Below are 288,358 nucleotides of genomic sequence, written 5' to 3' on the forward strand. Positions count from 1 at the left end.
GGTGCTAGTGGGGGGTGGCCTGTGGAGGGAGGAGGCAGGCACTTAGAGCCAGGAGGAAAATGGCGGTGATGGGGATCTGAAGATGAGCAGTGGTGTACGTACTGGCTCTGGATAGCAGCCTCTCTGGAGAGCAGAGAGTATCCTCTCTTACACACACCTGAGTTCAGGTGTGGATTGAGAGAAATAATACCACCACTACCACCACGGTTCCTAGTCCTGTTAATTGCAGTGGCCAACAAATGTACCGGGTTCCAATTGTGTCCCAGGCACAGTGCTAAGCTGTTTGCATGCATACATGTAGCTATTACTGATTGAGGACCTCTGATGTACTAGACCGTGGGCATCTAACAGGGCTACTGTTGCTATACCTGTTCCAGATAAGCAAACTGAGTAAGTTTTGGCAAACTGCCTGACAGCATGTGCACTGCCAAGTTGGCTCTTTCTGCATCATGCTGATGATGAGTCACCGAGCACACCTGGACCAGTCAAAGGACGGACCATCTGCAGGCTCATTGCCTTCGCTGTGGTTTTCTTCATCAGAGGTGGCAAAAGCAGAATGTGTGGTTTGGTTTCCTTGTGCCACTGGGAGCTAGTGTCTTGGTGAAGGTGGCTGTGGCTAGGGTTCTTCCCTGGATATTTGGAAGTTGGGAATACAGAAAAAGATAGCCAGTATGATTTTTATGTTGAAAGTGAACGGCATGTCCAGTAAAATGTTTTTAAAATTATTCCTGAGCTGTTTTTTAAATCACAGCCAATGAAGAAATCTATCCAAAGGAAGGAAGTGTTTCCCATAAACTACACTTTGGAAATAGACCAGTTTTTTTGTTTTTTTTTTTTGTTTGTTTTGTTTTGTTTTTGTTTTATTTTTGGCCTCAGGAGAAGGAAGTTTGGGGGAGAGAGCAGGGCAGAAGGAAGAGGAAGTTTTTATAGATAACAGTGACTTGTAATGAGCTTCCTTTAGCCAGAGCCGGCTCCCTGGGTCCCCACCATGTTTTGTGTCTTCCTTCACAGAGCAGCCGCCAGCCTTCTGGAAAGCCTGGAGGCTTTGACACTTGTCCTGTTTACTGTGTCAAAAGCTGAGTCTTGTTCACTGCAGAGGGTGTGGTGAATATATGATCTTTTCTTCCTTCTTAGGAATGAAAGAAAAAATTCCAGAAAGAGGGTGGAGGCAGATGAGGCCATGTCCCTGCTGCTGACGGGGACGTCTGTGAAAGTTGGCTCTCTGTCGTATGTAAAGGGTGAGTTGTATTTTCCGCAGGCTCAGCTGCCCAGGGAGGAATAACCTAAGGGACAGCAGGTTGAGTAGACATGCCCATTGGTTGGAAAACTTTGAGAACCTTGGTACAAGCGTAGTAGTTCGTGTTGACAATTCACTTCAGACCTTTCTGTGTTTACTCTCACTTCATTGGGTTAGGAAGTGACCTCAGGTCAAGTGAGTGAGGAAAAAATAGCTGCAATTAAGTCAAAGTACCCATGAAAGTGATATTTCAATTCAAACAAATTGTAAGCACCAACGATGCCTCTAAAATCAGTTTGATTGCATGTTGGACAGTTTATAAGGTAGGAAAGCTGTTGAGCCTCGGGAAGGGCCATGTTTTGATGGTGTTGTTGGCTGGCCATCAGAATTTTGAAGAACCAGAAGGGATCTCAAAGATCATGTAGATCATGTTCTCATTTTATATTTTTATTTTATGAAACTCAACAAAGTGATGTGCCAAATTATTTTAGAGCAGTTATAATGGACATGATGGAAATCTCATTCTCTCTGCATGAGGTGTGCACTGAGCAACAACTTAAAACTTGTCCCTCACTATTAACTCCATCGTACCAGTTTTCTGTTGCCATGTCATGAACAGCCCTACACTTAGTGAGTTACTCCAGCTTGTTGTTTCGGTGGTTCTAGGGATGGCTGGGCAGCTCTTGCTCGGGGTCTCTCCACGGTCGTGTGGGTGCCAAGAAGGCTCAGAGGGGCTGGACATCCAGGGTGCTTCGTCACACACACGGCTGCCAGTGGGGCTGGCTCTTGGCTTGAAGCTCATCTGGGCTTGGGACCAGCTTGTCTTGAAGGTCCCTTCTGTTTGTGCACTTGGGCAAGTTATTCCCTCTCAAAGAGACTCACCTCATGAGAATATCTTAGGTTGCAAGGAAGACATTCATTTAAGTGGCTTCTCTGACTTTAAGATTACACAACACATCACATCAACCAAACTGACCTACCAGATTTCAAGGATAAAAACAACTGGTGGGTGTTTAGGGTTCAAGGAAGTGGCCGATGTGTGTGGATCTTAGCTAAAATGTTGTTCCCTGGTTCTTGCTTGAGTGTCTGTTTTCTTTTCCTTTTGCTTCTGTTTCAGAACAGCTGCTTTATGTATAACATCTGCTTTGCTGTGATCCTTCCTGAGGGTTCCCCCTTCATTCTGCATCTGAGTCTAGTTTGCACGGCTCAGTCCTCCGTCCTTAGTACAAATGCAAGAGAGAGGTGGGCTCCGCTCGTAGAGTCATGCTGTGTGATTACTGGCCACCCCAGATTGATTGTCCCTGGGTTGGCTGTCCACTCTGGACCATTAGCTGTGGCTGGGTAGGGGTGGGGTGGTGGGATGGTGGTGGGATCTTAGCATATAACCTAGGACTGCCTAGGGCTACTGCTTCTGCAGGTGTGATGGGAGCCATGGGCAGTATTGAAATAAATGTCCAGCACCAGGACATGGTAGTATTATACTATCTATATCACTAAGATAGCTACTATTTATTAAATAGAATAGCTACTAAGAATAGCTACTATTTATTAAAAATCTATGTACAAGGCACTTTATACATGTTATCTCATTTATTCTTCAAAATGTCTTTGAGAGGTAGGTTTATTTTTTATTATTTTTTTAAAGATTATTCATTTACTTGATAGACAGCGAAAAGAGGGAACACAAGCAGGGGGAGTGGGAGAGGGAGAAGCAGGCTTCCTGCTGAGCAGGGAGCCCGATGTGCAGCTCAATCCCAGGACCCCAGGATCATGACCTGAGCTGAAGGCAGACGCTGAACGACTGAGCCACTCAGGCACCCCTGCAAGGTAGGTTTAATCTACATATTCAAATGAGGAAATGGAGGTTAAGAAATAATATACAATTTGCTTAAAATCACACAGCTAGAAGTGATGTGGCTGGGATTTGACTCCAGGTCAGCGCATTTTCAAAGCCTAGTCTCATTTTCCTCTACATTGTTGTTTGTTTGTTTTGTTTAATTTTATCTTAACTGTATGTAGTTAACATACAATGTTACTAGTTTCTGGCATACAATATAGTGATTCAGCAATTCTATGTGTCACTCGTGATAGTCAAGATCAGTGGACTCTTAACCCTTCACCTACTTCATTTCCCAGCCCTTCTGGTAATCACCAGTTTGGTCTCTATAGTTAAGAATCTGTTTTTTGGTTTGTCTTTTTTTTTTTTCTTTGCTCATTTTTGTTTCTTAAATTCCACATATGAGTGAAATCATATGGTATTTGTGTTTCTCTGACTGACTTATTTCACTTAGCATTTATACTCTCTAGCTCTGTCCGTGTTGTTGCAAATGGCAATATTTCATTTTTTATGACTGAATAATATTCCTCTGTGTGTGTGTGTGTGTGTGTGTGTGTGTGTGTGTGTGTGTGTGTATAACACTTCTTTACCCATTCATCTATCGATGGACACTTGGGCTGCTTCTGTATATATACCCACTAGTGCAATTACTGGGTCATAATATGGTAGTTCTACTTTTAACTTTGTGAGGAACCTCCCTACTGTTTTTTACATTAGTTGCTTTCCCGTCAACAGTGCAGGAGGGTTCCTTTTTCTCCGCATCGTCACCAACACTTGTTTCTGTAGCCATTCTGACAGAATGAGGTAAGATCTAATTGTAGTTTAGATTTGTATTTCCCTGATGATGAATCACGTGGAGCATTTTTTCATGTGTCTGTTGGCTATCTTTATGTCTTCCTCAGAGAAAGGTCTCATGTCTTCTGCCCATTTTGAACTGGATTATTTGTTTTTTTGGTGTTGCGTAGTGTAAGTTCTTCATATATTCTGAGTAGTAACACTTTTTCAGTTATGTCATTTGCAAATACCTTCTCCCATTCGGTAGGTTGTCTTTTAGTTTTCTTGGTTGTTTCCTTTGCTGTGCACAAGCTTTTTATTTTGATGTAGTCCCAATTGTTTATTTTTGTTTTTGTTTCCTTTGCCTCAGGAGACATAGCTAGGAAAATGTTGCTATGGCCAATGTCAGAGAAATTACTGCCTGTGCTTTTTCTAGAATTTTTATGGTTCCAGGTCTCACATTGAGATCTTTAATCCACTTTGAGCTTATTTTTGTGTATGGTGTAAGAAAGAAGTCTGGTTTCATTCTTTTGCATGTAGCTTTCCAGTTTTCCCAATGCCATTTGTTGAAGAGACTGACTTTTTCCCATTGTGTGTTCTCGTCTCCTTTGTTGTAGATTAACTGACCATATAAGCATGGGTTTACTTCTGGGGTCTCTATTCTTTTCCATTGATCTCTGTGTCTGTTTTTGTGCCAGTACTATGCTGTTTTGATCACTATAGCTTTATAGTACATCTTGAAATCTGGAATTTTGACACCTCCAGTTTTGTTCCTGTTCAAGATTGCTTTGCCTATTTGGGGTCTTCTGTGGGTCCTTACAAATCTTAGGATTAATTGTTCTAGGTATATGAAAAATGTTGTTAATATGTTGATAGGGATTGCACTGAATCTGTAGATTGCTTTGGATAAATAGGGACGTTTTGATAATATTTCTTCTTCCAGTCCATGAGCATGGAATATCTTTCCATTTCATTGCATCATCTTCCATTTTTTTTCATCAATGTTTTATAGTTTTCAAAGTACAGGTCTTTCACCTCCTTGTTTAAATTCCTAGGAATTTTATTATTTTTGGTCCAATTATAAGTGGGAATATTTCAATTTCTCTTTCTCCTGATTTGTTATTAGTGTGTTGAAATGCAATGGATTTCTGTATATTGATTTTGTATTCTGTGACCTTACTGAATTCATTTATCAGTTCTACTAGTTTCTTGATGGAATCTAGGTTTTCTGTACATAGTACTGTGTTATCTGCAAATAGTTAAAGTTTTACTTCTTCCTCACCAGTTGGGATAACCTTTATTTATATTGTCTGACTGCTATGGCTAGGACTTCTGGTACTGGGTTGAATAAAAGTGGTGAGAGTGGACATCCTTGTCTTGTTCCTGATATTAAAGGAGAAGCTTTCAATTCTTCACCATTCGGTGTGATGTTAGTAGTGGGTTTTTCATATAAGGCCTTTGTTATGTTGAGGTATGTTCCCTCTAAACTTAGCTATTTTGTTGAGGGTTTTTACCATGAATAGATGTTTTACTTTCTCAAATCCCTTTTCTCAGATCATCTATTGAAAATGATCATGTTTTTAATCCTTTCTCATTGATGTGATGTTTCATGTTGATTGATTTGTGAATATTGAACCACACTTGTATTTTGAGAATAAATCTAACTTGAGCATCATGAATGCTTTTTGTGGGGGAGGGCAGAAGGAGAGGGAGAGAGAATCCTGAGCAAGCTCCACATTCAGCATGAGCCCAATGGGGCTTGTTCTCATGACCTTGAGATCATGACCTGGGCTGAAATCAAGAGTCAGATGCTTCAACTGAGCCACCCAGACGTCCCTGTTGGGAATTTTTTGATTACTGATTCAATTTCATTGCTGATAACTGGTCTGTTCAACTTTTCTGTTTCTTCCAGATTTAGTTTTGGGAGGTTGTATATTTCTAGGAATTTGTCCATTTCTTCTAACTTCTTGAATTTGTTGGCATACAATTTCTCATAATATTGTATTGCAATCCTTTGTATTTCTGGGGTGTTGGTTATTTGCCCTCTTTCATTTTTTCATTTTATTTAGTTGGATCCTCTTCCCCCCCCCACCCCCGAGAATCTGGCGATAGGTTCATCAATTTTGTTGATCTTTTCAAACAACAAGCTTCTGGTTTCATGGATCTGTTCTTTTTGTTGTTGTTGTTTCTGTTTATTTCTGCTCTAATTTTTATTTCCTTTTTTTTTTAAGATTTGATTTATTTATTTGACAGACAGAGATCACAAGTAAGCAGAGAGGCAGGCAGAGAGAGATAGGAGGAAGCAGGCTCCCCGCTGAGCAGAGAGCTCCATCCAAGGACTCTGAGATCATGACCTGAGCCGCAGGCAGAGGCTTTAACCCACTGAGCCACCCAGACGCCCCTTATTTCCTTTCTTCTACTGGTTTTGGGTTTTGTTTGATCTTTTTCTAGCTCCCTTAGGCGTAAGTGTAGGTTTTTCTTTGAGATTTGTCTTCTTAAGGTAGGCCCGTGTTGCTATAAACTTCCCTCTTAGATTTTGCTGTATCCCAAATATTTTGGACCATTGTGTTTTCATTTTCATTTGTCGCCATGTATTTTTTAATTTCCTCTTTGACTTCTTGGTTGATCCAGTCATTGTTTAGTAGCATATTATTTAGCCTCTGTGTTTGTGTCCTTTCCAGATTTTTTCTTGTGGTTGATCTCTGGTTTCATAGTGCTGTGGTCAGAAAAGTTGCATGGTATAACTTCCATCTTTTTTAATTTGTTGAGGCTTGTTTTGTGGCCTAATATGTGGTCTATTTGGAGAATGTTCCATGTGCATCTGAGAAGAATGTGTATTCTGTTTTAGGCTGAAATGTTCTGAATATCTCTTAAATCCATTTGGTATGATGTGTCATTCAAAGCTACTGTTTCCTTGTTGATTTTGTTTGGATGATCTGTCCATAGATGGGGGTGTTAAAGTCCTCCAATGTTACTGTATTACTATTGATTACTTCCTTTCTGTTTGTTACTAACTGCCTTATGTGTTTGGGTGCTCCCATGTTTGGTGCATAAATATTTATAATTGTTACATCTTCTTGTTGGATTGTTTTCTTTATGATTATATAATGTCCCGCCTTGTTTTTTTTTTTTTCCCCCCACTTCCATTTGCATGATAAATGCCTTTCCATCCCTTCACTTTGAATCTGCTTGTATCTTTAGGTCTGAAATGAGTCTCGTGTAGGCAGCATATGGATGAGTGTTAATTTTTTTTACTTATTTCACCCTATTCTTTTGTGTAGAGCATGAGTCCTTTTATGTTCAAACTGATTATTCATAGGTATGTATTTATTGCCATTTTGTTCCTTGTTTTATGGTTGTTTTTGTAGTTCTTTGTTCTTTTCTTCCCTCGCTCTCTTCTCTCAAGATTAGCTGGCTTTCTTGAGTGATATACATGGATTCTCTTTTTTTTTTTTTTTTTGCATCTCTATTACTGTTGTGTGTGTGTGTGATTACCACTAGGTTTGTATAGAATATTTTCTGCATATAGTAGTCTATTTTAAGTTGATGGTTGCTTAAGTTTGAACCCAGTCTTTACTCTCCTTCCCCCATAATTTAGGCATATGGTGTCATAATTTACATCCTTCTATTTTGTGAGTCACTTGGCTGATTTTTTTTATAGTTATGCTTATTTTTATGGCTTTTGTGCTTCCTACTTTCTTACTCTTACTTATGGTCTTTCCCTTCCACTCGAGGAGTTTTGTTTAACATTTTTCATAGGACTAGTTAGTGGTCATGAATTCATCTTTTGTTTGTTTGGGAAACCTACTCTGCTATCTTCCCAGCGATCTCTACTACATGGTTATTTGTGCAACCATTTTGCAACCCGTAAAGTGTTTCATATGGTGTCATACTTTATATCCTTTTATTTTGTGAATGCCTTGACTGATTTTTATAGATAATTTTCACAACTTTTGTGCCTCCTGGTTTCCTTATTCCTGCTTAGGGTCTTTTATTTCCACTCAGAGAACCCTGTTTACCATTTCTTATAAGGCTTGCTGAGGGGTGATGAATTCCCTTAACTTCTGCTTGTCTAGGAAACGATCTCACCTTCTGTTCTAAATGATGGCCTTTCTGGATAGAGCATCCCACTGTAGCAGATTCAACCCCTCCAGCCAGGCCTGCCTTAGTCCTGGTGGTGGCCAGTGCCTTCCCACAGGGGACCAGTGTGCAAGCCCTGCTAACACTGTGCATCCCTCCCACAAGCACACTGTGGCTCCGTCTCCCCCAGTACACTGTCGGCTGGAGATCATCCAAAACTATGTCACAGGCCTGGCAGTGTGCAAGCAGCCCCAACAGGGGCCAGCACCACTCCTACTGTCCTGGGAAGAGGGAAAGATAACCACATATACCAGTCAGACTGCAGCCCCAGCAGCGGGCTGGGGGCAGACAGCTAGTCTAATTGCAAGCCCTGTCCACCCATGAAAGCTTCTTAGAGGGCAACACAGGGAAAGCACCCTGCAGTTGGATGCTAATGCATTTCTGGCAAATGCCTGGTCTCACCAACTCAAGCCCAAGGCAGCCCCAGATTGGACCACTTGCACAGTGGGACTAAACCCTGCCTGCAACAGGCCAAGAGAGCTACTTCAGAAGACAGGATGAAGGAATAGGTGGCTCAGTCACAACCATTGGGCATGCAACACATGTAAAAGACAGCCCTGAAGTGCCAGGTTCTGGAGAACAGGGGACATTACCGCAGGGCACTATGGGACCTCTTCACAAGGCTACGGCTTTCAAGAGCAGGAGATGTAGCTGATTTTCACCTTTTTTTTTAACTTTTTTTTTTTTAATGATTTTATCTATTTATTTGACAGAGAGAGCATGAACATGTGAGCGAGCACAAGTGTGTGTGTGGGGGGGGGGTGGGCAGGCTCCCTGCTGAGCAGAGAGCCCGATATGGGACTCAATCCCAGGACCCCAGGATCACAACCTGAGCCAAAGGCAGGCACTTACCTGACTGAGCTACCCAGGCACCCCTGTGGCTGACTTTCCTAACACACAGAAACAGACACAGACAGTTAGACAAAATGAGGAGACAGAGAAATATGCCCCAAATGAAATAGGATGAAATCATAGCAAGAGACCTAGGTGAAATGGAGAGAAGTAATATGCCCAATAGAGAATTTAAAGTAAGGGTCGTGAAGATACTCACTGGACTCGGAAAGAGTGGAAGATCTCAGTGAGACCCTTACAATGACCCCAAGACTGACAGGATAAATTCCACAGCTAAATGTAGAGAAGAGACCACAAGGGAGAGGGTGAGGAAAGGTAGGGATGTGGAGGGGAGCTAAAAGGACCTGCAGGGCAGTCCCCTGTCGGGCGAGCTGTGGGCACAGAGAAGGGAGAGAAAAAGTCAGTCATACTGGGGAGCCTGCAGGGAGAAGATGAAGCCCTATAAACTTGGGCTTTGAAAACCAGAAGGGCCAAATTTCATGAGCTCTTAGAACCAGCAGGATTAAATCTTGGAATTTTAAAAATCAGTGGGCTCTGCTCTGAAAGGAAAATGCATCCCTGCCCCTAAAGAGATAGGGTAACAAACAGCCCATGGAAATAGAGCACAAAAGTAGCAGTTTGAAAAACACCTGGGGCTTATGTTGGGAGGGTTATTTACTAATCTCAGAGCTTAACTGGAGGGACAGAGGTCACCAGGAGACCCCTCCAGGAACAAAGGAGCTGGCCCAGGCCATTTTCCATAGGTACAGGAATACCTGTGGGAACCAGTGGGGTGCTCACAATGCCCTCCCCCTCCTTTTCTTAGGATGAAGCCTGACACTCGGGAGTGATTTCTGTGCATAGACAGTTTAGGTCCCTGGTAGACTAGTTTTTACTGAATTGCATCTTGCCATTCTGTCATGAGGGATAGTTCTGATGCCTCCCAGAACATGACTGTATTAGCTATGAGATGTGGTGAAGGTCGGGCTCCCTCCACCATTTAATTTCTTCTTAGGAGCCACAGAAATTTCTCTTAAGATCTAAGTATCTGCACTCTTAAGTAACTGTTTTCAGGTTATGGACTTTAAATTGAGTAACGATTACTTACCTCTTGATGTTGGCAACTAGGAAGCTCAGTGGTATTTTTCCCCTTCTTCCTAGTAAAGTCTAGGAGTTCAGGGCATCTGTGAGGATGCTGACCGTACTTCTGCTTTTGCTTTTCCCGCATTTCCCTTTGCTCTGATTTCCTCACTTCTATATGGAGTGTATGATTTTTAAAAATAAACCGCTTTACTTTTTTTTTTTTGGACTGAGGCAGGTATGGATGCAGAACGCTCTCCTTTCAGAGTTCCATTAGAGTAACTGAGGGATAGGGATGTGATATCAGGAGTAAAGTCGCTGTTGACTTGTGCTTTATCCATGGTTTGTGCTCAGCTTTTGAAAACCATTAAATTAGAGGAGAAAATAAAAACACTCTCCCCTTTCTTTAGCCAAAAAAATTCTTTCGGGTCTTTCTGAGGTAGTATTACACCTTTTCTGGATATATGTTTTAAAGAGAGTCTACGTTTGGTGATTTTTCCCTCTTATTTCTTCTTGGGAGCACAGTTGAGTCAATACTTAAACGTAGGAATCTTGTCAGTAGAGAAATGTGACCAGGAATAGACACCCTTTCTGGGAAGCAGCCGCTGGTTCCTTCTCTGGTCCCCAGGGCATGGTTTCTCCAGAGGAGCAATGTTCATGGAATCCATGACCGAAGATCTTCCATGGACAAGATACGTGGAGCTGTGGGCTTCTCTTCTGCTAAAGCTGCAGCCTTGGCGGAAATCCTCTTGCCAGCCTTTTGCCTCCTGCCCACTTCAGCTGGCTTTGGGCTGCCGGTCCCCCTCCCCAGGGCCTGGGTTCTTACCTTGCCTGTTCTTTGAAGTGAGCACACAGCTCCTGCCTCAAGCTAATCTGTCCTTGTTGAGCCGCACCTGGATTGAGGACAGGATCAAATCCACCTCACAACACCACCCCCCAGCCCTGCCCCCCCCCCATTCTATTCTCAAAATAGGATCAAGTGACTTGAAGGATACTGGATTATTCTTAAGATGTTTTAAAAAGGAAGAGAGATCACCTCTTCTACCACTGTCCCCTTTGCAGTCTTTCCTGCTCTTTCCTTCAGTAGGAAAATCATGTAAGGGGACTGCCACTGAGCTGGAAAAGTAGGGAATGATGAGGGAGCTGAAAGCTCTTGTAGGCTCTGCTCTGACAGGCACCACTGGTTCAGAGTCCTCCTCCTAGGTCTTCAAAAGTCAGTAAGTTCAGCCCCAAGGCACACCCACGTCAGGTTTTGGCGGAGTTCTCCACAGAAACGCATCACTCTGTTCTCTTTGTGGAAGGGAGCATAGTCCCATCAGAAGATGGCAGAGGCCTTTCACGGCCTGCAAACCAGTGTGGGTAACAGACCAGTGTGGGTGACGGAGCACCAAAGCACGGGATGCTCGAGCACGGCCAACTTTCTCCTCAGTTAGGAGTCAGGAGTTACATGAGGCTTTTCCATCATGTCACGTGCTGAGTTTATGGCTGTGTGGTCCGGCAGACCGTTTTAAAATTGCATGTAAACCGGCTATTAGGAGTGTTTTCAAATAAGTGTTTGGAGCATCTTTTTAATACTCAGAGGCAAACAAAACTGTGTTCTGACAAGGGAGTATCTACACTGTCAAGTCTTTGCTTAGTGAAGATGGGGAGATAAAACCACCTGTCTAGCATTTCCCACATCATGTTCTCAGAAGAGAAAATTACATTTGAGCCTTTTTAGATCTGTACGTATGGCGCATACAACAGTTCATTCTGTGCCTATTAAATCTTTAAAAGGAATTATGTTTTACATCTTAGAGTAACTGTTACAAAAATTCAAAAAGAAAGCTAGATGACCTTGGATGTTGTATTGATAATGTCTTAGCTGTGACTAGTCAGCATTCTGGGACATTAATTTCTAAATTTCTTTCAAGAAAAACTGAAAATGTTCTGAGGTAAAATTCACATTTTTCTTCTTGGCCCCTTCCCCCATTTTTTGCTCATGTGATGGGACAATGTCTGTGTCTGCATGACAGAATGATCCCTGAACCTATCTTTGAGAGAGCTTAGCCTCTGAGAGACTGACATTTAAGGTGATTTTTCTATAGTTTCTCTCTGGAAAAACTTCAAAGCTGGTAAAAAAAAAAAATGGTTTCACTGGGAGAAGGTCATATTTCATCTGTATAATAAATATGTCAGATTGGAAGAGAGCGTTCTAGTGGTAAGCTGTTTAGATCAGATTGAAATTGTGAGTGCATTTATGGGAACTCTTTGTTCAAAATTTCTCTAATTTCTAAAGGTTAGAAATTAACGTGTGAGGGCAGTCAGATTTGACTAAAACATTTTAGTAAAATAAACACACCTAAAAAATTATACAGTTAACCTTCAAGACATAGAAAAATAATATAATGTAAAAATGAGGGACGTTTGGTATATAGAAGGAAATGTGTACTTTGTTCTGAAAAAAGAACCCATTTAGGTACTGTTTCTATTGAATATTGTAAGTTCAGATGTACGTTGATATGTTATTTTAAAAACACTTCACTTACACTCAGTCTTAAGAAAATAGTTGCAAAATACCACAGGCGACCGGTGTAAGAAGTAAAGCTTGACAAGCTAAAAAGTCAACATTTTCAGTGAAAAAGAAAAGTGCATTCAACAAAGAAGCTTTGGCTGGGCCTTCCACAATCCTCATGGCAACACAGGAGCGGGAGACCTCAGCAGACCTTCTGTGTGAGTCCTACCTGTACAGGATGTGGGGGCTGGGGAGGGAGGGTCCTGCCCTTGGGCAGTCCTGTGATCTCAAGTTCTGGGGCCATGTGAGGACTCTTCTAGGGTTCAGTGGACTTTAAGGTTTGCCTTCCATTAGGCAATAAAGCCAGAGCTCTTCCGGTGAGTGGTAAAAGTATGAGTTCCCAGCTCACCAAAACCGAGGCTGCCCTGCTGTCTCAATTGCACGGTCCGGCAACATGGCGTCAGGGCCAAGAGGCTGGGTCGGTGGTGTCTGTGAGTGATAGTGGCTGGAAGGATCACAGGAACTGTGTCTAGCGGGGAAGAGGAAGGCTAAGAAAGGCCAGAAATGAAGTCAACGGTTTCGTTTTAGAGAACTGGCACTGTAGAACTTGAATTTCAGTGGAATTACATGAATTCCTTTCTGCCCACTGCCCCCTCCCCCCAACTCATGGGCCTACCCATAATCCCACAGTCCCACTAGGAACATGTTCAATTTTTAGAGATGATCTCAGATTTAATAAATGGAGCAAACCTGTCATTCCACCCCTTTTGTACCATTACTGATGTGTTTCCTAGAGTCCCCTGGTGTGCCTTTCAAGTCAGATGGAGTACATGTATTCTGGACTGTGCGTGTGCAGATGTCTAAGTGTGAGATCTAGTGTTTAAAACCCCAGGGTTGGCAAATGAAGTGCAAACACACGTGTGTCTTGAGCAGGAACTTTCACAACCCAGGTAAGGGCTCCGACTTCCGTCACACACTTACCCGGTGCAGACATGAGTATAGATGGAGAAGGGTGGTAGTATCTTTGTCTTCTGTCCTTTTCCCACTTCTCTGCTCTTAAAAGGGCCTAAAAGCAAGTGAATGGAAAATCGTCTCCGAAAGATAGTCTAGAAACCAAACCGGCCTCTAGGTGGCGCCGGAAAGCAGTTTCGGGCAGGCTGGCATCTGGTAGGGTGGAGAGGGCCCTGGCTGAGCCTCTCTACCTTGCCAGCTCCTGGGCACAGTGTCCCACATGCTGCTCTCCAGCCTCTCCAGGCGGCTCACGGGGCCACTTCTAAGACATTTCTTTTTTTCACCTATTCCTGTGCCTATGAGTTGGTATTCGATTGATATGACTAAACCATCACTGTTGGTCCAAATTATCAAACTAGAGGGCAAGAATGCGCTGAACCTGAGACGTTTGCTGATCCCAGGTCAGTTTGCCAGGAAGCTTGGAAACATCTGCCTGCTGCTCCCCCAGCTTCCTGCCTGCCCAGACCAGCAGGCTGGGGCTGCCGGAGCGAGGCTTCTGTTTGCCTGGGAGGGCAATCTTCCCTAAGCGGATGGCTTGTCTTTTTTGGTAAAGTTTTTAAAAAGGTATCACAGCTGCTACATTTGAAATCAGATACTGATCTTTAATTCCTGTTAAAACATTCGCCATCAATAAAAGCAAGCCCCCCCACCATGTCCCGGTCAATCATAAGAAAATGTAAGTAGATATGGGGTTCCAATAAACAACCTATTCACACACACATGCTCACTTGGAAGGAAACCCTTAGCATAAAAATGTAAGAATCTGTAAGTCCGGTCCTTTTAACATATACTTTTTTTTATTAAATATGTAAAAAGATAAACGCAAGTCAAGTTATTCACATATTCAGAGACAAAAAAACTATCCTACCATGCGACAATAGGGTAATGTAAAATGAATGTGATACATCTGAATAAGACTTTTTCATCTATGATGTCATTACTTATCTATTTATAATTAACAATACATATGTTTACATTCCTTTCAGTTTACATTGAATATATAACAAAAGCTTTATGGTGTACTATTTAGTAAAAGTAATCTGAATGCATATTAAACCTTAACGGAATAATGGAAATACTCACCAGGGAAGGGAGGAGTTCTTGGTTCCCTTCTGGAGTTTACTTCTCTCTGGTCAACAAGGTGTTTGGTCTTTTTCTGCTTAGAAAGAAGACGGGCTCTCTCTCTGCCCCCTGCTTCAATCTCTTCCTATCTGACACGAGCAGCGGAAGTGCTATCACTGGCCACAGCCGCGTGGCCAAGAATGAAGTCCGGCTTCTGCGAGGGCAGGCAGAGCCCACAAAAGGATGCTTCTCAGCCCGGCGTGAGGACGTGTGATGGGGGGGCCATGGAAGAAAGCGTGCCCTGGATGCCGAGATGGGAGGACGATGGGGTGCGGGCCTCAGGGAGAAAGGAGTGGCCCTGGGGAAGGAGGTGGTCTGCACAGAAGCTGGGGTGCAGCCCAAGACGACGGAGAATCCTAGCTGTTCAAGATTCCCCCAAATATCCATGATGTCACACGCCACCCGGCACGATGGAAGAGGGGTCAGATGCGGACAGAAAGAGGGATGTGGAACTCTTCTCTAAGACCTGGGATGGAGAATCAAGGACGACCACCTGGGAAAGGGAAGGTATCTGGCCAGTAGGTTTCCTAGCTGACAAGGCTGGGGCACCAGGGGGAGGCAGAGCAGCTGTCCCCCGCGAGACTGAGGCAACTTCCGCCATCATCACACCCACCCCCATGCCGGCAATTCCGGCCACAGTCCACCAGGCACTGAGCATCACTGAGATGTCCCTGCCTAGCAACCACGGAAGCATGCTCCGCATGGAATTATTTATTGTGCCTCTTTACAAGAGTGATTTTTTACAAAAGGAAGGTCCATACAAACGGCCGGGAGGGACCACACCGGTAAGCATGCGGCCGAGCATAGCACAACCACTACCTGTACCCAGGTATGGGAGGATGTCACTGCCGAGAGCCAGGCTGTCCAGCCTGAGAGAAGGGAGCTACCGCCGCTGCGCAGAGCAGGCGGGAGAGAGAAGGAAGGGAAACCAAACACCACAGAACATCTGTCCAGTTATGCACAGTGCGTTGTAATAACCTCACAAATACAAGCCATCGTGTTCACTGGTAACTCAAATACCACTTTGCTGCGAGAGATTTTGGGAAGACTTCTTTTGGTGGCAAGCTCCAATGCTAGAATTTAGAATTAGTATTCCATCAATTAATAAAGAAATGTCAAAGCTTTCGGATACATATTTCAGAAATTTATTTTAAGCTTTTCAGTTAAGAGGCAAGTGGGGCGGGCACACTTGTTTGTTGTTCTTGCACCTGCTAAGTCAAATAACAAGTGAAGTACATCTAAAGTTAGGAAACCAAGTGAAATGAATGATCCAGGAAGGGATACCATCTGTCAGAGGAATAAGAGAGGCAAAGATTTGGAAAGATACTAAGAAAATGTGCAAATATTAGTTAAAAAAATAAGGAATGCTTTTAATTCATTAATGTTTCCTCTATTTATGAATTGCCGCGGTTATCAATGACAAGGAGGGCCGGAGTATTAACGAGGGAAATTCCTTATTCCCGAAGGTATGGGGAGTCATAGATTTTTTTCTGTGCTGTCATTCCAGTGTCAACACCAGACTTCAGAATCCGGAGTCTCCCTTGGAATGATGCTCCTAGTAAGAAGGTCTTCACTTGGCAGCGAGCGTGCAGCACGACGCAGAGCCCTGCCCCTCAGGGGCGCACACCCTGAAGTCATTCTGGAGGAGGAGTCCCCTAGCACGGAGGACAGGCTTTGGGCTGAAAGCCAGAGAGAGGCAGGAGGACCTGCACCTACGCAGACCCCCTCTGGACTGTAGGTAACTGATGACAGCTTTTGGGGAGAGTGGCTGCCCACCAAAGAGGACCCTGAGAAAGAAAAAAGCATGAGAACCCGGGTGGGGGAGGGGAGGGCAAGCAGTCGGAGGGTGAAGTGGGAATGGGGGTGTCCTCGAGTGAATGTCTTTTGAAACTAACTGTGTGGCCGTCTGCCGTGCTCAGGGAGAAATACTGCTGGGCCCTGAAGTCCTAGTTTTGATTCCATTTTGTTTTTTTCCCTTTAGCGTTGGGAGTCAAGGGGGAAACTTTTTCCCTATAAAACAAGTCACTGTCCTTATGGCTTTCATATCAAGGATCTCTTTCCCTTTGCTCCAATTTATCATTTGACCAAATTTACGTTCAGAGGTTAGACTTGCAAACATCAAAGCACCACGAATGTGTGACATCTAGTGACACTGGTTGAGAAATGCCAATATAAATACCATATATCAAATTACCATTGTTTCACACCAGGATAAAAAGGGGGTGGTGGTGGGGTGGAGGGGAGAGTTGTTCCGGAAAGAAATGAGAAGAGCAGAATCAATCCCAAGCAGCCAAGTGGTGAAGTGGTAGGTATGTGACCCCGTGACCTCTCAGGCCGCCCAACGGCCGGCTGCTAACAGGTCTTGGCAAAGGAAATGGGAACCGAGCGCGGTGGCTGGCGGATGCGACAGTGCGTTGATGTTAACGGCAGACTGGGAACGACTGGTTTCTGTTGAGCTTGAGGCCACACGTTTCTCCAGAAGAAAAGTTCCCACGCACAGCTGAAGGCTCAAGGGGCCAGGACGCTTCAGTACTCTTCCTGCTGCTGGGGCTGCTGGTCATGGACTTGGTCCTCGGCCTCGGCCTCTTCCGGGTGGCCCTCCTGCCAGACAGGGGGAGAGGTTTCAGCTGGAACTACAGACTGGGTTGGAGGCCCCGCAGCGTCCAGAGCCCCCCCTCCCCAGAGAGCGTATGCGAGGCCCCCCTTGCCAGCCAAGGCTCTCCCGCTCCCTGAGCCAATGCACCCCCAGATATCGCTGCTTCCCCGCTCCAAGGACTCGTCATTCTAGAACATAGCGGTCAGGTGTGATGCATCTAACGTTTCTTCATGGGACACATTTCTACTTTCCTACCCTCGTGAAAGAGTCAACCAAAGGCATGGCCTCCAAAGCATCATGACCACCCGGGAGAACCTGCTGTGAAAAGGCAGAGCCCTGGGCCACTGCGGGTGGCGGAGGGTCAGCCCCACCCTGCCGGCAGGCGATGCAACGCTTTGGCTTCCTTTCCTGCCCTGTCACTCTTCTTACTGAAACCAACCCTGTGGGAGATCGGATACTCCTCGGCTGCGGAGATGACCCCATCCATCGGAGTGGTAAGGCAAGGGAGGGTGGTAGGGGGTTCCGCAGCCATGGTTCAAGGACTTTGGGATGTCTGCTTTGGGTACCTAAGTACTTCAGGGACAGGACCTGGAGGGCGGAGGTGTTCTAGAACCCTTTCATTCATTCGTCTAACCCCCATGAGCACTGCTCCAGGGAACATCAGCCCTGGCTGGCTGCATCTGCAACTTCTGTGATGTTCTGACACAGGAAGCAAGCAGCTCTTATCACCTGAGCCAAGGGAGTGCAGCTCCGCAGCAGGGCCACTGCTCCCTCAGGAACGCACGCGGGACCCACAGGAGTGCTGGCGGCCTCACACCGGCCACACTCACTCCTTTCTCAACCCCAGTCCCCCACCCGCCTTCCTGCCAGGTCTATGCTCTATAGCCCCGGGCAAGCCCAGCCCCCTAACCACGGTAGGGTCTTCTCCCCTGAGCCCCGTTGCTTGCTTTCCCTGGGCCGGCAGCACTTGGTTTCCTCCTTGGCTACAAAACTCGGGCATGGAAGCTCGTGTGTCTCCAACATGGTGGCCTCAGGTTACTCAGGTCAGGGATGGGACCTCACCCATCTGTGTCACACCTTGCTTCCCAACTTGGTACAGGTTGTGAAATCCCTGAGGACGCAGGAACAGGTGAGCATGTTACTCAACCGCCATGTGCCTTAGTTTCCCCATCTCTACAATGGAGAATTGTAACAGGGGCACCCATTTAACAGTTTCCCAAGAGCTTCACTGATCAGCGAGTCAGTGGAGTCCCTGAATTCAACGGAGGAGTCAAGGAATTCAAGAAGGTAAGGTGCCTACAATATGGGGCTGTTCATAACACCTATTGTGAGCTGCAAATATTTCATGGTGGGAGAACTCTTTGAAATATATTCTAGAAGTGAAAAGATTTTAAAAATGTAACCTTTTCTGTGACAACAGCAGAAAGGAACATCACACTGAAGACCCTGGTTCCAATCTAGCCCTAACCCTTACCAGCTTGGGGTCCAGAGGCATAATGTTTAGTAACAGTCAGCTCTCCCCATGCCTAGGACCATCCCTCTTCCCATCCCCCAGAACTACTCCACCGCGATGTGCCAAGGCCCAAGATCCTGCTCTGCCCACACTCTGCTGTCTTTGGGGCCTCCACTCCTTCATGGCTTAACCGTATTTGATTCTGGCCTCAGAATGTCCCCCCTGCCCCACACCCCCTGGGCCCTCAGTGCAGCCTCCGAAGCAGCAGCCTGGCCTACAGCCTTGCATGAAGGATGAGGGTGGTCCTCGCTGCTCCAAAAGAGAGCACCTCAACTGACAGTGGCATTCCTAGGGGAGCAGGGGAGTATCTGTGGGCATAGTACAAGACCGCAAAAGTCACTGTCCTCTCCCAGTGAGTGTTCTCCCTCTTGTCTAGGGGCGAAAAGTAAGTTTAATTGTCATGGGTCTTTACCAGGAGTGGGAGCCTGGGAACTCCCCGGCGTCCGTTCTGCTACATGTTCCTTCCTGATGCTGCTCCCCTACCCTCTCCCCAGCGTCAACTACTCCTCTCAGCTTCACATCCTGGCTCCTGGCTCGGCTTCGGTCAGGCTACGCACTGCAGCCCTGAGTGGGGTCAGGGATGCTATTTCATCCATCACTCTAACTCTGTACTGCTAGTGGGGTACCTGCCTTTCTTCCTGCTAGGAATGCAGCAGGTTGCAAGTGTGCGTTCCTTGCTTGTTTAGTGTGTGTCAGGGTGTACGGGAGATCTTAGACCTGAAGATCTGACAGTTTACAGAAGATCACGTTTACTTACAGCACAGTTGGGAGTTAACTGCGGGATAATGGGGTTAACCCAGGACTGAAAGTCAAAGACTTGGATACCATACCATGGGCCTGTAACAAGCTGTGGGACCAGGAACCCAAGAGATCAGACCTCACCACCGGTCTCCCCTGCCTACTTGTCAAGCCAGGGGCACTGCAGTCTGCAGCGGGCCAAGGGCAGCTCTCACTGTGACGTCATCTGCCTGCAGGAACTGTGGACTCCAGACTCTTACCAGGATAAAGTACAAACCTCCCAGCTTATCAAGGGATTGCTAATGCTAGGGGTGCAGGTTAAGGCGGTGTGAAGGTCTGCAGAACAGATATGGAAGGCTGAGGCGGTTGGACTATGTATCACAGCCAAGTGCTCCCAGCTCACACCAGGCTAGGTAAGCTCCCAGGAAGAGAAATTTTCCGATGCCCTACATGAAAAGGAACAACGGAAACCCGCATGGAAGTGGAAGCCAGGCAAAACCTATGCCAGACAATGCCCTGGAGCACTATGGGCTAAATTCTAGTGTTTGCCTATCATCAGAGCTTTCTCAAGGTTTGGCTGTGAGCGAGCCTGTTAGAGTTCCTCATTCTCATAATCTCAGTGGAAAGAGAAGCAAGTTGGAAGCTTGTGGGAAGGCTCTTGGAAAATGGGACAAAGGAAGGAGGATGGTCAACGGTGGCTCCTGACTTCCTCGATGGGGGTGGGGGCACTCAGGAGGCTCATGTGCCCCGCTCACACTGGCCACATCTGGCCATTCTTGGCTCAGGGCTGTGCCCACCCGGTTTCCTCTGCCTGCACAATCCTCTCCCTTCCCTAGCTCTGTGCAGCTGCTTTTCCCAGTCATTCTTCACACCCACCCCAAATGTCCTCTTCTCTGGAGTATCTGTCACTCCGGGCTGTCGTCATATGCTCGCCACACAAGTTTATCTCTCTCTTACCGCATGGGTCATACCTGACATAGTCCAGTCAGTGGCCCCTCGCTGAGGTAGTGGCTGTCCCCTTTCTGTCCACCCAAGCCTTAGTCCAGTGACAGAAACACAGGCTCTTCCCCAGAGCTCTCGGTTGCGTGGAGAGCAATCTTTAGGTCACTCAACAGTGACTTTTGTGACAGTGCCTTGGGAATTAAGTGCCTGTTTATATAAGCAGGCGCACCTCAGCTGACAGACGGACACAGCAGCAGCTAAGCAATGACTAAGTCCAGATACCTGTGGCCCTGAAGGGAAAAAGATCCTGAAGATGATAAAGAGGGGCACGAGACGGCTGTCTGGTGATCTGCTTTGGAAACTTCCATTAGGTTTCTACAACCGTGAACTGAACCGCCCCTGTTTACTTCTGTACGCAAACTCCCATCTGGATTTCCACATCTTCCAAACATTCTATTCTAGGATTGTTTGACTCCCAAGAATCAAAGACCAGCCATCACCAAATAAAGACTTGGAGAAGAAGCCTCTCCGGCAAACACCTGTCCCTGAAACGCAACTTAGGGCGCGTCTGTGTTTAACCGAACAACAGGCACGGGGAGGAATCCCCCGAGGTCACACTCAGAAGTCAGGAGCTCTTGCCCAGGGCCGGCCCTGCTGGCTGTGAGCCAGAGCTCAGGGATCCACGTCGGCTCTGAGCTTGGAGGGCACCTGGGCAGGTCCTGGCACAAGAACTCCCTCTTGGGACAAGACCAGGAGTGAGGTGGCTATCGGAAGGGTTCTCCTCCTGCCCACAGCACAGGGCTGGGACGTGCTGATGCTGCCCGATGCCTTCCTCTGTCAGTGGGTCTGGTCCTTCAGAGGGTGGCGCCATGGAGACCGGTTGGCTTTACCCTCTAACAAGCAAGCAAGCACTCGGGCCACAAGCACTCAGGCTGGTGCTAGCACACTAGAAATCAGTGAGTTTCTGCCATCGGATCTGAAAACATTGAGAACTGTATTTTGTGAAGCCATCTCTGCCTCTGGGACCTGGACAGGAAGCTTCTCAGGGCTTCAAGATCTACAGTCTGAGCCAATGATAACTGAGAAAGAAGCTTCACAACAAAACAAAACAAAACAAAATCTGGGCCAGGGGAAGGGAATGAAAAAGGTAGCGGGGAGGCCTCAAACCCTGGGCTGTTTTAGAAAATCTCATCTCTAGGATTTCAGATCTTACAAGGAGTAAACATTTGCCTGGTACTGGGCTGGAATAAGTCCTAAAGTAAACTTGCCGGTGACTTGTTTCCAGTGGGTGGAAGTGACAAACACAACTCACCCGCAGAGCCCTGGGAGGGGCCCCGCGTGTCCAGGTTCAACGGCCTCAGGCGCTTCCACCAGCTGCAGCCCGGCCTAGGGAAGAGCTCGAAACCCCAGCCCAGACCCCTCTTTCACACCTTCCACGGTGGGGGGGGGCTCTCGGTCAGGCTCCCGCTCCTGCCTTGCTGCCCGGGCCCCTCACTCATCTCTCCCACGCTCCCCTTCCTGCCCTTGAGTCTTGTTCCTCTGCTGTTCCTCACACCTGCTTTCCATCACCAGGATGGAATCCACATGCTGGGATTCCCCCTCCCACCTCTCCCCCTCCCCCTCCCGAGGAGAAGCCCTGCTAGTCAGGTCCTCCCCAGAGAGGAGGCCGTCTTTCTTTCTTTCTTTTTCTTTTTTTTTAAATTTTTGTTTTTGAAGATTTACATAATCTCTATGCCCAACATGGGACTTGCACTCATGACCCTGAGATCAAGAGTTGCCTGCTCTTCCGACTGAGTGAGCCAGACACCCCCAGAGGAGGCCTTCTAAAAATATTTTTCAGCTAAGGGCTGTTGTGTAGCGCTGGTCTGCACTGCCAATGAGGAACCAAGACAACCAGCGCTGCAATAAAAACAGGCAGTTGTGAAGCTGATGGGGATGGGAAAAACATTCAGACGAATTCTTCCTCTAACCATACTCTGTTCTGTCAGGAAGAATCTTACACACATTCTTGCTGCTCCGCTGCTCAGAGCTGAACACCACTTGGTACCTGGCTGCATCAACCTATTTTTCTCAGTCAGTCCTCCTCCTCTCCCCCCAGCCCTGGCCACTCATCCCTTCCCAGATGAATTCACGAATATACGTGGGTCAACAGATTGCGATGATAGTGATACTTATTCCTCTGGGAATAACCAATGCACGGATTCCTAATTCTCCGAGATCCCAGGGCATCTGCAGGCCCACTGATCGCTGCGCCCTGACCAACGACATCGCTTTAGAACGCAGGAGTCAAGGGCTCCCCTCACACTTACATGTTCTTCTGAAGCATAGAGGACTTCCATTAGTCGCTGCACGAGGTCATCATTTTCCTGCCCGTGTTCTTGGCAGAGTAGCTCAATCTCTCTCAACTTGCCAAAGTAGAAATCTCTCTCCTTTTCCACACCTTCGAGGGCAAGTTTTAATGAATGTACCTGCAAGGGAGTGGGGGTAGAAGGAAAGAAAACCCCCAAAACAGTATAAGAAACGTGAGCAACTACGCCTGCCTATACAGACGGGAAACAACAGATGTGCAACGGAGCTCGAGCCTCGGCCATGATGTCAACTTCGCCAACACGCCAGTCGTCCCCTCTGCCAACTGATGTTCATAACCACTGTCGGACGGATTGTTCTGCTCAACACGGTGGCATCCGGGCTCCAAGCAAGTTTTCCTCCTTGCCTGCTAACACGGGCTAGAGCACATCCTTCTCCTACCCTGCTCGTCCTCTGGAGGGAGGGGAGGCAGGGCCGAGAGGCTGCCGCTGTGGTTAGTTTAGATGTATCTTGAGGACCCTCCTTTCTTCAGAAGAGCCACCCTTCGTTTTGGAGCCCTTCATAAATGTCCCTGAGCATCCTAGACAGATGCTTTCTATGGAGAAACGGGGTCCCAGTTACGCAAGGACAACTGGGTGAGACGGAGAGCCTGGCTGAGTGGATCGGGTTTAAGTCCTCTGATTCTGGCTCCGGGGACACTGCAGGGAGTGCAGGGGGAAGAGGAAGATAAGGAAGCCCTGTGCTCTCAGCAAAACAGCCCTTCATTCCCTCTTTTCCCCCAGATGCTGATTCCAGAACCTTCCACTGGGGCTGTGCGGCCTCTCACAGTGGTGACAGAGATGATGGAGGAAGGAGGCCACACCTGGGCTGAAAGAACACGGACAGTGGCGTCAACAGACTGGGTGTCCAATTCTAAGTGGGCACATCAGCTACACAGGGGCCCAAACCGTCACCCCGCGCCTGCTTCCTGGGAATCCTTTTCTTCTTTCTTTCTTTTTTTTTTTTTTTAAAGCCCCTGTGCATTTAGATTTATACAGACAATATCCTCTAGGAGGTAAATTAAATCTCTCGTGCTCCTCCTCAGGTGAAGTCTCATTCAGTGTACTAAAATCACCCTAACACAGTTTCCAAAAATTACCTTTGGAAGGGGAAATTTTCTTCTCTAATAATTCTGGGCTTTTGTACATGCTATTGATCTGGCTGGAATTACCGATCCATCTGTCCCCTTCCTGCACACTGGGCCCAAGACTCAGCAATATGGCCCCTCAGAGCTCACCTCGAAGACCCCCTCACATGCGGCTCTCGAGGCCGCTGAGCCTCTCACTAGCTTTCCCTCTTATTTCTGATAAGATGGTTGGGTTATTTGTAAAACCTGAAGGCAACCAGCAGCCTTAAGTAGAGGAAGAAGAAAACTTCCCTTATTCCAGAAATCGTTCCTTATTGTAAAACAAACCAACCCCTTCCTGAGGCTTGGCCACAGGGTCCCTCTGCAGCCTGTGGTGGTGACAGCAGATAGATCGTGGCACTTCAGGTGTCTGAGTCTGCCAGCTCTCCCCGGACGAGGCAAGGAGGGTCTCTGGATGCATCCAACCCATGGAAACCAGGTTTGCTGCCTCTCAAGAGTGCTGTGGTCTGTACAGCATACAGGGGCTGAGGCTTCTGGAGAAACGTCCAGCCCAGGCTGGCCTCTGGTGGTTCTCCAGATATGCCGGCGAACAGAGGCACAGCTGTGAACATCCCCAGTAAAAACCAACAGGGGCTGGAGTGTATGAGGACAGGTGAAGTGGCCAAGAAAAGTCCACGTTCACAGTCACAGTCCCGGAAGCTGATATCAGGCCGAACCTGAGGTATTGCCGCAGAGGCCAAAGTGGTGGAAGGGACGCTGGGGACAGACCCCGGAGTATGTCAAGAAGAAGAGACAAGAAGGGCAAGTCCTCTCCCCTCAATTCTCTCCCCTCCCTCTCAGCGTCCGCACAGCATGGGTCCTCCCAGTCCTGTTGCCCACGGCCCCGTGTCTGCCCGGGGCCAACCAGCGCCCACTCTCCAGCCCGAGGGGTCCCTGAGCATGGCAGTGCACCCCCCCGCCAATGCCTGTCTGCTGACCCGCGCTCCACACACAGCCCTCAGGATTTTAATTATGTCATCTTCTCCCACTTTTTAAGAGAGAAAGAGAGTGAGCAGGGATGCGGGAGGAGGGGGAGGGAGGATCTTGAGCAGGCTCCATGCCCAGCAGGAAGCCCAGTGCAGGGCTCCGTCTCACCACCTTGAGATCAAGACCTGAGCTGAAAGCGAGAGTCGGGCGCTCAACGGACCCAGCCACCCAGGTGCCCCTCCCCTCTGTCTTTTGATTCGCTTCTGTTACTGGAAGTGTCATGGGAGACCGCCTCAATATAGGCAGGAGGCCAAGTAAATGAGAATTCTTCCAAGTTTATGGCACTCATCACTTCCTCTATTACGACTGTAATTCACTCTTCAGCCGAGGCATCTCCACCCAGCCCGTCCTCATCCCAGAGTCCTCCGTCCTAGCACAGTGACACCCTGTGGCTCCCCGCCAGCATCGGCAAGGACCCCCTGCAGGCTACCGGGATGGAAAACGGAGGGAGAACACAGAAACAGGGCTATGGATCCGGAGTCAGTGCTCAGTGCACAGTTGGAAGAATGCTCACAATTTAGGGCGTGTGACCTTCCCTCTAAAGGGCTGCGTGGGGGTGAGGGAGGCGAATGGACATACCCCTCCTTGGTGAGCATGGGGGCAGGCGGGGGCAGTGAAGCCCTTTGGAAGTAACAAAGGAATTATAAGACCACTGGAAAGCTCCTCTCGCTCTTCTCCCTCTCCCCTCTAGAGTGACGTTTTTGGACGAGAAGATGAGTTCTGGGTCTCTGGGGGTTGGGAGGCTCTTTGAGTAACTGGACAGCTAATGGGAGCACAGAGCCAGCCCCAAGGAGAGGAAGGGGGTCTGTCTGGCTAAGGCCAAGTGGGAGAGGGGCAGGAAGGATCTTGAGGTTTCCATGTTGTTATACTTTGGGTTGGAAAGTTGGAAACTTGGGTGTGGTAGAGGGAGGCCATGGGGAGGAGAGAGATCGTGACAGAATGAGAGGTAATAAAGATACCAAAAGAACTTGGGTTCCTAAGGAGAAAGGGTTATAAATCTAAAGCATCAGAGACCCACGCCTGATTCTCTCTAGGTCTGTTCGGATCTGCTCGGAGCCTTGGGCATGTGGCCCACGGCTCACTGAGGCTGTCCCACCAGCCTTTTATTTGAGAAGAACCTACTACTGGAAATTCCGTATGGGCTCAAACTGAGAATCAGCAGGTAGCTGGAACATTCCACAGTTTCCAAATCAAAGTCTTACCCACTGGATGACTCTGGGGTTCACCATTTTCATTAAAGTGATCAGAATTGTAAAGACACGCCTAAGCAACTCCTGCTTTCAAACTAGACTCCTGATTGCAAATATACAGTTATCTCAAAACTGTTTCCAGACTCTTGTTGGCTCATCAGGAATCAGATTAATCGCCAGGAATGGCCTGGCCACTCTCTGGGAACAGCCTAAGAACCATGAATAAAGGCTCCTCTCCCAGTGGTGGGAGCAGCCAGGATAAAGGACACTCTCCTCATTCAGGTCGGGGAAGGTGTCTTCTGCAGGCGGCCTTGTGCTCCCAGTGGTTTGATTACCTTTCGACTACATCTAATCCTAGGCAAAATTAGCTACTGGTAGGTAGACATCATACCTAAACTTTTCTATTGAAAATTTCAATGATAGGAGAGCTAGATTTAGACAAAAAAGAACATTTTTCAGCTTAAAACACAACTGGGGCCTTTCTAACCCCTGAGTATTGGGCTTGGTGCTTCTGTGGCATCCAACTTCTACTGTTGTGGGAAGTGTTCTGTGTTCACTTTGCTGGCATAATCGCCCACCTCAGACAACTGCTCTAAGTCCTACGAGGGAAGGGGAGGTCTAAGGTCTCTCTCTCACTACCCATTACGTTCTTAGCACCAAGCATGGGGTCTGGCCCAGAGGACAGGCTTGACAAATAGCTGCTGCCATATAAAGGAAGGAGAAGGAGTGGATGGTCTCTAGACTGGCCGGAAGTGGGCAGAGAGGCCGTGGTCTAGCCTGGAGCTGGTGGCTGGGCCTTGAGGTGGTGTGTGTGGGGGGGTGGGGGTGGGGAGAGAGATGTTGGCCTGTGGACCTGCATTTACGTGAGGCTGAGTCCTTCTGTATCAATGTACTACTCTGATTTCTGACTAACATCTTTTGTTCCTAGCGGGCCACTGATTTTATCTGCCTGAACTATTTCTTTAATCCCTAGTTGCTTGAAACTACTGCCCCCACTCCCTTACCTCAGACCTATAGGTGTTTGCTCCCTCCCTCCCCTCTCAGAGACCCAGCCAGGGCTGATGAGTTACCTGTTCATTAAGCTGTATGACCTGTGTTTCTAAATCTTTATCAGATTTGGATGCTGAGCTGCTGGACGAAGCCCTTTTGGCTGATGAGGGACGAGAAGGTGTGGATCCTGGCTTAGATGCTGGACTGGATTTAGCCGCACCTGAAAGTAAACAGAACAGATTACAAATATTGGCAACATTAAGGATGCTTTTTAGATCACAAATGTACAATATAAAAGTTTACAAGAAAGTATAGAAGGTAGCCCCAATGATCCTTCCGATCACAGGAGTAGCACACACACACTGAGAGAAAGTGCACACAGGGGCGCCAGAGTGGCTGTGGGTTAAGCATCTGTCTTTGGCTCAGGTCATGATCCCAGGGTCCCAGGATCGAGCCCAGTGTTGAGCTTTCTGCTCAGTGGGGAGCCTGCTTCTCCCTCTCCTTCTGCCCCCATTCATGCTCTCTCTCTCCCTCAAATAAATAAAATCTTTTAAAAAAGGAAAAAGTACACAAAGTACAAAGACAGTGTCCACTTGGGAAAATTATTTAATATTTCTGAGCACTTTTTCCTTTCAGTATGAGATTAAGTTGTCCTTTCTCCCTATGGAGAGATAAGAACGACTCGTACTAAGAGATTTTAAGATTTTTTTTTTTTAAGAGGAAATGTTCTTAGATAACCTTGAAGCACCACCATAATGGAGTTTCTAATGAACAAGAAAAAAGAGCTTATGATAGATTAACACTTTAGAAAAACTTCAGTACAAGGGCCTATTTTTGTCCTATTTCCTAGGTTCAACCACTTGACAGCATCTGGGAGCCATGACCTCTCCGGAGCAGCGCGTGCCCCTGTACCATACGGCCTGGTGTCTGAGTTTTACTGAGACTGAGAGAGCTTCTTGAGAGGGGGCGGATTCCAAGGGAGGGGCAGGGAAGGGACAAGGTGGGACACCTTCTTGTGTCAGGAAGCAAGGATGTGCTCACGGTCTAATGTGAACAGGCACAGGGGCCAGTGGGAAAATGTCTCCAACTTAGCCACACTCGGGGCAGTTTTATATATCAAAAGAATAATGGCTCTTAATGGACTGTAATGCATTCAATAAATAAAAATCTAGTTGAGAATGAGGAGAAGGAGGGGTAAGGGCAAATATTTCTGGAACACAGACAGCTAGCCAATGCAGAAGAAATGTTAGAACTGGAAAAATCCCAACTTTGCAACAAAGGTAACTGGTCCAGGAAAGGCTCACTGACTCTAAAACATTAAGTGAGAAGTTTTGGGGGAATAAGGCATTCACGCATGTCAAGGTATTGTCCTAAACTTTACTTTCTATAATGGAAAAAGATATTGTAAAGGCCTTTGCCTTTACAATGGGAAGGTCTGCGAATCAGCACCTTAATCAAGTGATTCAACAGCACCACTACTAATGATAGAAATTTGGGGGGAGTGGTCACTGATATCAGGTAAGATCTTGCCCACTGGAAGCTCAGCTCCTAATAGGCACTCACAATCTAGAACATGGCAGACACAATCTAGAACACGGCCTCTGCAGCCAAAACTGTGCAACAACGTTTACACACTTCGTGCATTAAGAAATGCAGCACCATTACCGGGGGCCCACCTAGTCTCCACCACGTGGCAGCTCAGCCTGGTGGGGAGGTGTTCGGCCTGATCCCCCACCATGCTCCCGCACCCCCTGCTTCTCCAGAAGGCTCTTGGAGCACAGGGAACCAGCGTCCCTCACCTTCGTAACCCCAGTACTTAGCATTATGCCTGGCTGAACGTATATTTTCTGAAGGTACAAATGTTGTAATAAACACATGAACAAGTAAATACAACCTGGTTCTATGGTTTCTAGTTTCCCAGTTTATCAGTACTAATAGATCAGAAAGAGGCAGGGGCTAATGAAGCCAAGTGTGCTGACAGCAGTTACAAGTTTCAACTGATCTCCTAACAATAACGTAGCAAACCGCAGGAGTTCAGGTGCCTGGAGTCCCTGGGTATAAAGGCAAAATCATACACCCCCTCAGAAAGCACTGGCAATATCACACCCTTTAAAATCTGTGACAAGGGAAAAAAGAATTTTCTTCTAAAAATTTCTAGGAAAAGGCCTACTATATTTTAACATGAAAATCAAATTGGGAATCGACTTAAAACAGTTTGAGTATCCGAAGGTAAATCCTCAGAGAGCTGAAAACCTTGCCCGTGCAGAAGACCTTCCCAAGGATTCCAGAGAGCTGAGGCTTTGGTTCATTTGTGATTCCCATACGGCTGCAAGGATCCTCTATCTCCGCAGAAGCCCACAGAAGATACTTCTGGAGCACCACTTCTAGTGGCCGACTGGCCAGGCTCACTAAAGGCCATGCCAACAGGGTAGAGAAAACAACGTGGGTAACAGCAGAGGACACAGGGGAGGACATGCTGACCTGGCAAGGGCCTCCTCCGAGGGCAGCTACCAGCCAGCCTCGCTGGGGAAAAAGCTTCTGGAAAATCAAGTTACTTCAGACCTTTTTATAAGCAGTATATCATATTTTAATACCAATAAAGTCCAACAGAAAGCAGCTTCAAGACAATGTTCAACACCTCTTATTTACTAAATACATGCTTATCCAGGCCTACCACGAAGCACGTCGTGCCAGAGATCCCTGCTCTTCGGGAGCTCATGGGGTCTCACGGAGTGACAGCGGAGTCAGAATGGCCAGGCCAGGCCACACTTAACTTTCTCAGGGACGAGGCAGCGTTCCTGACTACAGACCACACAGTAGGATTCAGGCTGGCAGCCCTCTGCCAGAATCACTCCTGTTCCCCTCCTCTGAGTGACTAAGCGCCACATCTCAGGTCTGAGCTTGGATGCTGCTGCTCTGGGAGGCCGCAGCACCTGTCCCCGGCAACGCAGTGGCCCTTGCCTTAGGCCTGTTCTCCCAGGAGACTTAAACATGGCAGAGTAGGAGTTGCATCTGTTTTGTTTACCATTTTATGTTCCCAAGGCCAATTTCCGTGCCTGACCCAGAGGCAACACTCAATACAAGCTTTTATAATACATTAAAAGAACTCCTAGGAGAGAGAGCCATCCAGGATAAACCTACCAGCGACAGCTCGGGGAGCTGATGCCAACGTCAAAGTCGATGACAGCACGCACCGGCAACACTTGCAGGAAACCCAAGGAAAACATCACCGGCCTCCCACAAGGTGAGCTCTTACTTGGTTTCAAGATTACCTTTGGCTATCGCTTGGGATCAGGACAAAGTACAAGTAGGGACATCACTGTAAGTCACTGTAAACGTTTAACTCTGAGTACAGAGGCGCAAGCTAGCTTGTGCTGGGCCAACTCTCCTCGGCCTCTCCTGAAGGAAACAGCCCTGCAGGAGGGGCTCCCCAGGAGCGTGGCTGACCCACGCTGGGCCCTTCTCCCCAGGTAGGTCAGCAGTGACGATGGGGCCACGTGCAGTAGCGGACGTATGGTCATCACTCACTCCTGTACCCTGCCTTACCCAGTCTCATGCAAATTTTGAAAGAAAAACATGGAAGGAACAGAAGCTGATTGTTTGTAAAACAAAGCTATTATGAGTTATATTTCTAAAAAAATTTTTTTTTCTAAGATTTTATTTATTTATTTGACAGACAGAGATCACAAGTAGGCAGGGAGGCAGGCAGAGAGAGAGGAGGAAGCAGGCTCCCTGTTGAGCAGAGAGCCCGATGCGGGACTCGATCCCAGGACCCCGGGATCATGACCTGAGCTGAAAGCAGAGGCTTTAACCCACTGAGCCACCCAGGTTCCCATGAGTTATATTTCTAGAACATCATCAAAGGCAGCTTGAAGAAAACCTAAAATGTTAGATATGAAGTCAAAGAGGAAGGCTCACAGACAAGCCAAAGCCTCCCCCAAGACCACGATACCAACCAGAAAAGAGAACTTATTATAAATAAACACGGAAGCTGGCGGGCAGAGGAACAGGGGCCCCCAGCAGACACGGCACAGCTTCTGGGGGACAGGCCGGAGTGGCTGCAGGGACAGACACTGTCCCAGGCGCAGCTTCTTCCCAAGGAACCACATCACTTGCTCCAGGCAGAGCCCAACTTCGCCTTGGGTCTGGGTCTTGGCCTTAAAATGCCCCCTGTGTTTCATGGATCCTGTCCAGGTCGTTCGGGGCACGGAGTCCCCGTCTGTCACCTGGTACGCACGCACACAGCTGGTGGATCTCTCAGAGAGGTGAAAGATGAAAACAAAGAAAATCAGACTTGGCATCCTCTGCTGCAGGGCAGGGGTGGGGGTGGGGTCTGCCCTCGGGCGCCTGTACTTGTTACATGCAGGATGGAAGAATCGCTCCCACCACGCCCTGGATGGTCACTCACAGGCCGGACAAAGGCATGGAAAATGAATTGGAACAATTTAGCTACAGATGAAGTAAGTAGTGTCTGAAAGTTAAAGTCAGGGGTTTTGAAATTCTGATTCAGTTGTTTGGAAAGAAAGTGATCACACAGGGAGTGAAATGTCTGTGGACGGAGGGCGTGAGAGGGCAGGGCCAGCCACCTGTGCATTTACAGACTTCTGAAGGAAGGAAGAAATCAAAGAACAGGAAAGATGCGTGGAAGAGTTTAGTGTCTTCAGAGGTTCCAAGTTAAAAAAAAAGAAAAAAACTACACAATTAAAGGGTTAAAGTAAAAGCTCATTTTTCAAAAATATGTAAAGTGAGCTCTTTAAATCCTTGAGCTGCTATTTGATATGGAAGTCATTTACCCCTCCCGGCTATCACATAGAGAAATACCAAATCATAAAACTTACAAAAATGAAAATGAAGTCTTTCATTCATTCTGTTTAAAGATTTCATGGTTTACTTTTTAGGAGAGGAAACAGTATCCTAAAGTATCCTAAAGTTTAGTATCCTAAAGAGGATACTAAACAGTATCCTAAAGTAGATCACACTCTTTAGACCGCTAAGTACTCTGTTTTTGTTTATTTGCTTTAAAAGTCTCACGGTCTTCCTTTCAAACCACCGTACTCTTGAAGAGTACCCAGCTTCTGGGGTGCCGGGGTGTCTCCCATTTAGCTGGGCTGCTAGAATAAGGAAATGCCAAGAAAATTATAATGATCAGTGTCAGCAAATTTAACATTGGTAGGTCACTTTTAGGTAAACTGCCATTTATATTCCAACTTTGTGAAATGACCCAATACTGTCCTTAGTAGCCTCTGATCCTGCCTTGAGAGATCTGGGTCCTCAGTAGCTGCCTTCCTGCTGCCCGGAACGTGCCCCAATTCAGGGTGACTCTGCTTCTGTGCCTTCCCATGCCTCCTGGCTCAACGATGCTTCCACGAAAAACATTTACACAAGAGCTTTTAAAGGGAGGCAGCACTTCAGCTATAATGCAGATAGAGATTTTTTTTCCTTGCAGCTATCAACCATTCCACAATTTTTTTTTTCAAGCTGCTTGTGATGTCCTGAAAACATAATTAGTGGTAGCCCTGTTTTACAAGAATTGTTTTTCCCTCAAGCTTTTCTCTCTCTCCCTAATTTTCCCTTTCAAAAGAAAAAGGAGTTTCAGAAGAGGAGGAAAATAGACATAAATTCTGTACAAGTCCCTGTAATTCTCTGCCTTTACTCATTGGATATGGACATGATTTACAATGCTAGTCTTTGAGCAGTTGTGTCTTAATTAATGCCTTTAGGATTTGGTGTATAAATATGATTCTAAGACATTTTTAACCATAGTTGTAAAAAAACAAAACAAAACCGAGTGGCCTTATTCACTGCCTTAGTGAAGCCACAGTATCACTGTGTCTAATGTCAATAATTAGTAGCTTAAAGTTTATAGAAAATGCTACATTTGGGGCATATGAGGCCCAAGGAATTCATAACGCTAAAGCAAAGAAAAGCACTTTACTTGGCTTTATCCTTCACGGCCGGAGCTCTGATGGAATTTAAAAATTCTTCTCACTTAATCTGCTGTATTCCTTCTGCCAAAATCATAAACAGAGGAGCTAAAAATATGACGTTAATACTGTTGACAAGAACCACAGAGACATTAAAAACAAGTGCACACGCACGTGCACGTGTGCGTGCCCACAACACACACACACACACACACACAGACACTCAGGAAGCACCAGTCTTCTGGTCATCATCCCCAGCTGCTTCTCTACACTGAGAGCACATTCCACCCCCAGGTCCTTCTCCCTCAAGTAAAAACCCCACAGCAGCGGGGGCTGGGGAGTGGGTGAAATGGGTGATGGTGGTCAAAAGGCAGAGACTTCTGGTTATAAAACAAGTCTGGGGGCATCAGATACACTGTCTGCTTGAGAGTTGCTAAAGGGTAGATCTTCAAAGTTCTTATCACAAGAAAAGAATTGTGATTATGTGCGGTGATGGATGTTGACTAGACTTATCATGGTGACCATTTTACAGTCTATACAAATATTCAGTCATGTTGTATACCTGAAACTGTTAGGCTGAATGTCAGTTATAGCTCAGAAACAAAACCCTGGGTGCCTGGGTGGCTCAGTGGGTTAAGCATCTGTCTTTGGCTCAGGTCATGATCCCAGGGTCCCAGGATCAAGTCCCACTTTCGGTACCCTGCTCAGCTTCTCCCTCTGCCCTCACCCCTGCTGGTGCTCGTGCTCTCTCTCCCCCCGAGTAAATAAAACCTTTAAAAGACAAAACAAAACAAACTCCCACAGACCTAAAACTTGACAGAAGATACACTGTACCTACACTGATCAGTTATTTGTGGATGAACTGACCTCATGTCCTTATTCCCTTTACCTTGGCAAATAGATTTTAATTTTTAACTGAGATAATGAACTTGGTTAAAATAAAAGTAAATAAAGCCACTGCTGGGGATAGAGTATGAGGCTGGACTGAGGAGAAGAGCTGATTCCCACAGGAAGAGGATTTCCTCCTCAGTGACAAAATGGACACCAGAGTGGTCCCACTGTAGTCCCCACAATTATGATTACTGCAAATTCAAGAGCTGATCCTTTCCTTCAAAAATGGCTCCATACCTTCCCTTGGTAGGTTCTGTCATCTGTTCTCTGAGGGCGAAAAAAGAAAAGCACCTCAGTGGCCGGAGGTCAGTCCAAAAGGAGCAGCAAGTAGCGGGGGTTCCGGGAGGCTCCGACTCATGGGATTATTAAGAGGCTGGCCCTTTGATTCGGAAATTACTAGTTCATGGCCCTTCAGGCTCTGTCACCAGTGCGGCCAGTGGCAAAGTTGGGTTCTTTTTGCTACTTCAGTGTCAGCTTGTAAAAGTGGGCAGCTCCTTTTTTGAGTACCTTGAAGCCTGGCATGAAGCACATCAACTGTGTGGGAGTGGACTAGAAATGGCTATCCCTCATCCTGCCCTTAGGGAGGCAATGGTTAAGCTGGGAGAGTGGTGTAGGGGGGAACCTATAGCCGGGAGTCCTGGCTCTGCTACTGGCTGAGTGGTGTGACTTGGGCTGCTGCCGGGACTTATGTTAAAGACTGGAATGGCAGTGCCTGTTTCCTGGAGCTGGGAACAACACATGGGTTCATACATGGAAAGTTCTTACACAAGAGCCTGGCACATAGTAGGTACTCAATAAATGTTAGCTTACATTATTATTACTCAGCAGATGAGAGGTGATTCAACTAATGATGAGGTACACAGGTTTCCCATTTCTAGACTAGCAAAAACGAAACTGTTAAAGTCATAAGAAAATTCAACTGGTTGTCAAGAAAATCTCTATGAGGGGCACCTGGGTGGCTCAGTGGGTTAAAGCCTCTGCCTTCAGCTCAGGTCATGATCCCAGGGTCCTGGGATTGAGCCCCAAATCGGGCTCTCCTCTCAGCGGGGGACCTGCTTCCTCCTCTCTCTGTTTGCCTCTCTGCCTACTTTTGATCTCTGTCAAATAAATAAATAAAATCTTTAAAAAAAAAAAAAGAAAATCTCTATAAAAATTTTTAATCCATAAACCACCAGTGGGCACTAAGGTGTAAGTTCTCCTGTTCCATTTACTCTCTATCTTGAAAATCAGCAGGCTGTAGCCAAAGTCTCTGTGTTCCTTCTTAAATTACTTTGACTCATTCATTCACGCAGCTCATGTTTACTGAGCCCCTACTGTGTACCTGGCAAGCTATAGGCAGTTGGGATACATCAGTGAACAAAACAGAAGATGCTGGTCTTGGTGGAATTTACATTCTAACAGGGGGAACTGGATAATTAATAACACAGTAAACTAGCAAGTAAAGGCTCTGGAAAAGAGAAAGGTAGAGGAGGGCAGGGGTGAGCAGTGCAGGGGTGGGGTGGGTGAGCAGCTATTTGCAGGACCCTCTCCAGGGAACCGGAGCATCCACCACTCATCTCTCTCCAGTCTCAACTCCTCTCAGACCCACAAGCCTTCCATGGGCCTCACTAGACTCCGGCCCCCTCGGAAGGACAGTTAAGTGTTCACTGCTGGTGGGGGTCCTGTGGCAGTCCAGCACAGACGTGAGGCACATGTGGGGGGGTTTGCCTGGTTCAGAAGTCCCATTCCTCAAAGAAGCCTACATCTCTTATGACAACTCCACAGTCGCAACTTCTGGGATCCCTGAAAGGGATGTGCCAGTTATAGAAGTAACCCTTACTTCAGGGCCTCCTTGAGAAAGTGAGGGACCTGAGAGGGGGGGAGGCGGCCCTGCGGCCAGCCAGGAGCCAAGCACTCAGGCAAAAGCCCTGCCTCATCTGTCCAGGAGCCAGGTGGGCGCCGGAGCCCAGGAAGCCCGGGGCACAGATCATTAGGGCCTCCGAGGCTGGGCTTAGGACTTAGGACATGGGCTTTCCTTGTGAGGGAAGAGGGGAGCCAGTGCAGGCTGCTGAGCACAGGAGTGTCGCGAGCTGCAGGCTGTGTGGAGAACAGATGAGTGGCCACTGAGGCGGCCGCTGTATGCTTTCTCCTGGGTGTGAGCAGGGAGCACTCAAGATAGTGTTCTCTCTGGTAAGTCCTTTCCAATGCTCCAGCCGAGACAAGCCTATCATGTACCCTCTAAAACAGGCACAGACGCCTGGCCATTGCATACAACTCACATTTTGCCATCTGAACAGTAGCAAAAGGCCCTGCTCTGATCAATGCATCTGCTATTGATTCTGGGGGTGGGAGGAGGCTGAAGAAAATAGCTCCAAGTCAGCCTGTGTCCCTCCTGACTCACTGCTCGGGGGCATCCCACAGTCTGCTAACTGATTCTGTCCCGGGAGTGCATGCCTGTGAGCTACACCGAGAGTCAGGGGCCTGGGGAGGGTGTGGCTTACCCTGACCAGAGCCCCAGGGCCTTGGGGGCGCTCCTTCCCCCCGACGAGTCACAAAGCCCGGCCCTGGGATGGGCAAGCGGGACCGAGCGTGTCCAGCCAGTGTGAGCGTTCACAAAACTGAGTTACTTCTGCCCTGGTTACTGTCCCTGCTGGAGATGATGTGCTTATTTTTAGCCATCATGTGATTCTCCAGTATTTTCCAGGCTCTGCTTGAGTCACTATGGTTTCAGAGAATTTTTCATAGTGGGGAAAAATACACAAAAGAACTCCTCCTCTTCAAATGGCTCAAGTATTAAAAAAATCAAACCTTTGAAAAGTTACCTAAATGTGGTGTGTGTGTTTCTTGTGATAAACTGGCTTTTCTTACCTCTCAGATCTCGGTAGACAATGAAGTGTGCTTTGAAACACAGGAGGTGCTAACCAATCATTATCTTAGTTCAAATTGTCCTCCGAGCAGTTTCTCTCTACAAATGGTGAGACTCCCTCACTCCCATGAAAACAATCACCTCAGAATCCCAGCCATTTAGGCGAACACCCCCTTGCCTGTTCCCTGCAGCAATGAGAAAAGCTCGTGGCTGACACAGCCCAGCAAACGTAGCCAGACTATCAAGAAGGCAAACACACAGGCATCGCTGTGACCTCGCAGCGTGACCTCGCAGCGTCCCCGCACTCCCGGCATACAGCAGTCCTCTAAGCCAAAGGGTTACAAATTAAGACGGCTATTTGGGGGGAACACAATGACTTGAGTGTGTAGATACAGACCTACTGACTCCATGGTCAAGACCAGTGTTTGAGGTTGTTTTCCTGATGGTGGCCAGTCAGCTGAGCTCCATGAACACCATCACACCCAGACTCCCTTGCCAACAGGAGAGATAGACAGACAGTCAGGGTCTGAGGCCATGGTGCAGTTGGAGCTCAGCGGGGTGAGAACCAGGGCTGAGCCCCCCCGCAGTCCTCTACTCTCCTCTTTGGCACGTGGCTCCTGGCCCCGGCTACTTCCACCAACCAACCATTAAGCCAGAAACGTGTGCATCACTTACCCTTGGCTTCCCTTCTCACATCCAATGGTTAAATTTCATCAACTCTATCTCCTTAGAAAGTCTCCGTAACCCACATGGCCGATGACCTTCGCTTCGGCCAACCTCCTCCCCGGATCGTCTGTTTTAACAGCCTCTTAGCTAGTCTTCTGGATTGTAACTCTACACCCTGCATGGATTCTCTATTACTAAACAGCAAACTTGTCCTTAAAACTTTTTAATGACTCCCAACTGCCCCCTTTAAAGTACAAACCTCTGTGACCAGCAGAACCCAAGGTGACCCCTTCCCCCCAATGAGCTTCACCTCGTATTCCCACCTTTGTACAGTCCCTCGCCTCTAGCTTCTGAGAGAATAGGGCACAGGTGACGGGAGGTGACTCTCATGATGACGGCATCTATCGAACTCTGCTTGGCTAGCGTACCTGCTAGCGAGAATCCTCCTGCTGGCCTTGAAGAAGCCTGAATGCTGGAAAAGCCCACGTGGTGAGGAACTGCAGGTGGCCTTTGGGAACTGAGAGCAGCTGCCAGCAAGGGACTGAAGCCTCCGTTCTGCAGCCTGAAAGCAACGGCCACAACCCGAGAGAGCGCACCCTGGTTAAGCCTCTATTAGACCAGAGCCCCAGCAGACCCCTGAACTGCTGCCTGTGTTAAGGCACAGAACACAGCTAAGCGGGGCCCAGACTTCAGCAGGTAGAAGACAATACGCGTGTGCTGTTTTATGCTGCTAAGTTTGTAGCGGGTGTTTTGCAGCAGCACAACATGGAGACGGCCTCTCAACTCATCCGAGTGCCCCACTCACCTCCACAGCCTTACAATCTCAACACTGACGCGGAACAACGTGCCGTTCACTCAATAGGCTTGCTCTCTGTTGACGTCAACATTCTGCTCTTTCTGCTTGCGGCGCTCCTGTCCTACTCTTGACCTGGCTAACTTCTACTTGTTCAGCAAGTCTCAGTCCAATCTCACTCTTCCCTCATGTAAGACCAGCTCACGGGGTCTTCCTACACACCCTGACAGCATGTACCTCACTTGACGGCTACTGCCTATTTACTGCCATTTTTTGTCACAAGACTGTACCTTCCTTGAATCACGGTATCTCCAGAATCCAGGTATCTCCAGAACCTCTTACAGTGACTTAAAATACATGTTGAGAGACTGAATGAATGGGAATTTAAGTAAAGCTTTCATTAAAAAAAAAAAAAAAAAAAGAGTCCATTATATAGGAGCTGCTATTTAAGAAATTATTTTTGGAGCTACTGTGGAGGGCACCACACTATTTCCTGAGCTATAATACAGGGGCTCCTCAGGGACAGAAGTGACAGGAAATGTCAAGAAGAGCCATGTATCAGCTTATGGATTGCATCTTCCTGGATCCAAATGGACATGCAGTGATTCAATTTAAATCAATTCAACAAATTCTAAATGAGAACCTTCTATGTGTCAGGCAAATGGAAAAAAAAAAAATGACTGAGCAAGACAGAACTGGCTGATATTTTAGTTCACCCAATTCAAAGAGAGTCTAGAAAATTCTTCAAAGTCAAAACTGTTTTCTATTCCTGCCCAACATACCAAGTGACAAAGGGAAGAAAAACAGGTGCATGGGTGACCTGTGATATTCTGTTTATGAAAACTGAGAATAAATGCTAAGTCATTGCTTTTTGAGGCCATGCAAGTTTTATTGTGAGGTTAAGAAGCCAAACACCAAGTTATTATTCCTTTGGAGAGAAAAGGGATGATCAGAGTAACCTGTGGAATTTAGTGCAAAGCCAATTAGTATTTCAGCATAGCTAGAAAGCAATAAAAATGATCTGATGCTGGTTATGAAAGGGCTCAGTGCTGTTTACGGAAGGACCAGGAGGGTTGGCTCCCCAGCTGCAGGTGGGACAACAAAGGCAGCCTTCGGTCCTTGGCAGAGTCCCGTGGGAGGGAAGCAGGGGACAGCGTGCTGAAACACGTGCCGGTTTTGTCTGAGGGGCGTATTATATTCTTCCCTCTGAAATCACCCAGACCGTCTACTCAGAGAAGGATTTGAATCAAAGGATTAAGAAATCCAAGACTGGTAATCCCACTCATCGGGGGCTCAGTACGCCAGGCTTCATGCACATTTCTGCTCGGGGGTCAGTGATTCCTGCACTGATGAGTTTACAGAAGAGGGAGGAACGCCCACCAAGAACCTGTTGCAAGGATGCATGAGACCACTTATAAACTTCAAAATTATTGCTATTTTAAAAAACAAATACCATTCAAATTGAACATGTGCTCTGTTTCAAGCCATTAGGGCACAGCAGTCTTTTAGGCCCTCCCTAGGCTGTGCAATTTGAATGTGGTTTGTGAAAATTTACTGCAGTTCAGAAGAGTGCGAGGAGGAGATAAGAACATAAAACAAGACCGTAGCCATGATATTTCAGAGGCAGTATAATGCTTTTAAGAGTGTAGGCTCTCTGGGGCGCCTGGGTGGCTCAGTGGGTTAAGGCCTCTGCTTTCGGCTCAGGTCATGATCCCAGCGTCCTGGGATCGAGCCCCGCATCGGGCTCTCTGCTCAGCAGGGAGCCTGCTTCCCCCCCTCTCTCTACCTGCCTCTCTGCCTACTTGTGATCTCTCTCTGTCAAATAAATAAATAAAATCTTAAAAAAAAAAAAAAAGAGTGTAGGCTCTGGAATCACAGGGTCAAACTTTAAACTCTGGGGCCCCCATTTCTAGTGTCTGACCCTGGCAAGTTACAGACCCTCTCTGTGCCGCAGTTTCCCCACCTCAAAGAAAGGGATGATGGTTGTAGGTTTTGATCTCTAAGCTTTCAATGACTCTAGTTTTATGCAAAACTAGGTCCTATTTTGATTTCAAAAAGCCAAAATAACTAAAGGTTGTACACTGAGTTAGTAAATACCTGTCAAAGATGCTGTTTCAGTAAGCAAACACATTGAGATGGCAATGAAAAATGTATGCCTGCTCCTAGGAAGAAGGTTCTTGGCGTTGGCCTCAGATACCGCCAGAAGATTCCTATCTGAAGCTCCTGCATTCTTCATGTCTCTGGTCCTCTCTGTGCTCTCAATAATCCAAACTCACAGCCCATATCCTGGGGCAAGGCCCTGCTCATACCATGTGCCGTGGTTTTATCATTACAGGTTGAGAAATGCAGTTTCAATTATTCTTTGAGGAGAAACGTATCCCGATGCCCAGTGGTGCATCTTACGTATCTTACACAAGACAGACGTGTAACTGGAGGAACAAAACCACCAACACCCTTCTCCTTCCCCTGAGCAGCCATTACCTGGAAGGCAGCTTAGTGACGGGGTGGTTTTGAACTAGCAGGAGACCAAGGGGATGCAGTGCTAACACAGGGCAGGGAAGGAGTGAAAGTAATTACTCATTACCGAGTGTTCACGTAATAAGACATGCTAGCAGCTCCTGGGAAACAATTCTTGCTGATTATGGGACTAGTAAAATGGCACCTCTTGTTTTGAGTTGGTATTACAGGAGCTCTTAAGACGAATGTTTGATCCTTGAAGAAGTGAGCAGGTATGTGGGCGGTACAGTATATGGTTAGATGATGGGGGGCTGTGAGGACAGTTAATAATAGTGGGAGTACGAATAAACAGATGTGACTCATCTTGATGGGGAGACCATGAAGGGACAAGAAGGAGACCAGGAAGGGACAAGCCTCCCCTATGGCTCAGACATCAAATGCCATCATGGACTGGTTTGGTCTAAAGAGCAAAAATGGGAAAATGCCTTTCTTGGAATAAATAATGGCTTTGGGATGAGAGCAACATTTGTGTTTAAGGGCAGTCTTTTCCCAAAAGGTAAGTGAAGACATAGGTTTTGCCAGTAATGAGGAAAAGGAAGTCCTTTGTGAAGGCACAGGCCTTTCTGGACCCGCTCAGTGAAATTTAACTTCTTGAGTACTTTTTACTTGGACTCTAACTGAGTCCCTGTTAAACCAAAAACATCAACGCTCTTTGGAGCAAGACACCAAAAGCTGCAATGTTAACAAAACATCACAATGTCTATGATACAATCCAAAATTGATCAACCTATGAAGAGCCAGGAAAATGTGACACGTTCTCAAAACCAATAGATGCCAGTCGCGAGGAGGTCGGAATGGTGGAATCAGCAGACACGAACTTAAAAGCAACTACATAACCACAGTCAGTGAAAGATGGTCGTAATAAATGAAAGGTAGACAATATCAATAGAGAAAGAAAAAAGTGAATTACCACTGAAAACATGCAATAGTTGAAATTTTAAAAATGCTCAATTGAAGAGAGGAGACAGAGTTAAAAGAGGGTAACCTGAAGCTGTATTAAGTAAAGAAGAGAAAGAATGTTGGGGAAAAAGTGAACAGCACCTAAGGAACCTAAGGAATAATTTCAAAAGCTCCAACATATGGATAAATGTTGTCCGAGAAGGAGAAGACAGAGAGAACAGAGATGAAAAAATATTTGAAATAATGGCTGAAAATCTCCTAAATATGGTAAAATACATAAACTTTGGGATTTGAGTAGCTTAAATGAACTCCAAAATGAGATAAATTCAAAGAGAACCATGGTTAGGCACATCCCAGGCACTCTACTGGAAACCAGAGATAAAGGGAATCTGGAGTGCACCCAGAGAAAAACAACTTCCTGCGTGCAGGGGAAGAATGATTAGAATGAGCAAGCACTTCTTATCTCTGGAGGCCACAGACACTGAAACAACAGCTCTGAGGTGCACGAAGAAAGGATGATCCGCTGGAGTTCTTTATCTATGGAAATTTTCAGTAATGAAGGTAAAATAAAGACATTTACAGAGAAAGGAAATTAAAGAATTCGTTGCCACTGGACCTGTTCTGAAGAGAAATGAAATCAGTAGGGAACTCAGGTCTACAGGAATGACCGAAGAAGAGGGGAAATGCTAAAAACTTCGGGGGAAAAGCCCCCTATTTTTTCTTTTAATTTCTTTAAAATACATATGATTGGTTAAAATAGTACTGCCTCATAGAAATGGAATGTTAATCTTGTAATTTAAAAATTTAAGGACATTTATTTTAATATGTGCAAATATATACAATATATACAGAATATAATTTCTACATGTGATCAACAAAATTATTAGAGGTTTTATATTCATTTTCTTCACACTTAGTTTTCCAAAGCCAGCAAGCCTTTTACACACACAGCACATTTCAGTGTAGAACAAGCACATCTGAAATGCTCAGAAGCCACAAACTGAGCAATGCCGCCTTAAAGCTGAAGTTGTGACGCTGCCTTGCGGGATTTATGATGCGTGTGGAAGTAATAGACAGATGACAAGTATAACAAAGGACAGCAGGAGGAAGGGCTGCCAGGATTCCACATTTTACATCAAGAGATAAAATATGATGTTTAAGTCCACAGTGAAAAGGTAAGTATATATATTGTAATTCTTAGAGCAACCACTAAAAAAAAACTAATGCGAAGAGATATAGGTAGGGAAGCAACAAATTAGGAAGGAATGTACAATACTTTTTAAATTCCAGAATACAGATATGGCACCTAAGGCACAGGCAACAAAAAACAGTTAAGTGGGACTCCATCAAACTAAAATGCTTCTGCTTTAGCAAGAGAAACCATCAACAAAGTGAAAAGACAACCTACAGAGTGGGAAAAGTGTTTGTAAACCATGTATCTGGCAGACATGGCAAGAGATTATATCATGTATCATGGCAAGAGATTAATACCCAAAATACAATAAGGAACTCATATAACCCAACAACAAAAAAGCAAGCAACTCACCTCCATTTTAAAAAGTGGACAAAGGACCTTAACAGACATTTCTTCAAAGATGTATGAAAGGCCAACAGGTGCATGAGAAGATGTTGAACATAAGCATTCATTAGGGAAATGTAAATTAAAACCACAATGAGATGCCACTTTATGCCGATCAGAGCAGCCATCACCAAAAGAAAAGAAAGAAGAAATGCTGGCGAGGATGTGGTGAAAAGGGCACCCTTGTGCCCTGCTTGCTGGTAGGGATGGAAATTGATACAGCCACTACGGAAGACCACAAGGAGGATGCTCAAAAAATTAAAAATAAAACTACCACATGATCCATCATTTCTACTTCTGGTTATTTATCCAAAGGAAATGAAAACAGCGCCTCAGAGAGGTATCTGCACCCCCATATTCGCAGCAGCGTTATTTATAATGGCAGACAGACATGGAAACAATCTAAACGTTTATGGATAAATGGATAAACTGTGGGACAGACACACATAGGAATATTTTTCTGCCATAAAAGAAACAACAAAATCCTACCATTTGCAACAACATGGGTGGACCTTGAAGGCATCACACTAAGTGAAATAAATCAGACAGAAAGAAAAAGACTGTATGATCTCACATGTAGACTCTCTAAAACAAACAAACCACCAAACTCAGAAAAAGAGATCACACTTGTGGTTACCAGAAGCAGAGAGCAGGGGGAGGGGAACTGCAAGAAGGTGGCCAAAAGGTACAAACTTCCAGCTATAATAAGATAAGTAAGTGCTAGGGATGTAACGTACGACATGAAGGCTGCAGCTAACACTGATGTATGATCTCTCAGAAAGTTATTAAGAGAGTAGAGCCCAAGAGTTCTCACCACAAGGAGAGATTTGTTTCTTTTTATTGTATCTCTATGAGAAGATGGATGTTGGCTGAAGCTATTGTGGTGATCACTTCACAATACGTGTAAATCAAACCATCATACTGTATGCCTTAAACTCATACAGTGATATACATCAATTATTGCACAATAAGACTAAAAAAAAAGAAAATCATAAGAAACAGAAGCCCCTGGGTGGCTCAGTTGGTTAAGCACCCGATTCTCAATCTCAGCTCAGGTCTTGATCTCAGGGTTGTGAGTTCAAGCCCCATGTTGGGCTCCAAGCTGGGTGCGGAGCCTACTTTAAGAAAAGGGGGGGGGCTGGGGGAAGAGAAACAAAAACCAGAGGGGACAAGCAGATAACAAATGATAATATGGTAGACCTAAATCCAGCTGAATTAATAATTACATTAAATTGTAATGGACTGGATTATGAGATTATGAGAATGAATAAAAAGGCAAGACCCAACTATATGCTTTTTATAAGAGGTACTTCAAATATAAAAAGTCAAAGACATAGAAATTTAACTTATCATGGGGAAAGATACACCAAGCAAACAGTAAGCATAAGAAAGGTAGAGTGGCTGTTTAGTATCAGATACAATAGACTTCAAAACTAAGAGTTTTGGGGTGCCTGGGGGGCTTAGTCATTAAGCGTCTGCATTGGGCTCAGGTCACAGTCCCAGGGTCCTGGGATCAAACCCTGCATCAGGCTCCCTGCTTAGCGGGGAGGCTGCTTCTCCCTCTCCCATACCGCCTGCTTGTGTTCCCTCTCTGGCTGTCTCTGTCAAATAAATAAAATCTTTAAAACAAACAAAAAAACCCCTAAGTTTTAACAAAGATCAAGAGGGATACCTCATAAAATCTAACGGTCAATTCACTGGAATGACTTAATCGTAAATATGTATGCATCTAATAATGGAGCCCTACAGACAGAAGACAAAAATTAAGAGAACTGAAGGCAGAAAAGACGATTCCACAATCGATGTAACGCCCTCTTCACAGCAAGTGTTAGAATTAGACAAAAACAAAAATCAGTAAAAACATAGAGGATCTGGGTAACATTATCCACTACCTTGATCCAACTGGTATTTCTAAAACACTAACCAACCAACAACTGCAGAATACATATTCTTTTCAAGAGCACATGGTACTAAGAGACACCATATATTGGGCCATATAATCTCTACCAGAACAAGGACAAAATCACCAAACTGCCACATTTCATTGTCTCTCCTAAAAACACAAAACAGAATAAACTTTTGGGGAAAGTAAAAGCAACTCTTCTTTCCCCAAAGAAAGTGACAGGTAATGCTTACTTAGATTACAGGTGGTCAACAAATAAACCAATTAACCTGGTCACCTTGTTAAGATCCTAGGAACATCCATAGAGAACCCAAATTAAAGATAATTGAGAGAGCATTCACATATTCATAGATTTGGAAAAATTCCGTTAGGATTTCTTTATAGCTACATTTAGGGATTTAAGTATGACTGTTCAAATCCTTTATCCCACTATACTTCTTAGATTGCTTCCTTTTTGAAACCATCTAATATTTCTATTGATCTCATTTTAAGGCTGGAACACTCAAGTCCCCAAGGAAAAGAGAAAGCACAGACTCAATTTCCATAGCAACTCTAAATCCATCACACTATATTTGTAGATGAGAATTTGATTTAAATACATTAATATATGTGAATTTGCAATGTGTCTAAGCTGTGGTTGCTATAGGAACCGCAACTTCCAATTTCCTTTCAAGTTTAGGAAGTGCTCACACTTAACAACTCAATCCCCCCACCCTGATGGCTCTCTTGAGTTGCAGATTAGGCTCATTGCAATGCACTTACAAACATCCTGACTCACACTGATATATGCACTCAACAGAGATCTACCATTGTGAAAATGTCTCTTCTAACACTTACTCCTCGTTGGTAGATCACACGCAATTAGAGATGCGATTCTGCAGAATATGGAGAGAACAACTCGCCAGGCAGCCTCTGCTTATGCCAAAGCCGGCTGCAGGTGCAGCAAAGTCACCCAACCGCACAGACACTAGTGGGCTCTGTGGCTTCTCTGAAGATGCAAAGGATATTCTGTGTCTGTAATGAACTGGCAGAAAAATCCAGCACGTTCTCACAACAGCCGAATGCACTGAGTGTGTGGAGGGCATCTACTTTATACAAAAGCAAACAACCCACGGAGCATGGCTATAGGAGTCTGTAGGATGAAAAAAATTTTCTTTCTTTTTTTGCCAAGGTAGACAGCACTTAATTATCAACACGTGGATGATCCATTCCATGACAGTATTTCCGCTCTCATATGGGCCCTTCGGCACAAGATGCTCGGAGCGTCTCCTGCTCCTCATGGATTACAGTCAGGACATGCAAGTTACTTTTAATATCGGCCTAAGGAAGTATCTGGGGAGAAAGATCCACTGCGAAATAAAGAATCCCAAAGCGAAATGAAAAGACAGGGGTGATCTCCTGCTTTGATTATACCAGCCATTGCTTACTTCCACTAATGCGGATGGTTGAGAAAGGTTTAGAGGCGGGACAGAAATGACTGCTGAACGTCCCCGACACGGCATCACTGTGACGTGGACTGGAGAATTCCCAGGGAGCGGACCCTCACCTCAGCGTCACGCATGTTGTCTTCAAGTTTGGATGGACCAAATCGGACTTGTATACAGAGAAGATGGCCCTGAATGGTTTCAGACCAGAGGCAGGAGGCCACTTTAGAGACTGTAAGTCATTCGTGGTGGAGATGATTAACAGAAAGTTAAACAGAATCTTAAGGATTAGAAGTGGGGGCTCTGAGTGTATCAATTAGTACACTCTGGTGCCCACCGACCCTGAGGGATACGGAGAGGCGTGGAGCTATGTGATTCTCTAATAAGGCACTCGGGCTGTTGGGCTGTTCAGCAAGCTTTCTGCAGTCTTTCAGCTCTTGCTTTACTGATGCTTACATTTTCTATTGCTATCAGTGGCCTCCCTGCCCTGACACGTGATGTGTGGTGAAACCATACCCCCATGTTTGTTATAATTATACATTTTATATCACAGATTTAACAATACCTATTCTGACTCTTGGAAGATATGTTGACTTACATTTTCTTGGCTGTATTCCCAAGAGCTGGATACATGACCTCAAGAAAAATGAGGTCTTACTGTCTTTATAGGAGCCTTTCACTTACTATAGCTTTTAAAACAATGTTCTACATGTGATATATACCTTGCTATAATTTTTTCCACACTACAGTTTTTCCATCCCACAATGTCCAGGAGACAGAACCTATTTTAATAAAAAGGTTATGATTGGTTTGACTTTTGAAAATATTCTCTCCTCCTGATTAAGACCAACGAGGTGCACATGGTCAAGGTATTAGGAACATGAGTCGTAAGAACTACTGCCTTCTGGAACATTAAAAACCCTATTTATTACCTGTTGACTTCAATGTGTTTCCTGAGCTTTGTTACCAGAGAGGTTAAGCTCTGAAAGAAATGTATTTGTTTCAGGTTCACGGACATTCTATCAAAACAGCACACACTTCTGCGGCTTCTGAGAAAGACCAATGGGGGAGCAGCTAGAGAACAAGGCCAAGGCAGCAGCACGGGCGGTGGGGCTGGGGGAGCAGGAGCAGTGGTGCCAATCCAAGGACACGCTGTGATTGTGGAAGAAAAATAAATTTCTGAAGCCTGTCTGATTTCACTACTAAAAAACGTGGGGGGAAAAAAAAGTGGCAGTGGAGTTTTAAGATGGATCTATACACCATTAAGAGCTCTAGAAAAAGACCCTAAGATGAGAAATGCCAAGTGCCCTGAAGTCTCCCCTCCAGCCATGTCCTCCTACTCCATTTGCCCACCAAACCCCCCACGCTGCACAAAACACCACTCTTCTTCTCTACCCACATCTACTGCATTGATCAAGTTTCTGATACCAAACTTGAAGTCCAATTTGAACTGCCGTAAATTTTTATTCCCCAAACTCCTTGTGGCTTTTCACCCAACCTCTCTCTCCCCAGCACTTGTTAAAATAAAATAAAAATAAAATTCCCCTTCCTCTCTAAGTTTGTATCAACACCCTTGAGCTCATTTTCTACCTCTGGCTTACGGGTCCTGGCTCCACAAATTTCGCCTTTTTCCTATCATCAAATATTTCTCCTCCCATGGAACTTTTGCTCACCTTACAAACCTGCCCATTGTGCCTTGTCCTGAAAGCAAACAAAAACAGATCAAGGACAACACCATGCTCCTTCCAATCTCACTTCTTGAGGCTGTCAGCTTTTCCCACAACAACTCAACATTTTTCCTCAATTTATTTTCCTGACAAATTTGGTGAAAGTGGAGTCTACTCTTACTGCGTGACTTTGCCATTTGTGAGGCCACGCTCCTATCCAGTCTCTTGGAATCTAGGTTTACGCGCTCAGCATCTTAACAGACCAGTTCTCTCAAGGATTATTCCTCACCTCCTGGAAGCCTGGTATCTTTGGCCTCTGTTCAGGCTTCATCCTATTTGAGCTCCCCACAATTAATATTCTGCACTGCTGGTGATCCCTCTTTCCAGAAATTTCCTACTGTTCATTCTCTGATGCTGAGTTTTCCTAGTTTTCTTCCCGATGTTCATGTCTTTTTTTCTCAGCTTCCTTTTGTCCCTTTTCCAGAATATCTGTGCTTAGATTAGTTTATTCTATATAAACTCATTCACTCTATGGCTTCAAAGCTGGATTTTTATGCTATCTTAATCTCCTTCCTCAAGTCCTCTACCCAATCTGGGTCCCATCATTCCACTGAGTGACCCCTAAGTTGAGAAATCCAATGGACTCTTCCCGTCCTCATTTTACTTGACTCCTCCACAAACTGAGACACTGTTGGCCATTCTGTTCCCTTCCTTCTGCTTCCTTGACAAGTCATTCCTTCATTTCCTTTAATCTTTGTGGCATCTTCCCTCCTCTTGTGCAAACCCTTCCTTGTCTGCCCAAACATGAAATGCTAGCGTTCTTCAAGCCAGTCTCTCCCCTCCCCACTGAGGGCACACTGCCAGCCTCAATGACATGGATATGTGGAAGCCTCACAGAGGGACCCCCTCTAGCCTCTACAAGATGCCTGTATTGTTCAGTATTAGTATTTTTCCGGCCACCTCTTATCCATTCTGATTGGGCATAAATAAGGAATTTGTACTGTTTACCAAATTAAGGTTATTGATTTAACAAGCGTGAACACTGGTTTTTAGGATGGAACAAGTAGTTTCTGAGCATTTCATTGTTTAACTGTCCAGGACTGCAACTTGTGTAATAATGACCTCAATTTCTACAAGAACACCCTCCTGCTTGATAAAGTCTATGTTTTATGGAAGGATGTTTATATCTTTGAAGGATTTTATCCACAAAAGTTTAAAAGATTTTAAAGTTCTAGGTATCCATCCCCAATGACTTCACTTTTGGACCAAGCTGGATACAATGAGGTCTTGCTGAATATTATCACATAAAAATTGGCACCGGCCATAGAGGAGATAGGATGCATATTTCTTGACTTTCCTTTGAAAGATTATAGATTATTCATATTTAAACAAATTGGTTTATACCCTGGTTTCTACAGCCAGCAATTAAGCTGTAAAAATATTTCAGTTGAAATCTAAACAGACTTGATATTTTTCAGAAAAACATACCAAAAAAATGAAATCGATCCCTGGAGTACGATCCTGACGCCCAGCTTGAATGATAAAAAGTGAGTAACTCGGCCTTTTTAGTAGTTTAAATCACCATCATTAGACTTATTACAGATAAGGCACTGCTGGGAAGATAATGTGGTCAAATCCAGAGGCATAAAGAGCCTGCTGGGAAGAATCAACCCAACACAGGAGAGCGCAGATGAACCAGAGCCATTTCCCAAAAGGAAAGCAACTGTTGGATTTCCCTGTCCTGATACCTGCAGTGGGGGAGTTTGCGTGGTGGGACTTTTTGGGCAGGTTGAAGATCTGTTCGCCAGGGTCGGGGGGAGGGATTGCGTCTTGCCCTTGCCGCGCTTCCACGGGATCATACTCCTTCCCGTCGTAGTTAGCATCGTAGAACTTCTTAAACCACTGAATGAAATCGAGGTTGTCCTGGAAACGCCCTTTCACCAGCTTCTCCACTGGGATCACCTGCAATACAAAATTGCCGTGAGTCATGACCCTGTGTGTATTTACCACAACCAAGGGGCTCCCTCTAACTGTTTCGTACATGTCCACAATTACGGACTACTGGTCTCCCCACAGCTTCTTGGCTAGCTATGTTCTAGAATTCGCCTTTTTTTTTTTTTTCCATCGTATTAAAGAAAAGTTAAACTAAAATGCTGTAAGTGGTTCTTTTGAATTATTTCACACTTCTGAACAAATGAGACGAAATAAGGAATACCCTTAGCTGTCAAGAGGGGCTGATCCTCCTCATCATGTATTTAATTACTCAAACATCTCCCTGCAAAAATGGGCCTGGGATGTTCTGCTGTTTCAAGATTGACGGACTTTCCATATTTCTTTCTAACACTTGGTCTAGCAATGCTGGAATGAACTCCTGTAAGGATTATAGCTACCAGACAAAGTGAATAAGACTTAAATCAATGCAAACATACGCTTATCTAATGGTTCATATGAAGCAAAATAAACTTTCCTGGTTGTTGTTGTTGTTGTTTTTACACGATACAAAGAGATGAGCATTAAAAACAACTGCCTGCGGGGCCCCTGGGTAGCTCAGTCGGTTAAGTGTCCGACTCTTGATTTCGGCTCAGGTCACAATCTCTGGGTCGTGAGATTGGCTACACAGGAGCACAGCTAACGTGCCATGGAGGAGCAGAAGGACAGAAATGGGGTCTGACTGGGGGAGTCACTGAAGGCATTCTGCACTATATTCACATCAATTTCTGAGACAGATCTTCGCTCTTCATGGAGAAACACTACTGGCAACCTAGACAGCCAATAGGTATTCCCTTTAGAGGTTGTGCAGGAACTTTCAGGATTATGACAAGATGAGATGTGGGGTGACTCATTAGTTTTACTTCAGTGGGCAGCTATTTTTGAAGGAAAATGGAAAAAAAAGAGTTATGCAAATTGCGCCATTATCAGGTTCTGACTTCCTCATTTTTGAGTGAGAATCCTAGCTGAATGTAGGCCACGAGAGCTACGAAGCTGGGGAGTGAGTCCGATCACAGGTACACGATTCAGACACAAACCCAGCATTCAAAGCACACAGCTTCGCAGAGTAATAATATGAACAGAAGCCATATAAATTAAATTTTCAGCAAGGCTTTGCCACCTCAGGGGCTGGATACCACGGATATGCTAAAATGGATGATCGGGACCACTTAAAAATAGAGAAAGACCTCAAACATCAAAGACCACGTTAAGGAAAAAAACACCTGAAGCATTTTAGGCCACCCATTAAACTAAACCATTAGCAACAGATTTTTCTGAAATGTTTTTATCAAAGCTAAAACTGAAAAGAACTCAAGTTATGGAGCAAAATAAAGAGAAACAAACTTTGGGAGAGGGGCACATTTTTCGTGAAGACTCTCCCAGTGAGGGAGACTTGGATGCGGCTCTCTCCACTCCCAAGCTTCAATGAAGCCCGCCCGCACTGAAGAATTCCTTCCACACATGCACTTAGTAGCTGACTTTTTATTGTGCTAAGTATTGTCATGTTTTCTGATTTATAACTTTTGTTTATGCCAATTAATGATTTTTAAATACCTTCTTAGGGAATATGGCCCTCTAATTAACATGCTATATATTTTGTTTTCTGCCAAACGTGAACATTTAGAACCAGTTTTAGATGATGGCGCGACTACTACCGTAACTGTTCCAAGTAGGCACTCACTTCTATTGACTTAATTTTACATCCCCTATCCAAATGGAAGTTCTGGGGGGCCAAAGTTCAAAATCTGGGATGGTAAGCAAATCTTCACACAGACACTTCCCACGTGCTGTCATGCTCTGACAAGCATTCATAGGGACAAATGCCTCTCCAAGGACCCTTGGGTGGAATCATAGCATATTAAGCTAGAGAGGCTAACAAAGGTGATCAAGGCCAGTCTCCCTGCACCAGAATTTTATCTTCAACATTCTTAACAATGGCTCAGCCACTCTGTCTATGCTTCCACAGAATGTAGAATGCCCTAATTTGTTGGATAGCTATTTATGAGTGAGTGTTTTCCTTTATGATCTAGGAGCATGTATGGAGAAGTAATACTGTTAATAAGTAAGGAGAACCTATGTAGCTTGGTTTCCAATGCATATGGAAGGAGCTAACAGGAAATTAACCACAGCAAAGGACATAGTTGAAATGACTCCAAAAGGTTGAGCTGTTAGGGGTAAGTCTCTTGAAAAAAAAATTATGAGAAAACCAGAGGCAAAGATTTTAATATTTGGTAAGAATGCTTTGGTTTAGGAAGATATTACATTAAAAACATGTACAGTTTATCAAACTTTTCTCATTTCCTTTAACCTGTCTCTTGTAACAGTATTTACATTTTTGATTTCCATGGCCTAGTTACTGCTACTATTGATGCCAAGAAGTTTTGTTTATTCCGTTGTTTTTTTCTTTCCCCTTATTCAAAATTCCTTTCTTCCCAAACTATTCCCTCTAAGAAATATATCCTAGATACAGAATATGGCTTATGTGTGTATTTGCGTAACTGAAAGCATGCAGATACGGAATATGGCTTATGCGTGTATTTGCATAACAGGAAGTAGGCGGACACTGAGTGGACTTCATCCATAAGTTTAGAGGACTTTAGCTGTAAGTTTAGAGAATTCCTTCAATGAAAGCCTACTACAAATATGGGAAGTGAGGGTTGATACTTTATGCTAGGAACAGACCCCAAACTACTTTGACAAGATCAAGATATATACACCATTGATACGTCTTTGCATTTTTGCATCTTGGCACAAAAACAATTTTGAGGAAAGACCATGCATTTTACGGAGGTCTAAGTTAGTTTCCTACCTTATCAACATTCATTCGCTTAAACGATGCTTGCAGAAGTTTAAAATTGTGAATATACTCATGCTCCAACTTTGCTTGAAATTTTACTTTCTTCAAACTAATGCAGCCCGGAAAGAGCATGTCCATAAACTGGCAATAGGCAGCTCCTGAAAAGAGAGGAGAGAAATGCTGGTGTCAGTCTGACTGTAGCCAGGTGTGACTGAGGACTGCTGGGCAGGACGGAGGGCCCCATCTGTGTGTTGCACCTCCCTCATTCACTCAGGCTGGGCATGGGGGGCAAGGGGGTACATAGGGGTGGGCGGGGTGCAGGGCCATGACTCCAGGCGGCTCCTGCCACTCTCCCCATTCCTAACCACTGTGGTACTGACACTGGATTCACCAGAGCATGACCACATTCATGAACAGTGGACAGAAATACTTTAATGCCAAGGAAATCAGGGTCAGAATAACTGTTCTTCGCTTCTATCATAAAAAAAGAAACATTTTTTTTTTGTTCCATCTAGATGCTCCTGCTCCAAGTCATCAAAATATATAGATGTAAGAGAAAAACAAAGTTTAAACACAAGAAAACTGCAAAACTTCTCATGAAAGGCATAGCTCAAAAAAATACACATGAAAATACAAATATGCCCAAGCTGTTTTATATCCACCTTGCAAAATGACTGAGGTGAAACTGGATAACTAAACCATCTAATGCCAAAAACAGTTGTATCCCGATATAATTCCAGGCCAGAGCGATGGGGTCCTATATTCACATGAAGGATGAAGACATGGAGACTCTGAAACTTACAGAAGTTGAGAGTCATGCTGTTTATGACCGACGAATAAAAAGAACAGAAATGTTCAATGAGTCCCCTGAGGAAATGGTTCTAGAAAAAAGGATAAGTCATATATATATATATTTATGAAGAACTCTTACATCATGACAATTTCCACTAGAAAATCCCAGAGATCATGTTTACTGATTCACATCTTCTTAATAGTTAAGGCTATAGGCATTTACAAAGGAAATTCAAAGCCAGAATGATTATTTTTCTTTTACAAGGAGGAAAAGCAATTGAGTGGCAAAAAGGGGAACAAGCTGACATTTCTGTGTTCTTTTTCCTTCTCCAGATCTCTTGGTCTGTCTCTATAATGTGCCAGCGATGGCCTTTCTGGAACATGAAAGCCTCCCCTCATCCTCTGGTATCAAGGTTTCTGTGAGAAGCTCTTTATTCCATCTAGGAGATTCACTTTACATCGGGAGAAACCAACTCATCTCTTAGGCCAGAGATACTAAGCATCCTTTACTGAGATAGGAATCCAAGATTGAACAAGGTACTGGGGATCTAACAGCTGCCTCGACAGGAAATGGTGAGGCAGCTCATTGTTTGTAGGTAAGAGTATAAGGTAATGAAATATAGACCACAGTAAATATCACCTCCAGAATCTTGGGATCTGTGAGGTTTCCCCTTAGACTCCAATACCCTGAGGACAAACTAGTATATTCCTATGCAAGCAGATGGGCTCTCTTAAAAACAAACCCTGGAGGAGGTAAGAGAAACATCATGATCTTGGGCATTCTTACAGTCATAATTCAATTATTCAGGTCTTCCTTTTGAAGTGCCCCCACATGGAACAAATTCCGATGGCCATTTGAACATTTTTTTTTTTTACAAGAGATGGGGTGTCTAAACATAACTGTCTCATTACCCACTTTTGGAAGAGTTCTTCCTTCTGTAGCGTTTAGCATGAAATGTACTTCTAAAGATCCAGACACCTATGTATTCTTACAAACCAATCGACCAACTCACTCACTTCCCAAATTTAAAAAGTAGTAACAGGTTTTGGAAAAAAAACCAAACTTGAAATAGGAAAAAAGGAGAAACCATTTCTAGTTCACCTAAAGAGAGCCACCGTTGGGGCACCTGGGTGGCTCAGTGGGTTAAGCCTCTGGCTTCAGCTCAGGTAATGATCTCAGGGTCCTGGGATCGAGCCCTGTGTTGGGCTCTCTGCTCAGCAGGGAGCCTGCTTCCCCCTCTCTGTCTGCCTGCTTCTCTGCCTACTTGTGATCTCTATCAGATAAATAAAATAAAATCTTAAAAAAGAGAGATAGAGAGAGAGAACCACTGTTAATGTTCTGGTATATACCATTTTATTTATTTATTTTTTCCTTTAATCTAACAGACTGATTCCCTTCTGGGTCGTTAACGGTCTCTACTGACATGTTTAATGGTTGTCTGATTTTTTTTTTCATGCTAAGCAACTTTCCCAACCCAAGATTAGATAAATATTCACATATATTTTCTTCAAGTATTTTATGGTCTCAAGATTCACATTTACATTCTGAATTCATGTAGAATTTATTTTGGTCCATATCATAAAGGATGGCTCTAATTTTAGTTACTCCAAATGTTAGTGGGAATCTGTCATTTTTGGCTCACCAACATTTGGGCACCTTCCTGTCTGGGTTGATGTGACAGTGCCTTGCCTCCCACCACAATACTGATGGCGAGCAGATATCCTTTTCCCCATCCCCAGCAGGAAAGATGCGGGGCTATGTCCTGGGCTCTGCCTAGGTCTCACAGTCTTAATAGTGACAGACATACACAGGGACTATTAGAATTTAGTCATGGTGGCATGGGTGGGATTTAGAGTCCTGTGACAGCAGCACAGTGGCATCCTAGGCGAACGGCACAAGGGAGGCTCTGTTCCCAGCTTCTAGCCTGATTTCCTACTGACTGAGCTACCAAATATTCTTCCTGTAAATGTGTCTCTGCCTAAGCTTGCCAGGATTATTTTTTGCTATTTTCAACGGCAAATGCCAACTGTTAAAGTCAGCTAGGTGTTGAATGTCATCATTTCATGAATAAACTGTATTTTTCCCACTGAGGAAAAGCATTAGTTTTACTATATATTGGTTTCCTAATACATGCATTTACATCTCTTTCTAGACTTAAATTTATTTTGGTCTGTCCCAGTGGTGAAGTTCATACTCTGCTAATCAAATACTATAATATATACTATTATCTGCAGTATAATTTCCCTTTTTCTCAAAACTTATTTGTCTTAAATTTCATCATCCATGTATTCTCGCCTTTCTATTTTTATATTTGTCATTCATGGCATATAAAAAATATATTTTCTTTAAAAAAGTAGTCATTTACTAAATATCAGCTCTTTGAGATATAACTCACATATGAAAGTCCAGCTTTTTAAAGTACAGTTGACCCCTGAATAACATGAGTGCTAGGGGTGCTGACCTTCCCACACAGTTGAAAATCTGCAGGTAACTTCTGACTTCCAAAAAACTGAACTACTAAGAGCCTACTGTTGACTAGAAGCCTTACCGATAACAGTCAAAAAGTTTTGTATGTGCACATGTATTCTATCCAAATACTATATTCTTATAATAAATCAAGCTAGAGAAAATGTTAAGAAAATCACAGGAGAAACTATATTTATGATACTGTACTGTACTTATCTTTAAAAAAATCCACATGTCAATGAAAAGGGACAGTTTAAACCCATGTTGTTCAAGGGTCAATTATATACAATTCTGTGGCATTGAAGGTATTCACAGAATCATGCATCCATCACTACTATTTAATTCCAGAAGGCTTTCATTATCACCAGAATAAACTTCATATCCATTAGCAGTCACTCTCTCCCCTACCCCCGGATCCTGGTAACCAACCACTAATCTATTTTCTGTCTCTATGGGTCTGCCTATTCCGGACATTTCATATAAATGAATCATAAAACATGCAGCCTTTGTGTCTGGTTTAACTTAGCAAAATCTTTTCAAGGTTCACCCGTGTTGTGGCGTGTATCAGAACTTTATATTCCTTTCTATGGCTTAAAAATATTCTGTTATGTGCATATACCACATTTTATTGATTTATTATCAGCTGATGAACATTTGGGTTTTCACTTTTGGCCTATTATGAGCAAAGCTACGATGAACTCTCATGTAGAAGATTTTGTGTAGACTTAAGTTTTCAGTTCTCTTGGGCTGTGGTACACCTCTCTCTATATTTAACATCTGAGGAACTGCCAAACTGTTTTCTATTTTACATTCCCACCAGCAATGTATGAGGGTTCCAGTTTCTCCACATTTTCACCAATCATAATTGTCTTTGATTCTATTCATCCTAGTCAGTGTAAATTTTGATTTGATTTCCCTGAAGACTGATAATGTTAAACATCTTTTTCATGTGCTTTTTGGCCATTTATAGATCTTCTTTGGAGAAATGTTTATGCAAAATGCTTTGCCCATTTATAAAGAGGGTTATTTTTCATTTTATCGATGAAAGTTTTTTCTACATTTTAGGGTCAAGTCTCTTATCAGGTATCTAATTTGCAAATACTTCCTCTTTTCTGTGGATTGTCCTTACTTTCCTGATAGTATCTTTTTTTAAAAAAAGATTTTATTTATTTATTTGAGAGAGAGAGAGAGAATGAGCAGTGGGGAAGGGCTGAGAGAGAGAGAGAGAGAAGCAGACTCCCCGCTAAGCAGGAAGCCCCATGCGGGGCTTGACCCCAGGACCCAGGGATCATGACCTGAGCCAAAGGCAGACACTTAACTGACTGAGCCACCCAGGTGCCCTTGATAGTATCTTTTGAAGCACACACATTTTTACTTTTGTTCTAAGATTTTATTATTTATGACAGAGAGAGAGAGTGCAAGTATGCAAACGGGGTAGAAGGACAGGAAGAGAGAGAATCTCAAGCAGACTCCTCACTGACCATGGAGCCCGGCATGGGACTCAATCCCACAGCCTTGAGATCATGACCCAAGCTGAAATCACAGAGCTGGACGCTTGACCAATGGAGTCACCCAGGCATGCAACACACATTTTTACTTTTGATGAAGCACAATTTTTTTACTTTTTTGGTCACTTGGGCTTTTGTCATTTCTAACAAACCACTGCCTAACCCAAGAGTGTAATGATTTCCACCTACATTTTCTTCTAAAAGTTGTGGTTTTAGTTCATACATTTAGGTTCAATGATCCATTTCGAATTCTTTCTTGTATATATAGGTGTAACGTTTGGGTCTAACTTCATAATTTTGCATGTGACAGCTGTCCTGGCACCATTTGTTGAAAAGACTATACTTTCAATTGTCTTGGCTTTCTGGTTGGAAATCAATTAGCTTTCAATGTATGGGTATTTTCTGGGCTCCTAATTCTATTTATATATCTATCCTTATGTAGTAATAGTCTTGATTACTATTGCTTTGTACTCAGTTTTGAAATCAAAGCAGAAGTCCTACAACTTTGCTTTTCTTTTCCAAACAGATATTCTGGTTTCCTTGCATTTCCATATTAGTTTTAGGATCAGTTCATCAATTTCTGTAAAAAGGCAGCTAAGACTTTGATAGGGATTGGACTGAATCTAGAGATTTGAAAAATATTGCCCTAACAATAGTTAGTCTTCCAATCCATGAACATGGGATGTCTTTCCACTTAATTTCTTTCAATGATGTTTTCTAGTTTTCAGTATATAAGCCTTCCACTTTTAAATTTTTATTTTTTTAAATGCTATTGTAAGTGGAATTGTATTCTTAATTCTGTTTTTGGATTGTTCATTGTTAATATGAAAGAAATACAATTGATTTTCAGGTATTGATCTTATATATCCTGCAACCTTGCTTAACTCATTTTTTCAGTTATAATAGTTTCTTGGTGCTTGGTGCTTAGGACTTTTTTTCCCCCATACAAGATCATGACATCCATAAACAGAGACAATTTTATTTTCTTTCTAAACTCAATGCTTATTTTTCTTGCCCAATTGCTACGGCTTGAACATTTAGTACAATGTCAAAAAAAGTGCTGACAGTGAACATCCTGGTCTGGTCTTGAGGGTGGGGGGAGCATCCAGCTCTTCACCACTGAGTAGGATGTTAGCTCCGAGTTTCTCATAGATAGCATTATCAGATCGAGGAAGTTCCCTTCTGTTTCTCCTTTAGTATTTTTTAAAACAAAAGGGTGCTGAATTTTGTCAAATGCTTTTTCTGCATCTATTATCACATGGCTTTTGTCCTTTACTCTATTTTTTTTTTAAAAGATTTTATTTATTTATTTGACAGACAGAGATCACAAGTAGGCAGAGAGGCAGGCAGAGAGAGAAGGGGAAGCAGGCTCCCTGCCGAGCAGAGAGCCTGATGCGGGGCTCAATCCCAGGACCCTGGGATCATGACCTGAGCTGAAGGCAGAGGCCTTAACCCACTGAGCCACCCGGGCGCCCCTGTCCTTTACTCTATTAAATGATGTTTCACATTGGTTTCTTTACTCCCATTTGATCCAACCTTGCATTAATCTCATTTGATTATGGCACATAATCCTCTTTACATGTTGCCAGATCCACTTTGCTAGTACTTTGTTGAGAAATTGTGTCTATTCATAAGAGATGCTGGTCTGTAGTTTTCTTGTTGTATCTTTGGTTTGGGTTGATACTGGCCCTCAAAGAGTAAGTTAGAAGGTGTTTCTTTCCTCTTATGTTTTGAAAGGATTTGTGAAGGATTGGTGTTAATTTTTTTTTTTTTTAAACACTCGGTAGAATTCACAATTGAAGTCATCTGGGTTCTGGCTTTTCTTTCTGGGATTCTTTAAAAATGACTAATTCCATTTCCTATTATATAGGTCCATTAAGAATTTCTATTTTAAGTTTCAGTAGTTATGTCTTTCTAGGTGTTTAACCATTTTATCTAGGCTATTTGGTTTTTAAACATTCATTTTCCAACTCATGAGTTCTAATAAATTCACAGTTGTTTCCCTTCAGTTTCCTAGAGACAAATAATACATAAAATGATATTTTGTAATATATTTTTATGTGTGTATATTTGTTTATATATACACTTTTTTTCTTTAGTGAGAATATCTCTTCTTCTTCTTCCTTTAAGTCTGTTATTGGCCACTGATTTCTGATACTATGAGTTTTACTAATAGCTGTATGAGGAAAGGATCCCGATATCTACCTTTTCAGCAACCACGGAGACAATAAAAATGTTTTCTCCTTTGACCTATTAACTGATCAGTCACATTCTCCATTTCCTAAAGTTGAATCATCTTTGCATTCCTGGTATAAGTCCCACATGGGGATGTTTACTAAGCTTTTATTACAGTGCTGGTTTAGACTCACAAAGGCTTCATGATTTTTGCATCTATACTCATGAGACTGAAACTTTGTGTGCTTTTGTCCTATTTATGATTTTTTAAGTTTAAAAATATGTTGGGAACATTTTCCTATTTTTGAGGGTCTAAAAGCTTGTGCACTAAAGTAAAAAAAAAAAAAATTATTAGCTTGCCAATGGCACAGTTTACTCTCTGTATATCCTCAGCTTTTCCCACCTCTATGCTTTCAGAATCACATGAGGATCAAACAAGCAGGGTCATTTTTATCCAACAAGCAATGCAAAAAGAGTAGATCATATGAGCATCTCCAGTAAATGGTACATTAGTTGATCACTTAAGGTATTCTCTCATAGGTCATATTCTCTAGAGTCAAAGGAACCCCTGAAAATTTTAAAGAAATAGCTTACTGACTTTGGGGACTATGCTTAAGATTTGTTGTGACTGCCCCTGGGTATGTCCGTCTGGGTATTTTCAACATCCAGTTCCCCAAATCTGTAGTGCCCAAGAAACATGATGAAAGAATGCTTTGAAGTTAATTGTTGCTACTAAGAACATGGTCAAGACTTCCTGTTGGGGCAGGAAACTATAACCAAGGCATAACTTGAACAAGGCTGTTGTATTCTGCCATCTATCCAAGGTGAAACCTCCAGCTGTGCTCTCTATCACATCTCCTCTCACCTTCTCACTGAAGTCATGGGTCCAACTGCCCTTAGTCTCTCTTGCAGTGTCAATTTCTCTATGCTCTAGTTCCATCTGACTTTATTTGAAGTGACTCTCCACCATGTCATCTTACTTTAGGTCTATTTTACTAATTCTTATATTGGTCTGTGGTTTCCCTTCCCTTCACTGCGATGTAAATTTCAAGAGTGCTAACACTTCATCTGTCTAGCTTCCTTCTGTATACAAGCTTTTAATACAGTCCCTGGTACAGGGTGGCCTTAACTATCTGGTCAACAAATCAAGGTTTACAGGTTGCAGCAGTTCAGCCACAACAAGGGCTGGTTGACAGTAAAATTCTAATGTTACCAAAGTCCCAAATAAGAGTACAGGGAGAGTTGCTATATATTTTAATAACTGACAGGGTAAAAATTAACAAGCAGTCTAAACAAAAAGCGCCCTGGAACCCAGGTTTGCAGAAAGGAGAAAGACAAGCTTCAAAAGGCTAAATATGATACATCTGGGAAAAGCAATCCAAATTTAGGATGTTGTGCTTATTAACAAGATTGAGGGGCCATGCTCTGAACCCATGAACTCAAGGTATTCTGCCCTCATTAAGGTCAACGAGTTTTGAAAATGAGGAAATAGAAAAAAGGAAAATATTCTTTGTAGAGTGCCATGCTATGCTTGTACTTATAGCCATAAGAATGGTTTCAGTTGTTAAACATCAGAAGGGACCTACTGGAGCTAAAAAGTTTGGGGACAGGATCCAAAATGACTAGATGAGGCATGGTATGAAGGCAGAACTCAAAAATGACTTTTTACACTCAAAAGATTCAAGGCCATAGGATTTAAGTCTTGGAATCATGAAAAGCATGAGAAGATAAGCTCATTTCTACCAGATTCCAGGATTTGACATGACATTAATATCAGGATAAGTTGACATTTTTAAAGGGAAATGTCCAGAAAACAAAAAAGGAAACATTAGTTTATAGATTATGCCAAGAGGTAAGAAATGAAAATACCCATATTTATGTGAAATCTGTTAAAGGTTTCACATCTATTTTTAACATCTGGAACCTCACCGGGATATTTTCATCGCCACCACCCCTATTTTAGAGATTTGGGAACAAAGTTCAGAAAGTCATCCAACTAATAAAAAATAACAGAATTGGAATTTATATTCTGATCTGAACTTCAGTTTCCTAAATATTTCCTCTTCTCATATGCTGCTTCTAGGAAATGATAACTGAAAATTCAAAGTTCAGAAATTTTTCTAGATTATAATTCAGTAAGAAGTCACAAAATAAACTGCAAGAGACCGCATGAACCTTTCAGGCTGATGTCAGGGGTGGAGCGTCAATGATCCCTTTCCTCATCACAGGACAATCTTGGGCTGGATGGATGGTTCATTTGTTTGTTCCTGTGTATTCCAGTATATGTACACACGTAAGAATTTAGTTTTATATATTTATGTGATGTGTATATATATAAAGTTAATACATATATATTATTGTTGCCAAAATCTCCAAGCGCTTTCCCGGAAATGCGACATCATCTGTGCTGAAGACATTAAGCTATATTGGGTTTTGCCACAAAGAGCTACTCAAATTGCCCACCTGATGTTCTCACATGCCAAGGAGCGATTACACAGAAATGTCTGTATCACTGGATTCAATGACAACTTTCTACCATCTTAAGTGGTACTGATGAAGGGTCAGAAGAATGACAACTTTAATTTGCCAGACATATCCACACAATTATATCTTTCTTTGCAGGTAAATGACTTGTGGCAATGCTTCTTCTCTCAAGCTACCCTTAGTCTCTCTTGCAGTGTGTCTTGCCCAGGAAGCGGGCAGAGGAGGACAGAGAACTGAATTTTTGGTCCTTGGATCTAAGCCTTAATCATCCTGAATGGACTGTGACAGGTCATCAAACCTTTCTAAGCCAGCAGTATTCCTATCTGCAAAACGTCAGGTTTGGATACATCTCTAAGCTCTAAAATTAGATGATTCTCTAATTCTCTGCCACCAACGTCTCTTTTCAAGGATACTTGATACTTCTGCTAATCAGGAGACAATAATGCTTCGTTCTCAAATGACTAAGACTTTTGCCAGCACTCTTGCTTCTAGCCATCACCATCTCTTGTCGTAGTTGCTGGAAGAGACACTAGGGACACAGCTGTGCCTGGACTCATGCTCCTGGAAGGTGGGGGCATACACGCCCCTTCTGGATTACGGCTCTCCCGTGTATTCCTCCTGGAGCTCCAGACATTTACATACGCAGCAACAGAACTGCATGTTCTGGCACCTTCCACGGTTGACTTAGTAAAGATATTTCCTATTGGAATATTGTTTTACACAATAATCAGGATCATTCCAGCTCTATTTTTGCATTCAGCCCTGTCACTCCTTAATCTGGTGTGACTTCAGTTTGTAACTGAAGCTCTCACCTCTAGCTGAAGGCAGTATCCTATTCCCCTTTGGGAAGTCAGGGCTTCTTATCAAGGGAATTGAGGCTGCAGAACACAGGGTCACAGATTTCCAGGACATCAGCAGAACTCTCCCTCCCTACACAAATGCAAGGCTTGAGCTTAATGGCCGCTGTGAAATAATGCTTTGAAACATTAACAACTTAAAGGAATTTAAAAATCCTCAAGTTCAGCTGCATCTTCCTAATCCAACAAAAATACTATTAAGTTAGTAGTAGCTCTGTTTTTGTTTTTACGGGCATGTCCCACATTCCTGGCATGAAGAGCAGCTTGCTAGCTTTGGTTACCACAGTATTATTTCACGCTGTTAGAGTGAACTTTAGGACACTGTCTTTTTCATCTGCCCCGAGTCACAAGTGCAAAAAGAAAGATCCAGAGTGCAGAAATCTAGCTTCCATGGAGCTTGTTCTCTGGAATTCCCACGGTCCTCCACTCAGCTTCCTGCTCCTTCCCACTGTTTGGAGTTATGTCAAACTTTTTATTCATATTTTAAACAAGCCCCAAAGACAAGTAACTTTCAAACTGATTTTAGAAAGAGGAAAAGGAGTAATAACCAGCAGGAAGATTTCAACTCCCGCAGACGTAGACAGAGCAGGCTTATATGAATTGTGGAGGGTGCTGAAAAGCACCCCATCCTTTCCATTTTCCACATAAAGAGTAAGCTGTCAAAGGACATTTTCATCTCCTTCTTTACAGAGAAAGAAATGTGCCAGCAATCACTATTCAGGCAGATGCATTTTTAAGAGTATCAGCGGATATATTACAAGGCCTTGCCAAACCATGTGGTTGGGCTCTCATCTGATATGCACACTCAGGTTTTTACTAATTCAGAGGATATAAAACCTTTTGAAGCATCTTATAACTTCTAATTATGAAATAATAGAAATGAGAAGTGCTGTATAAGAAATACCAGCAGTAATATTTGTATGGTAACAGATGAACTACACTTACCATGGTGAGCATTTCATAACATATATAACTGTTGGTCACTATGTTGTATGCCTGAAAATAATACTGTAGAATTCAATAAAAATAAAAATTAAAATCATGTAAGTCTGCAGCAAATTGCAGCTAAAGGCACTAACATTCTGTGCTTATAACCTGCCTTTAAGAAACTAGAATACTTTCCATTTTTATTTTTATTAAAGATTTATTTTAGAAAGAGAGTACGTGTGAGCAGGGGTAGGGACAGAGGAAGAGGGAGAAAGAGAATCTCAAGCAGACTCCCTGCTGAGCACAGAGCCTGATGCAGGGCTCCATCTCATGACCCTGAGATCATGACCTGAGCCAAAATCAAGAGTAAAACACTTAAACGACTGAGCAAGAATACTTTTAAAAAGGTAATGCTACCCTTAAATTGGGTTTTTGACTAAGAAAATTGCAGAGCAGTGTTAAAAGTGAGATCTGCCATTAAGAAAAAACTGATCAGGGGCGCCTGGGTGGCTCAGTGGATTAAAGCCTCTGCCTTCGGCTCAGGTCATGATCCCGGGGTCCGGGGATCGAGCTCCGCATCGGGCTCTCTACTCAGCAGGGATCCTGCTTCCTCCTCTCTCTCTCTGCCTATTTGTGATCTCTGTCAAATCAATAAACAAAATATTAAAAAAAAAAAAATTGATCAGATAGTACGATTGGTGTACTGAGTTGATTTAAAGGTGCTTCTAAAAAATCATGGAAGAATAAAGAATATTTTTCAAAAGGAATGCCAATGTAGCAAAAATTTACATGTGAAATAGCCCTTAAGATTTAGGTATCAGTGTTCTCAGATAAAAGGTAAATTTTAGAGCAATAATTACAGATTATAATGGATACAAATCTATAATACACAGAAGAGAGCTGGTATCTTACGAATGGTATTTGTGAAAATTTTTGTAGAAACTTTTCTAACTCTCAGTTGAAGACAAGAATATAAAGACACTGAAGTATAACCAGACTACTTCTAGTTGTTTTGTTTTGTTTTTTCCAACTAAACGGCAATTAACCCTATAACTTGTCATCTTCTATTTTAATGCTTTTAGGAAAAAATACAAAACTTCAAATCTGCCTACTGATACAGAAAAAGATTCAGACAATTAAAAGAAATGGAAGGTGAAGAATTATCTTGTTGGTCTGAAATACTTCTTTTCAGGGGTGCCTGGGTAGCTTAGTCTATTAAGCATCCAACTCCTGATTTCGGCTCAGGTCATGATCTCAAGGTCATAAGACTGAGCCCACTCCTGGGCTCTGTGCTTGGTGTGGAGTCTGCTTGAGGATTTTCTTTCTCTCCCCCTGCCTCTGCTTCTCCCCATCTTGCATGCACCCATGTGTGTGCTCTCTAAAATAAATAAATCTTTAAAAAAAAAATACTTCTTTACATCTGCTAATGGACAATCCAGTGCTGGGAGCCTGGTTGACTTCTAGCTTCTAACACCAGTGATGTCCTTTAGGGTAATGGGCTCAAATTTTACCAAAACAAGCTGTCTCGTACAAGCTATCCAGCTTCGTACAGAAAGATCTGACGTCTACAAGGGCATCAGGAATGAAAGAAGTAGAAGCACTTGGAGCACAGGCAGGCATGGTGTGCAGGACAAAAGGTCACTGGCTTCCAGAGAGTCTGATACCGAAACTGGCAGTGAGATGTCCCAAAGGCTTGACTCCCAGAATAGAACTAAAGTTAGAATCTGGCATTCCAGAAAGTGGAGAAAAGGAAGCACAAAAAGCCTTTCTTACAAATGAAAAACAAGTTAAAGAGGTACATATGAAGCTCAGTCTGAAGGAGTCAGTTTTCTTATTTCGGTCATCAGCACCAGCTTCTGTAAAGCTGTGACATCAGGGAACAAAGTCTCTTTACATTTGCACTTGGTGTTTTCCCACTGTTTTGTATTACCTCCTCTACTTCAACGGACAATTTTGTTTGAAGTGTTGAAATTACAAGACTAGGTAAAAAGGGAGTATTTTCATCACAAAAAGCTTAAGGAGGTGGCAAGATTCTGGAAAAAATGGATTGTTTCTAATTTTTTTGGTTATGCTAAAGAAATGCCTGTCTGTAGGAGACATACAGGGATGTCCCTTTATTAATCAATGAAAAACCAATAAACCACCAATACTTATTGAGGAATTGGATTTTATTTTATTTTATTTTTTTTAAGATTTTATTTATTTATTTGACAGATAGAGATCACAAGTAGACAGAAAGGCAGGCGGGGGGGGGGGGGGGAGGAAGCAGGCTCCCTGCTGAGCAGAGAGCCCGATGCGGGGCTCGATCCCAGGACCCTGAGATCATGACCTGAGCCGAAGGCAGCGACTTAACCCACTGAGCCACCCAGGTGCCCCGAGGAATTGGGTTTTAAAGAAGTAACTTAGTTTTGAGAGCTCAGAGAAATAGGAAAATCGGCAAACACACAAAACTAGAAGTGCTCAAGGATATAGCAGAGACACATAAATCTAAAGGCATTAATGTTCAACATTCTGCCCAAGAAAATGCCAAGAAAGAATAAGCAATATTCTCAAACAGATTAACTCAAGTTCAACTTGCATGGTCATTTCTGCTCCTCAAGGAGCTTCATACCCTCTGATGTTGAGATTTTAGGTACTCAATGACCTTAAGACTTTACAGAAATCTGAACTTTGAGAACAGGGAGAGCTCACATCTGGAAGAAAGGGAGGAAGCTGACATTGGAGATGGCCCTCAAAGAAGGCATTCCAAGCAAAGAGGGAATTAGGACATTTGGTGAAAGATGATTTAGGGCAAATGTAGGGTAAGGGCAGTTGGTCATGGAAATGATGCTGGAAAGACTGGTTGCAGTAACTACTCAAAGCTTTATAAGCCAAGAAGAGAGGCAAATTAATTTGGTTATTTGCTTATTAATAAATATGCTTATTTCTGGGCACAAGTGTCTTTATAGAAAAATGCCTAAAGTATGCCATTTTTAAAAAAGATTTATTCTTTTGAGAGACAGAGAGAATGTGAGCCTATGAGTGGGGGGAGGGGCAGAGGAAGAGAATCTCAAGCAGACTCCCTGATGAGCACAGACACCACCTTCCATTTAGGGCTTGAACCCACTACCCTGAGATCATGACCTGCAATGAAATCATGAGTTGGAAGCATAACCAACAGAGCCACCCAGGTGCCCCAAAGTACACCATTTTGAAGCTCCAATTTTTAGGATATATCTATTTTAAGGGAAAATGAGATAATGGCAAGAGACCTAAAGCCTATGCGCTCCTTCCAGTTTCTTAAGGAATGTCTACCATATCACTCTACCAACAGTCCATGCTAGGCCACTATGTAAACTCTTGGTATCCTAGCTGACAAAGAAGCTCTTCACACAGTGCAAGATATAGTGGTATGAAATGACCAGAACAAACCAAACCCGCAGTCCACTTTTATGCAATGGACCTCTCTCTACAGCTGATCTTTTTGTGGCTGAGGTCACTGTCTCTGGGACTGGGGGCTCTTCTAGATCCACATTACTTCACCTGTTCTCCAAGGCTTACAGGTGACAGCTCCTTACTTATCACCGCTCCCCCTCACATGCAGTCCACCCGCTCTCACCAATGCCAGTAACACCCTCTACCTGCCAGAGCGTTCCCTTCCCTACACCTCCCAGAGAAGAGGTCTGGGGGCCAGAAAAAAGCCCAGAAGGCCAGGGGTGGTATCCAAAAAAGCCCCCAACACTTTGGGAAGAACCACCATTTGACATGCATGCAGGCGGTGACACATGAGAGAATATTCTTCTATAATGAACTGTTTTCTTTATATTTCACAGGTTAATCTCAGAACACATTGCTTTTCTCAGAAAGACTCTAGTATTAGGAGAAATCTAAATTAGTATGAGGAATGGATGAGTATTTATTTCAGGGATTCAATTATACGACCATAGGGGAAATGAAAAAAAAAAAAAGGAATTTAAAAAAAAACAGGAAAGGAGTTTTTTTGAACATTAGATTTAAACACAATTACATATAATTTTAGAGTTGACATACACATTTTCATGAAAATGTGGCGCCTTGTTCGGTTTCCTAATGTTCTTCTATGAATTATCATACAATATAATCTAGAAGAAATCAACGTGGAGAATGATCTTCTTACAGAGAACAGAAACTGCAGGAAATTGTGTTGGCATAAGCTTCCTATTTACATGCTTCTTACTGTCAAATAATTTGGTCATAAAAGTCTATGAGTATTAATACTTGGGCAAGATCAAACCTTTGGAAGGGAGGGAACAAACACAGAGGTAATTTGCAATCTGTCGGAATTACGTAATGGTTCCAGGATGGAAAAAACCCAACCTGCAGAGCCATGGTGTAGAGTTGCCAAGTAATTCAATTATTTTTTCCAGGTATGCAATTCTGACATGACCAAGCATTTGACGGTGACTTCTGACACTCCTCTTTTATAGTGTCTACATGTCTGATAAACTTTATATCCAAGAACATAATTCAGAAAAAGTATGTTAGAAAAAGTACTTTCCTTTGAAGAACAGGAAAATTTGAAGCTGCTTGCCTTGATCTTTTTTTTTAAAGACTTATTTTTATTTATTTGACAGAAAGAGAGTGCACATGCAGGGGGAGTGGTAGGCAGAGAGAGAGGGAGAAGCAGACTTCCCGCTGAGCAAGGAGTCTGACATGGGGCTCGATCCCAGGACTCCCGGATCATGACCTGAGCCAAAGGCAGTTGTTCAACCAGTGGAGCCACCCGGGCACCTGGATTTTTTTTTTTTTTTTTTTTTTTAAAGTAGGAGTCCAGGGGCACCTGGGTGGCTCAGTGGGTTAAAGCCTCTGCCTTCAGCTCAGGTCATGATCCCAGGGTCCTGGGATCAAGCCCCGCATCAGGCTCTCTGCTCAGCAGGGAGCCTGCTTCCCTTCCTCTCTCTCTGCCTGCTTCTCTGCCTACTTCTGATCTCTGTCTTTCAAATAAACAAATAAAATCTTTTAAAAAATAAATAAATAAATAAATAAATAAAGTAGGAGTCCAGCATGGGGCTTAAACTCATGACCCTGAGATCAAGACCTGAGCTGAGATCAAGAGTTAGAGCTTAACTGTCTGAACCACCCAGGCACCCCACTGGCTTGATCATCGTAACTGTGGAAAAACTAGACAGCCCGTTAATGTTTCAGATATTCCCATGCACAAAGTGCCTGTTAGTGTTAGAGGCCACCTGAATGGGGAGACCATCTGGACATCTACTTACGTCCAGGGACCATGTTTCGCCTCTGCTTTGTACTCAGGGAAGCCAGAGGAAAAGGAACCTGAATGATCTGGATCCAAGGATCGAGGAGAACTTCAGTAGTAAAGGCATGAACAGGTGTCCACTGGGTATGATCTGTTTTTATGTAACTACATCCCCAGCTCCTAGCCCATCACCGGACACACAGTAGGCCCTAAATAAAGTATCTGTGGACATCATACAACATCAAAAGGACATCTGAACGGTACTTTTGTTCAAAATCTCCATCATCCCCTTCTTGGCCTGAATCTTAACCACATTAAAAAATCCAGTTTGAATAGTATTTCAATTAAATTATGCTTCATAAATATTTATTCACCATCCACTAAATCTGCATGGCTGTTTGGCCAAAGACATAAGTAAGGCTAAGACAAGAACCTTTGCTAGACTAAAATAATCTTTCTTTGAATACTACAGCATTTATTATTTGAGACATTACTTTCCCTCTTCTGCCGCCTTGAATCTTGATGTACGTTTCAGTCTTATGCACACATGTACATGCATAAAACACTGCATCTTCTCTCTGCTTTCAGCAAACATTTTCTACCTAAAATGTCCTTTTGACACTTATACTTGAGTAGAGAATTCTCATTCTTTAAGGCTGAGTCCAAACAGCACTTCCTCTATGATGTTTTTCTATTCTTTGTACAGAATTAGCTATTTCAAGCTAATGGGTATGGAGGCCCAGAAGTGGGCTGCCTTGTATTTTAATTAGCTGTCTCTCTCCTAGTTGACTGGTAACTCATTTGAGACTGGAGGTGGTACCCAACCCACCTCTCCACTGTTTTAGCACAGTGTCCACTACAATGACCACACTCATGGCTCCAGAGTTTCTATCTGGCTGGAGTTGGGAAACAGATATGGGAATCAGGGGACAGAACTGGATGGGAAATGGGTGAATTCTCTTTAATACTGCACTAGCATGTCCTTCACAGGAGGCTAAGAAGAGCAACTTTTCATGCTGAAGGGGATGGACAAGGACCAACAGAGGTCTTGGCATAGCTACTGCCACTGGGTTTACTGAACTGAAAGAAATACCAGGAAACAGTGATACCTTGATACCCTTTGGGGGGGACCAGACTTGTTAAATGATTCAGAAGATGTTCCTTTTCCTCAAGAGCACATAAAGCTGGAAATGAGGATATGAAGTCCTCTCAGACACAAGCTTGTTAAAGCAAGCCTGGATTCAACTGGGGAAAGCGCTACAGTCTTGAGATTCAAAGTGGACAGGGCACCCACGTGCTTAAGTCTGTCTAAAGGAGGCATTATCCTGGCTACAGCTTCCCTGGCCAGGAATCATTTGGAGGCAGCTCAACAGCTCTTCCAAGGAGGGTAGAATCTCAGAGCCACCTTGTCTTGCTTAGATGGAAAGCACTCAGAGCAGGAGAGGGAACAAAGGGAACAGGAAGAGAGGAAAGGCTTTTTCTCTACACCACCCTCACCGTAAGTAGAGCAGGGAAAAATCACCCTAAGACCGGGAGCAAGTGCCTGTGTCTTTCTCTTAGTGTCTCACCACCTTTGCTAAGAGAGGCCTTGATGAGACACTGGGTCACACCCTTGTCATCAAAAGAATGACCAAATACATCTCATTTCTTCAATGTAATATAAAGGATGAGGATACAGACTTCTAGCTCCTCCTCCTCTAACATCCTGGAGATGTTCAGTGGGTTCCTGATTAACGGATATGGAAAAAAATCCAACATACACGTGCGCACACGGGGAGCCGGCTACCACATCCACAGCTGCCATACGTTGAATGGCGTAAGGTTGTGACCCGAGGAGACTCCAGTTCTACTGTCAGCCATGAACATTTGGCTTCCCTGAGCTTTTATCCTCTTATATAAAATACAAATTATATAAAATACTAGTCTTCCATACATGGCTGTTATAAGAATTAAAGTAAATACACACAAAAGCACAATGGAAATGGTAAATAAAATAAAATAAAATAAATAAATAAAAGCTGAGTCCTTATGACATCATCTTTATGCCCCTCAAGTAGGAGACTATGTCCTATGTGCCTGGTTAAAAGAATCAGAGCTGTAAGAATGAGCGGGATTGATCTGGATTGTTTCAGATATGAAATATGAATCTCCCAAATGCATGTTTTAGATTCAAAGGGCAAAGAAGCAAAGAACAAAAGGAGGTCCTTGGTCTCCTACTAGCAGAGAAAGGCTGTGAGCACATTCCTGGGATCCTCCAGTTTATCTACTGAAAAACATCCGAGGGCTTCTCCAGGCCTGCAGTCTTTCCCCAGATAAACATGTGAGGTGCTTAAGTAATCACAAGTTCATTTATGAAAGGAAATGGCTATTTTCTCCCAATTTTATACTCTTCCTGTTAAAGTCTTTAGATGATTTAAACTGAAAAGGGAAAGAAAAAGCAATATGAATACAAAGTAATGTTTTATAAGAAAGAAATCCATAGTGTAAAGTAAATGACAGCTTTAGAAAAATCCAAACAACTCAATATATTGGAACACACTTTTATTTCCCCTTCAGATATTTGTTTTTATAGATCTTGGTGAATAATTTCAAAATAAACATATATGCTTTAAAAGTAAGCAGCTTATAAAAGAGAAAATGAGAGAAGGGGCTCTAACAGTTTCTGAAATTAGAATTTTAAACAACAAATGAGTCTTAAAATCCACCATATCCTTGGGCTCTAGCCTGATGTCTCCCCAACTCTTCACCAAGATTCCTTGGGCCATGGAGTCAGGACTCCAGGCAGCAAAGCTGCTGCAGCAATGCTGGGGCTTCTTAAGTGCATTCTAGCCTCAGCCCTACTTCTACTTTTGAGCCTCATCACCTAGACCCACCACAGTGCAACAGTGCTCACCTTGGGACCAACAGCCATGGACCCCATTCGTGGTTTTTGAGCCAGTAAAACTCAGCAGGGTCTTGCTATAGATTAGAAGAAAAAAGAACCTGAACCCAAAAAAGTGTGATAATGGGTTTCTGAATTAGTGTTATACTTAGAACCCTGAAAATGGCATTCATTTGTGACATTTGTGAATTTTCCCAGATAAGGGAACATAACTAAACTCTAGAATTTAAGGGATTGCTTTGTACAAATTCATACAATTATTACCAGCTTTTGTGATTTTATGGAGAATTCTCAAAGGTATTAATTTGAGTTTCTAATAATATGTCATTAATTAGCTTTGTTTCTGTTAAGGTACTATATTTAGTTCTTTGTCATTACATGTTTGATTTTTTGTTAAGTATAAATACTGCCAGTCTTCAATAAAATAATCACACTTTAGGTGATATATTTTCCTAGCCTATCTCCCCTATTTTATGGTGTTCACCATTACCTATGAGGGACTCCAACAGAAATGAGGAAGGATAAGAAGGACGCATGTGTAGATGTGTACCTGTGAAAAAATTAATGGAGTCACATGACACTTATCTAGTTAGGGACCTGAGCAGTTATCACTGAGGACTGGCTTTATGGAATTTAAAATATTTGTTGGGGGTGCCTGGCTGGCTCAGCAGGAAGGGAATGCAGCTCCTGATCTCGGGGTCATGAGTTCGAGATTACTTAAATATATAAAACTTAAAAAAAAATTGTTGCATTTCTCACAAAGAAATGAGCAATTCTATGGTTTCCTAAGGATATCCCATGTATGCACTGTTGCTTCAAATAGAGTAAAAGCAACCTTCACATACTTATATGATGAGATCATGAGGAAAAACTGTCTTTCTCTTATACAAGACAACATGCTTCATGTATTTCAGGGTTGTCCCTAATAAAACACATAGTATCTTACATATTGGTCACCTCATCCGACTCAAGAGGGAGGATTTCTAAGGTCTTTCCCAAGCTATGGCCATTCTAAGTCATCGAGGCTGCACCCACCCAACTCCCAAAGAACCGGAAGGAGGGTCCTTCTCTGCAGACTTCCATGACCCCATCCCCTCCCTCCTTAGTATACCCAAAGCTCTTCCAAAGCAGCACTTAGCATAGCGTGGTCTCTAGTCTTTTGCAAGAACAGAATCATGCTGCACTGAGCTCCTAGAGGACAATGGCCAAGACTTTTTAAAAATTTTATCTTATTTAAATTCAATTAACATATAGTATATTATTAATTTCAGAGGTAGAGTTCAGTGATTCATAAGTTGTATATAATACCCAGTGCTCATTACATCATGTGTCCTCCTTAATGCCCATCACCCAGTTACCCCCACCCCCTACCTCACCCCCCACAACCCTCACAGTTTGTTTCCTATAGTTAAGAGTCTCTCTTATAATTTGTCTCCCTCTCTGATTTCGTCTTATTTTATTTTTCCCTCCCTTCCTCTATGATCCTTTTTTGTTTCTTCAATTCCACATATGAGTGAAATCATACAGTAATTGTCTTTGTCTGATTGACTTGTGTTTTATTTATCTGGGTTCCCAGGGCCCTGCACAAGGAAAGGGTCAAAACATGTGTGCCAAATAAAACTAAACTGATTATCAGAACTGAATACAGTAATGAGCTAGACGAAGATGTGGCTGATTGCTTTCAAAGATGTATTTATTATCCATATACATAAAAACCAATTTTACAGGGCCAGTTTGATCAATGAAGTGAATACCTACACATTTTTTTCCCACTAGGGTATTTAGGATTACAAAATGCAGTAAACAAAAAACCCAACAAAAACAAAGCACCAACTTATGTTTACTTTCAGTATTGCACAACAAAGGAACAGTCAACAAAACTAAAAGGCAACCTACCTCCCTAATGGGAGAAGATATATTTGCAAATGTCTTATCAGATAAAGGGCTAGTGTCCAAAATCTATAAAGAACTTACCAAACTCAACACCCCAAAACCAAATAATCCAGTCAAGAAATGGACAGAAGACATAAACAGACATTTCTGTAAACAAGACATCCAAATGGCCAACAGATACATGAAAAAATGCTCCACATCACTCGGCATCCGGGAAATACAAATCAAAACCACAATAAGATACCACCTCACACCAGTCAGAATGGCTAAAATTGACAAGTCAGGAAACGACAGATGTTGGTGAGGATGCGGAGAAAGGGGAACCCTTCTACACTGTTGGTGGGAATGCAAGCTGGTGCAGCCACTCTGGAAAACAGTATGGAGGTTCCTCAGAAAGTTGAAAACAGAGCTACCCTACAACCCAGCAATCGCACTACTGGGTATTTATCCAAAGGATACAAACATAGTGATTCAAAGGGACACCCGCACGCCAATGTTTATAGCAGCAACGTCCACAATAGCCAAACTATGGAAAGAGCCCAGATGTCCATCAACAGACGAATGTCTAAAGAAGATGCAGTGTGTACGTACGTACACACACACACACACACACACACACACACACACGAGTATTTCTCAGCCACCCAAAAGAATGAATCTTGCCATTTGCAATGAAGTGGATGGAACTAGAGGGTGTTACGCTAAGCAAAATAAGTCAGAGAACGACAAATACCATATGATCTCACTCATATGTGGAATTTAAGAAACAAAGCACAGGGGATAGAAACACATGAACAGAGGGGAAGGAAAGGAAAAATAAAATAAGATGGAAATAGGAAGACAAATCATAAGAGATGCTGAACTCTCGGAAACAAGGTTGCCAGAGGGGAGGTGGAGGGGGGATGTGGTAACTGGGCGATGGGCATGAAGGGGGACACCTGAGGTAATGAGCACTGGGTGTTATACGCAACTGATGAATCAATAAATTCTACCTCTGAAACTGGTAATACAGGATATGTAAATTACATTGCATTTAAATAAAGAATTAAAAAAGATATATGTAAATAAATTTAGAAGGGAAAAAAAAACCTACTGTATTCCATATTCTGCTCGAGAAAGAAACTCCCTTTCATCTTGTGCATTAGTTGGGACACAGGAGTATACCGCCCAGTGCAGTGACTGAATCTGAGGCTGGACCACTCCCTTCATTACCCAACCTACTTTTTGGCCCCCTGCCCTTCAATTAGCCGGTGTACTAAGACCAAGTAAATGGATTTTAAAATAAAACTGGAGGAAAAAAAAAAAAAGTCACCAAAGAAAACCCCAAACCAAAAAACAAAACAAAAACAAAAACAAAAAACAAACCAAACCAAACAAACAAAAACCTACCTCTCTTCGTAATAGGTCACAAACTTGAATAACATTCCATTGTAATATGATTACATCTATAACCATAGCAACACAACCCAAGGACTTAACTTTCTTATAACAAATAGCAGTGTGATTTTATAAAGCTAAGTAAGCTCTTGAGCGGACAGACACAGATGAAACATCCTTACTTGGTTTCAGTTCAAGAGAGCCATCAGGAGAAGGTCTACTAAATTTAGACACTGAGCTGATTTCATCACTAACCTGTCCTGAAAGAGGTCTCTGCGGACAGAAGAAAAACAGCACGGGGACAACACACTAGGACGGGATTAACCTAGTTACAAGGCACAGACTGCAGCCAGAAACGGTCACAAAGAATATTCTGCGGGGCTCACAGCACCTGTCCAGGCCCCGGGGCATGGCAGACAGCCACACCTTTGTGAACCCCAGAGTGTTTCTGTGAAACCTAGTTCCTTTCCGGAGAGCCATCAAGGCCCCAGAATTGTAAATGTGACCACAGCGATTGCATTAGGACCAGCTGAATCTAGAAGCTTTCCCGGAAGAAAAAAAAATACCAGAAACTTGATCCAAGACAGAGCTTGAGACAATTTGGAGAAGCACAAATTGAAACTGAATCAAATACTGATCATGTTTCTTTCTTTCTAAGCTAGTGAAGAAAATACCTAGATTTTCCATCTGCAAAAATAGTTTAATTCCAATTAAATTTTACTAAAATACTAAAATGCTCAGGAAGGTAACTGAGCTGTCAGCCAGCACAGGATAGTCCGGGCAGTGCCCCACCCCCACCCCAACTCGCAATTTGTATCTCTGAAGGTGTAAAAAGTCCCCAGTTGGCCTGTCCTGCAGAGTGGGTGGGAAGGAGGAAGGGAAGCTTGCACAGAGGGGGCAGGCAGGCTGCACTAGGCTTTGGAGGAATGGGAGAGCCGCTGGTGCTGAGGCTGCTGGTCGCGAGGTGGCTGGCCAAGCCCCTGCAGTGACTCAGCAGCAGACCCAGTGGCTTTGCTGCTTAGATCCCGGCCAGCAGGAGAGGGTGATGACAAAAAAAAATGGGTGCTGAAAGTTTCAAAGGAGATTCGGTGTATTGGAACGGGAAGCGGGGTGCAGAGGAAAAGGAAAAGGGACATTTCTTCCACCCCCATCAAATTCCCCTTCCATTTCTCTCCGTTCCTCTCCACATAGTCTGCTACCTTTCCTATCATCTCCAACACGGTATCTCAAGTTGTTAAAGCTGTTTTGTTTTTTTTTTCTTCCTTTCCTGGATTTCTAGCACCGTGCTGTCCATCCTTCCTCTGAGTACCTTACAGAATATTCACTGGTTTGAGCTGGTACTGGTGCAAAAACAAAGTATCTCACCCCACAAAAAGCCATGGGAATTTTAGGAAGCAACTGAACTATAACTTGGTGTTTTGAAGCTGAATCAGTCTGGTGCCTCATGGGGTTCAATCCCCTACTTCAACCGTGGGAAATCCACAAATACTGCTCATTTTTACAACAGATTCAGGGGAGCTGTACGGTGTCCTGTGATCACAGGTGCAAGTGCACATCCCTGTTAAACTGCTTTCCATTTACCAGCCCCATCTTTCACCTGAAACGTAAAGGCTGCTTTTCACAAGAAATGAATGCACACTAAATACGCCTATGATTCTATGGCCCAGATCTACTGTCCAAAAGAGATTTTCATAAGGTTACATTCTTGGGATAAAATACCAGGAGATAAGAGTGAGTCATTTTCATTGTTTTGCAACACACTGCAATCTCTCTCCAAGTGTTAGGCCTTCTCACACCACCTCTCTTTTAAGATGCTTCTATACAAGTGAATGTCCTATAAAGGCAGAGAATTCTGAAGAAAAGGGAAGACAAATGTGAAGCAGTAGGTTACTTCTCTATGAGCTATGAAGAAAAGCTGACGTCAGGTTTAGTATGAGCTGGACGGAGATCTCTTGGCTGGAAATAAAAAAAGAAAACAACGCAAATGGGGGGAAAAATGCCAAAGGGGAACTGCCAGAATTAGAGCCTGAGTCTTTAGCAAAAAGGATTTTATCGAATAAAGAAAAAATCAGTTTAAATATGTGAAGTTAAGAAAAAAATAAATAAATACATGAAGTTATTTTGTGTGTTTTCCGACAGCATACTAAAATACAATCACACACAGTAAACTGAAGTCATTAAAATAAAAGTTGAGTGATGCCTGGGTGGCTCAGTGAGTGTCTGCCTTTGTCTCAGGTCATGATCTCAGGGTCCTGGGATTGAGTCCCACATCAGGATCCTTGCTAGGTGGAGAGCCTGCTTCCTCCTCTGCCTGCTGTTCCCCCTGTTTGTGCTCTTTCTCTCTCTTTCTCTCTCTCTCTGACAAATAAATAAAATCTTTAAAAAAAATAAAATAAAAGTCGAAGGAAAAAATATTATCCAAGAATTTGACTACTTGTAAGTATGAGGAGGAGAAATCCCTTAGTGATTTGTTCTTATCCTAATAGCACTGTCCTAGCTGCCTTAAATGTCTTCTAGAACAGTGAAGGATATAAATAAATAAACTCATAAATAAATAAATGGAAAGATGGCATCTTCCTGTGAAATGCCATTGCTGAAGAGAAGAGTCACAGACTAAATTATGAATGAGGAAACTGTGCCCGATAGGTTTTGGATATTTTAACTTCATTTCTAGTGGTTTGGGGTTTCTCTAAAATGCACTGCAAGGTCTTGGCTACGGTATAAGGTACCTGGGGTGCTTGTTAAAATACAGTTTTTAGGCTTCACATCCAGAGAAACTGATTTAGAGGTCAAGGATCTGAAGAACCTGCATTTTTAAGGAGCCCTATAGATTATCAATGCATACGGTCTACAGTTTGAGGAAACCACTGCCTAAAATTAAAGACCCATTTTTGTACTACATGGATTAACATGATTTAGGCAAAAAAAAAAAAAAAAAAGTTAACCTCTGTACTACAGTATTTTTGAGCAAAAAACTGTTTCAGAGCGGAAAGGAACCTTTGCATCTACTTTATTCTTCTGAATCACCAACCTTGTAACCTTAGGCAGCCAATGAGTTATCTTAATAAAAATTATCTGTTCAGTAGTGACCAGAATGGTTTCTAGCAGGTTTCATCCAGCTGCAAGTGGCTGAAAAATGCATACCAATGCTTTCAGAGAACGGTACAAGAATCTTTCACAAAGGCCGCTGAAAATTTTGTTGAATTTGCCTTATTAGAAACATGAAAGATCGGCAAAAAAATTACATTTATCATCCGAACATTTATTACATCTATTACTACTCTATCTAAAAATCCTAATTGCCTTCTCACTGCATTTGCTAGCAAAAGCTCTCCATGCTTATTACAGAGAAAGCTGTTCACAGGCTCATCCACCACTGAACTCCTTCCTTCCCATCTCTTTTCTTGATAACCAGCCCCAATCCCCTTATCCGCATGTGCATACACCCACTTTGAGAGTAAGATACACGTTTCTGTCTTTGCCCTTAGCAGCTAAGTTACAAACGGATTTTCATTCACCCAGCAACAAGCATCTCTGAGGGAAGAGTATGTGTAGGGCGCGGTGGAGAAATGGAATTACCAACAATTATGATAGTGAAGGGATATGCGCTTTTTTTTTTAAGATTTTTATTTATTTATTTGACAGACAGAGATCACAAGTAGGCAGAGAGGCAGACAGAGAGAGAAGGAGGGGAAGCAGGCTCCCTGCTGAGCAGAGAGCCCGCCGTGGGGCTTGACCCCAAGATCACAATCGGAGCTGAAGGCACAGGCTTTAAACCACTGAGCCACCCAGGGACCCCAGGGATATGCGCTTTTAACAAAGGAATTGCTAACAACAGAAAACTCTGAGTTTCTCCCCCAGGCAAAGTAAAATACTAGAGTGCTCTAGAATGCATAGCAAGAACAGTACCATAAAATGTGATTGTGTAGAATCTACAGTTGAATGAGATGCAACAGGGGCTGTTTCTGACAGTGAATCCTGGTGTCATTTCAATAGGCCAACAATATAGACTTTACATGTCTATGCCAGTCTATGCCAGCTTTTCGATAGCTTGTACTCAAGGGCAAAGAACTGGCTGGTGAGCATCCATTACTGACCTCACAAATCACAGGACTTATGTTTGAGGTCTGGGCACAAGGAGGGTGAGTGAGGTAATCCCTCAGTTCTAGCCAACCCCACTCTGTTCCTTGGGAGACAAACTATCATGGAAGAAGAGGTGTCAGGAGAAGTGAAAATCTGTCCTCTAGAAACTGTTATCAAATCTTGACCTAGGCAAAGGGAAAACAGTCACTGGTGGGTGCTGGACTGAGAGGTCTCCTGGGGCTTTTCAAATTCTGATGACACTTCATGAAATCTCTTTACACAGGCTTCCCCAAGGAAAGACAGGAGGTCTTCCTGCTGTACCAGCTGAATCTGCTAACTCCCTTCTATCTGTTATGTCTTGTGGAATTTCATGCAGACACACTTCAGGAATATTTCCTAATACCATTTCCATGTCTGAGCCAGAGAGGAAAACTCTTACCCATAATTCACAAGAAGAAAATACTTCCCACATCCAAAGGAAGAACTTCTTTGATAAACACTCTAAAGATGAATTACTTTACCAGTGGCACGTTTTTAAAACATGCTCCTACTTGATCACTGATCAAATCTTCATTTTTTTTTTAAACTCAACATGCATTCCCTGCAAACCTACTTGGTATCAGGCATGGTGCCACCCTGGGCATCTAACAAAGAATAAAACTCAGTCCTGTCCTCAAGGACTTCTGGTGCCTTCGGGGAGAAGGAGTTGGACCTTTTAGCACAGCATGGTCCAGTCTTACTCTGGAAGAGTGGCCACAGTGTTTTGGGAGATCTGGGGAACTCTTCAGAGGGGCAACAACGGAGTCGGATTTTTAAGTGTGAAAGAGATTATAACACAAACTGAAAGGAGAAAGACATTTTTAGCAAGAGGAGCATGAAACAAGTTATGGAATGCAAAAGGCAGTCTTTAGGGAACACAGAGGATTTTGTGGGACTGAGGCACAGGGAGGTACAGGGAGAAACGTAGAAACTGAGGAGGAACGATGCAGCAAAAACAGAAAAAACTTTATCAGCCATGAAAAAGAATGAACTTTATCCTGTAGGAAGGACAAGGTGGAGTCTGGGAGGTTTTTTAAGAAGGGGTTGCAAGACCCAATCTGTGTTTTAGGAACAGAAGTGTGATGGCTGACGGGATGACTGAGAAGAGCCTAGAAGACCAATAAAGCAGCATTATAGAGACCGTTCATAATATGTGTTGGGACTGTTCTATGCTTTTAGATGCCCACAATCATTTCTCGCTGCACGTTCTTTAGTTGTATCTGAGTTTTCCCCCTTTAATTATAGATCAATACTGATAAATATTTTTTCCTACCCAAGATACATCATCTGTGGTTCATAAGATAACATTCCACATGATGTGCAGTAAACATTGAGGTAAATACATTCTTAAAAAAGAATCTCTTACCTGAACAAAGCTGTTCCACTTTTGTGTAGTTTAAAGATACTATGTCATTAACCCATGCGATGATGTCATGTCTGCTCATAGTCTCTTGGGTTATCGAGGTAGAATACACATTGACCGCCATTCCCCAACTAGAAAAAGACAAATAGGGAAAAAATTAACTCCAGAGCATGAAAGATACCTATTCAAGGTCAGGACCCTGGGCAGAACCCTAACGGCATGGAGAAGGCCTGCTCCGGCTGAGCCTTTTCTCTTCTTTCTCCCTCTCCTACGTATTGGCTTAGATACGGTGAAATGCCACATACTGTTCATGCAGGACCACTTCCCGTCTCCCTCTGCTGGACTCCCAAGGTTTTTAGGTTCTAAGATACCTATTTTCTCATGTAACTTGGTCTCGCTGTCATCCTTAAATCTATGTGTGGTATTAAAAAGTTGTCACGTGTGCACTGGGGTCACGTTTCATCTTTCTACATAACTTCATCATACTTCCATCACTTGCCAACAGCTCCCCGTTGCACACTGCTTGGAGATGGGAATGGGAGCTCTGTTGCATCCAGCTGCTCAGGCTAAAAACACCATGCCCACTCTTGCCTCCTCTGTTTCCCTCACCACCACATCCGATCCACCAGCAAATTCTACTGGCTCTACCTTCAAAGTACTTTCCAACTTTGGTCAGTGCTCACCTGGTGCTTTGCAGTAATCGTCTTTTCCTGGGTCCCGCAACGTGCACCCTCACCCCCCACCATGTATTCTCAACACAGCAGCCAGAGTGACCCTACTGACAAAAATCAGATGCTCTCTCTCTGTAGTTTAAAACTCTCTAAGGGTTGCTCATCCCACAGTACAATCCAAAGTTCTTACCAAGCTTTAGCCAGCCTGATATATTCCGACATCTTTCCTTACTACCCTCTCCCTCACTGCACGCCATCAGGACAGCCCCCTGGCTATTTCTGGAACTCCTCCAGCTCACCTCTTCTTAAAGGCCTTTGTACTGCTGTGGCTTCACTTTGGACCCCGACCCAGTTTTCAGGCGCATGCCCTCATCTCCTTCATCAAGGAGGCCTCATCTCTTATTCTTCCCCTCTTCACAGACCTAGGAGAGAAGCTCCACGGGGGCAGGGATTTTGTCCATTTTATCCTTGTATACCCCTGGTGTCTAGTTAAGTTCCAGACATAGAGTAGGCTTTCAATAAAATGCTGCAAGAGACGTGTGCTCCCCCACCCCCTCCCACGTACGGTAAGCAGGACAGTGATAAGCTAGGTAAGCTCCGCACTTTTCTTTAATCAGCTTTGGAGAAAATCCACTTTAGAAATGGGCTTCATTTAAGTTCCCTTGGAAAAAAAGAAATCCTCAACCTGGTATTCTCTATTTCTAAAAGCTCTGGACAAAGCTTTTATGAAAAATACATAAAAACACCTGAATAATCTGAAAGACACGTACTAATTGCATGAGCCTTCCCTTTAATTAATATACTCCTTCTGACCATTGCATGACACCTTTCACCAACTTTTCACCAGAGTGATATACACAGAAAAAGTTTTGCTTAAATAGTTTGTTATCTGAAGCTCTGTGTAATTGGTTTCCTTTTTCTATATTAATAAACTTTATTTTTAGAGCTGTTCACAGCAAAATTAAATGGAAGCAGAGTTTTCCCATAGACTCCCCGTTCTCCCCCCCCTCCATGCTCTGCCCTATACACATCCCTACCAGCTGGTACATAGTTGCAATCAATGAGCCCACACTGATGCTCCACCACCTCAAGTCCGTGGTTTACAGTAGGGTTCCCTCTTGGGGTCATACGTTCTACGAGTTGTCACAAATACATGGTGGCAGGAAGCAACTACTGTAGTTGCTACAGTAGTTGAAACTACGGAGTAGTTTCATTGCTCTAGAAATCCTCTCTGCTCTGCTGCTTCATACCTTCCTCCCAGCAAACCCTCGCAACCACGGATCTTCATACTGTTCCACGGTTTTGTCTTCCCCAAAACGCCATGCGGGGGAATCCTACAGCACAGAGCCTTTTCAGATTGGCTTCTTTCACTGAGTACTGGGCAGTGAAGCTTCCTCCAAGTCGTTTCATGGCTTGATCTTTTTAGCACTGACTATTCCACTGTCTGAATGCACCGCTAGGCTAATGAAGGGCATCTTGGTTGCTTCCAAGTTTTGGCAATTATGAATAAGACGGCTACAAATATCCATGTGCAGGTTTTTGTATGGAGGCGAGTTTTTGATTCATTTGGATAAATACCAAAGAGCACTATTGCTGGATTGTATGATAAGAGTATGTTGAATTTTGTAAGAAGTTATAAACTGTCTTAAGTGTCTATCCAAAGTGGCTGTACCCATTCTGCAGTCCCACCAGAAATCAATGAGTTTCTGGTGCTCCACATTCTCACCAGCATTTGGTTTTGTCTGTGTTTTGTATTTTGGCCATTCTAACAGGTATACACTAGTAAAAAAAAAAAATTTTTTTTAAACATTTAAACCTGGTTGAAACTTTGTAATTTTACTAGTTCTGTGCAACATAAAATACTTGAATCTTTTAAAAAGTACGTATTTATTTACAAATACATAAGAAAGAGAGAACATGCAGGGGAGAGGGGATAGAGGGAAAGGGAGAGAAGCTCAAGAAGATTCCTCACTGAGCACGGAGCTAGACGTGGGGCTCAATCCCACGAAGATGAGATCATGATCTGAGCCAAAATCAAGAGTTAGACGCTCAATGGACTGAGACACTCATGTGCCCCTACTTACATATTTTTATGTAAAATGTGTCAACTTTTATTTAAAGAAAAAATTTTTTTTAAGGTTTTTATTTATTTGACAGAGAGAGAGCACACACACAAGCAGGGGCAGCAGCAGACAGAAGGAGAGAGAGAAGCAAGGCCCCCTGCTGAGCAGAGAGATTGATGTGGTGCTTAATCCTAGGATTCTGGGATCAAGACCTGAGCTGAAGGCAGACACTTAACTGACTGAGTCACCCAGGCACCCCCGAAAGTTTTTGATACATAAAAAAACCAGTTGTGTTTATTGGCTTCAACAGTTATCAACATTGGCCAATCCTGTTCCATTTATACTAGTCCATACATGTGTCTCTGAACGATAAGGACATTAAAAAAATTCAAATAGCATTATCACATCTGAAAATAAAAATAATTTAATATCAAATATGCATTATAATGTTAATTTTTTCAGTTTGTTCGAATCTGGACAAATAGGATTCATACATTGTGCTTCTTTGATGTGTACTTTAAATTTCTTCTATCTATAGATTTCTTCTTCATTTCTAATATTTTCTTTGCAATCTATATTTTTTCTTTTCTTTCTTTCTTTTTTTTTTTTTTTATTGTTGAAGGAACTGGGTTGTTTCTTGTACAGTTACTACAATTGGATTTTGCTCACTGCATCCCCTGAGTGTGGTCTGACATATTCCTCCATTCCTTGGGTTCCTACAAATGGATCATTTGATCCACAGGCCAGATAGGATTCAAGTTCTAATTGAGGGTTTGGAGGCAGGATTACCTTGCAGTGTTTGAACTTCCATCAGGAGACACATCATGTCTGACTCCCTTTGGGATATTGTTAGCTATTAACACTATTCGTTCAGAGCCACCAATTCTTTAGACTTCAGAGTCATAGTCTATCATTCATTTTTGAACCAAGACTAGTTCTACAAAGAGAAATTTCCCCTGTGAGGTACTGGTCATGTAACAAAGACAGGATAGATGCCTGATTTGCTTTCTTTACCATTTTTCAAAATAATGAGGTAGTTCTCTACTATTCTCCAAACATGACTAATGAGGTTTTTATTTTTGAAGCAGAATTATGAACTCATAGCAAGTATGTTTCAATCCACGTCTCAACCAACCACAGTTTAAATCTTTACTGGTGTGAGCTTGCAAGAACTTATTCAAGCTGTTTTTTGAGTTCTTCTGACAAGGTCCCAGTAGTCTTTGATCACTTCCTTGCTTTCTGGTATGACAAAACGTTCCAGGCCCAACCTGAACATTTCCTGCCTTAGACATAAAAACAGTTATTTCTCCAAAGGTTCCTTACTTCTTTAGTCACAAATAGTATTTAGAAATAAATATTTTTAAGCATGGTTATATAGGACAGAAAAATCTTATTTTACACAAAAATCTACGTATTTGTAAGAGAGTTAGGTTTGGAGTGTTTATTATGTCTATAGCAATAAAAATCTGCTTTCTACCTCCCGTGCTAAATGAAGATTTTTTTTTTAAAGGTGTTATTTGTCTGAGAGAGAGACAGAGTATGAGAAGGGGAGGGGCAGAAGGAGAAGGAGAAGGAGAAGGAGAAGGAGAAGGAGAAGCAGACACCTCGCTCAGCAGGGATCCCAAGGCAGGGCTTGATCCCAGGACCCTGAGATCATGACCTGAGCTGAAATCATATGCTTGACTGAACCACCCAGGTACCCCGAAGTTTTTTATAAATATAAAATAAATATCCATCTACCCCTAAAAGCACCCTTATCTCTAAATTCTCTTCCCCTGAAGACCTAAAAACAAAAACAAAAACAAAACCCTCCTAGTATTGGCATTTCAGATAATGGCACCATCGTCACTTCTTTTCTACAACACTATTAGAGGTTTTCGAATATCTGGTTAATAACATGCACTGTTTTCTTTAGCCATCATTTATTAAACAAAACCATTTGTTTTTAATACCTAATCAAACTTTGTGTGACTATGGAAATGATAAAAAATCTTGGTGAAGATAATTCAAGACTTAGAACATTTTGAAATCTTGAAGTAATTTTCACTTGCTGGCCTAACTTTTGGCAGTTGAAGTAATCTTCTGATGGTTTCTTCCTCAGGCAATTCTGGAAAGCTCTGCTCTACCAAGCATCATTGCAGGATAAGGCGCAAGGCCCAGAGATGTGCTACATGACGTTCAGCCAAATTGTAATGAAATTTTTTGTCCAGATGATTTAAAGACAACTAACCACAGAGCAGAAGAGATTCAATCAGGTCTGTGATTTAGAAAGATAATCCCAATACAAGTGAGTAGAGATGTTCTGTGGTTTCCTAATAGAAAAAGTGTGCAACCAAGGAACAGGTGGGAGGGTTACAATGGCTTTTAAGAAATCCATGAGGACAGAGAAGCAAGTCATTCCTTTGCTGGAAGTTCTGCCAATGAACCACACTCTCATCTCGTCTTTACTGATAACATCCCCTAAGGTCAACAATCTTTCCATACCCAAACAGACATTCAGCTCACAAAGGCAGGTAAAGCACTATGTGCCTTGAAGGAGCTCATTAGGAAGACCAGGAAACAATGAAATAGCACCTGATTTTTGCTTTAGAAAAATTCCAGTTAATTAGTTACGAGACTCACCCCTCTAACCTCTACCATAACCCTTCTCTACCCAACACAGCTGCAGTCCCCAGAAACCCCAGCAATAAGAGTAACCTGCTTTAGGGGACCTGTGGGAAAACCAGAATGGAGGGCAGACCACGAGGAGGGTGAGTGAATGAAGGTTAGGAATATTTTAAGTTTCTTGTTTTTTTAAAGTAAGCTCTACACCCGATGTGGGGCTTGAACTCATGAACCCAAGATTATGCTCTACTGACTGAGCCAGCAGGTGCCCCTATTTTCTTACGTTTTCTAAAATAAAACAACACCACATTAAATAGATTTCCATACCTACTTCGCACTAATAGCAATGGAACCAGTATTGTTAATTTCTAATTATAATTCATGCTGATTAGAATATTCTTATCAACCTTCCTCTAAATTTCACCAAGGTACTCGCAAGTCATTTCACTTTGTGACTGTCCCTTGCTTCCTTTATTAGTTTCCCATCCAAATGCACAACACCTTCTGATTTTAGACAGAGAGCACTGGGTCTAGGGCCCTTCTCTGGGAAGGGCTAGTGCTCTTCCAAACCTCTAGGAAGTCAGGTGGAGCCAAAGCAAAATAAGAATTATATTCCTGGGTGGTTGGGTTATGGACACTGGGGAAGGTATGTGCTATGGTGAGTGCTGTGAAATGTGTAAGCCTGATAAGCCACACACCTGTACCCCTGGGCAAATAATACATTATATGTTAATAAAAATTATTAAAAAAAAAAAAAGAATTCTATTCCTGCTCTGCCATCCATGCTTTTATCTTCCCCAATCCTTCAACTCCCACTTTTTGTACCAGGGCAACTCCAGTCTATTCAAGCTTAAAGCATTCAGGTGACTAAATGGTTCCCAGAAGAAAACTGATCTTTTTCAAAAGTTAAACTCAGGACTGGTAAAAGAATATTTAATAATCTTTGCTTTTCTGTGGACACACTCTAAAATCCTAAAATTTCATTATAATTTCTTGGCTGCCAATATAGCTTACAATATAAAAGTACCAGCCTCTGCTTATTCAGAAATGTTTGGATAACACAAGGACTTTTTCTTTTATTTTAAAGTGATTTCATGCTTCCATTTTGATCCTTGAAAGAATCTTGTGAGGAAAGCAGGGGAGGAATTAAAATAATTCATATAAGACATCAATCTAAGAAACTGAAAGACACACAAATAAATGGAGAGATATTCTGATTATGGATTGGAAGAATATTGTTAAGATGTCCACACCACCCAGAGCAATCTACAAATTCAGTGCAATTCCAATGGCATTTTTTTACAGAACTAGAATATAAAAATTTGTATGGATCCACAGAAGACCCCAAATAGCCAAAGCAATCTTGACAAAAAAGAATAATGCCAGAGGTCTCATGCCCCCTGATTTCAAACTATATTACAAAGCTATAGTAATCACAATAGTATGGTATTAGCAAAAAACCAGACACATAAATCAATGGAACAGAATAGAGAGCCCAGAAATAAACCCACACATGTACGTATGATCGATGAAGACAAAGGAGGTAAGAATATACAATGGGGAAAAGACCATCTCATCCATATATAGTGATGGGAAAACCGGACAGCAACTTGCAAAAGAATGAAACTAGACCACTAACTTATCCATATAAAAAATTACCTTAAAATGGATAACAGACTTGAATTTAAGATGTGAAAGCATGAAACTCCTAGAAGAGAACGCAGGTGATAAGCTCTTCAACACTGGTCGGAATGTTTTTTCAGATCGGACGCCAAAGGCAAGGGTCACAAAAGCAAAGATAACTAAGTGTAACTACATAAAATTAAAAAGCCTCTGCACAACAAAGCAAACCATCAACAAAATGAGAAATGGGAGAAGACATTTGCAAATCATATATCCAATAGGTTAACATCCAAAATATATCAAGAGCTCAAACAAATCAGTCATAAACTAATCCAATTAAAAAAAGGACAGAGGGTCTGAATACATTTTTCCCCAAGACATACAGAAGACCGATAGGCCCATGAAAAGGTGCCCAACATCACGAATCAGAGAAATGCAAATTAAAACCACAGTGAGGTATCACTGAACACCTGCTGGAATGGCCAGCATCAAAAAGACAAGAAACAATAGTGCTGGTGAGGATGTCGAGAAAAGGGATCCTCATGCACTGTTGGTGGAAATGTAAATTGGTACAGTCACTGTGGGAAAGAATATTGAGTTCCTCAAAAAATTAAAAATAGAACTACCATATAATCCAGCAATTCCACTTCTGGATATTTACCCAAAGAATACAAAAACACTAATTTGAAAAGATATATGCACCCCTATGCTCAGTGCAGCATTATTTATAATAGCCAAGATATAGAGCAACTTAAGCATGCATGAATGATGAATGGATAAAGATGATGTGATACACACACACACACACACACACACACACACACACACCCATCAGAGCTACTGAGCCGTAAGAAGGAAATGTTATTTGTGACATGTGACAAAATGGATGGACCATGAGAGTTTTGCACTAGGTGAAGTCAGACAGAGAAAGACAAGTAGCACATGATTTCACTTATAAGTGGAATCGAAAAAAACAAAACCCAGATTCCTAGATAGAGAGAATACAGTGGCAATTGCTAGAGGGGCAAGGGGGAGGGTGTCTGTGAAGTGAATGAAGGGGGATTAGGGGATACAAATTTCCAGTTATAAAATAAGTCTGGGCGATGTAATGCACAGCATGGGGAATATAGTCAATAGTGTTGTATTAACTCTGTATGGTGACATAGTAACTAGACTTATTATGATCAATTCACAGTGCATGTCAAATCACCATGTTGTACATATGAAGCCAGTAGAATATTGCATGTCAATTATGCTTCCATTAAGAAAACTTCAAAATACTAATTTTTTAAGATTTTATTTTTAAGTAATCTCTACACCCAACACAGTTCTCAAACCCACAGCCCTGAGATGAAGAGTCACACGTTCCACCCAGTGAACCAGCCAGGCACCCCTCAAAATACTAATTTTTAAGTTTACTAATTTCCAAAGACTCAGCCAAGATAAATGAATGGCTGAGAAAGGTAAGTAACACCAAGTTCTACAGAATAAAAAGACAGGGAACACACTGTGCAAAGTTTACTCTGGATCTTCAGCATGTCTTTTCCATGGAAACAACAGTTTATTCTGATATAACCTGCAATCCCATTTCTGGGCCATAAACACCTCTCTCTGCCACCCTTGCAAAAAAGGAAGTCAAAGCATTGCCCTCTAATTTGCAGCTTTCCGTCAGATTCTTAACCAGATCGTAGGTGTTTAAGACCTGATAAGTACAGCAACACTGAAAGTAGATAAAGGACAATTCCCTAGCATGACAGTCTCTGGGCCCCTGTATTTTGACACAGTTTTTACTTTTTTTTTTTTTTTTTTTTTTTTTAAGATTTCTTTTAGAGAAAGAGCGCATGCTCACATGCAAGCTGAGCAGGGGAAGGGGCAGAAGAGGGAGAGAATCCCCAAGAAGACTCCCCACTGAGTATGGAGCCTGAGGTGGGACTCCATCCTAGGACCCACAGATCATGACCTGAGCTGAAACCAGGAGTGAGACGCTTAACCCACTGAGCCACTCGGGTGCCCCTTAAATTTTATTTTCAAATGAATTTGCATTCACTGTTACCACTTAAAAATAAACCAGTAACAACAATATATTTATACACTGTTATCATGAGTGTTTGCATGTCTTTCTGAAAAGCTGGCTATATAGATATTTTACAAATAGGAGAAAGAACAACATACAGAAAAACAAAAATCCCTTCATATCTCCATTAGGCAAAGTCATGATTCTGACTTTTCTGTGGATAGTGACTTCAGAAAAAAGGACAGCCTCAGGCTGGGGGCCTGTGTGTCGATTTTGTCTCCATATTCAACATGTGATGGTGGGAAGGGGAGAGGTTCATCCAGTTTAAGCTCTGCAGTAGTTAGCCATATAAATTAGAAAGCGCACTTCTGCTTACTGAAACAAAAGGAATTTTACGCAACAGACCGGAGTTTGCCTACTGAGCAAAGCCTGGATAAAGACTTGGCTAGCCCCAAACCACGGAAACCGAAGGATGAATTCTATCACCTCCCAAGGCATGGGCCTCTAAACCAATTACAAAATATTCTGCAATTTGGATGTCCAAGAACAAATTTGGCCAAGCTTGTGAATTATTCCAGAGGAGTGTCTCTCCAAAATTTGACAAATATATAAGCTATCCTAGCTAGTAAGCATCATGTGTGGCCCTCAACTGAATTTCTTTCTTATGTAACTCATTTTGTTTCTCTGCCCCACCCTAACCCTTACAAATAAATCACAGCCATACATGGGGTCTGGGGAGGCAGCTACTTCTTATTTCCTCCCTTCACACTTTGATCACTCCTTTTGAAAGAAATGGTTTCTTTCAGTGAGGCTCACGACAGGCCAGGTGTCACAGGATCCTGGCTCCGGTCCTGTTTTGGGTGTGTGGCTATAAGGAGAGGAGTCTGAGAAATTAATTTTGGGAATGAGGCATGTGGAACTTATTTTCATTTTGATTTCTTCCCCCTACAACCAACGTCTCAGTTTGCCAGGCTTCCCAAGTTTAGACACGACCATCTGCGGAAGAACAGCCCTAAGTGGTTAACTACTGTCTGCGGCTCTGTAAGGAGGCCCCATTTGGCTTAGATTTACCCCAAACCCATCCTGAAGCTGAACTGTTAAAATACCTTCCTGACGTAAGTTACCTTCTTTATGCCACTCCCTAAAGGAGCCTGGATGCAACTGGAAACGTAACATTCGACACAAAACGTCCTGAAAATTTGACCTGCCCTGTGCCAATGCATTCCATTCACACATTTTACCCTGACATCTGACAGCTATACCCATATTTGTGGCTCTCTGTCTTCGCTCTCATTAACAGGTCCCTCTTCTCCACATGTTCCCCCATCATGGGAGAATATCCCTCTCCCAGTCTAAGATAAATACATCCAGTTCACCCTTCACCCAATTTCTCATATGAAAACAAAGAGCCGCCTGGAAATGTCGTCCAAAGAATAATGCAATTTCTCTTTCACCTGAGAAACGGACTTGAGTTGAGGCACATGAAGGATTTCTGAAGCCCTTATAATAATCCACAGCCCGGGTGGTTTCTTCAGTAATATTTCAAGATAACAGTGTTTCATAGGAAGCTATGTCCTGCTGACCAGGTGTTAGCATTCCTTTCAAAATATCTCAGAATTTGTTTGTACCACGTGTCCATACATGCCAAGGTGGAAAAAACACCTGTGAGCCATAAGAACACCTTTCCTTTACCAGTCATTGGACTTACACTTGGTCCAGGTCAAGGCCTCACTTTTAGTTCCTGTCTCACATGGTGTTGTTTGCCTTAAGTTTTTTAGGATTGTCAAGGTTGGCCTGCCTGCCTACCTACCTACCTACCTATCCTCCCTACCAGATGAAGTAGGGGTCGGCGGGGGGGGGGGGGGGCACTATTTCAAACAGACTTGCAAACATAGCTTTTTCCCTAGAAATAATTTTTTGTCATTTTAACAGAGATGGACATTTTCCAAATACTTCTAATCAGTCACAATTCTAAGATTTTAAAAAGAGATTTAGTCCATCATAGGTATAACACTGAATATTTCCTTCTCTTACAAGTGACATCTTTCTAAAATAACCGATCAATATTTTGAAGCAGCAGCAGATCAAATACTGAGCCACAGGAAGAAACCCCGAAAGTTGTTCTCCAAGACGACTTCTGCGTTAGAAACCAGGTTATCCACTCCATCTGAGGAGCACAGAAGAGATTCCGTCCCAGAGCAGACAGTCACTTAAATGAGGGAGTTTTCCTTTGAAAAGCCTTGCAACAACACGACTAGATTCTGCCTGAGTGCCTCCTTCCTGGCTCCCTCCCTAACAAAAGGCGGATGTGAAGTCTCCTGTGGTTGTTCCTCATAATGAACTGGGCATCAGCAGGGAGTGACAAGTCAATGTGTCCCCTGAACCAGAAACTTCCCTGCTTTTCAGCTGTGTATAATTCATTCTCTAGATTCAATACCGTGAGGGGTGGGATTTAAACATTTCACCAAAGAAAGACTATCTCCAGATAATTCTCAATTCATCACTTTCTCTTTACTTGTGACCTGAAATGGGGGGGGGCAGGAAGACCGTATTTGTTTGAGGAGGGGGATCAGGACCCAGTGAAGCCAGAGTTAAAGAGGGTATCTCTGAAAGACAAACTCTGACGGGATGAAATCTCCCTGGAGAGACATCACAGAAACCATATTGAGTTTAAAATTGGGTATTAAAGGCTTCCATTTAACTTGTGGAATAATTGATGTATGCATGGATTGTAGGGCCGGGATGAAAATGTAAGAGGTCACTTATTATCTTCAGGTAATAAGAACACACTTAAGCTGCTGTGCGCAGACATGCATCTGTTTTATTTTTACGGGGCTCTGTGACTCTGTTATGGGATTAGACAGACGACAGACAGAAAGACTCACTCCTCCAGCCATGGACCCTCCCTGGAGAGTGCCACCGGCCAGCGGAAGGGCCTCCTCATGTAGCAGAGCTGAAGGCAGGACTGACCTCAGAGAGGGACAGCAGAGAAACAGCAGGACATGGCCACAATGACAAAACATCTATTTTGTCAAAATGGATGTTGTGAACCCCTGCAATTATTAATGTGCTCTTCGGTATATCAGTCACTGCTTAATGATAATGCTTTTAACATGCATCCGAAGTTTCATTTAGTGTGACGATCCAAAGTCCTAATTCCAGCTAAGGAGAGAGAGATTTAGCTCTCAGAGGGAATCAACCAAAAATATTTGTCCAAGGTGCTCATCTATTTTACCATTAACTGCTACTTTTAAAAACAGGTTAAATTTGGGGCGCCTGGGTGGCTCAGTTGGTTAAGCGTCTGCCTTTGGCTCAGGTCATGATCCCAGCGTCCTGGGATTGAGCCCCACATCGGACTCCCTGCTCAGAGAGTCTGCTTCTCTCCCCCTCTGCCGCTCCCCCTACTTGTGTGTTCTGTCTGTCAAATAAATGAATAAAATCTATTTTTTTTTAATTTTTTTTTTAGATTTTTTAAATTTATTTGACAGAGAGAGAGATCACAAGTAGGCAGAGAGGCAGGCAGAGACAGAGAGGGAAGCAGGCTCCCTGCTGAGCAGAGAGCCCGATGCGGGGCTCAATCCCAGGACCCTGAGATCATGACCTGAGCCGAAGGCAGAGCCTTAACCAGCTGAGCCACCCAGGCACCCCAATAAAATCTATTTTTAAAAAAAGATTAAATTTGCTCTGGCCATCCCACCATGTATTCCAAGTACTATTTTTAAAAACAAGAAGATGAAAACACAGATTTCTCCAACCACCTGCAAAAGGAGGTTCTAGAGCTAGCTTTGAAGATCTACCTCTATTTTAACACCCTCGTCATTCTGAGTCAGTCCTGTCGGGTACTTTCCAGGAGGTGCTTCCTTAGCTGGCCTGCCCACAATACGGTAAGGAGACAAAACAAATGCAACTTCCAAAACAACATACATAGGTTTTGATTTTTTCAAACTTGGAATTAATGAGTCAATAGTGATGGCCCTGAAATGACTTGGAAACTTGGCTTTTATCCCAAGAATGAAGAAATTTTTGAATTCTAAAACAGTTCTTGGTGGCATCTGTGATGTTCACTGATATGAAATTCAGCTGCATATAACGGAAGAGTAAAGGCTAAGGCCATACACACACACACACACACACACACAGAGGCATACATTTCTTCTTATGGTCAGAAATGCAGCTGATTATAGCTGATGATATTTGCTTAAACGTCCATCTGTTTCAAACAGTGGGTGGCTCAATCCATGCTCTGAAAATAATTTCAATGACCCAGAGCTCATTCCCATGCCACAAGGCTTGGCTGGTCTCCTCAGGGCACCAACTTTTGTCAGTGCCCTCCCCCCGCTCCCCCCGACTTGGCTCCCAGTACATCCACTCGTTCTTGACCATATGCCTTCTGTTTATTTTCCCAGTCCTACTTGGCTCTGTTCCCTTTCACCCTGACCTTAGCTCTCTCCCATGATCCAAGTCATTTCCAGTCAGGTTCCAAGCCTCTGCACCCCCCAGCATGACCCCAGGTCAACCTTTCAGGGCATAGGTGTTATACCCACCATGGTGGGCAATCATGCTCAGTAATTAATCCATCATGCATAAATTAGGTGCAAAAGATAAAGCAGGAGAATATGTGATGGCTGAATGAATATGCCAACACTAGGCCAAGCTGTGTGGTAGGTGAATTTTTTTTTGGAAGCGCCCACCTCTGCACCCCATCCTGATTCTGAGCGACTGTGTGCTCTCGGTAGTGCGGATTCCTCACCAGGTACTTGGCATGTTTAGCTGTCTGCCGTCTCGAAACCTCACAGCAAGAAAACAAATAAGGGATGAAAGCTTCAAGGTTACTCCAGCAAGGCCTTAGGTAAGGAAGTCTCTTCCAGCACTTGGCATCACTGGCTGCACCTCATGCTTCAGGTTCAGTCCAAATGCTAACTCCCTGGCAAGCCCTCCCTGTCCACCCTCTGAAGTGGCCTCCTCCGTTTTCACCACATCACACTCTTCTCCCCCTTTGTGCCCCTAACACAGTCCATTCTTATCTCACTTCTTTGTTGTCTGTCCACCACCTGTTGCCCCCAGAATGTAAGCTCTATGAAGGCAGATACTTTATGGAATATATATTGTTACCTGCTGCCTCTCCTTTGTCTAAAGCAGTCCCTGGCATGAAGTGGGTGCACAATAAAAAATGCCCAACAGATGTATGTGTGGGAGAGTTTCATGGGGAGGGGAAATTCACGAGGTGCCTGAAATCATATGATGTAACCAACAGCCCATGTAGGCCTCTCGCCCAGTATGTCAGTTTGGAGGGAACACTTTAGGATTGAATAGATTCAAGGCCTCTTTTAGGTCTAAACAAGAATCACATAGAGAAATGTGCCATTTTTTAGGTCTCCCAACACGGACATGAAAAGCTCAGGAACTATATTGCAGCTTCATGAGAGCACTGATCTAGGAATCAGAGCAACTATCAGCCGGATTCGTAAACTTGGACACATGTGCCTCACCTCCTTGAACGTCCTTTTCTTCATGGAAGTAAGTAACACACATTTTCTCATTTCCTCTACGTGATAGTTACTGCTTTTGTGCAGTTATGTGGGAAAAGACACACAGACTCAGGTCTAGTGACTGACCTGCGCCCAGTCACAACTGAGTGGAAGAACTGAGATTTGAAGCTACAGTTGATTCTAGGATTCTTGATTCTCTCAACAAGGGCCCTTTCTACTCTACTATGTCATTAGAGTAAGTGGGAAGAAAAAAGAACTCCAAATGGGACACAATTCTGCTCTTCAATAAAACCCTTTTTCCTTTTAATAGTTCTACCAAGGCCTCACTATACATTTTCACTTCAACCCAATGAGTTTTCCTGAAGAAGAGCCTGAAATGTAGAGATATGGGTGACTACTTAGTTTATTGCCGGGAATGGATTTTGGCTCAAAAACCTGCCAGCTGTAACATACAGGACATGCTAATATTTTAGGAATCACCATATTCTACATTTCTAGTTACTACTTACTTTGGACTCCAGTCTCTCAATAGGCTTTCGTATTAGTCAAAATACACAGAGACCACATACATACATTACTGCTTGTAATTAATTCTTTTAACTCTAATAAAAGAAACAAAATGGGAATCTTGACTATATATCTAGAGAAATCTTTTTTTTTAAATAATCTCTTGCAATCTCACTCTTTGAGGTTAGTACCTATCCAAAGGTCTGTATTAGAGTAAATATCATTTTTATTTTTTTAAAGATTGTATTTATTTATCTAACAGAGAGTGAGAGAGAGCAAGTGAGCACAAGCAGGAGAGAGTGGCAGGCGAGGGAGAGGGAGAAACAGGCTCCCACTGAGCAGGGAGCCTGATATGGGGCTCAACCCCAAAATACTGAGATCATGACCTGAGCTGAAGGCAGACACTTAACCAACTGAGCCAGCTAGGGGCCTCTAAAATTCATTTTTAAGCTCATGAGAATGTTTTGAAATGGAAAGTGAAATACCAATAAAATTAGGCCTAAAAGGAAGAGCAATGTGCAGGCCAGTGTTAAAATAGATTTTGGTGACTCTGACTCCAAGATGGGTAATGTACATCCACATCCTTCCAGCCCTGTTCATGCTATTTCCTTTTAATTCTTTTCATAGTAGACTGACACAGAACCAAAATGGCCAACTGGGGAAACAGCATAACATTCAACTCCATAAATATTGCATAAATACGACAAGGTATTGGTGAGCTTCTACATCAAACCCACTCCCCACTCTAGAGAACAACCTGTGAATTACATAGAAGATGGCTGCAAGTTAGAACAGGAAATGTAAGTTTCAGTCATTTTGACCTTAAATTAGTAATGTTCAGCCAAATTGGTGTTATAATAGGGAAATGTTATCAAAACGAGGCACACTATTTTGTCATCAGTTCTCCAGGCCATCGTCCCCAAAACTTCCTTTCCCAGGTGAAAGGATTCACTTTGGTCAGAATGGATTTCCCCCATCTTCCTGCAGTTCCATCGCAGAGTCACACGGCCTCCTTCTCTCCTTCTCCCTAATTACTCTTTCGGCAACTAGACACCAACCCTATCTTCCTTGTACACTGGAGTAGAAGAAGTACATGTTATTTTGCTTTGCTTTATTTATTTTAAAGATTTATTTGAGAGAGAACACGTGCATGCAAGCATGAGTGGGGGAGGGAAGGGGGGAGGGAGGGAGAGGCAGAGGGAGAAGCAGATTCCCTACTGAGCAGGGAGCCCCACATGGGGCTCGATCCCAGGTCCCCAAGATCATGATCTGAGCCAAAGGCAGCCACTTAACTGACTGAGCCACCCAGGTGTCCCTTGTTTTGCTTTTAAATTAATGAATTCATCTACCATTTATTTACTGTAATGAAGAGACCAACGGACTTTTTTTTTTGATCAGTAGGTACCCAACAAAAATCAGTTTACATACACACCTCGCAATACCCCTCCACTTCCCTGTCTACTGCTTTGTAACAGGTCAAAAGTCAAAACATTTCTTGCATCAGTGTGTTGACACTATGATTCTCCAAGGGAAGTAGAGACAGTGAGCATCTGAGTCAAGACTGAATAAAAAAACTGCACAATGTCCAAACTGAATCAGGTTTGGAAATAACAGGATCAGATACATGGTAAAATACTTGGGTTTGGTAAAGAGTGGAAGCGAGGAAGTTTCTTGAATTGAAGCCTCCTTTTCTGATTCTGCAGTTCTATGGTATGAGAGGACTTACAGGAGCAAATGACAAAATTTAATATACTGTTGTCATCTAACACATGCGGGGGATCACGAGCTCTACTGAGTTTAGAATGTTTTGTTAAACTTGAGATGCTCAAAGACAGAAAAATAACGTGATGAATGAGCATTCATCCCTAACTAAGGGAAAGGAAATTACTTAGGAGAAGCCCTTATGAACCATTTGGCTAAATAACTATAGAGTTACTACTACAGACAAAAAGGTCTTAAGAATAAGAAGGGTGATGAAGAGAGTTCTAGAGTAGATGTGTGTGCCAGGAGGTACCCGGTATTTGACCCAACATGAACAAATGAAATTTGGTCAAGTCCCTCCCTGTCCTGTCCCCATGCCTAGTTCCTAGGTTTAGTTTCTAGGATTAATTTGATTTAGAGACTTTAAAACATTTAAGAAATTAGATTTGAATTCAACAATTGAGTATAACTTTTTTTTCCTTGCCTCCTCAGACTTAGACACCAAGTATTAGACTGGTTTACTCAAATCATTACATTATTTCAATTTTAGCTATTGTTAGAGTATACTAAGCATAATAAACCCAATACCATATAATACTGACTCACATACATATTTATGTGTGTATATATGCTACAAAAGATTGTTTTAAGATTAAGTGTCTCTTAGTTTGATGAGGCAAAGAAAACAAACTCAAAGTAGGTTAGTTAAAAAAAAAACTTTTTAAAGGTAGATGTCAGGGGCACCTGGGTGGCTCAGTGGCTTAAGCCTCTGCCTTCGGCCCGGGTCATGGTCCCAGGGTCTTGGGATCGAGCCCCGCATCGGGCTCTCTGCTCAGCAGGGAGCCTGCTTCCCCCCTCTCTCCCTGTCTGCCTTTCTGCCTACTTGTGATCTCTCTTTCTGTCAAACAAATAAACAAAATCTTAAAGGTAGATGTCAAAGTGCTATTTCAAAAAATAGTTTTATATTAAATCAGTTTTTCACTATAGAAAAAGTACAAAGAAATAAAATCAAAGACCTCTTTTATAAAGGAGTATGGGGTAGGTGTATGAATTTTCTACACACTTATAAAAATGGGTGTATATGTACACACACACACACACACACACACACACAATAGGTTGAATAGTGACACCCCCTCCCCACAAGAATTCATGTTCACTTGAAATCTTAGTATATGACCTTATTGGGAAACAGTCTTTGCAGATGTAATTAGTTGGAAGTTATACAGGATTAGGGCCCTAAATCCAATGGCTAGCATCCTTCTAAGAAGATCATGTGGAAACAGACACAGATACACAGGGAAGGAGGTCACGTGGTAACAGAGACAGAGACTGGAATAAGGTAGCTACAGGGAACACACAGGCCACCAGAGAGGAAGAGGCAAAGAATGATTCCCCTTCAGAGCCTCGAGAGGGAGCATAGCCTTTCCAACACCATTTCAGACTTCCAGACTTCATAACTTTGAGGGATAAATCTCAAGCTGCCTAGTTTGTGGCAATAGTGTTTTTAGCAGCCCTAGAAAACCAATACAATACATATATACTTTGGTACTGGTCGGCTTGTTTCTCTTAACATATTGTGAACATCTTTCTTTCTTTCTTTCTTTCTTTTTTTTTTTTTTTTAAAGATTTTGTTTATTTGAGAGAGAGCGAGCACAGAGGGAGGGAAGAAGCAGACTCTTTGTTGAGCAGAGAGCCCAACATGGGGCTGGATCCCAGGACCCCAGGATCATGACCTGAGCAGAAGGCAGACGTTTAACCAACTGAGCTACCCAGGTGCTCCTGTGAACATTTTGCTGTTTCTTCCTGGGTAATATTTGTACTACGTCTCATTGTATAGGGAGGTGGCCACAATGTACCCGATACCACAAATCTTAACAGTACCATGTTTAATTGTAAGAATTCTAATTTGGTCATTTCCTCTTTTTCAGTTAATTATTATTTCAAGACAACAGAACTGGTGGTCACTTAAATGCTAATAATGACCAAGTCATTGTTGGCTCACATAAAAAGACATAGACACTTTTTCACGTTCTAGAACTCTTCAAGTAATTTTTGGCAGAGGTTCAGTTGTTTGTTAGACTTCTCACAGCCAGTTGAACATCATTGGTTCTGGACTCCCATTTTAACAGAAAAGGAAACAAGAAATCATCTTATATTAAAAAAAAAAAAAAAAAAAAAAAGTCCTGTCCTTGGCCCTGGCCATCGTAAACTAAGGGAATCACAGGATGTCCTGTCTAATGGTATTTGGCTTCCTTTCATGGAACAACCTCAATTAAAGCAAAAAGAACACACTCAACTCTCAAGTGATATCTGAGTGGCTGTGACCCGCCTCAGTCCCAACCAGCACACAGAAAATAATCATCTGTAACCTAGATTGCAAGACATTACTGCCATCATGGAAGCAACTCCACTGGAAATTGGCCCAAAGGTTTTGCAATGAGATGAATAAATGACAGAGGAAATAAGTTAAACTCACAAAATGTACTAGTAGACCTAGGTCATTTGTGAAATCATCAACGACCTTATATTTTGGAGTATCTTTGGATTTTGAAACATACATGGTTAAGAAGTTTGGCTTTCAGGAGCCACGATTCTGGAAGTTAAGCATCCCCACTCTCAAAAATCACAAGGCCCTCAGCTGACCCTCTCAGGTAAACCTGAAATCAGGCATTAGCTTCCCAGTTTCTCAGTTCTACTTAAGGCACTTATTCTTTAGGGGTTTCCAGAAGTTAGGAGTCAGACCGGCAACACAAAGCTGCCAAATTAGAATGAGAATGCATTGAGGAAGAATTGGGAGATGTTTGCCTCCAAAATTCCCTCTCTCTCAAACACACACACACACACAGACACACACAGACAAACACACACACACAGACGTGCACTTTAATTACCCTGGGCAAAAATTTTTAAGTATGAAAATTGTTCCTTGCTACCTTTAAAGAAGAAAACATTTCAACATACATTTTCCTCAAACATAGGAGTGGAAAAATTTGATCCAGCATTAAGGGGACATGCAATACAAAGAAAAAAGTATCTACGTAATTATTGGGTTCTTCTCCACAGAATTAAAAAAGCGTCCCCTAGCCATCAAAATGCCAAAGAAAACCAAGCTCTTATTAACTTGTTAACTCGTTCATATGCAACTTTTAAAGTATGTATAGTGGTTGTTCTTTCCCCCTAAACCAGAAGAATGATCCTGTCATTTTACTTTTTAACAATCTGTTTTAATAGAATCACCGAATACGTACTCACGGGGAGCTGAAACTAACTGCTTGAAAGGCACTGTAGACAAGGACCAGTATCTCAACTAGTCTTTTTTTTTGAAGAGTTTATAAGGAGGTTAAGAAGAACACAAGACCCATAACCCTTAAAATCCAAGACATATTACAGTATCCAGAATTTTTTACAATCCTCTTAATAACAATAGGATAAAACATGTAATTTTAAGAAACAGGCAACTGCCTACAGACACTTCACTCAAGATACACAAAAGGCCAATAAGCACCTAAGATACTTAACATCCTTCATCCCCAGGAAAATATGAATTAAAATCTCAGTGTGCTACTTCTATACATCTGTAAGGAGGACGGCCAAAATCTAGAACACTGACAATACCAAGTGTTGCCAGGAATGTGAAGCAACTTTCACACACCGCAGGCAGGAACGTGAAACGGCACAACCACTCTGGCCATTTGTAGTTGCTCAAGTAGCACTCTAGGACGCCACCAGTCCCCTTCCACGTATCTACCCCTGAGAAATGAAAACATATATTCCCACAAAGACTAGTATGTGAAAATTCACAGAAGTTTTATTCCTAATTGCTAAGAACTGGAAACCACCCAAATGTTCATCAACTGGTGAATGATACACAAAACACGGGGTAGCCAGATAATGGCTGACTACTTCGCAACAAAGAGGGACAAACTGCTGATCAACCCAGTCCGGATGAATCTCCAAACGATGCTGAGTAAAAGAAGTCAGACCCTGAAGAGCACAATCTGGATGGTTCCGTTTATGTCCAATGTGACCTACTGTATGGTGACCATGCAAGCGATTACCACCTCCACGTGAGTCGAAGTGAAGCAGTGGTTGCCTGGGGCGATGGACAAAGAGAACCAGGTGTCTTCCGGGAGTGATGGCTTCAAGGGCATATACACGGCCAAACCTCGCTGCATCACACACTCTAAATGGACGCAGTTGACTGTACGTAAGCCAAATCTTCATCAGGTTGATAAAGGGGGAAGGCTATAGTATCATCTGTCTGAAGTTCTTTCCAGATTCCATTTGGACTTTTAACTAACATCCGCTGCGTGCCAGGTATCATGCCGGGGGCTGAGGCCACAAAGGTCATAGAGGATTACAGACAAAGGGCGACAGAGTAGACTGGAATTGGGAGCAAGGAGAGATGAGAGGGAGCAAGGAGGGACAGGAAGGAGGTTAGCACATCCACCTGGGAAGCCCTCACCCTGCGCCCGGTTTGCACCCCTCCTCACCACACAGGCTAAATACCCCCTCTTCCGTATCCTCCTTTGCTAGCAAGACATTGAGCCCACAAGCCCCACAAGCTTTCTATTTCATGGTTATTGATGGTGAGCAGGTCCCTATAGCTGGGATAATGCATTCAAAGCTCCCCTTTTGTTTATTCTTAATTTGTCAGTCTCCATGGGGATTCCCGGAGCCCTCACCCAGACTGGCGGGTGAGGGGCCAGGGCAGGGGGGACTGTGGATGCAGATGGCTGTTTCCTGCCCGCATGGCACTATCGCAGGGGTCACGTTAAGGCCAGATACTGCTCAATAACTTCCAGAAGCGGGGAGGCTGGACGAAGAGCCGGGGCGGCCGGAGGACTGTGGCAGAGTGACGGCCCGGACACATACTCTGCAGCTTTAGGGTCTGCCCCGCACTTGATGCGGAGGGCCAGTGCTCCAACAAGGAGAAGGAAACAAAAATTCAAAGAGGGCATCAAGAAAGAAATCTCAGAGGATTATTTTGCAGTTAGTGAGATATTCAGGGAGCATACTAAGCAGGCTGGACACATCACAGATCAACACAGGCGGCGGCTCCAGCGCACCCGGGAGAAAATGAAACAAAATCCAGACTAAGGGTTGCTGTGTGTGCAGCCTCTTGGGGCAGCTGCTGGAGGGGCACATTTCACTTGTGCCCCGTGATGTTGTTTCAATCTGAGAGTAGTACCCGCACTAGGCCAAGCTTTAGAATCACCTCTCTGACTTCAGTCAGTCTGTGGGCACGTGGAGATGCTTTCCAACACACTTGAGCATGGAAACCTCATGGTTAAACTTCAAACTCATCTGATTTTTTAAATTCGTGCTATTAAAGTGTTAAATGAACCATCACTGACTAGGCAATCCACTTGCAAAACAAAAAGGTATACACAGACTTATCTGTCTAGTTCCCACCATTAACTAGTTTATACCCTTAGTTTCTCCGTGCACATCAAGTAAATGGGAATATATATTCTCATTTTCCGTTTTGCATAATAGCATACTGTACTATTTTTAACTAGTGATGGTCAATCCAACGATCGTAAAAATCTGGGGATCACAACAGATCAGCCTTTTACTTTTCTCAAGGGCCTTCCTGTCAGGGTGAAGGAACTTGACCACGCAGGCCACTCAGCAATGCTGAGACCTGTGCCTTGTGGCTGCGTGAAAACTTACATTCAGAGGACACACACGTTCAATTTTCTTGTACGTGCTCCACTTCTGAAAGCTTCTGAAAATTACAGGACTAATAACTGCAGCCCTGCTGGGTATTAGGACAATGATCAAATGATCAATGATCAATGAACAAAGTTACCTTATCAGGGTCAGGTGTGGGTCTCCCCCTTTTCAGATGCCTCCTGCCAAGTACTGTCCCCGACACCCCAGGGGCTTTTCCAGGAGGGGCTAGGCATTATTTATCTCTGCCCTCTGGGGGCCCAGCAGTGGGGCCTGGCATAGAGAAGGAACTCAGTAAGGTTGCTGAAAGGATAGAAATCTTAAGCAACTGTGGGAATTTGGGCTTAAATCTCCATTATTGTGTAAAATCCAGAAGTGGGAATTTAAAAAGCTACATTAGCAACAACTTGAAAACATGTTTTGGTATTTCAAAACGACAAAAAGGAAATACATGTGGTGGGGGGGGGGGGGGTGGAGCCCACTCTGGTAGCTTCCCTTTCTCCTGATCTGTTGACCACCAAATACAAACCCTGCAAGGAATCAAGGGAGTGGGGGCTCTAAAATAAAGGGGTACCAGTATTTATAAGCAAAGTAAAACTGTGACCCTGAGAGAACTTCCCTGTCATGTTCATGCCTCTGGCAATTTTGACAAGTTACCTCTCAGGGCTTTTCCAGGATAGGCTGACACTAAATAAAAAATTAATGTCTCTAAAGCGAAGCAAAACAAAAACAAACAGTACTTTAAAAAAGAAAAAAAAAAAGTATCGCAGAAATGTAAGGAAGAGCACTGGAAGCGAATTTCAGGCTTATGCAACAACAAACACTGGCCATAAACTCCAGGACCAATTCTCTACAATACACCACAAATTTTATAGATTTCTATCAATGCACACTATGTATTTTTAACTCCTACTTCCCTCTCTCAAATCTCTTGCCCTTTTCCTCTTCTGCTCCAAGTCATGGCCAAAATCTGATTCTTTTGACATACTTTCCATCCTGAACCAAGTCAGGTCTGGACATAACAAAGACTGAGCTCTAGCTGTATTTTCTTTACTGGATAAACTACACAAAGGACAGCATTACTAATAGGAACCATCAACTTCACTATCCTATGTAAACATTACCACCACCTTCTGCTCTTTTAGAAACAAAAAAATCATGCCTGAAGAAGAAAAGTCTGTCCTGGTTCAAGTGAGCAAAATTCTAATTAGCCAGGGGAGATCTGACACTGAAAACGTACAAGTATTTTTTTTTTTTTTTAAGTAACCTACTAAGAAATTATTTCTTGGTGGCCTATAAAATTCTGTTTAACCTTTACCCCACTATTTATTTTCACTAAAATAAACAATCACCTTCGGAGATGCTATTTATTTATTTATTTATTTGAGAGAGAGAGAGAGAGAGAGAGAGAGGTCACAAGTAGACAGAGAGGCGGAAGCAGGCTCCCCACTGAGCAGAGAGCCTGATGCGGGCCTCGATCCCGGGACCCTGAGATCATGACCTGAGCCGAAGGCAGAGGCTTAACCCACTGAGCCACCCAGGCACCCCTCGGGGATGCTTTTTAACAAAAACACATCTAGGAGAAATTTCTTTGATTATGCTATAGGGTAAAAAGGTGTGTAATTTCAGTTTTTGCCTATGTGAATTATAGGTTTCCAGTTTGAAAGAATCCTCTCAACAACAAAATATAAATTCTAAGGGGTACAAATACTGAGATAAACAATCAGAATTTCAAAATGAACTGAGAAACAAGGTTCAGGGCACCTGGGTGGCTCAGTCAGTTAAGCATGTGCCTTCAGCTCAGGTTATGATCCCAGGGTTCTGGGATTGAGTCCTGCATTGGGCTCCCTGCTCAGTGGGGCATCTGCTTCTCCCTCTCCCTCTGCTGCTGCTCTCTCTCCGTCAGATAAATAAACAAAATCTAGGGCGCTTGCGTGGCTCAGTTGGTTAAGCCACTGCCTTCGGCTCAGGTCGTGATCCCGGAGTCCCAGGATCACGTCCCACATTAGGCTCCTAGTTCCACAGGGAATCTGCTTCTCCCTCTGACCTTCTCCCTTCTCATGCTCTCTATCGCTCTCTCAAACAAATAAATAAAATCTTTAAAAAAAAAAAAAAAAGAAGAAAAGAAAAGAAAATCTAAAAAAAAAAAAAAAAGAAAAGAAAGATTCACAAGATGCTGATAGGGATTTGTGAGGAGTGTTTTAAGAAGAGCTGCTGGAATAGTGTGTAAGATACCAGAGAAGTAGGACACAGCCAATTCAGTATCACAGAGGCTGAGAGTGGAATGACAGCCTAATAAAGTCAGGAAGAATGAAACTCTCCTAACTATATATATTTTTTCTAACATTTTATTATGTAATTTTATATATTTCATATATTATATTCAATCAATATATATTTCATTATGAGATATTCATATATTCTAACATATACATATTCTAACATATTTTATTATGAAAAAAGTTAGTTTTCATAGGAGAGGAACAAGCCAATTTTTCCTTTGAAGTGAAATGGACAAAAGTAAACAAATCTACTCAATCCAGATTCAACTCTCAGTCTTCTCCAGAACCTGCCATAGAGGGGATCACCTTCTGGCCGTATAAAGAACCGGCACCACAGCCACGTGGGGCTCTCTGGGAAGGTTCCTCAGTTACATCTGTACATTTTATGGCATTAAGTGACTCAGAAGGATCCTTCACAATGAAGTATCATACCCCCTGCTTCTTTTGTTTTTTTTTAATCAGACAAATTAGATTTTATTTTATTTTTTTAATTTTTTATTTCTTTTCAGCATAACAGTATTCATTGTTTTGCACCACACCCAGTGCTCCATGCAATCCGTGCCCTCCCTAATACCCACCTGGTTCCCCCAACCTCCCACCCCCCGCCCCTTCAAAACCCTCAGGTTGTTTTTCAGAGTCCATAGTCTCTCATGGTTCACCTCCCCTTCCAATTTCCCATACCCCCTGCTTCTGAGTTGGAAGGACTGGAAGAGCGTAAGCTCTATGCACCAGCCACCTCCTGAGGCTCTGTAGCTGACTACAAAGTGGGCTCCTGCAAATACGGAAGCCACCAGCCGACCGAAGTCCTGTCATGGGGCGAAGCTGCACTGATGGCTTCTGCTCAGGGAGAGAAGACTCAAGCCGGGAACGTAGGCCTAGGTCTCCAGAGTAGGGCTGGAAGATTCTCTCATGGCAAATCAAGTTTTCTCTAGGAATTCTGGCCCTCCAGGGTGGCCCCTGGAGGACCCTCATTTTCCTCTCAACTCCCATTTGAAACAGGAGATAAATTCCAGTATGCACTTCTGTTTTCATTATGCTATTTTTCAATTAATGAACTTTCAGTGGCCTTCAATTTCCAAGTTCTGACTACCCTGCCTGCCTCCCAATGCCCCTGCTTTATTTCCCACTCCTGCTCAACATGTACCTTGCTAGGCCAGTGAAAATTCTGATTCTAAAGCCTATACTCTTTAGACCAAAATTTTTGGTTTTCCGCATTGTTTAGCTTCCTATAGTATAATGGCTTTGGGGGTATCTTCTTTGTCTTTGAGCCACTGTGGACTAAGGAAATGCAAACCACTTTTACTCCTAGACCAAGCCAAAAACTCACAACAAGGTAAATCTGTTACGAAAGGAGTTGCTTATATATCTGACTTCACTGGAACTCAAGGGCCTTATGAGGCATCTAGCACAGACCTTGGCCAGAGTATGCTTTTTTTTTTTTTTTAAAGATTTTATTTATTTATTTGACAGACAGATCACAAGTAGGCAGAGAGGCAGGCAGAGAGAGGAGGAAGCAGGCTCCCTGCTGAGCAGCGAGCCCGATTGGGGGCTCGATCCCAGGACCCTGGGATCATGACCTGAGCTGAAGACAGAGGCTTTAACCCACTGAGCCACCCAGGCGCCCTCAGAGTACGCTTTTGAAAATTGGTTGAATTCTCTAAACCAAATGGAATTCTATATTTTCCCCTCTGTTAATCTAAGGGATAACTCACTGCAGCTCTAGGGAGTCCCCTATCAATACAGAAAAGATAGGGCTGATGGAAATCAAACTCCTAAATTCAGAGAACCATCTCAAGCCACCATTCTGCTAAGATAACCCACTGTAAAAAGATACAACCAGTGACAACCACTGCTGAGTAGGGGTGAGCACCTCAGCACATGTGCCCAGAAGACCAACCCCTTAACAGAAGTTCTGACAAAGGACCCCGAGAAGAAGTTAAAAATTAGGCACCTAATGAGCATCAGATAATCCTTTGATTTTTACAAATACAAAGAAAAATATTAAGGACAAGATCACCATTTTAGAAACTTCCTATGACAGCAGCAAACCTAGATGATACTAATATGTAGGCAACATACAAGTGAAGCTAGACTTCCCCCCATCCACAGCTGCTGACCTGGGGAGCAAGGGATCTGAAATCTACATTCTCATCACAGTAAGCCACCTTACAACAGCCTCTGTTAAATGGGACACACTTTCACAAATGTCTTTTATACACACGCAATATTTCTTTTTGTTTTTCTTAAGAGTTCCTTTTTTCAAAACTGGCCAAGTTGGGTGGGAGAGCCAATGTCTTCGGCTTAAGTTTTAGCTTTGCCTTTCTTTACAGTCCATTTCCTGGGGCCAAGTCGGTTTGGGGTTTTGTTTTGTTTTGTTTTTTAAGTATTCAGAAACATATGCTACTGTATTGCATGTTCAAACACCCATGTGGAAATAGTCCCCTGGACTTATACATTCATTCTTAAGAGACTGGAGTATGCAAACAAGGATGCACTGGGCAGAGGGCCAGTTAATAAATCTCATTTCCTACAAGCATCTGCATGAAACGGAGCTATAGGGAGTAGCCTCTCTAGGGAGAGCCAGAGCCCGACTCATTCGTTCTGTGAATTAAACACTATCACCTCAGATGGCCCACGCCACATTTGTTTTTTAAGCACCTCTTAAAATATATGGATTTCCAGTGCTCATAAATGCAATGAGGAAGCTGGGTCCAAGAAGGCAATCACACAGTAGAAATATCCACATAGCTCTGCTGAGCCATTTTTGCACTGGCCTCCTTGGACTGAAATTACTACTAGAAGGATAATTTCCTAAAGGTAACTTGCTCTTCTAATCAAAGTAAGCATGGGTTTCAAGTATGGTGAACCACCCTCTCTGGTCCAGACTATAAAAATGGACTTGGTTTACACAAAGAGATACCTGGAGTGAGATACGTGGGTCATGAACCATATCTGACCCTTATCCATGAACAATCTAGTGCAAATGGCATGACAAGAAGGTCTTTTGCTGGTAAGAGTGGCCACCTGACATTACTAGAAAGAACAGTACTGTTCCCTAGGTGTCCTCTCCTCTCCTCACCTGTGTTACCTCCTGGCTGGAGCTCCTAGAAGAGTAATAACGGCATTCTTCTTGTATCTCTGTAGATCTTTAATGAAAGTCTTTGTTTTAAATGTTTGAAGCTAACCTCACAGTGATTCTGTAAGAATGCAAGGAGATAATCTTACATCCATGAGCAACTATAGAAAATAAGGCCAAAGGTAAAGGACCCGCTTGAGGCCTACCTACAACACAGCGAAGGAATCAGGAAGAGAGTTCCCCTTTGATCATCCCAGGGCTCTGGGCTGTCCCCTCCACGGAACTCAAACTGAACTCTTCAGCACATGTCATTTTTGAGGGATATAATGAACCCACCACCTAAGCAAAATTTATTTGCTTAAATCTCTCTATTTGGGCTTTCACAGTACCTTCCAAGTTTCCTCAGCAATTAAATGGCAATATTATTCCAGCCTCAGGATGCCAAAATAATTATGGAACACTTCCTGGATAGAAACAGGTCTCAAATTTTTCCTTTCCCCACGCCCCTCCAAAAAAATAAGTGGTAGTTATACTACATTGGCCATCCACTTTGAAAGCAGAGCAGACCAAAGAAAACATAAGGTGTGTCTGTCTCAGCATACACCCTTTGTGTAATACAATACCAATATAACTTTGGAGGATTCCTTCTTCATTTAACCTATGACACCTCTCACTATGGTGTCCAGTAATCCTGTTACATAAAATACAAATGAAATAATGCTCTTACTGACTAAAGAATTTCTCCAGTTAGGTCTTTTCTTTAAATTCAGTTTTTTTTTTTTTCCTTTCATATAACTTCAGGTACCATTACAGGGACTCAGAAAACAAACTGGATATAATTTAGGAAATGAAAATAACTTAGATTGAATTGAAAAGGTAACTAAGCTTTTACTTTAAAGCAATATTTTATCACCAAAAGGTAGCATTTAACCTTTCCAACCAAGTCATTTTCCACCACCATTTCAAGTTTGTTCATATGACTAATAAAACCCAACTAAGCAACTTCCTTTGGCCTATGTGGTAAAATTCGAACTCCGTCTTAAAAACAACTGCTACTTACGTGGCAGAGATTAAATCACTGACAAAATGAAGGCTTCAAATCATATTACCTATACGGACAGTTGAACTAAGTGAGGTTTAAAAGCAACTCGGGGTTTTTGTTTTTGTTTTTAAATTCTATTTTAGGCTTTGGAATGTTCACAGGGAAAGGTGGATGAGTAAGGGAGAGAAGGGACCCAATGTTCCAATCACAAGGATCTCCAAGAGGAGAGTCCCAGACGTGGACCAATTTCGGTTTATATTAATACCAAGCGCTTGGACTCTGTAAGGATGCCATGTCAACATATTAGTTGGAACCATAAGGCATGAGATTTTGGTGACCTCATGGGCACAGCCAAAATTAACTCCAAGTATTTATATAACTGCCGGAGATGGCAGGGCAAAGGTTGCTTATAAATTTTTCTTTTTGAGTCAGCAAATAGGGTTTTTTTTTGGTAAAAGAGAGAGGAAGTGGGGTGCTTTGGGTCCCATGTTACAAATATGTCATATTTACACACACTGAATATTCTACCCACAATACCAGCGGAACGTTTAGATGAAGGCATTAAAAAAAGAAAAAAGAAAGAAAAAAAGAGTTATTTCCTGTTGCTCACTAACTGAGAGGATGCGCTCTAGAGGTATGTGTGCTCTGCCTTGAAGCAAAAGCATTGTTAGTGGTTATCAAGGTAACATTTAAAAATAACTACCCCAGTACAAAAGAACTTCAGAGGAAATATGAGGGAAGCTATCAGTCTCCCTTCAAGTCTGGCCTTGAGCTGCATTAGACTCTAGCTGCATTCTCCATTACATTGTTATCCTTATCAAACAATGCAAACAATTTTAATGAGCTTATCTACTAGAACATATTGCCAGATATGCTAATGTAAAAATGATGCCAACCATACAGACCCACTCATTAATCAAAAAGCTCACAATACAATGACCAAGATCAGTCCCATCCTCAAATCAGACCTCGGCAAAATAGCAGGAATTACCTTCCTACTGTTTAAAGAAGGGCGGGCTCCCCCACCCATGCGGACGCTATAAACTCCTAAGAAAATGCATAACGGCACCCGGGTTCCCTCAGGTCCACTGCAGTCGTCTCTTTCTAATAAACCATGGGTTCTATGGAGAAAATTTTGGCGAATGTCTGACACCGTGACCTCTGCTGTCAATCCTTGCACCAATCAGCGAGCAGAATTCTTACAAAGCTCCATCAATCTGGCGGTTTAACATCACAGACTGCAGCTTAATCTAGAGGATTCCATCTTTCCTGCACACACACCAGGGCAAGCTCAAACATTTTTCTCCCCATCCTCCTGTTCCCTGCCTCTAGGCACAGCCTATCCAATGGTTCCTTTAAAATCTAAAGGAAAGGAGGAAAGGAAGTGCTACAGCCTGTCTCCCTTTGGAGACGGGGGGGAAAATTGCTTGCATTTTTATCAGCGTGGAAGGAAGGAGATGGAAGGAGACCCCTCGGAGGCAGCAAACCTATTCACAAAATGCTCTCCATCTGCATTGGTGAAGCCTCAGCGCATAACCAACATGACACATGGAAACAGACAGCAAAATGATCACAAGCGCCTGGGCGAACGCACGTCTGCAGCCCGGTCCGGGCGCAGTGTCCAATCCATTATATAACGGGCCGGATTTCCGCGCGCCCCCGCCGAGCTCCCCCGCCCGGCGCCGCGCCCGGTGCCAGCCCCATTACCTGTAGGAACGCTCCCCGCGCACTGTGTGCTTCCGGAAAGGAATGATGGTCCCGTTATCCTGGATGATGTCGTTGTTGTTCTCGCCATTTGGGGACAGGGTTTGGGTCGGACCAGGCATTGGCGCACTCCCGAGGAAGGGAACAAACCGCGAAGGGCTGGCTGGTGAGGAAGGTGGCTGCGTCTCGTCTTCCCGCTCGCCTGCTCCTCGCGCAGACCGTGCCTGCCTGCCGCCTGCTCGCTGGCTCCCTTCTCCCCGCTCGGCTCCCGCCCCGCCCTCCTGCGTCCCGCCCTCCCGGCTGCTGACGTCAAAGCGCCGGCAGCAGCACCGGGTCACGTGGCCGGGCCCCGTCACCATAGCAACCCGCTAACTCATCACCTCGCCTCAATTCGCACAGGGCCGAGGCGTGACCATGCCAGCAGCTCCAGGCAGGCACCGGGGTAGGCCTACATCTGGCATGTAAAACCCCAGGCCACCCCAGGCCCCCCTTACAGACTCGCCTCGTCTGAAAACCAGCTCTTCCTCTAACCATTTCCTTTTCGACCCGTGCTCCAACTGCAGCTGTGTACACAAAAGAACGATTCAGGCAGAGGGGTGTGGGAGACCCTTTAACTCCTTCAATACCAAGTTCTTACAGCATTCAAATTAAACTCGGTCTGGTCGCAAAAAAATATACAAAGACCTGGTGGCCTGCTCCAGAAAATGTACCAGACTAAAGGGGTTCAGATTTCCAGCTTCCTCCCCCATTCTCTCAACAGCAGCATCCTCTTCCCCCCCCAAAAAGCCCCAAACCTGAAGACCTAAGAGGAAACTGTATTTCCTTCGAATCAATGCAGCCTTTACTTTAATTATGTGAAGATTAAAGATTGCAAATGAGATTTTCTGCAGAAAAGAATCCTCAAAGGTTTTTTTTAAAAAAATAAATAAATAAAAAATAGCCATCATTTTAGAACATGATGGTAGTTACCCAAGACTCCCCATTCAAATTCTTAAACTGCCTCTTGATACAGATAATTAACTCCTTGCCATTTATTTTATTTTCATTTGAATTAAACCAGCCCAAACTCAATTAGTATTTGGAAGCTCTCAACATTCTAGCTGTTCTATATCATTGCAGTGTAGTATTCAAATACACTGGCCATGAGGCAGGTACTATTATCAACCTCCCTATTTTAAAATGAGTAAACTGGTGAGATTAAGTAACTTGCTCAAGGTCACAGAGCCAGGAAGTGGTGAACTGGAACACCAAAATGACATGCTTTTTTCAATGTGATTGGACAGTACTGATCTATATTTAATGTGAGCTCATAAATATAGATCAAGGTAAGAATCAAGTACTTTATGTACACTCTCAACATGACCACTGTGAAAAGAGCTGTGAACAGAATTGCTAGTACTAGGCAAAGTCGATGGATTAGATTATAAACTCTCAACAGACCCCAGATGCATCCATTGCTTTCCTCCAGAGAGAAGGGAGTTTAAAGGATTCTCTGCTTATCAAAAGTGGTTTCTGACCTTCTGTTGGGTGAGAAGGGAAGAACTGGGGTATAAAAGAAAATACAAGGCTATATGTGCTCACCCCTTCACATCATCGTGTGGTTTATCAGCTTTATCGTTTTGTGGTATAGATACTTTTAAAAAGCCAAACAAAAAACAATCTTGTCATTCCCGACAATTCTCCAGCCTATCTCCCTGGTAATAAGTTATTTCTGGCATCAAGCTTCTAGAATTAGAATCAAATAGTTCACAACCCAGATGGTAATGATAATCTCAAACAAGGGGGCCCTCCCCCCCCCATTTCATATTCTTCTTCTGGGCATCTTAGTTTTATTTTTCTGTCTTTCCAGTGAACTCATAGTGTACAAGTTGATTTTTTAAAATCCATATGTCAGCTTACCTGAGATTTTTTCCCCCTCATACAGTAAGGATCTACTTCAGACCTAAGACTTGCAAGATATACAGATAAATGTAAGTAAAAGATACACTGCACACTGAACTAAAGAGGCTTGAGAGTGTAGTCATCACTACGAAGATTATAGTTCCTCTATTTCTGTTACTGGTCCCATGGTTGTCAATTTCCTTACTAATTTGTTCCCTTTCACGAAAGCTTCCCCTTTCTTTAGGATAGTCTGAAGGTGAAAAGCACAGTCTACAAATCAAGTATTTAATGTTTTCAGAGTACATCCTCTCATTTTGGGTTCTTTAGTACAGCTTACTTCTCCATGATCTCATATTTAAGTAATACATATGACATAATTGGTATTATCATAGGGACTAAATTCATCAGAATTTGAATGTATAGCTCATTGGCTATATCAACTTATTTTGTGGAGACAGTACTCCCACTGTTTCTATGTCGCTCATGAAGGAGAAGACTATGGCCAAGAATTTGGGTTGAGGGGAAGGGCAGTGAGTCAGGTGAAAGAGGGATCTAAGGGTTCCTGTAAATCTTTCTCTAGGACTGCCATGAGCCATGTTACTATGGAGGGACCCAGAGAGCTCCAGAGACCTGTGATTACCCTCTGAGACACTGGGGTAACCGGGGTAATAATTTGAAAATACTAAACAGATGTGTTTTCATTCCTTTTCCCATAAATCAAGTAGGCTGGCAGCCATTCTCCTGTTCAGCCCTAGGGAGAAGGAGAGGGCAAATTCCACTTTGGGAACGAGGATGTAGGACACAGGGAAAGTGCAGAAAAGGCAAGAAGGGGGAGGAAAGAGTCTACCCCTTCCAAATCCGACTGAGTGTAGGAAGGAGATGAAAGGTGGAAAAAGCAGGTCTCCAAGGGAGATATTAGAGAGGTTTAGCTTTGTTCTCAGGCTTGCAGACTTACTTTGACCTCCTTTCCCATTTGAGACCCTGAGAAATAACACCTCAAGGAGTGTCTCCCCAACCCTCCCTCCCCAACTGGGCAAGGGTAGCCCCAGCACAATAAAGACTAAAATCAGTGGCTTGGTATGGCTTGGCAGAAGGGTTAGGGAGAGGGAAGGAGAGCTAAAAAACTGAACCATTACCCAAGAGTTGGAACTATTCAAAATTGCAAGAGACTATAATTCTATGAATTGGCAAGTTAAAAACCATTTGTTTCCCCACCTCTCAGCAGGTTGAGGACAGTCACATAGATCAATTACAGAAAAGAATACCTTTGCTAAAGCATCTATGAACATCCAAGTCTGGATAGAGGTTTTGTCCTACGTGTATAGGTGTTTCTAAAATAAAATACATGCAGGCGATAAATCTCCAACTGCCCTGTGGAGAAATGGCTCTTCTCATCAAGCATCATGATTAAAACTGGGGCTCTGGAGCCAGGCCGACTGGAGTCCCCCGCTGGGTTTCACTACACGCTAGCTGTGTGACCTGAGCGAGTTACTTTGCACCTGCAAGATTTGGTTTCTTCACTTTCCTCACCTAGAAAGGAGGTGTAATGATACTGGTTTCATACGGTTGCTGGGAGACTAAATTACAGAATATATTTAAGGTAGTTAACACAGTGTCTGGCATATGACAAATGCTCTTTAGTGGTAAAGGTTATTTTAAGGTATACTCTTGTGTATCAGAAGCTGGTACAATAAAAAGAGAAGTCCCAGGCTTGATCCTCGAGGAACTCATAGGATTGTAGCAAGCAAGATAAAAATACCAGCAATTATGATACAACATCATGCTGTAATCATAGCACCATATAGGGTGACATAGGCCCATAGAGGAGGAGCACCCAATTCAGAAAGAAAATTAGGAAGTGGGTCCGAAAAGTTCCCCCAAGGAACTATCACCAAAGCCTAATGAATACTAACTAACTATAACTATTTTGTTCACTTACTCTGTGCAAGCTAGAATATAATATCCTTTAGGGTAGGAGCTCCAGCTGTTTTGTTCACTGCTATCTCTGCAGCTCTTAAAATGGAGCCTGGAAGCCAGCAGGCACTAAATGAATACACCATTCATTCAGTTATTCAACAAATACCTAACTTGATTCTCACAGAACCCCTAATGACAAAATTGAGACGAAAAGCAAAGCAACTTGTCTAGTATTGGACATCAGGTTTTTTTGGCCCCAAAGTTCTGATGCTCATCCATTAGGCTGTATGGCATTTGAAATAGAAATGGTAGTGTAGGGGGAAGATAAAAGATTTCTCAAGCAGCTATACTTTGGTACCGAGGTAGGCTAGGATGTGGGGTCTCTGGGAAACAGCAATTTGTTTGGTATGGACCAAGAGCAGGTTACAGATTGACAGGAGGTCAGGCAAGGACCAGGGACAGAAGAGTGCCATGGCCCTGCTAAGGAGCTTGACCTTAATTCTGAAGGTGTTTTAGAACCATGAAGTACTTTAGGGAGAAAAGTTAATGGTGAAATTTGCTTATCACAAAGGTCTGATGCCAGTAGTGTGGAGAATATATCAGATAAGTCTAAAATGGGTCAGTGATGAAGGCCTAAATTCAAACAGTGGCCAAGGGGCTGTAGAAGATAGCACAGATCTGAGTTCTGAGGGTCTAATGGTTAGGACTTTTTGACTAACTGGATGTAGGCACCATCATTAATGGAGGTTCTGGGTGGGTGGTGAAGGAGAAAGACATTTCAAATGAATCCCAAGTTTATGGCTTGGGTGACCAAGTGAATAATGGTATCATTTATCAAGCTAGGAAATACAGATTGAATTGCCTTTCTGGAAGAAAGGTTCTCAATGTGTTTGGACATAAAAAAAAAGTACTTCTAGAATATCCGAGAATGAGCAGTTACTGGGCTTCACACATAGTAGGTGTTCATTAAGTATTTGTTGACTAAGGAAATATATGGGTCCTTGAATTCATTTATTATGTTTGACTTGGAGGTACATAGGATTTGAAGGAAATTATCTCACAGGTGATAACTGAAGTGGTGGGTGTTGGTGCCCTCAGAGAGAAAGAGAAAGCTTGCCATGGAACTCTTTAGAAGCCTAGGGATATAAAACAAGCCTGCAAAGAACGACTGAGGAGGATTTTTGCCTGGTGGGGCAAATCAAAGAATGGTTTCGCTCTGCCCAAGGGACAAACAAGTTTCAGAGAGAAAGTCTCTCAGGCCAAATGTCATAAAGTTTGAATCATATAAGGGCAGAGGAGGGTTTCCTGGATTTAGTGAGGTGTTCTCAAATATATTTTTTAAGAGGTTGGATTTCAGATCAGATCCCATCAATGATTTCTGAAGAAAATAAATAAATTATTCAAGTAGGGAGAACTGAAATTCTCTGCAAAATCACTCATATTCTGACTAATCTAAGATCTTTGAGGAAGGAGGAGATATTAGATCAAGGTTCATACACAGTATTGGCAACTACCTAGAATAAGTATTTGCACTTACTGCACTGGGAAAAAAAGTTCCCAGCAATATCCCTTCAATATGTTCATTAATGAGCACCTGTTAGGCACCAGATGAACTGACCCTTCTTCTGAGCTCCCATTCTAGTGGGCCTATGACCCCCCCCCCATTATTGGTTTTCAAATATTTAAAATGCATGCTTGGAGAGCAGGATTGCTTGGAGAGCAGACCCAGAGGGCACAGAACTATGAGAGCAACAAGGAAAAAAGGGAAACCATCAGAAGTCTCAACACACAGGTCCACTCAAGGAGGACGGAACTGGGTACCAACACAGAGTCTAATTTTCAGACTTCCTAGGCTATAGCACAATCACATTTCTCTGGAGACTTCAGTCAGTGACCACCACCAAAGTCATTGTGTCTCTACTGCTCCAACATGTGAAGTTCATCTAGGACAGGGATTTTGTATTGTCTTGGATTTGAGAAATCCAAGAGATGATAGCAGAGAAGATATGAAATCGTTAGCCAGGAATGGCTGTTAATCCTGATTCCATTCCAGAAGCCCCTGCTCATCACAAATGCCTTTCCAGGTGAAAACATGTTCACTGAAGCTGATAATCGCTGCTGTCAAAGGCATTCACAGCTGTCACACCACTTTGGATGGGGGCTTCTGTAGATTGTTATCACCTCCGATTACAGACAGGATTCCACTTAGCAGTCGCACTGTTGCCCTGGGAAAAGTAATTTCTCCCAAGTGTATGTCCTAGGACATTTTCCAGTACAGAATGGCAGGGACAGGTTATCAATCAGTAGCTTAAAATACGCCCCACACCCAAAATAATAGCAGTGGAATGAATATACAATTGGCCAGCCAGTGGTGCTGGCTCTGACATTGCCCTGGTGGCATAGAAATGTATTTGGGATTGGCTCGTCTTTTTCACTGCTTTTAATCCCAAGAGAGAGCAGATTTTTTTAGTTCGTTCTTTAGATCTTATGAGAATTTTAGGATATGTAGATGCCTCCTGGTTTCTCGTAATAAAATTTTACTTAAAATTGGTGAATTTCCCCCCCACATGAAGCCCCTTCAAGGCCAACCTAAAAGGTATGCTCATCCATGATTGACTTTTGAGATTACCTATCCTTGTAGATTACTTATCAGCCACATTTATAGCTATGCTACTATGTTCATGCAGAGTTTGGCAAGGGTCCTCCATATCGGCTAGTAAAATAGCAAGGTTTCTGTAATGTCATGACACAGGACATGCCACTGCCCAAGATGTCTCTGTGTGCTGGAGTTTTCTAATTGGCTTTTCCTTGGATTTTTCTCAAACTTGGATTTAATTTTGTGGAATAATTCATAGGACATGATGGGAATGCAATTTAAAAACACTCAGGGCATTAGGATTTCTGTAATCATTCAATCAAACCTGTGCAGTGTGAGGTTTCAGTGTATTAAATAAGAATGTGCTTTTGAATTATACCAGCTGGCTGAATTTAAGAGCCTTAAATATGTTTTCCATAAAAATACAATGTGATGAATGTTAATTGAAGAAGGTATTAAGTATCACAGAAATATAGAAAATACAGCAACCATGCCTGGGGAAACAGGAAAAGCTTCACCAAGGCAGTGATGTTTGTATCGGGGCTCAGTCATTCAATAAATATTCATAAAGCACCTACAATGTGCCAGGAACAATGCTAAGCACTGGCAATATAGAAATTGACAAAACAGAGACAAGATGCCCTGGCCTCGTGGAACTTAACACTTGAACGAATGTGTACATCATGGGATAGAGGAGCAGTTGGAAGAGAGGAGTTCAAGAAGGTTAAAGAGGGACCAGAATGTACAGGGCTCTGAATGGCCATTGTGAAGAGTTTGTCTTAACACCAAAGTTAGAAACCTTTTATTTGTATAAGTGTTAGCAACATCTGCTGACAAAGATGTGGAATTTTAACAATGACAACAATAGCAACAGCAACACCTAACATTTATTAGATCCTTTTTGATGGGCCAAGTGCTATGCTTTAATGCTTTGGGTATATGAACTTATAAGGAGCGATTTTAAATCACCCTTGTCAGAGGAGGTAACTGGCTAAAAATAACTTCGCCTGATCACCAGCCAGGAAGTGGCAGAGCTGGGCAGGAACATACCTGCCAGGTGTCCATCGTCATTCTTACTCACTAACAACAGCCTGCCTTTTAAAACCTGGGTGTGAGAATGCTGAATCTAAGGTTGGGGAATAGCAGGGATGAGACTTCAGACATCAGAAGTTCGTGGAGGTAAGAGACTATTGACTGCTGCCCTGAAGGCAATTAATTCAGTCTAGGAAGCAAGGAGGTAAAGTCAGGAAAAGACTGAAGGCAGGGGCAACCCGGAAGGGATGGGAAGCTGTTACAGAAGAGCACTATCCGTGGAATTAAGGGATTAGAAGAAGTGAAAAGATAGGAATTGAAAATTATGGTTAAGGAAAAGATGGGCGGGGGGGGGGGTGTCTTTTCTTACCCTTATTGATAGTAATTAACTTTTGATAATAATTAACTATTGATAGTAATTAACTTTTTTCCTGAATAAACCTTAACTATCAATGCCCATTTCTAAAAACTTTTTTTTAAAAAGATTTTATTTACTTATTTGACAGACAGAGATCTTGAGCAGGCAGAGAGGCAGGCGGGGTGGGGGGAAGCAGGCTCCCTGCCGAGCAGAGAGCCCTTATGCGGGGCTCCATCCCAGAACCCTGGGATCATAACCTGAGCTGAAGGCAGAGGCCCTAACCCACTGAGCCACCCAGGCGCCCCTCAATGCCCATTTCTTTGCTATCTTCTGGAGGGGAGAGAAGATCATGGGCTTTTTTTTTTTTTTTTTGGTACTTATTTCCGAAGTTAAAATCTGCTTTCATTTTCACTACGCCAAGATTGTTGTAATTCAACCATCCAGCTAGAGACATGCCTATTCGAGAGTTCTTACGGAAATGTGTCTGAGCTCAAGCTCATGAAATTCTTTCATTTCCTTCCCCTATTTTATTTCCATGTTTAAATTGAGCACATCTTGTTGAACTGACTGGGTAGGACAACTGAAAAAGGATAAAAGGCATCTTGGGCTCAACTGGTGGCAAGAGAAATGAAGAGACTGTGGGTTCCATTAACAAACAATCTTCAGAAGGCACAAAAGCTTTCAAGAGAGGATTTCTTTAGGGCTCCCAAAAGTCAACTAACCCGGTTGGTTTTATTTCTGACTTTGATATTAAGAAGTTCAAACTCAGTGAAGGGACTAACTAACACATGTGAAGCTAGGAGGCAGGGTACGTGAGTGGTGAAGAGAGTAGTTCTAACAGGTACCAGTGGCCTTCAGAGTTTCAGAGCCGCCCAGAACTCAGGCCACCAATGGCAAACAGAGACACTGGGAGGGTGGGTCTTCTAGAGCCTGGGGCTTCTCTGTCAAGTCTGGTACATGGCACCAGAGCTATGGCTCACTGATGTCTCCTCTACAGTGTGTCAGGGGAACATGAGGCTAACAGCTGGGAAGCAGTGTGAGTAATAGAAGAGAAATTCCCCAATTTCTGACCTCATCCAAATAAAATTTTTTAAGAAGAAAATTAAAGAAGCTAGTTCATTTAAAAAAAAAAAAGCAACTGGAAATCATGAAGACTAAGTTTCTATCAGAAATGGTTTAATTAGAGCCTATACATTGTTTATTCAAGAGCTTAAAAGCCAAGTACTTTACCTGCAAGTTCTCAATTCACATTCACTAAATATCTATAGAACATGAAGTGTCCACCTACAGAGTATAGAGCACATGAAGACAAAGGGTCACCTTCAACTAGCTTCCATTTAATTTATATACGAAGTTATCAGATTCTTAGGAAATACAAAAGGATCTTAGTCTCAACAACATATGGAAAGCCACAAGAATTTAATAGTCAGCTGATAGCGCTACAATCAATTCTAGCTCTCCTACACCGCCTGCCTCTCCTACCCTCCCCCAAACCCCTAATTCCAGTCTTCAGGGAGGATCCCACCAGCCTTCAAGGATGCAATGGGACCATTATAAACAAGAAGCAATGGCATGTCTACTAAATTTTTATTATTCACGTCTTTCCATCCTGCTGGGAACTATTCCTTCAAACCTTGTGATTCTAGTAGAGTTTGCCAATTACAATATTCCATCTTCCTGGCCCTAAGGATTGATTGAGTTAGGCCTATGATCAAGCTGTTTAGAATATTTCTCTAGCATTTAAAAAAATATTAAAGCTGTAGTGTGTGTGTGTGTGTGTGTGTGTGTGTGTGTGCATGCACCCATGTGCTTGGGGGGGGGCAGAGATAATACCCTCCTTACTGAAGATAACACTTCAGAATTGAGAAAATAATATAAATTGTGGGGCAGAAATAAAAAGCATCCAAATCAGAAAGTAAAATTGTCACTATTTCCAGATGATAGGATATTGCATCCTCATCCCAACTCCAAGAAAAACCTGTTAGAATAAGTAAATTCAGTAAGGTTTCAGGATACAAAATTAATTTACAGAGCCAATTGCATTTCTATATAGTAATCAACTATCAGAAAGAGAAATTAATCTCATTTACAATGGCATAACAAAGAATAAAATACCTAGAAGTAAATTTAACCAAGGAGGTGAAAGACCTATACACTGAAAACTGTAAATCACTGATGAAAGAAACTGAAGACACAAATAGGTATTCCATGTTCATGGATACTATTGTCAAAATATTAATACTGTCCAAAGCAATCTACAGATCTGATGAAATCCCTATCAAAGCTCCAATGGCATTTTTTTAAAACAAAAAACAATCCTAACGTTTGTATGGTATCATGAAAGATCCAGAAGAGACAAAGCAGTCTCAAGGACGAAGCTGGAGCCATCACACTTCCTGAGGTCAAACTATATTGTAAAATGGCACTAATAAAAAAAGAATGGCACTGGCACAAAAACAGACACATAGATCAGTGGAATGAATAGAGAGCCCAGAAATAAACCTATATATATATATAGGATATGTATTTTTTTAAGATTCACTTATTTGTTTTAGCAGGTGTGCACTGAGGGGGCGGGGAGATGAAGGGAGGCAGAGGTAAAGAAACTCAAGCAGACTCTCTGCCTAGCACAGAGCCCCATGTGGGGCTCCATCCCACAACCCCAAGATCATGACCTGAGACAAAATCAGTAGTAGGCCACTTTACCAACTGAGCCACCCAGGTGCCTCTATAAGATTAATTTATGATAAACGAGGCAAGAATATACAATGGGGAAAGTACAGTCTCTTCAATAAATGGTGCTGGGAAAACTGGACAGCTATACACACTAGAATGAAACTGGACCCCTACTTCACACCATATAGAAAAATGCATAATAGTTTCCAGACTTAAATGTAAGACATAAACCTTTAAACTCCTGAAGGAAACATAGGGGTTAAGCTCCTTGATGTCAATCTGACAATTATTTGTTGGATTTGACACCAAAGCAAACAAACAGTGGGACTACATCAAACTAAAATCTCCTATACAGCAAAGGAAACCATCAACACAATGAAAAGGCAACCCATAAATAGGAGAAAGTATTTGCAAGTCATACTTAGTAAGGGGTTAATATCCAAAATATATAAAGAACTCATATAACTAAATAGCAAAAAACAATCATTTAAAAATGCAGAGAAACTAAAGAGACATTTTCCCCAAAATGCTATACAAATGGCCAATGGGTACCTGTAACGGAGCTCAGCATCACTAATTATGAAGGAAATGCAAACCAAAACCACAATGAGGTACTACCTCACACCTCTTAGAATGGCCGGTGCCAATAAGACAAGAAATAAATGTTGGCAAAGATGTGGAGCAAAGGGAATCTTTGTCCCCTATTGATGAGAATGTAAATTGGTATAGCTGCTCTGGAAAACAGTATGGAGTTTCCTCAAAACGCGAAAAACAGAAGTACTTTATAATCCAGTGATTCTATTACTGGGTTGTTAATGGGAAGGAAATGAAACCACTAACTGAATAAATATCTGCACCGCTATATCCACAGCAGCATTATATACACTGGCTAAGACATGGAAGCAAACTAAAATGTCCACAGACAGGTGAATGGCTAAGGAAAACGTGGTACATCCCCCTGCCAAAAGTGGAATATTATTCAGCCATAACAAATTGAGATGTATTGCCATTTGGGACAACATGGATGGACCTTGAGGGCATTATGCAAAGCAAAGGAAGTCAGAAAGAGAAAGACAAATACCATATGATCTTACTTGTATGTGGAAGCTAAAAAAACCAACCAACCACAAATCCGAGGTACAGAAGAGTGGGAGGTAAGTAAAATAGGTGAAGGGAGCCCAAAGGTACAAAGTTCCAGCTATAAAATTAACAAGTCCTGAGGACATAATGTACAACACGGTGACAACATAATATTGTATTGCACCTTTGAAAGTTCAGGAAGTAGACCTTAAAAATTCTCATTTTCAAAAAGAAAAAAAAAAAAAACCCAGTTGTAACTGTGCTGATAGATATGAACTAGACTTACTGTGATCATTTCCAATATATACAAATATCAAATCATTGTGTTGTACACCCAAAACTAGTACAGGGTTATGTGTCAATTAATCTCAATTTAAAAAAAGAAAATATAGTATAAATTGTATAGTTATTGTATTTTGCAAGGAGAAGTAGAAAGAGGTCATAGTTTAGATTAATACTCTCAAATTTGAATCCAGATGCTGGTTCTTAAAAGTTGAGTGAACTTGGCAAATTACTTCTTTTAGCCTCAGCTTCTTTATCCATAAAATGGGGTATACTAACATTCACAAGGTAATACTTTGAGATAAAAAGCTAGTTCTTCTTCATCTACTGAGGCTGTAATGGCTTACCCTTTTCCCTTTAGAGGTTTGATCTAGTTCTTCTCCCCGTGAATCTAGGCAGGACTTGTGGCAGCTTTGAAGCACAGATTTTGAGTAATAGATTTTATTGGCATAAAAATTACACCAACTAGTTCCTAGCCCAGACTTTACGACAACTAGCAGCTTCTGCCTTTGTCTCTTGGAAGCCAGCTTCCCTGTAAGAAGTTCAACTCTCCTCCATCACCACGCTCTGGGAAGTACAAGCCATGTGGAGAGGCCCCAGAAAAAGAGAACATGGGGAGGAGGAGGGAAGGAGGAGTGATAGGGAGGGGTGGTGAACCCACAAAGTTCCAAGTCCATGACTGAAGAAACATCATCCTGCCCCAGCCACCACAGAGGATAGTGATCCACTATGTGGATTGGAGACAAACTGCCTACCCAAGACCTTCCTGAGTTCCTGAGGCACAAAACCTGGAGCTTTAACAAACTGGATGTTTTAAGTTTAGGAGTTTGGGGATCATCTGTTATGCAGTAATACAGATAATACCAACACCCTGTTGGATCTCTATTGCTGTGTAAAGAATCATTCCAAAACTTAGTGGGTTACAACAGCAGTCATGTTATTATTGTTTATTCTGCAGGCTGACTAGACACAGTAAGTGGTTGTCACTTATGATCTCTCATGCAGTTATAATTAGAAGGATGGCTGACCACGGGTCATCTCAGTGGTCCTCAGCCTCACAACTGGTGGTCGATATTGCTTTTTGGTTGGGACCTCAGCTGGGGCTCTGGGGGAACACCAACACACACCTCTCCCCATGGCTGGGCTCCCTCACAAAATGGAGGCTAGATGCCAAGCATGATCATCCTCAAGAACAGGCAGAAGAGCATGGGGTTTCAGAATCTACTCTTGGAAGTCCCAAAGCATAACTTGCCAGTCAAGGTAACCCAGATTCAAGAAGGGATATTGATTCCATCAGAATCATAAATGTGAGGAATATCAATGAAACACTAGAAAAGAAACATGTGGGAGGGGAGCATATTGTGGTAGCCATCTATGAAAAATACATTCTGTCACACCCACCCTGTTCTACCTCCTTAACTCCCCATTTCTTCCACACAGGGTTGTTAAAGAATTAAAGAAAGAAAGAAAAAAAAAAAAACCCAAAACAGTGCTCAAGTACTGAGTTTCAAAATGGGCCTTAAAGCCCAGGGCATGGAGAATAACCTGAAGAAAAATTTGTGAGCCTCAAAAGTCTTATTTTCAAGTATCAAAGGCTTAAGATCCTTGAATGATTCAGAACTTAAAGTTCATGCTATAAATCACAATACTACATTATGAGTTGGAGACCTTTGAGGTAGGAGGCTGGTGCATGTCCCTGAGAAGGGTTCCTGCCCTCTCTCCTATTCCCAGGCATGACTCAAGTCAATTTGGGAATCTGCAAGCAGAGGGAACCAGTCCTTTGCCTTCTGTCTGGAACCCTCAGGGACGGGCAAAGCCACACAAGAGCTTTCCAACTCACCACAACACAGGAACAAGAGGGGACAGATGTCAGTGAATGGCTTAGCAGGATATGGATTTTTCTGCAGAGAGGCCAAATATTTCTGGGGAGGGAGAACCTACCTGGCCCCAAGTGGTAGTAACAGAAACATCAGCAGAAAGTAGATGTCGTCTGCTGAACAAGCACGTTTCCCTGAGGGAAAGTTGCCCTCAGTGCAACTCGAAAAATCGGATCTCTATTCAGGTTTCCAGGAGCACCTTGTAAAAATGTGGTGTGGTGTCTACAGTCATCACCGCACTCCCTGACTTACTGAATAAGCAGACCAGAGGCAGAAATCAGGGCAGCGCCATTGCTTTGGACGAGGCACAGAGCATTTAATGAGGAAGCTTCTCCCTTACTTGGCTCCCCACGCTTTGTCCCCTCTCCTGCTGGAACTGGACCCATACCCGGCACTCGGTTTTGAGGCCTCAGAATCTTTGCCCCACCCCCACCCCGTCTCTCTGATTTGGTCACTGTATCTGTTCGTTTCACTTTGAGACATGAAACCTAAGACATCTGGGTCCCTCCTTTTCTTTGGCCACTCCCACACCCCACTGCCCACCTACTACTTCATGCCTAGATTACTGAGACTTGAGAGATTTCCTCGATTCCTTACACTTATTTCTCAAGGCTTCTGACCTGTCACCCCAAGAGCTATCTTTCGTCCCTTCTTTTTCAAAGGTCTTCACTGGTTTCCTATCACTTTTAGGATAAACATTCAACGTTTTACTTTGGATAGGGAAGTGCCCTAATACAATCTGACAAACCTATCCTTCACCATATATAGGAACCTCTCAATCTGGCATGCTAGTTCTGGTTACCTATTAACCTGGCATGCTAGTTCTGGTTACCTATTAACCTGGCATGCTAGTTCTGCCTTTGGGAATCAGCATGAGGAAAGACTTCCTCCACATGTAGTAAGCGGAGAGAAGAGCCTGTAAATATTTCTATTTTGAATCCTTCACATGTATTCTTGGAGAGCGGGATTCTTCCCTGCCATTATTGCACTGGGCTAGGTTCAGGCCTGCTAGACCTCTCCTCGATCTTTTGAAAAGAACTTCAGCCTGCCTCACAGTAAACCCAGGAAGAGGATAGCAACTCAGGTCAAATGAATTATGATGTAAATGTAACAGAATCTGAGCTGTCCTCTCCTTAGAGTCCCTGTCCATCCAGAACATTCAGGACGTGGAGAGACAGCCAGGACCATTCATCCACTATCTCATCTTCACAACTGCACTGACTGATCCAATTGCATCATCAAAGTCAGAATCCGGGTTTTCAGCCAATTAAAACATCAGCTTAAAAATTCATAGACAAGTCTGGCGTGGAAGAAGAAATGAGGAAACCTAGTGTTGCTCTTTCCTAGATTCAAAGTTCTGCAGAGGGGGAGTCCTGAGGCGTGGAACGACAGGTCCCAAAAAACGTTTCTCTGGCTGGTCACTTACATTGGGACACAACCCGCCAAGCTGCAGCCTGACATCCTGCACTCAAAACTCGGGGTAAAGTAAATCATCCCACAAGTGGTCTCCTCCCACATTCGCATTACTTGAGAAGTGTTCCTGAAGTCTGGACATCGCTCTGTGGAGCTGAGCCAATAAACTTCACAGCAGTTATGAAACAGCTGCAAATCCATGCTTAGGTCATGCCTGGTGCAAATACTATATAAAGGACACATTCACATTGAGAAAAGCGACACGGCTTTGCTAGTGCCAGGCAAGCTGAGCAGCCTGATTGGGCTGAGATGACTTTAGAACCCCATTTGGGGATTGTTTCCTCATTAGACGATTCCAGGATGCACAGCTACCCTGCACTACTTTTCAGATTTTATTTTCTTCAATCCCCCCCTCCCTCCAGGCCAAACAATAACGTACTGCCCTGTTCTAAATCTATCACTTTAGCCGCTCACGACACGGCAGGCAAGAAGCCAACCACAAACCACAACAAAAACAATCTGTCTGACCTTTCCGAGCTTTTTCACACTGACTGTACCTGGCAAAACACAATGCCCTCCAGCAAGGGGAGGTGTTGCCATCCACCGTATCGCATTTACTGAAAAGATCTTTCTCTGATTACCTTGAATATCAGTCAGGCCAAGGTGAGAGCCAAGTTTTCTGTGTGATTTTACACCTAACTGTCAGTCTCTGCAAGAAATGGAAAGCTCCGTGAGCTTTTGGATTCTGGTCCAAAGAGCTTTATCAATTTTATTAATCTCGAGATGGTTTCCATTCCTAAAGTTATGCAGTTCTAGGAACTGAAGCAGATTTGTGTAAAACGCTTCGTTCTACTGCAGTCGGAAAAAGGTGGCATTTCAGTGGGAAGGCTTTCAGCAAAGAATTGCAGCAGATAATCCCTGAGTGAGGAAGGGTGTCAGGCTGTGAACGAGGAGGAGGGGGACCTGCAGAGTTCATAGTTTAGAAAGGCTTTGAAAAGAACTCTATTCCTCCCAGCTTCCACTTAAGTGCTTAAAAAACTTGTCGTAAATACGATAAAGTAAATAGGATCACGCCCAGGAAATTGCTAAAATCCCAGCTCAAGGTAGCAGAGGAGGATTAGAAGCTCAACTGAAAACTCAAATATTCAGAGCCCCAGAGCATCAAGGGCTCCTAATGCAGTAAAACCTGGCCTCTTTCCCCCCAGCCACAAATCCAATCACTCCAAGACAGGAGAGAGCCAGCATCCACTGCGCTAACCTGAACCATCGATTTCTTTGTTGATTCTTTGTTGATTGGAGAGTTTTGATCAAGCAAGTGCTATTTAGCTGATACTTTCCTGTGGTCCCTGGTGGTTCCAGAGTATGATGCATTTGACACTTAGGATTAAATAAAAAAATGTTTGGGTTATCCCATTATGACAAATAGTTGACCATAGGGCTTATCACTTATATTTTATTATATTAAGTATAAATAACATAAAATCGTATCACTTAATAAAATGGCCATATTTTCATTTCTGGACCAGCCTAGAGAAATACTACAGGATAAGGAACAGCAAGGCGTCAGCGAGTTTAACAAGTATATTAACCCCGGGGGGCATTCTGTCCATAGCTTCAGTTCAGATTAACCCTCATCAAGGAGTCTAAAAATATCATACATCTTTGCTTTATTCCCTTAAAACAAAACAAAACAAAAAAAACCATACTGTTCAATTATATACTGAACCATCAAATCCTACCCATTCTTCTCCAATTGCCCCTCAGTTTTTCTTTTTTTCCCTAATGTCACCTGAGCTACAGGCAAATGCGAAAACTTCTAAAAGCCCATCTGTGCTCTCCTTTCAATCCTCTCAACGTAGGGGACTATTTGTAATTTATGGATGAAGCAGAAGAATGTGAAGACATCCAGAATGCCTAATATTAAAAGCAAACATCTCTTACTACTTTCCCTTACCCCAATCCCATTTTAAGTAATTTATCTGTTTGAACTACTTCTGTTCAATTCTGTTTAATTCTTCTGCAGTTACAACTGTAGCTCTAAAAAGTCATTTTTTTAAAAAGATTTTATTTACTTATTTGACAGAGAGCAAGCGAGCAAGAGAGAGTGAGAAAGCATAAGCAGGGGGAGCAGCAGGCAGAGAAAGAGGGAGAAGCAGGCTCCCTACTGAGTAAGGAGTCCAATGTGGGACTCAATCCTAGGACCCTGGGGTCATGACCTGAGCTGAAGCCAGATGCTTAACTGACTGAGCCACCCAGGTGCCCCCCCCCCACCCCGTATGGTCTATTCGTAGTGTATCAACACAGTATTTTCTACTATGAAAGAAATTCAACACTTCCATTGCTTCTTGACTCTCTCAATTATTGTTAATATTTTGAATTATTCCAGCAATTACCATTATGACTTTGAAGCAACATTCTTTTTTTTAAAATCTTTTTTTAAAGATTTTATTTATTTATTTGACAGAGAGAGATCATAAGTAGGCAGAGAGGCAGTCAAAGAGAGAGAGAGAGGGAAGCAGGCTTCCCACTGAGCAGAGAGCCCAATGTGGGGCTTGATCCCAGGACCCTGAGACCATGATCTGAGCCTTAAGATCAGAGGCTTAACCCACTGAGGCTTAACCCACTGAGCCACCCAGGTGCCCCTTAAGCATCATTCTTAAAATCTTATTTTTGGGGTGCCTGGGTGGCTCAGTGGGTTAAAGCCTCTGCCTTCGGCTCAGGTCATGACCCTAGGGTCCTGGGATCAAGCCCCGCATTGGGCTCTCTGCTCAGTGGGGAGCCCCCTTCCTCCTCTCTCTCTGCCTGCCTCTCTGCCTACTTGTGGTCTCTGTCTGTCAAATAAATAAATAAAAATCTTTAAAAAAAAAGTCTTATTTTTGACTCATTCCAAGGAACATGACTTATCAACTCTCCATTTTAGATCTCTTCACGAACTTTCCTTCTTTTAATTTGCATGACTTTACCTTCATATTTATATTATATTCTATGACTGTATTTAAGGCTTCCTTGTTTTGACTGTAGATTGTTTCTAAACTTGAAGTCTAATAAATGGCACTTATGATTAGGTCATTTCTTCTTTCCAAAACACGAGTGGTGTCACCTTTCATAGGGAAAGAAATATAATCTCATTACCTCTTGCAATCCGAAGAATATCCTAACAAAACCATCAAGGTCAAATAGATTATCTTTCCACAGGTCATTAATTGTCCAAAAGCATGCCTCATTTTAAAGCTTAAGTTGAATCTTACCATATTCATGTATTTGACCTATCTGCATCTACATAGTTTTTCCTAGAGATTTTAACTATTTTTTTCCCTGAGAGAAGAAACCTGTAACTATCATTGTGTGATAAATGACACTCAGATTTGAACTCTAAATTTATAGCAGAATGACTTTTTTCTACAAGACCTTCCTCATGGAACCCACTAATTTAGGCCAATTGTTTTACTATTGTTCTTGGCATCTTGATGTTTCTTATAGTTGGACTCCTCTAGTAGTTCCATAGTTTTGGGGTGTTTTATTAACATTTATCTATTTCTGTCCTGTTTTCCTAGACTATATCTTCCAGCTGTTTGAGAAGAGGGGTGAAGTTTTCAAGACTTCAGGTCAGGAAATTCCTACCTGCTCTCATACTTTGTTGATAGTTGGGCTGAGTACAGAATTATAGTTCCCAAATCCATTTCTTCAGAGTTTTGAAAGCCTGGTTCTCTGGTCTCCCAGCTTCTAACATTATGTACCAAAGTTTATGCCATTCAGGTGATCACTTGAGTTGGTAATCTTCTCATTGTCTAACTTTACACACCAGAAGTTATCTAAGATGTCCTGTATCCTGGGTAAAGGCTTGGCCTCTTTTAATCTGAATCTTTAGGCCTTTCTGATTTGTTTTTTCCTTTAAAGACTTGAACTGTGTTGGAACTTCTAGACCATGCTTTCAGATCTCAGTATTTTTCATCTTTTTTTTTTGCTTTAGACTCTGGAATACTCTGTCTACATTCTAAGTCTTTCCTTTGATTTTTAATTCGCAAGAATTAAAAATTTCTAAGCTCGTCTTATCCATGGCAACTTTTTTTTTTTTTTTAAAGCAAATGGGTAATGGAGTTTGAGAAATGCAGCACTTTTCATTCTAAGGATAAATTTTTTGTTCTCTTCTATTCTCAGAATTATTTCATCTGGATTATAATAATTCTTTGAATTATTTCAACTGTTTTTTTTCCCCCATATTTTTGTCTTAAATTTTTTTTTAATTGGCAATATAATCCTACCCCCTTTCCATGTTCTAGAAGTTTGTCAATTTCTGGTACTTACTCCTGTTTCCAGAACTGCCATAAATTTCTTTTTAAATTGTTATTTCAACAGATGATCTGGAGAGAAGGGAAGCAAAGCTTGGTTTTTAGACTATTGTCTTAGAATTCAATGTTTCTAGGGACCCCTGGGTGGTTCAGAGGGTTAAGCGTCTGCCTTGGGCTTGGGTCGTGATGCCAGCATCCTGGGACCGAGTCCTGCATTGGGCTCCCTGTTCAGCGGGAAGCTGGCTTCTCCCTGCTTATGTGCTTGCACTTCCTCTCTCTCTGACAAATAAAATCTTTAAAAAGAGAATTCAATGTTTCTCAATTATTTGCATTGTGTTCAGTATTTTCCACTGTTTAAACACAAAGTGCAGACAAATTACTTGGTATTTGGGACTCAGAACTACTTGATCCTAATTTATCTTTCTCTCTTAATCCTCCAGTAATCATATTAAAGAATCCATCATCCCCTCCTACCCTCCTTGAGATGGTTAATGGTGTTCCTATTACCTCTAACTGATACCTGGAATGGGCTTTTTCCTCCTTAATCCTTATTTTACAGAAGTAGGCTCAGCTCAAAGTCCACCTCTTCTGAAGCCTTTATGGCCATCCTTAAGATAGCCCAAATTTTGTAATATTTAAAGCCATTTATTGAATTCCATCCAAGTGAATTGTTCTTTGTGCCAGAAATGTCACTTTTTTCAACCACAATTCTCTACCGTTTTTACTCTGAAATCCAAAATAATTTTACTTAAATGGAATTACATTTAAAAGCAAATGCTTCATATTTTGCTATCTCCCATACAATAAAATATTGAAGTTTTGATGAGATGAAGCTTTGGATAGAAGACATGAATAGACATTTTACCAAAGAGGACACACAGATGGCCAACAGACACATGAAAAGATGCTCAACATCACTCATCAGGGGAATACAAATCAAAATTACAGTGACATATCACTTCACACCTGTCAGAATGGCTGAAATCAACAACACAAAGAACAACAGCTGTTGGCAAGAATGTGGAGAAAGGGGAGCCCTCTTTCACTGTGGGAATGCAAAGTGGCATAGCTACTCTGAAAAACAGTATGGAAGTTCCTGAAAAAGTTAAAAATTAAATTTCCCTATAATCCAGCAATTGCACTACTAGGTACTGACCCAAAGAATACAAAAATACTGAAGGGATACATGCACCTTGATGTTTATAGCAACATTATCTACAATAAACAAATTTAATAACCAAATAACCACTTATGGAAAGAGCCCAAATGTCCAATGACTGTTGGCTAAAGAAGATGTGATATACACACAATGGAGTACTACTCAGCCATAAAAATGAAATCTTGCCATTTGCAATGACATGGACGGAGCTAGAGAATATTATGTTGAACAAAATAAGTCAAATACCATAGGATTTCATTCATATGTGGGATTTAAAGAAGAAAAGATTATGAAGGGAAAAAGAGGGAAGCCAAGAAACAGACTCTTAACTATAGAGACCTGATGGTTACCAGGAAAGGGGGGAGGTTGGAGGATGGGGAAATAGATGATGGGGATTAAGGAGGGTACTTGTTGCGATGAGCACTGGATATTGTGTGGAAGTGTTGAATCACCAAATTGTATACCCGAAACAATATTATACTGTGTAAACTGGAATTTAAATAACTTTAAGGAAACAAACAAACAAAAAAAAAAAAGGAAAGAAATTAGATAATGTGCCTGAGTTAGGCAATTTCTTAAATTTTGTTTTGAGCAGGAGGCAAAAGTGATAGGATACTCTTATTTCAAGACATCTTTCTAGAAGAATGGTTATCCTGCTTGGAGGCAATAATGACCTCACACAACATTCCAAGCACTCAAATCTTATTTTTTGACCAACCAAGTGAAATTTTTCTCTAAGCCGGGCACGGAAAATGATACTAATGGTTCAGTCCAGCTTGTAAGCCAAAGCAATGTTGTGTGAGTGGCGTTACCTCACACAAGTCTGAACTGTATCCCTCCCCAAGAGCAAAAAATAAAGTTGGAAGGCCAAGAATCCCATGAGAGGAACTCTGCCAAGTAGGTGTTATGTAGACTAGTCATTGCCTTGAAAAATCATAACTGAACACATCAGCATTTTGAACCATCTTGGTCCAGTAAAGGACTAACGCCATACTTCAAAGTAAGAGTATGAAGTATTGGAAAATAAAGAATCCTCATCACCTAGAATCTAGTTCTCTAGGGAGGCACTGAGGCTTATCTTGACCTTTCCTATTCTTATTCCCCAACGTAGTTTGATGTTAACCTGATAATCCCTGATGCATTTGAATTGTTTTCTTGAACTGAAACTGGACTAACTTTAGAACAGAAGCAAACACGTCCGTGCATGTAGCTTAAGCAGAATGATATTTTAGGTAAGCAAGGCTGAAAACCTGTCAGCCCCAGGACGAGCCGCTGAACAACCTCATGTCAAGGTAGTTTTATAGATTATGCAGAATTCAAGAAGCATAAATTAAGTGCCTAATGTCTAGGGCGGACATGAGAATTAAAATAGAATGTATCATCTACTTTTCTCTAAGAATATCATGTTTTGGAAAAATTACATGGGAAAAAAACTTAAAATCTAAGGTAATACCCTCTCTGGAATTCTCTAGTACAATAATTATTCTCAGGGGATGTGGGAACACACAGGTAGGAGACCTCCAGTCAGGGGTATTTCACCAGTTAGGATCTGTAAGTTTAAAACCTACCAAACTTCACTTTGAAACAGACTCCGTAAATCAAACAATAGCAGGTTGGAATAATAATAGGATGTCAACTTTACAGACTATTCTAAGGACCTTAACACTATAATCATGAATAAATGTGGCAGCATGGAAAAACCTGTGACATAAAAGGAAATTAAAAAGCAGTCTACTGACGTATGCCCAAGGTATTGTTCCAACTATGTGAAATTACATGAATGAGGACTAGAAGGAAAAGAAAAATAAATTGTTAGAATTATGGGTGATTTGCTTTTCATGATTTCTACTATTATTTTCAATAATGGAAATTTTGGAAATCCTACAGAAGTAGAACATCATAGCTAAGACATTGGAGAGGGAAGGCGGGAAGCCCGGGAACTCTGGGAGACATTTGATTCATCTGCTGTACTTCTCACAAGATCCGTCAGAAGGATACATAATTACCAAGTAGCTTGACTTTTGCCTAGTTGGCAGCTAAGATGATGGTATAGCTCTGTTCCTTGAGTAATTTTAATTCAAATGATTGATTGTACATCTTCTATGACACAAGTAATTGTATTTCCACATAACCTATGATCGACAAAACTCAAGTGGTGGGAGGTGAGGAGGGCAGGCAAGCAGGCAGAGGAGGAATACAGGTACAACTTCTGAGATAATCAGAATGAAAGAGATGCACCAAGAATCTGTCGTTTGCCTCCTATAACCTCTTCTCCACCTCCAATCCTACCCTGAACTTCCCAGCCATGAGTACTGCTTTTGGAAATAGCTTTGGGTTCATAACTGCTTGGGTACTAATCTTGCCCCTATTACTTACTAGTGAGGGGCCCTGAACAAGTTTGTAAGCTCTCAAATGCATTTATAACAAGCATAAACAAAATTTCACAGAGGACATATAAAGACAACCAATTTCGGGTAAGATGTCCTATGTGAAATCGCTCTCAGAGTGCTTATGCACAGTAACCTTTAAATAAAGTTTGTTCTCTCCTTAGATTTTTCTTCTCTGTTGATAGGACTCTGGTATTCAGGGGTTAGACTGTTTGGGTAAACTGAAGGTGAATCCACCTTGGCTGTAGGTGGTTTTCAGATCTTACTCCCTCCCCTCCGTTATTCACCCTCACACAGACCAGAATCCCTAGGCTGTAACTGACCTGACGGCAGAATGAGGCCAGGCCAGACTTGTCTGGACATCAAAGACCAGAGTGAGTTTCCTGGGTTGGCTCTATTTGTAAGTTGTATTTAAAATTTCAGTTCTAGGGGCACCTGGGGGGCTCAGTGGGTTAAGCCTCTGCCTCCAGCTCAGGTCATGATCCCAGGGTCCTGGGATCGAGCCCCGCATCAGGCTCTCTGCTCAGCGGGGAGCCTGTTTCCCCCCTCTCTGTCTGCCTGCCTCTCTGCCTACTTGTGATCTCTGTCTGTCAAATAAATAAATAAAATCTTAAAAAAAAATAAAATTTCAGTTCTACCTAATCTGGCTTCTAGAGCTGGCTGCCAATGCAGTAGCCACTGTTCACATTGAGATTAAAGACTTAAAATGCATAGGAAACCTTCACAGTCCCATTTCCAACACTCGGTGGGTACCTGGCTACTGACTATCAGATTAAATGGCAAAGATCTAGAACATCATCATTGCAGGACGTTTAGAAACCCGCTCTTAAGCTCTGAGGGTATCAGTGGGAATAAGATGTAGCCTTCAAGTGGTGTCTCTCATATTCGTGACTTTTCATCTCTCGGACTGGAAACACTAACTCAGACGGTGACGAGGGTAGAAGAAACATTTGATTAAGGGCCTCTATAGACACAAGTATTCCAGACAGCAGCCTAGGGGACAACAATAGCATTCTTTTCCACATGCCACAGCCCACTTGTAATGTGATAAGGTAGGTCAACCTCAAGTAATCTTAGTGACATTTTGCTAGCAAAATCAGTATTACTTAACCAAGTCCTGGTACTCTACACAAAAGGCTGAACTCTCTCTAGATCCATCCATATTGTTGCAAATAGAATTATTGGAGGGCCATCTTGTACACCTGAAACTAATATAGTACCATATGGTTAACTATACTAGAATTAAATAAAAGCAGTTGGAGGGGGAGACGAACCATGAGAGACTGTGGACTCTGAGGAACTAACTGAGGGTTTTGGAGGAGAGGGTAGTGGGAGGTTGGGTGAGCCTGGTGGTGGGTATTAAGGAGGGCACAGATTGCATAGAGCACTGGGTGTGGTACATAAACAATGAATTCTGGAACACTGAAAATAAATTAAAAAAAAAAAAAAGCAGAAATCTCCAATTAAGATATACAACATTAAAGGTTTGCTAAGCAACCGGCAGTTTTATTTCTGTGCAACAGAGTAGTTGTACGAGAGGCAATCCAAGTTTGTGAATGGAGGGGGAGGGGACACGGAACTTCTCCAAATGTTCAGTTTCACTTTGAATTCATCCAATCAATTGTTTGCACAGGCTAGTCCCTAATAATCTACTCTGTCAACAGGGGGCCATCGTGAGTTACCATCCTTGCAGTAACCGCAAAAAAGTCTGAAACCAAAACAATTTGCAGCCCCCCTCACATTTGGCACCTACAAACTTTTAAACAAAGCATCAACCCATTTTAAATGTATTGTCCTCATGATCAATTTTCCAGTTTCTCCCAAAAAGGAGCTCTGAGGAAGTTTTCACCTGCTCAGGTGCATGTGCCTCATTTGGACTGCTGAGCCATGCTGGGGGATAAGGCACTCTGCCTCCAAGACTGGCACAACTGTAAGTCCGTGGGCCACCCCCCACACTGAGTGGGTGTCAGGGCTTCCAGATCACCCCTCTGCTTCCCTAGTCAGCACTCGGTCACTCGGCATACATCAGACATTTTAATACTCTGTTACATCTCTGATCCTTCCACCTTCCCTGAGCAGATGTTACTGCTTCTGACTTTAGAGCGTACTGAAGCCATTAGACAAGATTTTAAGTTTCCCGCCCCCAAACCTATACATTTACCTACAAGGAAGCCATCTTACTCTTTCTTGCTTGCTGCCATGAGAAGGTGGATCCCTGGCCAGTGGCCTCCTGCCTTCTTGAAGCCCTGCTCTGTGACTTATTTTTATTTATTTATTTATTTATTTATTTATTTAATTTGACAGACGGAGATCACAAGTAGGCAGAGAGGCAGGCAGAGAGAGGAGGAAGCAGGCTCCCCGCTGAGCAGAGAGCCTGATGTAGGGCTCGATCCCAGGACCCTGGGATCATGACCTGAGCCGAAGGCAGAGGCTTTAACCCACTGAGCCATGCAGGCACCCCCCCCTTTTTTTTTTTTTAAATTTATTTGACAGAGATCACAAGTAGGCAAAGAGGCAGGCAGAGAGAGGAGGAGCTCTGTTACTTTGTAGCAGACTTTTCGTGCCCCTCTGCTTGGCTCCTTCCTGGCGTCAATGAACTGTGCAGTCCCTCTTCCTCCCCACAGGTTCCCCTTTCTCTCCTCTTCCTTATGGTCAAATATCTTCAGGCTTATCTAAACCTACCCTCTCCACTTACCCTGGACTCTGGTTTGGATTCTAGTTTGACCAGGCCATTGAAATTAGCTTCGCCAGGATCACCAACTTACCTCTTCGTTGCTGAAAATCAAGAGGCACTTTTTAGTCATCATCTTAACCTTTGCAGAGCATTTGGACTTATCAACCCCCTTTGCTCGCTCTTGAAACGCTCTTTTCCTTGGGCTTCCATGACAGCATACACAAGTGGTCTTCCTCCTGTGTGTTTGGCTCATCAGTCTCTCTCATTGTAGGAAACACGCAGAACATAAACGTCACCATTTTCACCACTTACATGTACAGGTCAGTGGTATTAACATGGACACTGGTATACAACCAGCATCAGTATTCATCTCCAGGATGGTTATCATCTTACAAAACTAGAACTACACCCACTGAGTAACTCACCACATCTCCTTCTCCCCAGCCCCTGAAAACCACCGTCCTACTTTTTCCTCCCATGAATTTTATTCTCAGTACCTCGTAAGTGGAACCATACAGTATAGCTTTCTGTGACTGACATTTCCTTTAACATGAGGTCTCCAAGTTTCATCCGTGCTGTAGCATGTAACCAAGTTTTCTTTGAGGCACAAGAATATTTCCTCCTATGTATATACCATGCTTTGCTCATCCCTTCATCTGTTGATGGGCACTTGGGTTGCTTCTATATTTTGGCTACTGTCAATATTGCTGCTATGATAATAGGTGTATTCTTTCTCTTAGTCTAGTTCTTAAACATTGCTGATCTTGGAGGCTCTACTCTATTTGGGCAATTTTACCTATACTCGTGGCTTACTGCTTACCTACTAGTGACTCCCATGGCTGTATTTGTGGTTTATTTTCTCTTTTGGGGTTCAGACCCCAAAGCCCCACATACATCATCCTTTTAGCTGTCATAGGCACCCTACACTCAATACATTCAATACTACGCTTTGGGTCCTTGTCATCACACTTGTAATGTTCTGTTACCCTGGGTTTCCGGTCTCGGCAAGCAGTACCACCAAACCTCCCACTTACACCAGGCACGTGGGCATCATCCCACGTGTGCTAACCACAACACTGCCACTGGCAGAACTTCCAGGGAGCCCACTCAGCTCCATGGTCCCCAGGTGACTATTTCTCACTGCAGCATCCCAGATGGGGGTCCCTGAGCGTCACTCTGTACTCCAGCAAAGACCCCTCTTGATTGGTCTCCTCTTCATGAAACAGCAACCGCTCACCCTGCAGTCCCTAGAGCTGACTTTATTTTTCTTCACAGCACTACCATGCCGCTTACCGCACAGCAAGCACTCAAGGCACCTGTCCACTGAGTTAACCCCTGGTCTCTCCCTTACCGGGTCCCATCTAGCTCACCTTCTATTTGGTATTCAAGTCCATGCACCTCTCTACCCCAGCCGTCACCTCCTTAGCCAGACGCTTGGCATCTTTCACTTTCTCTTGTCATCGCATCCCCTCCCTGCCACTGTCCACACAGCTGCCAGGGGAACCATTTTAAGCCACGAAACTGGTGGTTTCCCCACTCTGCTTCCAGCACTTCAACCGGCACTTGCAGAATACCCCCTAAAGGTATTCACCAGCCTGCCAAGGCCCCTCCTCATCGGTCTCTCCAGCCTTGTCTTTCATACCTCCTGAGATGCTGCAGCTCATTACTGAGCCTCTTTCAATGTAGCCAATATGCCAGAACTTCTCTTATTTCCTTTCCAGGTCTTTGAGGAGGCTGCACACTTTCTGCCTAAACAATCCTCCCTTTTCTCCTGTCCCCCTCTCAACAACTGCTGGCTCCTCCTTTTCCTTCAGGTCTAACAGGTGAGGTCCCTGCCTCTTGGAAGCCTCATGGGACCTCCTTGTGCCAGCTGTGGCTTTGTTCTTGCTGCTAAGGGCTCCCGTGGCATCCTGGACTTGTCCCACCAAGACGCTCAGCATGGACTGTCTGCTCCGTGAGCGTTCTCTGCGGTGGGCCATAGCGCCACCACGGTGGAGGCCCTGACTTTCTGGCCTGAAATGGATGCTCTGTCACTTGCACAGTGATGGGGCCATGGTTAAGGCTTAGTATTTCATAGTTTTAAAAAATTGGCCTAAGACCTTTCAAACATCCAGGTAAGCAGGAAAAAAAAACCCACAAACCTGTACAACAGCATAACATACACTCATACTCACCGGTTAGATTTTTAAATGGTTAATATTTAGCTATATTTTCTTCATTGAGTCATCTCTGTATTTGACATTTTAGAGTAAACATTAGAAAATTCTGAAATCTTACTGACACATCCACAGACCATACGAAATAAGCTACTGAAGGGTAAAGACCATGAACGAAAACCTCTAAACTCCTACTTAAGCATAGATAAGTGAAATTTGGAAATGGGAATATTAAGTTCTAGACCAGATACTTTTATAAATGTGTTCTCATTTCATCGTTTAACGCTCATGAGTTTTAGAGGGAAACCTCCTTAATAAACAAAAGGAACCCTGTAAAAGCCTGTAGCTCTAGGAGAGAAGGAGCAAGAAAAACACTTGCTGAGTGCCCGTGTGTATCTGACACTTACGCTACCTCCAATTATCCTTACAACAAACTCAACATGTAAAAACTCAGTGCGGCCAAGTAATTCGCCCAGATCCTAAAGTAGGAAAATGGCAGATGTAGGAATTTGTTCCACACTTCTCTCTACTACTCATCTATTCCTTACAATTTAGTTTTTTCATTTAGAAGTTAAAATTTAAGGTTTGTTCGTGGTGGTCTGAATTGGGTGAAAATACATGTTGCTTCCACACGCACGTAAAGAAAAAATGTGTGGGCTAAATTCTCTTTTTAGCTCTTATTACAGGGTTAATTACAGCACCGAGCACAGAACAAGCAGGAAGGGAGTCCGAAGCCAGGGTCTGGTGCCATGGCTTGCTCGCCAAACAGCCGGCAGTTGGCTAATCCCTCAACTCTCTTCAACCAACAACGTTCATCTTTACAATGGGTCAGTTGGATTAGATTGAGGTTCCTTCCAGCTGTTTGAAAAACAACACACAAATGAAATTCTTGGTGATTTGCTTCAGTCTTCATGGGATCAGGGCCAGGATGTGGGTCTTAGTGATTCCAGCCCTAGCTCTGGACTGCTCAGTGAATGGACTCATTTGGGGCGGGGGAGAGGGGAGCTGGAAATATAGGCCAATTTTAATTGGAACATCGGTCAGCCAATTAGAATAACCTTCAAACTTACAGAAGCCGATCTCCCACAGATTCTGATAGGACAGCTAATGAGCAAGACTGTATCAAAGGAAGAGCCATGAAAATGTCTCCTCTTCGAAAGAAGACTCTGGCTTCCTCCCTATCCCTGTGTGTTCTCTGCTAGACAAGCTATCCGACTCAGCACACTTTTTATTTTATTTTTTTAAATCAGTCAATTCCATTAGATGCTAAGCTTTAAGAACTATCTTGTTTACCATTATAACCCTAGCTTTTAGCGTGGTGCCCAGCACATATAGTTAGCTATCAGTACATGTGTATGGAATGAATGGCAAATCTCACCACCTAAATGTTCCAACCCACCCCATCTCCAAGGTTCAGCTCAGACGCCATCTCTAACCGCCAGAATCCCGATGTATTTTTCTGTACCTCTCCTATGGTGTATCTCATTTTGTATACAGTTATAGATATCTACTTTGGTTTCCCAGTAAGGTCAAACTCAGACAGAAGCTATCTTCTTTTTTTTTTTTTTTAAATATTTAATTTATTTATTTGACAGAGAGAGATCACAAGTAGGCAGAGACGTAGGCAGAGAGAGAGAGGAGGAAGCAGGCTCCCTGCTGAGCAGAGGCCCGATGTGGGGCTGGATCCCAGGACTCTGGGATCATGACCTGAGCCGAAGGCAGAGGCTTTAACCCACTGAGCCACCCAGGTGCCCCCAGAAGCTATTTTCTGCTCAGCATGGAAACCTTACAATACATGGTTCAGAGCAGGCTCTCAATAAAATTTGTGGAAAAAGCCTATCGTTTTTTTAAAAAAGATTTCATTTATTTGACAGAAAGAGACACAGTGAGAAAGGGAACATAAGCAGAGGGAGTAGGAGAGGGAGAAGCAGGCCTCCCACAGAGCAGGGAGCCCAATGTGGGGCTTGATCCCAGAACCCTGGGATCATGGATCCGAGCCAAAGGCAGATGCCTAACGACTGAGCCACCCAGGCGCCCCAAGCCTATCATTTTTATATATACACACACCAAAGCAAATAGCACACTTCTTTATATATACGAGACACTCTAAGTATTATTGAATTAAATGCTATTTCTGATCAAGTTGTGGTGAGGCTAGTCCTCTCAAATTACAAATGTTTGTGAAAGACTCCAAACCATTTGGGAAGAAATATGGTAAACTAGATTAAAAAGTCCTAAGAATGGTCATATCTCTGAATAATCCACTTCTGGGATTTTGTACTAAAGAAAGAGACCAAAAAGAACCCCCAAATTAGATGGAGTCAAAACAACAACAAAACTGGAGGATATTAGGACACACTGATATCATAATACTGTTCTATTCTAACAATAATTCTGAAGATTCTTGAAAGAGGTTTTTGACTAATGCTAAGTGAAAGACAAAGTTTACATCCAGGATAGAAAAACAGGAATACTTGCGAGAAAAGCAAATATACAAGAGACCAAACAGTTATTTTGGGATGGTGTTATGGGTCATTTTTTTTCTTTCCAAACTTTCCTTTAAATGTACCATTTGTATAATAAAAATTGCTCTAGCCAACATTCATCTTTCCTTCATGTGGCTATATTTTCCATAAACAGTTATTTAGTGAGGACGAAAGCATAAAATTAAATTGTCTACTAAACAGCTATTGCTTCAGGATTTAACTTTAGGATGCAAGCACGGTCTCAAAAGGGCAGCTGTTCTAGGTCGCGAGGTACAAGGCACAAGCCTGGTGCACAGAGTGCAGAAACAGACTCGGATATGAAGCCAACGGCCAGCCTCCGTCAAGGATGCCCAGGAACCACACCCCTGAGATTAGTCACTCAAGCAACTACCAACTGTCTCAGAAACTGGGATTAAGTAAGGAGGCTGAGACCTAGAAAGGATAGGGAGACAAAGGAGAGGATTTAAGGATGGCTGTCTTCTTGGTTAGGGGAGAGGAAATGGTGGAGAATTGGCTTGCCAGCCAAAAGTCACCTACTGCCCGTTTCTGTAAATAAAGCTTTACTGGAACACAGCCGAGCCCATTCATTTATGTATTCTCTATGGTGACTGTCACACTAGAATGAGTTGAATAGTCATGACAGAGACTGTATGGCCCGCAAAGCAGAAAATATTCATGATGTGGCTCTTTATAGAAAAGGGAGCATTTGTCCTGTCGTCCTAGATCTAAGGAGGATTAGAAACACACACCCTTTTTGGGTATTGGGCCACCTTTTTCTATTACTTTTTCTTTGAACAAACCAGCCTAGAAGGTAGGCAACCATAGAATTTATCGTCCAAATGGAGATACTTTTGAGGGTCAAAAGGGGTACTAATGAGACTATATTCCAAGACCATGGAAGTAAACCAGGACCATTCCAGACACGTGAGCCCCCTACCAGAAGGGCTAGTGGTCCAAGAGCAGGTTTCCAAGAGCACTCAAGGTCTGCTTCTAGGTGTACGAAGACAGCTTAGGTGACTCTCTTCGGTGCTTTCTATTTTAACTGCCCTTAGATGTCTTTCTGGATCCCTCTGTCCCAGCTCTGGTCTCAGAAAAGTCCAGTCAGGGTTCAGGATCTCCACTTTCATTAGAGCAAAAGGAGCGAAGTTTACTCATCCCATTTAAATAAATTATTCCGAATCAATACAAGTAAGTATTTTATACCTGCAAGTTTCCCCTCCTTAAAAAGCTATTCTTTTTTTTTTTTTTTTTTTAGAATTTTAGCTTTCTCTTCTCAATTTAAAACTGACCATTAGTCATTGCATTTATCACCACAAAATCCCAAACCAAATATAGTATATTACCCATCGCTTTTAATACGGACACCCTGAAGAATTATTTAAGAATGACGTTTCTAATTTTATTCCAGAATGAAAAACAAAAGAAAATACCCTATATACTCCCTAATATACTTTTTTTTTTTGGTAAAAACTTTCAATGTGGTGGGGAAAGAAGTAAAACTAGAGATGTTTAGAATACTGTTGGTAAAGTCGAGGACGTCTTACACTGAGACTATTCTCTGAACAATAGTAGCGCTCAGCTTTGAAACCTCTGTGGATGGCTTTCCAAATATTGCCATCTGGTGGAATTTCAGTTAATTGTTCCTTTGTTCTAGGGAGCTACTGAAGGTGAATGAACCTTGAAGGCATGAGGGAGAGAGAGAGACTCAGAATACCAGTGGGAAATAAGTGAAGGTCAAATGATTGCTTCTCAAACACAAACCTCAAACTGGGGGAAAAAAAAAAAAAAAAAGCTGAAGTCTTTGTCTCCTTCCCAAATATGCTCCACCCCCTTTTGTAAAGTCTGAGCAGTTGTCTTGATTTCTTTCTTATAAACAAGTGAAATTTAAAAATCGTTTGTTCACAAATACCATGAAATGTCCTGAGGTTACTTGGCTACATCTTAATAGGTTCTCCTTCCACTTATCACTAATAATATCTCCAAAATTAAACTTTAATTGGCTTGACCATTTATAGAGGAATTGCTGATAGCGGTTAATTAGCCCTTCATACACATGGGAAATGGAATATAGTTTGAAAATTAACGTTTTAATGGGGCATGTTTACCGGAATTATAATGCATTATAATTGTATAATGGAATTTTGAAAATAAATTGTTACAAAGGCATGAATACTTCAATTTAATCTGCAGACAAGGAATTCTATACCATGTTAGATTTAAACCTTACCTTGAGCATCCAGGCTCTCTCCCTGGCTGACGAGATGAACTGTACCGTTGAGGCGTGGGATACTGGGATAGCGGGGAAAAAAAAGAAGAAAGAAAAAGAATACTTAATAGGATGAAAACATAGGAGCAAAGGATTTTAATGTAGTTCGTTAGGTGTGGTTAGTAGTGGAAAGGGAAATCAAAGCACACACACAACATCAAAGTTCAGTTGGTTTCACCATAGGAGAGAGATTAAGTTAGCCAAGCCATTTGGTTCTCAGAAAAAATATATATAATATATATATATATATATACACACACACATATATATAATATACATATTATATATATATGATTTTATATATATATGCATATATATAAAATCAACTTTGAGGTTGATTATGGCTTGTGAACAGTATCGTGTCAGTTTTATGAAGATAATTTTTTCTTTTTACCTTTCTCTCTAATGGTCTCATGTGATGAGAATTCATGTATTAGCAAGTAACCCCAGGAAGGAGGACCTCTATGTGGGATAGCAAAGGCCAACATTAGAGTATCGGCTTCCTTAACCTCAGGTTTATTGGCAGGTTTTACATCTGGTACCAACACAGGCTTATTCCAATCAGAAGGTTTTTGAGAGGCCAGGCATTCTAAACAATGCCAGGATCAAACTTCAAAACTATACGTGCCAACAAATGACAATTTCCTTTATGTGCATTAGCTCTTGCTATTCAAAACATGCCCTGGCCAAGTGAGAAGTCAACTAATGAAAGACAATTCTCGAGGCTAAGAAATGTGTCTGAGTTCCAGGTTTTTACGGTCCAGTGTGAGGGTGGGAAGTGGATGGTTCCTGGGGAGGCTGCTTATGGCTTATGCAGATGTTGATTAAAGAAAAAAAAAAAACCCCAAATGCATATGTGCACCAGCCTTAATGGTCTTCCCACCACCCCAAGAAACAAATTAGAAATGACTGCTGCCTTCTACGTAGGTGTCACCCAGCCCATTACTCTTCTAAAATTGTCCTAGAAGAAAACACAAATGCCTTTGGTGCCTATTTGTTTTTGGTTTTGTTTTTTTTTTTTAAAGTCAATTGCATAAAAATATTTGTGGTAGACCCAATGCAAGGTGACCTCCAGAACTGTGTCTGGAGATGTTGCAGGGTGAATTTTTTTTAAGAAAGGAGGAAGGCCTTTTATACCTTTTCTGTAAGGGAAAGAGGAGATGGTGGGGAAAAAATAGGAACAGGAAAATGGTATGTATGGAGAAACTTAAGGTAGGAGCTGATTTTTCAATGTTATATTATTCAGTAAGAGCTCAAACATCACTTGTAAAGTTAGCTTGTTTAAAAAATGTCAGGTAATTTTAAATAGATGGTCTTAAGGACTGAACTCAGGTAAGCTAAGAATTTTTTCTTCTGATAGAATTTCTTCATGTAGTTTAGAGAAGTTAATGTCCTAGCTGTTTTACATCTTTTCATAATTTAATGATCGTTGATAAAGCCAAATAAAAAAATCCATTCCTACCCGTATCATTTTCCTAAGTCCATCAATCTTCCAGCAATGAACTGAGTTACAACAGAACTTTCATTTGCCATTGTTATTGAACTAGTACTCAGTACCTATGTTATCAGAGAAAGTACTGGCCACCAAGCTAGGAAGAGTACAAGGTTCCTAGTTTACCTATCAACTAGATAATTCACCCTTAAAAAATTCAGGATTGGCTATATACAATTGGCCCTTTCTGTTGTCTGACAATGGCCCATTGCTCGTTTTTCAGCAGCTGTAATGGATCAGTTTGAAGAATGGGATCATTTATTGAAAAGCCTTTGCACAAGTCATTCCACATATTTTATCCAATTTAATCTCCAAAACCTTAATACAAATAAAGAAGCCGAGGTTCAGAGTAATGGAGCAAGGGGCCCATATCGTGCATCGAGAAAGTGACAGCTTCTAGGAGTCGGATGGACGTGAATGTCTACTCCATCCTTCATCCGCAGCACACCTCTGTAAAAGCCAGATCCTCGCTATAGATCTGAAACCCCCGGAGAGTCTTTGGTCTGCTCCTGGCATATGAGCGCTTGAGAGGGCACAGCCTGGCAAGGGTGGAAACACAAGCCCCCCACCCCCCGCCCCCGCCAGTGGGGGTGGCAGGTAAGGCAGTTTTGTCTGTGATGTTTGACACTGGCAAGGCAGTTCTCCATAAGTCTCACACTTAATATAAAAATTAAAAATGGAGCATGGGGGACGCCTGGGTGGCATAGTCGGTTAAGTGGCCAACTCCTGGTTTCCGCTCAGATCATGATCCTCAGGGTGGTGAGATCGAGCCTCCATCTGGCTCCATGCTCGGCACAGAGTCTGCTTGAGATTCTCTCTCTCCCCCATCCCTCCCCCTCCCACTCGTGCTCTCTTTCATGCTCTCTCTCTAATAAATAAATCTTTAAATAAAAAAATGGAACATGGTATAAATATAAAATACAAAGCTATGAAAAACAAAGAAAATCTTTGAGACCTGGGGCCTCGCAAAGGGTTCTCAGCCTTGACACCAAAAACACAATCCATAAAAGGGATAAATTGGACTTTCTCAAAATTATTGTCCCTGGGAGTTAGATGCAAATATGAGGGATAAATTAGGAGAAAATATTTGCAAACCATATATCTAACAGAGGACCAGTTCCTAGAATATATAACGAGCTCTGAAAACTAAACTCAACAGTAAAAAAAGAAAATTCCATTGGAAAGTGGGCAAAAGACATGAAGAAGCATTTAGCTGAAGAGGTTACACGAATAGTCAATAAGCACATGAAATTATATTTAACATCGTTAGCCATTAGGTAGGTGAAAATTAAAGACCATAATGAAATAGCACTATACACTTAGAAGAATGGCTAAAATAGAGAGGTGAAACACTGAGAAGGAATTAGAGCACTCATATTACTTGTGAGGGTGTAGGATGGCTCTGCTACTCTGGCAAACTTTTTTTTTTTTTTTTTTTTAAACATGCAACTACTATACAACCCATCAATTGTACATCTTGGCATCTTTCCAAATGAAAATTTATATTTATAGCAGGGGGTGTGTGTGTGTGTTGTTGTTGTTGTTTTTCTTAGCGGTAGCCAAAATCAGAGACAACCCAGATGTCCTTCAGCAGGTTAATGGTTAAGCCAACTGTGGCATACCCTTTTACCATGGAATGCTCTCTGGCAATAAAAAAAGAACTACTGATACACACAACAGCCGGGATCAACCTCCAGAGAATTATCCTAAGGGGCAAAAGCCAGTCCCAAAAGGTCATATACCATGATTACATTTATCTAACAGTCTTGAAATGAGAAAACTGTAGAAATGGAGCACAGGTTAATGGTTGTAGGAGTAGGGGGGAGCAGTGCAGGAGTTGGGGGAGGAGGGGGTGATCATCAAAGGGCAACACTAAGCTTGAACATGTATCCTTGTCAATATCCTGGTTGTGACCAATTCATAAGATGTTATCATGGAGGGGGAAGAAGTGACTCAAGGGCACATGAGAAAGCTCCATATGGTTTCCTACAACTACATATTCACGTACAGTGATCTAAAAACCAGGTTTAATTTAAAAAAAGATTGGACAACGACAGTGGAGCAAGAATCTCTTATTTTCCTGCTTTTCCAGAGATGAACAGAAGCTCTGAGACAGGGCGCCTGGGCGGCTCAGTGGGTTAAGCCTCTGCCTTAGGCTCAGGTCATGATATCAGGGTCCTGGGATCGAGTCCCGCATCTGGCTCTCTGCTCAGCAGGGAGCCTGCATCCCCCTCTCTCTCGGCCTGCCTCTCTGCCTACTTGTGATCTCTCTCTCTGTCAAATAAATAAATAAAATATTTAAAAAAAAAAAAAAAACAGTGGGCAAGATGGGGTCGGGACTTTGCCCCACTTTGTACAGATCCAAGAAAAAATATTTCTAGCATCCAGGATTCTAGCATTTGGAACCCTCTACTGACAGTCTTCTGTCCAGTCTTGCCTATCTGAGAATTCTCTGCTGCTATCCCCTCTTTCCTCCATGTCAAACTTTCTAAATTTTCATTGAAAGTCAAAATAGAGGGCACCTGGGTGGCTCAGTTGGTTGAGTGACTGCCTTCAGCTCAGGTCATGATCCTGGAAGATCCTGGAATCCCGGGATCAAGTCCTGCATGGGGCTCCCTGCTTAGCAGGGGGTCTGCTTCTCCCTCTGACCTTCCTCCTTGCATGCTCTCTCGCTCTCATTCTCTCTTTCTCAAATAAATAAAACAAACAAATAAGTAAATAAATAAAATCTTTAAAAAAGAGTCAAAATAGATAAAAATACACGGAAGACCAGAAGGAACTTCAAAGTAGCAGTTTGATACTTTTGCATATTTAAAAGCATCTCTGATAGCTTTGAGCTGATGCTATGCAAGAACGTCCCCCAATTCTCACCCTTACTGGTCCAGGTCTAGCATTTCGTCCCGCGTGGCTCTTATGGGTGACAAGGCAGGTAGGTATGCTCTATTCTGCACTGGGCCACACTGAAGAGGATAGAACTGTCCTCACCCCCACACAAAGAGGAGCATGTAGAGTCTTCCCTCATGTTTGGAAAGACCCTGTCGACTTTCACTCTTCCTATTTTGAGCACTACGCAGCTCCTCAGAAAGCCAGCCCCTTTCTCTGGTTTGTTGGCTTTAACTGAAAAGACCAAGTTTCTTTGTTAGAAACAGAGTCACGACATGGCCACACTCTTTAACAAAGCACATTCTCTGTTGCTACAAAAGTCCATTCTCCCTTGTACTCTAGACATCTCAAATGCTCTTTCTTTGAACAAACTCAGAATTCTGACATCCCATGGGTAGAGCCCAGAACATCTGTCCCAGCTTGAGAGTACCCGCCGCCTCCCCGCCCCCGCCGCCCCCCCCCCCACCGCCCCACCAAAGTCTGGTGATAAAGCCCTAGGCACATAGTAGACAACAGAATGAAGAAAGGGTTGTAGAGATCTTCCAGTCATGCCCACCACTGGGGAGAAGATCTGGCTTTTCCTTCAGTGCTACGTATTTAGCCAGTGAGGTTTCCGACCATGCAAGGTTAAAGCCTTTTCCTCACAGAGAGACCCGAATCCCTGCCTCTCCAGTTGCTCCTGGGTTTTCCAAGAAGGGAATCCCACTGGGATGTGAACCAAGGTTTTTCTCCCCTCAGGAGTTGACTAAATTCTCTTTGGACCTTCAAAATGAGCTGTATCCTGAATTCCAAACTCCCTGTGGGTGCTTTCAGATATTCAATCCCTCCAGTTGTAGATCACATTCTTTAGGACGGGAGCGCCACAGCTTTCTAGGAAGAATGCAGCTCATAAACGTTAACAGAAGGTCACAGGCTATTAATCCTTCGGCTGATCCTACTCCATATTAGCCTTCTGGAGAGCCCTTCCTCGGCCGAGCACCAGCTCAGTTAGTGGCCTGGGTTGGGTGGGCTGGGCTCAGAGCCATCCCCAGGGCGGCAGAAGGAGGCTGAGAGCCTGCCCGGTTTAACTTCCCTGGGGAACTAGCGGCAGGATTGCCGGGAAGCACAGAGCTGAGCACGCACCACGAAACCAAAACCAAATGAGATTATCCATCGAGTAAGAGAGGTCAAATTACACTGAATCTTGGGCATTGAGTGTGGTACAATGCATTCCTCTCCTTAAGCAAGCCAGACTACAAAATGACCCATATTGTATATTTAAGGGCTTTGAAAAATTATAGCCGGCTGATAAGGGGATTTTGGTGGTATACATTAAGAATGGTAATGATGTTATAAACTTCTTTTGGTCGTGTGATTTAGGCTTCTATAAAAATAAAGTATAATCCCCCCAACTGTCTAAAGCCATAGCTATAATAAAACAGAAATTCAGTTATTTTCATACAAACTGAGCCTCATCCCCCTCTCAGAATCCTCCTTTTTTCCATCTGTTACTTCCCATGCGAACCAGGATTAAAATAATTTGAGATTGCCCTTTCTATTCTAGAATGCAATATCCACCATGCCAAAGGCACAAAAGTAAAATTAAAAAGACAGACGTGAGACAAACTACATGAGAAATAACCTGTGCATTAATTCTGTGAATATTTTTAATAATTACTTATCCTTTTATTGGTGTTTAATCAGAGATCCCGGAAAATAGTTGGACTAGAAGAACGGCTCACAAATATGACCGATAATGAAATGTAGCAGAATGTTCACGAAGCAGGCAAATAGCACAGTGACTGGGATCAGATTCACTTTGAGTCCAGGGTCCAAATTTAGCGTTCAGGTTATCGTGGAAACGAAATTCTTGCTTTGCACGTGTCCTATCTTTATCGTCTTATTCCTTTGACTGTCCAAAGAAGCAGCACAGAAATAGAGGAGAAGTGTTGAAAGGGTAATAGGAGATTTGAACGAGACGTTGGCTGTGGCAGGAGGGTTGTTAGGACACTGGGTATCCAGGGTTGCTAGGACCTCCCTCCAAAGATGGATAAGCATGTCCAACTGTAGTGTCATGCGGGAAGGCTTTCACACTAACATTTTCAGTAGTCTGTTAAAAGCGTGAAGTGGATGGAATTTATTGAAATATTCAGGATTATTCGCATAGCTTCTACCCCTAAGTTTTCTGTTGGGACTAGTGTGCACCCTGTGATAACCACCAACACTGTTTTGGGGGGTGCTGCTGTGGGGGTCAAGAAGAGTACCACTTACAAAATGCTTGGGGGCTGGATCAGTAACTATTCGATGGGGAAATGTATGCTGAAGTCCAGTCACCTGGGAAATAGTGCTGCCCCAGAGCGGAAGCACCAGTTTTATGTTGTTGTGGATAAAACTTGGGTGGGGAGTGAGAACAAAACCCCAATCTATTATGGGAAATATACCCAGGCAAAATACCCAACTTGAAATTTTTTTTAAAAGATTTATTTACTTGACACAGTGAGAGAACACAAGCATGAGGAGAGGCAGGCAGAGGGAGAGGGAGAAGCAGGCTCCCTGTTGAACAGGGATCCTGATTCAGGGCTCGATCTCAGGACCGGATCATGACCGGAGCTGAAGGCAACTGCTTAACTGACTGAGCCACTCAGGTGCCCCTCCAACTTGAAAGGTTTCTTAAAACCTTCTCTTTAGGGCTGCTTGGGTCACTCAGTCATTAAGCATCTTCATTTGGCTCAGGTCTTTGTCCCAGGGTCCTGGGATGGAGCCCCACATTGGGCTCCCTGCTCAGTGCTCACTTATCTCCCGTCACTGGTACATGCTTGCATGAGCACTCTCTCTCTCAAATGAATAAAATCTTCAAAAAATTTAAATACTAAAGGGATAGATTTTGTCTATTAGGGTTGAGATTTAGAGGGTAACAAACCAATGCAATTTTTAGGTTTTGTTTCCATTGAGAGTGCATGCTCCAGTCCAACTGAACAAACACATCACAGAGAGGCGCCTGGGTGGCTCAGTTATTAAGCGCCTGCCTTCGGCTCAGGTCATGATCCCAGGGTCCTGGGATAGAGCTCCACATTGGGCTCCCTGTTCAGTGGGGAGCCTGCTTCTCCCTCTCCCACTCCTCCTGCTTGTATTCCCTCTCTTGCTGTCTCTCTCTGTCAAATAAATAAAATCTTTGGGGGAAAAAAAAAAAAACAAAAACACATCACACGGCACCCATGGGCTGAGATGTAGGGATACAATAATGAGCAAGGTGGGCCTTGCCCTCCTAACTGGTCAGTTATAACTGCCCCCCCTTTTTCTGCATAACCAAATCCCAGAAAATAAAGAGTAATTGTGGAAACTTGTTTATTGTAGGAGATCCCATAGCTGATAAAAGGCCAGAGCTGGGACACAAACTCTGGTTTTCTGAGTCCAAATCACATGCTTTCTCTATGGGTTCATTTTGACCCATTTTCCCTTTCTCTTGCCTCATATCAGGCTTTCTTTACATATTAAAATTGCCCATTTTTGAAGCAACAAAACACCAGATTTTTTATACAAGTTCCTATCCATTCATTTGTTCAACATTGAGCACCTTAAGTACAAGTTACCACTTCTCTGCAGCTGGTGTGTGTGAGGTACGGTTTCAGGTATGTTCCCTGGGTCAGTCACTGACTTTCCACAGTTAACCCGCTGAGGGAGGCAATTTCTTTCTTTTTTTTTTTTTTTAAAGATTTTATTTATTGGGGGATGGGAGAGGGTGGTGGGGAAATGGACATTGGGGAGGGTATGTGCTATGATGAGTGCTGTGAAATGTGTAAACCAGACGATTCACAGACCTGTACCCCTGGGGATAAAAATACATTATATGTTTATTAAAATAAAAAAATTAAAAAAAAAATTAGAAGTCTAAAAAAAAAAAAAAAAGATTTTATTTATTTATTTGACCGAGAGAGATCCCAGTAGACAGAGGCAGGCAGAGGCAAAGAGAGAGAGAGAGGGAAGCAGGCTCCCTGCCGAGCAGAGAGCCCGATGCGGGACTTGATCCCAGGACCCTGAGATCATGACCTGAGCCGAAGGCAGCGGCTTAACCCACCAAACCACCCAGGCGCCCAGGGAGGTGATTTCTTATTCTCATCTTACAGATCCACGAACAGAGGCTTGTGGCAGGGCTGAGACTTCGGCCTTCAGAGCAGGGGTTCATGAACACTCTGTTACGCATCTGCTATATCCGAGAGGCCCAGCTGAGGGCTGGGTGTCTAAAGGGTGAGCAGTACATGGTGTGGCCAGCAAGGAGCTCACAGACACACTAATAACTACACCATGGAGGCAAACATATCGACAGGGAAGTGAAGAACAACAGGGAAAGACTTAGGACTGCTGTCCCTTTGGAGGAGATGTAGGATTTGAAAGCCCTTTCTGTTTTCCTCATTCAGAAAATTAGAGGAAAATAAGTATTTTATCTCTGTTTCCTTCGTGGCAGTGCTTTTCAGATTTTGCATCTGCAGAAAATCTTAAAATTCAGATTATGATTCAGTGAGCCCAGGGAGGGGTCTAAGATTCTGCCTTTCTAGAAACTTCTAGATGCTGCTGGTCTGGGAACCACACCAAGGGGCAAGGCCATGATCTGTTTTCAGAGCTCTTCCCACAATCTGCTATGTGGTAATCGGGCCTGAACTTAGTGAGATGGGGCATTCTCTCAGATGATCCCAAATGAAGTCAACTCATTTATAGCTCAGATCTTGCTACCAAGGATGGAACAAAGCAAAATTAAGGAGCTAAAGTCCATTCTTGGAGCACATTTTCCCTTGCTTCTCCTCTCTCCCCCACATCCCTAATCCCCCAGTGGTCATGTAGTTATCCAGAGTTTCAGGTCCTTAGGGAAAGCTCCCTGATTTCTAAGATGTTATGTACTTAATTAACTCATCTGTGCAAATGTGTTGGGGAGTGCTAATCACAAACATGTTATTTCTTCTCTGCTCACCTAAACGGCTGGTTCTGGAGCTCGCTACACTGGCACCCTCGATGATGCCACTTACGTTCCTTTGCATAGGAAATAGACTCAGCTGAGTTCACCACACAGACATCCAGTGTGTTTGAGAGATAGAAGAATGCTCAGATGAACTACCAAGTCGTTTCTCTAAAGCAAAAAAGGAGCAAAAACTTAAGCAATTTGCAAAAGCAGGACGCCTGGGTGTCTCAGTCAGTTAAGCATCTGCCTACGGCTCAGGTCACAATCCTGGGGTCCTGGGGTCGAGTTTTGCATCTGGCTCCTTGCTCAGAGGGGAGCCTGCTTCTCCCTCTGCCTGCAGTTCCCCCTGCTTGTGCTAACAAATAAAATCTTAAAAAAAAAAAAAAAAGTTTGCCAAAGCTAAATATTTCAGTAAACTCTAGTATACCTGAACTATCATTCTGCTTCAAAGTAGCAGGTTAGGCTTTTGAGATCGCCTTTGCTTTCTTTCTTTCTTTCTTTTTTTTTTTGTAAAGATTTTATTTATTTATTTGACAGACAGAGATCACAAGTAGGCAGAGAGGAAGGCAGAGAGCGAGGAAGGGAGGCACGCTCCCTGCTGAGCAGAGAGCCTGATGCGGGGCTCGATCCCAGGACCTTGGGATCATGACCTGAGCCGAAGGCAGAGGCTTTGACCCACTGAGCCACCCAGGTGCCCCTTGCCGTTGCTTTCTAACAACACTTCCAGACAAGTCCTGAGGACTTCTCTAGGTGCACTTGCATTTTCAAACTGAGGGAAAAGAAGGGACTATCGATGCCAGAACTTGGAGTCCTCGTCTGTACTGGGCTATGTACCCAAAGTGGATTTATCAGCCAATTTTTTTTTTTTTTTTGAGACCCCATGCCTCTTCCCATGGGAAATAGGAGGTCATTACAATTTAATGGCTTTAGGAGTTAAATGGGCCTTTAAGAGCTACTTGGGGAATCCAACTATCCTTTGTAAACCTGCCTGCTGCACACAGCATGGCACCTGGCGTGAACTTCCCTGGGGCTGAGGTTTTCTCCCTTACGTGACTGTGGATATACCATCCAAACTCGGGGCTCCGGCTCCGAGTGTTCTGTCAAGTGCAGTTAGAGTGTTGCTGCTCTGTATAAGAATTCTTCAGCTATGGCAGATTTCTGTGTAAACGGAAAACTCTCCCATTCGTCATCACGATTTGAACACATCTCCCTTGCCAAGTGGATCTGAGTATTAGTTATAGGATGAGGAAATGTCAATGTAGGATCAACCCTGGGGAAAACCAATGGCTTAGAATGGGAGAGAATGCCCATCTGAAGGGCTCTTGTGGACATGGCCTTGAGCATGACCCTCATAGGGCCCCTATGAAGCCTCTCTGTTGCCTCTTCTATAGTCTGTGGCCTCAGCAAACTCCGTGGTTTGGTCGCCATCTCTAAAGGTGGGCAGTGGAAGCGGGGGCAGAGAAGAACAAAACCATCTTTTGGCGACAAGCAGAACATTTCCTGTTTGCTTTAAGGTTGAACCCCAGCTAGCTCAAGTTGTTGTGGGAATTTTCATGCTTTGTAGACATTGCACTTAAAGTAGGGCTTTAAGAGCCTTACCTCTTTCCAATCTTTTGGGTCCTCCCTAGAGAAACAAGCTTTTGCGCCTGCTTGTTCCTCCCTATCCCACAAGGTACTTCCTTTTTGCTCCCCATGGGGAGAGCTCATGCTTCCCCGAGTCTTCCTAGAAGCACCATGTACTTGAACGCCAGGAAGATTCAGGGGTCTTGTTTCTGCCTGTATTGGGGGGCAGCGCAGTACAACCCCCTGCTGGAAAGGGTCAGTTGTCCTGCTTTTCCACGTCTTCCCTGCTCTCTAACAGGGGGAGATAGAGAGGCTCTCCAGCCTAGGCCAGTGGATGGAGAGAAGACAGAATGCTAAACAGCTCCATGCACGGGGAAAAGTGAGCTCAGCAGGGTATCTGAGTGGATGCTCTTTAAAACGTGCCTGCTCTTCCAAAAATCACAGCACCTCCCTATTTTGAGCGACAGTGGCATTCTTCATATGTTAAGTGGAAGTCTGAATCCTACCACTACCACCCTCAGCGATTCAAATCATTCAGTGTGTTACTGTACTATCAAAATGATGTATTTTCCTCCTGTGTTGAAAACCTTATGGAGGCTTTGAGAGGAAAAAGTCCAGTTCCCATTACATTTTCTATTCTATTTTATTCTAAGGAAGATGGATTGACAACTTGGTTCTGGAGTGCTGAGATTTCTCGTGGGGAAAGCAGAGGTAAAAGGTAAGACCCCCACTGGCTGAGGAGGCTAGAGGTCACACATGGATTGAAGTGCTTTGGGACTGCACTTAAAGCAGAGCTGGGATAAGGCCCAGGCCCTCCTACAATCAATTTAAGTTGACTCATTCAGAAAAAGAGCAGGAATGGTGGGGTGCCTGGGTGGCTCAGTGGGTTAAACCCTTTGCCTTTGGCTCAGGTCATGATCCCAGGGTCCTGGGATGGAGGCCCACATGGGGGGGGGTCTCTGCTCAGCAGGGAGCCTGCTTCCCCCCCACCCCCGCCTGCCTCTCTGCCTACTTGTCATCTCTGTCAAATAAATAAAATCTTGAAAAAAAAAAAAGAGCACGAATGGTGTTGTGCCTAACTTGCAAAGATTTTAAAAGATCATTGTTTAAGGGGATAGAGACAAGCATTCTTTGTCTTAACTCCTAAATCATGCTTATTTTTCTTTCGAATGTTTTGGTAGATGTTGCTGCTTCCTCTTTCTTGGCTGGACTGTCAGTTCTCTAATACGTTAAATCTTTGAAATGGAATTTTAACTTTCTCTTCATTTTTTAATCTCTAGAGTCTCTATTCCTGATCACTATTAGACAGTTTGGCTAGCTTTTTTCAGATAGGGGAATCAAAATATAAAAGTCTCCCAAAGGCACACAGAATTAACAAACAAAGTTATTAACTACTTAACATTTACAAACTCCCCTAAATGCGAAAAACCAAAAAAAAAAAAAAGGCACATTTTCTAATCGAGTCTAAGAGCGAGGCTGACAACACTAAACTTCTCAAGAGTAGGGTGTTTAAAATCTCGTTCCTTTGGGATGGGCCACAAACCCCATGGGAAAATATGACTCAAATGGACTTCGGCTTGAGATCACAGCGAATGGAACACAATTGTTCTTCCCGTCCTGCATGGCTCACCTGCGTCAGATTGCGCAACAAGGTATGCTCTGGAGGTGTCAGAGGGCTCCTAAAAACCCCACCCAAGCTCCCCGTCTGGGCAAATTACTGTGAATAGCATCACCGCAGACACTCACATAGGCAGCTTAGGACAGAAAACCAACCTAATACACCCTTCTGCAAGAGAAACCAGACTCAGATTCACGGCTCAACTTAAGCTGGTGTCCATGGTGATGGGTGGGCACAGCGACAGGCTCCCAAAGGGGAAGAGAAGCCACACATTCTTGAATATAGTTATACTCCTCGTGCTCCATGAGGCTAACTGTGAGAGCCATTGGTAAGCAGTACCAGGAGCCTCTTGTTCCTTTCAAATAAGACAAACAATAGCCCCGCAGGACAGACATTTCTTGTTTCTGGGTACAACTTGATTCCAAAGCCCTAATCAGTCTTCTGCTAATTCAAAACAGCAGGCTTCTGGGCTCAGCCTCCCTCTATCAGATTGTCCAGTCTTGAGTTCACAAAACGTTCCCGCCACAATGAAAGGACCAAGTGGTTCCTGAACACAGAGGAGGCTCTCTCCAGATTTGCTGTTTAATTTTAGTAGGCATTCAAATACCTCAGTGTAGAAGGACCTGCACTTTGTCTACAGTTAAAACCAATATCTGGGAGAAACAAACAAACAAAAGGACCAAAAAACCCCAGCCTGTCAATGGTTCACTTTGAAAGGCAGGATGGGGGTGGAGGGGTGGGGGGTGGGGTCCTAGCTTCAGATTTTTATAGACTTTTTTTTTTTTTTTTAATGAAAAAGCAACCTATGGTAGGATTCAGGATAAAACCTATTGTAACATGTGCCAGGATTAGAAGCTGTTTTGTAGCATTCCATCTTTTAACTTCCCTAACACCTACTAGAGCACCGTATCTTCTCTGTCAGAGAACCCTTATCTCTAGATCTTATCAAATGCTTACAAAAATCTGCCAGCTGCTCAACCTCTATGCCAGGTGTAATGTGTAGGTTCTCCCAGAGATATTGGTAACAGATATTCAATGCTTTAAACCAAAAGGATCAAGTTCCAACAGCGGACTTCCAGAAATTATTTGCAGAGAGAGAAGCATTTCTTTCCTCCCAAACCTCAATGCGTTTCCCCTAGTAAAGACTACAATTATAGGGCTCTCCCAAACAGTGGACCAGTGACCCAGACAGTCCTACCTGACTACCCACTTTCTCAGCACGGAAGAAAATTTTCACCTGTATTTTTTTCATCTACAGAGCCGCGGTGTCAGAAAAAGGATAAAACAACTCTAAAAATTGAAGCTTACGTGCCCAGCGCCGTGCTCGAACCCGGGGACGTGAAGAGCAACCGGAGTACATCCCCATCTCCAACCAATTTATGAGCTGGGGAGGCCCACGTGTGAGGAATTAAAGGCAAACCGCAGTGAGTCACCTGACCTATCCTGGACGGGTGGGCGGGCCTGTGCGAGGTTGGGGAGGTCACGGTTAGGAGGTTTGGAGAGGTTTTCCAGAATAACTCTGCTCAAATGTTAATCCATGACACCTGAGAATCTTACAGCAGTGAGGATTCTGATTGAGAACGTCTGGGACGGAGACGGAGCTTCGGCATTTATATGAAGCTCCCAGGTGGTGCAGAAGCCACTGGTCCGGAGCGCGCTCCCAGCCGCAAGGACCTGGAGAAGTCCCACCTGAGCTAAGACAAAGGCTGAGCTTCACTTCACTCCGGAAGGAAAGACAGAAAGACGTCCCCGGCAGAAAAATGTGCAAAGACACTGAACTTAGAAACATTAGGCTGGCTGTGGTTAATAAAATCCAACATGCTATGGAAAATGTTTATGTGAAATATTGTTGAGTGTGAATACAGGCAAGCCTTACACAAAAAGGGAAATTCTTTTTTTTTTTTCTTTTTATAATAGTTGCACAGAGGTGGAAAGATTAGAAGTGCCTCCCCTCTTTCGTCTCCCTCATCTTTTTCAAACTCTCACTAATGTGTCTTCTGTTGTATTTATTTATTTATTAAATTTAGCTTTATTAAGATCTAAACTTGGGGCGCCTGGGTGGCTCAGTGGTTTAAGCCTCTGCCTTCAGCTCAGGTCATGGTCTCAGGGTCCTGGGATCCAGCCCCACATTGGGATCTCTGCGGGCTGGAAGCCTGCTCTCCCCCAACACGCCCCCCAACGCCTGCCTCTCTGCCTGCTTGTGATCTCTGTCTGTCAAATAAATAAATAAAATCTTTAAAAAAAAAATCTAACTATTTTTCTTTTTTCTTTTCTTTTTCCTTTTTTTTTTTAAGAGAGAGAGAATATGTACCCGTGCAAGGTGAGGCAGAAAGGGAGAGAAACAATCTTAAGCGGGCTCCATGCCCGGTTAAGGGCCCGGGGGCGGGGCTCTGTCTCAACCCTGAGATCATGACCTGAGCCTAAATGTGGAGATTCCTTAAGAAATTAAAAATAGAGCTTCCCTATGACCCTGCAATTGCACTACTGGGTATTTACCTCAAAGATACAAATGTAGTGAAAAAAAGGGCCATCTGTACCCCAGTGTTCATAGCAGCAATGGCCATGGTCACCAAACTGTGGAAAGAACCAAGATGCCCTTCAAAGGACAAATGGATAAGGAAGACGTGGTCCATATACACAATGGAATATTACTCAGCCATCAGAAAGGATGAATACCCAGCATTTGCATCAACATGGACGGGACTGGAAGAGATTATGCTGAGTGAAATAAGTCAAGCAGAGAGAGTCAATTATCATATGGTTTCACTTATTTGTGGAGCATAACAAATAACATGGAGGACATGGAGAGATGAGAGGAGAAGGGTGTTGGGGGAAATTGGAGGGGGAGATGAACCATGAGAGACTATGGACTCTGAAAAATAATCTGAGGGTTTTGGAGGAGCAGGAGGGGTGGGAGGTTGGGTGAGTCTGGTGGTGGGTATTGTGGAGGGCACGTATTGCATGGAGCACTGGGTATGGTGCATAAACAATGAATTCTAGTACACTGTAAAGTAATTTAAAAATTTTTTTTAAATTAATTAATTAATTAAGGTAATTAATTAATTACCTAAGTAATTAATTAATTACTTAATTAATTAAGTCAGGTAATCCACCAGCTGAGACACCCAGGGGCCCCTTAATGTTGTATTGATTAAAACAACAGCAAAAGGATAAATCCATTTCTCCTCCAAGTGCTGGTGGGCGGAATTGTATCCTAGGGTGTCTTTTGACAAAATGACCAGTTGGCTTCCTCCAGTTTGGAATTATGTGATTGGATAGGGATACACTACTTGGTAAGTGACTGCAACAATGACATAGTGACTCGATTATGATCACCATGTTTTTGAAGGAAAAATGTTTTAGAAGAAGAGGTGAGACATTAAAAATATTGAAGCACGTTTTTATAATCTATTAGTAAATTTTGCCTCGGGAAAAAAATGCAGGAGGAATCATGTAGAATTCTGACAGAAAAAAAAAACACACCAAACATTGTGTCTTTTGACTTCGCAGAGTGCAACGAGGAATTCATTGCTGGGTGTCCCAGAGCACGTCACTGTCACAGGCAAGGGGGAGAGCTTTGTGTTTCTGAGGAGCAGAAGGAATGTTGTGGTTGCTGAGGACATACAGCCATAAGCTTTAAGCCTGTAAGACACATGTTCTATGGTTCCATTCCTGATACATAAATGGAACTCTTAAAATTAAGATCACCTTTCTTCCAAATTAGATGTGTTGCAGGAAAATACATAGATCATATTTGGTCTATTGTCAGCCGTACGTGAAAACCATTAAACAAATCTTATGACTGTGTCACTATACATAATACAGTTCTCATAAAGACTCACATGTTATCTGAGTCTCACAAGAATCCTGTGAGACGATATCAGACTCCACCGTCTCTATTCGATGGATGAGAAAACTTAATCTGAGGGATGTTGATTAAGGATGTCAAGTAACATCTCCAAAGTCACCCTGTCAGCAGCAGAACTAGTTTTAAGCATCAGGCTTTTCTGAGGTTTTTGCGCCAGTTCCAGAATTTTTTCTGCGATACAACACTGTAACTTTTTTTTTTTTTTAAGATTTATGTATTTATGCCTGGGTGGCTCAGTTAGTTAGGTGTCTGCCTTTGGCTCAGGTCATGATCCCAGGGTCTTGGGATCAAGTCCCACGTTGGGCTCCCTGCTCAGTGGGGGGTCTGCTTCTCTCTCTCTCTGCCGCTCCCCCTGCTCGTGCATGCACTCTCTCTGACAAATAAATAAATAAAATATTTTTTTAAAAAAAGATTTATGTATTTATCTTGGGGGAGAGAGAGTCTTAAGCAGACATTGTGCTGACTGAGGAGCCTGACTCGGGGCTCTGTTTTACGACCGGAAGTTGGGCTTAGACCCTGGGTTTAGACCCCAGATCATGACCTGAGCTGAAACCAAGAGTTGATTTGCTTAACCGAGTGTCACCCAGGTGCCCCAGAACACTGTAACTTCTAAAAAAAACAGGTGGGCAGGGATAAGGAAGTGAGGATTTCAAACTCAAAAAGGAATTAAAATCTATGGAAACTTTTCTATGACTTTTTAAAGCTCAGAATTTCATAAGAGCAGTTGGGAATTTGCCATAGGCTCAAACTACATGCCCTTTGTTCTGCTTTAAAGGAACCTGAAACAAATAGATACATGTGTGGTGCTGGCATATAAATATCTTACAAAACTTATAATACACGAAATGTAGAAACACAAGAGATTTGCTGTAATCTGGGGGCCAGGAATTGTGTGCCATTAAGTGCATCCTTAATGAAGGACAAACCAGAATGTTCTTTATAATAGGCTGTCCAGTTAGTCCTTATCAGAGCCTTTTTCAAATTTACATTTCTCTTATTTTGTTAAATATATTAATCATAAAACAATAGTAGAAATGGTCATTTAGTATCCTCATAAGAAGAAAATAGAAATTGTTGCAATTCAAAGATATTTGATCAAAAGAAATGATTTCTTCTTAGGTGTTAACAAGAGTTTTGTTAAGGATTATTTCAACATGGTATTAAACCAAAAGGTCAATTTATGTGTGAACAAGTGAATCCTCTGCTTCAGGGTTTCTCAAACTTCCCTGTGCATGGGAATCCCCTCCAGGTGTTGTTAAAGTGAGGACTGATCGAGAAGGTCTAGGGTGGAGCCTGAATTCTGCATTTTAAGATGCTCCTAGATGATGCCGGACTGTGGTTCTGGGACGTCACATGGATAAACTTGGGAGGACTCATTGGAATTCCCTGTGAATGAACTTCCTTGGAATCACTCAAGATCAGGGCACTTTGATTAGCAATGTTGTGTGGACGTGGTTGATGCTTTCTCAAGTACTCCACTTGCTAATAATTTACCTATCAATGTATCGATTCTATTAGAAGGTCTGTGAAAGAATAGAAAGTACCTTACAGAGTGCTGTGAAGTGTGTAAATCTGGCGATTCACAGACCTGTACCCCTGGGGCTAATAATACATTATATGTTAATAAAAATTTTTAAAAAATTTTTAAAAATTAAAAAAAAAAAGAAAGTACCTTACAATATCTTACAAAATAAGATTCCTAATTTTCTAGCTCTGGGTTTACTTTTCATTTTCCCCTCTTAGTTAGGTAAGTTGTACAGACAACTTCAGATAATGGCTTGATTTTTTCCTTTAGTGGGTGAAGGCAGCTCAGACATTCTACTTCATTATCTTGGACATGGAGCCTCAGATCAGGTATTTTACAGATTGGGAAAGTGAGGCATTTGAGATTTATTGTGGGATTAAAGTAGGGTTGCACATTTAGCAAAAACAAAAAGAGAAAAGGAAAATAAAACCAAACTTCAAACCACCAAAAAAAGACACACCCAGTTAAGGTTGAATGTTAGATAAAAGATCCATTTTTGGGGGCGCCTGGATGGCTCAGTGGGTTAAAGGCTCTGCCTTCGGCTCAGGTCATGATCCCAGGGTCCTGGGATCGAGCCCCGCATTGGACTCTCTGCTGAGCGGGGAGCCTGCTTTCCCCCTGTCTCTCTGCCTTCCTGCCTCTCTGCCTACTTGTGATCTCTGTCCGTCAAATAAATAAATAAAATCTTAAAAAAAAAAAATCCATTTTTTTTTAGTATGAGTGTACCCCCATGTAATACATATCTGTAATATATACTTATATTTAAAAAATAAAACATTGTTGATCTAAAATTCAGATTTAATTGGGTGTCCTGTATTTCACCTTGCAACCTGAGGTAAATGCACACCCCTCCAGACCCTAACCAACACTGAAGGGCCGAGAGGACAGATGCTGGCAGGGGGCTTAAACACGCCAACTGCACAGAGAATGGATTTCTGGGATTGACAATAACACATACAGCACGCGGTCATTCCTGTTGTTGATGTGTGGAAACTCCTTTTAGAAGATTTGTGTCCACTTAAAAAAAAAAAAGAAAAAAGAAAAGGGGCGCCTGGGTGGCTCAGTGGGTTAAGCCTCTGCCTTCTGCTCAGGTCATGATCCCAGGGTTCTGGGATTGAGCCCCACATCGGGCTCTCTGCTCAGCAGGGAGCCTGCTTCCTCCTCTCTCTCTGCCTGCCTCTCTGCCTACTTGTGATCTCTCTCTACCAAATAAATAAAATCTTAAAAAAAAAAAAAAAAAAGATTTGTGTCCGGAAGACCACAGTTAAAAAAAAAAAAAAAATTACAGTGGAAGGTAAGCTGGAAGTGAAACTAACAAAAGTCTGTCAACAGTTTGGGGGAAGGACTAGGGGGAGCAAAGCAGAAAGGTTTTCCATCTAGCTCCCTCTCTTTCTTTTCCACTTTCCAAGACCAGAGAAGATCAGTGGGAAAATGGAGATAGTGGTTTCTTGGGTAGAATCAAGAAAGGTGCTACTTATTAGATCCAATTCTCACAAGCTGATTGGATTGAAGATCATCTTTGAAAGTAGGAAGGGAAGTGTAAGGTGGTGGTTGCAGGCATGCTCTCACCTCTTGCTTATCAGTTGTTGAAAACAGCCTCTACTTAAGATAACCTGGCGCTCTGGTTTTACTTTGGTATGACATCAAATAAAAAGCTTCAGATACCTCAGCAAAACTAAAAAAAAACTGCCTCATTTTCCACCGGCCTTTTCTGGGTTATTTTCTTTTCTCTTACTAACTCCAAATAATAAGAGTTATTCTTGCCATATTGTTTATAATTAATTCTAACTTAATACCAAGGCTTACCTGTCAGCAAAATGCTTGAGGGTTCTGCCCCTGTTTAAGCAATTAAAAATTATGAATTTCTTCCTCTGGTAGAAAATATAGTAAAATCCAATTAGTTTCAGAACGTTCTTAATTTTGGAACTACTGTTTTTAAGAAAATTGGACAGCCACATGCAGAAAAATGAAACTGGACCATTTCCTTACACCACACACGAAAATAGACTCAAAATGGATAAAGGACCTCAAGTTTTTATTTTAATTGCAGTTAGTTATGGGGCGCCTGGGTGGCTCAGTCAGTTGAGCATCTGACTCTTGATTTCTGCTCAGGTCATGATCTCAAGGTCATGACATCCAACCCCATGTGGGGCTCAGCCCTGGGCATGGAACCTACTTAGGATTCTCTGTCTCCCTCTCCTCCTGCCCATTTTCCACCCAAGCTCTCCCTCACATGCTTGCTCTGTCTCCCTCTAAATAAATAAATTAATTAATTAACATTCCAGTTAGTTGACATATAGCATTATAATAGTTTCGGGCATACAATATAGTGACTCAACACTTCCATACATCACCCCGTGCTTATCGAAACAAGTGCCCACCTTAATCCCCACCACATATTTAATCCATTCCTCTACCCACCTGCCCTCTGGTAACCATCAGATGATTCTCTATAATTAAGAACCTGTTTCTTGGTTTGTCCCTCTCTCTTATTTTTTTTTCCCTTTGCTTGTTCTGTTTCTTACATTCCACATACGAGTGAAGTCATATGGTATTTGTCTTTCTCTGACTTATTTCACTTAGCATAATACTCGCTAGTTCCATCCACGTCATTGTAAATGACAAGATTTCATTCTTTTCCACAACTAACTAGTATTTCTGTGTGTGTGTATGTGTGTGTGTGTACCACATCTTTATCCATTCATCAGTCAAAGGACACTCTTGATTATTGTAAATATTGCTGCTATAAACATAGGGGTGCACATATCCCTTTGAATTAGTGTTCCTATACTCTTGAGGTAAATACTTAATAGTGTGGGGGCACCTGGGTGGCTCAGTGGGTGAAGACTCTGCCTTCGGCTCAGGTCATGGTCTCAGGGTCCTGGGATCCAGCCCTGCATTGGCTCTCTGCTCAGCAGGGAGCCCGCTCCCTCCTCTCTCTGCCTGCCTCTCCGCCTACTTGTGATCTTTGTCTGTCAAATAAATAAAATCTCCAAAAAAGAAAAAAAAGTACTCAATAGTGTGACTGCTGGATCATAAAGCAGTTCTATTTTTAACTTTTGAGGACCCTCCATACTGTTTAATTTTGGAACTACTTTGGAGACAGTTACACATTATATATATACATATATATGCACAAGATATATTAAACAAAGTGTAGTTAATAAAATATAAAATCTAAATTATGATAAGGGAGGAAAGTTACTTTTCACTTGAACTGGTTATACAATCTGTCTTCAGCTGTCTCCCTTCATCCTCCTTCCCCAGTTAACTCCGTCAGGAGCAAGAGGAGCTTAAGTCACTTTGGGAGTTAGAAATCTACATACCATTGCTACCAACAGTCCTAGGATGGGGTTAATACCCTTTTCTTTTTTTTTTTTTTTTTCCAATTTTTTATTTATTTTCAGCGTAACAGTATTCATTGTTTTTTCACCACACCCAGTGCTCCATGCAATCTGTGCCCTCCCTAATACCCACCACCTGGTTCCCCCACCCTCCCACCCTGCCCCTTCAAAACCCTCAGGTTGTTTTTCAGAGTCCATAGTCTCTCATGGTTCACCTCCCCTTCCAATTTCCCTCAACTCCCTTCTCCTCTCCATCTACCCTTGTCCTCTATATTATTTGTTATGCTCCACCAATAAGTGAAACCATATGATACTTGACTTTCTCTGTTTGACTTATTTCACTCAGCATAATCTCTTCCAGTCCTGTCCATGTTGCTACAAAAGTTGGGTATTCGTCCTTTCTGATGGAGGCATAATACTCCATAGTGTATATGGACCACATCTTCCTTATCCATTCATCCGTTGAAGGGCATCTTGGTTCTTTCCACAGTTTGGCGACCGTGGCCATTGCTGCTATAAACATTGGGGTACAGATGGCCCTTCTTTTCACTACATCTGTATCTTTGGGGTAAATACCCAGCAGTGCAATTGCAGGGTCATAGGGAAGATCTATTTTTAATTTCCTGAGGAATCTCCACACTGTTCTCCAAAGTGGCTGCACCAGTTTGCATTCCCACCAACAGTGTAAGAGGGTTCCCCTTTCTCCACATCCTCTCCAACACACGTTGTTTCCTGTCTTGCTAATTTTGGCCATTCTAACTGGTGTAAGGTGGTATCTCAATGTGGTTTTGATTTGAATCTCCCTGATGGCTAGTGATGATGAACATTTTTTCATGTGTCTGGTAGCCATTTGTATGTCTTCATTGGAGAAGTGTCTGTTCATATCTTCTGCCCATTTTTTAATATGATTATCTGTTTTGTGTGTGTTGAGTTTGAGGAGTTCTTTATAGATCCTGGAAGAAATTGACAACCTGAATAGACCGATATCTAGTAACGAGATTGAAGCAGTGATCAAAAACCTCCCAAAAAACAAGAGCCCAGGACCTGACAGATTCCCTGGGGAATTCTATCAAACTTTCAAAGAAGAAATAATACCTATTCTCCTGAAGCTGTTTCAAAAAATTGAAGCAGAAGGAAAACTTCCAGACTCTTTTTATGAAGCCAGCATTACCCTGATCCCCAAACCAGGCAAAGACCCTACCAAAAAGGAGAATTTCAGACCGATATCACTGATGAATATGGATGCTAAGATTCTCAACAAGATCCTAGCAAACAGGATCCAACAGCACATTAAAAAGATTATCCACCATGACCAGGTAGGATTCATCCCTGGGTTACAAGGATGGTTCAACATTCGCAAATCAATCAATGTGATAGAACAAATCAATAAGAGAAGAGAGAAGAACCACATGATTCTCTCCATTGATGCAGAAAAAGCTTTTGACAAAATCCAGCATCCGTTCCTGATTAAAACGCTTCAAAGTATAGGGATAGAGGGAACATTCCTGAACTTCATCAAATCTATCTATGAAAAACCCACAGCAAATATCATCCTCAATGGGAAAAAGCTTGCAGCCTTCCCATTGAGATCAGGAACACGACAAGGATGCCCACTCTCACCACTCTTGTTCAACATAGTATTAGAAGTCCTAGCAACAGCAATCAGACAACAAAGAGAAATAAAAGGTATCCAAATTGGCAAGGAAGAAGTCAAACTCTCTCTCTTCGCAGATGACATGATTCTTTATATGGAAAACCCGAAAGACTCCACCTCCAAACTACTAGAACTCATACAGCAATTCAGTAATGTAGCAGGATACAAAGTCAATGTCCAGAAATCAGTGGCTTTCTTATACACTAATAATGAAAATACAGAAAGACAAATTAGAGAATCGATTCCATTTACTATAGCACCAAAAACTATAAGATACCTCGGAATAAACCTAACCAAAGAGGTCAAAGATCTGTACTCGAGGAACTACAGAACACTCCTAAAAGAAATTGAAGAAGACACAAAAAGATGGAAGACCATTCCATGCTCTTGGATGGGAAGAATAAACATCGTTAAAATGTCTATACTGCCCAGAGCAATCTATACTTTTAATGCCATTCCAATCAAAATTCCACCAGTATTTTTCAAAGAGCTGGAGCAAATAATACTAAAATTTGTATGGAATCAGAAGAGACCCCGAATTGCTAAGGAAATGTTGAAAAACAAAAATAAAACTGGTGGCATCACGTTACCTGATTTCAAGCTTTACTACAAAGCTGTGATCACCAAGACAGCATGGTACTGGCATAAAAACAGACACATGGACCAGTGGAACAGAGTAGAGAGCCCAGATATGGACCCTCAACTCTATGGTCAAATAATCTTTGACAAAACAGGAAAAAATATCCAGTGGAAAAAAGACAGTCTCTTCAATAAATGGTGCTGGGAAAACTGGACAGCTATATGTAGAAGAATGAAACTTGACCATTCTCTTACACCGTACACAAAGATAAACTCGAAATGGATAAAAGACCTCAACGTGAGACAGGAATCCATCAGAATCCTCGAGGAGAACATAGGGAGTAACCTCTTTGATATCAGCCACAGCAACTTCTTTCAAGATATGTCTCCAAAGGCGAAGGAAACAAAGGCAAAGATGAACTTCTGGGACTTCATCAAGATAAAAAGCTTCTGCACAGCAAAAGAAACAGTCATCAAAACAAAGAGGCAACCCACGGAATGGGAGAAGATATTTGCAAATGACAGTACAGATAAAAGGTTGATATCCAGGATCTACCCTTTTCATTTTTGTTTTGTTTTGTTTTTAGAAATTATTTAGCTGACCTCAGGTACCTCAAAATTTACACTGTTTATAATGCATTGTTTGATCTGGTGAAAAAGTGACCCCAACCACCATTTTTGGTTTCTAAATTGTAGCTATACTGATTTTGGAAGGGATGAAGAAGACCGGTTATATATAACCCTTAAAATTGCTCTGTTAATCTAAGTGAAACTCATTTGCAGTCAGTGGCATTAGCAAGTCATCAAAAAGAGGAAGTTCTCTTAACTGAAGGAAATCTTCTGAGGCAACTTTTAAAATAAGAAAGTAAGACAAGTTCCTATCAATGTAGTTATTGTTCTTTCAAATATTCTTTCTAGAATCTAAATAGTAATCTGTCCAGCCTCGGGCAGAAGGCAAACAATTTGAATTTCTGGATCATAATCTGATCTGTTTTTGAATTTGAAAATTTTAGATGAAATTGACCATGGAGTATTGCCAGCCTCTAGTGATGTAAGTGACTATATGAAAATCTGCTTATTATTTAATGAGCACTCTCTTTGTAAGTAGCAACTGATCTTAAATGCATACTGTAGAAGAGCAGTGCTATTTTCAAAATAGCAAGTTTCCACATCATATTTCAAATGTATAAAGTGACAGTCAACGAAAAGTCTCAAAGCTGGGGCACCTGGGTGGCTTGGTTGGTTAAGCAGCTGCCTTTGGCTCAGGTCATGGTCCCAGGGTTGTGGAATGGAGCCCCCTCCCTTGGGCTCCCTGCTCAGCAGGGAGTCTGCTTCTCCATCTCCCTCTAATGACCCTCCTGACTGTTTATGCTCTCACCCTGCCTCTCTCAAATAAATAAATAATCTTAAAAAAAAATCTCAAATATGAAAAAAAAATCTTCAAATTATATCTTCATATACTAAATCAGATAAGAAAAAAAAAAAAAAACCCTTACAGGTTAGGAAAGAAAAAAGGAAGTTCCTACTGCTAAAAAGTTAAGGCAAGTCTCACTCTGGGCTTGCTGGCAAGGCTGTGTTTTCCCATTTTCTGGAGCACTGGAAACAGTGACGTAGCTCGAAGGAAGTTAGCACGGCTCTGTTTGGGCCTGCTAAGGTTCAGAAGTTCTGCAGTTTACTGTATCACAAAAATTCATATATCATTTAGAAATGTACTGCTTTTGCGAAGTACATACACACCAAAGGGAAATATGAAACTAAACTATCTTGAGTGATAAGTTTCCCTATGTTTGCAAAAAAATTGTTTTCCCTTTTCTAAAGGGAAAAAAAAGAATTGAAAAAAAGATGAAGGCTTTAAGTGAGCAAATTCTCACTTTGCTGCAGAGAATGTTTTGTGGATGGAATGTGAGGTGAGGGAGACCCAAAGCAGAGCCGGAAGGACTATTTAGTAAGGATGCTGTATAGGGCATTTATGTTTTGTTGGACGGTGTGTTGAACCTGTAAGGGCCCTTAAAACAAGAGAGTTTATGCTTCTATGCATCGGGCAAAGATTTTGAAACTTCCTACTTTGCTTATGTGGATAAGAAGCTAATGATGGCTTGGGGGCACCTGGGTGGCTCAGTGGGTTAAGCCTCTGCCTTCGGCTCAGGTCATGATCTCAGGGTCGTGGGATCAAGCCCCGCCTCGGGCTCTCTGCTCTGCAGGGAGCCTGCTTCCTCCTCTCTCTCTCTGTCTACTTGTGATCTCTCTCTGCCAAATAAATAAATAAATTCTTTAAAAAAAAAAAAAGAAAAAGAAGAAGAAGCTAATGATGGCTTGGATTTTTGGGCGTTGGCCTAGTCCTAAGGTTGATTACTTTGTGAGAACATGTGAGAGCATGATGTAGGTAAATCGTTTCTCCTACTTTGGGGAGAGAGCAGAGAATTAGACCTGAACTTGTCTAGCCAAAGCCTCCAAGCAAGATTACATCCAACACTATTCAAGAAAAAGCTGCATGACATGATAGACACTAGACAAGGAGTCAGCACCCCAGGTTTCTTGCCACCTTGGAGCATCATTTAATTTTGGGACTTGTGCTTTTGGGCACATGGGTAGTCTATCTACCCAGTTCTGTTTAGGCCCTGATGTGTTAATAAGACCAAAGGGCTGGGGGCGCCTGGGTGGTGCAGTCCTTTAAGCTTCTGTCTCTTGGTTTCAGCTCAGGTCGTGACCTCAGGGCCATGAGATCAAGATGGAGTTTCACCTTGAGGTCTGCACTCAGTACAGAGTCTCAGATTCTCTCTCTGCCCCTCCTACTCGTGCTTTCTCTCTCTCTCAAATAAACAAATAAATCTTAAAAAAAAAAAAAAAGACCAAAGGGCTGTATAAATTTAAGGTAAAAATAAAAACAAAAACAAAACACTGGATGATTCTCATCTGTTCTCAATTACTTGAGAGTTTCTAGGCAAGGGAAGCAAGGGCAAAAATGAGCTATTGGGACTTCATCAAGATAAAAAGCTTTTGCACAGCAAAGGAAACAGTCAACAAAACCAAAAGACAACGGACAGAATGGGAGAAGATATTTGCAAATGAAGTATCACATAAAGGACTAGTATCCAAAATCTATAAAGAATTTATCAAACTCAACACCCAAAGAACAAACAATCCAATCAAGAAATGGGCAGAGGACACGAACACACATTTCTGCAAAGAAGACAACCAAATGGCCAACAGACACATGAAAAGTGCCCAACATTATTAGGCTTCATTGAAATAAAAATCAAAACCACAGTCAGATACCACCTCACACCAGTCAGAATGGCTAAAAATCAACCAGTTAGGAAACGACAGGTGTTGGTGGGGATGCAGAGAAAGGGGAACCCTCCTACACTGCTGGTGGGAATGCAAGCTGGTGCAGCCACTCTGGAAAACAATGTGGAGGTTCCTCAAAAAGTTGAAAATAGAGATACCCAACGACCCAGCAATCGCACTACTGGGTATTTACCCTAAAGATTCAAATGTAGTGATCCAAAGGGGCACATGCACCCCAATGTTCACGGCAACAATGTCTACAATAGCCAAATGATGGAAAGAGCCTAGATGTCCATCAACAGATGAATGGATAAAGAAGATGTGGTGTGTGTGTGTGTGTGTGTGTGTGTGTGTATATATATATATTTATATAGCATATATATATAATGAAATACTATGCAGCCATCAGAAAGAGAAATCTTGCCATTTGCAACAATGTGGATGGAACTAGAGGGTTTTATGCTAAGCAAAATAAGTCAGTCAGAGAAAGATAATTATCATATGATCTCACTGATATAAGGAATTTGAGAAACAAGACAGAGGATCATAGGGGAAGGGAGGGAAAAATGAAACAAGACAAAACCAGAGAGGGAGACAAAACATAAGAGACTCTTAATCTTAGGAAACAAACTGAAGTCGCTGGAGTGGAGTGGGTGGAAGGGATGGGGTGGCGGGGTGATGCACATGGGGGAGGGCATATGCTATGGTGAGTGCTGTGAATTGTGTAAGACTGATGAATCACAGACCTGTACTCCTGAAACAAATAATACATTATATGTTAATTAAAAAAAAACAAACTTGAGAGTTTCTAAAATCGAGATGACACACATTCTTTCTACCTCACTCCTCTTGGTCTACTTATAAGTACCAGAGAACTAGGTTTACACCATCCTTTGATGAACAGTTCCTGATTAATCTGGATTAGACCCAGTCTTCTAGACTATATTTCAGCCTTCAATAAATTATACCTCCCCAAAAAAGGATGGGAATTTCAGAAGTACATCCCCAGTGCTGCTTCTAAGCTACACAGAAATGAGAATGGGTTCATTGACATCATGTTGGCCTTTGGAAATTCTTATTAACATTTATTTTTGGTAGTATCGGTCAACGAACACAACAAGCTTCTAATGTTTAAATATGCTGGCTATTCAAATAGATTTGTGTCATTTTAAATGAAGGCCAATGACAATAAAAGCTGTTTAACTATTAATGTGTTATTTGTCCAGTACTCTGAAATAACTCTCCTAGCTTCATGAATTCCTTTAGGCATCCATATAGCTGGATATTCCTGGTTTTTTTCCATAATATTTGGCAGAGAGCAAACTTGTGAAGTGAATCTTCGACCCATGAGAGTGTAGTTATGTATAACAATTACTAGTTAAATTGTTTTTAACTAAATTATTTCATGCTAAAAACAATGCTAAATTGTTTTATGTAAAACTACAAATAAACAATGAGCTACCCTTTTACGGCACTTAAGAAATGAAAGAGACCTTTAGCTCCTCCATATCCAGAATGTCTGTCTTGGAAAATAACAAAACTGAATGTACTCAGGATGCTTTGCTTACGAATGTTCTCCCCACCTTTTGATAATGCTCAGTGTAAACAAGTAGCATCCACACCAAGAAAGGTCTTACGCTCTGTGCTATGGGAGCTATGGACGCAAAAGCCCGGAGGAGAGAATTCTGAGCAGGGTACCCAGGAGCAATGAGAAATTCGAGCAAAGTTCTACAGCTGACAACACTGAAGCCTTGAGGTGTGTCAGGTACTGCTGGTCCCCCTTAAAGAAACAGAATGGGGAAGGAAGCATTCAGGCAGTGGTAGAGCGAGTCACGGTGATATAAAGAATAAAGAAGAGAGGAGAGGTACAAAAATTGAAGTTAATAGTAATAAAAATAAGAAAAATACGTTTAATTAATAATCTGTGGACATTTTAAAACAGGTTATCTTTATTAGGGTCACATATGCCTTAGGAAAATTTTTTTAAAGCAAGAAATGGTGGGTTAGTAGCAAACAAAACTTCTTGCAAAATGTTAGGGATAACCATTTCTATTTAAATAGAACCTTTAATCCACCACTGAGTGTGTCATCAAATAGTATTTGACTTTTCTGTATTCAAAATTTATGTGCTACAATTTCATCCTCTCTATTTCACGTAATTGAAATAACCCACATCAGTCAGCAGCACTCTCCAGCTGTTTTTTTTTTTTTTTTAAATGCCTCCCACCAAGGAAATTACAAGACATCTAGTTGGCTCTGTGCTTCCCCTTCTAACAGGAGAGAGCACTAAAATGAAGCTGGTAGAAGAGGGTGCTGGAAAAGGGATCGGCTTCTACAAGCAAACATATCCTGATCAGATATTCAAATATGCTTTCAAAGGAGTGGAACAGTGCGCGTCAATAAGCTACTGGATGTAATTACTTCCTATTCCCGGGGCTCCGCCTTGGAGTGCAGCCTGCTGACTCACCAGGCTGCTCCTCCCAGTTAGTTTCTGCTGGGTTTCCCCACTGCCTGTGCACGTGAGTCATCATGGGAATGAAAGTTTCTACCCGTCTCCTTAACAACCGTGAAGAAACCGTGCACGACAGTGAACTTCGATCTTTCCAATAAGAACCGGACCGAAGGCACGAGAGGGTGAAAGATGATGTGGCAGGTGTCACCGCTGGACAAGCTGCCAGACGACAGTCCCCGCCCTAGGGCGTTTGTCAGCAACGCTCCAGTTTCAGCGTCTTTTCCTCCACCCGCCCAGGTAGTTAAACTGGCATCTTGTCTAGCATCGCTTGCAGCTGCTGGCCACTGAACTCGCGCGTGTGTGTGTTGCTCCGACTTTGCTGCACAATGAAATTACCTGCAGATTAATAAAACAAATAACAAGCCGGATCCTTGGCTCTCATCTCCAAACAGTTAGATTCAAATGAGTCGGGATAACATGTGGACAACAGGATTTTCCAAAGTTCCCCAGGTAATTCTAATAGGCAGCAAAGTTGGGGAACCTGTGCCCTGGAGAAGCGTCCCTCACCCCGTGCAAGTGAAGCCTACCAGTTAAGCTTAACTAATGACCAACCCGCCTTGGAGATCTACTGACACATGGCCCCTGATAACTTAGTTTGGCAGCCACAAAGAAAGCTAGCGAAGCAAAGCAAGGGGGCATTTTTAGAAGTGACACTGTCTAGACAAGAACCATTTCCCCTCTTAGCTTACTAAAAACTTAGCTAAATTTAGGGCTCAAGAGAAGCATCTCAAATGTTTCTATTCTTTCTGTTACCTTTTGATCTCTGTTCTGTTTCATTCCACAGAGTCTGGTTCGGCAAAGCTCCAAGCCTCGGGTCCTCTCAGATTAGAAGCAGGTGCTGCGTCAAAGGACAGTCAAGACGGGACTGCACGCTTCACCTCTGCTGGGACCGAACCTCCGCCTCGCAGCGCGGCCCCAGGGTAGATACTATGCTAATCAAGAAAGTTCTTCCGTCTCCTCGCGGGAGGGCGGGTGCAGGTTTGAATACTTAACCCTTGATTTTACGTGACTGCATTAAAGTGCGTTTAGTGACCTCCTCTTGCTTAGTGGGTCTGGACTATGTCCCACGATTTTGGAAGAGAGGACGTGAGCAAGTGATGGAGAAAACCCGCAGGGAGGGGACAGCAGTGTTGGCTGGTGCCGAGGTGAAGGGACGGCTAATGTTCGGAATATTAATTACTCCACGCGCTACTGACCCGGCGAAGACTAGCAGAAGGGGACTGGGGGTTAAGACAAAGGCTCCTCCCGATCAAATGGCTGCAGCGCCCCTTCCCCCGAGGTTCTAGCTCTGCCTTCTGAGCTGGGCGGCACTTGGCACGGGACTTGCAAAGTGACTCAGGGGTGACCAAATTCACCAGCCCGTTCGTGATTTGAAAGTCTGCATGACGGAGCGCTCCAGATTCAGAGGGGAAGGTCTTTCTGTGCCCACTCCTCCCTCCAGCCCTTTGTGGGATTTCTGGGCTTTGGCGCAGCCCTTCTAAGGGTGGACTGAAGACTTTCCTACGGAAGCAGAGTGGGGGAGTCGCTGAGTAGCCCTCGCCCTGCGCCCAGGGAGCTCTCTGCAGAAGAACCTCTTCGGTTCAGAATCGCAACCGGCTCTCTTTTCCCCAGACCCGGCTCCCAAGTCTCGGGCATCAGGAGCACCAGCGGGAGCTGGAGTCGGAATGGGGGGCAGTAGGGTTTGTCTCCGCCGGAGCGCAAGCTCCTACGGCGGCGGCAGGGCCGGGGGTCCAGGGTTTGATACCCTGCCCGCCAGCGCCAGCGCGCTGCACTTCCTGGTCTGCCTGAAGCGCGCGGCCCCTGCCAGCGCCCTCAGTTCTCAGTCCCAGCGCCCCAACTCCCGCGCCTCCAGGTCTGCGCGCGTCGGGCGCGCACCCCCAAGCCCCTCTGCGCCAGCGCCAAGTGTCCCGGTCCTGGAGAGCCCCGGCCCTCACCCCCCCCCCCGAGTCCACTTTGCTTCTGCCAGCGTGGCAGTCCGACTCCCTCCCTTCTCCTCCAGGGCACAGTGCGCGGCGCTGGGGCAACAGAGAGGTGCAGCCCGCGAGAACGCGGCGGGTTCACACCCCGGAGCCGCGGCGCCCACCCCTGCACAACTTCTTGCCGGGCACCAAGACCCGGGGTCCCGGCCGCTCCGCGACCCGCACACTGCAGCCCCCCGGCTGCGGGAGGAGGCGCGGCCAGTGCTCGGCCTGGGAGGGACTGCGCCAGGGCAGGAGGTGTCGGGGTGGGCCAGGGCGGTACCGCTTTAAATGCACTTGACTCACCTGCTCCTGGGCTGTCGCCTCCTTCCTCTACTGACAGCTGGGGGCTTTGTTTTCTCCACCCACCGGGCCGGCTGCGCTCCGCCCCCACTGCCACACGTGACTCGCCGTCTGCCACCGCCGAGGCTCCGCTAGTCCACCCGGGAGAGCCGGGGCCAGCGCCACCCTTTCCCCAGGGAGCGGAGGGCAGGTGGAGACCCCAGCTAGGACACATCCGCGCTGGTCCGAGGTGACCTGTCGGCGGGTTGGTCGGAAGGTGGCACGCGGGTTAGGGCCCTTGGAAGCCAGAGTGAGTTGGTGACATGGAATAAAGTGCCAGCCAAAAGGAGCTGGGCTGTTGGCCCCACCCAAGATAGAGGAGGCCCGCGGCGGGAGAAGAGGGGTTTTGAAAAGGCGACGCCATACCCTGAATTAAGTACCTGTAACTGGTGTCCTGCTCACGGATCGGCGTGCTTCCGCCTTTTAGACCAAGTGTTCGTACTCATACCTGGGGAACAACTGATAGATAATAAGGGGCAAACTGATTTTGTCATGAACATTATTAATCAAACCAGGCAAGTCTAAACCGAATAATACGGTTAGTATAATGCAATCAGAGCAAGTTTTATTGAGGTTTCAAATCTGCTTTTTTGATGCTGTTGATATTTGGATTCTATTTGGAAAACGGAATCGAAGCTGGAGAAGCGAAGTCCAGATTATTGATGTGGGCACTGGTCCATTTGGAACAGTACCTATTTTTAATGAAATGAATTGAGAAAATGTTCTGGCTTCAAGACCCAGCTCAGTATCTGCTGCTTTTGGAAGTGTTCCCGACCCTTGCTGATCTCCAGTGTTTGAAGCTGAAAGAACTTGTCTGAATCCTTCCTTTTGCCCCTGGAGAAAATAAACATTATCTCCTCCCCCTGTCCTCCCCCCATTCCCCATTCCCACCCAGCTGCAATTCAGGGGAAAGATTACCTCTATCTCCAGGAGCATACTTTAAAGTAAAGTCTGTATAGCGAAGTGACTTACCATAGTGCTTCCCAAGTTCATGTGCAGAGGGATCACCTGGGGGACTTGTTTAAACCAAATTCTGATTGAGCAGGTCTGGAATTGGGACTGAGCTTCTGCATTTCTGGCAAACTCCCAGGTAATGTTAGTGCTGCTGGTTTGAGGATCACACTTTGAAGCAGCAAGGCTTAGAGGACCCACTCTGGCACTGGCCAGCCTATTTTGAGTCCCAATGTGTCACATAATAGCTCTGTGACCTTAGGCAAGTTTCTTAACATTTAAGCTCCCCAGGCTGTAACGTGGAAATACTACTAATCTCCACCTCATAGGGTTGTCTTGAAGATTAAATAAGAAGACCTATAAAAAGCACCTCATGTCTGGCACACATACCTAGGGTTCAGAAAATGTTAGCTAATGAACTCTTGGGGTCTTCCTGGCAGGAGCCAAGCTGGCACAAAGCCAAACTTTCAGGGGGAACAGGATGTGGAATGGGAGTTGAGGCAGCTGGCACTAGAATGACGACTACACCCCCTTAGTGCCCAGCACCGGCCAGATGTATAGAACAATTCTGTGGAATAAATGAGAAAACTATAATGCGGAGCAAATCAAACATGTTTAAAAGTTCTGTTTCTTCTGTAAAACTTTAAATCCTGATAAATTAGTTCTGGGACATTGAATTAAAAAATCATTTGCTTTTTATTAGATAATGTCCAGCTGCCTGTCACATGGGTAATCTATTTTAATATCTGAGGGAGTAAATGGATTGTTAAGGAGTAGTACATTTTTTATCCTCATTAAAAACCTTGAAATTTAAATTTAAATGAATTTATTAATGAAGATATGGTATTCTTAGCTCTCAGAATGAATGGGTATTGTCATCATCGTTCTCCTATCTCCCTTCCTTTCTTCCTCTCTCTCCAGCCCTAAATAGGAGTGCTTCCTAAGACTTGTTTTTTTTTTGTTCTTGGGTTTTTTTTTTCTTTTTGTTTTTCTCACTTTTCTGCCATTTCTTTTGGAAATTTGATTCATGTCTTATGTTCAGCTTTCAAGTGCATGGAGATTACTTCTGAATATATACCGACGTTCTTCACCTGTTTCCAAGCCCCATTTCTGCATTACCAATTACTTCCTAGGCATTTCCAGCTGAATTTCCCACTTGCCTAGAAGTTTCAGTGTGTTCTAAATTAAACTCCTCCTTCTTCTCATAAAACTGATACCTCCTTGGTAATAAATCAAGATGGCAATTTGCATTGGGAACTCCTCCGTGCTAATTCAGGGACCTGGTGAGGGTGTGGAACACATCATCCCAGTACCTTCAACACTGCTCCCAGCTCTTTCTCTGAGACTTCGCCTTGGACATTGACTGAGGCTGATTCATGTATAAACACAACTTACTGGCAAAACAGCCTCATAAACGGTTATGGGCTGCTGCATAAATGGTGATCCATGTAAATTGAGTTGGTGAGAAACCGCATCAGTCAGGGTAGGCTAGATTACTTTGCTGTAACAAACACCACCAAAATATCAGTGGCTTATTACAATAGAAGTTAATTTCCTACTCATGCCAAATCTCCAGGCAGCTCTCAGGGTGACTCATCATTCTAGCCTGCTTTGTTCCTATGGCCTCTCCTTCAGCACCATGACAGGGGAAGAGAGTATGGAAAACTGCACCAAACCTTTAATGTTTTTACCCAGAAGAGAGGTCACTTCTCACATGACACTGGTCAAAGGAAGCCACATGGTCTTCACCTAATTTTAAGGAGATATTTACTCAGAAATGGATGGAGAAGTAGAAATCTCGGAGGGCAGGAGTAGGTCTACCATAGGGATCTATTTAATATGGAGGGATTGGGGATAAAATTACACTGAAAATAGTGCAGTTATCATAGAGGATGAGGGTAGACTACCAGTTCAAGGAAGGTACGCAGTTGTGTGTGGAGTATTTGGAGAAGCATTATTGTTGTTTTCATTATTATATAGTCTAATAATGTAGGGAGACACTTAAAAGTGAAAAATTCTGTGTCTCTGCCTGTCAGGGTCACTTTTTGATTTAGCCAAGGTCAGTCTACTCCAGCCACTGATCATTCCGAGTCTTCTGTGACCCAGGGGCCAGGAAATATCTTCCATCTCGATTATACCCTGGGTGACACACAGACCGTTAAATAAGTAAAGTTACATCAACACAAGCACATTTGCTAATTTTGCTGACATTGAGGGTCACCCTCTGCTTGAGGATTGAATATGTGTGCATGAAGAATGGAACACTTCAGCAGGATCAAAGTGTCCCATGTTTCTCTTATGATTGCCTGAATTATGCCTTTGACCTCTTCCAGGTAATGTTGAAATGTAGTCTTGTGAGTAAAAAATCACTCCATTAAAAAAAAAATCCATAGGAAAAAATCACTCATATCAGATTGAGAAGAATAAAATCATAGTTTTCAATAAGCTTTGGAGGTTCTTTCTCCAAAGAGCAGAGATTCTGTTAGCTAAGCTGGCTTCCTTCATCTCCCCACACTTCATATGCTTACAAGAAACAAAGCCTTGATGAATGAATGCTATCAGCTCTAAAATGCTCTAGAGCTATAGATTATTCTAACACATAGCTGGCACTGAGGAGTGCTTCGGATCTCAACAATTCTATGTTGTTTGCCCAACTCCATCAGTGACACCCCTTTTAAAACACTTGCCTCTCATGAAACTGTTCCCAAATATTCTTACATAACATCAGCCTCTTCCCAAAGCTAATATTCTGGGAGCTTCATTCACACACTTCCACAAATATTGAAAACGAGGGATGAAAAAGGAGCAGAGCCTATCAGTTAATATTTTAAACTATTTGTTCGAATCCTTTTCATTTCATCTGGTTTATTTTTAGCTCTGAGTCCTTGCTGAGCTTTAATGCCTCTTTAAGTAGAAATCATCACCTCAAGAGATAGACTACAGTGAAGCACTTACAGATGTATCAGTGAGACCATGGAAGACTGAGATGGAGGTGTTCATTACCAAGCTATGATAGCATTGATCAAGGTGAGTAGTGAAAGTGGCACAGGATGATGGCTTCACAGGGATCACTGACTCCTGATGACCCTAGAGTCTAGTTCCTGAGTAAATAAATATCCAATCAAACAATGCCACCTTCAAAGCATCCTATGAACGCCTGTCAGTAAATATTCACCAGTTAGCTAAAAAGTATCGTTCTATAGATGAAGTTAAGGAGAGAGCTTAAGAGAGAGCTTAAATGACTCAAACAAGTCCCAATTTCTAGTGATGTCCACTTGCAAAAACTGTATCTCCACAACACAAAATGCCAAAGGGGAAAACATGCTCATGATATATATTGGTATATACCTCACAGGTTATTTTAATTACACTGAAAGGAGCAAGATGTTACCTTGACTGGTACAAAGCCACTGGGTGAGAGAGGTGTCTATGATTTTATATGACATTGAAAAATCCCCTCATATACAATGCAATAAGTTGGACAGGAATATTTATAAATGCCATTTAGAACAGATGTAGACCAGCTGTAGAAGAATCAACTCGTTCCATCATCATTTTTTTAAAAGACAGTACATTTTAAAGGCAGCAGATACAATTAATTAATTTGTTGATTAGTAACCATCTCTTAAAAAGGTGGCGTTACCTTCAAACTTTTACGTGCTTGGTCTCAGTGCCCAAGAGATGAAATCTGGGGTTGCCTGGGTGGCTCAGTTAGTTAAGTCACTGCCTTCGGCTCGGGTCATGATCCCGGGGTCCTGGGATCGAGTCCCGCATGGGGCTCCTTGCTCAACAGGGAGCCTGCTTCTCTCTCTACTTCTTCCTGCTATTCTGCCTGCTTGTGTGCTTGCTCTCTCTCTCTCTCTCTCACTCGCTGATAAATAAATAAATAAATAAATAAATAAATAAAAGAGATGAAATCTGTTTGAGTTCTCAGTTGCAGCACCATGAAGACCAAATGACTTTCTAGAGACCAGTGGGATCACCACCAACTCACCTTGGGACCTGCTGTGATACAATGCAGCTGGCTTTTCCTAAATTCCTAAATCATTCAACATTACCTTGCCAATTGCAATTTTTTTTTTTTTTGCCATGTCCCTATATCCTGTCTACACTGGTCAACCAGTGTGAGAATAACAAGAAATTGATTACTTGAGTTTCCTTAGAGTCTTCTTTCTAATGGTCTTTGATTCTTCAGCAGAGATTTGCTCATCTCTGGCTTTTCTAATTTTAATACTTCAACCTTTCTAAGTTGTAATACTCAACAAACATTTTTGTGATGCCTTCTACTGGGCAGTCACTCTGTTATGTGCTGTGTTTACCTAAATAGTCTTTGGTCTCAAGGGACTTAGAGTATAGGAAATGATCGATGAGTGCATAGTGTGGCCCGAGGTCTATTAAAATGAATAAAATGCTAAGAGAACACTGGACAGTCAGGAAGAAAGTCAGAGAAGGGCTCCCATTCTTGCTGGGTCTTGAAGGATGAAGAATCATATACCAGGTGAGGGTGGTTTGTGGGGAGGCAGAGTATGTGGGCAGATACCCCAGAGAAGGAACGGGAAAACAAATACGATCAGAGATTCACAAACGATGAGAAGTTTAATGTGGCTGAAGGATAGTGTGTGTGGACTGGAGAGGTCGGTGGGATAGACAAGAAAAGCCCTGGTGTCGGGGCGCCTGGGTGGCTCGATGGGTTAAAGCCTCTGCCTTCAGCTCAGGTCATGATCCCAGGGTCCTGGAATCAAGCCCCGCATCGGGCTCTCTGCTCAGCGGGAAGCCTGCTTCCCTTCCTCTCTCTCTGCCTGCCTCTCTGCCTACTTGTGATCTCTGTCTGTCAAATAAATAAATAAAAATCTTTAAAAAAAAAAAAAAAAGAAAGAAAAGCCCTGGTGTGTCCAGCTAAGATGTTTGTATGTAAGACACTGGCCAGTGGCCTTCAGGTGGGGTGAGAACTCTCTGGGGGTGTGTGAGATGATATGCTGGGGTGTGGGAAGGAAGGGTGAAAACCTGGATATCTATCTGAAATATGAGAAAGGACTTAGTAGCATATGGATTGACATTTGGTGCTCTTACTTGGTCCGCATTTCAGACAGACAGGGGGACTTACCGGGTACAAGGAATTGTGAGGGAAGAGCTGGGATCCGCCATACTGAGGGGGGTGTCCCTAACCTTCTTACTTATTCTTAAAGCAAACTGCAATTTATTAACAGTTCATGTGTGCTTGGTTAAGTGGATTTATGTATATTACCTAGTTGGACTAATCTAAGACTCAAAAAATGGATAAATGACTTCAAAAGATTAAAGATAACATGAGTGATACAAGCATTAGTGAATTTTCACAAAAGCCCTTGCAAAACTGGTAGATGGTTTTGAAAAATGAGATTCATAATTTCATAAGCTCATGCAATGATCTATTTCCCATGTTTGTATCTGGGGTTCTCCATGAGGTGGCCTGCAGCGCTGACGGGCACCAAACCAAACATCAAATTCAACTGCACTCGGCACCAGGTTTCAAGCTGCTATACTGTAGGGCAATAAAACTTCCAAAAATTATGACCCATATTCAGCCACATTATTCTCACTAAAATTTTAGTGAGAACAAAATATTTTACCTATCATTAATAAATGGAATATCAAAGATTTCATCCTTATCTCACCCTTCAAAATGTCAATTTTTATGTTTTCTTTTTTAACTTGAATCTAATTTAAATTATTTTTAGAGAAAGAGAGAGAGAGTGCATGAGAAGGGGGAGGGGCAGAGCGATAGAGAGAGAGAATTCCAAGTGGGCTCCATGCCCAGTGCAGAGCCCCTATGTGGAGTCCAATCGCCATGACCTGAACTGAAATCAGGAGCCAGACACTTAACTGACTATGCCACCCAGGCGCCCCTTTATGTTTTCTTTGGTGTACAATATAGTAATGCAGTAGTTGTATATCTATATTACTTGCAAATGAATAGACATGTGTGAGATAAGAAATGTTGTATTTATAGGAGTACATAGGCAGACACAAGCCAAAAAAAGGTATTAGAGCAAAGGTATCGATGCTCAGGTTTATTGGCACGAGAGTGGAATGGAGGATGTTCTGGAAGTTCTCTCAGAAGGCTAGGATCCTGATTCAGAGGAAGGCTCGTGAGGACCTAGTGATGGAGAGGAGAGAGATCACCCAAGTCTGTGGTCTTCAGTAGGAAGGGCTTGGGGGAGGGGAAGGGTGGAGAGAGACAGGGAGGGAAGGAAGAGAAGAGAGGGACCCTGAGGTTTGTCACTTGCCAGTCTGAGTAGAAGGAGAAACTGTTACTTGAGATGAAGAAATGGGATATTGAACAAGATACAGAGTTCAGTTTAGGACACATTAAGTCAGACGTGCCCAAGGGATTCCAGGGAGATGACTAGTGGTTGTTGTAAATATAATTCTGAAACTCAGGAGAGCTTGGAGATGAAGATTTTATAGTAGCTTTATTTCTTGATCTGCAACCTTCCCACAACAGCTGGTCTTAAAATACATCCCTTCATCTAAGACAAATTAACACAACAGCTTAACGTTTATAATTATTTATAATGATAATGATTAAGAATCATCTTACCATTGCATAATGGTAAGGCAAACTAAGCAGACAATCTTAGGATTTTAATTGGACATTTAGGCTAGTTCTGCATTCTGCTGGACCTCTCTCAAAGTGTATTGTCCTTTGCTGGTTTTCTGTGTGTACTCTTTGGTCAGTTTTCATATGTAATCTAGACTACAATTTATTATAAGATAGTCCCTCTCTTGTACTACATGCCATCTTTTCACACCAAAAACCTTGTTCAAACCAGACATCTATTTTCTTTTATTGTACCATAGTAACTGGGAGTATTTTCTTTCTTTTCTTCTTCTCCTTCTCCTTCTCCTTCTCCTTCTCCTTCTCCTTCTCCTTCTCCTTCTCCTTCTCCTTCTCCTTCTCCTTCTCCTTCTCCTTCTCCTTCTCCTTCTTCTTCTTCTTCTTCTTCTTCTTCTTCTTCTTCTTCTTCTTCTTCAAGAGGGTGAGGGAGAATCTTAAGCAGGCTCCATGGCCAGTGTGGACCCCAACATGGGGCTTGATCTCACAACCCTGGGATCATGACCTGAGCTGAAATCAGGAATCTGACACTTAACAGGCTGAGCTACCCAGGCGCCCCTAATTGGGAATGTTTTCTCATTCTGTTGTACTCATGTCCCTTCTTTAGGAATCACAAGCATTGTGAAACCATGGCCACTATCCTTTCTATGCTGTTTATTGCTAACATGTCAAAGCACGTTCTTGCTAAGTTATGAGGATATCTTTAATACCATACCATTTCCCCCAATTCCTTACCTAACACTTACTAAGAATCTAGAGATAATTTACCAGTTTAATTTTTGGGTTCCATGCAATTCTATTTCTAACCATTTATCTCATAAATAAGATTTTGTAATTAAATAATACCAAATAGATATTTGTTTAAAATTTGAAATTTCTTATATTGTGGTTTTGTGGCAGTTCATTATTTAATATCTCAAGCACTTAAGCGTCATCTCTTTTATTAAAGTAGAATTAATTTTAGTGCAAAGACATGTCTTTCCCCACTAGCATGCAAGCCCCATGAGGGCAAGAATTTTTGTCCATTTTGTTTACTTTTCTATCTTTAGCATATAGGACTGTATTTGGGACACGATGGATGATAAAAAAGTTTTTTTGAATGATTAAATGAATACATAAGTAAGCTGAATAGACTCATAAATACCTTGATTTTAATTATCTTTCTTCCCATTTTTTGGAAAATCCAAATCTTCCTTACTGTATTATATTATTTCTCTATAATTTAGCAACTCCATGAATTTTATTAAAATTTCAGCTTAATGTAAGTTTGTTATAAGATAGTTACTTTCATATATACAACAAATTTTAATCTTTCAGTATCTAGGAGAAAAAAATCCTTTTACTCTTCTTTTAGCTTATAGGATTACCAGAGACTGCAAATGTTTTATTGAGTCCCCCAGCAATATTTAGGTAGGAAGGTTTAAGTTTAGTTTTAAAAATATAAGCTAGCATTCATAAGGAACAGTTGTTTCTAGAATATGGCAAAAAAAAAAAAAAAAGGAAAACCAAATAAATAAAAAGGAAATCTATAAAATATATTAAAATAACAGAACCTGAGACCCAGAAATCAATTTCCTAAAGACAATAGCTTTCCCTCTCCCAGGGAAGTGCTCAGCATATGGTACATTTCAAGGCATTGCTAAAATTGCATTTAACCACATCCACAAATTAATTCTTGCCATTACCATCACTGTTTCACAAAATGTATTTTCTCCCGTCTTAAGTCTGAGAAGAGTAATTGGGAAAAAATGCCACTTAACTGTCTCCGAGAATCCAGCTGCTGGGAGCTGTCATTGGCTCTGGGGACTCAGACCAGGCCCTCTGTCACAGAGGATAATGGATGAGGAGAGAGATCTGCAGTGGGAGGAGAGTCAGGCCCCGGAACTCCCCAGTCAATTGTGCTTTGAGAAACACTAATGTGCTTTGCCATGCTACCATGTGTCTCTTTGTTCTCTAAGAACATCCATTCTGTTCACCACTCATGAGTGCACGTTTAGTTCTATCTCATAAATCGTAGTGTGAAGAGGTGGGCAGAGGGCAGAATGAGCTCCCTTTGAGATGCTGGACAAGCCCGCTCATGACTCCTCTTCTTCCTTTCATTTTCTTTTCTATTTTCATTCTTTTGAGGAACTTTTAGGATTAAGCACATTTTGGACAAGTCAAAAACATTGCTATGCTAATTGCAAACAGATGCATGGTCTTCATAGTGATGATGACATAAAATCAGGGACCAGGAGCCCACATCACTGCCACAAAGACATTTATGGTGGGTAGAGATTTTTGTGGTTATCTCCAGAATCATGGTAATTTTTGATGCCAGGTCACACTTATTCTGGCTAAAGGCTGAATTGGCAAAAAGCTCTTTATTCAGAATGAACTCCAGCCTGTACCAAGTGGAACAAAGTGCAACACTTTTTTTTTTTGACATACAAAAAAACTGTACATATTTAACATACACAGCTTGATGAGTTTGGAAATACGTGTACATCTGCTAAATGCAACACTTTTGATCCTGACTTCTAGAGACTCCCAGAGGCAGCACCTAGCTAGCTTTACATGCAAGGAGAAAGTACTGTGTATTTAAAGAATACAATGAAAACATCAAAAAGTCTATATATAGTCAAATAGCTAACATATTATATAACATATTGTAGCTCAGTTATGTGATGGATTATTTGCTAACTTCTAAAAAATGTTCAAATATTTAAGTGCATGGAAAAATGATACTTAATATATTAACGGACAGAAACAAGATTCAAAAGTTTTCAATCTTGTATACCCAGTATGATGTCATGTGAATAAAATGTTGCCATATGTTTCTATGCATAGGAAAGTAAATACATAAAATTGGAGAAAATATTGTGGCTGAGAATTTCTAGTCTCTTTTATACTTTTCAGTTTGATCTATATCTATATAGATATATATAGAGAGAGACAGAGGGAGGGAAACAGAGGGAGGGAGAGGGATTTTAAGGAATTGGCTTCCACAATTATAGGATGATTGTGGAGGCTGCTAAGTCCAAAATCTAGATGGGCAGAAGACTCAGGTAAGAGCTGATGCTGCAGTCTTAGGGGCATTCTTTCTTCTCGGGGAAACCTCAGTCATTTCTCTTGAAGCCTTCAACTCACTGGATTAGGCCCACCCACATAATGGAGGGTTAGTCTACTTTAATCCCATCTAAAAAGTACTCTCACACACACAAAAAAAAAATACTCTCACAGCAACTTCTAGACCAGTGTTTGGCCAAACAACTGAGCATCATAGCCTAGACAAACGGACACGTCAAATTAACCATCTCCGCTTTCAAGCAATTCCCACCCGTCTTTCTTCCTAGCAGCAGGCAGATTTTCTGGTTGGCTGTTGCACCCTTCCCCATGCAGTCCATGAGCTTTTCATGAACACTTTCAGTTTTTTACCAACAACCACAGTTCAGGGGGATGAGGTGACCTCAATGCCCCAGCAGTTCAGGTGAATGTTGAAATTCTTGCTCTGAGGGCTAGGACAGCAGCCCTATCTCTAGGCTGGAGTTGGGGTACAACTGGGAAGCTGCAAGATGGCCTTATGGAAGGCAGAACAGAGAGATTGGGGGGGGGGGGACTGCTCTTGAGATAGCCTCCAGTCCCTGAATTAAACCAACCCTAACTTCTGCCCTTCCTCCGGGCTTTCAGTTACACGAGCTCTGTTTATTTCATCCAGCTCTTCTGTTTCCTGTAGCTACGTTTCTGTGAATACGTTGTCTTTTCCAGTTTTTCCACAAATATGGATTACTTTTATAATAAGCAAGTATTACTCTCTTCATTGATTCTAAGACAAACTTCTGCATTTTAGAATCGCTGAAATTAGGATGTGTCATGGGATATCATAACTTAATAGAGCTTTCTTTTGTAGTGTATATAAAAATAATGTCTTATGGTCAGTAATGTTTCAGACTTGATAAAAGTTATTTTTATGAGAGATGGAATGCAAATGTCCAGGAGAGTTGGAGCGGTGCACCATATACCCCTGGGACCATATGGTGACCTCGACACCTCTACATTTCTGGAATGGTCCAAGAAGAGAGGGGCGCCTGGGTGGCTCAGTGGGTTAAAGCCTCTGCCTTCAGCTTGGGTTATGATTCCAGTGTCCTGGGATCGAGCCCCACACCAGGCTCTCTGCTCAGCAGGGAACCTGCTTCCTCCACTCTCTCTGCCTGCCTCTGTCTACTTGTGATCTCTGTCTGTCAAATAAATGAATAAAATCTTAAAAAAAAAAGAAAGAAGAGATTAGTAACCTAGAACTTGGCTTTGCTGTACTAAATTATCTAAGACTCATAGAAACTCAACTGATAGAGAACACTTGGTTCTCCATACTGGAAATGGGGGCAAATCTCTTCCTTTCAAAGAATCTGATCAGTTTTCAATGTCTATTTTCTTTTTCTTAGACTCCGTGATTTTGTGTGATTTTATTTTCAACTGGTTTCAAAATAAACTCCCTCAAACTTACTATTTCAGGCTCTTATACATATGACTATTACATTAATAATAATAATATCATATGGTAGTTTTAAAACTACATATGGTAGTTTTAAAACTTTCAAAACATTTTAGATCTATTATGTGATTTGATTTCCATAATATTTCCATAAGTTGGGCAGGTTCTTATGATCCTTTTAGTATTCAAGAGACTTACCTGGTGTCACAGAGTAGTTGGTAGAGGTGGGACTTCCAGTGGACTAGAAAGGAAAAGCTGATAAATGAAGTTTTATTGCCTGAAGTTATGATCTGTGTCATTAGCAAAGGCAGAACACAATTTTAGAGTTTTTTTTAAAACTCTGGTTCAAGGTTAAGGTCATCAATTCGTGACCATCTTTCTGCTCCCATATATATTCCTGTCACTAAAAATGGTCATTGCTGCACTCAGGCCATTGTGATTCTCTCATCTTGAAAAGGCCCTGTTTATTTTGTGCCAACTCACACTGAATTGAAAATAAGTCAGCAGTGAACCATCATCCCAAGAACTAAGGTCTTAAGCACTATTATAACTTATTAGATTAATTTGAATTTTTAAGATGGTTTAGAATGTAAAATTCCATTTACATTTTCTCAAACAGAATCAGGGAGGGACAGGGAAATAATAATAAATTAGAATATAGGAAGTAATAATGATATATTTTATATATATATGTATATATTATGAAATAATAATAAATTAGAATATAGGAAGTAGAATGAATTCAGGTAACTATATCTCTTACTCCCACTTGCTTTTTCTTTCTTCTTTTTTTTTTTAATAAAAGATCTTCTCATTGTGAATCATGGTCCCACCTTCTTCATCTATACTTACTATATTTTGTGTTAGTTATTTTTTCCCACGTACTTCACTTCCTTAGACGATGCATTTCTGGAAGGCAGGGAGTACATCTTATTTTTCTCTCAGGCATATTCTTTCTAGCATACCACCTGCCATATAACAGATGCTCCAGACACGTTAGCTGCATGGCTATGCAGGAGAAGAGAAGGAATGGCCTTCATTTTCTTGCAGAAGTAGGTGGGTTCATCTGTTAAAAACGAAGGAGTACAGTCTGGTTTGGGGAACTGGAAGCATGAAAGGGCAATTTCCAAATTTAAGTCACAGGAATTCCAACGAATGAAGATTACAGGTGGGGATATCAGCCCCAGGATTTGGGCTCGGGTTTGGGGTGGTGCAGATTCTCACCAGCTTGCTGCTTCCGTTATATGTACGAGAACGGTAGTGACTTAGATAGATGGCATGTTTGGGTCTTTTGATCTCAATTTCTGACTGATTTATGGCAGTAAACAGTAGCTAACTTTTTTAAAATCTAAGCATCCTACTTATTGTCTTTGAGAAGACCTTTTATGTAAAGTAAATTCATCCACTGCTATTTCGTCCGACCTAGAAAAACAGGACAACACATTGTCTTGTTTTATTTATCTGGAATATGCCCTATAACTTTCTAGGAAACTCACCAAAAGATTCCATTTAATAAGGTAAGAAGAGGTTTTAGGGAAGTCATTAAAGTAAAACAAAGAAAAACAACAACAACAAATCTTTACATATATCCCAAACCCTGAACTTAAAAGCAGTTTCATTTATTTAAAGAAATTGATACTTGTACCTCATACAGCTGTGAATATTCAGTTAATCAGGATAATAGAGAGAGATACCACGGCCATGATTCTGATTCTTTTAAGGGGGGAGAGGAAAGAAGCAGTGGAGGTAAAAGTGCTCTATTCTCTTTACATTGTGAATGGTTGAGGTATAGAGAAGGTCAGCAGCGTGACTACGTATTGTGGCTGGGGATCAGACAGTTGCAAAATCCAGCTGAAGGTCATTTTAATATCACGAGAGTTCTGGCTCTGACAGGAAGAATATGAAAATAATTTCAAAAGGAATCAGGCAGTAAACAGATGCAATTCAGACAAGAGGTGAAAGAGTTGAAAACACAAATTATTGAGAAGAGCTGGTGATTCATGGGGTTGGTGCTGCTAGACTGCCCCTCTTTTAAAATCTGAAGGAATACAGTGATTTTAAACACAGGCTCACTGCATTCTAGCCTTTTAAAGGGTGAGTCTTTGGCTGTCCTTGAAAGCAGCTTTGTTTATTGAAAAGACTCTACATGCTTTTATTTTTATTTTTACTTTTTTTAAGGTTTTATTCATTTATTTGAGAGAAGGACAGTGAGAGAGAGCATGAGAGGGGAGAAGGTCAGAGGGAGAAGCAGACTCCCCGTGGAGCTGGGAGCCCGATGCGGGATTGATCCCAGGACTCTGGGATAATGACCCGAGCTGAAGGCAGTTGCTTAAGCAACTGAGCCACCCAGGTGCCCTACATGCTTTGATTTTTAAAAATTAATATTTAATTTAATAAAGTTGTGAATCCAAATCTAGTTTTTTTCTCAAGATTTAAATTGAGGGGCGCCTGGGTGGCTCAGTGGGTTAAAGCCTCTGCCTTCAGCTCAGGTCATGATCTCAGGGTCCTGGGATTGAGGTCTGCATTGGGCTCCCTGCTTAGGGAGAGTCTGTTTCTCCCTCTCCATCTTCCACTCCTCCTACTTGTGGTCTCTCTCTCTTTCTCTCTGTCAAATAAATAAAATCTTAAGAAAAAATAAAGTTAGGGGCACATGGGTGGCTCAGTGGGTTAAGCCTCTGCCTTCAGCTCAGCTCATAATCTCAGGGTCCTGGGATCGAGCCCCGCATCAGGCTCTCTGCTCAGCAGGGAGTCTGCTTCTCCCCCTCTCTCTGCCTGCCTCTCTGCCTACTTGTGATCTCTGTCTGTCAAATAAATAAATAAAATCTTTCAAAAAAATGACAAAAAAGAAAAAAGAAAGTTAATATATTTGATTTTTAAAAAGCAGTTAAGGGGCACCTGGGTGACGCAGTCGGTTAAGTGTCCAACTCCTGATTTCAGTTCAGGTCATGATCTCGGGGTTGTGAAATTGAGCCCCGCATTGGGCTCCATGCTGGCCATGGAGCCTACTCAAGATTCTCTCTCTCCCTCTCCTTCTGCCCCACCCCCACATCTCTAAAATAAAATAAGATAAAATAATAAAAAGTAGTTAAAGTATCAGAACAAATGTCTTTCCAGGCATTCAACTTATTTCCTTTTCTTTCTTTCTTTCTTTTTTTTTTTTTTTGAGATTTTATTTATTTATTTGACAGAGAGAGACACAGCAAGAGAGAGAACACAAGCAGAGACAGAGGGAGAGGGAGAAGCAGGCTTCCCCGGAGCAGGGAACCTAATGCGGGGCTCAATCCTAGGACCCTGGGATCACAACCTGAGCCAAAGGCAGACGCTTAATGACTGATTCACCCAGGTGCCCCTCAACTTATTTCTGAAGTTATTAAATTATATTTATAAACATGAAGAATCTATACATATTAATTATTCTAAATGTCTCAGTATTGCTTAAAAGCCCATAATTCTTTTGTATTTCCATTTGAAATTACAAGTACATGTGGATTACTTAAGTGTATATTTCAAAAAGGAATCACAAGATTCATCAGACTGATTTTTTTAAAATTTATTTTTTAAATTTTTTTTTCAATTAAGGTATAATCGACATGTAACATTATATTTGCTTTAGATGTACAGCATAATGACAATATTTGTATACACCGTAAAATGATCACCACAATAAGTACGATTATGATTCATCACCATAAGAAGTTACACATTTTTTTCTTGTGGTGAGAACTTTTACATTTACCCTCTTAGTGACTTTCAAATATGCAATACAATATTATTATTATTTTTATAATATTTTATTTATTTGAGAGAGTGAGAGAGAGAGACAGCAATAGAGCAAGTATAAGCATGGGGATGGCAGAGGGAGAGGGAGAAGCAGACTCTGCCTGAGCAGGGAGCCCTATGTGGTCTCCATCCCAGGACCCTGGGATCATGACCTGAGCTAAAGGCAGATGCTTAACCGACTGAGCCACCCAGATGCCCTGCAATGCAATAATATTGACTGTAGTTATACATTATATCCTTGTAACTTATTTATTTTATAACTGAACATTTATACCTCTTAACCTCTTTGACCCATTTCACCTACCTCATACCCCCCTCCTCTCTGGCAATAACCAATCTATTCTTGGTATCTATGAGTTTTGTTTTTTGTGTGTATGTGTTTTATATTCCACAGAAACTATACTCATTTTTAAAAATTCCTTTCTTCTTTTGGCTGTTCTGATTGAGTGAGTTTCACTGCCCTGTCCTCTAGATTGTTGATCCTTTCTACTGCTTGATCTAGTCTGCTATTAAACCCTTTCAGTGTATTTTTCAGTTCTGTTATTATATTCTTCAGCTCTGTGACTTCTGTTTGTTACTTCCTTATATTTTCTATCTCTTTGTTGAAATTCTCCCTGTGTTCATCCATTCTCCTCCCAAGTTTGGTGAGCATCTTTATGGTCATAATTTTGAGTTCTTTTTCAGGTAAATTATTTACCTCTATTTCATTCAGGTTTTTTGTGTTGTTGAGTTTTTTAATCCTGTTCATTTGGAATATGTTCATCTGTTTCTTCATTTTGCTCAACTCTTTGTTTCTACATAGGTAAAACAGCCACCTTTTCCATTCTTTTGTTTTTTTTTTAAGATTTTTAAAATTTATTTATTTGACAGACGGAGATCACAAGTAGGCAGAGAGGCAGGCAGAGAGAGAAGGAAGCAGGCTCCCTGATGAGCAGAGAGCCCGATGCGGGGCTCCATCCCAGGACCCTGGGATCATGACCTGAGCCGAAGGCAGACCCTTAACGCACTGAACCACCCAGGCGCCTCCACCTTTTCCATTCTTGAAGGAGTGGCCTTGTATGGAAGATGAAACTTATCATTCAACCTTGCCCTACCTAGCTCTTGGTTGTCTCTTGAAGCTTTGTGGTTGTCAAGCAGCCTGATTTATGCTTGCGAGCTCCCAGTTGTTGAGGATGTGTCAAGACCTTTCCGTGTTCCAAAGGGAAGGATCTCATTCCGCACCTAGATTCAGGCTGATTGGAAGCCAGACCCTCGGGCAGCTTTTAAAGGTATGCATATATATAATCCTGTGGGACCACAATCTTAAATCCTGCTGGTCTCCAGAAAAGGCAATCTGGGTGATGGCTGAAACAACTGAGGCTCCAGATGTGTGCAAAAGCTCCTTTCTAGGATATACCAGTAAGATGAAGCGAGGCCAAGGGAGAGTGCAATGATGGCATCTCCTGGCCTACATTTCCTGAGAGCACCTCGGTAGCCTCTAGATGTGTGACCAACTCGGAGCCCCTTCCTCAGGCTGAAGCTCCAGCCCAAGTAAATAGGCCTTTTTCATAGGAATCCTGGGGTATGTTTAAGTCTGCAGTCTCCTTGGTTCCCAGGGAATGGTAACCTGCCAAGGACTGTTTCTCTGATTCAATCCTGTGAAGCCCAGAAACACGAGCCCACCAGGCCACCAGAGCCAGGCAATCAAGGGGCATCCCCTGTGTGTACTGCACATGCCTGCCAGCTTTAGGGAGGCAGTAGGAGAGTGCAAGTCTGCACCAGCCAGATAGAGGGAGAGCACAGAAATGGTGCTCACCAGCTCCTCTGTCTCTGGAGAGAGTCCCATCGAGTCCTCTCCCAGCAGCAGATGCTTTAGGATTAACAAGTCAATCTCCTTCACGTATAGTCTAGGGGCTTTTGAAACTGCTGCTTTTGCACTGGGTCTTGGGGCAAGTGAGTATGTGTGTGAGCCCTTGAAGAGCAGGATCTCCATTCCCTACACCCCTTTGGTTCTTGTGGGGTAAGCCCTATTGGTTTTTGAAGCCAGACATGTTGAGGGCTTGTGTCTCTGGCTCAGGTCCCAAGAGGTTGGGTGTGTGATATGGGACACAAACCCCTCATTCCTCAGGGAGAAGCTCTCTATTTGTGAGATGCCTCCCAACTGTGGGTAGCTTTGCCGGGAAGCGGGGGGGTTGGGGTGGGGGCGTGGTTGGTGAGACTATGTCTCTGTCTCTCCTGCTGGCCTTGATGTGATCCTTTTAACCTTTGCTGTGGAGGCACCATTCAGCTAGTTTTCTGATCTTTTTCAGAGGGAACTGTTCCACATGTAGCTCTAGATTTGCTGTGTTTATGAGAGGCAGTGAGGTCAGGATCTTCCTACCCATTTTGAACCTCATTGATCTTTTATTCTCTTAATTATTATACTCTTAATGCCAATTGTGCATATGCTTTCCTAACATTTAATATAAGAATATTATATATTTGATCTTCTTTTTCCTCTCTCTCCCTTAATCTAAATTTTCCCTTAGTGGGGATGGGAGAACAAAGGGGAAATTTTTTACCCAATAAATTGGGGTTACTCTACTAAGACCTTCCCAGGTGGATAAGGTTGCCTATCTGCTCATAGTTTTGTCTGGATCACAGGTTTATTGTCCCAAGATACTGCTAAGGTCCTGCAGCAGCAGTTCTTTGTATAGTGGTTCTAATAGGTCCAGACAAGAGGAGGAGACTCTCAGTCCCACTCAAGTCACTGAGATTCAGTTTCTACAAAATCCAATTCTTCTTCCTTGTAATTGCTTTATCAGTTGATAGGATTCAACTAATCTCTATCTCTCAGTCCTGTTTGGAATTCACTGAATATTTTTCTGACCCCACAGGGCCCAATATCTTATAAACATTTAAATGCTATCTGATTGGATTCTGTACATTCCTCATGGCTTTGCCCAGTTCTTTAGCTGTAACACTGAAGAAATCATACTAATGATGGATGAAACCATTTGATTTATTTTGGGTGTCTCCCAAAGCAGACCTTGAGACAAGAACAGGAATTTAAGTGGGACATAAAACAAACACTGGGAAGTGAGACAGGGATGGAAGCCAACCAATAAGAAGTGTATGATCAAGCCAGTCATCACTGTGGGGTCCTGGAGCTTAAGGTGAATGAGGAAAAGCTGGCAGCCAGCATGAAAAAGGTGTCTCAGAGTCATCCAAGAGGTGAGAGAGCCGGGGTATTTACGTACCAATTCCTGTTGATCATGGGTTGAATGCTGTTCCTGGAGGTAATTAATTCCCAGCATTTTTGGCCTCCTACATAGAAGGGCAAAATGGCTTCAGTGGTCAGAGAATGCCCTCAGGCAAAGGAATAGAGGAACTGAATTTGTAAGAGCCTGAGTGAGCTTCTCATTTTCTTCCTTTAGAGCTTCAGTTGCACTAAACACTAACCAGCCAATTTCCCCATACGTAATTATGATTACCTTCAAGTTTCCCAAGTGCTGGAGATGCTGCATAATGCAAAACATCCTCTTTCACCTGGATTATGCCCCAGTTTATCACAGGTAAGAGTCTTAATAATGGGGTTACCACAGCATGCCTGGCATTGTTACCACTCTGCCTACCACCAGTAACGGTGTCTTTGGTGTCTTTCGGCTGGTCTCATTCAATTCTAGAGCCCCAGGCTGAGGATCTGCTTCTTAGGACTTCTTATCTCACCAAGTGTCTCAATTAGGGTTCTCACAGAAGTAGACAGCGAGAAACAGATTGGAGTGTCACGAATGTATTTGGGAAGGTGAAGCAAATCAGAAAGAGAACTGGGAAGTAAGACAGGGAGGAAAGACAGCCAATAAAAAGTACACTGTTAGGCCAGACACCACTATGGGCTACTGGGCCTGGGCTTCATTGTACTGGGGAATCTCTGGGAGCCTACGTAGAACACACGATTCAGTGTTACCTGTACCCGCCTCCACCTGGCTAAGGGATCTGGGATATTATTTACTTTCTCCCTTCCATATTGGTAGACAGCTCCTGTAGAATCCTGCTAATTGCTTGGCATTTTTTGAGCTGCTGCAAAGTGACTAGAAAAAACCCCCCAAGGAAGAAAATTCAGGTGCTAGGTGTTGGCGGTCTGGACTGCATGCATCAAGGTAGTAAGATCAGTGGGATATTAACAGGGCACTGGTGGTATCCCTTATACCATTGTTTCCCATTTCTTAAGGTTTTTGTTCTAATTTGATGTTAGGTGTTTATATGAAATGAGAATATTTAAAGATTTTTGAACAAATGAGTGCCCCAAATTGCCAAAGCCTTTTAAACTGCAATGAGGCATTTTCAGAGTGCTAGAGTAAGTGTGAATTTGCAAGGGAAGACAGATTTTCTAAGTTGAGCTATTTGAGCTAAATTATTTATTTTTTACTTCTGCTAATAAGACTTCCAGATGTAGATGTGAGGGGATAGAATAAACATGTTTCTTGGATCACTAGAGGAAGGAAAGAATATGAGTCATGTGTATATACCCAGACAGGAATTTGTTTAGAGAAAATCAGCAGTGCTGGGCATTAATATACCTATTTTAGAATAAGTAAATGAGCCAGTTTTGAAGGCTGGGATCCTTCTGGCCTGATGAGGCAGTAACAACGGAAATAGAAAAGTTTCGTTTTAATGTTTAGCATGATTAAGTTTTCTTATGAAATGAACTGAGTCGCTGCTAGATCCTGGGTTTGCATGAAGCCAATCTACATGAGCCATTAGCTGTGACTACAGTTGACTGTCCTGGCCCAGTTGCATGGGGGTAAGTGAACAGATCTGCTTCATTATCCGCTTTCTCAGATCAGAAAGATCCCTGGGGAGTCAGTAGTCCTGCCAGGCCTCTGTGTCATGACAGCAAGCCAGGAGGAACTTCTCTGTACTGTCACCACAGCCACCTCCAAACTGTCTCCTGAACAGAATCCAGGTCTGAGGCTCATCCTCTCTGTTATCCCCAGAGAACAGCTTAGAAAGCAGAGAACAAATGAGTCATGTTTAACACGCTTTCAAAAGAACAATAAACAAAGCACAACCTAATTCTAAGGCAAAGCTAACATTTCTTTCAGTTACCTTTCTGGTAACCGACTTTCTTTTTAAGAGTCAAAAACAAACTCGGACTACAATCTGTATTTGTGCCTTGACTAACGATCAGATGAAAATGGGCCAATCAGCACATTCGGGGCAGGAGAGAACCAAACTATTAAATTGAGGGAACTGTTATTCTGACTAGAGTAATTTGGTTAGCATGAAAAACAGTACCACTGTATTTTAATTTTCACTTGGAATCAAACCCTAAGCCCTATTTACATCTTCAAATCAACTGATGTGAGTACATCACACCACAGTTTGAGACGGGTGGTCTCCAAATACTCTTATGCTTCCTATTTCATTGACATCATTGATGTGCATTTGCCTCAGGCTGGTACATTTTGGGCTAAACAGATGCCTCGTGGTCTACCACCATTGACAAATGCGAGGATTTGACTTCAGCAGGAGGTTAGGCTATCTGGTCCACCTTCATAGATGGTGGGAGTAAAGGACACCCAACCACGTACTATAGGAAGGGAGTCTAGCAATGACCCTGGGAACTGAGAATAGAGTTAAAATTCACTCAAAGGAAATGCCATGTCCTACTAGGACCACAACAGGTTGTGGTCTTTGTCCTGAATGGTGGAACATTAGATTAGAAAGATACGGGACTGAAACTCAGCTTTGGAAATAAAAAGATGAAGTAGGGAGACAGCTCAGGTCCAGGTCTATGCCAAGGATCTCGCATGAAGCAAGGTGGTGGTGAATGAGAGCAGAGCTCAGCCCTTGTAAAACGGGGTGAGCTGGAGCCGGGCAGGAAGTAGCTCCCCTGTCAGTCATAAGAGAGACGGAGCAAGACCAGAGGCAATGGACATGTAGCAAGTATGGGTCTGGTGATTCAAACACTGGACTCAGATCTAGCAGAACTCTCATCCAGGTTTGGTGATGGAAGTGTAGGAAGAGATCTAGACAGATCTTGTTTGTCTTGAGGAAAAGCACTCCTGTGATCGAGTTGTGAACTGAACTAGCTTTTTCTTTGGTGATACACCCTCTTACTTTAAAGTCTCACTATCAGAGGCATGTAGTTATTTAGATTTGGGTTTTTGCTATACATATTCCTCAAAAATGAACAAATGAATCTGTCACCCTAAGAAAACAGTGGAAATTTGTCATTGTTGACAATGCTAAAACCCAGTCTTGCGGTGCAAATCAGAATTTTGGGAAACTGAATCTGCTACTATGAGCATGAAAGCTTTCTAATACTTTTCTGATGAGATTGGTGGTGATATTTACAAATGTGATTTTAATAAAAGTTGTATAATAAAATGTGTCAATATTTGGAACATCTGCATAATTCAGCAGACAGTATTTTCCAAATGACCAGTGCATGATGTTACAAAATTGTATTATATATTCAAAGGGTAAAATAGACCAATGGATTTTAGTCTAATAGGGTAGAAAAGTTCATTGATATGGTTTTATATTCCACATGGAAGCTAATGTATAAGAAACTAGCACTTGCTGAATTTTGGTGTACTATCAGACAAAAATATCCAAAATTAATCTGAAAAGATTTTGAAAATAATCCTCCAAACTGCATATCTGTGAGATGAAGAATTTTCCTCTGTATTTTGACCAAAACACAATATTGCAAAAGACAGAATGCAGATGCAGTTATGAGAATCCAGATGTTTTCTAGTAAGTCAAACCCTAAGGAAGTTTGCAAAATTATAAAACAAGGCTACTCTTCTCTCTAAGTATTTTTTGTCTTGGAAAGTACAGTTATTTTTCATAAAAAATGTTATTTATGTTAACATGTAATATATTGACTATTGTTATTTTAAATAAATACTTAAGAACATTTCTGTTTTAAATTCTAGTGTGGTAAATATGGATAGATATATAAGTAAAGTATGAAGTATCCCTGCTAGGTGATACTTTTCTTTTTTAGATTTTCCTTGACAAAGTATTTTTCCCCTATGTGTTGCAGTCAATGTAAACTGTAGCTAATATTTATGTGTTTGGGGTGCCTGGGTGGCTCAGTCGGGTTAAAAATCTGACTCTTGATTTTGGCTTGGGTCATGATCTCAGAATCATGAGAACGAGTCCAACACTGGGCCCTGTGCTCCGCATGGAGTCTGCTTGAGATCATCTCTCTCCCTCTGCCTCTGCCCCTCCACCTGCTTACACACCAGCGTGCATGCTCTCTCTTTCTCTCTCAAAATGAGTAAATAAAATCTTTTAAAAAAAATTATGTGTTTAGGGGCACCTGAGTGGCTCAGTGGGTTGAGCCTCTGCCTTCGGCTCAGGTCATGATCTCAGGGTCCTGGGATCGAGTCCCGCATCGGGCTTTCTGCTCAGTGGAGAGCCTGCTTCCTCCTCTCTCTCTCTCTGCCTGCCTCTCTGCCTACTTGTGATCTCTCTCTGTCAAATAAATAAATAAAATCTTAAAAAAAAAATTATGTGTTTATCTCCCTCATGTTTATGTGTACCTTGAAAATTTGAAGTTCATACTTATTTTCTTAGAGAAATTTATTTCTAAAACAGAGATTTAGCTTCTATAAATTGTGCTAGTGACTGACGGCTTTGAAATTTTCACAGAAATTTACTGTTAGCAACAGAATTCATAAAGCCAGTATACGCTCCTTTCTATGAACAAGAGGAAAATCTGTCAGGAGCAAATGTCACTTCTAACATCTTTTTGTTTCAGATAAGTAGGCAAAGGTGAGTACGCATGGTGTTTGTTATTGAAATCTTCCCTGCCTTTAAAAAGACCTAATCAGTCATTACCTTTATGTAGGTCAATGAAGAGTAATCCCACAGATACTAACCTTCATCTCTGCTTTAACTTAGTCTTAAACAAATAGGTATGTTTGCCATGTAAAAGGTTTATCTAGGTAATAAGTACCATAAAGACACATTTACTATTTAAAAAGTGGAAAATCCCATCACTTTTTTTTTTTTTAATAGAATTGAATGACTTGTTTCCATAGCACATGTCAAATGCTAGTTCTGAAGGCGTTGGGTCTGAAGGCTAAGGGAATTGCCAGAAGACAATAACGGTGTGTTAACTGGGGAAACACTCTTATGCATGGGTTGCTATTTTATTTTCCCTATGAATGATTAGCTTTCAATGATAGAGGAGGATAAAGCTTTGATGTTCACAGCATGGTCCTGGGACTAGCAGTATCCGCCCCAGCTAGGAGCTGGTCCGACACATAGGATCTCAGAACCCACCCTAGGCCCGTAGTATCAAATTTGAATTTTAGAAAGATCCCCTAAAAAAATAAATAAAAATAAAAATAAAGAGATCCCCGGTTGATGTGTAAACACTCAGAAGTTTGAGAAGCACTGCTGTAAGAAATACAAGTCTTATTTTCTCCACACTTTTTGGGTATTTACCTAGTTAGTATTAAACTGCTCGTGTACTACTGTTTTAAGAAAGATAATCTGTGTGCTCAGACCTACTCCTGGATTATTAAAATATTTACTCCTAATGTCAGTGAGCCCTCTTGCTCAACCATAGACCCCGACCCCATCCATCTTGAGGCATCGATGAAGATGTTTTGCCATAACCAGAATATTCCAACCATCAAACCAGAAAAACCCTGATAGCACAGAATGCCTGGAAGACCACCCCCGCCCCCCATGTCAACCTTCCCAGCCCAAGATCATGAGCTGAACACACACACACACACGCACACACACACCCTGACCACGCCCACTCTGCCTGCACTGTCTCTCATGCACCTCCCTGACCTCTTGTATAAAACTCTAGGTGTCCGTCCCTCTTGCGGAAGAACAGGTGGTTTGTTAAAGCTGAAGCCCGCCATCTCTCCCCTCGGCCGGCACCTGAACTAAATCTCTCTTTCTCTTTCGATTATTGTCTTCTCTTGCGACAAGCTTACCTAAGTTTGTTAGGCAACAGCTTTGGCAAATCCAGGAAGGAGCTGTGCTTTCCATTTGTCGGGCGGCCTTGGGTTCCCTGGGGTGGAGCAGCGGGCGGTGGCAGCAGGCCAGGGCTCCCGGTTCCTCTCCTAAGTTAGCAGCTGCGATAGATCCACGGGTCACACAAACAATCTTTTAAAAAGAAAATAAAGGTACCTACACTCTGTCTTCTAAAATGCCATATCATTGGGGCGCCTGGGCGACTCAGTTGGCTAAGTGGCTGCCTTTGGCTCTGGTCATGATCCCAGAGTTCTGGGATTGAGCCCTGCCTGGGGCTCTCTGCTCAGTGAGAAGTCGGCTTCTCCCTCTCCCTCTCCCCACCTGCCCCCCTCCATGCCCACATGCACATGCACTTGCTATCTCCCAAATAAAATCTTTTTTTTTTTTTTAAAGCAAGATTTACTGAGTGATAGCAAAGTGATAGTACAAAGCTCCCAAGGAGGGAGGGGACCCAAGAGTGTTGCCCTCAAATAAATAAAATCTTCAAAAAATAAAATAAAATACCATATTATTGAAAAGGCAAAACACCCCAAGAAACACCTAAATTAAAATTTAAATGTAGGGATTTTTAGGACACTGAAAATACTCTATATGATATCATAACGATGGGTATATGACATTATCCTTTTATCCTGAATCATAGAATGTACAACACTAAGAATGAACCCCAAAGTAAACTATGTACTTTGGGTGATTATGATATGTCAATGTGGGTTAATTCTTGGTTTAAAAAAAAAAAAAGTACCATTCTGGTGAATGATGTTGATAATGGGGAGGCTGTGTGTTTGGTGGGGGAGGGAGAGTATTATGAGAAATCCCTGTATCTTCCTCTCGATTTTGCTGTATCCTCCAAAGGCTGCTCTAAAAAAAAATACAGTCTTAAAAAATACTAAAAGTAGGACGACAGTTATTGATAAAGAGAATAAGTATTTATATTTTAAAAGTATTTTGTTAAATGTGTTCTTCTTTAAGGGAAAACTGGGAGGCTCTACCAGCTAGCCCGTTATTGCTTAATACCACATTTCTAGGTCAGAAAAGGAACTGATTTGCAAGATAACCTGATAGTTAGACAACCTTTGACATACTGTATTCGCCAGACGCAGGAGCAGCCCCTTGACTTACCCAACCCCCCCAAACCTCCATGTGTAGTGAATTCACCTAAGGAAAAGAAAAGGCTTTCCCCAAATATCTTTCAGTACTCCCCGGAGTTGCTCTGCGTGAGCGGTTGGCCCTGGTGACTAGTAGCTCTGTGGTAGCCTGCTTTAGGTCAGTTGAGATCATGGGCACTCTTCCTTGAAATCGTGAAAGATCAGTTTATAAAACCAGCCCATGTTTTGGAACAACTAGTTATTTTTGCTTCGAAGTAGTGAGCAATGGAGAAATTCTACAAAGTGTGAGGAAAAGGACAACATGACAACATACTGCTGTCTTTTCATGTTTTATGCATATGTCAGTGTATCTGTCCTTCAGAATGTGGTTTTTCTCTGGGGCCAAAGATCAAAAAAAAAAAAAAAAAGATAAATATGTGTGACCCAGCAACTCAGGCTTTTAATGTTGATTTAGCAAACACTTAGCTGGAGTTTGTACAATATAAGGCATGTGTGTCAGACTTTCCCATCTGTAGGGCATTATATTAATTAAAGGTCACAACCACATCATTCCATACTTCAGGAATTTAGATAATGAGTCTCTTCTCGTTCCTTCTGTCTGCAACCGATTTTAATGTAGTCTAGTGATAAATGTTTAAGAGTACGTGCTTTCAGTGTTCTGATAAAAATGACTGTCAAAATGTGAACACTCCACATTTCCTACATATTCCATTAGTCATTATTGGAGGAAAAAATATGAATAATTTATTGGTGAAAGTTCAAATTAATCTGCTGACAACTTAAATCATGCTTAAGGGTTCCTAAGGGTATGGGGCCTTGCAGGAAAAAAAAAAGGCATGCTTTTTGTTAATGAGAAGAGTAACTCCTTGAAGGACCAAGAAAATAATTTTACCTCCTACAGAAGAAGGCAGCACACAATCATTTAATTCAGTTTTTCATATTGTGGTCATCTTGGGTAAACATTTTTTCCTTCATTATATTTATAACTACTGTTTTTTAGTATACCAGTTTGGTGTAGATTCACCCACAGATATGTAATAATGTAATATCATTTGCTTAAAATTGGATTTTAAAATGCAATTGTTTTTAAAAGATCAGTTTTAGATCATTATACTGGAAATCATCGATGCACTTAAATTTAGAATAAAAACCTTAAAAATCACTAAAAAGTATAAATTACATAGAATAGCAGCAGTCTTCATAGTGAAGGCAAGTGCGAACAGAGATCATGACATAATGAGAAAGGGTTTGAAAATGGGGAGTAGAGGAGACAAAAATAAATGAGATTCTTTGGGAGTTGCCCATTCCAGGCAAAATCTAGGTGAATTATAATAATAACAATTATAAAGTTAAAATGATGGAACATTTATAATGTTATGTGTGCAATGTTTTCTATTTAATCTTCAAAATGTCTCTCAACATCGATGCTGTGGTTTTTCCCGTTTTTAGATGAGGCACGGATTTGTTTCCTTAGTCATACAACTTTTTAAGTGTTTGAGTCACCATCGCGATTGAGAAGTTGACCCCAGAGTTCATACTCTTTAGCACTCTGCTATGCTGACCTGGGGATTTGCCTGCCCCAGCAAATTCCACTGCTCAGGGCTATCTTCTGGGAAGGTCTTTAGTCAGAGGATTTCTCAGAGTGATTTTCACTCCTGGACTCCATTTCCTCAACACCCTTTCTCTGATCAATTCTGCAATCAGGCTTTTGCTCTCACAACTTTCTATAAAATATTTTTTAAAATTTTGAAATAGTTTAAGATTCACAAGAAATAGCAAAAAATAGTATAGGGTTGTTGGAACCTCCCCACCCCTAAGCACTTGGTATTACTTTAGCTGTCCTAATGGGTGTGTAGTGGCATCTCTTTGTAGCTTTTTATTTGCTTTTCCCCAATGGCTAAAGGAATTGAGGATCTTTTCATGTGCTTGCTTGACATGCATATGCTGTCTGATAAAATCTGTGTTCAAGGCTTTGGTCTGTTTCCCCATTGGATTGTTTGCCTATTTACTGCCAAATTTAGAGACTTTGTTACACATTTTACTTATTTTTTAATTAAGATTTTATTTATTTATTTGACAGAGAGGGAGCACAAGCAGGGGCTGGAGCAGAGGGAGAGGGAGAAGCAGGCTCCCCACCGAGCAGGGAGCCCCAAGTGAAGCTCCATCCCAGGACCCTGGGATCATGACCTGAGCTGAAGGCAGACGCTTAACCAACTGAGCCACCCAGGCGTCCCTTTATCACACATTTTAGATATAAGTCTTTTGTCAGGCATATTATCTGCAAGTATTTTCTCCCAGTCTGTGGCTTGTCTTTTCATCCTCTTAACAGGGTCTTTCTCAGAGCAAACATTTTTAATTTTTATAAGGTCCAATTTAATGATTTTTAAAATTTTCGGGATCACATCTTTGGCGTTATGTCAAAAACCTTTTTGTCTACCTTCAGGTCATGAAGTTTTCTTCTACATTTTCATGTAAACATTTTATGGTCTTACATTTTATGCTTAGATCTCTAATCTATTTTGAGTTAATTTTTATAAGGTGTAAAATTTAGGTTAAGGTCTTTTTTTTTTAATTGCCTGTTATTGTCCAATTATTCCAGTATCCTTTGTTGAAAGGATTACTTTTCCTTCTCATCAATTTTTAAAAACTGCTCTCACTGAAGCAATGGCCTCTTTCCTAATCAAAGAACAGTGGCCCATGGGCATTTAGGTGATGTCGTGTTGATGGCAGAATGTGTGCCCCTACCAGCTGCTGGGAGGCTGAAGGAGGCCACCACCCACTGGGGGACTGAAGCATGATCAGGGACAGCAGGAGCAGCCCTGACTCCCCTCTCTCCCTGCCCAGGCAGCGTGAACGTGGTCTGTCCACACATACTTTTCCAAGCTGTGATGGAAAACAATTTTTTCAAGAATGCGTTCCATCTGTACTCCTTGAAATGAGAAGATAACACTGTTGTTTTAATTTTTGTTTTCCAAATGATTTTGCCTAATTACAAAAGTAATATATGCTCATTATAATCAATCTGGAAAATACAAAAACATCCCCCCACGCCACCCTCCTTCTCCTCGTCTCCCACCTTCTCCTCACGTATGGGAATGTGAACTTTAAAATGGCGGTCTACTTCTGTGGAAGAGGAGGACACATGAAAGGGGCTCAGGCAGATGGATGAATAGATAGAGGGGTTGAAGCAAGTATTGTAAAAGTTAACATGTTTAATCTTGGTGGTGGAGACATGGGATTCTATATTTTTCTATTCTGGTCTGTAGTCTTGAAATGTTCCAGAAATGAAATGAATAAAAGCCCTCAAGTTGTTTACTTCTTGATGAAGACACATTACACCTTCACGATCTTTATTATTAGATTTATACTGAATTGGGAGGTCAGGGGCAGGGTGTCCCCATCATCTCAGAGATGGTTGAGTGATCCTCTTTACTGTTGGAGATGCACCAGTGCTTTTATGAAATGACCTGAAAAATTGGAGAGTAGAGTCTGTCCTGAATGTTTGGGGAGGTGATGGATGGGAGACGGATGAGGTATTTTCTCTTCTTTTTATAGGCATGCTAGCCCTTGCTATGGGTGACAGAATGAATAAGTGATTTTGGCAATTTTGGAAAATCTCTGCATGTGTTAAGATAGTAAGAGCGGGCAAGTGAAGTGATAGGCAGCTCTTAGCTCAGCAGGTCAGAATTGCCCTTCAGAGTCAACTCACAGATTGTAGAGAAAGTTCTCTAGCTTTGGTCTGCTGACGCATTGGTGATATTTTAATATGTACCCTTTACAGACATAGCCCCCATCTGCCACCTAATTAGACTCTGGAGATTTAATATCAAAGTGTAAATATTAATAGGTTCTAAAGAAGGACATGTCTGTCTGAAAGGTATAGCATTTTAAATTTGTATTTCATAGGGGTGTCCATGTGTTAAAGTGAAGCAGAGAATTAGGGCAATCATCTCGAAGATTCAAGAAAAAAAAAATTACAAGACTTTAATTACCTGGACAGTTTAGGCCAAATCTATTTTTGGTACAAACTATTCAGTTACTACTTCATTTTGTGGAGACATGTACATGTACAGACATGTACACACTGAACTTTTTGCCTGTACCCCAACACACTTTCATACATATACTTTGACCCTTTGGGAAAACCAGAGCAATACTTTGGCTTGGAAAATTTTTAAAATGTCAGAATCTTTTCTCACCTTGGATAGGTCTCTGTGCTCCCTGCATCTCCCTCTCCTTGGCTATAGAATGTGGGGTTTGGACTTTATGAACCTTAAGCTACATTTTATCTTCATGCTTTTAAATAAAACCCCTTAGGAGTTCCCCTCCTTATTTATTTATTTATTTATTTATTTATTTATTTATGATGGGGAGAGAGAGAGCACGAGCAGAGGTGGAGGGCAGAGTGAGAGAGAGAATCTCAAACAGTCTGCATACCTAGTGGGGAGCCTGATTAGGAAATCCATCTTACGACCCCGACATCATGACCCCGATTGCACGACCTTGAGATCATGAGCTGAAATCAAGAGACGGAGGCTTAACCAACTGAGTCAGTCAGGTGCACCTCTCCCTCCCTTTAAAAAAAATAGATTTTTTTTAGAGCAGTTTTAGATTCATAGCAAAATTAAGTAGAATGTAAGGAGATTTCCCATATACCCCCGCTCCCATACATGCACTGCCACCCTGTTTATCAACATACCCCACCAGAGTGGGACATTTATTACAGTTGATCAAACTGCATGGACACATCATAATCACCCAAAGTCCTTAGCTCACCTTAGGGTTCACTCTTGGTGTTACACGTTCTGTGGGTTTTGACAAATGATATGTGTCCATCATCAGAGTATCATACAGAATATTTTCATTGCTCTAAAAATCGTCTGTGTTCTGCCTATTTATTCTGCTCTCTCCCCACCCAACCTAATCCTTGATGACCACTGATCTTTCACAGTTTCCAGTATGTCATATAGTTAGAATGATACAACATGTAGCCTTTTCAGACTGGCTTCTTTCACATGGTATAATGCATTTAAGTATTTTTTTTTTTAATGCCTTTAAGTTTTCTTCATAACTTTCCATGGCTTGATAGCTCTTTTTTTTTTTTTTTTTAAGAGCTAAATAATAGTCCATTGTCTAGATGTACCGGCTTATTTATCCATTCACCTACTGACAGACATCTTGGTTGCTTCCAAGTTTTGGCAAGTATAAAGGAAGCTGCTATAACTATCCGTGTGCAGGTTTTGGTGTGGGCGTAGTTTTTAACTTCTTTGAGTAAATACTGAGGAACGCAATTGCTGGATTGTATGTTAAGAGTGTGTTTAGTTTTGTGAGAAACCACCAAACTGTCTTCCAGAGTGGCTCTACTATTTTGCATTCCCACCAGCAATGAATGAGAGCTCGTGCTCTCCTGCTCTATAACCTGTCCAGGATTTGGTATGACCACTGGTCTAGACTTGGGCCATTTGGATAGGTGTGTAATGGTATCTCATTTTAATTTGTATTTCTCTGATGATATATGATGTAGAGCATCCTTTCATATGCTTATCTGCCAACTGTGCATATTCTTGGGTGAGGTATCTGTTAAGTTCTTTGGTCCATTTTTTAATTAGGTTGTTTGCTTATTGTTGAGTTTAAGAGCTTGTGGCTTCTCTTCTCCTTCTCTTTGTCTTTCATTGTCTTTCACTGTGGAGAATTTTTTAATTTTAATGCAGTCCAGCTGATCATTTATTTCTTTCATGGATAGTGCCATTGGTGTCATATCTAAAAAGTCATCACCATACGCAAGGTCATCAAGGTTTTCTCCTGCATTATCTTTCTAGGAGTTTCATGGCTTTGCATTTTACATTTAGGTCTATGACATATTTTGAATTAATTATTGTGAGGAACGTAAGGGTGGTGTCCAGACTCTTTTCTTTTCCTTCTCCCACTTTTTGAGTGTGGATGTCCAGTTGTTTTAGTCCCATTTGTTGAAGACTAGTTGTTCTCCACTGTACTGACTTTGCTCCTTTGTCCATGATCTGTTGACTCTATGTGGCCCTATTTCTGGGCTCTCGACTCTGTTCCTTTCATCTATTTGTCTATTCTTCCTCCAATACCACACTGTCTTGATTACTATAGTTTCACAGTAAGTCTTGAAGTCAGGTAGCATTGACCCTCCGACTTCGTTCTTGTCCGTCAATGTTGTATTGTCTATTCTGAGTTTTTTGCTTCTCCATATAAAATTTAGAATCACTTTGTCGGTATCCACAAAGTAACTGGCTGGGATTTTGATTGGGGTTGCACTGAATCTCTACATCGGGTTGGGAAGAACTGACGGCTTGGTAATATTTAGACTTTCTGTCCATGAACTTGGAATATCTATCCATTTAGTTCTTCTTTGACTTTGTGCATCAGAGTAATTCTCCTCATATAGATCTTGTATATCTGTTATTAGATTTATACCAAAGTATTTCATTTTGGAGGTTTTAATATAAATAGTAACTTGTTTTTGATTTCAAATTTCACTTGTTCATTTGCTGATAGATAGGAAAGCAATTGATTTTTGTATATTAACCTCATATCCTGAAACAAATACAGGAGGTGGGATGCCTTTTCAATCTCAGACTAGAGGAAAAGAGATAAGGGAGTAATCAGGTGAAGAAAATTTGAAGGGAGGATAGGAATCGGCAGAGTGGAAGAAGGGAATATATCTACTAATGATAATGTAGGGTTAGTAGAGGACTCAAGAAGAATGACAGAGTTTTATAATAGTCACTGAGAGGAATTCGGGCTGAAAAACAAAATGGTATTTACAGTGGAATACCAGTGTAAAAACTGGTGTTTTTACCAGTGGAAAAAACAGGCACCGTAACTTTCATTTATGATTATTTTCAACTAAGCCAACATAGAAAAGGGGTTTATAAGCAGGTTTCATGGGAACCATCATATAGCTTATTTAAAAAGGCAAAATATTCTCAAAGTAATGTTTCCCCCAGCTCCTTAGCCAAACGTCTAAATTGGAGGTATGGTGGCAGATACATCATTTTTAGGTGATGAGTATGTGTTGTTGATACTAAAACATTTTTAATGTAATTTTCAGATACCACTCCTTATATTGTATTTTGGTGGTTATCCATTTAGCAATAACTGACAATTATGTACTGAGCATCTCTTAGGTGATAGGAACATGAAATAACATGATAAATGAAACACGACCATGACCATGAAGAATCTTTCAGCCAGAGGAATATATTAAGAAGTGAAGAGGAAATTGTGTTTCAGGGTGATGAGTACTGTGGTGGGATAAGCACTGAGGGCCTGGGAACCTTCAGGAAGTTTCACACCCAATGCTGGATGCTTCAGGAATAAAAGAGCTTGGCTGAGGCAACCTGGCTAGGAACAGCTGGCTGCGAGAGGAATTCCAGGTGGTGCAAAGGCCCCAAGACACAAACTACGTAAAATTGCTTGCCAAAACCAATACCCAAATATTTATTCTATTCTATGTTGCCTTGCATTTTTTAAGACCAGCAGTTGGGATGATTGCTTTTGTATTTGTCCTCTATGTAAAGTTTTGTGTCAAAACTAGCATAATTGTAAAATTGTAATATTAATATTTCTAGGAGTTGCATTTGTTATTCATTGGCTTAAATTATTACACACCCCCCACTTTTGATTATAATTAGAATCTATTTAAATTTTGAATGGTCATAAAAGAGTAAATTGTTATAATTTATGAATGTGTTAGGCAGAAAAAAGGAGACATCTATCTATTATTAAAATATTTTAGAAATCCCACAAAGATCACTGAAGAAGATATTTTGTCAGAGGGAAAGGATTCGGAGTGAATTTTTAACATTCTTATTAGCTTCTCCAAAGTGGGTTTTGTTTTTTTTTTTAAATCCTTAGGCATTTTTTTATAAGCCAGTATTCATCTCCCAAGCAAGGTTGTTAGAAAACTTTCAATATGATAGCCCTAAACTTAAGGATTCTGGCAATGCTTGACATTATAAACACATATATTTTTCGAGGAATAGTGCTTTTCTATAAATATTCACTCTGGATGATCCTCTTCTTGGGAGTGTTCTTTATTTCAACTCAAATAAATTTGACATTGGTTTATCTATCTTTCATTTATGAAATAGGAGATATAAGTGGTTTCAGATGTGTTGGGAATTCTTATTATTCTTCAACTTTTATTTAAACATCATCTAGAGACTATTTGTAACTAGAGACTTTTTCACTCTAAGACAGTTTAAATTGTGTTTTGTTTTTTTCCCCCCACCCAGACTCATTGTTTGGAAGCAGTCTGGGGCTCTTTAGAGAAATGCCTATGAGTTCCATGGTCATGTATTTCATATTAAATTAGCCATTTTCTCTGACCTGTGGCCTGGGTGTGTGATGCTGTGAGCAAATGGAGAACAGTATTTTAAATATGGTCAAACTGCATTTGCCAGTTACAGGATCTTGCTAAGGGATCTTGCACAATATTAGATGCCAGAGTTTATTATTGGTTGAAGGAATACCACCGTGAGTTTTTGTTTGTTTGTTTGTTTGTTTGTTTTGAGAGGAATTCTGAATTCCTAGAATCTCTGCATAAGAGGGTTACGCTTCATGAGCAATGTGTTATTTATGTCTGTACATTTTTACAATGCCTCTGGGGTTTCAGTTTGATGACGTAACTGTCATAAACGAGCATTTGGAATAATATTGCTTGAAGTCATTCCATTGATCTATTTGAACTGAAATCCCATCTCTTTTTCTGTTTGCTATGTACAGTGGAGGTAAATGTTTGAGCTCTCAGTGGAGGACATTGAACTGCTTGGTTTCAGGGGGTTGAATGGGATGTACTGTTAGTAAAAGAAATTATTTGCAAAAATGATTTCAGTACAGAAGCGAGAAAAACTACCAAGTTACTAACTTGGTGTTTGAGACGTGAATTACTAAGTGGCCGAATATGGAAAGTTCATACCACAGAATTACAGCCGAGAGAAAAACTCTATTTGCTTTAGACCAAATGTAGCCGGAAAGTTGTTTCAGGAATATTTGCCAAGGCTTACCTGGAGTGATGATTCCAAACCTTTCCTCCGTTGTGATGTCCGTGATGTTCCCCTGTGTGATAGATTCCCCTGGAAATGCCCAGATACAGGAGAAATTCTCAGTATTTTTTCACTTGACTAATTGCATCAACTATTAATATTTACCATCATCCTGTCAAACTGGATTGCTAGGCAGGACAGACACAGTTCTCACAGATCCAAAGTAAAGGAATAAGAAAGACATAGGACATGCTTGAGCTTACTCTTATCGTACCTAAGAAAAGAAAATGATTTTAAAATTTTGACACCATATCTTTTGCAGCGAATATACTGTAACATGCCTCATGCTTGATCACTGCACAGCGGTCTGTTCTGCTGGCTTGTCTGATGCCTGCTGGCCTGGAGGACTCTGGCTGGGGAGAATATCCAGCCATCATGAGTTCTCCAGATTTCGTTGTTACTGTTGGGACGTGGAATTCAAGGCCTGAATTAATTGCAACATACCCATTTTATTGGAGTGAGCTGTTCACTGAAAGCACTATTGATTATGTTTCTAAGAGAAATGCTTTGATGGAATTTTGAAACCAATACATCTATTTCCATTAGGACTTTAAATCACTTGTCATTTTTATGGAGGTGACGGTGACCCATCTGGGCATATAATTTGATGAATTATGGATAAGAATAATGGAATGTACTTCATTTACATCAATTAGGGGTTTTTAGAATCTCTGATTGGGTATCATTACTGGAGAGTCTGGAGAATTAGAACTTGGGCATATTTGAATAAATATTATATGCTAAGAATCATGCTTGGGAAGGCTTTTCATCTTTGTTAGTCCTCGGAGAAGGATTGTTTTTCTTTGTCAGCTAAGATGCTGGGTAAAGGTTGTAAAGGCATGTTCACATGCAATGACATGAATCCCAAGATCAGCAAAATGGAGAAGGTGAAGACGTAGAGAAGGGCATTTCTCAAGTTTTTCTTCCGCAGAGAAATGGTCAAACAACAACAAAAAACATTTGAAGAATTATTTTGACAAAGAAAATTACTTAAAGTGGAAGAGTATTATTTTGGTCTTAAAAACAGCTGAGTTAAGTATTTTCCTTTAAGGCGGATTCAAATTTTACAGAAGCAGAGAGCAATAAATCAAGGTAATGGTATGTAGAAGAAGTAATGTAAGTTCTATTTCTTTTTTCCTTATGAAATATCTCTTAGGACAAAAATAAGACTTTTGATGAGACAGAAGCAAAGACAAAAGGAAACACTTGGGTAGATAAAATGGTAAGTGATGTTGTTGGGTGGATTAATGGACAGTGTGGAGACATGTAATACCAACTTTTTTATTTATTAAAATTTATTTCTGTAACATTTATAAATAATAAATAAGTAATAAATAAAATTTATATAAATTGTAATATATATTATATAGATATAATTTATTTATACATTATTTATACATTCTTTATATTATATATTGATAAAATTTATTAAAATTTATTTGTTCCACACCTAAGTACTAAGTTTTAGGGTGCATGATTTCTTAAAAAAAAAATCAATAATTTCAACTTACTGAGAAGAGTGACTCTAATAGAAACCATTTATAAGGGAAAAAACAACATTTTCCCCAATCTCCACTTCTGCAAAAAAGTTTAAAAATAAAAAGAAATAAAAAATTATAAAATAGCTGAATACCCATGTATTCCCATGAATTCCCTAATACCTCTTACTAGTTAAATAAGACTAGTTATGGTCAATGAGTTGTGAGTTGAAGTAGAGTTGATGTGGGGCACTGTGAGGTCAAAGTGTTTATTAACAGAGGTGTGACTCTCCAGGTCTCTCCCTCCCCTTTCTGGTGACCCAGAAGCCATGCGTTCTGGCTGGCATAGTTGTATTAGACCGAGTCCCCAGACTGCCGCTTTGAGGGGAGCTGTTCTGCAGAGCCTCTAGATTCATGGCAGACTTGCTCTGTGCTAACCCACGAAGAGCTCATTGTTGCTGGTTTTGCAACACAGCTAATTCTATGCTAATAAACAGCCAACATTTGACATTCCATTGCTACTGCCATCAGATATCCCCGGATGAAACTCCTAATCACTTCGACTTTGTTCCCCTCCATTCTTCAGTTCTTTCCTTTTTACCTTAAACACATGTTTTCCATCTCGATCTCTTCTAAATAAACTTTTCCCATATTATGAAGTGTATACTTTTGGCCCAATATTTTAGCTGGACAAAGAAAGAGTGTTAGATGTCAGTAGGTCGTGTTTATTAAATATGACCTTTGAAACTGCAGATGAACCTGTCGAGGGCAACCTGACGTCAAGAGAGGCAATCACCCAGCTAACATCAGTGGTAAGCACTCCGATGACTCCTATTGTCTAGATGATGGTGCTGGGATGGTAATACTTGAAATCAGCTAACATCTCTATGGCACTTACCATGTACTAGTCGGTGGTCTAAATCTTATAGATGTTAACTCATGTTAACATTATTTCATTTATTTTTTTTGCTGTTTTTTTTTATTTTTAATTTTTAATTTTTTATTTTCAGCGTAACAGTATTCATTGTTTTTGCACCTCACCCAGTGCTCCATGCAATACATGCCCTCCCTAATATCCACCACCTGGTTCCCCCAACCTCCCACCCCCCCGCCCCTTCAAAACCCTCAAGTTGTTTTTCAGAGTCCATAGTCTCTCAAGGTTCACCTCCCAACATTATTTCATTTATAATTAGTGATTTTCTCCTTCATTTCTGCAATCTGACTTATACTCATTATAAATACCCACTTTATCTCACTACTTCGTGATACCCCTTCCCAACTCCTCCAGAAAAAATCGTCACTCCTTCTGAGCTTCCTTACCACTCGGTACATATTTTTATTAAAGAGCTTACAAGGGGCATTTGGGTAGCTTAATCGGTTAAGGGTCGGACTTTTGCTTTGGGCTCAGGTCACTGTCTCAGGGTGTGGGATAGAGACACCCCCCAACCCACTGGGCTCCGCTCCTTCAGCAGGGAACCTGCTTCTCCTCTGCCTCTGCTCCTCCCCCTGCTCACACTCTAGTATGCTCACTCTCTCTTTCTCTCTCTCAAATAAATAAAAGGAAGAAAGAAAAAGAGAAAGAAAGAACTTATAACACTATACTGTAATTATTTGTTGTGTCTGGATCATCACATACATTATAAGGGCTGTTTCTTGTAAAGCTTATACATTTTCTGTAACATCAATAAATGTATGGTGAATGGTTGAATAAATAAATGAACAAATGAGTAGCTACATGATTAAAATTTTTTGAGATTTTTTTGTTTCTTATGCTCAAGAGAGAACTGTTAAATAAGAACCTGGAAAAATTTACTGTAAAAACAAAAGATGTTTACAGCTTGAGAATAACTCTGAAAATGTATTTAAAATTTCTAGGTTCATCTTCAAACCACATTTTATCAGATGCCTTCTTTGGCCTGGATACTCAGATGTCACCCAAGGGGTAAAGTGCATTAAAAGGATTTATTTTCAAGGAAAATGCCTAGAAAATGCCATTTCAGACCACTAGGGACAGGGCAGAAATGGCCTAGGGATCCTATCAAGGGTCCAAGGAGCTAATTTTTTCCATGATCAGGAGACATTAGACCTCTTTATGTAACTTAAAGGCAATACTGTAGAAGCTTAAAACCTAATAGCAAAAGAAAAGTGCTCCTTGGTGCTTCTCTATGGATTGATAGTTTACATTAGGATTATTGACGATTTAATCAGAGAGAAATGAACAATGCAACCGAACTTTCCCTTTGTAAATTAGAGCCTTCAGATAACTGAATCCACTGAAACTTTGACGTGATTTTTATTGGAACAGGTTAAATTCAGGGTCATTGATGGGTCCTTTCAAGCAAAAGGGTTATCTTGGGAAATGACTTCCCACCTTTTCTTTCTTTCTTTCTTTCTTTCTTTTTTTTTTAAGATTTTATTTATCTATTCCTATGTCACAGAGAGAAGGAGAGAGCGCACAAGCAGGAGGAGTGGCAGGCAGAGGGAGAAGCAGGCTCCCTGCGAAACAAGGAGCCCATCCCAGGACCCTGGGATTGTGACCTGTGACCTAAGCCGAAGGCAGATGCTTAACCGACTGAGTCACCAAGCGCTCTCTTCCCAACGTTTCTTACTGTAATGTCAACTTGAGCAGCATTAAACCTTTGTGACCCTAAAGTCTAAGGAGGAAATAAAAATCACATTTTTATTGCTCCATTCAGTAATAGGAGGAGTAACGGGCCTTTGTGAGCCCTTGCTGTGTGCCAGATACGTTACTAACTCCATACCCATTTTACCTTATTAATTCCTCGCAGAATCCTTTCTAGAGTTATTCCATTATTTCCATTTTACAGATGAAGAAACTAAGGCACAGAGAGGTTAAGTCAATTGCCTGAGTCACAATGTTGCACAGTTAATAGGTGGCACCAAAGCCCTGTACTTAACCCATACAGCACACAGGCTTCTCCTGAATGGGGATGTGGTTCTCTACTCTTTTCACTGTTTCAGAGGCTTACAGGACAAGTGGGGCTAGTACAGGGCTCATTCCTCTGAGTACTTTTCCATCAGACACTGTTTTTCTCCTTGGTCTACTAAGACTGGTCAGGAGGCTAGAGGGCATGTCTTTTCCCCAGAACACTTTGCTACCCACAACTCCAATCTGGGTTGTGACCTACTGTTGGGAAATGAGGACTTTATGTAAACTACTTACTCTCCCTGCTATTCAAAGGACTACATTGTCCAGATAGCTCATATATCAATTTTTACATGACTCTCTGTGTAATAACATTTTTTAAAGGGACCCCATGTCAGCACTGGGTGTGGTGAAAAAACAACGAATACTGTTACGCTGAAAAGAAATAAAAAATAATAAAAAAAAAAAGAAAACAAAACAACAACAACAAAAAAGTGACCACTTAAAACAACCTCTTGCTGTCTTCTGTGGACCTTTTGAAGGAAACAAACTTAGGTCATCATTTTGAATAAATATAAAATGAGACAAAAAAAAAAGAGACCACATGTTTTGTCTAATGCGGCAAACATTAGACAAAAAGAAGAAAAGAAAGCAAGCCAAGGTCTGGCTTTCTGTTTAGGTTTAGTGAGTATCTGGAACTCTTTCCCAAAAGTGCTTTCAGCACAAGTGGTTGGATCATTTTTTTTTTTTTTCAATAGGTCTCAGGTATCTACAAAGAACTATATGATTATATGAATTTCATCTTTGTGGTGAATGTTAAGTAATTAAAGAGCTCTGGAACTACCAGAGTACAGATTTGTATCAGTAACAATGAAAATAACAAATATTCTAATTAAAAATGGGTTGAAGACATGAACACATTTCTCCAAAGAAGACATCCAGATGGCCAACAGACACATGAAAAGATGCTCAATATCACTCATCATCAGAGAAATGCAAATCAAAACTACAAAAAGGTATCTCCTCACACCTGTCAGAATAGCTAAAATCAAAAAGACAAAAAACAACAAGTGTTGGTGAAGATGTAGAGAAAAAGGAACCTTTGTCCACTGTTGGTGGGAATGCAAACTGGCACAGCCACTGTGGAAAACTATATGGAGCTTCCTCAAAAAGTTAAAATTAGAACTATCCTATGATCTAGTAATCACACTACTGGGTATCTACCCTCAAAATACAAAAACATTAGTTCAAATGGATACATGCACCCTTATGTTTATAGCAGCATTATCTATAATAATCAAGATATAGAAGCAGCCCAGTCCATCGATAGATGAATGGATAAAGATGTGTTTTTGTGATAAGCACTGGGTGACATACTCAACTAATGAATCGTTGAACATCACATTGAATACTAAAGAGGTACTATATGTTGGCTAATTGAACATAATAATAAAAAATTAAAAATTAAAAAAGATGTGTTATATGTATAATATTATATATAATGGAATATGTTACATATAATGGAATATTATTTAGCCATAAAAAATGAGATCTTGATAATTTGCAACAACATGGCTGGAGTTAGAGAGTATAATGCTTGATAATTAAGTCAATCAGAGAAAGACAAATACCATATGATTTCACTTGTATGTGGAATTTAAGAAACAAAGCAAATGAGCCAAGGGAAAAGGAGAGTCACACAAACCAAGAAACAGACTCTTAACAATAGAGAACTGCTGGTTACCAGAGGGAAGGTGGTGGGGGGCATGGATGAAACAGGTGATGGGGATTAAGGCGCTCACTTGTTGTGATGAGTATCAGGTATTGTATGAGAGAGCTGAATCATGATCTTATACACCTGAAACTAATATTACACTATATGTTAACTATACTGCAATTAAAATAAAAACTTAATAAAAGAATAATAAAAAATAAGATTATGCTTAGTAATTGAATTTTGATAATATTTATACAATTTACAAAGTACTTTTATTAGTATGTTGTAGAAACAGTTTGTGAGGCACACAAAGTGAGTGTTCTTATTAATTCCTATTTTATAGATGAGGAAACAGAAATCTTGTCAGATTACAGGACTTGATAGAGACAGCTGAGCACTCACCTTTCAAGTCCTGGCTTAAATCTCATAGCTCCAACATTCCAGCCCTTGACTTTCCTAACCCCCCTGTGACCCAGCTCTGTGGCTGGTCTCCGGAGGAGGCGGGGAGAATCAGAGGGTAAGAGGGCTACGTAATGCCACCATGAGTTACTGAAAATTTACGTGTGGGGAGCATAGTGGACTTTGAAGCTCTGGGTTTGGTTGCTGAAAGATTCTACTTATCTGGCTCACTGACGGAGGGTTTCAGATTTTCCTGTGTCCCTGTCTCTCTCTGTCTCTTTCTTTCTGGAATTTACTTGCTACAGCAATGTATGATTCATTCAATAAATATTTACAGCTCTCTAACCCACTTGCCTGGGGAATTTTCTTCCCCTGATGCCAACCTGGCCCCGCTGGATTCTCACGGTAAATTCTGAGAGGAGGAATGATAGCTTTGGGTATATTGTTGGCAATTCATTACTGCCTGGCTCCTTTGCTGACTTAATTGGCATCTTAATTGGGAGCAAAAATTTACATTATTGTACACATGTTATAAGGAAGGCATTTTGCAAGGTATTTGGGGTGAGCAGGAAATGAAAATGCAGTAAAACTTTCCTGAAGGGCTTTTTAGTCTAGTAAAGTCATTTCTAGGCCTAAAAATCATGTGCTGACTCATATTTTTTTCCTCTCTGAAGCTATATAGATTATCCAGTGCTCAAAGACACAGTGCATGTATTCATTTATTTAATAAATAGTGGGTGGTTGTTATATGATCAGGCAACATCCTGCCAATGCCAGCCGGGGCCAATGGAGCCTGAGACCGCTTATCCCCTGACTTTTACAAATGGGAGAAATGATTTTAAAAGAAACATAAAAATAAATGAAATGGCACAAGTTATGTTATGCACGAGGAGGCAATAAAGAAAAAAAACCCCAAGCCAAACCCCACAAAAAGAACCCAACGAGGGGCTAAGACATGGAAAAGCAGACTTGAAGAGGAGATCTGTTGGTTTTTGTTTTTTTTTTTTAATATTTTATTTATTTATTTGGCAGAGAGAGAGATCACAAGTAGGCAGAGGCAGGCAGAGAGAGAGGGGTAGGCAGGCTCCCCACTGAGAGCAGAGAGCTGGATGCAGGGCTCCATCCCAGGACCCTGACATTATGACCTGAGCTGAAGGCAGAGGCTTAACCCACTGAGCCACCCAGGCGCCCCAAAGAGGAGATCTTTAAGCAGAATGTTCAGGAAAGGTGTCTCAGAGCAGGTGACATTTAAACTGAGACATAGTGGGGACAGGAACTCATCTTGGGAAAAGAGGGGAGGGGAGGGCATCCTGGGAAGAGCGTAATCTAACACGAACTCAAACCAGCAAAAGCAGAAGGGAAGTTTGGCTGCGTGAGCAGGAAGTCCAGGGATAGATTACATATCGGGCACGGCCAGAGTCAAAGCCTCAAATGACACAGGCCACCCCTGGTCCTGTTCTCCACCTCATGCCTCTGCTCTCCGGAGTCTGTATGTTTTAAAAAAAGATTACTCTTGCTGCTCTGGGGAGAATGGGTTGTAAGGTGTAAGACTTCAGAAACTTCTGTAGCAATCTGGGTGGGATAAGACAGTGGCTAGTATTAGGGAGACAGCAGCTAGATAGAAGTGGACAGACAGAAGGCATTTCATTTGGGGGGAGGGTGTGGTAAAGCCCGTAGGATTTACCAACAGGAAGTGAGAGAAAGGAAGGAGTAAAACACGATTCTGAGTTTTTGAATTTGAGTACTTGATGTCTTTTGTGAAGATGGAGGATTCTATGTGGGAAGATTTGCAGAGGAATGGTTTGGGGAGGGAAAGTCAGGAGCTCCGTCTTGGCCACGTGAAGTCTGAGCTGCCCGCGAAGCACTCAGACGGAGCTATCAAGGGGCCTGTGGTCCGTGGGAGTGTGAAGCCCAGAAGAGCAGCTTGGTGTCAAGGTACACTTTCAGGGTCCTCGGCATGCCGCCACCGGCAAGGACACGACTGTCTGGGTAATGAGTGTGGTGAGAGACAGGGTCCAGGGCAAGGTCTTGAGAAACATCTGGGTGAAGGTTGAGAGTGGACTGAGAAGGGGCGGTGAGGAAGTGGGGAGACCAGGAGAACGCCAGGATGCGGATGCCAAGAAAGTATGTGGTCTCGTGGAGTCGGGCATGGACTTGGTCAAAAGCTGCCAGAAGGGAAGGGCAATGAATGTGGGGACAAAAGCGTGTGCTTTGACAACTAACTCTAGCAGTTGAACGTGTACTTGAATCTTGCAATGCTGAAAGGCACAAACGAGTTCAGAGCTAGTAGGGACAATACTCTCTTGTGAGGCTCTGATCCTCTGGAACCGCTTTCAAAACATGTTAACATTTATTACTGCTTTTCTCGCAATGTCTCTGTGTGGGGTGGCAGAGAAACTGTTATTACCATTTCACAGATGAAGAAGTAGAGGTTTAGTGTGGCGAAATTTTATAGCTGTGCACCCCAAATTCCTGCTGTCCGAGGCTGGACCGTGTTTCTCAGTCTCTGGTTCCTGTCCTTGCCGGCTCCATGGCCATATGACTTGTTCTCGACATTGGATTAGAGTGGACGTGAGGATGCGTCCCTTTCCCACTAGACTCTTACAGATTGGGTGGGATTTTCCCATATTCTGTTTCCCTTTCCAATAGCAAGAAGCAGAGGACTTTGATGCCCTCATGAATGGAGGAATTTGAAAGCTGGAAGAGACAGGATCTCTGAATCACCGTGGGAGGGAAGACTGCCTGCTCCCTAGGAATGCCGATACCAAACTGTCATGAGCAAGTAGCATTATTTTATTACCAATGAAATTTTGGTGTTTGTTCTATAGCTAGTGTTATCTTAACTAATGGATCTGGGAATATTAAGTGTCTTGTAGAGCCTCCCATAGTAAGTGGTGGTGATATCATCACCAGAACCTAAATAACCCCTTGTTAAGTCTGCTGACGGTCTCCACTGCCCCGGGTACCATGGGATCTAGGGACAGAGGATGCTCTGTATAGGAAACTCTAAAACTGGGGAAGTGGATAGTTGCACCAAATGCTCATCTGAAAAATAATGTTTCAGATTTTTGAAATAGATGAAGCGAATGGACCCATCCTGGGATCCTTCTCCATCTGTGATGTAATACAAAATAGCCTCTATTAGCTGCATAATGTCGTGGTTTTTGTGGTCTGAAACTGAAATGCACTCCTAAGAGTAAGCCACCAACAATGTGCATAACATTTTATCCCAGATGGCTCTGTCCTTTGCCAATTTTATGTGGAAGTCAACAGCTTGTCTGGGAGAATGCCTAAATACCCTTTCCCAGGTCAAAGTTCTCCTCCCATAACAACACACTCATGTGTTTTGCTCTAAGAAGAGAATAGCACAGTAAAGAGATAATCGTTCTGGACTAAAGCATAATCAGTCTTTTCTATAAAAAAGGGGGGAAATCCCCATTCTAACAAAAGTATTCGATTTCATTATCCAAGGGCTGATGATCCCCATTCATGGATAATGATCAAGAATTTCTCGTTACCAGGTTTGGGGGTAGTAATATTTCTGACATTTTCTTCTGAAATAATTGCCAGTCTTTGGAGGAAATGATACCAAAAACTTCCACAAGTGGCTCGTCATTTTGAAATCCAGTTTCCCCGTTCACTAGTCTGGGTCCGGAACAGCGGTTTCCTGCTCTCCCTTGCACCCAGCAGAGAACCGTTGCTGTCTTGAACCGGGTACCAGGAAAAGAAGTTGGAGCTTTTCCTTTCAACTCAAACTAACTTGTCGTGGGTTTTCTGTGGTAGATTTGGTGACTTGGGGGACATCCTAACAGAAAAGGGAGTGGGTGGGTGCACAGAGTGCAGCAGAAAAGTAAACGTGGTGTCCTGGGGTAACTTCGAGAAATGTCCTGTCCAGTCCTATAGATACACATGCTAGTAGTTTCCCCTCCATGCCTCATTCCTCTGCGGTTATAGCTTCTTTTAAGGGCGATGCTGACTCTTCTCTTCATTGTATGAGGCAGTTTTCCCTTTGCATGCAGAGGGGTCATGGGCGATGGGCAGGCAGTCTCTAAACCACACCTCCCTCCCCGAGAGATGGCAGAGACTGAGGCAGAGCCTCTTGGGACTTGATGTATGTGAGCTGTCTCTGAGGTTAGAAATGGAGAGCATGGAGTATGGGGAGTTTGTTGGGACAGAAGTTCCCACATCAGAGAGGGTCTAGGCAAGCTGAGGTCCAAAAACCTGAAAAGAGTCAGAATGAAGCGGAGATCAAAGATGGGCGCTGAAGTTAACTGTTTGGAGTCAAGTGCTCATGAAAGAGGGTTGCCTCCATTTTGACCCCAAGCTTTCTAGTTGGTTCTTCTTTCCAGCTTGTCTCTTGGCTCAGGAGGAAGACCCTGAGGGCAAAGCATTGCCTGGTGGGCACGGAGACGGCCCCCTCAGCGGTAAGGGCTGCCCTGAGCCAGCAAGACGCCACCCATGCTGGAGTCTAAGGCCTTGAAGGATCTGACCTTCACTGCCCACCTGCGCAGACCCACCCACCTTTGCCCCCGCACCCCCTTCCTTATATAGACCTGGAAGCATTTTTGGACCCTTCCAGTTAAGTCTTTGAGACACTAGCCACTGTTTTCCCGTGTCAGCCCCCCTGAAAGAAGTTCCTTTCTTGTCTCACCACACTCGTCTCTCTGCCTTTGGATTCTGTCAGCGGGGAGCCGGCCCAGCCTGGTCTGTCTGCGCCCCTGCGCCCCGGCTACACTCAGAAGGAAAAATCGATATAAACAGAGTAGGACCCAGATCTAAGCCGCTGCTTAATTACCAAAATTTGCTCTTGCTTATTATTTTTTTTGAATGATAGTTCCTTAAAATGATTTCTTAGAGTTCCTAATTCTCTTTAAACCTTTCTGGTCTTAAATTAGTTTTAGTGTGTGTGTGTGTGTGTGTGTGTGTGTGTGTGTGTGTGTTGTGTAGATATATCTCCGTATGGGGAGATCTTTCAGGGTTCCGGTATGAGATTCCAAAAAGCATTCTCTCTGCTGCAAATGGGGCCAGGATTTGCTCTGATGTCCTTGCTTCTTTCTCTGGGCGGGGGGATCACTCTGGGCAGCCGGAAAGCAAAGCACTGGGGCGTTGGGAATGTGCACATCCAGCTGGTAGCCCAACTGAAATTCTGATCAAAGGCATGCTTGCTGCTGTTGAAGAAGCCCCAGGAAATGGATGGAGGAAGGTCTGCAACAGAGAGATTACAAAGCCCTAGGTGAGGTAGCACTAGAGATTTTGAGATTAAGATTAGAGATTCTTTTGCTGGAGGTGGTATCCAGGAAAGAAATGCAATGAAAAGATCATAGTTGTTGTTCTTTTTAATCAGTTTAATTCTCTTATCTCTAGATGGCTACCATGAGGAATAAAAAATTGTTTTATTTAACTTAAGGGGGAAAAAAAAAACCACAACAAAACCTCCAGCAGTTACTTCCAATGATTTGCCGAAAAAAGCTCATTTTAACCAATGGTACCTGACAGCCCAGAGCACAAGCCGACGCTGACTTCAAAGCTCAGGGTACAGACAGGTTGGGCTCACAGGCAAGTGGGGGATGGGGGAAAGGGAGGGGACTTGAAGGGGTTTCTGAAGAGAATGTCTAAGAAAAGAAAGAAAGATAATAGGAAACTGCTGGAGGCACAGGATCAAATCCAAGTGCCCAGGAGGGAAGCTTGGAAAGTTTGTCTCCTAGCCAACCACCTGCCCCTCCCTTGGTTTTTGAAACTATTTACAGTCAAGTTTAATTCAATTTTACTAGGATTTAGGTTATTGGGGGGGTGGTGGCTTGATTAGTTGTATAGGGCTCTAATTTTACTTTCTGGAGTGACCATTATCAATACAAAAAACACAAATAGCCTGGATTTACAGATGAGGTCTGTGAGAACAATTTTGGAAGAGACACAAGTTGACTCTCTAGGGTATTTTTTTCTCCTCAAAATGATACTTAAATGATATTCCTGGGGCGCCTGGGTGGCTCAGTGGTTTAAGCCTCTGCCTTCGGCTCAGGTCATGATCCCGGCGTCTTGGGATCAAGCCCCGCATCGGGCTCTCTGCTCAGCAGGGAGCCTGCTTCACCCACTCTCTCTCTGCCTGCCTCTGCCTACCTGTGGTCTCTGTCTGTCAAATATATAAATAAAAACCTTTAAAAAAAATGATATTCCTAGTATCTCCTAAGTGAATGCTGTTTTCCTCGAGATTATCCTTTATTCAGTGCTTGAATGTTTATATTTTCTTTAGTAAATACAACACTTACAGTAACAGAAGTAAAAAAAAAAACATTTGGCTGAGTCTGAAAGAACATGTTTAGGAAAAGAAGAACCCCCCCTTTTTTAAAATAAGATTTTATTTATTTGAAAGTCTCAGAGAGAGGGGCAGACTCCCCACTGAGCAGGGAGATCTGAGTGGGGCTTGATCCTAGGACCCTGAGATCAGGACCCGAGCTTAAGGCAGATCCTTAACCAATGAGCCTCCCAGGCACCCCACAAAAAGATCCTAATAAAAAAGAAAGTAATGGTCTCATCAGTTCCTTCCTTCTTCAGATTATTGATGTGACTGCTTGAGTCGTGTATTGCCCCCCTTCCCTGTTAATTAGAGACCACCCCTGAGGAAGATGGTGTTGACTCATTCAAGTTTTCTAGTCCCAAAGATGCATTCAATCTGCATCACCAATGAGGACAAGTCTAGCAAACACTCAGATTTTTTTTCTCTCATCTTCTCCTGGTATTTTGTTCTGAAAACTGGAGTTTTAGCCAATGTGAAGTTTATCTACAGGTGATTACTTACCACGGCCCAGGCCTTTGAACAAATTCAACCTGAGGACTCCTTATGGCTGTGGTTTGGAGCTTGCTGTTTCCCTTCGTTCAGAAAATCCTGGCTGAGGAACAAGAGGGTACACAGAAGAAGAATTTGGCTTTTAATGAAGCTTCTGGTGTAGTTCATTGGATTCATGGAGAAACTTTAGCTTTTATTTAATTCTACTAGACCCAGAGTTTAGTTTGAGTGCACACAAAAAAGTAGAGAATGTATTGGCCAAGAATAAATGTCTTCTAATAATATCAGCTTCTGTTTCCTGTTGGGCTTCATGCTTCATGTAGGAACAGTCAGAACTTCCGATAGTAAATTATTTCCATAATGAAATCCTTCATTTAAGGATGTGGTAAACTGGCTTTTAGTTTGCAGCGTACTATTTTTTAAAATTTCAATGTAATTTCGATACATATGATTCTTTGCATTTGTGAAATGAATTATGATGATTCTACCACAAATGCTGAATGAGGTAGGAAAATTATAAACAATGCCTTCCCTTTTTTTTTTTTTTTTTTTAGATTTTATTTATTTATCTGCGAGAGAGAGACAGAGAAAGGGTGATAGAGGGGAGGGTCAGAGGGAGAAACAGGTTCCTGACTGAGCAAGGAGCCAGAGCTGCTGGATTCCGGAGGGGCTGGGGGAAGGTGGGATTTGATCCTGTGACTCAGGGATCATGACCTGAGCCTGAGGGAGGTGCTTAATCAACTGAGCCACCCAGGCACCCAAATGATGCCTTCTTTAGAGTGCATTTAGCTTCTTTAGAGCTAGTAAAATTTGAGTTGGAAGTAGGTTACTATGAAAAGGGACAAATAAATATATTTCACTGAAGCTAGCTATGGACGTCTGTAAAATTGCTTAGAACGGTGTGGTTGCTAAGCATCATATTAATTTTTGTTAGTTTTCCTTCCTTAGTTTGCCTGAAATTATTATTTCTTATACTTTTTAAAAATAATTTTTTATTTTTTTATTAATGTATTATTAGCCCCAGGGGTACAGGTCTGTGAATCACCAGGTTTACACACTTCATAGCACTCACCATTGCACATACCCTCCCCAATGTCCATAACCCAGCCACCATCTCCCTACCCCCCTTATTTCTTAATACTTTACATGTTAGACTATTTTATCAAGTTTGCTGAGGCTGGTTAGTCCAAGTAAGAGAGAAAGCAACATTTTCCCAATATAAATATGTAGGTGAAGAAATAAGCAAATAAGTAAAAAAGTGAGTGAGTGGGAGCGCCTGGGGGGCTGAGTTGGTTGAGCGTGTCTGCCTTGGCTCACAGCTCATGGATTATGTGATGGGCCGCCTGGGAAAACCAGGGCTCAGAAATGGCGGATTTTCCCGCCGACCCTCTCCAAGATGGCAGACTTTCCCGCCAACTTCACTGCGGCCTCCACCCGTCAGGAAATTGAAACTTTCCACCTGGGAACTTCCCAGCTGGGAACTGCCCATCACGGACTCTCCCCGCCCCATACCCTCCGATCACCACATACCTTTCCAAATATGGATGCGAGGCCATGCCCTACCTTGACCCGATAAAAGGCCCTCACCAACTCCCTCCCAGCGCGACTTCCCCGACTCTCTCTCTCTCTCTTTCTGTGAGTCGCGGAACCTTGCCCGAGGATGCTTGCAATAAAGTTCATCTCTAGGATCCATTTGCCTCCTAGCCTTTCTTATTATCGCCAGTGGGAGCAACCTAACATTATGATCCCAGGTTCCTGGGGATCCAGTCCTGGTCCAGCTCCCTGCTCAGCAGGGAGCCTGCTTCTCCTTCTCCCTACCCCCTGCTCATGTTCTCTCTCTCGATCTCTCTCTCTCAAATAAATGAATAAAATCTTAATAAAGGGGGGGGGGAGTGAGTGAATAAATGCATGAATAAATAAATAGAAGTTATACTGAGAATGACCTCTTCAGATAATTCTTGGAGTGATTCTACTCTCATACTCTGAATGGGTAAGGAACCCTCCTCTGACACAACGTAGCTGTTTGAACTTGAAGAAGAAATGTGTTCTTCCCTAAGCCTCAACAAGCAGTATATAATATATCCAGCTCCACTAGGTGGTTTACAAATGTATTATTTCCCTTTCCTGTTGCTGTTATAGCCCATACCGCTTAAGGGGTCATTAGATAAGTTACAAGGAGATAGCGGCTTGGATCACAATCCTGGACCTGGATAGATAGCATAGCTGTTAAGAAATGTCCTTGTTTTTCCAAGACTCCATTTTCTCATCTATAAAATGGAGATGATGATAAACCCCTCGTCAGGATGGTCCTGCTGATCAAGCCTGACAATGGTGATTCAGGGGGACCTTGAAAGGCAAAGAGTTACAGAAATAGGAGGCACTGTCGGGGGCCATAACCATCCCTTTTTCACAAAGACAAAATGTGAAGGCGCGACATTTGGTATTAAGTCCACTAGGTTACTTTTGTTACGGATCTGGAGGTCATGGAAACCTGGTAGTGAATGCCACTTTATCCTTACCTCATTTCTCTCTCTCTCTTTTTAAAAAATTTTATTTATTTATTTGAGAGAGAGTGAGAGAGAGCACGAGAAGGGAGAAGGTCAGAGGGAGAAGCAGACTCCCTGCGGAGCTGGAGCCTGATGTGGGACTTGATCACGGGACTCGATCGTGGGACTCCGGGATTGTGACCTGAGCCGAAGGCATATGCTTAACCGGCTGAGCCACCCAGGCATCCCTGACATCATTTCTCTTAACGATGTACTAAGCTGATCAAAGCAAATGATTAGAAAGAGAATTATGTTATAGAAATAACAATTAAGATAGTAGTGCACAACTTTGAATCCAATTCTCCTCCTTGGAGTTAAAAACCAGCAAAAAACAAAACATAGAAAACCCCTTGTGAGATGATAAGGAAGAGTAAGGAATATGTACCCCAGGGTTTAAATCTTCTACAACAGAGCTGTGAAACCCTGGTGTGGAAGCTTAACAAAGGTGGGGAGGTGATGGGCACAACCAGACAGGGTTCTCAGTGGGGTGACCCACATGTCCGCACTTAGGTACTTACCTATGTAAACATCTGAGATATTCACTTGGCCCTGTAGGAGAATTTGAGAACCATTTTAACTGTTAGGTGGGAAGGAGAGCAGAAAGCCCACTGGTTCCATCCACTTATATCAACTGTTGTTCAGCCTAGGAGACAGAGAAATAACTGATAAACACCAATTAGAAAAAACGAACCCTCCGATGAACTAATGAAATGGGTCAATCCTCTGCTTCTCCCAGTGGCTCCCTTGGAGGACAGCCTTGCAGAACGCCCAATTTAAGCTACTGTTTCCCAACCAGTAGAAAACCCAAGCGCCTCCCTCATCAGACTACCCTGGGCTTGGCCTGCATATTCCCAGTTTTCTACGCCACTCCTCTGTAGTTGCAATAAACAAGGACTTCCAGAGCCACCGGCCAGGAGGGGAGAGATGGCTTGTTTTCAAACCCAAAAAGGACACTCACCGTGCTTGTGGAGGGAACTGGGGTTGGGTGCGGCGAGGGAGCCTATGCTCAGAGGCCCAGGATCTGGCGCAGAAACACTGTGACCATTGTCTTTAGAGGCAACAAAAGGGGTTGTTGAAAAACCAAGCTTTAATATAAAGCCAAAAATCTGTGCTTGTCATTTTGTGTTTATTTGGCATTCAAGTATGGCAGTCATTCTCAGCTCTTGCTGCTGGTTGTATTTAAAGGAAGGCCCGTAGCCACGGAACGGGAGCCAGCTTCCAGTATCTCACTCTTAAAAAAACAAAACCCAAATCCCACTATCGTTTCCACTTCTACGTCCTTTGAGTTCCTATCTGAACCTTCGGGGCTGGTGAGTGACAGGTCAGTGGGCTCCACACACCAGAGCCTGCTAACCCTTCTGGACAGTTCTTTGATAACTAGATACACATTTGTGTTTGCTTGGAGGAGGGGATGAATTCCTTTGCCATTAGGTCAGATTTTCCTGTGCACACACACTCTCTCTCTCTCTCTCTCTTTGTGGTTCTAGTTGGGCAGTTCTTGTCAATTGGTGGGAGGAGGGGAGTGTAATCATTGTGTAGTTTGTTCCAGCGTCCTGGTTAACGATGATATTGGGCCTCTGGCTTACGGGAAACTAAGTTAACCTAATCTTGAACATCAGAGGAACTTGGTGGAATTAGGGTTATGTAACTGCTGGGCGGAATGGGAACTGGAGGGCAGGGTGTGGGTAACTTGCCAACAGGCAACGGTCACTTCTCTGTTAATCGGTGTTTGCAGAACAGACTCATTTTTTCTATGGTGATCCATTTAAGAATAGCCTTGTCCGTTAAAGCGAACCGATGCCGCTGACTTCGTAGAACAGGGGAAGGGAACGGATGACAGAAAATTCTCTGAATGTAAAAATGAACTCAGATCAACCTTACATGCCAGTGGCGAATCACGGTTTTTCACAGTGTTTTTCATTCATATTACTTTGAATGACTATATAGCTATATTTATAGTTTATCATATTACTTTATTTGATCATCACAATAAATCTGTAAAGAACGAAAATAGGCACCTGCACTCTCCACGTTGAGGAGAAGTTAAGGGCTTAGCCCGGGGCCCAAGAAGCCGGCCTGCCAGCCAGATCCCCTGATTAGGAAAGCCTCCTTCTTTTTCAGTGTATCAGCTGACTTCACGGAATATTGACCCGTAGCCAAAACTTAATGATTCGAGAGTTAAAATACAATAAAATGATGACATGTCATCCTTTGAAAAATCCTCAAGGTACATTCTGATTCTGCAACTCACCCAAGTTCTGACCAGAAAAAGAACAAATGCTGGGGACTGTCATTGCTGCTTCCTGTGGGCGCCACAAGGAGCACCCTGTGCCCCCCTCCCTCGTTCAGACCCTCTTATTGGGTCTTATTTTGGCTGTTAAAACCTGATTTTCAGGGACACCCGGATGGTTTGGTCGGTTAAGCGTCTGCCTTCAGCTCAGCTCATGATCCCAGGGTTCTGGAATTGAGTCCCACATCGGGCTCCTTGCTCAGCAGGGAGCCTGCTTCTCCCTCTGTCTGCTCCTTCCCCTGCTTGTGTTCTTGCTCTGACAAGTAAATAAATAAAATCTTTAGAAAACAAACAAACAAACCTGATTTTCACTTGACTTCAGTGGAGCCCTTCACTTAATTCTGTCTTGGATTAATCTAGGGTGTCTTATCCCTCAAACCTTACATTCAAAGGTGACCCAAATGATGTCATCTCCTTTCACCCATGTTAAAAATGTTCACAATAATGGATCATCTCAGGCAAAGAGCTATTGGAGTTCCTGGCCTAGGGAACCTACTCAAAATCCTTTCTTTCTTTCTTTCTTCCTTCCTTTCTTTCTTTCTTCTTTCTTTATTCCTTTCTTTCTTAGATTTTATTTATTTGTCAGAGACAGGGAGAGAGAGAGAGAGAGAGCACAAGCAGGGGGAGCTATAGGCAGGGAGAGAAGCAGGCTCCCTGCTTGCAGGACTCAATCCCAGGACCCTGGGACCATGACCTGAGCTGAAGGCAGCCGCTTAACTGACTGAGTCACCCAGGTGTCCCTCAAAATCCTTTCTTAACCAAATTTCAGAAGACCCAATGAAAGCTGAAGAATGTAACTATAGGATCTTACAAAATCCCAATCAGCCAACCAGATGGTTAAAGCATAGCTATTCTGTGAATAACAGCCTTGATCTATAAAGGAAAAGCCTAGTGACTCCTTGTATCTTGAAGAAATTAGTTATTCAATAAGTATTCATTCATGGTGAACAACATGACTGGATTATTTCTCTCTGGGGTTTTATGTTCCCAAACACCTTCACAAACTGATATTTTGTAGAATATTGAAGATAAATATTTAAGAGACTCAGTAAAAGTCTGGTTCTGAGCACTTCTTGTTTCCAAAGTTGTGTTTGTTTTCCAGTGAGAATGTATGGTTATCCATTTTCAGACTCTGGTTTGCGCGGATTTTAAACAAGGCTCCCCTGGAGGTAGGAATGCCAGGGCAAGAATTAACCAGATTGTAATCTTTGTGCCTCGTAGTCTGACATCACTTGTAAGCTCTGCCAAAATTCCTTTGGAAGCAGATGTTCCTAGAGGGGGAAACGGGAATCATTTAACCTCTTATGTTTGTTGGTTAAAAGCTGATTCATGGGAAATACGAGAACTTAGGTTACGATTACAAACAATTCACTAGAGATATACCTTTTCAGAGAGAATAAATGGTTATTTTTTTTAAAACACTTTTTCCTCTTTCCCAGAATTTCTCATGTTTTAGTTCATACTTTCCCACCTACTCAGTGTGAGGGAGGACTGCTCATGCATTTGTCCCCTTCCCATTGCAATAGCTTCCGCGTCAGCATGGAGGTAATTTATAGATTTTAGTAATTTTCCAATTGTTGGTCTAACATCCAAATGTTCACTTCAGGGGGTGCCTGGGTGGCTCATTTGGTGAAGTGACAGACTCTTGATTTTGGCTCAGGTCATGATCTCAGGGTTGTGGGATTGAGCCCCAGGCGGGATTCTGCACTCAGCGTGGAGCCTGCTTAGGATTCTCTCCCTCTCCGCCCACTCACGTTCCGCAAACACACAGGGGTGAACTCTCTCAAAGAAAACAAAAACAAAATATAAACTTCAAGACCTCTTTCTTATATTTGTATATTGTCTCTTTAAGGAAAAAAAAAAGTGGCCCACAGGACCAAGTTTGTTGATAACTTACAAGCAAGGAATACAGCGGGGTCCATGGCAACACTGAGTATAATGGCCTTTGGTTACTACAATGAGTGAGTGTGTATTGATAGATGTATCAGGTGAATATTACCTCTCATTAAAAAAAAAAATCAAGATTTTTAATGTTTTTTTTTTTTTTTTTTTTTTTTTTGCTTTCAAGGAACACATGCAATTTGGAACATAAAGCTGAGTGAGACTGATGGAAGACTAATTTGTACTTGTCTAAAGCTCCAGCCAGTTACGATTTATGTTTTGGCAGTTCCCATTTCTTCATTGGCAGTTACCATTAAGCTGAATGAGTAATCAACTACTGGTAGGGATGTAAGTTCATCCAGAGGTGAACTCTTTAGGCAACTGCTGAAGCGTCTTACCCAGGAAGTCTTGGGGACCTTTTGTGTAATTTGTGGTGTGTCCTGTAGTTTTTCTGCATTATTAGAATTTGCTTGTTATGTATTTCAAAACTTTAAATATGTTAGACAACTTGCCTCCAGAAATTGCAGGATAGGGGAATTCTATAATGCCATATGTAAATCCCACTAAATGTTAGCAGCTATTTCAGAAATATCAAGCTAGTACTCTTTTTTTTTTTTTTAACTTGAGAACACAAGCCTTTATAGCATGTATCTGATTTAATAAATGGAAAGATCTCTATAGATGCTCCCTCTTTAGAGTTCAAGCTTATATGTTTATTTCCAGAGTCTGTTCCAACACCCACTGATGTTACGGTGGAAAGAATGAGCACTGGGTAGAAGAACAAAATGGAGAAAACAGGGCCGAGACTTAGCTCCTCTCTCTGAGTTCATGTCTGAAAAAAATTGATTTGCTCTTAGATGAACCAAATAATGCCCTCTCTTCAAAGAAGTGGGGGGGGGGGCAAGTTACTGCCTGCTCAAAATTTCTGGGGTAGCTTCAAGAATAAATTGATTAACACAGTCAATCACAGTTTGTTTTTTTTTTAAAGATTTTATTTATTTATTTGACAGACAGAGATCACAGGTAGGCAGAGAGGCAGGCAGAGAGAGAGGGGGAAGCAGGCTCTCTGCTGAGCAGAGAGCCCCATGCGGGGCTCGATCCCAGGACCCTGGGATCATGACCTGAGCCAAAGGCAGAGGCTTAACCCACTGAGCCACCCAGGCGCCCCGCAGTTGTTGTTTTTTGAAGCTTAATATCAGTTAGGCCAAAATTCAGGATCACAGGCTCTTTTTAACATCTCTTGAGTTTTTCTTTAAAGATTTTTTTTTTTTAATTTATTCATTTGACAGACAGAGAGAGATCACTAGCAGGCAGAGAGGCAGGCAGAGAGAGAGGGCAAAGCAGGCTCCCCGCTGAGCAGAGAGCCCGCTTCGGGGGCTCCATCCCAGGACCCTGGGATCATGACCCGAGCCAAAGGCAGAGGCTTTAACCCACTGAGCCACCCAGGCGCCTCAGCATCCCTTGAGTTTTGAAAACTCTCTTTAACATCAAGATATTTAAATGATCCTTATCTATAGGTCATCTCATTTTTTAGAAACCAAAAGTGAACCCACAGATCATTTCACATACCCCAAGGGAATTCTGTAGCTAATCCCACCCTGGCAGGACATCAGAATCAAACCTTTGATTACAAAGGTACATCCATTGTAGAATAAGCATTTTCTGTCCTCCAAATACCCCGCTCTAGAGTATTCTCTTACTTGGTTTACGATGCAGAATTTGCCTGAGATTTGCTGCCTGCCTGAGTGCCTGAGTATCTCCTTACTTGCAGTCTTGGGCGACCAGTTGCTCCAATTTGACTGGGACTGAGGCATTTCTCAGGACTCTGGGCTTTTTGTGCTAAAACTGGGTCAGTCTTAGGCAAAGCGCTGAATCACTTTCTGAGCAAAGTCCTGGCGGTGTTATCAGGTATCTTTACAGCCTGGAGGTCAGCGTACAAATCAGCATCCCCACATCTGAGAAAAAGCAACATTACTACATAGTTCTCAGCACATGGGGGGGGTTTCCTCAACCTCCCCATTCTAGAGCTTACCAGGGTCCATTCCAAATAGATTTTCATCTCTTCCAAAGCTTCCATTCAAAATTCTGGCTCTGACTACTGGTATTTCCAAGAGTGGCCTGAGGAATGATGCATCCTCCTTATTTTCTTTATTTCTTCTATATTTATTGCTCAAGCACTTTGCACCAGGCATCGGGTTGAATAATATAAATGAGGGCAGACCCTGCTCACCACCGGCATAGAGTCTGGTAAAGCAAATATGTACACCAACAATTATTTACAAAGCTTTGTCCCTTCATCAGGCCCAGCCAAGACAAAGCTATCATCCTGGAATAAATTCTGTTAGCTTCACATTCCTCACTATCACAGACTTGGCAACTGAGCATTATGCTAATTGGTCATATGAAGAATGACTTTGTGCTTTTTTTTTTTTTTTTTTTTAGGAAAAAAAAGTGAAGACTGTCTTTTACACCGTGCAGTGTTCATAATACAGAGACCTTCACAATGGCTGGAAAAACATGTCTGTGCCCTTGAACAAGTGTGCTTGTTTGTGGTGGACAGTGGGAGTTGGAAGCAGTTTTTATTTTTTTTTTATTTTTTTTTTTAAGATTTTATTTATTTCTTTGACAGTTAGAGATCACAAGTAGGCAGAGAGGCAGGCAGAGAGAGAGAGGAGGAAGCAGGCTCCCCGCTGAGCAGAGAGCCTGATGCGGGGCTCGATCCCAGGACCCTGGGATCATGATCTGAGCTGAAGGCAGAGGCTTTAACTCACTGAGCCACCCAGGTGCCCCGGAAGCAGTTTTTAGTACCTCTTCTCAGCCTTGTAGGTTTTCTGGTAACATTATACTGTTCCTATTATCTAATTAAAATATTTGGATCTCTTTTAAACAAGGAGGGTTCTTGGCTCTCTTTGTAATAGAGGGGAAATATTTCTCTTTTCTCATATACTAACCCTCCCAAGGCAGCATTTTTTAAAAGACTATAAAGGATTTTGTTTTTCAGAGGACCATTGTTCCCAAATTGGCTGTGAACCCGGGAAAAGGTTCTTGCCCTAAGCTGCTTCAGTGTCCTACCACCAGACCTGCCCCATTATTCCTGACTTTTGCTATGAAGTCTTAGGGAAATATTTGTAGCGGGGGTAGGGGGGTGTGGGTGGCGTTGGTTTTTGGTCTATTTCACAGCCTTACTTCAAAATCTGACATCTTAGAAAAATTTGGTACTAAAAAATCTCTTTTTACCTTTCCCTACCCTCCCAGTTCTCCTTTACTACCTTAAGTAGTGTGTAAAACAAAAAGTCTTCAGGTTTAATAAATGTTGCTAGGGCAACCAGGGAGAGCCACAGGAATTAAACCAAAGCCAAGGAACTGAGCACAGCTTGTGGGTGAATCTTAGTCTTGGCTGATGCCAGATCTAGCAGGGATGAGTTGAAGTCTATTTAGTCCTGGATGGAGGGAGAAGCCTGCTTTCTGAAACTCCTCCGGGAAGCACACCATCTTGTCAGAGTGGGAAATTGCTTGTGTGTCCCTTCTGTTTCTTGTTTCATGGAATGCCCAGTCTTTTCCCCATATTGGCCTTCTCTGCAGATGTTTTCACAACAAAGACAACTCTCTAGATCATCTTTCCGGATGACTAAGCTGTCCCGAAATGGGTATCATGAGGATTAAATGGAGATAGGACAGGTTTTTTGAGAGTTATAAAGAATTATACAAATGTTAGTTATTTTTTCCCAATATTTGGAAATGGGGAAGAAAGGAGAGATGCTACATTTTTGACCTTGAGTTGACCTGAGGTGGTGCTGGAAGGAGGGAAACGTCACACAGGCAGTGAAACATGGTCCGGCTGGGTATTCTAACTATTTGTCAAGTTTGCCTCGAAATGGTCCTAAAAATGGAAATCCTTCCTAAAGAGATATTTATTTTGTTGTTGTTAAGAAAATGAAAAAGGGGGCACTTGGGTGGCTCAGTTGGTTAAGCATCCGACTCTTGATTTCAGCTCAGAGTCTTGATCTCAGGGTCGTGAGTTCAAGCCCCTATGTTAGGTTCCATGCTGGGTGTGGAGCCTACTTAAAACAAAACAAAACAAAACAAAACAGCAAAAAAACATTAAAAATAACAACAACAAGATAGTTAAGAAGTTAAGTGGAGAAGAGTCAAATCTGGTATGTTTTACAAAAGGGCCAAATGTATACAAGTTTTCTATCAATTATAAAGCAATTTAACTTCATGATAACTCACTTTGAGGTAGAAAGACACATTACTTTTGAACTTTATCGACTATTTTAATCATAAAAGTAGGCCATGTTTATTCTAGATTATGCAGAAAATACAGATGGAAGTTTGTTTAAAAATCCATCATCCGAGGGCAATCACTGTTATCACCTTAAAGTATTGCCTACCATTTTTCTTTTTAAAAATCAAAATTATGTTCACTTGGTCATTCGTCATTCTTCCTAAATTCCCTTTATTGGAAACAACTAATTTCGTTCTTTTTTTACTCTTTTGGTATTTACCTCTAAATAATATGTATGTGTATGTGTATGTGTATATTCTTATTTTTCAGTTTCAGGTATTATCTAGCCTTCCCCCCATGGAAGCTTTCCCCCTCTACAATGTAGATGTACGCATCATCCCAAAATGGTTAGGTGGGACTTTGGTCGATTGTTATTCTGTGTTTACATTGTTACTGTATGTTATTCTATGTTTACATATGTTACTGTATGTATTACATTTTTACTGTATTGTTACTGTATGTTACTGTATGGGATTTAAAGGTGAGATTCAAAGTTGAACTATATGGTATGCTATGATTAATTTTCCTTTTTTGGAACAACTTGGCAATTAATGATGATCTTGATCTTCTTATTTATTTTTTAGGCATAAATGGGTAGTTTTGTCAGCATGGAAGTTATACAGTATTGAAAAACCACTACAAAATAGAATACAAATCACATATTTTCAAAAGGTAGAAGGAGCCAGGGTTCCTAAATCAGTATTTGGAGGAAAGTCACATACATATCAGGTACTTTCCTTTTGGGCTTTATGTTTTACACAATTGTTATTCTATATGGCTTTGATTGTTTTAGCAGCTAACATGGTATTATTTAATTTCTCATCATGGACCATCCCTTATCTAAGGTACTATTTTTTCCTCTTTGTTTTGGTCTCTATCGCTCACAGTAAAGGCTTTTCTCAGGTGTCCGGTTATACTAGGTTGTCTGCTCATTTGTAAGAGTAAGGGTCTAAAGAGCTAATTAGTAGTCTCAGCATATGACCTTTTCTGTAGGGTACTCTGGTTGGCCCCATGTCAATATTTTTAGGGATTTTTTGGGGAGGGAGGGAGTTAGTAGATTTCCCAGAGAGGGCTCTTTCAACTTTTCTCTGAAGAGTGAATTCCTGGCTGCTGGTGTTCTGAGCATTGAGTGGAAAAAGCCAGTTGGAGGGTCTCAGAATTTGGTGTTTATAGGATCACTGAATCCCTCTAGTATAACAATAGTTTAATTTCTAGTTTTTACATTTCTAATGATGTTGATAGATTTTCTTATATTTGTTTTTAAGTTAAATATATTTTTGTGTGAGTGTTCTGCCCCCATTTTGAGAACAAGGATTGTAAAGTTCCCAAGGGAAAAAGTGAAAGGAGCTGACACAAGCTGAGGTTCCAGTATGTTCTGGAACCTTGCTGGGTGCTTTACATGCATTGTCTCCTTAAATTTGGCTCTCGAAACTACACACACAGAGTGTCAGACAAATACACATTGCCATAAAATGGGAGAGCCACTTTTTAAATTTTATTTTGCACATCCAGAGAGCAGGAGATGTGTTTTATAATTTAGCCTTTCTTCCTCAGAAATATAACTAAGACAGATGAATTTCCAAAATCATTAGAACAGTCCTCTTCCAAAAATAACAATTAAAAAAAAGCCATTTTGAAGTGTCAATAAGGAAATACTTTCTATCTTAACTTGATTGTTATCAAATGCCTCTCACAGTATGTAAGTTGTCAGCGTTGTCTTTGTGGGTTGATCTCTCCAAGTGGGAAAGAAGGTAGGGAGCTGGCCCACGAGGGAGTGTAGGGATGGAAATCAGGGTCAACCTGTGGATTTATTATGCCACACAACAAATCCCCTAACGCCCTGAGAGGAAAAACAAGCATGGGTTTCCACTCAGTGTTTCTCGAGATTTCATTGAAAACACAGGTTAGGTTAATTCAATTCAACACATGTGCAATGAGCCAGTTGCTTGTGCTTATCTTACCTGACCTATCAGCTGCACTCAACACATTTGATGATGCCTTCCACCTTGAAACACTTTTCATCATTGGGCATCCGGGATACCACAGTTGCTGATATTCCTCTATCTCTCTGACCACCCCTTCTCAGTCTCCTTTATCGCTTCTGGGCTGACAACTCCAAGATGTATAGATCTGATCTAGACTTCTTTGATTTAGACCACAATATAATAAAATGGTTGAAAGCCAAAGACTAAGAGAGCATCTTGAAAGCTGCAAGAGAGAAGTGACTGTTATATACAAGGGTGCTTTAATAAGATTAAAAATTTCTCATCAGAAACCATGGAAGACAGAGGGCAGTGCAATGACATATTTAAAGTGCTGAAAGAAGAAAACAAACCCATCAGCAAGAATTTGATATCTGATAACATTGTTTTTCAAAAATGAGGAAGAAATTGAAAATTTTTTTTAAAAGATTTTATTTATTTATTTGACAGAGATCACAAGTAGGCAGAGAGGCAGGCAGGGGTTGGGGGGTGGGGGAAGCAGGCTCCCTGGTGAACCAAGAGCCTGATGCTGGGCTGGATCCCCAGACCCTGAGATCATGACCAGAGCTGAAGGCAGAGGCTTAAACCACTGAGCCACCCAGGTGCCCCAGAAATTAAAATATTAAGACAAGATAAACAAAAAGCCACCCAGGTGCCCCAGAAATTAAAATATTAAGACAAGATAAACAAAAGCTAATAAACAAAATATTAAGACAAGATAAACAAAAGACAAGATAAACAAGATAAAAAAAACAAACATTACCAGTAGACCTGCCCTGCAAGAAATGCTAAAGGGAGTCCTAAATTTAAGTGAAAGGACATTACATGGTACTCAATGCAGTTTGAAGAACTAAAGATCTTGGGTAAGGTTAACTAAAGAAATTGAATAATGTTTTGTGTGATATAATGGAGGATTTATCTGGCATTTGTTCCTAGCTCCAGGCAGAGCTGAACCTGACCCCACCCCAGTTTCCTGCTGGTATGTCTTTGTTACGTTAATGCGGCAACTCACTGGGGGGATTGCTTCAGGATGGGGGCTGGTTACCAGAAAGATCAACCATGTGATTAGATGATTGGAACTTTGGACCAGCCCTACATCTAGGAAGGGGACATGAACTGGAGATCGAGGTCAATTGGTTTAATCAATTATGCCTACATAATGCAGTCCCGATATAATCTCTGCACACAGAAGCTTCCTGCTTTGTGAACACGGGATTATGATGTGCTCATATTCCACAAAAGGAGGGCATCGATGCTCTGTATCCTCCTCCCTCCTCCCTTCTTCCAGACCTCACCCTATGTATCTCTTCATTTGGTTGTTCCTGATCTGCATCCTTTATAATAAAACTATAAGAGAAAATACAGTGCTGTCAATAAATTCTGTGAGTTGCTATAACAAATCATCAAAACTGAGGGGGTTGTGGAAATCTCTGAATTTATAGCCGGTCAGTGAGAAGTGTGGGTGGCTCCCAAGACTTGTGACTGCCTTTGGAAGAGGGGGCAATCTTGTGGAGAACTTTACCCTTAACCTGTGGGCTGTATGCTAACTCTGGGTAGTTTGTGTCAGGACTGAATTACAATATACCCACTTGGGGTGGAAATGGAACACATTATGTGTTTTATTTGCAACACCACTTTAAATTTCCTCTGTGATTTGAAAGACTCATAAAATTCATGATAAATCTATGCTATTTGGCACACAATGTATAAAGATGAGGACAGATCCAGGCAAACGAACATTCTTTATTACCATAAAGTGTTGGTTCTATTTATCAGATGACTGAAACTGAGTGTGCGGAGAACTCCCTCAGCCTAGAGCCACCACACCTGAGCACATACCTTTCTCATAATCCTCTTGACCTACTCTCACTCACCCCACTGATGGCAAGGAAAGGTATTGGCCCAGGAAAAGAATTCCAAGGAAAGCAAAAGTGACTTTCTCTTTGAGGTCTAGAACAGAGAGCTGGTTTAATTGGTCCTTCCTAGATATTTTTGGGGAGTATCTGTTGTCAAGCAAGAGCAGCCACGAAGAGACTTCCAGAAGAATGGAATGCCAGAGAAACTGTTTACCTACTGCCATTTGTGTTCCAGCAGATGTTCTTGCCTAAGACTTACCCTTAGCAGCCTTCCTCCTTAGGAAAAGCCATTTGCATGAGACAGCAGCACCAGAGATGGAGAACGTGCATGGCCCGAATTCCTGCTACACTTGCAGTTACTGAACCAATTAACGTTGGGAAGAGGATGAGGTATTGTCATTACTTGCCCTGACTCACAAGCCTCTGATATTTTTATTAGGTTTTCATTAAAATAAAACACACATACCCATATTTTCCAATGCTCTGTAGCATACTAATGTTACTGGGCATCTCTTCAGGCAAAAAGAGAATCCTTTGTTTACTGAAGGCATAGAAAATTTACATTGTTAGACATGCCCTTCAAAGATGTTGGCCAACTCCAGTAGCCTTGTTACTGAATCAGAGAAGCTGCCCAACCCTGGTGTTGCTTATCCATCGACCCATTCTCCCATTTACTTTATTTATGTCATGAAACCTGGGAAAGTTGGAATAACATGATGAATGAAATAAAAATATCCTCCACAATTCCATGATTTAGAGCATCACCATTTTGGTGTATTTTTTCCTATACACACATACCCAAATATTCATCAAATTGGGACTATTCTTACACTCTTTAATAATCTGATTTTTTTTTGCTTGACTTATGCAAATATCTTCCATGTTGAGATATATATCTCTTTCTCAACCTTTCTCAACAAAGGCTTCTTAGTATTCCAGCCTAGCATATCATGCATAAGTAGTTTAAGTGTTCCTTTATTAGTGTCCATTATGCCCTTTCTAATACTATAGACAAGGCTGCATAAACATCCTTGTTTATGTATCTTTAGGGTGTCAAAAGTGGAGGTGGCCCCATCACAACATAGTGTCCCAGCATAGTCCATGGCAGCAGAGTCCCAGACGGCGGAATTCCAGGTTTCCAAGGTGCCCAGAGGACCTCTTCCTGGGTGTTGGGTGTCTCATAGCTAACGTGTGCTGTTGGGATGATGAATCTGAAATGTTGCCAGCTTCTTCTCACCACACTTGGCCTTATCCCAACTCTGCAAATCTGCCCTTTTGGGGCCAGTAGGACCACCAAGTCCTACCCCCAGGTGATTCTTTGTATCATGGAGACAGAGGCCTCAATCCTGGGAGCATAAGATTTTTCTTTGACAGAATTCTTAAATTCTGTCAAGACTGGAAGCATCCAGTCTTCCAGGGTTCATAGCGGAGTTTAACTGCTGTGGTGTTACCTCAGTGGCTCCAACCAACCGAGCTGCCATTATGTTCAAGCCCTGAGATTTGAGTATCTCTCCTACTATGTAGAGAAATCCACATATCTGACTTACCAGTAACAAGTTCCCTAGAATTAACCTTGTTAAAAGAATTCCATAGCCTTGTAGTCTTCAGATCTGTATCAGCATCATCAACTTACTAAATCAAAATTCTGTAAGTCCGAGAAGCTCTGCACTATCTTGGTTTAAGGAGGACCCAACTGAACCTCATCCTGGATTAAAGCTGGACTTCAGGTCAGCACACAGATTCCCTGGGGAGCTTGATGAAATGCTGACTCTAATTCAGTAGGTCCGGTTTGGAGCCTGAGATTTTGTGTTTGTAACTACCTCCCAGGTGATGCCAATACTGTTGGTCCTTGGACCACATTTTGAGTAGCAAGAGGATAGCGGTTCTTAAAATCTGTCAGAGTGTATTACCTGAGGCACTTGTTAAAATACAGATTCCCTGGCTCCAGCCTAGACCTGCTAATTCAGATTAACCAATTTTTCAGGTGACTTTGGCAGTTAGATAAATTTAAGAAATGCGGAGGTAGGGATCAGCACTGAATGTGGCATGGCCCTGAGGAAGTGAGGGGATGAGGCACCAGAGGCAGCTGAGTGAGACTTGGGCAGATACCCACGGAAATGGCTTTGTTGCTCACCTCCAAATGGAGGGGATGGGGGGGTGTGGGGGTCGGGGGGGGGGTAGAGAGGGGTGGGGGGTTGGGGGGGGTCTGAGCGCCCACTAGTGGTCATATCAGGTCAGCACTTGCCTCTGCGTTGATGTCCTGCAGAGCCTCTCGGTTTCTTTCTCTAGTGCCTCTTGAGTGTTTATAGCATTTTCATGAACTGTAAATCAACCCCAGACTCTGTGAGCACAGACCTTCAGCACCGTTCCAAGTCAGGGTTCCCAAAAATGCCATTCATGAAGTGCTGGAGCCCGACAGATTCTGCTATGGTTCCGCCAAGGAATTGGCTCCTTATGCAAACAAAACACACAACCCAACACCGCATGGGAATCCAGTGGTTCCTGGAAGAGAAATGAGAATGGAGGGAGTGATCGCCTCTGTGGACTCTGAGCTTTTGTCCGCTCTTTGGAACTTTTAATTTGATTCCTGTTGCTATCAACACGTCGACCTCCAGGGTGTGCTGATTCTCCTTTCTCACCAGCTCTAGCACAGACGAAAGCTACTAATTCATTTATTCATTCACTGGACACATCATTGGGCAGCTCATAATTGCCAAGTACCTGGCTAGACGCTGCGATTCAAAGGATGGAGTCGAGTAACACAAAGAGCTTAGAACAGTGTCAGGTATAAAGCAAGCGCTAAAATCGTGAACTCTTCCAAAGGCAGGGAAAAGGGAGATTCTATTTTGCTGCAGTTAAGACTCAACCGATGGGGCTGCTTCATGCTGCAAGCGCTGACTTGTCTTTCTCCTTTGAACAGACTGACTTCATGTTACTTCAAGAAAGATTCATTGAAAGAAGGAAATAAAAGACACAGATATAGTGTTTTTAAAAACATTTTTTAATGAAGAAATAATTCCATTCCAAAATATAGACACACAATTAAATAGTTTAATCACTTCAAAATATAACATGTCTCCCGGAGGTTCCAGCACGCACACACACACACACAAAACAATACTTAACAGCAATACAAAAAAACCCATACAATAGTAGTTTTGTTACAATACCAGTGAATATTGTGAAATCTTTAGTGTCTCTGAATTGGTTATTTCAAATGGTGTCAAATGACAGTAGTCATAATTAAAAACGTCTTACAGTTAATTAGCCTCAAGATGGAACATTTCTGATTTTTTTTCTCTTTTTGGTTCAAAAGTAAAAATGCCCTTTCTTCTGAGGACACAGTGGAGTTCTTGTTTGTGGCTCCTTGCGCGAACCAAGCCAAGGTGATTGCAGCAACCAAAGGTCGCCGTATTTACAAGGTCTATCTACAGTTAACAGCCAAGAACTAATAAGGGTGGACAAAGATGATCAAAATAAAAGCAGACATCAGTGCTAAATTATGATGCAACAGTTTGCCTCATGCATATAAGAAAATACATAGTATATCACAACAAAGGCCACACTCTTATGCAATTCAGTTCACATTACTACTTACAAATGAACCTTCCCTGCCTTATAGAGATCACTCGAGAATCCATTTTTCACAATCTCCAGCACATCTCCCTCTGACCAACTGAACTTACCCTGACTTGCGTCCTGACCAACCGCAACTGATTCCTGAATCTCATACAGCAGATTTTACCCTCCTCCCTCCCTATCTCCCTCCTTCCCTCCCTCCACATGGCACCATGGGGGTGGTTGGCTGTGTTAGACCAGTGCTCATTAATAGGCCATCATCTCTGGTGGAGATGGATGTGCAATTTATTGTGGAACAAGAAAGAAACAACCCCCGCAAGATGAAACTATCTCGCGGACAGGACAGGTGAAACCGTCTGGATTTGCACTTAGAACAGGTCCCAAAAGTAAATTTGGAGAGCCAAGGAAAGAAGCCCCCCCAAAACCACAAAAACCCAAAACAATACACGCCATTTTGTCTCGGTTACAGGACAGGGGTGCTTGGGTCTGGTCTCAGTGCTGACGTGGAGCTAAGAGAAAGAAAAGGCGGCTGGTTAGTCAGGAACTGGTCATTGGCGGCAGTTTCCAGAGTCCTTGCAATGGCTTCTATGATGCTAGCGACAATCGTGTCATGGAGTTGGCAATGAAAGCTATGACAAGGGGGAAGGTTATCAGCAAAACGGTTCGAACCTTAGACAAGCATTTTGATGTCAAAACACAGAGTGACAACAGATGTCAGCTCAGTCCAGTCAGGGGCTGAATGCCACTTGCAGCATCCGAGTTCCGAGTTCCAGAACTATCTGGCTATGAGTTAGAGCTGACGGCAATGTAGGTAGCTGGGATGGAGTGGTTTTAAGTACTGAGTATGAGGCACGAGTGGCCACCTGCTCCATCTAGAGAGGTATGGTTTCACAGATGATGGGCGGTGGGAAGGAGATGAACGTTAAGATAAACCAACAAAACTCATAATAAAATCCATCTGTGCAAAGAAATCTGAGAACTGTGCAGTTGTGCCCCTTTGGTGTAAGCCTGTTTTCGGGGACATTTGTCAGGCTGCTTCTCTGGGAGAAGTATGAAGAAGCACATCAACAGACAGCGTGGGCTTCTTACTAACACCAACCGAGAGCTTTGCTATCGCCGAGGCAAGCGATTTTGTTCCAAAGGGCAGCCAAGGTCATGGTTTCTGACCAGACGCAGACACGCCGTCTGGAGAGGGACCCGGCAGGTGTCAGGATGTCTGTTCTCAGCTGGGCACACACCAACCACCACCTACGTGGGGGGTGGGAGAGGGTTTTTGCCAGCCCCGGGAGCAAAATCGAATTGCTGAAGCTTTGAGGTTGACTCAGAGCCTTTCTTGCTTATCCTGAACCAGGACTGTTTAGAGGTTCTATATGCAACTTTATTCTAAAGCAGTGGTTCTCAACATTTAGCATGCATCAGGAATCACCTGGGGGGCTTCTTAAAGCACAGATGGCCAGGGCCCAATCCCCAGAGTTCCTGATGCAGCAGGACCCGGTTGGGGTTTAAGAATTTGCATTTCTAAATAAATTCCCAAAGTGATGCTGATGCTGCCGGTCCAGGGCCCCCACTTTGAGAGCCATTGTTCTAAAATGACGTTCTCTTCTTTCTTTTAAAGGAGACAGGAATTCCAGAGAAGCTGCCCATTTACGTATAACGTATTCAATACGTTGCCGGATTTTATTTCATCCAGTTGTGCAACAAGTAGATCCTGTTGTCATTTCCCCAGAATCCCTAAGGGAGGTCTTTAATGCTCCCTGACAAGGGCCCTCAGAAAGGACCATCCACAGAGCCTTTCATTCCTCCTTCTTCGACCGTGCTTTTTGCCCATCAGCTTCTCGCTGAGGGCAAAATCCCAGCTCCACTTAGAAGAGCCCGTTTCCTCTCCCATGACCACAGAAGGCTGCATGCAGAACACCAGGTAGCCAGCTAAGGCAATAAACATTCAGAAATAAAAGGAGAGTGAGCGTTTGCAAGCACACTTCAAGCCTGTACATTTAAAGCTGAAGGCCTCCAGACAACCTGATAGGGGAAGCTGTGGACGAGCGGTGTGGTTAGACATGCTCCCTAAAGCTGAAACGAGAGGGACGCGCCCTTGGAAGAGCAGAGACAACTTGAGTCCGTGTGGGGGTCGTATGGCACCTGTGGTTTATAAACAGCTTTAGCAACGAGTATTTCAAAACATAGTTCACAGTTTTTAAGAAGATCTGTGCTGATTTTAAAAACTAGAGTCTATATCATTTGAATGTTGCCTTTGTCTTTTTGAATATGATATCTATTTGGAAAAAATATTTACACTAAATTCTATGGCTGATTTGTTAGAGTATCTTGAAAGAAAACAACCCCAAGTTGGAAAGAAGCCCCAAAGACTGGATTATCCTGGTGTGATGGTTCAAGTCATTGCTCACAGACACTGAGAGACAAATGCAGACAGTGCAGGCCAAGAACCCTTCTTGGCTTCCGGGCTCTGAGTCTGTATACTAAGGTACCAAATCCTTTGGGGTTAGTGTATAATTGCAAGTGGTTGTTCTTTTCCAATTGCTGCGGGAAAAAAAAAATGTACAGTGTATAATAAACTGGTTCGCTAAAATCCCAAAGAATTCAGAAATCAAACGTCTAGCTATAAACAGTATTAATATTGTCATTGTAAACTCAACAGGTTCGATAGCATGTGCAAAGGCTTAAAATGCTTGTTAATACTGCCATCGTGAGCAACAGCAGTGTGGTTTTCAGCTTGTGGGCTTTCCTTTTTCTCTCCATGTGTGTGGTGGTGGCTGTTTTTTTGTTTGTTTCTAATCAGGGATGAGCCATGTTACAAAAGATGTAGCTGATAAGTTAGCTTTGAACAGGAGTCAGAAGTCTTTTTTTTGTTTCCTTCTCAAAACACACACCTACGAACTACAAATCTTAGAACGAAAAGTTAGCTGCGCTCTGGTCGGCAGAACGCGTCTCTAAGGGTGGGGGTCTGTCGGGAGTGGCTGCGCAGGGGGGCTCCTCTTGGCGCTGAGGCTGCTGCCCGGCGTGTCTTCTCCTCTCTGGGGGTGGGTGCGGGGCTCTCCTTCATCACCAGCTTTCGTGTTACCTTCATCATCTGTCTGACTATAGCTTGCCTGGGAATAAGGAATGTGTAACTTTTTTTTTTAAAGATGAAAACTGTTCCCTAAGTTAGGGTTTCGAAGCTTAGGGTTCTCCCCAGCAACCCCCCCGCCCTGCCCCGACACACATATATTCACACACTCTCTCTCCTCCCTTCCTCTGACAATCAGGAGCCAAGGTCCTGGGACACGGTGTGCCATGGCTCCCTCTGAAAGAGAGGACAGGAATCCTCTGCGTTGGGTCTCTTGCTTAATGGGAGCTTGAGGCATCTGGAGGTCGAAGCAAGGCAAACGGAAATGTTTGTGCAGATGAGACCAGTAACCTACCATCGAAATGCCATGGTAATTAGAAAAAAAAAATCCACTTTTGATTGTCCAAGCCCCCAGTTTCTGAAGTTAGGATGTGGCTGGCCAAGGAAAGTGGTGTACCGTGTGGGGAGAGGGATAGAAAAGGGACAAATCCAAGATCTGAGTCTGCCAAATGGAGTTTTGGTGGATTCTTAAATTTAGTGTTAAATGTTACGTATACTGTATCTCTTCCTAAGAGGCTTGTTGAAAGGCAAGGTTTTACTCTGTTCGCTGCTGTTAGTACTGATGACTGCATATTTATTTTCAAATAGCTCTTTTTGAGCCAACGGGTGGGTCTTTTATTTGTCTGGGGTTCCAACCTCTGTCCCTTTCCGGTGTAGGGCTCTGCCCTGGCGGACACCTAATTGACTTGCAGCGGGGAAGCTGGCTTCCAGACCCTTGGATAAGAAATGCACAGCTTTGAGGCAATTTCTGGTCTTGTCGCATGGTCAGAAAGCCCAAACCAATCGATTTCCATAGCACAAACTGTTCCAAGATTTCAGCTCTATTTCTTGGCTACGTCGAGAACTAGGATAGAATTACCTGCAAAGATGAAAAGCCACTGGCTTTTGGATTGATCCGTAAGGTTCTAAATACCTTTTGCCTAAGTGGCTGATTTCATGACAGGCTAGTTCATATCTAGAGTCCTGTGGAACCCCAGCTCGGTAGCCACACGATGTATAAATGGCAGAGGCCGCAATGGTTTCCATTTCTCACCACCAAATTGACAACAAAAGATGAAAACAGTGGCTTAAGAACTTTCAGAGTACTGAAATCTTTGGCTTTTCGGTAGAAGACCCAAATGCCATTTCTTATCTGAGTTTATGTCAAGGACATTTCATCAGTTTGTTTAAGAAAATATTTTTCTAGGAACTAGTGACTGATGTTTAAATAATGTGCAGAATAAAAATGATCCAACTGCGGCCACTAAGAGAAAGAAAATGCTGTGAAAGGAGAGGCTTGCTCCTTTAGGACTAGATCTGTTATAACGGGAGTAGATGTTTTCAGAAATGGCTGGCTCCTGGGAATTGTTTCCACTGTGGTCATCATGACTCAGGAGAGCACGGGCTGTGGCATTCTCAAATCCAAGGGACGGAGACCAGAATACATAGTCAGTTACACCACTAGGGCCTCAGAGCTCACAGCAGCTCTGCCATGATGTCTACTTGCTTAATCCTAACCCGAGGACTGAGACACGAGGTCGGTAATGCATGAGCTAGGATTATTCTCTGCAAGTTGATTTGTCATTTAAGAGAAGTAGATCCCTTTTTAAACTTAGCAGCCAAAGCTGACTTTACGACCAGCTATACTACAGACGTCTAGGAGTCTACAGCTGGGAAAGACTGTGTCACTGAAGTAGATACAAGCACCTGGGCTCCTCCAGCCAGCGACTGGGAGAGGTGTATCTACTCCGAACTGTAACGGGGGACAGCTAAATGGCCATTAGCTGGAGCCAGAAACAAGACCTACACTTATGAGACACGGTAGCCAAAAGTATACAAAATCTCTGCACACGGCAGAGTCCTAGCTTTGTTTATAAAAATACAGAGAGCAAGCTAGTTCTGAGTCCCGGGCCGGGGGGCTTCCCCTATACTCACGCAGCAACTCCAGCAGCTCCCTGGGACTGAATGGCTTGTGAAGTAGTGAGCGCAGTGCCGGGCACGTACGTGTGCACTCACCGTAAATTATGGTGCGTCTGGCACCATGTTAAGCTCTTTATAAACTACATCCCAGGGAGGACAACTCCACTACGAGGTAAGTATTAGGTTATATGTTGTGCAGAGGGAACAGAAGTTCAGAGGGTTTAATAATTTGTCAGGGTTAGGCGGCCACGATTTGGTGGCACCCCACTGAAATCGGGGCCGTCGGAGTCCAGCCTCTGAGCTGTGAACCGCTACACTCCAGTGGTCCTGCCAGTCAAGTGCCAGTCTCGCTACACAATCACGTGACTGACGATTTTCCACGTAAGTTGCTAGGTCCCTGGGGATTGGGAATAGCATGCCACGTAAATGATATTTTAAATTAAGCTGTATCTTGCTGAATTCCACAATGCATTTGAATGGGCTATTCCAAAGATAAAAGGCTACAGAAGTTACCCCCTCTGTTTGGCTTCTTTTGTTTTCTTTAACAATGCATGGTTTTGCCTTCACTTGTTAAAGTGCGCACGTTTGGTCTCTGGGTCCTGAACACAGCACGACTCTGAGGCTGGCCCAGCTCTGGATATGCTGAGCTCGCCTGGACTTTCCCCTCTTAAGTGATGGAGAAGCTGCAAAGTCAGGTGCTGTTAGGGACCGGTGATGGGGCGCCCCAGCCCCGGGGGATTTCTGGGGCATCTCTGGTGTTATAGAAGTTTCTGTGCCAATTTTCCTAATTAGTAGAGTAAAAAGTCAATTCCCAAGGTTGTCTGCCAAATCTCCCCTGGGTTCTAATGAGATGCTCCATAGGCCGGGATGATTCTTTGACATCAGTAGGGAAGGAGGATATTTGTGACACAGAACACAGAAACACCTAAAACAGAGTGGTTGTGAACTGAGGTTACTAGTTATCAGAATTCAGTGTACGGTGGCCATGTTTCCTCCTAAATAAGACAGTACTTACTTGAGAGGAGAGTGATAAAAGGATATTGTATTCAACCTTGCAAGCTGACCTGCGGGTGACAAAGGACACAAACAAGAAAGGTGACATGTCAAGTCTGTGATGCGGTCAAGCTGGTGAATTATTTGGTTGGAAGCCATGCAGAAGGACAGAGAGTGAGAGAGTCCAATGAATAAAAACAGCATTCTGACCCGTCAGGGAACCATACGCTCACAGAAGAGTCAAGGAAAGCCACTTCAGCCTTCTCTAGGGCATATGCCTTGAGTGCGGACACACAGGCCTACTATCGTCTCCTACACCTTTTCTTTACCTTTCCCTTGAAGTCGCTGGGCATGGAAAGGAGAGAAGGGGCTTAAGATTAACCAGAGATGGCAAAGACCCCAACTGCATCTTAAGCTATTAATAGCATTTCCCTTCATTTTACTCATAGAAGGTTAAATTTAATATAATTAATATAATTATAATATAATTATATATTATATATAAATATAATATAATTAATATAATTATAATATAATTAATATAATATAAATAAATATAATTTAGTATTTTATACGAAATGACTATCCCCTGTTAAAAAAACAACTGAGAATTTCAGTGACTGTTGTCACCAACATCCAGCAACCCATATGGGCTCGAAGAGGGAGGCCTAACAGGCACTGCTAACAGCATGAACCAGAACACTGATTATTTAACCACATCCCTCTTTCCCTCTTGGCGGCAGAGCCAAATAAAACTCGTGTAGGAATGCCATCCCTCAGAGCTCCCAGAGACACCCTGGCAGCCTCATCCAGGCTAATTTCCTTCTGTGGACGGGCCATAGATGTGGCAAAGAGCATTCTCCATGGTTCTCCACTTCTGGCAACTTTTTCTGTAGTGTTGAAGCATGGCTTTACCTATATATATATATAGTCACTGATTTTTTTCTTTTTTGGGGGGTGGGGATGGGGTATGATGAGGCCTTCATTTTAGCTGCCTCTAAAATACAGTTGTTAAACCGAAAGGGCTAATGGGGCATTCCAAATAGGCAAAACCTTTGTTTTATATTGTTGGGATGGGGTTGGGAGGCTTCAGTTTCTCTCTTGCTACATTCTTCTTGGGAAAATGTTTTCAAAACAATTCATAAACATATTCTGAGAAATAGAGATAATGTATTCTCTCTGCTTCTCTTTCCTTCACTAACGGAGTAAGAGAGAGCCACTGCTCATCTAAAAATATGGCTTGTTTGGCACTGGATAGAAAGCTCAACATGAAGAAATATCCCATGGGGCCTTGTCGGGGGGCAGTAGGTCTCAACCAGGCAAACATCCCTGAGCTCCCAGCACCTCAAGAAAACACCTGTGAATCACAGGGAAGAGAAACACACAAGCAAGACCAACAGGGCAGTAAAAAATCTCCATGGGGAAAATGTATCCCCTTCGGGATGACTTACTAATTATGCTTACTCCCAGTTGTGTGTGTTAGGTTCGGTGAATTCTCAGCTGGATTAATAACATACCCCAGTATATAAGACAATCTGTCCATCCACACCCTGCTGTACACGGGGCCTACAGTTCCTCTACCTTTCTGGGAGAGATGTGATACTCTCCTACTGATTTATTTTGACATGAGGTGGGCAGGGAAGGAGGCTGAGGACAAAGGATTCAAGGGAAGAGATAGATTTATACTTACTCAGTTTCTTTGGGCCTTGTTCTTTACATTTTCATTTTTTAATCTATGAGAAATTGCATCTTTCCCAATGATCTTAGAGGAGTATAAATCGTTAGTTACTATGTTTCCCCTAATGGGACAAGGTCTTTTTCACTTTCCAGATCAGAATTTCTAAGAATTCATGGTGAACAGCATAGCTCTAGAAGTATTTAAAATTTTTACAACTGTCTAGAATATGTGGCTTAAGGAATGCAATTAGAATATTCCGGAGAGGGGCGCCTGGGTGGCTCAGTGGGTTAAAGCCTCTGCCTTCGGCTCAGGTCATGATCCCAGGGTCCTGGGATCGAGCCCCGAATCGGGCTCTCTGCTCAGCAGGGAGCCTGCTTCCTCCTCTCTCTCTGTCTGCCTCTCTGCCTACTTGTGATCTCTGTCTGTCAAATAAATAAATAAAATCTTAAAAAAAAAAAAAAGAATATTCTGGAGAGGGAGGGTGGAAGAAAGGAGAAGGGATGGATTTTCTGAGTGATGTAAAAGACCTGGCTACCGAGGGGTGGGGTGCTGGGGCCGGGCCTGGCTGCCCATACCTGGTAGGCTTCATCTTGTAACTTCTGTTTCAGGTACTCCTCCATCTTGAGCTCGTTCTCCAGCTGCCGGACTGAGTCGTTTTCATAGTTCTCATCGTCTGGCCGCACGTAGGGGTCCCCGTCTTCTGAGACCCTGGGAACAGACCACAAATGGTGTTTGGGAGCAAATCTTAAAAGTAGGAGTGGAATTCATGTGTTAGCTGTGGTTTTTGGCCCCAATTAACTGAGTCCCCGAATTCGCTTCTTGGCTTCAATTCACTTCAATTCAACATCTTCTGTTACCTAACAGAAAATTAAAAAAAAAAACAAAACAAAAAACAACCCCCCCCAACCCCAAAAAACAAAAAACAGACTTTGGAAGTTTGGAGAAATGAATGATCAAGGCATTCTCATATGTAATTTTTCCATGGCAGTCTGAGGATCATTGGTCATCTGTGTTTTCCTTTGGTTTACAGAAGTGAATTGCCTTTAAAGTGTTTGTCAGTCTTAAAAGTGGTGGCCTTCTCTTTGGAGAAAATATAGTTTTCCCAATCTGTGGGCCTTTTTAATTTTTTTTTTTTAAATGGAATCCAAGAACACTTTCTATAAGGAAAGTGAGCCCTCTAGTGAAATAATGATTAAGGACATTTGTTCATAATTTACCCCCTCTTTGTGTTGGGACACGCACCCATGTACTTTATTTTTACAGCAGATTAAGTCTTAGAATAATCAGCTCATGGGTGTCAGGGAGGTCATAGCTCTTGATCTTAAAAACGCATAGCTCTTGATCTTAAAAAATTTATACGAGTTCTGAATCTAAGAAATCGTCTCAAATTGTTCAATTCTATCATGAGATAAAGAGCGAAGAATGATCTCATTCACTAATGTGTGACTCTGTTTGCATCTATCCATCCCCGTTTATAAAAACCCCTTCTGAGACTAAACATAAATTCGCCACCTAAATCATATGACTAAAATAGTCTCAGAGTAAAACCCGGTGTCTGTTTGGTAGGACAGATACTAAGACATGCCCTAAAGTGAAGAGAGTGATCAAGTAGAAGTTTCTGAGCTGGAACTTAAATGCCACTGTTCATGTTTATTTATATCTGTACGACATGTTCTCATTATTTTTAGAGGTTTGGGGCCAGCCTAAATAGGACTGCGAGGCCTCTGTGAACTTTCCCTTCCGAAGTACCGCAGCCTGATAGTGGTAGCTGATACTGTCACCAGAATGCTGGGGACAGTGGAGTGGGGTAGATTTAGCTACAGTCTTGGATTTTTGGATTAGAACAAGAAAATTTTAGGTAAGCAGATGTAAATGCTTCATTCTGAAAAATCACACAGATAGGTTACTTACCAGACTATACTGCCGGCAGTTAATTCACCATTTTCAATAAGAAGCAAATCAAATAATTCTGAATTATAGAGGAAAGGACAGGAAAGCAAACTAAAAGGAAAAGCAGCAGCCTACTGCTACTTAAAATTATGTTAGAACGGTTTTGTTTGCATCTCTCCGCCTGCCTTTTTACCACCCGCTTTCCAACCACATCTCTTTATAGTTCCCCATTACTACTGGTCTACTCAGTACTTGGATTGAGATCCAAAACACTAGAAAGGCCTCTGGTTCGTTTCTTCTTTGGGTCCTGAAAATGGCCAGTTCACTTTTGTAGACTAGTCTGCAGCATTTTTCACATTAAGCACCATCACCTTCCTGGTCTGTAATGCTCGGGGAACCCCTTTGTAACCCTCTGGTGAGCCCCTCTGTCCACCTTTCCCACGGCTCCCTGAGCCCCCCTCTCTAGCAGGCTCCCCTTGCTTCCCAGCCTTCCCTCCCACCCACGCGGGAGCCAGCAAGCCCTCCTAGGGCCTCCCCCTCTGCTTCTCAGCTTTGGGTTCCTAGGCCTGTCTGATTTGATTTTGAGCTGATCCAGGGACACAGACAAGACTAGAGGGGACGTCACGGGTTCTACTGCTTTCTGTCAAGCCACAGAAGCCTAACTGGATGAAAATCTTTGCAAAATGCCTTTCAAAGGTCAGATTTACACACACTCAACAAGTCCACCAGATTGGATTTCTTTATAATGAGGCTTTAGACATTCATTGATTTCAATCCCAGGTGCTTAGATAACGTTGTTCACACCCATTCTGAAGAGAGGCCTCTCCAGCATCACCTGGTCCTCTAAGGGCAAATACAGTACATTTAGAAGGTAGGATGACTTATCTCCTGAGCGAGTCTGTGAGTCCCAAAAGGCAGAGAGGGATTCCTTAATACTATTTTGAGTACAACTAGCCCCATGCCTTGGGCGTGCCAGGCTCTCAAAGAGCACCAGCTGGTTTTGGTTATGGCTATTCTGGGTAGTATGAAGGCGGAAAAGTCCCAACACCCAATTTAATGTAGCATCCATCCTTCTACCTCATCTGGCAGAAAAAGAAAACTTCATCATCCCTTTCCGAAATAAAGAATGAAGCAACCACGTTTCTATTTTCCCGTATTGCCTACAGAGTGTTGTGTTCCTGAGAAAGATCCCCCAGCCGAAGATACTCACACGTCACTGCGCATGGTGCTGGGGGGGGTGCTGCCGTGGAGGTACCCAGGTTTCCGGGCATGGATTTGCGCTAGAAAAGCCTTTTCCGAGGTGGGCGATGGAACTAGATCCTCGAACGGAGTCCGCGTAAATTCAGAATCCACGTTACTCTCTGTTTCACTCCCCACCTCTGTTAGGTACAATGGAAGAAACGAAGAATGACTTAGGTTGGGTATTTTTTTTTTTTTTTTTTTTAATGATTGGCAAATAGAGGGCTGCTGGGCTTAACATAAGTCAACCTGTGCTGTGGAAAACATTAAGCAGTTGTGGTACACATGTCAGGTGAGTTTATTATCTTTTTTTCCCAAAATGACATTTGATACTGACATGAATTTCTAGAAAATCATTTGGTATATACAGTATTGTCTTTTTAAATCTCAGTCATATTGAGGAGTTTTTGTGTCTTGACTGAATTAATTTTTTTTTAAAGATTTTATTTATTTATTTGACAGACAGGGATTGTAAGTAGGCAGAGAGGCAGGCAAAGAGAGAGAAGGGGAAGCAGGCTCCCTGCTGAGCAGAGAGCCCAATGCAGGACTCGATTCCAGGACCCTGAGCTGAAGGCAGAGGCTTAACCCACTGAGCCACCCAGTTGCCCCTTACTATTATTTTAATACAGGAAATACAAAACTAAAATAATACATTCACTTAATATCTCAAAGTATTGTGAATATAAACTGATAGTATTTGAAGCTTCCACAGTAAGAACAACGTTTTAGTCACCATGTGCTAGGGCAGTGGGTAGATGCCATTAGTCGTGATGTATTAACTACTGCCATTTTTATCCTACTTGGTAATCTTAATTTAGACTAGCAGCAACAATTTTTATTATTTTAATTCTTATTACAGAGGCTTTAAGAAACCTAAATCCAGAATCTTTTTAATATTGAAGTTGTATTTCTTTTTTTTATATATTTATTTGACAGAGAGAGAGACCACAAGCAGGTGGAGTAGCAGGCAGAGGGAGAGGGAGAAGCAGGCTTCCCACTGAACAGGTTGTTGGATGTAGGGCTCGATCCCAGGATCCCAGGATCATGACCTGACCCGAAGGCCGCTGCCTAACCAACTGAGCCATCCAGACACTCCTTGAAGTTGTATTTCTTATAATTGTTTAATCTCAAACTTTGTGACTGTCAGACAACTATCTTGTTGGGGGACTAAAGGAACAGATGAGATGTGTTAGTAACTGGTAAGATATTATCTGCATATTCATGCTGTTAAAGTTTTAAAAACTGTGTAGTATTTTAGGATAAAGAGTCCCTCTCAATGGCATGCTCTTTATTTTCTGGATAGATCTTTCTTTGGACATATTGCAAAGGTAAATTTCAATTTAGCCTCATTCAAATAGCCATGCATTCCCAATGAACAGAGCTTAAATGAGTAAATAAAACATTTGACTGTAAGAAATAACTTTAGCATCATGTCACTTTCGATCATGATATTATATGTTACAAATACCAGATATTACAAAAACTAGAATTACAAGTCAATTTTGGTATATTTCTTTATTCCTCTCTGCATTTTTCAAACTTTCTGCATTGACCATGTATTAACAGTCTTCCAATCAGTAAAGTATAAATAGTATTAAAAAGTCTGAATATACCAACAAAGTATCACATAGATCTTCAATATATCTTTTTCTACTTGACAATGAAATCTCTAACAGAGGCCCCTAGCACTTTCTGGTCCCTCTACAATGAGCGGATAGCCTAGATGGGACTGGGGACTCACCTGAATTCAGCTCTTTCACAAGAGAGGACATGGTGTTAGTGATGGAATCTGCAGCGACTAGTAAGTCATTCCTTAAATTTCTTCTTGAACCTTGAGTGAAGAAGAAATGATAATTAAAAAAAAAAAAAACACAGCTTGTCGTTTTTTTCCCTCCAAATTTTTATGCAGTTTATCATTTACATTGATAATCCTGAAGCAAGAGAACTTCAAAGACTTCTCAGAAGTGCTTTGGTTCATTTTCTGAAACAATACATTGTACTTAGGGCAGTGGCCACTGATGACGGAGGGGTTCATTCAACTTATTGTGCAAATCAGGACAAGTTTGCGAGTGAAAGGGGCTGGGGATAACAATAAGACTGGTGACCTGCCATAAACTGGGATGGTCCCAGGTCAGCTAGTATCTATGGCCGCCTCTTTTTAGGAAAACCCACACAGATGTAAAGTCTGATTTTGCCTGGAGAACTGTACCTTGCCAGCTGCTGCTACTGTTTCTGCCATGACCTAGTGGCCAGCACATGGGATTCTGATCTCCATCACCACAACCTCTGTTTCTCATCAGGGCTCCTGGAGTTCCCCCTACCATTATAGGTATCTCTGGGGAGTGGGAACCCTATCCGCTGAATGCCCCAGAGTGTGGGATGCACCTGCTGTGAGACCTGGGCAGAAGGTGTACACCTAGGACTGTGAATTGCAACTTCGACTATGGTTTTTCATGGCAGACAAAGATTACGATGAGGTTTCAGGCACACAAAGGGTTAAATGGGTGTCCGTGGACTGGCTTGGGTGTGAGGTAGAGATGGAACAGAGGGCTCCATAACATCTTGGAAAAAAAGGGCTCAAGATTCCAAACACCTGACTTGCAGATGAACTCACAAAAGCATGAATTCTTTATGAGCTAGGGGCAGCCCCTAAGCCACGACGGCTCTTCTGGTAATTTCTCGGGAAGTAAACCTCAATAGGTAAAATAATAAATATATGTAAATTAAAAAGTCAAGAGTCAAATAAAACAATGATAACTGACATCTCAATTTGGTTAGAAATGCTTTAAATTTCTTCAAGACAAGATTGAGAGGACATTTTTTCTTCTAAAAATTAAAAAAGTTTATTTTGTATAACTTATTTTCTTTTTTAGATGAAAGAGTCCTCTTATGGATCTATTCCTCTCCCACAGAGTAGAGAGTACATCATTCTTTTCCTTTAAAATGTAAGATTTTATCCCCATACACAATACACGAGAGTGTCTCTTTCCTCATACTCTTGCTATCTCTGCCTATTATTAATGTTAATTTTTTTTCAATCTGCTAGGTGAGCAGTGGTATTTGTATTTCTACAACAGTTTGTGGAGATTGGACATCCTTTTATATCTTTATTGGCGTTTTATAGTGCTTCTTCTGTCCATATCCTTCACCTGTTTCTGTTTCGGAACTGTCTTTTCTTACTGATCTCTATATGCTTTATGTGGAGCTACAATCGGGAAACTCGATTGCCACATACTCTGGAAATGTTTTCCTCAGTCTATTTTTTGTCTTTTGACTTCACTTATTTATTTATTTATTTTTGCCTTCAAACTAGTAATCGAATACATATCTCCCTTTTCCTTAGATCTCTGTGTGAGGACCTGGAAGGATGTTCATGATATACTGCTAACCTAAAGAAAATGCAAACTGCCGACCAAAATGCAATGCATGGTCTTGTTTGGGTGAAAAAAAAAAGAGTAGGTGTTTGTAAAAATTTGTAAACATTTGTAAAAATTACGTATAATCCTATATAATGAAAAGTTGAGAAGGACCAAACTGTCTAATAGTTTGGGAAGGTGAGGGTCCCGTAGGAAGATTTTCTTCTTTTTTCCGAACTTTCTGTAGATTTAAAAAGCAATGGCAAGAAAAAGTTTCACAAGAGTTAACGTATTTCCAAAGGCAAAAAACCGCTTGCCTTGCGGACCCTGCCCCCACCCCTGGTGTGTGAATGGAAAACGCAGCAGGAGGGAGAATACGGTTCTATTGATCACTCTTGGGGCTTCTCCATGGACTGTGGAGGCTGAACCCCAGGGCCCCACGTTACAGAGGCAGTGAGTGACTCAACGCTGGAGGGCAGCGGTCAAACGACGGAGCGACCGCTTGATCGCCGCGGGGCTCCATCCCGCTTCGGCTGGGACAGTTTAACCTCGATCTTGAGTTTGCTTTAACACCAAGAGAAGAAAGCAGGACATAAGATCTTTTGGAGTTTTAAAATGTATTCCATTTATAAAGTTTCCTGCGATACCGGTGAAAGGACTTCCCTTCCCTTAATGCGCACAGACTCCTAAAAAGTGGGGCCGGGCTAGAGAAGCAGAAGGAACGTAGGACGGTGAAGTGAGAAACTGACCCGCCTAAGGAGTTTCCAGACCAGTCGGGACGAGGGCCACGCGGGCCGAGCCGCCCGGTGGCTCTGATGAACTCCACCCGCCCAGCACACGGCGGGGTCCCACGTGCCGCGGAGGGAAGCAGAACGCAGCGACAACCAGTGCCCGCCACTTACTTTGCGCAAACGCCTCCTGAACGTCTCCCCCGACCCCCGTGAGGGAGTCCTGAGGGGTGTGCGACGGGCTGGAGCAGGCGGACGCGGAGCGCACCGGCATGGGGATGGGCCTGCTGATGGTGTGGCTGGGGGAGGAGCGAGGAGAACCTGCCCCCTGCGTCTGGAGAGACAAGGCAAGTCATTAACGGGTTTTCCCAAAGCCTCCGGCAAAGGTTAAAAACAGCAACCTTGAGGATTCCCCAGCAGGAGGACGTCCGGGGTCATGCAGACGGTAATCCTAAACCTGAGTTGCCGGGGCACGTAATTCAGGACCACATGGCTATAGTCTGGAGTTCGGGTTACATATTGGAAGTTAAGAATATTAGTAGAGGACTGTTCTATAGGACGCCAGATGTGTGCCCGTGTAATGAGGCTACTGGTAAGCGGTGATAATTACAAGGTGTGTCTGTTTCCTCTTTGAGGGAAGTTCCGTGTAGAATAAAAAGACATTTCAGGATAGAGTTTGAAATATAAACTAGGAGACTCTTGGGGATGGATGTGGTTTGCATAATTTCTAAATTTTCAATCTCTCTGTCTTGGCATGATCTTTAGAGGATAATTTATAGGCCAGATCATGCCTCGTAATATCATGCATATTGAGTCTCCAATTAAGGATCAAATGAGGCACAAATTATTTAATCCCTATTTTGGGGCAAAAGTTCACTTTGTCAAATTGCTCTGTGACTCGATTCAAATGGGGAAGAGAAAACTCTCAGTTTCTAATTTTCGGCTACTTTAGGGATTTTTGGCCACATTTCCTGTAGGGAATGTCCTTCTCTGTGTCTATGAAAAAGCAGTTATTTTAGCAATAAGAACAGTGAGATTTAAAAGTGACTAAAGAAAAAAAGTAGAAAACAATGAAAAGCCATTTCTGTCTGTACTACAGTCCTAGGCATGAAACTGTTCACACCTTGAATTTCACAGCTTTGTTTCTACAATGAGGTTTCTTGGAAAGCTTTCCCGTGTTATGATAATTAGTCTACGAAGGAAGCCAGTTATGAGTAAGAAAATGCGGTGCGACCCTCAGGTGCATTGGGTGTTCACATAAACTCCATTCCAGTCTGTTGGGTCCGGCCAGGGGGACGGAGGACTCTTTCATAGCAAGACCCAGAGACTGACCATCAATGCATTCAGACCCAGGGACATGCCCCATGAGAGCAGTGCTCTGGACTATTCAATTTAGACTTTGCTGTGGGGTCTGCTTGCAGTTAGGACACACAACATCAGTTCTGGAAAATGCCATGCTGTTAGCTTCCTGGGGCTCAGCATCACACAAAAGTCAAATCTATAAATTGAGAAAAGTCTAGAATTAGAAACAAGGCAGAAGAGAACAGAGCAGAGCAAAGAACTCATGTGACGCCGGTGGGCTGGGGATGCCACTCTTTCACTCTCAACAGTACCTTGAATGGTCTGTCCGGGCCCAGGGAAGAGCGTGACGCTTGGCAGCCTGTGGCCCCAGCCTGCTCAAGGATGCGTCTGATTTCCCCCAGCAGACTTTGCCAGCTCAGTCTCATTAACCACGAAACCTGTGCTTCTGAGCTACCACGGTATCCTCCCGTTCCCCACACCGATAAGAAACGACTTCACTTTTGCGTTGTGCTTTGCCAGGTAGAGGGGTTTTCATGTGCCTCCCCATTGATTTCTCTCCACGACCAACCGCACTAGGCATCATTACTCTAAACGTGCAAGTGTGGGTCGCAATGCCCAGAGAGGTTAAAGAGGATGGCTGGGGGAGGTTGAGCAGGAGAGCCTGGGCTGGGGTCTGAGCACAGATGCTCTGGCTACCCTGGAATGCAGGGGCCCGGCTGTGTTTGGGCTGCTGAGGGGCCCTCAAAGGAGTTCCTCTGCCCTGAGGGCTGCCTCCCCCCCCCCCCGGAACCCTTCCAGGCAGGGCCCCTGGCAGGCTTCTTGCCCTTACCCATCCTTTTCCCCAAGGACCAGTCACACAGCAGGGAGGAGGGACTGGGATGGGAGGTTGGACAGAGGGGTTGAAGGAAGGAGGCTCCTCTAGGCTATGCAGCTGGGTTACCCCCTCAACTCTGGGGAGCCAGACTCTCTTCTGGGGTAGGAGTTTCCTAATAATAATAGTAGTAGCAGTAGTAGTAGTAGTAATAATAATAATAATAATAATACAATGGCACTTTTTTATGTAACTTACAGTGGCCAGAGCACTTTTACATACATTGTTTGGTTTCATTCTCATTATTGGAGCTAGGAATGATAGTTGCTTATATTCGAAGAGGAATTTGCCGTCTATAAATTAATTTAACCCCAACTATTTCACTTCATCCTCCTAGCAACTGTATGAAGTATTATATTCCCATTTTTCAGGTTAGCCAACTGAGGCTCAGAGGTGGTAACTGGGTTACCCGAAGCCTCCAAGCTGGAGCATGGCAGAAACAAAGTGGATCCCCCTTTCGTCTACAAGCCGGGGGCTTTCCCACAGCCCCACAGTCACTTCTGACGACCAAAGGCATCAGGACCACCCACCGCTTCACTAACGAGAAAGGCTTAGCAGCCTGAAGCTGAGAAGGTGCAGGGCCTGGCCCCATCCGTGGTGTTGGAGTAGCAGCCTAGGGCTTCTGGCTGGGCTGGAGGATACCTTTCAGTTGCCTGGTTGCGGTTGCGGGGAGAGTGTGAGGGCCCCAGGGGTGGAGGAGCCTGCGGGCTGTTTATCAATCACTACAGAAACGCAAGTGCAAATGTCTTATCTGCAAATCTGAAATCCAAAAAGCAAAGTACTTTGTTTCATAAGGATTTGAAGCTGTGTATATGCTTCCTGCGCTGCAGCACGGCCTTTCTAAAGCCCAAGAGGTTCTGACTCCTGGGACCTGTCTGGAGCCAGTGACTTCAGAGGTGGGGCTGGGGGTGTGCATTTCAGTATTTTAATGGCTATCCTGGTGCTGCTTGCACCCGTTCATGGGGCTCTCTAGTACAGGGAGCCCGCAGGGCTGCCCCCCACCGCCCCCACCTTGGGCACGAACCCGGTCCTTTGAACCTTCCTGTCTGTAAGTCTCTTACCTCCCCCACTTCTGCTCACTCCCTGAGCTTCCCGCTGTGTTTGAGGCATTTCCACTCCCAATGCTCCCTGCTTCGTACTGCCTGGTCCCCAAAACCAGCTTTCCCCACTTCTTCCTGCCTGCTTCCTTCCTTCAAAGCCCCTATTAGTGGTTCTGTGTTAAGAGACAAATAATTGACTGTAGTTATGTGTTAAGGGAAAAACAATAGCCTGAATCTAAATTACACCACTGTGTGAGTGACGGAGAGCCACCATCTCCTCAATGAATCTCTAATTGGTGCAATTTCAAGCACTCTGATTGTGTGGAAACTAAGTGGAGATTCTGTGCTGGAGACACGATTCACTGGCATCTTCCCTGCAACACCCAACACCCACTGCGTGTCCAGACTCTGGGGAGGGGAGGGCCCTGGCTCCCTGGGGATCATGTCTCTTTGTCTGGACACTGTCCTGTTTGATGCATTTCCCGGGGCCTACTGCTGGGAATGCCATCTCTGGCCTTCCTTTCAGCTCTCTCTTTAGGGTCACTAGGAAAGGGCAACTGCCTCTTGGCATTGGGGTAGATCAGTGGAGATATCACTGGGTTTCATTTTCAGGTGGTGACCCCTGTAGATGGTGGCCTCTGGCCTGGTCGTGAAGTCTGGTTGTCTGCTAAAACTTCAGAAGAGTTAGAGTGCGTAATCTCTGTGAACATCCTTTCCTGGAAATTACTGGATGATATATGGAGAGAAGACTTAAGGGACAGTGGTCCATGCAGATCAACATAGAGATCTAAGACTCCTGAGAGAACAGTTGATTTATGGAAGAAGGAAAACATACATCATACTTGGCAAATTTAGAATAGCTCGCTTCCTAGCGAATAAATGAAAAATTCATTTCTGCACTCCATCCTCTGAGTCCTCTCAACTTGCTGTTGTATCAATTTTTAAGAAGGCTGACAAAATCCATACATTTTTCTGATTCTTTTCCAGGAAGTATTTTGGTTTCCTCTCAGCACCAGAAAGGAGGGAGGCTTCAGGGAAAGGACCAAATGTGTAATCGCTGAAACAGCTGTTCCTGGAGATGCGGCTGAGCAGATGACCGCGAGACAGGGGTGGACACCCTCCCCGTGGCTGAAAAGTCTGCCTTTCAGGTTTGGCTGGGAACACAGCCCAGTCCGCCTGGTTTTCGTTAGCAGCTTGAGAAGGTATAGCAGAGCAGTGCTTGGCTATGTTTGACCCTCTTGTCATCCTTTCGTCCAGTACGCATTCACTGACTATCCTTAAAGGGATTGCTGTGTCCCCCGTGCCGTGGGGACACAGATGAGGTGACTAATTCTGACAGGTCAGGCAGGAGGCATCACTTGACTTGGGTCTTAATAGTGGAGGTTTCGGGGCAGAAGAGAGGATGTGTTGCAAGGAGAGAAGAACATTCCAGGCCTTAGCGTGTCATGAGCAAGGGAAGGGAAGCATGAGGGAGCCAGGGTGGTGGACGCACCGGTTCATCATGGGGAACGGAGGAGACGGAGGCTGGTGAGGGGTGGTGCCAGGTTTGGGGATCTCTGATGTCATAAAAGGGGCTAGATTTAATCTGAACTAGAAGGTCATCTCCTCAGGTTTTTAAGCAGAGAAATAATTTTTACTTTCCTAGAATTAGTGGACTAACCCCTGATTTTAAAAAAGGTAGTGAGGGGTGTCTGGGTGGCTCAGTGGGTTGAAGCCTCTGCCTTCGGCTCAGGTCATGGTCCCAAGGTCCTGGGATCGAGCCCCACATCGGGCTCTCTGCTCAGCACAGAGCCTGCTTCCTCCTCTCTCTCTGCCTGCCTCTCTGCCTACTTGTGATCTCTGTCTGTCAAATAAATAAATAAAATCTTAAAAGGAAAAGAAAAAAAGGTAGTGAGAGAGAGTGAGAGAGTCTGAGAGGATATGTTTTGAAGACTAGATGTTAGTCCTAATGTCGCAGTTGATTATTTATGAGATGAATTCTCCCCCCTCCAACTCCCCTATTCCACCTGTGACTGAGTCACCCCTCTCCACAGGGTACCCACCAGAGAGGATGGGCAAGGAAAGGAAAGGAAGGTGAACTGACGCTGGGAAAACTCATCATTTCTGGCCTGTTCATGTTCCACAATGTGTTTCGGAGAAGTAGGAGCCTGAGCGACCAGGATTTCCTGAGTTCATAGGGCCTCCAGTTGTAAACAGAGAAGAGAATGGGGGTAGGAGACAGGATTTGAAATGTTTCACTTTCCTGCTCTGACCGAGACACTTAGTTACTGGAGGAAGGAGTAGGGAAGGTATGCTTGTGTATGTGCATGTGTGCAAAATATGGGTCCAGTTAGAAAAGTTTGCATATTGTTGGACACATGTGTATACATCTATATGCAATTTTATACTAGTATCTGACATGCATATAGTATTTTACAAAGTGCTTTCACATCCATTATCTTTGAAAATCTACGCAACAACTCTCTGAGCTGTGTTATTTTCAGTGTGTTTTTAGTAGATTCCTGGGAAGTTAGTTGACTTATTCAAGACCTTACAGGTGTGATAGAAGAGTGGGGACCCCTACGATCAGGTCTAACACCAGTGATCTCTCTACAAAAATTTTTATTGAGACCTTACATTCTGAACTCAAAGTCAGGATATCTGGTTTTAGATTGGGATGTGATATTTGGCACTGGAAGTCTACCAGAAACTGAAACATATTGTCACTGCAATTACACCCCAGCTGCCTTCATTACTAAACTTTTTATGAGTGTTCTTTGTATGGTTCCTTCAATAAATCTTAAAGATACACAAAGAAGAAAGAGGGTAGGATAATTTTGATGCAAGTTTTGTAAAAAAAAAATTTATTGCTTATGATACCATAATCATCAGGTTATATTACAGGCACTATTTTTTTTTTTAATTCATGTTCTCTCCTCGAGGGGAATAAATTCATGCATTACCTCTAACAAGAAACAGTATAAGTAGGAATTATATATACCAGTATAATAAAATACATTGAACCACACAGACTTATGATAAAGCAAGTAGAGGTTATTAAATCAAGCACAATTTGTTGTGCGCAGTGTCTGAAATCTGATTTTACAAAGAGAATGTCCCCAAAGGGGTAAGGCTCATAAATAAAAAAACAGAATTTAGAAGCACACGCCAGACTAAAACCTCTAAATTCTCTCCTTAGATCATGTTATACCAAAGGAAGTCTATACATTTGGATGGCATAAGTTCATTTCCTTGTAGAACTGCCTGCTCCAGATCGGGCCAGTCAGGTTTTGTCTTTAATTTCAGCTGAAGGTCAGTGTCATAATCAGCCACTTGACACCTGCTGCTGTAATTGTCTGTTTCATTACTTAGTGCTCCTCCTCTAAAGCTCTGAGGGAAGACTTCCTTTTTATATTTCATGCCAACCGAAATTTTGGTCCCCTGAGAACTGGCATTTCCGTTCTGATAAAACCACCAATTATGTTTTCCTTTTCTTTCTTTCTTTTTTTTTTTTTTCCTGTCTCCTGGCCAAAAAGCTCCGAGGCACACGCTTGCTGCTTAAGATGAGCATATTGGCGTTATCTTTTCTTTCATTTCTGATTTTTCTGAATTTATTTTATGAAGTCATTTTTGATGACTTTTGTTGCAAACTATCTCGGGTCCTTTCCGAGAAGAGGCTTGAGCATACAAGCAAATCAAATGAGTAAAGACGAGTAAACGGGTCTCCGCGCCCAGACAGCGCACTGCTGCCATCTGGACGGTGCCCACGAGAACCTCTGCAGCAGGACCCAGCTGAGGGCTGCCTCTCCCAGACTGCGGAGCTGGGGAGGGCTCCGTGGGAGGAGCGGGAAGGCAAGGAGGCAGGACACTGCTCTATGTGCTCAGCCTCAGCCAAGCTTTGGCTCTGGGCAGCCATATGTTCGTGAACCCACTGGTCCACTGAGCCTTTCCAGAACAGGTAGCCTGGGAAGAGGCAGGAAAGGGGTCCAGGAGGGACCTCGCTCAAGGGAGGCTGACTGTCTAGAGGATGACTGCCCTCTCTCTCCACTTGGCAGAAGAAGGTTATAGTTGAGCCTTTTTTTTTCCTTTTTCTGTGCACATGCTAAGACAGAGACAGGAAAGAAAAGAGGCTGTTGCAAAGAGAAGCGGCACAGCAAGGCGTTCTTGTCTAGCATGATCTAAGTGTGTTGGAAGTATAATAGCAATATCCCGCGTGTGGCTTTACGGGCAACGGCACAGGCAATACGTGCCCGTCCTTCACCCAGGGCGACTCTCTCTCTCTCAGATTTGACTCTAGTCGAGTAAATTTTTTTCACAAAATACAAAATAGTGTCATACATTGTCTTTATTGTCTGACATTACAGATTAGTTTTACACTTTCCTTTTTTACAGACCGTGGGAATGAAGGGTAAAAATGTGTCCAGCATTTTGCAGACATTCTTTGTTACACACAAACACACACAATGAATAATAGGAAAGAGAATACAGAAGAATAAAAGGTACGCTGAAATCGGACAGGCTGTGGTTCTAATCGATCCCAGGAAATAACGTGAAACTTCCTGCTAACACTAGCAAGAGTACATGCACTTGACATTAAAGCTGCTGTTATTTTGCTTCTAGTTTGTTATTGTTATTTTTTGAGTATGCTACTCCCTCTGCTGGCCCTGGACCTGACCACAGGGTCAGACATAGGATTTCCAGTTTAGACTACGGTTACGAGAGTCACGGTGCTCCTGCTTCCGGAGAAGACATATGTAAGGGCCTTGTGAACTCCCAGAGCAGAGAGGTTCTTGGTGATAAGAGAAAGCCTGAAAGTTACCTATTCTTTTGAGATTATTATGAACCAATGGTAGGGATTCTGCTTGCAAGAACTAAACAATGGGCAGTGTTTCTCTTAGGTTGAACACATTTTGGTGACAGGGAGGACAGGGCTTAATACTTATGCAATGAAAAGAGATGCAATTGGCTGACATTTTTATACAAAGAGGTCCCACGCCTTTCCATTAAAATGGATACTGAACTAAATGGTTGACAGCATGAGAGGACGGAGAGGGTACCTTGAGTCTGTTAGTATAACGTTAGTAGCGGTGGTAGGCATCTCTCTACTAAGAGAAGGGTCTGATCAACAACCCAGAAAAGCATGAGACTGGTTTGAAATGGAGACTGCTGGAGATCTAGAAAGGTTCCAACAAATTACAATATTTTCCCCTCTTCTAAAAGATATACTAGCTCTTGTTTTGATGCTGACAGTAGTAATAGTTATAAAAAATGCTAAATTTTGTATGTGTCCGTTCAAGCACTACATTGAAAAGGAAGCAAATTAGTATGATTTTTTTTTTTCTCTTTCCAAACTGAAGCATGAACATACATTAGAGGCAAAAGCAATGAGAAAAACAGCAGGATGGCAGGCCCCTCCACAGTTAGTTAAGACCTGCAGTAGGGAACATAACTTACTCCCTGCTTCAGTTCTTCTTCCTACAGAAAGATTGAATCAATAACAGTTAGATTACCCAGGGTTCCAGCAAGAGCATGTACACAGTGTGAGGGAACGCAAAGGGGGGCGGGGAACATCAACATGGCTTTGATGGCCGCCTCGCCTACCTTGGTGACTTTTAGTTTCACGTCTCTTTAGGTATCTGAGACAGACCATCTCTTTCCTCCCCGTGTCCATACATCTTTCAACACAGTCTATCCCCCTCTCCTGGTGTTTGTACATCCTGATCTGATAGACTGTGCTTGGGTGGGCTAGATGGATGCCAAGATGGCTGGCAGTAAGTGGACTCCTATCCCATCACTATGGTGACAGAAGCTATGGGAATGTAAGTGGGGGGGTGGTGTTTTCAAGGTTTCCTGTCATTCAGTGAAGGGAAAGATGAGATCGGCCCTCTTCATTTCGTATATTTGAAAAGGAAAGCAGAAAGAGCTTTTCTGGATCATCCAGTGAGATAATAGGGCAGAAACAGTAAGAGGTTATTAGTTATCTAGTCCTGTCTTCATATGTACAGTACAACAAAAAGTGAGTTCTACGCTTTATGGGTCTAATACACTGAAAAGGAGATTTTGTTTAGCGACGATAAAGCATTCCCAACACTGATGGCAGGAAAAGTTGACTAAAGAATTAAAAAAAAAATTAAAAAAATTAAAAAAGGGGTGCCTGGGTGGCTCAGTGGGTTGAGCCTCTGCCTTTGGCTCAGGTCATGATCTCAGGGTCCTGGGATCGAGCCCCGCATTGGGCTCTCTGCTCAGTGGGGAGTCTGCTTCCCCCTCTCTCTCTCTGCCTGCCTCTCTGCCTACTTGTGATCTCTGTCTGTCAAATAAATAAAATCTTTTTTAAAAAATTAAAAAGAGCAGAGAAAACAAAAGAAAGAAGTGTCACACTTATACCCGGGCCAGGACACAGGTTTCAGCAAGTATTTGTCAAATAAATAAAAGAAAGAAAGAAAGGAAGAAGGAAGAGAGAAAGAAAAGAGAAAAAAGAAAAGGAAAGAAAGAAAAAGAGGAGAAACAATAAATGCTGGTGTGTCAGGGATGCAGGAGAACCAGGGACCTAAAGTAGGGATGTCTGTCTCACAGGTGAGCTGCCCCAGGGACCTGGCCTTTCTCACTCCATCAGAAGTTTCAGTTCCTGCCTTTGGGGAGTCCCCTTTCCAATCCATAGTGGTTGTCTACATCAGGCAGGCCGACCACATAGCTCTGACTCCTCCACTGAGCTGACTGTGGCCAAGGGGCCATGATGACTCTCGCTGTGACTTGGAATGTGATTTAGTATATACCGAAGAAGGGAATAGAGATATGAAAGGAAGAATGCTACTTCCCGGGGAGAATAACATCATAGTACTCTGCAGAGGACCTCCCTAGGTCATCTCATTAAACCCCCTCCCCGCAGAGAGCAAATACCTATTTATAGTTTGCATTTGAGACTCACAAAAGTTATGTGATTTGCTGCTAAAGCCACACAGATGAGGTAAAATGTTTCACTGAAATTAACAGTTACTGGTCTTAATAAAACTATAGTCACCCCCAAAATTTCATGGCTGTATCTTCATTTTCTGAGTTAGACATTAGATTCTGTTCACTTTATTCAGAATTACTGAAGCTATTAAATGTAAAATATTCATAAATAAATCCAGCTTTATTATTTTTAAGGACATAGGAACTGGAAATAAGCCAAGAAGTTGTCCTTTGAAGGTCCTCAGTGGTCTGGTTCCAGGAAATGGATAAGAATGAGACTTGTCATTGACTGCTCTCATTTGATGTATCTAAGAAAAGGTCTTAATATCTGGGACTGAAGCCATATTTTGGGGTTAATCACATATAGTCATTGGAAAAACAATAGCACATTACGTATGAAAGATTTTTACAAATGCCATAGTCAGAGGTCTAGGAAGTATTTGAACTTCTTACCTTTAGTAGCTTCATGAGACCTTCTAACTGGACCATTAGCTCTCTCCGGCTCTCCTGGAGAGCAGACATTCTCTGTTCCAGCTCATCCTTGCGCTGTCTAAGAAAGAAGCAGTTGTCATCAGAACAGCATTCAACCCACTGAGCTGATCACATTTCTTAGTCTTGTGGCAATAGTGGACCACCAGGAAAAGGGCATCTCTGGAACTCTGACATGGTTTCCAAGCAGGAAAATGTTGTCAAATGAACATGAGGTGTACATTTGTCTGTTAGAAGTCATACTAAAATAGAATTAGGATCCTATTTGATATTGCACCCAATATGGTTGATTGCAAATCAACCATTTGATGAAAACTTTTCTGAATGATTACTATATTCTGGGCCCTGTGCCCTGCCATTGTCTCTCCCTGAGACAACGAACAAAAACTAAACTGTCACTGAAAAGGGTCAATCTCATAGATCCTCCAAATGCAGTGCCCTTTTGTAAATCTCAAAGGAAATACTGATACTTTAGTATTTGGAAATTGGATTTTAAAAGTTAATTTTTCATTTCTTCCATTCTTCGTACGCAATGCCGTGTCTTTCAGAGGTGAAATATTCAAAGTACAGAGTTTTTATAGTCAATTTAAGTTTTCTGCTTTGGGTTTGACTTTATATAAAGGAATGTCAGAATAAAGGAGTTCCTACACAATTGTTCTAACTGTAAAGAACCTATAAGGTTCATGTTTGTTTAATTTTGTTTGTTTTGCAGAACTTCTATTAAGCTGTCAGCAAGAATGGAAACCACAAAGGACAATCTCTACCCTATCATTTATATTGACACTGAGAGTACCAAAAATACCTTTGAAAGAGAGAAAAGAAATGAAACAGTATGGGGAAGAATATTAATGGTTTACGTTTCTGACGTCTATGTGTGCTTTTCAAGTCAATTTCAAATCTATTATTTCATGATCATTAGTGAATAATGCACACAGTTTTTTTTCCCTTGCCCCAAAGGTTTCTGTCTGGGTTTGAGATATTGGAACTTATATTTTAAAAATGCGTGGATGCTTTAACCAGGGGTTAATGTATGAATGGATATGTCCAGTCTCAATGAGAAGAAGCACAATATTTAGTGGAGCTCGAGCAGAGACTCTGAAATGAAAACCTGACAATATAAAAATGTCATGCTGACACAGGTCAATGACTCATCTGATTGAAAAGGTATTTTGTGGGAGGACAGGTTATGGATATTAATGAAACATTTCTAATTTGTTTTGATACAGACTTTCTCTAATGACTTACGAATTTAAAATTTGTAAACATGTCTCAACTCTTTTTGAATATATTTGTATTTTTGGCTTTTATTGCCACTTAAGGCTTTTTCTCAGCGCATTCCTCCCTTCGATTATCTTTACAACTGTCTCTTTTCTGAATCCCAAAGGACAAGGAACATCATGATTTCGTAGACTTTAATGGCATCTTACACACTAGTCTTTGTCTTCCAGGGCTACAACATTCTAATTTTAAAAGCCTCGATCCATTCAAAAATATTCTTCAATGACAAATCCACTGGCTGTTTTATCTTTGACCTTGTCTGCACTTCATGTTCCAAATATACCCATGTTAGGGCTTGGTAGAAGGATAGAGAACGTTTCTGATGTATTTCCAGTTCTCTTGTAGATATTTCTCTGTAATTTTTGGATTTTTGGTCATAGGAGCACTTTGTGAAGAGGGTTGCAGTCAAATTTCAATACTGTGGTTAGGAAATACTAAGAAAAGGCATCTAAAAACTACAAGAGAAAATTAACTGGTATTAATTTAGAATTAATCAGCAATAAAAAAACTTGTTTGTAATTTTTTCTTATAGTAGTAATCTTTCAAAACATGACATCCACTCTTTCTTTTTTTAAAGATCTTATTTATTTATGTATTTGAGAGAGAGCGAGAAAGCACAGAGGGAGTGGGAGAAGCAGACTCCCCGCTGAGCAGAGAGCCCGAGGCAGGGCTTGATCCTAGGACCCTGAGATCATGACTTGAGTGGAAGGCAGCCACTTAACCGACTGAGCCACCCAGGTGCCCCTGACATTTATTTTTTCATGCATTTGATTAAATTCAATTTTTAAAAATCACTTAATAATGTTTTTATTTAATCTTCTCTATAAGTGTTTATTTAATCTTCTCTATAAGTGGCTACCAAATGTGGGTCTGATTAACACATTTGTAGTGTAGCTTCTATGGTTTCAAGTAGGAACAAGAAAACAAGGACTAAGTAGTAATTTTATTTGCACAGAGCTTAATGTATTACATCTCTAAAAGAATGCCTTTTATTTTGAGATTCTGCCAGATTATTTCTAATTTTGCATGTGTGTTAAAATCTACTTTCTCTTGGGGCATCTGGGTGGCACAGTTGGTTAAGGGTCTGACTCTTGGTTTCAGCTCCGGTCATGATCTCGGGGTCCTGGGATGGAGTCCTGCATTGGGCTCTGCACTCAGCGTGGAATCTGCTTGAGAGGCTCTCTCTCCCTCCCCTCCCGCCCCTCCTGCTCATGCTTTCTCTCTCTCAAATAAAGAAATAAAATCTTAAAAAAAGGAAAAAAACAACAACCCTACTTTCTTTTAGGACAATGGTGGGACGACAGGCAAAATTTTAATACAGATTGTCTATTAGATAATAAACATCAATATTAACTTGCCTGAACATGATGATGGTGCCATGGTTATATAAGAGAACATCTTTTTACCTAGGAAACATACACAGGAGTACTCAGGGGTAAAGGGTTATGATGTCTGCAACTTACTCTCAAATGACTCATCAAAAATGCGTATGTAATTGTTATATATTCACATACAAAGGAAGATAGAGAAGGATGTGGTAAAATGTTTGCAATCTCTAGGTGAAGGACAGAAGGACATTCATTGTGATATTCTGACAACTCTTTCCTAGGTTTAACATGGTTTCAAAGTAAAAAGTTAAAAAATATACTGTCATTCATGAAATGGCGGTGAGAAGAGACAATGGGAGTTTTAAAGATGTATCACTTTGTGGTAAAACAAAAAGAACTTAACTTTATGTTGTTTCCCAAAAATAATGAAAAACCTAAACTGGTCTATTAAATTCAACTCTGGAAACCACAGACTTGCAGCAGAGATTACACTTTCCTCTTTCATTAATAGAACAAAAAAGGTCACCTTATATTAGCAAGTTTTCTTTAAGAATAATCTTATATACATTGAAAATAATGTAATTTGGGGGGTATAAAACAAAATGCTTATTTTTTTGGTAAGGTAAAGATACAGAAATTATACTTTTTTCCCCTTTGAGATTTATAGTGTGAAGTTAGTTGCTTCACAGTTGTAGTAAATGTTTTCTTCATCCTACAAGATGGTATTGTCTTTGCAAACACAGTTCTTACCCATTCATCCCACAGACATCCATTCGGCACTTTTGTTTTAAGACACAGTAAATAAAATAATGAGGAGGATATGGTTTTTACCCTTGGGTGAAGGAGGAGGAGAAATATTTAAGTTCAAAATGATGATGGCGAGCATACAATAAAAATACGAAGAAATTGCTATATATGGTGATACCAAAGAAGATGCCCAGTTCCAAATGGTGGAGGAAATTTAAGGAAGGCTTGCTAGATAAACTTACAAAATTTCCCTCAAAGACTCTACCCCACTGTAGAAGGGAAAGTCCTCAGGAACCATATGGAATGTTCCAGACCTTTCTCTGCTTCATTTGTGCCTCTTGATTGTCCGTATTCTTGAAGTTATTAATAAAACTCAATACTGGAGTAAGATCTCTAATTCATGTGAGTCTAACTCACTGTATTGGCTCAATATGTAACTACCATCCTTCAGGGGCTCCCACTGTAGGATTAACAGCGATATCCTCTAGATGGTCTGTGAGGCCACACAGCATCACCGTCTACCCCTACCCACATCGTCAGCTCCATCTCCTACCGTACAGCCCCTCATTCACTGCATTCTAGGCCTATCGATCTTTCAGTTCCTAAAAAAGTGCCAGATTCGCTCCTGCCATTCGGTCATGGTACATCCGGTCTCTCTCTTCCAGGGCACCCTTCCTCAGCTGTTCCATCCCCTCTGCCGCTCCTAACCCCCATTTCCCATGTATCCATCTTTCATACTTCAACTGAAACAATGCTGCTTCATGGTAGAGTTTTCTGATCACAGTGAAGGGCAGGTTTGATCATTGTGTCTCTGTTTAGAAACAAGATTCCTTGTAGCACTTTTCTCAGTTTATAATTGTCTTCTTACTTGTGCAGTTATTTGATTTCTGTCATTTTCCTACCAGACCACACATTCTGTGAGACCAGGACAGTATCTTTTTCAAGATACTGGGCATACAGCATTTTGGAAATATTTGCTGAATGAACTAAGTGAACAATAAAATGAGGAATGATAAATCTGATAACAGTGTGGATGGACCAGAGGCCAGCAATCAACTGAGTGCTAACAGCCCAGCAGGAGATAATTAAGACCCAAGAAGAGGAGACAGAATCCACATGGGCTGCTCACTGTGTGGGATCTTGGGCAAATTATTTGGCTTCTGTGAATCTTCAGTTTCCGTATCTATAAAAAGAGTATAAATAATAGTGTCCACCTCCTGGCTTTGTTACAGCAATTACCTGGGATAGTGTTTATAGAGCTTAGTGCATAGGAAGTGTCAGATTAGCACACAGAAATGCCCATCATTTAATCCCACTTGGTTACCAGATCTGGGTTGCAAACCTGGCTCTCAGCTTTTGTGTGGCTAATGTGAAAATGGAAATGTGATTATTCAGAAAGGTCATAGGGCTCTTATGTGTTCATGAAAAGCAGAGCTCTGCTCCTTTGTCTCCTCACCTGTTTCCCAGCTGAAAGAAATTTCTCCTTTGTTTTCTCAATAAGAGACCCAGGCAAACTGCAATGGACAAAGGAACTCTCTATCAAAGAGCTCCCATGGTGGCTTCATAGGGCCACCTCTCCGGGTGAACTAAGGCCAATGTAACTGGGCAAGAGGACATTGTTTTAGGGTCTGAAATGTCTAAAGAATAAAAGTTAGAATACTCAAAGGAGCTCTTTAAGAGAGGGATGTCAGGGTATCTGTGAAATCCCCAAATTGTGCAAGTGCTTAGCATGGAATGATTGGTTTAGAAGTATCTAGAGAAATATACAAGTAGAAGAAATGTGTAGAATGACAGGCAAGCAAATCTGTTGGGATTTAGTTGTCTCAGGCCTTAGGCCTGTGGCCACAGGTACGGGCCACCAGCTGACGGCGAACACCCCCAAATACTGAAGTTTCTCACAGAGCCAGACTTCTTGGCATAGGTTTGGGCTCAGATGTGGGGAGTGCCCACAAGGCGGGGCCAGGAGGGTGTTTGGAATTATCAGTGTATTCCAAGACAGCAACGTCAAGGAGGGAAGAAATATCGTTTGGAAAACTATCATCAGTGACCCAGGCACATCGAGATGCCTTCCCAGAATGCATCATCCAAATGGAACCAAAGACTGTTGAAGGCAAATGCTAAGGAGGGTCTGATGAAAACATTTATGAAAACTTCCTAGTCATCCATGCCTCCATCAGAGAATGGGACAACCAACAGGAGAGGTACAAAGAACATTTCAGGCAGGGACAAGGTAACTTGACGTGTAGATGAATGATTACTCTATTTCTAAGGTGGTTTATTCAGTTATATTTCTGTGTACGTCAGACTTGCAACTCATGAACCCGGAGGGCCTACATAATCCTATTAGGCAAAGACTCTTTTGAGCAACATTTACTTTTGTATGCCTTTGAGGAGGATGATATGAAATACCACTTTTTCCTTCTTTCATTGTTCATCCCTTCTGGGAGACGATGTAGTGGGATGTGCAAGGATTTCTAATACAACACCCTAAAGGTGGGACCAGAGATTCTGTCATCTGGAAAGGAAGAATTTCTGATTCTTCCATTACATTATTTTGTTATTGGAAGTAGGACATGATCTCTTCACATCAAGCAGCTCCCACAGCCTGCGGTTTCCATAGATCTCCTTTCTGTGACTCACACCTTGGGGGGACCTGCCATCTAGCCAGGTGCACCGGCCTGGGGAGAGCGAGCATGGAGCGTCGCTGAGAGCAGACAGGGCCTGCAGGCTGCAGGGCCCGGACGTTAACATGTCTGAAGAGCAGGGCTGGGATGGAACCCCTAGAAACATCTATGGTAAAACCCACACGTAGCCATACAGAACCTGCTTAATGGAGTTGTGTGGAAGAAGTAAACGGCAGCCCAATTCTGACAAGGGATTCTGAGAAGAGGCATCTGCACTTCCTATCAAGAGCATGCCTCAGAGTTCCGTATACCTGGAATGTACCCCGCTCCCAAACTGGAAGATGGAAAGAATGTCATACTTGCTAACTCAAAGTGCCTCGTGGAATATGACATTTCTACGAGGCAATGGCTTTGAATTTATCCTTGTGTTGTTCGCTGCACAGATAGGTTTGAGCCCATGCCATAGTCAAGGCATGGCACTAAGCCGGCCTGACCAGGAGCCCTCAGCACCCATCCTTTCGCACATGCGCAGGGGGAGGCGCTGTGGTCCTCGGCTACTCTGCACCTTTCTGACTCCGAGAAATGCACTGAAATTCAGGGGCAGAACCAGATGACCTTCCAGGGTCCTTTCAGTCTCAAGTGTTTTCTGGTGCCAGACTAGACAACACCAGGTGGTTTAATTCATTTGCAGAGCAAGAAGCTATGAAGTCTGTTTTTTAAGCATGTAAAGCTACTCCAGACCAAGATTCAGAGAAAATCAGGCTCCTTTTTATGGGTTATAGGTGAATTTTTAAGTGTAAAAGCCTGTGATGTTTATTTAGCTGTTTATGTGTTTGTTTTATTGATCACTTGTGTCATAAACAACACTGTTGTTGACAGTGCAAATAACAACGAAGAGTTGAGTTCACCTGTTTTCCACGGAGAGATTTTGTTTCTAAAGAGTGCTGTTTCCCCTTCTCTGTGTCCAAGGAAAGAATATAAACAGCATCTCCTTGAAACCCCCCAAATACCAGCAATTAGGGACATGCTATTAAAAAAGAAAAAGCACGTTATGTCAGCAGCTGTGGTGGCTAAGGACCGTTCTCTGGTTAGACGCTGTTGGAATTTTTGAAGATACAGTCACTTGCATTCCCCCAGAGGCCTCGGGCTCCCTCTCTTACCTGAGGAGCCGGAGTTCTGCCAGCAGAGTGGGGTTTTGCTGTGCCTTCTCTGGAGTGGGCTGAGAAGCTTGTTCGTGCTCTAGCCGCAGCCTCTGGATCTCCTGTAAGATTTCTCTTGGGAGAGAGGAAGAAGGTAAGAAACTAGGGTCAGTCAACTTCAAGGATATCTAGGATACTAACATCACGGTGGGGTCTCCCTGCGTTTCGGAGCAGAAGCAAGCCTCTGTGACCACTGGTGTTTCCGAGCTGTCAGATGTGGCGAGGTGGGCACTGATGGGGAAGGGGGCGCTGAGCTCAGCTCCTGCACGTTCAGACTCTGCACATGTTGCTGGAGCCTTGAAGCCGAGTGTTCTCGCCGGGACCTAATAATCTCTCTAGTAAGTAATGTAATGCCGTGGTAATGTGTTCAGCTTTGAAAAGTGCACTGCTTCGGAGCAAAAAATGTATCTTCCGATTATTGATGATCACAGTCTGACACCACAAAGTACTTGCAGCTACCAAGTAAGAGGCGCTTGGAGGGAAAATAAGGATAAATGGTGTTCATTTCACAAAACTAAATAACCCCATTCTTTCCCCAAGAATGAGAGTCCTCTCACCGGATTTATCTGAGAAGCCCCCAGTTAGGCAAAACTCTTTTTCTTTTTCTTAACATTTACAGCCTTCAAAATGGATCTCAGTGAGGGTAGCCCTTGAAGGGAAGGGCTTTTAAAAGGATTCGCTGTAATTGAGTGTGCGACATAAGAGTGCTATTGGCGTGACCTCTGTCCGGGGTGGGATATGTCTGTCTATTATTGATGTTGGAGCCCGGGCTGCCCTGCACCGAGGTGAACATTAGGCTGGCTATAATGGGTGGGTGACCTATGCAAGGCAAATTATCCCTAAGTGAGTTAGAAGTCATTACGCTAGGTTACAAGTCACTTATTCTTGGGGGAGGGGTCAGTCTCCCATCCAGCAAGATGCACAAGAGACAGCACCAAGGAATGAAAGGTGAACTTGGTGAGGAAGGTGGATGGCTCTCCATCTGAAAGGCTGATTTACAACGGCCTGCTTCATAAACACACCAGAGTTAAGAAGCTAACTAGCAGTCACTGCACCTCTCATGGGTACAGTGAGAAGACTGAACTGAAATTCAGTTGTTTCTCACCTTCTTCTGTCCTCCTTGGTGTTCCATGGTGGAAACCTTTCTTTAAGAGAAATTTTTTATGGGAATTCAAAACGTCAAATGGTTCAAAGGGAGCGGGTCTGGTGAAAGAGAGGCCGGGCCCTGAGCTGTAAGCCCTTCCCTCCCCCTCTTCAGGCACCTCGACAGAGCCCCTGGGTCCTACAGAGCTCAGCCTGAAAATCAGTAAGCTGGGATTTCAAGGATCTCCTCCCGGGCTAACATCCTGATACTCTGCGACTCTCACTAGTTCTCCTTGGTGGTTCCAAGGACAGAAACATGACTCAGCATTTAGCGGAACGAAGAGAGAGAAGCTGCTCTGATAAGGAAAATTATGGTAACATATGTAAAGAGCATTACATAGTTTCTACCCAAGAATGATGCTCTCTTCTTTCATCTTATTTTATTTAATCCTCAAACAAATTATTTTATATGTGGGTACTGCTTTTATCTGTTTCATGAATAAGGAAATCAAAGCACAGGCCAGTTGAATGACTCATCCAAGTTCAATAACAAATAGGTGGGAGAGGTGATGTGAACTCAGGCTGCTTGGCTCCAAAGCTTGTATATATCTGACTCCCTCTGTCTTTGGTACTTGCTCTGACCCGTGTGGCCTATGGAGGCTGTGACTTACGCAATACAATTGAAAGAGTCCTGCCACTCCTAATACCGAACCCAGCTGGCTCCTCCAGATGTGCTAGGAGGAAGCATTACCTCCTAAGGTCATTGCTGAAATGTCCACCAGGGTAGTGACCAAGTGAAGTGAGGAACTCTACCCTCCCCTGAAGCTCAGAGATCTGATTAGTGGGTTGTCACCTTGGAGACCACGAGATCCCCAGGGTGAATTCCCATAGTGCAGGAGGGGAACCTAGGGAATGGTTCTGGGTTCTTTGGAGGCCATGAGGCTGCTGGTTTAGTGAAATGTGTTCAGGACGGACTAGCTGCTCTTCAGACATGGGGCGGGGAACTCTATGGGCCACGAAAGCACTAAGGGACAGGATGCACTTCTCTTTCTGCCTTCTGTTCTCACGTCTCCTTCTTTATTCTCTCTCTGGTCCTACAACATGCATTCAGAGCGTACAGTACCCAGAAACATCCTGGAAACAAGCAGTAACAGTGGTAACCCACAACAGCTGGGGCCATTAGGACATTCATTGTGCTTCTTGCTGATTCTGGAATTCTACATGGAGGCAGATATTCCTGCCTGGGGTATCTCCTTAAAGGAAGTCCTGCTTTCTTCTCATGCTGAGTGGAAGCAGAGGATTGAAAGGGAAAAGAAAGTGCCTTGGAGAGGTGAGAGAGCAGGTGAACACGGCAACCAAGGTACGATATGTGTGGGCTTGGGAGTCTTCAGTTTAGTCTTTCTTTCCTTCTAAGAACATAGAAATGTGCCAACCAAGTTTGTAACTTCCTTTACATTTTTGTCCATAGAACTTTTTAAAAAAGATTTTATTTATTTCTTTGACAGAGAGAGCAGAAGCAGGGGGAGCAGGAGAGAGAGAGAGGCAGGTTCCCTGATAAGGAAATTGATCCCAGGACTCTGGGATCCTGACCTGAGCCAAAGTCAGACACTTAACGGACTGAGCCACCGAGGTGTCCCAACTACAAGCTTTCAGTGAGCACACACTTTGATCCAAAAAAGCCAGCGTGTCTAAGCAGCCTTACCTGTTCTTGTTTTCTAGCTCTGCGATCAGCTGCCTCTGCTGCTTGTTTGCATCAATGGTGAAGGAGATGTCAGGAGCACCCCGCTGTTGGGCCGGCTGCTGTAAAACACGTGGTGAACTATTTAGCATTGGGAAAGGAAACCGCAAGTGCTCAAGGAGACAGAGATCATGAGGTAGGCAGACAGGAGAGAAAAAAATTATCTCTATCAAAACAAGAAAAGCAAATACATGAAGTTGCCATTCATCTCCTAAAAGACCAGCTTCTCTATGGATCTGGAGGACACCTCTGCAATGAAAAGCAGAACAGCATTCCTTGGACAGCAAATACACAGAACACAGAAAAAATAGTTTTGTAGCTTTCTTTTTTTTAATTATTTTTTTTTACTTTTACTTTTTTTAAAAGAGTTTTATTTGTTATTTGCGAGAGAGTGAGAGAGAGAGGGGTGGGGAAGGGCAGAGGGAGAAGGAGAGAGAGAATCTCTAGGTGACTCTGTGCTGAGCACAGAATGCAGAGCCTGATGCAGGGCTCAATCTCATGACCCTGAGATCAGGACCTGAGCTGAAATCAAGAGTTGGATGCTTAACCAACTGAGCCACCCAAGTGCCCCTTGCTTCTTAAAGATTTATTTATGTATTTGAGAGAGAGAGAGAGAGAGAGAGAATACAGGGCGGGGCAGAGGGAGAGGGAGAGAGAGAATCCTCAAGCAGATTCCCTTCTGAGCATGGAGCCTGTTGCAGGGGTCAGTCTCATGACCCTGAGATCATGACCAGAGCCCAAATCAAGAGTCTGATGCCCAACTGACTGAGCCACCCGGGCGCCCCTGTTTTATAGCTTTCTGACTTGAAGTCTTTTGGATCTATTTCACTCTTGCCATCCTCTCCCTATTGTGACAGTTCTCTCAATATGGGTGGGTGTAAAAAATACTTCCCTATTGAGACACTTCTCTAGAATTACTGTTCAGTCACTGTAATGTACAATTAAAAATTTCATAGTTTTAAAATCCTAGTTACTAGGACTTTCTTTTCTTCTTCTTTTGGTCAACACACTTTTAGCATTTCTTTATTCATGTAGGTAATTTTACATTGATGGATCTATACACCCTGCCCCCACATTCATGCCATTCTATCATTCTTGGTCATGCAGCCGACTTTAACAACTGGCATATACACAGACATTGATTTTTCCATATATATATATATATATATATATACACATATATATCCATGCACATACACACAAATTAATCTTAAAAAATTATATATATAGATATATATACAAATTAACTTCTGACTAAATACAGATATACATAGAAGTATGGTATATGATTATATAGTATATACATATGTATATTTTTATGTGTACTTTTAGTTGTAAAATCAAATTACTATTTTATTAAATGAGTTCTTTTACACAATATGAACATTTCTTACAATTATAAGAGGATTTTTTACAAGGATGGTCTGACTTTCAGATTTCCAAATAAGAGTCAACTTTTACATATGTATGTATGTTTATATATGTATATACATATAATTACGTGCTGTATTTAAATATATGTATATATTTGAGATGGATTTAATGAAGGTTTAATTTGTCATTGTTTTATAAGAACAGGGGCAGATTATATGTATTTCCCTGCCCCTTGCTTTCCTTACTCTACAGTAGAAATTCCTCAATTGGATTTTAAACAAATTAAAAAGATCACAATTCATCTTTCCACCACAGAATGCCAAGATTTTAAAATCGGCACTGACTGACTAAGCCTGCAAAAACATGGAAAACCTCAGCCTGCTTTTTAATGTCCAAATACACAACTGTAAGAAAGGTTAAGCTTGGTAAAATGTCTAGCTTTTATAAAGCTTTTCTATGATTTTTTTAATTAGCATTTCTTTTAAAACAAAGAAATGATCTATGTTGCTAATGAAGACATTTGAGGTCTAGGTTTTATGTCCTAAATGGCTTCGTGGGTAGCTAAGTCTGGCATGTGGCATCTTTGACCTGTGATCCAGGTTTTCCCTCTGATTTCATTACATAATTTTTTGTTTCTTTTATTTATTACATATTGATAAAAGTAGAAACTCCTCTGGGGCAGTTGTGAATTGGAGTCATTGCTTTGCTCTTTTTATTAACTGATCAGGAATGATCCAGAGAAATCAGGGGGTGGGCTGGTGCAGAAATAGGGTGCTGTAACCTCATACTGGAAGCTACGATTTCTGCTGTACCAGAACCATAGCTGGAGAGGGACAAAGGGAGGCTGTGGAAGGCTCGTGTGTAGGTCCTCGAGCCATCCAGTAACACCTCCTCAGCCCTGCCGTGGTAGCCCCGACCGTCAGGATAACAGTGAACATGAAGGACAGCCTCTCACTCAGACTACTTACCGAGGAAGTGGACTCTGCCGCCAGTCTTGCTGCGTACCTGGCGATCAGCCTGTGCTCTTCATCAAGCCGGTTTGAACTCTCAAGCATACTGTTGAGAACAGAGCAAGAAGGAGACTGTTAGGCAGTGAGAAAGATTGATGTGTTCCTATCACCGCCAGGGGGGTTTGCTCTTTCAATTTTTCGATGCAAAAATTTGAAAGCTCTACAAAACCCTGTTAGGTTAATGATCTCAGACTTGGATTCATGACATGATCTACTATGCGGCCAGGAAGTTCCATTAATAAATCCTGTCTTTAGTCGATTCAATGTCTTACTAAGAAAACTCCAAAGAAGAGTGACTTTACTCATCAACATGTCTCATAAAAGAATATTTTCTCCTTAATTTTATTGCCTGTAACATTTTTATTTATATAGCAGAAAATATGGAAGAAAGACACAATCACCCCTCCCCCAGTTGTGGGGTGCCTGAATGGCTCAGTCTGTTAAACATCCAACTCTTGATCTCAGCTCAGGTCTTGACCTCAGAGTTGTGAATGAGAGCCCCACATGGGGTTCTACGCCCAGCATGGAGCCTATGTAACCACAATAACAACAACACAATAATTGTGGTCAGCCTGCAGTGACCACCACCTTCTGGTATTCACATTTGTATGTAATCCTCTTCCTTGGGTATGGGCTGGGCTTACTGGTTAGATTTTAATGGATAGAATAGAGCAGAAGTAATGGAATGTCACTTGCAAGATTAGGCTATAAAAAGGACCATGGTTTCCATCTTGAGTATGGTTTCTCTCTCTTGAGCTCCTTTGGATTCCTTGCTCTGTGGGAAGCTAGCTGCTTCCCATGTGATAAGGAACTGAAGCTAGCCAATAATAACCTTATAAATTATAGGTTATAATAGGTAGAGCCTTTAGATAAAATAACAGCCCCAGTCAACAGTTTGATGGCAACCTCATGAAAATCCTTGAGCCATAGGCACCTAGCTGGATTCCTGACCCACTATGGGATAATAAACATTTGTCTTCTAAGCTTCTAAGTTATTGGATAATTTGTCACGTGGCAACAGATAACTAATATGAATAGTTATCGATAATATCAGTACTCAGGTAACTTGCCATTTTATATTTACTTCTAGAAAAATGGAATTATAGTAGTGGCTTCTAATGACATTAATGGGAATTGTTTATTGTCTCGTATAATTATAGAAATTGTTCATAGTTGAATAGTTCATAGCAGAAAGAATGATCTGAGTCCCTAAGAAACTAAAGCAAATAGAAGCATTATCAACTCTCCCAAATTTCAGAAGTCCCTTCACTCAAGACTAAGTTTTGCATGCCATTAAAACAATTCTATGAAACATACCAGTAACATCAGTCTTATTAACAGACTAGTTGATTATAATTTGGTTTATCAGTTATTATGGTAAGTATTGGGTCAGAATCAAGGTTAGAAACTAATTTCTCGGGGTGCCTGGGTGGCTCAGTGGGTTAAAGCCTCTGCCTTCGGCTCAGATCATGATCCCAGGGTCCTGGGATCGAACCTTGTGTCGGGCTCTCTGCTTGGCAGGGACCTACTTCCCTTCCTTTCTCTCTGCCTGCCTCTCTGCCTGCTTGTGATCTCTGTCTGTCAAATAAATAAATAAAATCTTAAAAAAAAAAAGAAACTAATTTCTCTCATCCCTAAATATATTTTCCTCCATTTATATTTCCTACCTGTTAATCTTAAGCCTCTTTCTTAAAGAAAAAAAAATCAATACTCATGATTATACACTGACAGTAATACACTTCTATGTCGATATTAAGGTTGTAAGAATTATCCATTGCAAAGACTTGAATCCATATAGAGTAATATACTGTTATATTATTTATATGTGTGTGTACTTACATAGAAAGTAAATATGCAACATAGTTTTTAACCTTTGTTCTAAAGTGAGATGAGTGAAAATCATTATGTGTTTCCAGAATATTGGCTATGTCACTTTTTCACCTCCAAATAGCTTTCCCTGGCTGGCTGAATTCATTACTGTAACATTTTCTTTCTTTCTTTCTTTCTTTCTTTTTTTTTTTTTTTTTGATCATTCAGAAAACATTCCTGTCTCCATCATCTCTGCTCCAGTCTACACTCTTCACGTAGGCTAGCTACACCTGTTCTGATCCTGAGTACTTCCCCTCTAGATTTAGCTCTTTTCTCTGGGCTACAATAACTATCTAGAACATTCCTGAATATCTGCATTTACTAAGTCACTTCTTCATCCTCAGAAAAAGTCTTCTCTTCCCTTTTGCCCACATGAGATAATCCATGTAAAACACATGGTTACTATGATGCCTAGAACGTATTAAATGCTCAAAAGTCAATCATTGCTATTTTGCCTCTTAAGTAACCTCCTCAGATTCAATAATGATTCAGGTCTCCTTCAAAACGTCATTTCCCATCCAACAACCATGCAGAGTAGGGCTTCTCACGCTTTAATGTATGTACTTATCACTTAGGGATCTTATAAAAAATGTAGTTTCTCATCTGTGGTTGGGGGGTGACAGGGTAGGTTGTGGGGGGCAGAATCTGAGAATCTGCATTCCTAAGGAAACTTCCAAGATACGTTGATCACACGAAATAAACCCCAAATGCAAACCACAGATGAGAAATAATATGAGTATTTAACTGATATCCATATAGCTTTTATGATTTTGTAAACATTCCTTTACACAGGAAATTCTAGGTTTCCAGGCTCACCAATCCCCATAGACTGAGATTCCAATTAGCATACAAAAGACTTGGAATAAGAAAATAACTGTAATAGCAAAGGAGTTAGTTCTGGAGAACTGATGCTCTAAAGCAAATGCTTGTCTCTATAACACAATGTCTGCCCTCTGCAGTGGTTAAAAGTAGTAACTGAATTTCTTGTTACAGCTTTAATAAGGAAAAAAAAGTTACACTCTCTTCACTTTAAACCTAAAACGACTCCACAAAGAAATAATTTAATTTGATTTTAATATGTTTATCATTTCTGGCTCATATTAGAAATAACATGCCTAATTCAGCACAGTTGTGTAGACAACAAGGCCCATCGCTCTAAGCCTGGGGCAATGATCTGTTTGCCAAAAAGTGACTTTGTCAAAAACATTTGTGAGTGTTTTGATAATTAAATAATTTAAAAAGTGATAAAAAAAAACCTCATGATAAAAGTGTCTTTTATCATGAACGACCAGCAAGTATAAATAATGTAAAGGTTACATAAAAAAAGGCCTCTTGGAGACACAAGACGTGAAGTTATGGGATCCTGTCTCGTAAGCTATAACTCATCCTTCCATGCCTTTCCTCCCCCAGCCCTGAGTGAATGAGGGGTGGAGTGATACATTACCCCTTTGTGCACACACAGGATTTATGAGTCCACACGTGCCATTTCAGTATGTTCAAATTATCCAAGGGTGAATGAGGCATTCCTCTGATAAATTCCATTATTTCAAGACTTCAATTACAAATAGTTGAAAATGAATGGCCAATAATCCCTAAATCATTAAAGAAATACCAATTCCAACACTTTCTCCTTCTCTGGCTATTCATTTTGAGACTTCATAATCAATAATCTTGCTACAAGACCATGATGAATTAAAAAGTGGCTGCTGTGTAGACTGCATTTCAGAGCAGGGAAATCTGTTATTCTGAAAGCTCTCCACTTTCTACCTTAAATGCATTGCCAGCGTGTGTTGCTAGTGATTTCAAAATGGCGTTCTAGGCAACTCAAGTGGCCTCGACGGAGGTGGGGCTTACTACCTTGTGATTTAGCAAAGATTTCTGGGAACCTAGGGTGTGTCCACATTTCTTTGGTTTCTCTGCAAGCCTGTTCTGACTACCCAGGTGATACGATCAAAGAATAATGCGGTCCAAAGGGCAGCAGAAATACTTTCATGTTCCCTCATAACATTTTCCATTTGTCTGAATGGGTGAGAGGAATTTTATCAGTAGAGATTTATTTTTAAGGTCATTAGGCCTCCTGTACCATTCTTCTATTACAGTCAGTGAGCAGAAGAGAGTCAAGGTGGAAAGGAGCAAAATGAATCTGGGGCCCAGGACACGATTTTATGGGATTGAATATTGGGGGAGGAAATGAACTAATTCTCAGAGCTTTAACTGTTAGCTCTTGACTATTTTAAAAGAAAAAGACAGGAAATCATGAAATGGCAATCTTTCTGGGTAGTAATAATAAATTTACCATGATAATGGCATCTCTTTGCCTTCAGACTCCTTTATCAAGACCCTGACTTTACCAGCTCATTAGGTTGTAACACCAAGGCCACGCCTTCTACCTTCTTCAAACTCACAAATTTCTGTTTGCTTCTATTCCAGGGGTCACTGATGTGCTCCAGGCCACTGTCATCTGGAATTAGCGTACAGCCTTCTCAACAAGTTCCTCTCATTTTAGACTTATTCTTCCCTCCAATTCATTTTGCATCCTGTAGTCAATGAGCTTTTAAAAATGAATTCAGTTGTAACATGCATAGAATCCTTCAATGGGTTCTCATTTTTCAAACTCTTCCCTAAGACTCAGGAGGTCCTGCATAATCTAGCTTCATCCTTTACCCCCTCACCCCTACCCCAACTGCCCCCAGTACTCTAGCAGCCTTCCCCAGTTGAGTTCCTCAAGGAGGAGTTCCACATTTTCTCTCGGCTCTGAACAATCTCTCCCTCCTCCACTCGCTTCCACTTGGCCAGTTCTTCTTCATCAGGCTCTTGGCTTTACCCGCCATTTCCCACCCTCGCCACCGACCTCTAAATTTGGGTTATTGCTCCTCACACAGCCAACCGCACTCAGCGCTGTCTGCCCTTCCTGTACCTGGTACCCTTCCTGATTTAATAGCCTTTTCACTTGTCTTACTCCATCACTAGACTGTAGGTTTTTTTTTTTTTTAATTTTTTATTTATTTTCAGCGTAGCAGTATTCATTGTTTTTTCACCACACCCAGTGCTCCATGCAATCTGTGCCCTCCTTAATACCCACCACCTGGTTCCCCCAACCTCCGACCCCCCGCCCCTTCAAAACCCTCAGGTTGTTTTTCAGAGTCCATAGTCTCTCATGGTTCACCTCCCCTTCCAATTTCCCTCAACTCCCTTCTCCTCTCCATCTACCCTTATCCTCTATATTATTTGTTATGCTCCACAAATAAGTGAAACCATATGATACTTGACTCTCTCTGTTTGACTTATTTCACTCAGCATAATCTCTTCCAGTCCTGTCCATGTTGCTACAAAAGTTGGGTATTCATCCTTTCTGATGGAGGCATAATACTCCATAGTGTATATGGACCACATCTTCCTTATCCATTCATCCGTTGAAGGGCACCTTGGTTCTTTCCACAGTTTGGTGACCGTGGCCATTGCTGCTATAAACATTGGGGTCCAGATGGCCCTTCTTTTCACTACATCTGTATCTTTGGGGTAAATACCCAGTAGTGCAATTGCAGGGTCATAGGGAAGCTCTATTTTTAATTTCCTGAGGAATCTCCACACTGTTCTCCAAAGTGGCTGCACCAGTTTGCATTCCCACCAACAGTGTAAGAGGGTTCCCCTTTCTCCACATCCTCTCCAGCACACGTTGTTTCCTGTCTTGCTAATTTTGGCCATTCTAACTGGTGTAAGGTGGTATCTCAATGAGGTTTTGATTTGAATCTCCCTGATGGCTAGTGATGATGAACATTTTTTCTTGTGTCTGGTAGCTAGACTGTAGCTTTTTTGAGAGAAGAATGGTTCAATCATTTCACTGTTAGATCTTGAATGTTTAGCACAGAGCTTGGAACACAGCAGGACATGCCTAAGCGTTAGGGCGACAAAAGAACAAATGCACATGTTAGCTCTCTTTGGCTCCTAGGGTCATGGACTTTGGACCACGTCTTCTATCTCCTTCTTGGCTCTGCATGCATCCTCAGCACTGAGAAAATCAGAAGGGTACAGATAAAACACAGCACTGTAACACCAGCCATGCTGTCTAAAGTCACACAGAATTATTCACATTTGGCAGAGTGAAAATCAGGATACAATCAATTGCTGTGTGCGATTTCCCATCTGCTCTTTCTAGGTGCTAAAGTTCATAGAAATGTCATTATACTCTTTCATATTTATCCACATCAGATCTTCCCCAACCTGAACCATGGAAAATTCTCTTTGGTTCACATTTTATGGTTGTTGTTTTAAAGATTGGGAAAGCAGAAGGTATCTGGAAAAGGTAAGCTCCCATTCAGAAGAAATGCTTACTCTTAGGGATGAATATAGGTAGGAATGTTATCTAAGGGTGTGTGCGAGGTGGGACTGGATATTTCTGAATTCACAGCTTAGCCCTCGTAGGTACTAGCTGTGTGACTTTGGGCAAATCACTTAACCTCTCTGTGCTTCAGTTCTCTCACCTATAATATGGGGGATACAGTGAGCAGTGCCAGGGCACACGGTGAGACTATGAAAGTATTCTTTTTACTTTTATTCTTTTTACTTTTACCTTTTCTTCCCCCACCCCCCAGAGATTTTTATTTATTTTAGAGAGAGAGAATGAGAGAGAGCAAGTGAGCGAGGGGAAGAGCAGAGTGGAAAAGAACCCGAAGCAGACACTGTGCTGAGCACAAAGCCCCACGCAGGGCTCGATCTCACCACCCAGAGATCATGACCTGAAGAGATATCAAGAATCCGTTGCTTAACTGACTGTGCCACCCAAAAGCCCCTACTTTACCTCAAATGGTGTAACCATTTTTGCACCATCATCTCCTTATCTACAAATTAGCTTTTGCTCAAGAACGTATGATTGTACTGGCTAGTATTCTAGGGTTTACCAAGAAGAAGAAAGCGCGGTTAGTTGAATCAGTGAAGGGTTTTACAGAAACTCTAGGGGAAATTCACATCTCCAAAATCCTAAGCAAAGGGAGGAGTCAGCAACAGTGACAGCCTTCTCTTCTTGCTCCAAAGCTGCATACTGCCGTTAATTTGTCACCAAATGTCCTTTTCACACAATATATCATTGTATCAACCAACATAAGAGAACAGGCCCACATATTTCAGCACATTTAGAGAAAGCATACTCTGAAGTTTATCCATTTAACCATATTGGTGAACATCCATGAGCTATCATTTGTTTTCTACCATATTATAATGGACAGGTTTACAATACGAGATTTTAAAATCTATTTATTGTATGCCTTTCATCCTATTCGAAATCAGGCGAGGAACGAATATTGTGTTATTCACATGCATCTGGTACTATACTAGCTCATTTGTACCAACAACTTCCTCAGATTGGGAATGTCTCTCACGGAAACTTAAAATGTATTAGAATCTATCACCGAGAAATGAACTCATCTTAAAATCAATTTCTCATCTGAGTGTGCTGAGCAAACCTCTGTGGGTACAACGCAGCCAATGCAGTGATGTGCACAGGTGGCGTGGCGCTCTTCAGATTCATATTTCTAGAATCCCATGGGAATAGCTTTCTCAGAAGTCCAGTTTTAAATTTTTTAAAAAGATTTTATTTATTTATTTGAGAGTAGAGGGGAGGGGTAGAGGAAGAGGGAGAAGCAGACTCCCTGATGAGCAAGGAGCACGACAAGGGGCTCCATCCCAGGACCCTGGGATCATGACCTGAGCCGAAGGCAGACACTTAACTGACTGAGCCACCCAGGTGCCCCAGAAGTCTAGTTTTAGAACTGAACTCATAAACATTTTATAGAACAAAAGGAATAGGGTTAACAAGGAAACAAAAACTCATAAATAAGAGACACTTTCAGTGAGTGTAGGTAATAATTTTTTTCTTTCAACAGGTTGCAATACATTTACATTTTCCAAATCAGCCTTTACTGAAAAGGGCCAAGTTTTAGCCTACACATTAAAAAAAAAAATAAATCCAATTTGGTGGAGTGTTGAAGTGGGTCATGGATTGAACTGAGTCTTCCCCAAAATTCATGGGTTGAAGTCCTAAGCCCTAGTACCTCAGAATGTGACTCTATTTGGAGTTAGGGTTTTTGAAGAGGTAAGTAAAGTAAAATGAGGTGGTAAGGGTGGGGCCCTAAGCCAACATGAGTGGTGTCCTTATAAGAAGCAGAAGAGAACTAAGGATGTTTGTGCACAGAGAAAAGGCCATGTGAGAACAAGGCAAGAAGGTGGCCATCTGTGGGCTGATGGGAGAGAGACCTCAGGAGATATCACAACTGTTGGCACCTTAGTCTTGGACTTCTAGCCTCCAGAACGGTGAGAAAATAAATTTCTGTTGTCTAAGATGCAGTCTGTGGTATTTTGTTATAGCGGCCCTAGCAAACTAATACACAGTGAAAGAGATCAGAGAACACTCAAATAAAAAAAAAATTTTTTTCCCAATATCACTTTTAGTTTAGGTGTTTTTTTTTTTTTTTGCCCCCTCC

At 42.3% G+C, this 288,358-nt stretch overlaps 2 protein-coding genes across 7 annotated transcripts in view; both read right to left on the reverse strand.

Moving 5' to 3' along the window:
• Positions 1–15,655: 15,655 nt before the first annotated feature.
• Positions 15,656–175,485, reverse strand: MAPRE2 (microtubule associated protein RP/EB family member 2). Of its 4 annotated transcripts, none has more exons than XM_080821686.1 (9): positions 175,418–175,477; positions 143,859–143,920; positions 137,011–137,090; positions 80,917–81,044; positions 52,862–53,007; positions 49,812–50,025; positions 27,035–27,174; positions 22,625–22,783; positions 15,656–17,127 (listed from the first exon to the last, which is right to left on the reverse strand). In XM_080821686.1, the coding sequence occupies exons 4-9, from the start codon at positions 81,035–81,037 to the stop codon at positions 17,053–17,055; spliced, it is 855 nt and encodes a 284-aa protein (XP_080677812.1). In that variant the 5' UTR covers positions 81,038–81,044; positions 137,011–137,090; positions 143,859–143,920; positions 175,418–175,477; the 3' UTR covers positions 15,656–17,052. The 4 variants fall into 4 exon arrangements, with proteins under 4 accessions (XP_080677812.1, XP_080677810.1, XP_080677811.1 ...); XM_080821684.1 differs by lacking the exon at positions 137,011–137,090 and adding an exon at positions 173,907–173,991 and having other exon boundaries at positions 175,418–175,446; XM_080821685.1 differs by lacking the exon at positions 137,011–137,090 and having other exon boundaries at positions 175,418–175,485.
• Positions 175,486–241,504: 66,019 nt separating this feature from the next.
• Positions 241,505–288,358, reverse strand: part of DTNA (dystrobrevin alpha) — a 374,000-nt gene continuing 327,146 nt past the window's right edge. Inside the window, exons 15-25 of one of the 3 annotated variants that reach the window (XM_080821015.1) lie at positions 279,972–280,059; positions 277,594–277,691; positions 274,770–274,883; positions 267,597–267,693; positions 265,647–265,667; positions 257,175–257,334; positions 254,658–254,747; positions 252,888–253,056; positions 250,363–250,495; positions 248,132–248,180; positions 241,505–242,602 (exon numbers count right to left, since the gene is read on the reverse strand). In XM_080821015.1, coding sequence (XP_080677141.1) covers positions 248,163–248,180; positions 250,363–250,495; positions 252,888–253,056; positions 254,658–254,747; positions 257,175–257,334; positions 265,647–265,667; positions 267,597–267,693; positions 274,770–274,883; positions 277,594–277,691; positions 279,972–280,059 — 988 coding nt within the window. In that variant the 3' untranslated portion in view covers positions 241,505–242,602; positions 248,132–248,162. Of the gene's footprint in view, positions 242,603–248,131; positions 248,181–250,362; positions 250,496–252,887; positions 253,057–254,657; positions 254,748–257,174; positions 257,335–263,708; positions 265,668–267,596; positions 267,694–274,769; positions 274,884–277,593; positions 277,692–279,971; positions 280,060–288,358 lie in introns of those variants that run through there. The other 2 variants (XM_080821021.1, XM_080821016.1) reach the window with 2 other exon arrangements.

The sequence above is a fragment of the Martes martes genome, assembly GCF_963455335.1.
Source record: "Martes martes genome assembly, chromosome: 13".
Lineage (NCBI taxonomy): Eukaryota > Metazoa > Chordata > Mammalia > Carnivora > Mustelidae > Martes > Martes martes.

Coding starts and splice junctions, on each gene's coding strand:
- MAPRE2 (XM_080821683.1), bottom strand. CDS start 111,490: ATGCCTGGTCCGACCCAAACCCTGTCCCCAAATGGCGAGAACAACAAC. Junction 27,175..49,811: donor CGCAAACTCCCCCACTGCAG/GTATCAGGACAG, acceptor GTTTACTTTCAG/GTGCGGCTAAATCCAGTCCA. Junction 22,784..27,034: donor TCATACAGCTTAATGAACAG/GTAACTCATCAG, acceptor ACTCCCTTGCAG/GTACATTCATTAAAACTTGC.